Source organism: Anser anser (assembly GCF_964211835.1).
Source record: "Anser anser genome assembly, chromosome: 1".
NCBI classification, from domain to species: domain Eukaryota; kingdom Metazoa; phylum Chordata; class Aves; order Anseriformes; family Anatidae; genus Anser; species Anser anser.
The window spans coordinates 209,073,375-209,354,887 of NC_139720.1; the positions used below are offsets into that span (position 1 = coordinate 209,073,375).

Genomic DNA, 281,513 nt, shown 5'->3' on the forward strand with positions numbered 1-281,513 from the left:
GGCTGAGAAACGTCTCCTGGAGTTTGGTGAGAAGCACAAAGCCCTGCACCAGGACGTGCTGGGGGCCCCCAGCTGGGCAGGAACGGCCCTGGGGGTCCTGGTGGGCACCGGGTGGAACGGGAGGCAGCCACGTGCCCTCGGCGCTCAAAGGCCTTGTGGTCTCCTGGGCTGCCTGGGGCAGAGCAGGGCCAGCAGGCCGAGGGAGGTGATCCTTCCCCTCTGCTCAGCGCTGCTGAGGCCGCCCCTGCAGTGCTGGGCCCAGCGCTGGGCCCCCCAGCGCCACGGGGACCCGCAGCTGCCCGACCCCAGCAGCCACCCGGGTGCTGCAGGGGGACGTCCCTGCGGGCATTTCCCCGGCAGGAGCAGGAGGACGGGAGCTGTAGGAGGGGGAGGAGCTGGCAGGCAGAGCGAGGAAGGCTGCGCTCACCTCAGGCGTTGCTTCTGGCTCAGGATCTTTGCTTGGCAACTGGAGAGGCTCACGGTGCCCTGGGAAGTGTCCTGTCAGGACATCCGGGGAAGTGCTCAGCACCGCTGTTGAACGTGGCTGATAAGAGCCCCAGGATGTTCCAGAAAGGGTCTGTGACCTGCCACGAGCTCCAAAGGTCCCTGGCAGCACCCCGTGGCGGATCAGGCCCTCTCCATCACGGCATGGGACGCCGGGCTCTGCTGCGCTCCAAAACCCACCCTGGGCACGGCCTCCTCCACACACACCCCAGGCTGTCGCCGCCTGGGAATGGAGAACCCAAACCAGTCACGGTTACGGATGGTCCTTGTCCTCACAGAGCCAGCACAGGCTGGAGGAGAAGGGTCTGGTCTCAGGCCTCTGTGCACACAGAGAGGCAATGCAGAGCTCGGTGCGGCACAGTCGCTGTTGCCAGCTGCCACGAGGAAAACCTCTGCCACCACTCACAGAGTTTTACCTTGGCTCTCTGCTTGGGGTTCTCTGCTTCACAACAGGAACTGATCCCAAAATCAGTGAGCCGAGCATACAGCCAGTAGCAGGAACACAGGGATAAACCACGGTGCTGCACCGAAGGTGTCCGGCACCCCCAAACTGCCCAGTGCCCTCCCACCACCAGTGCCACCAAGTCCCAACCAAACCCACCCCACCATGAAGCTGCCCGTGAGCCTCCTCGCCTTCTGGCTCCCCGGGCACCCAGGGACACGGCGGCACCGGGGGCCAGCTGGGACCAAGGCCACACGTGGGCAGAGCCAGGGACACGGCGTGGCTGAGCCCCAGCAGGGTTGGAGCTGGAGCCAAGCCCGGCCCCGTGGTGCCCAGCCCGGCCAGGGTAGGAGGAAGCAGAGGGGAGGAGAGGAGAGCAGAGCGGGGCCGTGCCCGGCCCCATAAAAAGCCTCTGCGGGGCCGGGCAGCGGCAGGACACCCGGGGAGCAGTGGCAGAGGCGCTCAGGGCCATGGAGCAGTACTTCTCGGCCACCCAGAAGATGGAGCAGGAGGTGATGTTCCCCAGCCTGCTGCGAGGGGTCTTCCCGCAGCAGGACCAGGACGGGGCGGCCCCGCACGAGGGCGGCCCCGCGGACCTGTACGAGCGCTACCAGCTCCTCAAGGCCATCAAGCCCGTGGTGGAGCGAGGCCTGGCCTCCGTCACCGACCCGAGCCCCGGCGGGGACGCCGACGGCAACGCCGACGCGGCCCCAGATGACGGAGCGGACGCCAGTCTGGAGGAGCGCCTGTCCCACCACGTGAACGGCTTGCAGCAGGTTCTGACCGACCTCACCAAAAACACCAAAGCCCTGACCCGGAGGTACAGCCAGATCCTGGAGCAGATCAACCTCAGTGACGATCAGTCCAGCTCATGAGCCTGCACCCCCAGCCTCCGAGGTAAGAGTTTGGGGAGATGCAGAGCCGAGGAGGAGCTGGTCAAGGGGTAAGGCGTGTTGTCTTCTTGCCCCACCAGCTGGGCGTCTTTCCAGTGTTTGCATCACTCCCCAAAACCCCAGGAGTTTTGAGCCCTGGTCCTCTGCACTTCATTGCTCAACAGATCCTACAGTGTTTGTTCTTCTCAGTTGCCAGCTGGCACTGGCTGTGCCGCTGAACAAAGGTCACTCAGTGAGCTCCAGGTTGTCCCCAAGGGTCCCCAGCTTGCAGCACAGGCAATGTCTGGCTCCTGCTGGGCGGACTCAAAATATCCCAAAGCATCTTCAGGGAGGAAAGGGATGGGTGCTCGGGAGACCCTGAGTTTTGGGAGACCCTGAGTTTTGAACTGCAGAAGCTGCCAGACACCCGTGCTCCAGCTGCTTCTCTTTCCTCTCTGAGGAAAACCACAGAATTAATTTTTCAGGGTGTAAATGGGCCCTTTTTGGTCTCCAAATGTCTAAATGAGATGTGCCATCTGCCAACAGCTCAGCTACCTCAATCCTCCCCTAGCCTGGAAAACAAACCCAGGCTCTGGGCTGGTGGGACTTCAATCCCTCAGTCCCCTTGGGCCCTGTACCCAACGCCAGCCATGGGCTCAGGATCAAACAGAGCTCTGACAGTGAAACAGAGTATAGTAAGGACGCCCTACACAGCGATGTCAACCCTAATTTTGGACGAAACACAACCAAGGACGAGGACTTTCCAGCCAAACCGTGTCCCTTCTCCCCGCAGGGTGATCTGTCGTCCACAGCCCGGTGGCAGCTTTTCTCCTGCGCCAAGTCCCACCGAGGAACGTCCTTCGTGACCAGCACAGAGCTTGGCCGCCTGCCCGCCGGGTGCTGCCTGTACCGTCCAAGTTGCCCCGCGGCCGATCCCGCCGGCTTCGTCTCACCTCCGTCCCCTGGAAGTGAAATTTCCCTGCAGCAGGGCCGAAGCAAGTGTTCCGTGTTATTGCTTTGTAGAAGGTATCCATAACTTCGAAGCAATGCTTTTTTTTTTTTTTTTTTTCTGCGTGTGTCTAAACCACCTCCCACCAGTCTCTGATGATGTAACTGCTTCCCAAGGGTGGTCTGAAATAAAACGCAAAGCCTCGAGCAAATGTGCATGTGTGTTTTCTACAAGCTGGCGTGTCTATATAGCTGCTGTCCCCAAGCCCACGGTGACAAGGATGTCGTGGTCACCGAGGTCAAGCTCCAGTGCAGGGAGGTTTCTCCCTTGGGGAGTGGGAGTTGGGTTTGTGTGCCAGGTGCTGGGAGCCTGATCTGTCCCCCCGCATCCTTCCCTTCCCTTCCCTTCCCTTCCCTTCCCTTCCCTTCCCTTCCCTTCCCTTCCCTTCCCTTCCCTTCCCTTCCCTTCCCTTCCCTTCCCTTCCCTTCCCTTCCCTTCCCTTCCCTTCCCTTCCCTTCCCTTCCCTTCCCTTCCCTTCCCTTCCCTTCCCTTCCCTTCCCTTCCCTTCCCTTCCCTTCCCTTCCCTTCCCTTCCCTTCCCTTCCCTTCCCTTCCCTTCCCTTCCCTTCCCTTCCCTTCCCTTCCCTTCCCTTCCCACTGAACTGGGCACTAGAGGGAGGTGTCCCCTTGCCTCTTCAGGCCTCTAAAACAAACACAACTGCTGAAACACCAATACTTTGGATGAACAAACCCCGGCGCTCCACCAGGCTTCAGTTTTGATTAAAGAAACCAGAGATCTCAGAGCATCTGCGCCTCTTCCCAATATGGTAAAGGCTATCCTGAAATCAGCCCCACTGAAATCTCTGCACAGCCTCAAAAAACACCGTGGAAAGACCGATGTCCTCCCGTCCTTGCTCAGGAGGAACCCAGCAGCCGATAGCTGATGTCCCACATCGCTCCTCAGGGGAATAAATTATTTTTGCTCACCCCGTATCCAGGCAGAGCTTTGCCAGCTATTAAAACGAGACGTGACCTCTTTTATTCTGCTCTCGTAGATTAAAACAGGTGAGGAACCGGGCTGCATTAATTGAAACCAGGCAATTAATCGTGTGCTGCCACATGCGCCACAAGACCGTGCCGTGTATGTGTGCCACAAGACCGTGCCATGTACGCCGATGCCATTCATCCACCGTGGGTCAACGGAGGTGCTTCCCTGCCTTGGCTTTTGAGGGAGCCCTGGGGACTTTGCAAAGCCAGCTCAGACACCTCCTGAGCCGCCAGCCACACATTCCCCAGGCACGCAAAGGTGGGTGGAGGAGCTAAAGGGCTGGAAGTGCTGTCGGTGTTTGCGCAGCGCATGGCTGTTTGACTTAGGAGTGGCTCCTGGAGCGCGGAGCCACCTGCCCAGCGGCACCAGTGCAATTTCTCAGCAGACCCGGAGCCAACTGCTGCTTTTTGGCCATGCCATGCCTCGTCCCTCTAGGCTGGAGGTGTCCCCAGTCCTGCGTCCCCAGTGCGGGACTAGGAGCAAATCCCCGGGATGCGGCCGCGCGGCAATGTCCCCGAGAGCTGGTGTGGATCAGCTCATGGATCCCAAGGGAGATGTGGTGGGATAATAGCAAGTAAAGTCCAAATAAGAGTCCAGAATAGCTGTGCGAGGTGTGTTGCCTCTCCTCGTGGCCAGCCCGTCCACTGCTGTTTGCAATTACCTGGCTCTTTCCCAGCTTTCCGTGGGAATCTCCTTCCCCGAGATGCCCTGGAGCAGGTGGGTCCTGGGTGCCCTTTGCACCGGTTGATCCTCCCTGCCAGCAGTGCTAACACCTGTTATAGGCAATACGGCTGCAATATGGCTCTAAAATGACATGAAGGGTGGAGATCAGCTACGGAGCACCTCCTACACGCTCCAGGCAAACGGAGCAAAGTGGCTTTAGCTCCTCAAGTAACTTCTACACTAGGCAAAAGGGGATAAAAGGCAAACAGGAGCCGCTCAGTGCTGCTTCCAAGCTGCCTCCCCGCATCCAAGCTTCTCACTTCCCTTTCTGCTTTCACAGCTGCTTTCTGTAATCGTCCAATTATTTTTTCCCCTCGGATTTAGTGTATTTACTTGTAGAGGGGTATAAAACCCAGATATGAATGTCGTTGACCTAATTCTCTTTAACAGAAGTTGCCAACTGAATGCGTTAAGGAAATAAATCTGTTATAAATACTTGTATGGGCAACACTGTTTTCCAGTCTGATGTACATACGAGCATAGAGTCGTTCCAGTCCATTGTTACGTACATATTTATACAATTTTCAGAAACACATATTTATTCCCCACAAAGCCATTGTCAAGTTATCCATTCCTCAGCAGACACCGAGTTATTTATTGTGATTGTTTTTGTGACTCACATTGTGGTTGCTTGCATACTGCCCAGGCACAGGGTAATCCTTTCAGGCAATGAAAGGACGGTCCCTTAGAGTCTTGGAGAGGTTCTTCCCCCATTCGAAAGCTGGGGACAGTGGGAGATCTACTTCTGAAGTGTCTACAGAAGGGAGAAATGTCAGGGCAATCAGCCACCCCAAGAATGGCCAAGAGGCTCAAAGCATCGCTGTGCATGAAGAGCCAGAAGAGGAGTGGAGAACATCTAACTGGCTCTTGTCGGGTGTCCTCCTCGTGGCTCCATGACCCTTTTTGGCATCTGGTCTCTCTGATAGGTGTTGGCAACCTTCCCTTCGAGAACAGGAGGGGATCTATGACACTCCGAGCTTCTCACTAACCTCTCCTCAGTGGCAGGGTGCCCCCAAATCCATCAAACCCCCAGGTTTGCTCTTTCCAGCTCAGTGCAACCATTGGAAAAGCAGCAGAAGCAAAGCCACCTGTGCCCTACAAGAAAGGGTGGCCATGCCCGAATGGCTCGTAAACCCCGGAGGAAGCTCAGCAGCACGGGGTGTTCAGCACGAGCTGGAACCAACATGGTCAACAGGGCAAACGGTGTCACAAAGGGAACCAGCAAGGACGCTGATGAAGGCACAGAGAAGGTTGTGTTTTTCCAGAAGAAAGGCAACGGCAACTCTAGCAAACAAGCACTGGGACCTTTCCCCAGCACCCCATCTCGTTTCCACCCAGGCCATTCCCCAAGCACCCTCAGAGCTCTCCTTTTCCGCCCAGCAGCAAGCAGGTGGGTCCCCAAAAGACCATCAGATGCAGCTTTAAGAGGCTAAAAGGGTGCAGGATTTCGGGGATGCAGGCCAAGCGGTAACAAACATAGAGCCCAGCAGAGATCTTGGGTAGAAATTCCAGCTTAATCCAAAGCGAATTCCATCCCTCAAAGGAAGAAACCCAGCTAACCCCACTAAAACAGCACGGTGGTGGCCAAAGCCTCCCAGGGGGCGTGGAGCAGCAGCTACAATGGGGCTGCTGGTTGTGGGAATCCCAAGACCCTGGTCGCCCAAGGCTACGGAGACATTCACGCTCTTGGCTTTTTATTTCTTTCCCAAGGGAAGAATGAAATTCAAACCAGCCTGGGCTGGCTGTTACCAGCAGCGTGGAGTGCTGAGAGCTCCGAAACCCTGATCCCATTTCTGCCTTTCAGTGGTTGCTCCCCACCCACCGCTTTCCCCGGCATTGCTGTGACCGTGGGGTAAAAGCAGGGACACGAGTGCCTGTTTCCACTTAGTGCAGGCTCAGAGGGCTTTGATGCAGTCAGATGCTGCCCTGCAAAACCTTCCTCGACTGGGACAGCAAACAGATCTTATGTGCGGTCCCAGTAATCCACAATGGATTTGGTGTGACCGCCAGAAAAAGGCACCAAATCCCCGTGGGTAAGTAGCGATATGCCAAGGGTTTGGGCTGCGAGAAAGTTTTTCCTTAAGGAGCCTTTTTAGATCGGATGACTTTGGCAGTTTAAAGTGAATCCTCACCAAAAAGGAGAAAAAAAAAAAATCCAACTGGGAGTAATTTGCATAGCAGGACTGAAAAATGCCATCTTCAAGCAAGTCATGCGGCTGGTGGGATTAAAAAGTCCCAGAAGAAGCACGAATAAAAACAATCAGATTTTCCGCATACATGGTGACCTCCAGCCAAATATCTCAAAATGCTGATTCTTTGTCCCATAACGTGCCAACGAAAGTGTCCAGGATGTTAAAAAAGGAGTGAGAGAGTGGAGAAACCAGACCAGGACATTCTTCAGGCCGAAGGACCAGCTGTGGTGGCCCTCGTAGCAGAAAAGCACTGTGTATGTCAACTAATTCCTGTTGCCGAATTGGCAACGATCAGCGTTGTGGCACTGAAAGTTTGTTCTCTCTTGTTGCCTCTCATCAGCCACCCTCGATTCTGGCACGAGGAAGTCTTCTAGGCAAGGTGTTGCACGAAGCAGCCTCTTCTACTGCTCTTCACCCCTCCATTGAGTGAGCAGAGAGGCGACGTCCCACCCACCTATCCCGTTCTGCAGCCGCAGAAGGCAAGGTTATCACCTCGAGCATCGAAGACGTGCTGTGTCGAGGGAGTACGGACTCCACCTCTGTCAGGGTATTTTCTGACGAGCCAGTCCATAGAACGAAAAAAAAATAGAAATTAGAAATTTGCAGGAATCAAAGACTCAGAACGTCCAGATCTCCAGCTCTCCCTCCTTTCCAATAAGCACTGATTTTTAAAAATCAATTACAGGTCACAATTAGACTTCGTTTTTAACCGTATCCAGCACTATTAATTCTCCAGGTCTGGCAAGGGGGAAATGCCAGCCCTTCTATTCAAGTCAGGAGGGATAACTCAGACATTATTATTTCTGAGGATCCCTCAGTATGCTTTAGAGCAGCAGAAGCAAAATATATGTTGGGTTCGGTGAGAGGTTCACCCACACGCACAAAGCATTCAAAAGAATCTGGGTCCAGCTTTGATGGAGCCGAGAGTGAGGATTGGATTTGTTTTAAAGGTGAGTGGATCAGTGCAAATTTTAACGCTTTTTTTGCCCCTTGCCTCGAGCTTCTGTTCAGACCTGTGCTATGTTCTGGGTGGATATAAATCCAGCAAAATCCTGGGAGGACGCAAAACCAGCAAAGCTGGTTGCGACAAGCACAATGCCGACTTTGTGCATATGGTTTCCTTACATACCACGCTGTCATTTTTCATCATTAAAATCTCACCCAGGGAGATTTTTAGGAAGCGCTGTATTTGTCTGAGATTCTCCTTTTGGTTGCTGGAATCAGAAAGGAGCTTGAAATGAAAGCCAGCGAGGCAAGGTGGGTAGAGAAGATAAAGCCTTTTATTAGACTTACGGACAAAGCCGGAAAAAAAAGAGGCAAGCTGAAACAGAAGCTGACAGACCTGAGGAAGCCTCGTGTGCCCCAAAGCCTGCTTGCTTTTATCCACCTCCAGCAGCTGATCTAATAAAAGACGTTGCCTCTCTTTACAAAGTTTGCTTTGGACAACCACGTCCAGTTTGGCCAGTACAATGAAATGAAGTCACAGAAGCGATGAGTGGCCTTAAGACAAATCTGTAAGCAACAGGGCACTCAGGAACACTCTGCATTAAAAAAAAAAAAAAAAGAAGAAAAGGAATGAACACAGATTTCCTTGTGGGTGTTTCAGTGCTGCGAGAAACAGCCCTGCTGCCACGCAGTCTGTGGTGTTTCCCACTTCTGATCTTTGCTGAACACGGGATATCTGAAACCAACGTGTCATGCAAAAAGATACTAACCAAATATTTCCGGCCGATTGAAAAGAATGGTTCGGGCTCCAGCAGAGATTCAGGTTTGGTTCTGTTTACCCTGCACAAATTACTCAGCACTCAGGGATTGTATTGGCAACGAGGAAAATAACACCGCCTTGGCCAGATGGTAGGCACCCTGAGCCGACGGCGTCAGACACGAGAGCGGGATCGGTGAGATGGTTTGGGGCAATCGTATCGTTAAAAAAGCAGCACGCAGGGGCCAAAAAGTGGTGAAAATATTTATTTGGTTTCAATCCAGCCCAGGCACGGGTTGTGGGGCTCCCCAGAGGTGCCCTGGGTGCGGGGCCTTCCTTGGAAAGGATCGTTTTGCTCTTAGTCACCGCGCAGGTAGTGTTACAGGAGGTGTGCGCTGGCAGCCGGCCCGAGTCCACCCCGCTCCTCGCTGATTGCCAGAAAACTAACGAGCAAATACTTCCGCTTTCACGCTGTTCCCTCCCCTCCGGCTGGACCTGCAACCTGTCCCAAGGCTGTGTTAGGGCCAAATTGGAGTTTCCGGGGAAGCAGCTCGGGTAAAAAGAGTGACCCGGCGAAGTAAAACCGAGCGAAGGAGGGCTGGAGAGGCCATCCTGCGTGCGGGGCAGGAGCTGGGCAGAAAGTATCGGGTTTTGTCGTGTGGACGAGCCACTGCCTGCCTTCTTCCCACCGTGGGTCTCGGGGAGATGAGCATTTCGTCGGAGCACAAGCCCCTCGGGAAGCAGGTCACTGGCAGCCTGCACATGGTGAGTAAGGTACGGGCTCGGGGGCACAGCTCCCTTCTTTGGGATCACAGCATCCCCCCCTGGGCTTCATTATAGGCTTTCTTCTCCCCCACCTGCTACTTTGAAGACACCAGGGCTTGCCAGATGTGTGGTCACAAAGAGGATTCTGCTTTGGTTACAGAAGGGCCACGTCCCTCGCAGGCATACAAGGCAGCAGCAAACAACCTAGGTGGTTATTTTTCTCTTTTGGCAAGCGGTGGAATTAATTTGAAATTTGATGTTAACTTCTATTTGCTGGATCCCTAACGTAAAAGCGTGCTGTGGGGGTTCTTAGGCTACTATATTAACAAATAATACGTTTTCCATTAGTATTAGTGATAAACATTATGAAACTCTCAACCTGCCATCTGAAAAAGGAGCAACGGCTCGAAAGCATGAGCCCCTCCTGATAAATGATCCCTGCTGGGGAAAGCTGTTGTTATCGCTTGGAGCAATGGCAAATTTCCTACCTAAGAGGCTTTACTGTAGAAGCAGCTTTGGGGCATGCTCTTTAGTGGGTAGAAATCACTAGACACTCTCAGAGAATCATTTTCTCTTCTCTTGGCCCTGTCGCAGATGCTTGCCCCTGAGATGAAGCCACCTACGCTGGGGCAAAGAAATATTCCAGCTGGGTCTTTGGCCGGCATCTCTTGTCGTCTCCCTGGCTTGCCTAAGCTGTGAGCTCATTTCTGCTGGACCTCGTGGCTTGCTGCTGTTTAAAAGATGAGGTCTCCCTCTGCTAAGAGTTGTCTGTTCCTATCCCCTCTTTTTGCCAGCTCTGGTGCTTGTTAAATCCTCTGTGAGCCGCTTCAGCTCGCTAAAAGGAAGGAGAAGCAGAGCTGGCAGCAGAGCTGGCACAAGGTGAGAGGCGTGTAGATAGGTACAGGGATGGAGAGGGGAAAAGGGCCCCCCTCTTTTCTTGGTGTGAGCACTGAGATCGGCTCACGTCACTTATCTCGTGGGTATGCACCCGTCCAGGCTGGATCCAGCTAAGCACTAACGTACACACTTCACTTCCAGCATGTGACTAGAAGCACTGGAGCAGATCCTTGCATGATCGGATCCAAGAAAGAGCAGGTGAGCTCCTGAAAAAGAGGGCTGGTGGTTATTGACTCACTCCTTCCCAACGGCAGGCGTGGTCCTGGGCATGTGATTTGTCACAGGAGTGACGGTGTGAGGGGAAGTAAGTGCCTCATATCTTCCTCTTCGTGCTCTCCTGAGCACTAAAAAACCCAAAGGGAGGCTGCTAAAATTCTTCAGCAAGGTCAGAAGTGACGCCAGGTCCAGCTCTCTGGGTAGGCCTCACCCGACGTTTCAGATAGTAGTGGCATTAACGCACAGTGAACTAAACTAAATACAAATAAAAATCCAAACTTTGCGTTCTTCCTTCTTCAACCCACATCAGCTGCACAAATTATTTTCTTTACTTCCTATCTAATGCTACCTTACGTAGATACTGAGGTAAAAAGATTCTGTGCTCCACCTCAGACATGCTGGATTTTAGTGTCTTAGTTCAGGGTTTATAACGTATCCCCTATGACAGCTGAAAGCCAATCCCACCACATCTAATGTTTCAAAGAGCTTTAATTTTGCTTTTGAAGAGAAATCATTAACTCAGGTGAGAGGAATGGAGCTGCACAGCTTTGAGCTCTGTCCTTGTCCCTCTGCACTGCAGCGACAGGAGGGTGAAGGCCCTGATTGCTCTGTCTGAAAGCAGGGATAACGCTTGTGTGGGACTTAGGAAATCGACATGAAACCTCAAAACCACTGACAGCTTCCCCAGGATTCTTCTTGTCTGTCTTTCCTCCTGGTAAAATGACTCTGCTATGTCCCAGAGATGTGGTGAGGACTAATCCATTTAGCAACGTCCAAGTCTCTGCTGCTCTGGTTGTGAGGACCAAGTGTAAATACCCTACATCTGCTTTTAGAAATAAATGATGAGGACATTCCCGTCTTGGGACAAGGGTTCATCCTGCTCTTTACACTGCCGTTCCAATTTCCAGCCGCAATTGTATTTTTTTCCCCTTTTCCCTGACAATTCTGTGCTGAGAGCCACCGACGGGTAATGCGTGTGGGTTTTTGTTCCCTTGTGCTACTTGCAGCTGTCGCCAATCGTGGAGCTGAACGTCGGTGGGGAGATGTACACGACGACACTGAGCACCTTAAAGAAACACCCTGGCTCCAAGCTGGCAGAGATGTTCACCGGCCAGCCCAAACTCAGGAGAGACTCAGAAGGCAGGTTCTTCATCGACAGGCCGGGGACCTATTTCAAATACATCTTGGAGTACCTGCGCAGCAACCAAGTGCCCACCCAGTGCATCCAGGACGTCTACAAGGAGGCCTTGTTCTACGACATCGAGCCTCTAATCAAGCAGCTGGAGGACTCCCCGCAGATCTTCGGGGAACTCGTGGCGAGGAAGCAGTTCCTGGCCCGCGTGCCCAACTACAGCGAGAACATCGAACTGATGATCCGCATCGCGAGGGCAGAGGCGGTCGCGTCCCGCTGCTCCGGCGTCATCGTGTGCGTTGTCAGAACGGAGGAGGACGCAGCCAGGTGTCAGGATGCCTTGAACAGTTTGGACACGGACAAAAAATCCGTGGTGAAATTCGGCCCCTGGAAAGCAGCACCCAGCATTTCTGATTTGCTGGACTGCATTCAAATGGATGTTGAAGCCAAAGGGTACAAAATATCCTTTCAGCCCCACGTTGCTGAGAAAGGTTTTCGTTTCAAATCGCACGACTTCTTCTACAAGTTCCTGTTCACCTGGTGGTAGCAAAGTGCCACCACTGATGGAGAGCAGAAGAAAGCTACTATTTAAACAAATTAACTTAGGCTGTGGAGACTGTGGGCCCACGAAAGACTCTCTGGTTGTTTGCCAAATTAAAGAGCATGTAAGAGCCACTGTTTTGTTGGGCTTTAGGGGATAACTGTACAATTTAAAAGGTGTGTTTGTCTTGAAATGCAGTATGATATTTTCCAAAATGTTTATTCCTTTTGTGTCCACTAGTACTGACTATATAGAGAAGTAAAGGCACTGCACAGCCAGCCGAGGTACCAGGAAAAGGAAGAAATTTAATCTTTGTTGCCAACAATTAGATTAATTGAGGGAGCCAGATTTTAGGGTTGAGCCAATCTCACTCAACCTAATAATCCCAAATATCTCTCGTGGACATGCATCATTAGTCTCAGTACAAACAGGAACACATTGCTGCCTTAGGGTCCAAACTTGTTACTAGGGTTAAGAGCAGCACGTGGACTTGTCCCCTGTACTCAGCTTTATTTTGATTCATAAATACCAAGATCTAGAGTCTCTTCACATGAACCTGCTGACCTCAGAGCCTTCTCCTTGCTTTGAACACCCATATGTTAGGATCTGCTGTACCAGAAGCTGCACAGAGTGTAGCAGCCACAATTTTATTACTAATAAACACAGACAGTATTGACTATAAAGGACACAGACCAACCTCTAAATACTAGCTCACATTTGCAGTGTTGAAAGAAAATCAATTTTGTAAAGCAAGAGATCAAATTTGGAAGCACTTTTGAGAGAGAAGACAGGAGTACATAAAATCTTTCCTCTAATTAATACTTCACTGTTTCTCATGAATAATAATCATAATTATAATCAGACATAATCTGAACTATGAAAAAAAAAACACATACACGTGCAATTCCAAGTGGAATCACTGAAAGCTGCGTAAATACTTACTCAACTTGAATTTGGATCTTTAATGAGAAAGCTAAAGTTCTGTCTCTCACTGTTTTCCATACCAGAACCTATGTTAAAAAGAATTTCAGTGTCCCATTCTCTCCTCTTGTTCCTTTCTAGCCTGCTCTCCAGACAATGTATTTATTACTGCTATTTATTATTTATTTGGAAGGAAAGATAGCTTTCCTTTCAGCTATGGTCCAGGATCAACAAAAAATAAAAACACCATCACTGGTCTGAGGACACGCACTCCTCTCTCCTGTCACACTACTTCAATCTTTTTATTGTGGCATTCATTATTATTAGAGCACTATTTCTAATTTTATAAGCTTCTGGAAGAATAGGAAACCCCCCTGTGATTTGACTGGAAGGAAGTGCCACTGAAGCTAAAGCCCGGGGCCTTAGTGGTTATTCTGCTTTACAGCACATGTGTTGGGTCCTAAATCAGGTTTAAAAAACATCTCAATATTCCAAATGTTTTCTGTTGTTTTGTTTTTGTTGGTGTTGGTGTTGGTTTTTTTTTAATTATTATCATATATATTTTTTTGGTTTTGTTTTTACTGGAGATGGCTTTTAGGTTGGTTTTAATAATTGGGGATATCTGAAAATCATGATAGCTATTTTGCTTATGGCTATATTTCTTTTACTTCTAAGAACTCTAAGAACTCCTCCCTGTTAAGGGCAATAATCTCTGGGGTGATAAACAAATATATTTTTGACAGTTCTTTGAATGATACAGAAGTGCTATATTTACCGACATCCTCCAAGAAAAATCCCTGAATTCAAAAGTTTTATCTTCATGCTAATGGATTTGAACCATTTCTAATTGCTTGATTTCAGATGTGCTCATCCTGACACAAATATTCCAGCAGTAAAAGTTGGGAGCCACACCACTGACCTCCATGCAGTTCAGCCATAGGTGTGAGGGGACGCGTTGAGACTTCTCACATTTGTAACCCTGTTAAGAACTGGCAGAATCAAGGTCTGAAAAGGCAAAAAGATTTAGAAAATAGGATCTGCGATCATAACCAAGTGGTTGGTGGCACTTAGCCTGGAAGATAGATGGACAAGGCCTTCACATAGAAAAAAGCTTGCTATAAGGAGAGGGAGATCAGTTATTTTTGATATACACTAAGGGTGGAAGAAGGGGTAACTGGCCTAAGACACAACAAAGATTAGCTAGGAAACTTCAAGCATTTGATTTCAGTTTTTACAAGATCTAGCATCACATACATCAAATATCTCCTCAAATACTTAAAACAGTCAGAGATAACCAGATTAAAACAGAATGAGGTGACACCTAGCCTTGAAAGAGACTCAAGGTGTGCACTTTTTGAATAAACCAGTTTTAGTATTTTAGTATTTTCCAACATTTTTCAACCAACTGGCTGCAGTGAGAGCAACGTGGGCCATTTACATCAGTTCCGTGGGCCAAAACTCACTGAAGAGCCTGAGAGTTTCTCCAGTTGGCACAAAACTAGGCAGCCCTTTCTTGTGTTTCAGTATTTTCAGAATAAACCTGTCGAGAGAGGTTGATGAGGACATGATGCAGTTTTATCACGACTGAGAGGAAGAATGGCTCTTCTTTCTGCATCTACACGTGAGAAACACTCTGTAGCCAATAACATAGGCTCAGGCGAGGACCTCAGTGAAGTAGCATTTTTATTCACGATTGCAATAGCAGGCATCCCACAAGCAGGAGCGCACCTAGTAGGCACATAGTACAGTTTATATACTTAATTTCTCCACGACTGGGACCCTCCCCTGTTTCCCCATTGACTGGGTAGTCCAGGTTCACAACCTACCCGATGCTTCACAGATAATACATGGCTTTCAGTTGCCAGCCTGTTATTATTCAGATTTCTTTTGACTTTCTTACTCTTTGAGGTGGTAATGTTTCTTCACTTATCTGACTTAACTTGATACCGTGAATTTCACCTCATTTGCACTAAGGGGTCTGATTGTCTGCATTTTACAAGGTTGTCTGTCAAGCTTTCTTATCACTGTAAGCATATCTCAGTACCACATTCCTTCTCTCTAAACAATGTAACTGTGTGCAAAAACAACATTTTTGTTCCCACGTACATGGGTTCGCAGCATCTTTCACCACACTCAGGGAAACACCTGAGGGAAGCTGAGGGAACCACCACCACCGCTTCTCACAATAATAATAATAAATAATAAAACCACAGTGGAGCAAACCCACTGCGGCAAGGGTGGTGGGCATCAGTCTTTGGAAATGCTGCCACTTGGCTCCATGTGGAGGGTATTTCTGAGGAAAAACGAGCCCCTGTGTGGTGCACAGTTGCTCCTGGGGAGGGTCAGGTTGGAAATTTGGAGACATTTCTTCTCAGCAAGAGCGGTCAGGCATTGGGACGGGATGCCCAGGGAGGTGGTGGAGTCACCGTCCCTGGGGGTGTTCAAGGAAAGGTTGGACGTGGTGCTTAGGGACATGGTTTAGTGGGTGACATTGGTGGTAGGAACTCTTTTCCAACATTCACCCCGTGATTCTATGCGCCCCCCCACCCATAGGCGGCGCAGGCCGCGCGGCCGCCATCTTGTGGCGGCTCTCCCCGCCCCGCCGTTCCCATGGCAACAGGAGGCCGCCCCTCCCTCCCCGGACCGCCCGACCATAGAGGCGGACCTCCAGCTGGGATAGAGAGGCCGGGACTCTATGGTGCGGCGGCGGAGGGAGGGGCCAGTACGGTGGCGGCGACGACAAGATGGCGGCGCACCTGAAGAAGCGGGTGTACGAGGAGTTCACCAAGGTGGTCCAGGTAAAGAGGGCCGGTGGCGTCTGGGGGGGGCTTGGGGGGAGTCCAGGAGTCTCCCGTGAGGGGTTGGGGGGGGAGAGGGTTCGGGGGGAGGCGGCTGCCGCCTCTGGGGAAGGGGGTGGGGGGGGCTGCTTGGGGTTTTCGGGGGGGGGGGGGGGGTCTGTGAGGGGTTGTTTAGCGGTGTGGAGGGGTCTGGGGGTGTTTATTTTGGGGTTGGAAGGCTGGAGGGTCACTGCTGCTGGGGGAGGGGGGATTGTGGTGATCCCAGCCCGGGGAGGCGGAGGGCAAGGGTTTTTCTGAGGGCTGGAGGAGCTGCTCTGGAGGGGGAGGCGAGGGAGGAGCGGCTGTTTGGGGTTGGAAGGGGCAGGGTTTGTCACAGATAATGTTTATCTGCGGGTGGAAGCTGCCCCAGAGTGCTGGGGGGTGTTCCAGGGTAAAGAGAACCGCCAGTGACTGCTGTAGGAGCTTCCTCAGGGAAATATTCACCCAGTGCTTCTGCCCCGTGCCCCGCAGCAGCAGCATGAGGACCTGTCAGCTAAGAAGCTGCGCCTGACCAAGCCCAGCAAGTCCGCAGCGCTCCATGTCGACCTGTGCAAAGCCACCTCGCCTGCGGATGCCTTGCAGTACCTGCTGCAGTTTGCCAGGAAGCCCGTGGAAGTGGAGAGCGTGGAAGGCGTTGTCAGGATCCTGCTGGAGCATTATTATAAGGTAGTGAAGCGGGGAGCCAAGCACACTTTCAGAATCCTCCTTCTGACCTTGTTATCTTGGGATGGGGTTGGATGTGGAATAGAAATTCTCTGGCTCCTGTGTTGCTGTCTCAGATGCTTTGCATGAGGAGAGTGAGCCTTTACATCCATGGTTGCAGCTCATGCCACCTGGTCCCTTTGCTGAGGGTTTCAGGAGTCAGTGGCAGGGATGTGAGCTATGTTATCTCTGCAGATGATCTGTGTGATTAGTTTTAAATTAACTTCACAAGCATCAGAAGACATGGCGAGAAGTTTTCCAAGGAACCAGGTTGTCCAAAGCTGGCTCAACTTTTTTTAAATATTTCCTAGTTTTTCTAGGAGTGGAGAAACATTTTAACTGATCCTTACGTTACGGACGGACCACCTTTAAGATGTCATTTATGAAAAACTCTTAAAGGAAAAACTTTTCAACAAAAAATTCCTAGCAGCAAGACAACAAATAAATAACGCTTCACGCTATCTGGTTATTGATCCTTAATTTGATAAATCAAACGTTATTGTAGCTAACAAAGCTGCGCTGGAAGCTGAAACATTTCTCATAAATGTCCTTGTTCTGTTTGTTCTTCGCTTTGTAATTGAGTCTGCTCTGCTTTGAATTCACACTAAAGCTCTAACCTGTGTTTTATCAGGTTCTGTACTTAATTTGCTTTTGGCTTGTGTGTTGAAACTGTTTTACCTTTATGTTAAAGGAATTTACTTTCATTTTTGGACTATTCCACGCTCAAAAGAGCTAACAACTTAAGGAACCTAACTTAGTAGTTTTCCATGAAGAAAATCATGGTTCTTGATTTAAAAATGCGATTTCAATTTGTGTTGCAGTCTGTATTAGGAAAGAGACTCTTACAGCTAGAGATGAGGTCAGATTTTCAAGTGCCCAGCCAGTTACAGAAAGCAGCCTTTGAAAAGCATTGCAGTCCTGCAGCCGACCTTATGGTACTTAAGGCCAACGTTTTCTGAAGAACCGGTTTCTGAATATCTCCAGGAAGCCTGCGACTGAACTGGCCTTTCAGAAACTTAACCCTGAAAGTGGGAACTGCGGTGGAGGCGGTTGTGTGATGATGTATTTTGTTTGTAGTGTCATTGTTTTATTTAAGGTCGTGCTGCAGCCTCTTGCTCCTTTATAATGCAGTAGGCCAACAGGACTTCTGTGGATTGTTCCCTGAAATGGGTCAGAAAAACAACCTGCCTTTTTTTTCCCCTCCATTTCCACCTCACGGTTCCTGTGGCCGTGCTGACGGTTGAATCAACGTAGCTGAGCAGGTGGCGTGCTGCGATGGTGGGGCACAGAATGAGCTGGCCTTGCTGTCAGTGGTGGCGTGCCGTTAAATAGTGCCCGAGGAGATCCCAGAAGTCTCTTCCTGACTCTTGAGCGTGGCTGGGATGAGGGGTTAGAGGCACAGTAACTTACTGGTGTTCTGCTCGTTAAGATGGTGATCGGACCTTTAATATAAAGGAAAAGTTTCTCGTTCCCTGCTCGCAAACCATTAGAAAGAAGGAGAAAAGACCTGCTTATAGCCTGGTGGTGATAACATTGCAGAGATGCACGAGGCATTTAAGAGTGCCTTTGTAAGGTCCTTTTGAAATTGTTGATTTCAGCTGTATTTGCAGAGGGGATTGTCCTTTTATTAGAGGTGGGTGTAAATGGCAGATGTTACCCTGCAGAAATCTGTGCATCCTAACACTAACGAACTTAGTCCAGCGAGAGGAACTGCTGTCCAAGCCCAAGTTTCCAGTTCTAAAGAGAGAAAATGCTTCTGGGCTCAGTTTAGAAAGAGGTTGCTCCCACAGGTGTAGCATTTGTCAAGGGAGTATGGCACGTAAGTAAGGAGTAAGTCTCTCCTAAACGCTGCTGAAAGATGTAATAGTAATTGTAATATTACTCCACCTGTCGGAAGATATAATAGTCCTACCTGTAATGTTGCTGCACCTCTGTGTTCAGCGTTGTACGCTAGCTTGGTTTAAAATCCAAACTTGTTTTTGTCTTTGTATTCTACGTTGGTTCACATTGACAGTGTGAATTTCCTTCCTCTTAGGACTAGAAGTGTTGGGTGCACAAGTCTGTAGAACGTTCAGATTAATAACTCTTGGAAATACACGAGCTTTTAAAAAGAATTTTAATACTTGGTGAAGCTTATGTAATCATCACCTGTGACAGCTTTTGTTGTTGCTTAAACGAACAAATGTATGCAGCTAACGTGATGCTTTTATATTATTATTTTACCTTGCTGTGTTTTCTTTTTCTTAATTGTCAGATTGGCATGATTCCTCCCCACCGTTAAGAGAAACGCTACTTTCCACAAGCCCACAGACTGTGATGCTTAGCAGAGGTCAAGAGAGCACCAGGATCAGTTCATCTTCTAAAATTCTCATCTTTATTTATTAAAAACTTAAAAGATATGAACATTATCGACAATGAATTTTCCAGGATCTTGAAAACCTAATTATTTAAACTTTAAATTTTCAAACAGTCGTTAAGGCAATTTTGAGGAATTATAAATAAAAGGATTATTTCGAAATGTCCTGGAAGCTGCCACAGAAACATTCCCGTGTGGTTAATTTCCTGTGAGGGGTGCTGTAAAAGCAGACAGGAGGAAGTAGCCTGACAGTAAAATTCAGCCCCTTGTGCTGAATTGTAGATGGGTCCTGCCTCTGTGTAATGTTTTTTGCTCTCCAAACTGAAAAAAATGATGTCTGTTGTTCCTTCCAGGAGAACGATGCCTCCGTGAGACTGAAGATTGCTTCCTTGCTGGGTTTGCTATCGAAGACTGCAGGATTCTCCCCGGACTGCATCGTGGATGATGCCATTAACACACTTCAAAATGAGAGTAAGTCACACTTTGCAGATGGCGCTTGAGGTCAGGGCAGAATCGTGTGGCATTTAAGCGTTTAGGCCAGTGCCAAGTCCTTTGCATACACACGTGCATCTGAAATCTGTGACTAGTAATTATTGCTCAGAGTGTTTATTTTCTGAAGTGGCAGACAGCTCACTAGTCTGAGGGGAAGAAAACGTTTCCTCACAAGTGTCTGCCCTATATTTTTATTTTTATTTTTATTTTTATTTTTATTTTTATTTTTATTTTTATTTTTATTTTTATTTTTATTTTTATTTTTATTTTTATTTTTATTTTTATTTTTATTTTTATTTTTATTTTTATTTTTATTTTTATTTTTATTTTTATTTTTATTTTTATTTTTATTTTTATTTATTTTTATATTCGCTGTTTATATGCACGTTACTCGATGCAGTTTAATTTAATTGTAATGTCATTTAGTGGCAGTCCGGGTGCACAGTAGGCTCAGCTGTTGAGTGAGCAGTGAAGGTTCACAGGATGTAGCCAGGAGGTCGAGGGAAGAGATTATTACCCTTTACTCAGCACTAGTTGGATTTTACCTGAAATACTCCAACTTTTGGGCTCCTGGTGCCAGATAAATGCTGGTAAGTTTGGTTGAGTTCAGCAGAGGGTGACCAGGGTGACTGGAGGCTGTTTTACACGGTGTGCGAGGAGAAGCCAAGGCAACGGGGCTTATTTTTGGCCCTAAAAGGAGAAGGCTTTGGGAGGACCTTCAGACCTGAGTGATTCTGTGGTTCTGGGGCTGGCGAGGAGCTCAGCAGAGAGGCAGGTAACTTTTCACTCTTTTCTTTTGCAGAGTCTCATCAGGTCCTTGCTCAGCTGCTGGACACCCTGCTGGTGATCGGCACAAAGCTCACAGAGAACCCATCTGTCAGGATGAGGCTGGTAGAGGTAGCCTGTAAGGTAAGGCAGCTGCCCTGAGGACGCAGCTCCGTAGCAAAGCTCTGCTCTTGCGTATTCATTTTGGGATTCAATCTGTTTTGGGAGAGAGCTTGAAAGTATTTCAATTTAAATCAGTGACTTGAAGCTGAACGTGGTGTGAGCACACCACTGACTCCAGGTAGCAAGACTGTAAATGGCACTGGTGTTTGTGAGGCATCTTTGCAGCTTTTTAAGATATTTTTCTCTTATGTTTTATAAGCAAGTCGGTGTTTCGTAGATGATATTTAGAAACTCAGCTAAGAATATTGCCTGATAAATAGCTTAATTTATTAATAGAAAGGATTAAAAAGCATAAAATATTTAAGCAAATGCGTTTATAATCTTTTTAAATTTTCATCACTGCCAGGGGAAAAAATATGTCCTCACTGCTTAACTTATTTTCATTTTTTCATCAAACTGCTAAAATACTAAAATTTCTTCACTGCTAGAAATCCTACTGTGAGTAGTTCTTTTTGAAGGGATAAAAGAAGGATACAAATCCAATTATATCTATTCTCTTGTATTTCGTAGCATCTGACAGATTCTTCCCATGGTGTAAGAAATAAGTGTCTTCAGTTAATTGGCTGTCTTGGACCGGTGGAGAAAGGTGTTGCAAAAGAAGCTGAAAGCCAGGCTGCCAAAGATGTCCAGAAGATAATAGGAGATCATTTTAACGACCAGGACCCTCGTGTTAGGACGGCAGCTATAAAAGCCATGGTATGTATTGCTAATACAGTGGAAGAAATCGTTTGGGGTTTCATACGGGAGATCTTTCAGAAATTTTTAGCAGCAGAAATACAAGCAATGACCGTGCAACGGAGAATTTTGGTTGATGTGAGTTGCTTGCGAGTACATGGGTATAGAGAACTTTCTCTGTTACCCTTAAAGTTTATAACAATATCCCATCTAACCTGATGGTGAACAAGGGCATTTGAATTATTGTTATTAAACTCTGAAGAAAGAAGCAAGGTGCATTATTTGAGGGGTCACACTTCACTTGCATCTGTCCAGGATCTCCCTCTGCTGGAGGTTGCACTCGTCCTTCATTTTCATTCAATTTTGACTTTTTTCATATGACTTCTTAAACCTGTTTAGTGACTTCTCTAATGACATTTGAACCAAATCCATAGTAAAATGTATAACCTTAAATTTAATAATTACAGCACAAAGTCAGCTGCTTTGCTTTAGTTTGAAGATCCTGAATGGATTCAGGGTCACCCTACCTCTTGTAGGGTTTTTGATCACGGTTTTCGTTGCTACTGTGTTTTTTATCATTTTATTTCTGTATTTTACACTGTGTCACCAACATGTTGTATTTTGAAGTGAATACAGAAAAGCAACTGTTTCCTTTGTTGTTGACTGTTTTCAATACTGCTGTTCTTGTTTGTCAGATTTATTGTATTACTTTGTTCCAAATGGAGACAAACAAGGTTTAGTATGATAGTTTTTTGTTGTTCGTCTGGTTGGGTAGTTGAAGATTTATAGGGCATGAAAATTCACTGGCAATGCTACTTTTGGGTCCATGTTTCAGGTAGTGGATGAAACTGAATAACACTAAGCAATTGTTTGAAGTTTGGGAGACTGAACAGACAGTATATTTATATAAACGGTATTTTCCTAAGCAATCAAAGTATAAGTGGTTGTGACATTTAGAAGTTTATACTGAAGTCAAGATTTGTATTTAAAATACTTGTCGGGACCAAGATCATGAAATATCTTAATTATAGCAGCAACCAACAAATACAAGCAACTAATTTTACTCAAAGTAGGAAGAGTGATGACAAATGACACTTAAAACTATAGTTATTTCTCTTTCTTTTTCTTCCCCTGCAGCTTCAGCTTCACGAAAGAGGATTAAAATTACAGCAGGCTATTTACGGTCAGGTAAAACCTCGTATTCATTTGTATTTATTTTATAGTTGTTTGTCCATCTTGCTTTTTTAGATTCTATGACAGTGTGCTTTGAGAGGTGAAAGTCAATGAACAGAGGTGGGGTATTTCACATGCAGATTGCCTGTATTCTTTGTTGCCCTATGGCAGTGGAAATAAACTGTTTTGCATCTTTTTGATCTCAAATGCACTAAATTATGTGCGTTGATTGGAATATACTGTTTACTGGGGGGAGATAACCATAGGAAGAGCAAGGTATTGCATAATTACTGCTGTCATCTTGCCATCTCGAAGTGTTAAACCCTTGCATATTGGAGAATACATGTAATGCCTGGGCTTGTTACAGAATCACAGAGTGGTTTGGGGTGGAAGGGACCTTAAAGCCCACCCAGTTCCACTCCCCCTGCCATGGGCAGGGACACCTCCCACCAGACCAGGTTGCTCAAAGCCTCATCCAGCCTGACCTGGAACGCCTCCAGGGATGGGGCACCCGCAGCTTCTCTGGGCAGCCTGTGCCAGTGCCTCACCACCCTCTGAGGGAATAATTTCTCCCTTACATCTAATCTAAACTGATGCTCTTTTAGTTTAAAGCCCTTACTCTTTGTCCTGTCCGACACACCCTTGTAAAATGTCTCTCCCCATTTTTTTTATAAGCCCCTTTAAACGTTGGAAGGCTGCAATAAGCTCCCCCCAGAGCCTTCTCTTCTCCAGGCTAAACAACCCCGGCTCTTTCAGCCTTTCTTTGCTCCAGCTCTCTGATCATCTTCGTGGCCTCCTGTGGGCCTGCTCGTGTTATTTCAGTAGGGTTGCAGAGCTCAGTCCTAGGAAAGATTCATACTGTGTGCTTCCCACACAGTGCAGGCATATCTGGAGCACACTGCGTGTGCCTAACAGACTTTATTAGGACTTCCCTACCTGATCAAACTTGGAAATATGGGGGATGAGAAGAGAAGACTGATTTTATCCTCATTTATAATCTGTCTGGACTGATTTATGGTGAGGGTCATAAATCTGTGGGAAACGGTATATTGGGTTGCAAATCTTCTTTCAGGCCTGCAAGCTGTTGGCAGACGATTATGAGCAAGTGCGCAGTGCTGCAGTTCAGCTAATTTGGGTCCTCAGTCAACTTTATCCTGAAAGGTACGTGCTGTGTACAAAGTGACTCAAAATGGAGGCACGGTAATATCCTAATCTTGGCAGTTTTGTGCCAGGAAGTGTCAGGAGCAGCTGTTAAAAATTGATGCGTTCAAAATGCTGACACCTGATGAGAAGGCACTGATCCAGATGACGTTTTGCTTCCTGATATTTATTGTACGTCCACGGGAATTCAGTTCAGTTGTTTTTTGTTTTATGTCACGCTGCGTGACATCGGATCAGCAAGCTGAGTTAAGTTTCTCTATTCTAGCATTGTCCCAATTCCTTCGTCTAACGAAGAAATTCGCTTGGTTGATGATGCATTTGGAAAAATCTGTCATATGGTTAGCGATGGCTCCTGGGTTGTTAGAGTGCAAGCTGCGAAATTACTGGTAAGGTGCATTCTTTTCTTCTCTATGCGAAAGTAGTTCTTGTTATCTTACTTTTCTTTTTCCATCTACTTGAAAAGAAATGGGAGGAAATTCAATAACAGCTTAGATAAATTCATACCAAAATTATGAGAAGGAAAAAAGAGAGGCTGAGTGCTTGGTGTTGAGTTTGTTTCTTCTCAGCTGAGCTCTGCAATGATTCTTTCCTTGAGGTTAGACAGCTGGGTATCCAATAAAAAAGCAAGTACTTGGAATAATTTCCCCTTCTACTTCCCCAGCACATGCAAACAACTGAACTCAAGAAAGACCAGATTAAATTCAGTGGGAAAATAAGCTGTTCTGCTCGTGTTAAGCAAACTCTTCTGGACTCTGACATGCAGCAGTGTCAAGCACTGGATAAAACTGTTAGAAAGAAAAGAAACAATTCGACCCTGTGTTGGGATGTATCAGGAAATTGTATGGTGAAATTGAGAAGAATTACTTTCTTTTGATATACTTTTTTTACTTACTCCCTTTCTTACTCCCTTTTGATATTTTTTTTTTCCTGTCCTTTAGGGTTCCATGCAACAAGTCAGCTCCCATTTCTTGGAGCAGACCCTTGACAAGAAGCTCATGTCGGATTTGAGGGTATGTAAATGCTTGCGTGTGTTTTTTTTTTCCACTGTGCACTAAAATCGCACAACACCTGTTAACGTTGAGCGTGTTTGTTTTGTGTGTCCTTGCCTCGGGGCCGCTGAGAGTTAATTGATGACGGCAGGTTTTCTTTTAGATTGAAGTCAGCGAAGCAATTGCCAGTTTTAGATTTCATTAGCTGAGCCGCGTCATACACAGCTCTAGGCTATTCAGGTTTCGCAGATGAGAGGTAAACACTTGTGTTCTTCTGACAGCCGTTTGGCTAAAAGCTCCGTTTTGTACAGAAAGATTGCATCCTGAGTTTGCATCCTGAGTTTGCAGGCTTACGGCAGCATCCTGCAAGATCTGACTGGTAGTCAGAGACATTTCAAGAGCGATGAGCATCTGGAGACTGGAACCTTTGAGCCCTATGAGCAAAAAAAAACACTTTTCAGTAAAATTTCTTCCTTAAGTAACTTGCTCAAGGTATTGTGTTCCGTTTCTCTTGCCTACAAGACAATAATGAAGCCAGAGCTGTGGTATCATCTGTTTTTGTAGGCTGGATATTGGATACTTGACTAGACGGGCCTTTGCTCTAACACAGTTTGGTGAAGATAAGTATTTAAGAATGTGTTAATTAGAATATATTAATTATTATCCTTTCCCAGCATCAGAAGTACAAAGAATTACTGGCAATTAGAAATATTTGTAGAGGAGAAGGTATTAATAGCTTTTCTCAGCATTTGCATGACTATGTCAGTGTCTAAACCCCAAGATACATCTGTTTTTGAATTAAAAAACAATATTTTGTTGAGTCATCTTTAAAGTTTACCGTGGTTGTAACTGAAAAACTTGTTTGGACAGAGGAAGCGCACTGCGCATGAACGAGCCAAAGAACTTTACAGCTCTGGGGAGTTTTCAAGTGGCAGAAAATGGGGAGATGATGCTCCCAAAGAGGAAATCGATACAGGTGCTGTAAACTTGATCGAATCAGGAGCCTGTGGAGCCTTTGTTCATGGCCTGGAAGATGAGATGTATGGTAAGTGTCAACTTACGCAGGGACCGAGTTGCATAGGACATACAGGCTAATAATTCTAATGTATTAATTTATGAACGAAAAGATCACCTGGCTGGCATGTGTCTCCGTGCGTGAGGTTTTTTGTTTATTTTTTTTAACTAATTGCAGACTTCAAGGTATTGGATTTTTATTCCATTGGGATCCAGCAGTTGTTTCAAAGATATTAGTGGTGCACAGTATTTGGGGTAGAAATATTGAACTGAGTAGCCAAAAACAAACAGTTCCCTATAAACAGTAAAGTTTTAGTAAAATATCTGGGAAGAAGTGATTACTTATGCTATTCAGAAACCCACTTTTTTTTTGGTGACTTAAATTTAACAGTTGAATGTGTTCTAAACTGGCAACGTAAGTTTACGTTGTTTGAAAATGGTGTTTTTCTCTGGAAGAAGGAAAATCAGATTTGCTGGGAGGCTTATAGAACTTGGTATTTAAATCAAGGCACTGCAAGAAACCTCGTCCAGGGAGTCCAGTAAGAACTCCTTGTCAACATTGCAGCTTCCGTCCTCGCAAAGGTCAGAACTAGCGGAGAAAAGCCTTCATATTCCTCGAAATATTTCAGAATCCTGCAGTTCCGATGAACAGAAGTTCTCTTCTAATTTCTAACTGAAGTTTGTCCATGGCCAACTTATACTTTGTTCTTAGGCAGTGGTAGGTTTTGGATTAAATTGTTGCTGCTTCTCTCAGGGACTGGCTTTCTTAATGAATTAATCGACAAATTTAATTTTGCAAGGGGCTAAGCCAGTCTAAGTTCCTTTTGGTCAACACTGGTGTAAAAAAAAAAAAAAAAAAAAAAAAAAGCTTTCGCCTTGGCCAGTTAGAATGAATACTCTTGAAAGTCGATGACTGGTTCTGGATGTTTTTGGGTGCTAGGATTTCAGGTGAGGTCTTGCTTATATCTTTAGCAATGTTATTTATAATTCTTTAATGGAAATACCTACGTTTTAAGATCATATTGATGTGTTCTGACATACCAGGGTCTCCCAGCCTTGCTGTGATGAACTGGAGGCCTTCATCTGGTCTGTCCTTTTAAAAAAGGATAAATTATGAGTATCAAATTGAAACATGGGCATTCTTGAGCTTTTAAACTTGGCTGTAGCATTGACTGTGCTGATGGCCTCAGGAAAGTCTGTGTGTTTTAGCCTTTCTAGCCCAGCTTTCCTGGGGATAAAGTGGAGATTTATATGATTTATATTTCAAAAGGCTGTTGAGAACGGCTGGTATTTGTACAAAACCATGAAAATGCTCAGCTCTGAACGTTATTCTGATTTTGATTTCTAACACCGCTGCAAGGATGAAACTAAATTAGAAAGCAGAAAAGCTCTAACAAAAATATCTCTAGTTTATTAATCCACGACTCCTGCAAATAAAAGCGTGCTTCCCTAATAGCTAAACTCTCCCTGAAGCTCAAAAATGCAACTTTTTTTCCGACTAACGATGAAAATTTTCCACTGTCTCAATCCATTGGTCTGTGAAACTCGTTCTCCAGTTTGCTGAGTATTGGGATTGCTGGTAAAATGGAGAGATGTGGACTATGCACAGGGCTCTGAGTAGTGTATGTGTCTTCTTCCACTGCAGCATTTTTAAATCCTGCTGAGCTATCTTCTTCCTGGCCCCCAGCACTGCTTAATTTCTTGAGTTCCATCTTTAACTTGAATCTAAATCAATGTGTCAGTTTATGAATGCAGTGTTGGCAAATGCGTGGTGGTGGTGGTTTTCCTTCCAACACCGTGGCCTTAATGACCACGGAGACTCGTAGCCGTGACAAAGGCTTTGTCACAGAAGAAGCAGAGGTCTTGCTGCGTTTGCGTTTTTCTGCTCAATCAGAATAATCGGGAATCAAGAATGTGCTTTAAGAACAATAGGCCTGAAAGCTACACGCAAGTTTAAGTAAATGCTTTCAAGACGAGCTAATTTGAATGAAAAATAGAAGTGTGCTTAAAACAATAATGTTTGCAAGACATCAGATTAATCTTCATTTTTATGATGCCAGCACATAAATGTTATGGAAGTTAGCAAGAATGGCTGTAGGGAAGAGAAGCTCGTCTCCGCATAAGCTTGTTATATTTGGTTACCCTTAAAATTTTCTGTTCTACAGCATAAATATATTCTGAATACTTGTGGTTTTTTTTTCTTCTGCTTAAATTGAGTCATTTTAATAATTAGGTGGCTTTTTCTTTTTTTCCTTTCTTTTGAGGAAGTCGTGAAGCAGAGGAATTTCATTCTGTTTACTGTTGAAACACTGATCCTCTTGAGCTTTTCAGCAATTCGCAGAGTGCTACATGGCAAGCTAAAAACACAGTGAATGCTCTGAGCAATTAAAACGTCTGGAAGAATAAAGCAGGCGGAGTTTAATTATTGAAATTAGCTTGCTTAAGATACCAGGGTTATAGCTACACTTGCAAAACGTGCCATGAAATATTAATAGCTGGGCAGGAGACCTTCTTTCACCTGCAAGTCCCTGTGCAGGCACTTAAAGCAGCAGCACGAGCCGTAGTGGAGGTGAGGCTTTTGATTTGAAGGCTTTCCTGTGAAAAGGTCCCCAGTGTCATGGGTCCCTGCTCAGTCTCTGTCATCCTCAGTGTTTCCTTAGCAACTCCTGTCCTTAGCCCAGTCCTTGAACAATCCGAGGCCTGGTTGTTGCTCGCTGTATCCTTTTAAACAGCGCTAACGATTGAATCCTTCCCTTTCTCTTAACAGAGGTTCGCATTGCTGCGGTCGAGGCCCTCTGTATGCTGGCTCAGTCCTCGCCTTCGTTTGCGGAGAAATGTCTCGATTTTTTAGTTGACATGTTTAACGACGAGATCGAGGAGGTGAGGTTGCAGTCGATACACACGATGAGAAAAATCTCCAACAACATCACGCTCCGGGAAGACCAGCTGGATACTGTGTTAGCTGTTTTGGAGGTAAGAAGAACTTCTTAAGGAGGGGAAAAAACTGCTTTCCAGCTTTCTTTCAGGAGTTACAATAATTACATAATGCTGATCAACCCCTTCTGAGCTGAAACTGTATACCTTTTTTGTTTCCCTGCATCGTCTTTAAACACTCCAAAGACTCCTACTGTCCAGTAAAGACTCCTAGTAGCCTGTGATCTCCAGTACAACAGAATATATATTTTTTAATAGGCGATACTCAGATAAAAGCTCTCTGCCATTGATAACCGTGCTGCTGCATCATGTGGGTTCCCTTCTGCCTCGTTTTCTGGACCAGCACTTCACAGCACTTTGTAGAATACAGCTTAATCTTTGCATTTCTTTTGTTCAGCCACTTTCCCTACACCTTTGCTCACCAAACAGAGCCAGGGCACCCACCTGAGATCTTTCTCTACTCTGGCAGCTGACTGTTAGCATGCTTTGTGGATTAGTTTTGGCCTTTCCCAACCAGTGCTGTCCCAGTCAGTGCCCAGCTGCACGTGGTAGGGAGGTTTCTGCTTCTTTGGGGCAGTCTCCCAGCCTTGGGTGAGGATGAAAAGCCTTCATCTCTGTCTCTTTACCTGCTCTTCACTTGACCCTGTGCAGCAGTGGCTGCCTTCAGTACTTTATCTTCAGTATCCTCCTGGATAAAGTACCAAAATAAAGGTTTTGGAAAAAACAGCATTAACTTTGTTGCCTGAATTGTAGGGGCAGGGATAACTTCCATTTTCCTTCAGCTGCTTTTACTTGATCTGAGTAACTCTCAGCTGCCCCTTGCTTTTCTCATCAGACTTCGCATTCTGACTTTCATGGTGTTCTTGGTCTGATTTTCAGAGCTGTGTTCCTCTCTGTCCCTCTGTAGTCTTCTGCCTTGCTCGTCTCCATCCTGCTCTCCAAGTGGTCCGTGGAGCTCACCTGGTGTGTTTTATTTCCATGGTTATTTCATTACAGCCTTTAGAGTACATCATCTCTTCTAGTCATATCCTGCACCAAAATAAGGACCAGCTGAGCGCCCCCCTGAGCTTTCCTCCTTTGGTCATTTGTGTGTGTTAGCTGTCATTTAAGAGCCTTTACAACAGGACTGCTCTTCCTTCTTTTGTGTAAGACAGTGATGAATGTGCTGTTGATATTTAGCAAATTATAATTTAAGAAAAAAGAAAAGGGAAAAAAAAAGAATCCACCACTGAAATGCAGCCAGTTCTTGTATCCTGTCAAATTTGCGCGTTCTGTCCACCAATGCCACACAAATGCTGACAGCAAGGAAGTAGAATGTATTATGGAGCTGCAAGGTGTTTTTTGGCAGAAGGCGTGCAATTAATTATGCTGGAGTCCAGCCATGCTATTTCTAAAAATACTGCTTGAGGATTGCATGAGCTCCTCTCTACGATATCGCCTGAAACCCTCTGAAGGCTGGTGACTGGGGTAAAGGCTTGTGGAATCGGCCTTCAGCTGTTGCTAGGCTTCTCTGAAGAAGGTAAAACAATTTCCTGAGATAGGTGCCCAACAAAAATCTTTGAGTTCCCCAGCACGGTGAGTTTCTGTTAGTGACGTAGCGCCCTTAAGCACAGACACTTAAACCAAATGGTGGTTTCTGTTCTGTTTTGAGGTCAGTGGTGAAAAAGATTAAATTCGTTCCATTAAATGAAACACGAGCGTAGATGAGACCAGCAGCAGACTGCAGCAGTCGCCTGGTCTGTCAGTTCGTCTCTGTTTTAGCTATAATAATTAAACACATGCTGTTTTGCAGATGCCCCTAGTGCTAAGGAATAGTTCCAAGGAACACGAACTGCTAAATTTAAACTAAGTATATGCACAGGTATGCCCCTCCCTGAGCACTCAAAGGTGGTGATGTTTGTTGTTGTTGTGTTTTAGGATTTTTGTTTAGGATTTGTTTAGGAGGTTGTTTTAGGATTCTTGTTTCTTGTCTTAGGATTCGTCAAGGGACATCCGGGAAGCTCTGCATGAGCTGTTGTGTTGCACCAATGTCTCGACTAAAGAAGGCATCCATCTTGCGCTGGTGGAACTTCTGAAAAACCTGACGAAGTATCCCACAGACAGAGAATCCATATGGAAGTGAGTGTGTTCAGCGTCCTCGCGTGTCTCCTTAGTTTCCTACTTTCTTAAAAATTGAGGCGTTAGGCAAACGTTGAACTAGCCAAGAAGGTAACAGGTCTAAAATCCTGTTACTGGGTGAATCCTTGGAATGGCGGCTGTGCATACGTTGTATGTATTCACGACTGACATAGAGACTCCACGTTTTTCTTGCTTTTCAATACTTCTGGTGGGAATCCAGAAGTGACGACCATGCTGGGGAAAAAAAAACCTTTATTACAAGCAGTCCCAGCATTCCCAGGGTTTCCAGAAAAGGTGTTTTCACCCTCCAGATTAAAAGTTACCTCCTCTGTGCAATTAATGCTTTGTGCTACGTTGAATAGCAATATTCTCCAGCAGCTGACTAGATCAGTCGTGGCAAGTGGATTGGCTGCATGGCATTGTGCTGGTGGAGGGATTTCTTTCTGTCGGAGGAAAAATAATGAACGCTTGTGGGTTTTTTTGGTTGCTTAATGGAAGTGACAAAGGAAGGGATGCTTCAGCACACATGGCTCGAGATGGGATTCTTGGTTATTATTGGAAAAACTGTTTTTTGTCTGCTTTTTCTTCTAGTGTACTCCTATATTGCTTTTGGAGTTTAGTAGGGTTTGGTTTTGTTGTTTTTTTTTGGTTGGTTGTATTGTTTTGTTTGCTTAGTCTTTTACTTCCTCACTCTCCTAGCTTTTTCTGAAGAAAAAACACTTAATATTCATTATTTTGTTATCATTTAATATGAAAGTTTCTCTTAGGTTTTGTAGTTCCAGCTGTTAACTATCTCTTGGACAGTTTACTTATACTATTTTTATTTCTGCTTGTTTTTCCAAGCTGTCTTCTCAGTTTTCTTGGATTCTCTCAAGCTCTAATGCAAATCCTTAGCCTTGAAGAGACAAGGGTGCCGTGAGTTTGCACGTAGCCTTGAACAGGAGGATTTTTCTGGCTGCCTGACACCTCGAAGTGCCCCTACAATATAATAATAATAATGTTTTAAAATGCTGCGCTTTGCAATGTACATGTTTCCTAAGAAATATTTTAATCTGTTCACAGATGCTTGAAGTTCTTGGGCAGCCGGCATCCCACTTTGGTGCTTCCATTAGTCCCCGAGCTGCTGAGCACACATCCATTCTTTGACACTCCAGAACCGGACATGGATGACCCAGCCTGTATCTTTTTAACGAAACCAGATGATTTGTCTCACTGTAAAAGACTTCTTTGTGTTTTCCTGATGCTTGCATTTATTAAACCATTTCAGACTAGCAGACAATCCCGTGGCTATTTCTGAATCCCTTTGTCACTTTTATTACTCAGTTTTAATACTCAGCAAGTGATGGAATAACTTATCTGTAACCATCTTCATAAACACCAGTGTGGTATAGTTAGCCTATTTTAATGCTGTGATGAATGATCTGGTTATCAAACAATTTGTCAAGGTTTAGACTTTGTAGATGAGTCCTTTGATGTGAAAATACATGTTTAGCTTGCATTAATTTGGAAAATGCTTTAGCCGAGTGGTTTTCCATGCGACAAGTTGCTCCAGCCTGTGAAGCTAGTCCTTATTTTTCTCACAATTCAGAGGCCGTTAGCTAGCAGATTAAATATCTTGTGAGGATTGAAAAAGGGCAGGGATCGGGTAGAGAAAAAGTTAAATCCTTAATCAGACAGTTAAGTAATAATTTGAGTCAATTTGTCGTAGGAGTTGAGGTTCCAAGGAACTCTGAGGGGTGAAAAGCCCTTACTTACCTCCGTGTACCTTCCTGCTCTGAACCAAGGACTGTTATTTGAGAGAATGTTCCGGATGTAAACTGCCACCGAATTTTATGGAGAAATGTTCTGTGAAGAAAGACTTGGGAGCCAGAAACAACAAGGTAGACCTGGATGGTACTCGTCCAGTGAGTAAACTGTTAGTTAAAAACAAAGGGTGTTTTCATTCGAAGTGCTTAGCAGATTTGAACGAAGGTGGCTGAATAGCTTCAGCTGAAAACTTGGAAAGGATTTGGGGCAAAGAGGAGGAACTGGTTCGTCAGGTTGAAGCCTTTATGCTTGGCAGCTCACGGATACAGAAGGTTTTCAGGAGTTGAGAAACGGGTTCAGGTCCCTTTTGTGAACTCCCCCTTACTGAGCCTGTTCTGCATTTCTGATCCCTGGCTGCTATCCTTCGAGCTGCCTCGGAGCCATCCCTCGCTGGCAGTAACATCCTTTCTCCGATGTGCCCCGTCCCGTAGTGTTTGCTCTTTGTACTTCATTTCTCTCTGCTCTGACAGCTGCCTCTCTGGGTTTTGCTCGGCATTCTTTGCCTGTAAAGAACTTCCTAAACAGTCTTCAGCAAAGAAAGGGCTGTTGAGTTGTTTTTTAACTTGCCGTCCCCAAAGAGCTCTTCTGGTGGTTGTTGTTTATTTTTCTTCAACAATCCATTTCAATAGACATTGCTGTTCTGGTTCTGATTTTCAACGCCGCTAAGAGTTGCCCAACAATGCCAGCGCTGTTTTCGGATCACACATTCAGACACTATGCCTATCTTCGGGACAGTCTCTCTCATCTGGTCCCTCCGTTAAGAGTAAGTTGTATCACCAAGGTTTGTACTTCATTTTGGTTTGAATATTGTTGCTCTCTTCCATGTCTGCCAGCCTGTAATACTTTGATTCTGAAATATTTTTTTTCCCCACAACACCAAGCAAGTGAATATTGAAATATATGTTAAGAGAGCCAAATATTAAATTGCTGCAATATGGATTTTGTAATATTTTGGGGGAGAATAAAGTTATTGCTCTCAAGTGAGGACAGCACATGCTCTGCTGGTTAGAAAAGAATGCTAGGAGGCAGAATCCCAGGAGCTTTCTGTAAAGCTTCCCCTATGGGGAAGGGAAGCTCAGCCTTTGTAGGTCTTGCAACATTTGGCTTATATCCTACCTAAACAGTTTGTTCAGGGATGTGTTCCTTGCTACTTTGAAGCAAGCTTTTCCTGCATGGAAGTACAGGTGGGATTGAAGCTGGTCCTAAATCTTGTTACAGTTCATAAACTGGATTGCAGGTTGTGTGGTCTTGGACTTCCCCTGACTTCACTGCCTCATAGTTAACAGCGGAGGAAGACGTTTCCCTCAAAGGCATGTTGATGTTTAATCTGAAGATCTCGAGCTACAAACGGATTATGAAACAGAGAGCGTTAACTAGCAATTTACAGACTCGAAAGCCTTGGTATAAATTTTGAATCAGAGAAATAAATTGGAGCTCACAGTTGGTAGCTGTTAAATAATGCAGCAGCATTTCGCAGTGCCGTTACTTGTGTTGGACTTCTCTTTACACGCACGTGTTTTTCTTTGTGCTTAGCTGCCGGGTAGAAAGCTGGTGTCCTCCCCTGTCTCTCCCAGCATTACACCACACGAAGATCCTTCCCAGCAGTTCTTGCACCAGAGCCTGGAGAGGGTTTACAACCTCCAGCACCTCGACCCGCAGGGCATACAGGAGCTGCTGGAATTTACCATTCGGTAAGGCTGCAAGCTGTCCTGCTTATCAGAAGATGAGTTAGAATCAGCAGCTTCTCTGAAGTAGCTGCTTTGTTTCTGAATGTCAACGTTTTACTTTGCCCTGTGGCATTTAGCCTGAGCCTCCTTCTCGAGAGCACTTTGGCCAAACAGAATTCGTGGGATGTTTAAAATAAAACCGATGATCTTGGCTCTGCTGCACTGAAAAATCAGTGAGAGTTTTAGGTGGACATCTTTTCAGGGTATGGTAAGAGTTGGATAAGGGTACTACATCTTGGACCGTTCATTTATGATAATTTTATTTTTTTATTTTTATTTTATACTTTGTTTTTATGGATGACAGCATAGTGTGTCATTCTTAGCTCTCTGTCCCTGTATGTGCCTCACTTTAATGAGATTATTTGTGATGTATGTGCACAGCGTGTTTTTTTAGTTTGCTTGTGGGGTTTTTCCCTTCGGTCTTCCAATTTCCAGTTCTATGGGAGAGGACCTGCTTCTGTTGCTCTGTTGGGATCTTATCACCAGTCCCCCTTATAAAGGACTTTGTCATTCATCAGTTTGAAATTCAGAGCGATTTTTTTTCTGGAAGAGACAGCGTTGTTGCATGCTGCTCTCTGTCTGTATAGATAAGGTTACAGTGTGGCTTCTGAACGTGGGTTTTATGCTGCCTTTCCCATTTCATCTCGGGACTGATTTGCACAAACAAAGCACTCGAAAAGGATCCTTTCAGTGTGATTTGGCTGCTTGGAAAGAGGACAAAAGTCTTATTTTTGAGAGTTAGAAAAACAGTCTAACGTGCTCTGTTTGGATTACGGAATTCCAAAAAGCTTTTTTTCCCCAAAAAAAAATCTGCCTTTTCTGTATGTGTAGCTGTAAATTGCTTTCACACCCACCTGCAGTGGAGAATAAACAGCGTGCTCCTCGCTGAAAACCTGTCTGTGAAAGCTTCTCCTCAGCTGTTTTGAAGCTGCAACGCGCAGCCTAAAACGCGGTCTCGGAGCATTTAGTGCAGTAAATGCTTTGAGCAGGTTATCTCTTGGCAAGGCATCCGAAATCTCAGCGGCACAATGAAACGCTGGGAGCCTCAGAGGCTGTGAATGGTTTCCATTTTGAGTCTAACAGTCGGGTCTGAGATGGCTGCACGCGTAGCTGATGTGCAGCAAAGGACGGTAATGTTTGGGAGCTGGTGGAAATCATTTGCTTGGCTTTTTTTCTACAGGGATATCACCACCTAGGAGCTGTGCTAAACCGACTATTGTTTTTTTTCCCCACCCTTAAGAGAAGGGAGGATTTAGGACGAAAACAAAAAGGTGCTGAAGGTTATTTTGCAGAGGGGAAGATTTTTTTGCTGCACTGACGATTTTGTTGCTGGGAAGAGGGGGATAGGAGAAACAGACAGCAGTGATCCTGTGGTGGAACGCGGCTCCCTCCTTATTGTCATCGGGGGAAGTAATGCAGACCTCATGGAGCTGGTGGCTGCTGGTGACTTGCATTTCTAACCACGCTCAAGCCTGACGCTCTACCCCCAGGCTTTGCAGCTGAGACTGCGCAGGCTTGTTAGTAATTTGGTCTTTGTGGTTTAGTTTCTCCATCTGTACAACAGGATTTTTTTTTTTTGTCTCATAGGGACGTTGAAATCTGTTTAAGATTTCTAAGAAAATAGAATTAGTGGTGGTGGGAACCACACAGGACCGGAAAACGGAGTCTCTGAGTAGCTTGTAGCTGAAGGATGCCGTCCTGCTCCATGTTAGTTCTCTCTTACCCCCTGGAAAAGGTGGAATCGAGTCACTGTGTGGGGCTGTCCCTGCGTTTAGGGAAGGCACAACCCCTCTGCTTGGGAAAGGTTTTCTTTTGGTGGCAGATCCAGAGAATCTCATGGATGTGGGGATGTGGTGCCAGCTGACACGCTTCAGGGTGTAGCAGAGCTGAAATTTCAGAATTGCATCGCATGTACAAAGATAAATATTCACCGAAAGAAAAGGGTTACATGAAGGGGGAAAAAACAACACATTTTTTGGTAATATAGTAAAAAATACGAAAGCAGAGTGACAATTTTAGCACACCTTTGGATCAAAGCAAAATGCAGAGAACAAAGATGTTAAATCCACGTTATCCAACTTATTTTTGGTTCTGTAACAAAAAATTAGTTTTGTTTTCTTAATGCATGTTTCAAAACATCCCTAAGAGCGGAGAACAGAAGCCTTTTCATGTTCCATTAACCATCGATTTTTTTTTCCGTCAGGATAAAAGTTACTTACAGAGCTGTTTGGTTTACAACAAATAATTGTACCAGACCGCACACAACAGTCAGTTGGGCAAATATCAGTACATCAGATTTGAGTTTGTTTTAAAAAGGCAGCTATATTTCAGAGCTGCCTGGTTACACGAGCCCAACATGTTCCAAACAACCTTTCCCAGCCAACAGGAGTAGTTAGATTTCCCAGCGGCGTAACGCAAATGGGTCATTAGCTGCTGTAGAAAGCTGGAGCGTTTGAAGTTAAATCTGGAACTGCGCTGCCGGATGGTTCCCATCGGGCCGCGGAGTAATGCGGGCTGACAGACTTACTGCTGCCACTGTCAGCCTCCAGGAAAAACGGAGATGCCAAGTCCCAAGGTGCAAACTGGTTTGTGGTGCGTGTTTTCCTACTGCTTCTGCTGCCCGTTCTCAGGGTAAGAGAAAACAAGATGCAGGAATAGCTGGCTGCTGCATTCCGTGTGCATTTACATTAGCCTCCTGCTGTCTCAACGCTTTTATTTTCTTCTTTTTCTCTTGCTTCAGTGATCTTCAGAGGCTTGGGGAGCTGCAGTCCGAACTGGCAGGGATGGCAGACTTCACCGCGACTTACCTTCAGTGTCAGCTGCTCCTCATCAAGGTTTGACTTCAGCTGGCTTTCCTGGGCTGCTCTTCAAAATGCCCCCAATTTACGGCAGTGGTGAACTTCATGAATTTCGATTTTAGTGCTGAAAACTGATCTATGATGAAAACTCGTACTCGGTGGATTTCTGATATCCCTGCTTCCCTTCTGTGGCAAATAATTTAGGTGGTAACTTTGCAAATGACACGCCATTGCAGCTCTCTGCTGTTGCACGTACAACTTTTGTTGGTTCGTATGCATTTTGCCAGCGAAGAGCTTGTTTTCTAACAGAAATCACAGTGGGCACAACCACTCTGCAGCCTTTTACGTTAAGAGAGTTAGCTTTTCTCCGCTAGCGACCACTGGAATGCTTTTTGCTAAACTGCTGCTGAAAGTGGAGTTTTTCTAGACTCTTTTGTAGACAGCTTTTTTGGCACCAATGCCAAAGGAATTCTTGAGGCTTGAATGAGCAAAATATCAGTCGTGCTTGACCGTGCTGAAATGATCTATCCATTTGGTATTAGCAGATGAAGTGGTTGTTTTGACACCACGGCAGCAACCCTTTTTGAAGTCAGCTTGCTATAAACAGGAACTCCGTTTCTGGCTTTGCTTCTCAAGCTTTAAGCTGACAGCAGTGTGTGTGAGTTCCTTTAAGCCTTCAAACATAACCTGTACATGTGGAAAGACCGCAAACAAGTTTCCAGAAGGGATGCAGTAAGAGCTTTTGTTACGTAAAACCAAGAAGGAATTTCAGTGTCTTCTCTAAATACGTAGCTGCTGCTTGGAATACAGCAGCCCTCAGCTCCTTGGAATACGTTTATAACCCAAAGAAGACGTTGCAGATGAGTGGTGTTACAATTCCCTTCATAGCTAATCAAGGCCAGGCCGGTTGGGGCTCTGGGCAGGCTGATCTCGTGGAACATGTCCCTGCCCGTGGCAGGGGGTTGGAACTAGGTGATCTTTAAGGTCGCTTCCAACCCAAACCATTCTGTGTAATTCCGAGCTCTTCCCAAAGCAGAATGTGCAGAGGACCAGCAATTGGAAATGGCCTTAGTGCCTTTCTCCAGGGGCTGACTGGAGTGAGCCGACCTGCGTAGCTAAGGGAAGGTGATGGTCTGTATTTCTGGCACAGACCAGCGCTCTGTCTGGAAGAAGCGGGTAAACACTGCCCAAGCCATTCGCTCCTTGAGCTGCAGAAGAAACAGTCAGTGTCTCAGTGATGGAGAGGAGTAAGCAATGTGGCTGAAATTAAAACTAACTTGTAATATCATGCAATTAGGCATTTTGATATGTCAGAGAGAACCCTAATGTCAGAGCAGCCCTTTTCAGTAGATTTCTTTCCAATTGTGTCTTTCCCCACCAGAACAGAAACTGCTGGAGGGGGGAAAAAAGCATTTTCATTTCCCAGCCCCTCAAATGCCCAAAACTCCCAGACTCTGAAAGGCTCTACGTGCCCTGCCCTTTAAGGGAATCCCATTTTTTTAAATGGGTTTCTGGGGCCAGCCTAGGTGAAAGATACAGTGTGTAGGTTCTTGAGCTTTGGCTACAGCCACTTTTATGTGTACTTGTATCTGAGGTCAGGCAGCTTTAAAAAAAAAAAAAAGCAGAGAGATAAATCATCCACTAAAACCTTCTTAATTGTTTTTTAACATAAACCAAAAAGCAAATAGGGTTTCTATAGTGCCAATACCAGTAGCTGTGTTACGCTCAGTAACTCCGGGATCTTTTTGGGCAAATGGGAGGTGGAAACTGTCAACAGTAAGGCTCAGAAATATGACTGCGTGGGTGTGTTTCTGGGGACAGTTATTGTTTCCACTTTTTGCCTGCAATCTGAGAATGCCCAGCTCTTAGTCTCAAGGAGGTGATAATGCAGTGGGTTATTGTTTCTCTAATAAGCGGCTGCATTCTGCATAAAGTTCTCCTTAAAAAGTACTGAGGAGTTTGCAGCTTAGCCAGCCTCTCATTCACAGCGTTGTTAATATTATTCTCAACTCCAGTTTCTTATTTTATAGCTCTGTAGGTGTCTGGGTGCGCTTACATGGAAGTACGTATTTTGGAGGCTTCAGTTCCCTGTATCGTGCTTAGAAGCAAAAAGAAACCTTTGCCCTGCTCTTTCAAACAACCTGTTGGTGTATAGCCAAGAAACAGGGCACGTTCCCTGTTCCCTGGCCTGTTTCATCTAGCACAGGGTTGTAATGCTTAGACTAAACTGGATATTTATTTATGATCTATTTTCGTGGTTTCCTTCTGTAGGCCTTGCAGGAGAAGCTGTGGAACGTGGCAGCCCCTCTGTACCTGAAACAGAACGCGTTAGCGTCTGCTGCAGCCAAACAGGTGAGGTTGAAGCAGCTAGGGCTGTCCTCAGATCCAGGGATCCAGGTCTGGAGGCAGGTCCTCAGATCCAGGCTTCCTTGGCCATGCAACGATAACGCGTTTCTGACCTTCTGCCGTAGTCTGTGCAAGTAAATCTTAGCTCCCCAAAGCGGAGCAGTTTCTGTCATCTTCAAAAGATCAAACCAGGTGGCGATTGAGGGAGATTTATGACCACTGGAAAAAGGCAAACATCACACACGTCTTCCTGAATAGTAAGAAAGACTGGAGAACCGTGGGCTGCTCGGTCTCCGGGGAAGGCTATGGTGCAGATCCTCTTAGAAGCCATTTCTGAACAAATGAATGTAATTGGGAACAGCCAGAATGCATTTCCCAAGGGTGGACTATGCCTGACCAACTTTATTGCCCTCTCTATGATGAGGGCACTGGTGCTGTGGACGTGGGGAGAACAGTGGATGCTGTACAGCCTGACTTTGCCAAACCCTTTGACAGAGCCTCCCTCGTTTCCTTTTCCTCAAAACGGCAAAATTCTGGCTGATAAATGGGTGATGCTGTGGGTGGAAAATTGGCTGGACCGCCTGGCTCAAAGTGGAGAGGTGGGATGAGAGGGACTTCATCGTGTTCAGCACGGGAATCCTGGCGTGTAACAAGCTGAATTAAGGAAGGGCAATTGCGTCCTGAGCATGAGTGTAGCCAGCAGGTCTGGGAAGCGATCCTCCTCCGCTTGGTGTGGAGGGGTGTCGTGCTTCGGGCTCCCCACTGCAAGGAAGGTGCTGACGAGGTGGCGTGAGGGGAGCAGAGGGGCCGGAGCACGTTCCTTGCGAGGAGAGGCTGAGGGAATTGGGCTCGGTCAGCGGGAAGAACAAAAGGCTTCAGGATTGACTGACTGCTGACCACTGCCTCATCCAAGGGTATGGATCAGGCAGAGACAGGCTCTTCTGAGCTGTGCTGCTCCAGGACAAGAAATATTGGGCTGGAGTTGGCATATGAGAAGTTACAAGGTGGAAAACATTGCCATGAGTGTGGTTTAATATTACAACAGGTTTCCCAGAGAGATGAGGGGGAATCTCCGTCTCTGGAAGTGTTCGCAGAACACATGGCCCTGAGTAATTGGATCTAATTAGATGCGCTCTGAGCAGGCGACTGGGCTCTGTGACCTCCAGGAGTCCCACCCAACCTAAATTATTAGTATTTTGTGACGTTTGACGATCTGATCCTGGAAAAAAACAAAACAAAACAAAAAATAAAGCTAAGTTCTTCTATCTTAAGGGACAAAATAAGCTATTAAATAATCCGGAAACAAATCTAAGGTAAAAGCAAGTTCATGGATCTGCTGGGAAGTTAGGCTGACATTCTGAGTCTCCAGTTAATTAAAATGTATTAAGAGGCAGCTACTGCTGTGCATCAAAACCTCCTGCGCTGTTGACAGTTGTCCCCAGGGACAAGTAGAAACAAAAGCCGATCAGCTTCTTAAATCTTCTCTAATTGAACTGTCGTTCTTGGGTGCCCTTCTTAGTAGCGTGTGGACCCCCAGGGAAGCTTTTCCTATTGTGATTGTGAATGTAGATCACTTCCCGTCAGTGCAAGGTGAGGGAATCTTATTAAATAACTTGTAAGTTGTTGCTTCTGTACAGTTTTACTGAGCTCAGTGGTATTAATTCCAGCACTTCTCTTGTCTACTTAAGCCCATCTATTCAGCAGATACAGTACTGTAATAAGTAAAACTCTGCGATGCGCTAAGCTTTTAACTGTCTAAAATAACCCAGAAGGACACTTATTTTGGATTCATATGTTGCTGAGCATGAGGGAGAAGTACCAGAATCTTGGGATCACGCCTGGGCAACAAAAATTTAACAGTCTGCTGCCTTGTTACCCCCCTGGTGTCCGTCTGACAGATCTTGGAAGAAACTTACAAGATGGAGTTCATGTACAGCGGTGTGGAAAGCAAGCAAGTGGTCATTATTCACCACATGAGACTGCAGGCGAAGGCGTTACAGCTCATAGTGACTGCGCGCACCGCTAGAGGGTAAGGACGGTGAAAAGACCTTCTCAGGGTTACCTGGAAGCTTTGTATCCTCAAACTTTGTTTCGCAGAGTGCCGAGGCTAAGTTATACGCACAAAACGTCGTGGCTTACCAATAACCAGTTGCAGAATGAAGAACCTTTTGTCTTTGGTGTAGCCATGTAACGACACGGTGCTAAATCAGATGACAAAATTATTAGGAAGACGTGTTTTGGAAGATGAACTCTCTCAGTTACAAACATAAAGGAACATAAATAGGTTAAAAATCATTACGTAGGTTAAAAACATTGTCGAGAGTGTCTTAGAATTGAAACTTGGGGCATATTTAAATAAGGAAAAATCACATATTGAAGAATGCAAATAGCCACACTGCTTTGAGCTTAAATCATCATAAAAGAATTGTCTTTTTGACTGATTTACAGCCAACACTTGTGGGACAGACCAAATTCATAGCTTAGATAACAGAAGAGGCTCTACGCGGTTCATTTTGGCTGCCCACGTGAAAAAAGTTACGTTTGGGTTTAAGTGGCTCTAGAATTAGAACTTCATCTGGTAGAATTAGAGGAAGATGGTTTAAATCCTTTTTTTCCTTATTTTGTTTTGAATCTGTTGCTATCAATTTACTGTGTTGCCATAGAGGTCCGTGATATATTTGCCTCTTAACCTCTTTTATAGGTGGAAAGTTAATATTTTCTAGCCATGGGCTTGGGAACTTAGTGTCTTACACAAACACAAAGGATTTTTTGTGGAGGGGGCTGTGGATGTGGGCAGGAAAATGGCAGCTGATGTTTTTTTCTTTCTCCTGTGGATAATATGTTTCTGGCCTCAGAATTGTCTTTAAAATCTTACAGTTTTAAGGGGCTTGAACTGGATTTCAAAACACCTAAATGCTAATGACCATAGAGCCAGTTTTCTTTATTCAAAAATAAAGTGAGGAATGTTATCTTCGTTACAGAGTAGAACCCCTTTTTGGGATGTGTGAGAAGTTCCTGCAGGAAGTAGATTCCTTTCAGAGGTGAGAAACTCCATTGCTTCTTCACTTTGTATTTTAAAACTGAAGTCGATGCAAAATGTTCTTAACGCTGGTGACAATTCTTCCGTATGTAACTTGGTCTAGAATGTGCCAAACTTGTCTTTCGTAAGTATGTAAAACTAAAATAAGATGAAATAGATTCATAGCCATATAATGGGGAAATTCTCCCCTGAATATAGGATACTTGTTTACCCTTTTGCTCACTGAAACTGCCTGTCAGGCTCTGAAAGAGGCTGTGTTACAAAATCTCCACCTCTTCAGCAGGATGCTAGGACTAGCAGTTCTGTACTGAAGGCCCTTTCAGATCTCATTGTTCGGAGTTCGTGTGGGATTTTTCTGTAGCTGGAGCAGTTTTCGCATCTTTGCAAAGCATTTGGGGGTGCTTTGTGATCCCCTCATTCACTTCACAGCTTGTGCATTTGCTTGATGATTGCCATCAAATTACCTGGAACCACGGAAGCTCATTATCATCGGGGAATATTCCGTCCATTTTTGATCTCTTCGCATCTCCCTTCCCCTGTTGCCCTCCTACATTAGGGCCTGCTGTCATGAGGTAATGATAAAGCAAGAAGTAAACTCCATTCTAAACACCGAATCAGGAGTATGACAAAAGGGGAATTTCTCTTTTCCTCATGCCAAATTTCCAACTGCTAAGTTAGGAAGTGAACAATCTACGTGCTCAACATGGGGATCATCTTGCCCAGGTGCAGACATTTGCATTGTGGACCACTGCTTATTTGTTTTTTGCTCTTTTTTTGCACTGTAAAGATTGGTGTTTACTCATCTTACCCTCCTTTGGAGGTCTAAAATGGGTCAGATTAGTGATGCACGGGTTTTTCCTTGGAGTCAGAAGGGAATTAGCTAGACCAGAGACAGGTATCCAGAGTTGACCAAGCAGGATTCCATCTCTAGTTCTTAATTAAATTCCTGCTTACTCATTGTTTATGTTTGACAATTGTCTGACAGAAGGGAGTTGGACCTATTCCATCACGATTAGCTTATTTGGTAGCCAGTGTACACAACTCTTCGCTTCCTTCCTATCGTTTCCTCACGCTAGATCTTGGGATCAGCAAAACTGAATCACTTTTTCTTAGGAATGCAACTCCTACAGGCAGTGACGAATTCCACAAAAGGCAGTCTGAATAGTAACAGATCTTGTCAGTTAGCTGTAAGGTCACCTAGAAAATGCCTGTACTTGTAAAAAACCCCGTGTCTAGGTTGTGCAGCCTCAGCCTGCCAGATTTGAGCTGCATCACATGACAGAGTAGCTGAAATTTGCTGTCTGCGTAGTGGTAGTCATAGGAGAGAGCACATATTCCTGCTTAGCTCTCTTTGCATGTACAAAGGAGAGTGTGATTATTTTTTTTTCTCCATCCTTGCCAAGCCATGAGCTGGTGATAGAGGCTTCCGTTTAGGGATTTTGAACTCCTGTCGAGCATCACCGGGATCTTGAAGAAAATCTCACTTCCAGGGCATTAGGGCCTGATGCTGATTTTTGTACAAGTCCAGAATTCCTGCCCAGGCTTAGCTGTAGGTGAAAATACAGCACAGCGCAGGACTTCTCAAGCAGAGAGGAGAGCCCCTTGATCAAGAGGCTGTTCACCTACAGAAACAGTGCCTTTTATTTTATATTTTCACCAAATCGCACAAAGCGTTTACTAGGCTTACAAAATAATCCTGCTAAATGTGGCAGGAATGTTGCTGACAGTAACAAATAAGCCCCCAGGGAGTCAGTTTAACAAAGCCTTTTCTGCATGTGGGGATGTATGGTGGCAGACCAATTTTGCTTCTATACGAAGAACAAGAAATACCAAATTCTCTTCTTGTGAGCGGCTCTTGTCCCAAGTTATGGAATGAATTCTCTTCTTTGTTCTTGACCTCTAAACTAGCGTATTTTTTTCCTACTGATCCTAGCTTACTATTAAAATTTTACTACACAAATATAACAATTAATACTCTTACTGGTAGACCAAAGCCATTTTGGAAACTTTGCTGCAGCAGAAGGTCAGACAATTCATGTGTTGGGCGCGTGGTTATGTTAGATCCTCTAATGAGTCAGCTACTTAGTGAGCCACATGAAAGTGCACAACGTAATGAGGCACATGCATGTCTTCCCCGAGATGTACCAACCTCCAGAGTTTACAAAGCAACTGTAAGAGGAGTGGCACTTCCGTCCAACTGGGTTTCTTTCTCGAGACACTGAGATTGAACGCAGAGTGCTGGAATTGCCTGTAATTTCTTTTAATTAGCACTCTTACTGTCAAAATAGCATTAGAGCGGCACGTGCAGTCTTGCGTGGACACATCCTTACAGCAGCTGGTTCTCATGACTGTGCTGTTGACGGGCGCTTCAACATTTCTAGCTCCTTCTGTGCAAATCTAGATTCAAATCGAGATTCCTTTGCCTGCTAGGCTCTGTACTGATGGAGGACTTAAGAAATGAGTCCTGTGTAAACACTGATGTCATCAACTTGAACACAAGGTATGGTCCCAACAGAAGTAGCCAAAATTATTTTATGTATGAGATGTGCATCAGAAGTAGAATCTCAGTTTCTCATTCTGTCATTGTAACTAAATATAAAGATTAACCAGCTTGTCTGAAGATAACAAGACCGTTAAATGTTGTTGTTTTTTTTATCAATCTTAATACAGGTGTTTCATCTCTGAGCTCCCGCGTATGCAAGGCAGTTTTGTAGATAAATTGCTGGACTTGATGCCCAGACTTGTGACATCCAAGCCGTCAGAAGTGGTCAAGATTCTTCAAACAACGCTGCGACAAAGTACCTTCCTCCACCTTCCTCTTCCAGAGCGGGTCAGTTTAATGCAGGGAATTAAAATGCCAATAGCCTTGCAGGCTGTCTTTAGCTTCCAAATAGTTCCTAATAGCCCATGAAGCTTTTATCACAGAATCACAGTATATTCCAAGCTGGAAGGGAGCCACAAGAGCATTTAGTCCAACTCCTTTATTATTGGAGTGTTATTTCATATTATAGGTGTTATTTCATCACTTTCTTCTCCTTACCTGGCATCTCTGAGACTATTGCTAAAAGTCGAGAAGATTTAATAATTCCTGGCAGTATCGAAAATGATCCCAAGTTCACGCACAATTTCTCTGTTAAGAACAGTAATGATGATCGCTTTCCTTTTTTTTCCCCCCTCCCTTATTTTTGGCAACCATTTGGCCTCTTACAGCTCTACAGAGCTAGCGCGAATATCATTGAGCCGACCGGTGAATCCGATAACCCTCTGCGGTTTACGTCAGGGTTGGTAGTGGCGCTGGACGTCGACGCAACTCTGGAGCACGTGCAGGATCCCCAAGGAACCGTTAAAGTTCAGGTAAGCAGTCGCTTCACACAACTGCAAACAAGATTGTGTCTTAGGGGTAGTTTGCATAAGGATGCCAATACATCTAAATTGCAAATAATTGTGTGTTTTATTAGTAAGTGTTAGTAACTTCTGAATTTGAAAGCACCAAACTAATGCGTCTTGTACAAATCTAGTTGTCATTCAGTTTGGTTTTTTTACCTCTTTTTTGTTTTCCTATAGGTATTGTATCCGGATGGACAAGCGCAGTTAATCCATCCTAAACCCGCTGACTTTCGAAATCCTGGTCCTGGAAGGCACAGACTGATAACTCAGGTTTACCTCTCGCATACAGCATGGACAGGTAACGTTGCCAGCACAAGTTCACGTGGTTGCGTTGCTGCATGTTTCTGAGATGGGAGCGTCTCTTTCTTGCTCCTAGTCTCCTGCACATCCACAGTCTTGGCGCTTTGAGGATCGTGGAGCCTACAGGTGTCACTGATGCTACCCTTAGCATCGCTCAGGTTTCTGTTCTTACAGCCTCTGAGCAGCTGCATCTCCCTGGTTGACAGGGCGTTGATCTCTGGAGATAACTGGAGTCTGCGCATGCCGTCTGCCAGAACTGGGAGCTTTTAACTGGAGCTCGTGTTCAATGCAAGGTCACCCGTTTCTGTGCAGAGCAAGATTTAGTTGTAGGAGTCAGTCCTGCATCCTCATTTAAAGGTGGTAAACTGATCGAGTGGGAGTCGTCGTTTTAGATCTGACAGGTATTTGAGCACGGCAGAGAACCTTTGGATCTGTGTGTACTTAACAATATAATTTCACTGCTAATTAAACTTTTACCCTTTTAATGCCCTAAAAAAAAAACCAACCTCACACGCTCTACTCTGAAATATGCAACCCTGACGTTCATATTCAGTCATAGTTGGCATTCATACTTCCCTGTGAAAGTGCTTCAGTAATTGGCTTGTGGGATTCAAGCAACAAAAGCAAAGAATATTTTTTGGCAGCTCCCGTTCTCCTGTTTCCTTTTAAACCCTTCACATTTATTCAAATGTGGGATTTTTTTTCTGAGCAGTTTATTTTCTGTTAACAGGATTTGGTGATCTGTATTTTTTAATGAAGGGTTTTTTTTTCTTTTTAGTGTCCTCTTCCGCTTACTCCATTTTATATAGCACCTCCACGGTGTATTTGTTCATTCTGCTTATCTTCGTTTTGATTTGGAGAAGAAAAAATGGTATTGTTCCTGCAGCTGGAAGTATCTGGGTTTAAAGGTTGATCCTGTACCAGAAGGAGCTGAATTGGGTCCTTATTTCTGCTTTTGCAGTGTTCTCTGGAAGAGCATTTTATCCCCAAGGGATTCTGCTCTGGTGTCTCCCCTAGCCAGTATTTTAGTTAATATCATTGACATTGGCACTTAGGCATATAAAATGTGGAGTGGACATCCAGCCAGGACGGATTGAGAGAACAGGATCAGAATTCAAAGCAATTGACAAAATTACCTGAATTTATGAAAAATAAATTCATTAAGACCAGTAAAAAGTGTGTGCTCAGGAAGGAGGATGTCCAAATACAAAACAGGGTTTAAGTCTTGTATATTAGAAGCAGTAGCAGTGGCTGCGAGCTACGAATTGAAGAGGAGCTGACAGTGTGGCAAAATGATGGATCTTAGGGTGGTGTTAGCTGAATTGTGGTATAACTGTGGAAAAAAGGTTATTTTTTGTGCTCCATCTGGTGCCGATGAGGTCTCAGCTAGAGTGCCACTGCAGCGCTGGGCCTCTCATCTCTAAATTACATAGTTGTCCGTAGGTTTCGGTAATGTGCTCGGTAAGAAAAACCTACGAGAATAATGTTTTTCAGCCTAGAAGGGAAAATTTTTGACGTTTAGCCCAGCATGCTATGCTGCTCGGTTGTACCGTGTAGGCTAAAAGCCTGCTTTCATTATGACCACTGGGAGAAGAACAAAGTGAGATCACCTTATGGGCAGCATCGGGAATATTTGTCTAACTGCTGAGCTGGAAAAACAGGGAAAAAGGCTGTCTTCCAGGGTCAGGACCTCCGGCTGAAGAGAACCTTCGAGTAATCTGTGCTGTGGGGCTTGTCAGACATCATCCGGATTTTACTCGATCCTGCCATGAATATAGAGAGGAAGGCCTGCAAGTTCTCTGCTTTTTAATGAATTTATCATTATTTGGTTGGAATAACTTTTAACAGTTATATTTGAAGTTTATTTTGAATTTAGTCATAGGATTGATTCTCTTTTTAAGCTCTGGCAAAGAGGCAGAAGGGAATAAAGCGGTGCTTAGTTCTGCTGTGCTGCCTGCAGTGACGAGGCTGTATTTTCAAACGCCAGGCTGGATTCTGATCGGTCATCTTAGAATTAGAATACATACGATAAAATTTCACTCAGCATTGCTTGTTCACTGTGAGGGACTCACGTTTGGCTTGTTCTGTTTTTTTTTTTCTCCTCAGAGCCGTGTCAGATTGAAGTGCGGCTGCTGCTGGCCTACAATTCCAACAGGAGCAAGGCGACTGCTAAGGTTCCCAAATCCACCTGGAACGAGAGCGTTGAGGCTCTCCCGCAGCCTGAAAATGGCATAGAGGGGACCATACCTTTCAGCAAACCCGTCAAAGTTTATATAATGCCCAAACCTGCCAGACGGTGAAGAATGTCGCTAAGAGAAATGTCTTTAGGGGATTGTTGGGTTAAAAATGAAACCCATGTGCTGCGTTCCAAGACACCAAACCAGAACAGTGTTACGCTTCTGCTTCGACAAAACGTGACAGCCAGAAAAGTAAAGCTGCTGAAGAACATCGGTCACTGTTAAGAAGCAGATGGACCGATACAGGAGTTATTCGGACAGTTAAGGAGTTTCGAGGAAATGTTATTTCTGTATTGAATCAACAAAATCAAGGCAATTCTCAATCAGCGTTCCAGAAATAATTGCGTCGGCCCAAAACTCCTCAAGGCCTCTAGGTTTTCTGCTGAAGCTATTTACTATGTAAATGCTCAGGCACATAAATCTGCTTTTTTATTTTAACAATACTCTGAAACGAAATCAAGGAGGGTTTTTTTGGTTTGGTTTTGTCTAAAATTTATATCTTCGCATCGGTATCTAAATTCTTAGCCAAAAAAAATTAATTCTGAAGCGCTATTGTCCTTGCGTAGGAGGGGCATCTTGAAGTGGGATTGCTGGAGGCTAAACCCTATTCTCCCTCCTGGCCAGCTGTGCTGAAGTTGGTGCGGTTCCGGGGAGGGCACAGGTTGGTGGGGGGGGTGAGGAGGAACCTGTTGGTGCAAGCAGCAGGACTTGGGTTAGGACATGGATTTTACGTGACAGCAACACAGCAGGGCGTTACCTCTCTCGTTTACGTGAAACGGAGTTGTATATTCATCTGTAGCTCTGAACTGTAATCCCACTCTCCTGTCGCACACTTGTATGCCTTCAGAAACAATGCGATTGAATAGCAGGGGTTGAAAAACGATGTAATCCCATGCCACTAAGTCGTACAGAATCTGTTTCTGCGTCCTGGTCTTGGCCTGAACTGGTACTGCGATGGGAAAGCCTGTTTAGTTTTTCCATTCAGCGGCGCTTTTGGCAGTTAAAGCCCGTCTGAGGTGCTGCAGGAGCTGAACACGCTCCCAGTTAGGCAAGAGTTGGGCAGCTTGTCAGCGTTCCCTTAAGCAGCTGCGCTGAGTGCCAGGGAGCCCCTTACCAACGGGACTGGAATCAGAGCTTGTGGTCAGGGAGCCAAACGCTCGGTCCTGTAATCTGCAGCCCCTTTTTTTTGTGACCCTCGGTTCGCGGAGGGCCTCGAACCTAAATTTGATATTCCAATTTTAGCAATTTGTAGCAACCTTTGGTGGGATTTTCTAGGAGCACTTAATGTGTGAAACTTTGTAGTGCAGCTGCCAAATGTTACCTGTGTTCATAAATCGTTGTTTTTTAAAAAAAGGGGGTGGTAGTGGTGGGGAAGGCTTAGTGCCTAAACGAAGCAGTGAAGAAATTTTTCACTTGTACAGAGATCAAAACCCCTCATGTGCTTTCTTACAATAAAATTGGAAAACCGATTCTAATTTGTTTCTCTTTATTATAAGAGTGAACCTGCGTGGTGTAGCCTAATAAGAGATTACTGGGAGGCTTTCACAATTTTTTTTTAATTATTATTTTGTTTAGGACTGATATGTTGCGGTCTGAAGACTCCTAACCGTAAAACTACTCAGCTGCTGTAGGAATTCTTAAGTTAAACGGGCTTTCTTCATGTTACTGATCTTACAACCTGTTTTTTGTATCTCACCTTCAGGGCACTGGTTTGAAAACCTCCTGCACGTGTAAAACAGCTGAGTTGTTACCACCTGACTTCTCTTTGGCATCCCCAGCTCCGTTCCGGTGGGCTGGGGTTGATGTCGCTCTTATTACGAAGCTGTGTCCCGGGCAGATATTTGATGAGTCGAGCTAGCTCGTTACAGATGATTTTCTTCCTCACTTTTACACTTCACCAGTATTTGTGCCATTTGTCATCCCAATAATTACGATCTAATTACGATCGCATCCATACGCTCCGAGCCACGGCTGGTGCTTTGGGAGGCCGAGCAGGGAGCAGGAGCCGAGGGAACACCTGCTCAGCCCCGCACGCTGCTTCACGTCGGGGCAGTGTGACATTGATGGGCAACACTGCGAAACTTTCGTGCTCCACCTGGGGCTGCAGATAAACCCTGGGGGTGCCGGTGTTCACCAGCTGTCCGGTAGGAACTCGGCCTCTCCTCCTGCTCCGTGGTTATCGGGGAGTTACGTTTATCATGTGCTCCCAGGCCGCAGGTGATCAGTCGGTTACTCCGTTCTGGACATTTTTTCATTGGCAATATCAAAATCTTGGCATCTTTCTCGTGAGCACTGGGACTGTTTCTGCTATCTTCCTCCCAGATGCTGTGCTTGAGCTCCTTTCATTTAACATAGGAGGCAAAGTTCACGGTCATTCTGCATTGCCACCGAGAATCAAGCACTGAAAGGCTTTGTAAAAGCTCCACATCTGTAATTTCAGGTGACTGAAATCACTTGAAAATTTAAGACCACTCGAATGTTTCCAACCTCCTACTAAGAGCTTCCTGTAGCTGGCTTCTCTTCTCGATGCCATCCCAGAGTTCTCTTTCTCTGGCTTCTGCTTTGAATTGGGAGAAATCAGAGGTCCTCCTTTCCTCTGTAGGTTTCATCTCTTCAAGCAGATGACTGATTCATCATCATTTTAGCTGAACTGAAAATTGTTCTGATCATTATGATCTTAAAATTCAACACCAAGTGCTGTCTTCTTAATGTTGTGATCCTTCCAGGATTCAAGTGTACCTTTGATTTCCCTGTAAGCAGCCTCATAAACGTCCCCTACATATACATGATATATGCAGCTCTGTCTTGTTCACTACAGACTAAGGTTTTACAGTGTATTATCACTCTTGCTGCTGCTTTCTACCTTTTCCCTTTCTATTGAAAATGTCCTTTGTCTTGATCTTCCTTTTATTTTTTTTAAGTTTACTAATGGCATTTTTCACGCCTTATCCTAACATATAGGGAATGCGAAAGGAAATTTGGCTAAAAGGTAAGCATACCAAGGTTTCGTTGTAGATTAAATCTAGATGTTGCCTTTTTCCTCCTACCCCAAGGCTTGAGACGTTCAGGCTTTTCTGCTCTCAGAAATGTCGGACCTGTGCTTGCTGCGGAGCTCTAGGACTGTCATCTCAGAAGCACCTCTAGCACCGACGTTCACCGGCTGTCCTTTCATTTCGGACAGTGTTGGAGTTCTGCACTGCACTAGCCTCAAAGATAATTGGCCTTAGAATGAAAAGAAAACCGAAGGGCTGCGAAGGTAACGCGCATCGTTTGTCTCTGTTGAAGAGGGAGCTCAGGGCTTCAGATCACGCGCCCGAGTAAGGAGATTCTGTTCTCTGAGGTGTTAGCAAGTGTCGGAGTGTGGTGTTGTTAGACAGCTGTAGCAACAGAGAGACTGAGAAATGGTGAAGAGGGGGCAAATAATTTACTGAAATCTAACGGTGTTCAAACCCCTCGCCTCCGCCCCGTGCGTTTTGCCTCGCAGTTAAACAAGGGAAGAGGGTCAAGAAGCTGGCAAAGGCTGACCAACCATGTAAGGGTGGTTTGAAAACGCGTCGTCATGTTCACCTTTTCAGATTTAATTGCACACTGTATTCAAGCCTAGTTTTGCGGGCTTTTAATGGGCAATTCATAACCGGGTCACTTAAGAGCCTTGAAATTAATCGGGCTAATTCTTAGGCCTTTGAAACTGAACACTGCAGTTACCAAGTCAGGAACGCTTAAAACAATGCACAGATTTATTCAGAACAAAGTTGATGATTATGAGATGCTAACTCCAACCTGGCGTGGCTTTCATATCTTCGTTTGTATGTGCTTTTAAAAGTAAGCAGGCAGGTACAGTCGCTGCCAGAAGTGCAAAGAAAGACCTCTGAAAGAAGAAAGAACAGGGACTACGTTTAGATTGGGACCATACAATATCACCGTGAGTTCCAGCTCGCGGACAGGGATTTCCTCTGCATTCCTGTGCTGCTTGCCCAAGTTCTCAGATCTTTTGACAAAGTCAGAGGTAGAAGCGCTGGTTTTATCTTACTTCACTCGCCTGTGCCAGTTTATTCTGAGGAAGGGGAGCTGTAAACGCTGCCTGCTGTCCCTTAAAAATGCTGCTCGTGGCGCGTTTGGTGCGTATCGGAGCTTTTTTTACGGCCTGCTCCTCCTCGCTGCCAGCTCGTGCGTGCTGCTCCCCGCAGATAAGGGCCGGGGAGCGAAGGGCTCCGCGGCCGGACAGCTGGGCTGGGAGCTGCTGGCCGCCCGCCCAGCCGCGGCTCCGCTTTAAGCAGGGCAGGAGCCGGCTGCCTCCTGCGGGCTCCTTGTCCTGATGGGAGGCAGAGACGCCGGGCACGAGACATCCATTTTGAGCTCCGCTTGGATTTCGATGAATCAGTCCCGGCTGTTTACACCACAGCAGCTTCAGGCACCCAGAAGGAAATCGGGCTTTCGGTGGCTGGAGCAGCCCGAGCGGGGCAGAGTTTTGTGGGAACAGCCGCAGCCGACTCGGGCAGCTGAGACGGGAGCGGTGACAGGAGGCAGAGCTGCAAGAGACTCGCAGCAGATTATCTCCTTGTCGACACCGAATTTTTGTGCTGCTGGGAGCAAGCCTTAGCAGTTCACCTTTAAAGACAGAAACCCGTTGCCCTGCCCGCCGCAGCACCCTGCTCGAGAAGTGGAATCTCCTGTATCCTGCCGGCTGCACAACGAAAGGAACAATTAGGAGGCCAAATGAAAGGAACAATTAAGAGGCCGTGGCACAAAGGCGGCAGGGCACACCTCTGTGTCACCTGGCACCGTGACGCTGCTCCTGCCTGCGGGAAGGACAAAACCAAACCGGGGTGCCCACCGTATTTATCTCAAATACAGGCTCCAGGTCAAGGAATTCTGTTGACTGTGGCTTCATCCAAAAAATTACTTCAGTGCCATATGAAAATAAAAAAAAAGGCAACAAACAGGAGCAGTAGATGAGAGAGAAGGCGTTTGCCTAACTTCTAGCAGCGTAACAGTATTTAATCAACTGGAATCGTCCCCTTTGTAAAAGCCTCTTCCTAATCAAGGCCTTTTTAAGGCCCACAGGATCATGAAATAACACAAATATATCGCTGCTCAAGAGGCAGCCCCTGCTATTAGTTAATATAACGCAAATTGCATCTTTTACTCTGTGCAGACTGGTAGGAAGTGGCTCCGCTGGCGTTCCCCTGGGATGACTGCAGCCTTCTGGGTCAGTCGTTCGTCTTCTGCTTCGCACAGCAAAAGTTATTCTGAAAAATGTCACGGCGCTGCAGCAGCTGAAAAGGAGTTCTTGCTGGTTTAGGTAAGATTTTTACCTCAAATGTAGCTACACGAAAAGATCACTGTAATTAGGAGATCGCAAGATAAAACGTACAAGTACTCACTTTTCCTTCACTTTTACGCCACGTTGTATTTTATCAGATGAAAGGTTTTAAACGGTTAGGAGAGCAAATAAACAGAAAGAGACCACGGTATTTTGTGAAGGGCTATTCTTGGGTCTTGGGAAAGTCACCCAGTTCTCGTTACCAGACTGAGCTTCTCCGCTGCGCCTTGGAGAGCTCCAAGTCCCTCAGAGTTTTATTGTACTTCTGGCAATTTGGCAGACTTAATCTGCCCAGATGAAGACTAAGTGAGCCTAGTGGAAAAACGTAACCTACAGTGGGTAACGTGTAACTGGTAACGTTAATAGAAGCCCACCAAAGAAAAGAAACAGTGGAACAGCAACTAAAAGAGCTTTTAATCCTTTCACTGAAATAGTGCTTGTTGTCGTGATGTGCAAGTAGGAGACACGATGCTCAGTAAGAACCCTAACTTCCACCCCATGCTTGCTGGCAACACCTGCTGACAGCAATTTAGATGATTGAATTCCTACAGACCCACTTTTTCTGCTGCAAGCTAGCTCTGAGACAGAGATTTTGGATCATTTTAAGCAAGTAGGGACTTCTTTAATGCTTGCAAGATAAATATTTCACAACTCAGTACGCACAATGCTGGTAATGGGAAAATTCTTCAAGGCACAGACTTTACGCTTATCCCCTGTAGACTACTTCTTTTACTAGGTTCTAAGTAAAATTTAAAAATACAGTTATACGGTCCTCATTCATCACAGCTCTGCACGACCAATACCCTGACTGAAGTCACCAGCAGGAGGCAGAATTGTACTGGGGTCACCTCTTTTATTTTTGTTTATTTTATCTTATTTATAAGTGATCCTTTATCACCACTTGATTGTACTCATCAGATGTTTTATGACTACGTTGCAGTAGCTAATCATGTAATCCCGGGCCATTTCCTAATAAGAGTACTCACAACTTAATATCTTAATTTAACCCAAAGGTGAAAAGTGACCAGAATACGGTCAGTCTTCAAAAGATCAGGTCAATCTTCAGAACGTATTCAAACGGTTCTGTAATTAAATGAATTCATTAACAACCCCCCTTTGTGAGCACTCGGTTTGTTTAAATCCTGAACTCACAAACTCTCCTTGCACTCCAGATTCCCAGCGTACATTAACGCTTTGGCATGTAAATCCCCGCTGCTGGCTGTAACCTGACGCAGCCGGGAGGCCTGCCCGCGACTTGGCTGAGGTCAGGGCAGGCTCTGAGCCCGCGGTGCTTCAGCACGTCGAATGGAAGACGCCCCCCACCTTGACACCCTGAGCAGCCAGGGCGTTGTATTCTTCCACAGCCTTCTCCGTTTGCAAGACCACCACCTCAATCCCGTTTTTCTTGAGATAGTCCACGGTAGACGATGGAACCTCAGGAGGTGAAAGGAAAAAGCAAGGATTAGATACTTCCCTCTTCAAGGCTTGAAGAAAAACTGATGACATTTGCTAGCAGACGCGGTAAAGCATTACGGATAGTAGCCAAACTGATAACGTGCTCAGATATTTCTAAGCTTGAAACCATTTTTTCTCTTTGATAAAGTTACGTGTACGTACACACCTCCCCTCTCTCCTTACCACAGTTTAAAGTGCAGCCTCTTCTTACAAAAGGGAGTAGAAGCTGAGCTAAAGGTAATTAATGTAAGCAAGGTGTTATTCAGCTCTCCAAAAAGAATTCCTTCTCATGAAGCTCAGCACTTCTGAGCTTTGTGTAGCTAGTTTACCTGCTGCAGTGACACCGCCAGCGCTGGTAACAAGAAGGCCTCATTATCCGAGTCTGTACAGCAGGCTCGTAGCCTAGTCTAAGAGCGGGGGACTAATGGCATCGTAAAAAATCCTCCTTGTTTAAATTGCTTCTGTAGCAGAACGTAAGCCCTTTTACTGTTTGACATTGACACTAACACAGGAGCTCAGATGATGCTTCTTTCGGGAAGAGGGCGACTCCCGGCAGGAGTTCAGTCGTGCTAAGTCAGCAGCCTGATTTTTTTCTCCCCTCTTGGTAAATCATTGTGGATTTTTTTCCCCTAATCAGAAGGGGAGAGAAAAACTCGTCTCGTTTCTGTTTAGCACGGAACAAAAACCTACCTGCAGAGCCTCGCTCATGCCACGGCCGATCACGACGGTTTGCACACCCTTCTTGACAACTTCTTCAAGGTCAGCCGGCTGCACTCCCGGAGAATGCTGAGTGTCAGAGGAAAAAAATAACAGCCTGAGTACTGACAGCATCAACCAGGAGGGCTTCAGCTACGGGTTCTGAACCTGCTCCTCGATTAGCGGCGTAAAGTACCCCACCCAAATGTAACACAACCCCTGCACGCACGCAGCAGATAACAGTGGTAATTTTAGAAGGTATTTTATATGCAGGTGAAGGATGATGGTTAATCAATCGATGGCAGTATTGGCAGTCTTTACTAACCAGTTAGAAATGAATGATGCTTTATACATCCCTAAAACATTTATGACTAACAGCATTTTGTAAATATTAAAAGTGAAATCAATAAATTGCAACACGTTGCTTCTTGTTTTCAAGCAATCAAAACCTTTTCCTAATAAAGATTGCAGCGAGCTCAAGTTTACTCGCTTTAATTATAAGAAAGCTCCTCGAATAATTAGAATGATTAAATCCTTTGCCAAAGAGGACTGAAACATATTGGTTAGTGCCATTTCAGTTGGTGGTTTCCATTTCTGCTCTGCTCTTAATTTTGAGAAAGGAATATTTGAAACCCAACTCCTTTTAAAGAGAAAAGAAGAGCAATAAGAGCACGTTGATTGTGTTTTTAAAGACGTACACTCGCTTACTGCTAGAACCCTGTAAACACACGGATTTGTGCCGTGTAATAGACGAAGATAAACCATTATTAATTACACTAATTCTCCCCCAGTTCCATGGCTCTCTCTGTGGCTAAAAGTAAGACGTACGACTTGTGGCTGTACAACCTGTTGGCCACTCCTTGGCGTGCATTATTTTTTTTTAACCCATTAATACTTTTCTCCTCTCCCTGCTCCTTTTTTTGCAGAGGGTAGGATTCGTAAAGAGGACTGGGACCAGCTTCTCGCATGAAGTAGGTAACGCCCTGGTGGGCTTCTGGAGAATGTTATTTTTCTGGAGATGCCCATAAATCTTTATCCCCTCTACTTCTTGCTCTTCCCCAAAAGCTTACATTCTTTCAATGAATTAAGGTCAAAGAGCCAGCTTCTGTCATTTCGTTTGCGAGCTTTGTTCCATTAGGTTGCGGGCTTTTCTCTTTGACATCCTTGTGTCCTCTCCTGTTTTTTGTTTTTTTTTTTTTCTCCTGCCCAGGTTGCCAGCGCTGGTCCTGTAGCCTCCCACAAGGTGTCAGAATTGTTGCCAGCCCTGCCCTGTTCATCATCAACTTGCTGAACGCGGCGAGAGCTTTCCAGTGGAAACCAACACTCCCGAAATTCCAGGTGAGGGAAACCTTCCGTATTAGGGTGCCAGTTCTAGGAGGTGGGTTAAATTATCCCACCACGGAGTGTTAGGGTTGGATGGGATCTCGGATTTCAGCAGCAGAGAGAGTTCACCTTTACGGTTGCATTCCCTTTAGGTACATTTACAGTTAAAATCCCAACCTCAAACACAAAGGTCGCTTCGTTACGCGGAGCTTTCTCAGGCCAAACCGTTGCGAGTATGTGTTTATGATAAAATAGGTGATGCTTTTCCTTTGGGGGTTTTTAAGGTAGGCTCAAGGCTTGGACAAAAAGAACAGGTACGGTTTACTGCAATTACGTTAATTAGCTTGCTGGGGGAAGGTTTGCTGTCATATGATAAGTACTGCTGAGACATTAATGCCGCGGAACAAAAGGATTTGCTGTGGTTACACAAGACAACCGGATCAGGGGGCTTCCACCTGCTTTGTAGGAAAACAGTATCATCAGAGGAAATATGTAACGTGGAGGAATAACTGTATCATCGCGGTTAATAACGCGACAGCGGGAGGGAAGGAGGACGGGCAGCAGCAGTTCTTGCCCGTGTTGTTGCCTGGTCTTCTCCGCGGGACTCCTTTTTTCCCTACTAGCAGGTGGCAGGGACGTGCTGCCAGCCAGGGAGGCCGCCTTTTATCCCCCAGGGATAAGGTCAGGAGAAACAGTAGTGCTTAGTTCCAGGACCTTGCAGAGCCAGTTGTGCAATTTTTCCCCGACGAAAGAACGGCGTGCCAGGCATCGGTTTAAAAGCAGAAGACGAAAGGAAGGGATTCGTTTCCAACTGGAGCGCGGGGCACGAGGGGCACTGCTTTATTCCTCAGCCTTAGGGAGCAGCTCCCCCTAGCCCCAGGTAAAACACGCTCAAAGCAAGCACGCTGCAGTCTACGATGAGGAAACGTGCAGAAAATGAGTGAATCCTATGGTTTCCAGTGCTAATTGAATAAACTCCTTTATAATTCTTCTAGAGTAGGAGATGCAGTCTATAAAAGGCTCATTTTAGTCCTGTATTTGTTACTTGCCATTCAGTTTTAAAGACCACCCAACTCCCCCGTGGCTGCCGTAGCAGTAGGAGGGATGGGACTGACCTCCAGGAAGAACTTTAAAAGGATCCTATATAGGAAAACCTAAATAGGTTATTTTTTTCTGCTTACTGATGACGTAGAAAGGATGCCAGAAAACCTGCCTCTCTGAATAACCCAACTCTTTTTTTCTCCCCTGATTTTCATTTAACAGACTCGCCTTTCTTGTTTCAACTGCGGGATTCCTCTGAGGACTTTTACGGACTTAAAGCTTTCGTCTGCCACCTGAAGACATCCCCTGGCTGAAGCTTTAAAAGGAAGGCACGTCCTCCTAAATGCTGTAACCCGAAACAAAGCTTTGAAATGGAAGAATGAAATCAAAATGCGATCTGGAAACTATTGGGGAACGTTTCATACTGCATGCGTTCTGCTCCTCCACTCGTGTGTGCACATAAACTGAGAAAGCGTTACCGTGAAAGCTTGGATTTCTCTTGACAAGCGAAAAAGCGACATCCCCTCCCACCCCGTGCCCTCCAAACGACAAAAAATTCACTTCTCTTAATCAGGCCACAAATAAAATACTGTTAAAAGGGCTACACGCACAGGTATGCTTTCCTCTGCAAACCACAAAGGTCTTTGTACAGCAGCACCACCTCTTGCTTTGCGCTGTACGCTCTTTGCAGACTGAAATCTGACGGCTTAAGAAATTCTGCTCCCCAGAAGATGGTACAGGAAGCTCCAAACCCAAAGTTCTGCCTCTCGGCTGTGTCAAAACGAACACAGCAGCAACCCGGGAGGGCCCACACAGATACAGTGGGGTCTACGACCCAGTGTGTAGGTCTTTTTAGCTTTGTTTCTTGCTTAGAATATGTGGATTATTATTTTTTTTTTTAGTCAATACAGCTGTCTTAGTGCAAGCCCTATTATAGGACAAATTATCAAATTAGGTTCCCAATGTAATAGGTATAATGCTGCTTCTGAATTTGAAACACCAATACTGTTCCATGTACTTCTATAGCATTCTGAGAGCAATTACAGGTAAAGTGTAAGGGATACAAAATCGTGCAGGGAATCATTTAGTACATGGCTACAAAGCCAGGTCACTGTGGTTGGCAGCCTGTGAGCTCTTTGTGGAGAAATTGCTGCAACTGATGCTGTATCCGCATACTTCTCCTCAGAAATAAGTTGGAGGAACCCCAGGGAAAGGGACATAAACTAACTGCCTGCATTGTCCTCTGCCAAACGTGTACGGTCAGTTGCTGAGGATTTCTTTTGACTCCCATAGATTCTTTTCTACCCTACTCAAGACAACTTTTGTTTGCGTGGTCTGAAAAAAGGTTGCTACCAGCCTCTTAGGAAAACTGTATTCTTAATCAAGTCCTGTTCAAAACGCAGGATGGAAAGTCAGAGGCAAACTCACGTTCGTCCCCGTTTCTCGCCAGTCCCAGGTCCGACTTCCTCCTGGCCATACTTTGCAGTCCTTGTAGGTCGTGGAGCAGCCCTTCACCTTCATCTGACCCCAAGAAAGGGAAGCGATTTCAGGGGAAGACATCGCTACGCTGAACCAAAGTCTGGAAAAAAGGATATTTAATGCTTACCATCAGGCTAACATATGTGGCACATTAATAAAAAAACAAAACTGTGTCCTTGCCCCAAGGAGCTGGGAAGAAAACTCTGTTACAGGCAGATTCCGTGTGATTTTGTGACAACAGAATTGAACAAAGGACCAGCAGATTTGTTGAATTACCCGTCCTCTTGGGGCTCTTGTAGGATTCGGAGCAAATCATTTTATATGCTGCATCTGTTAAAGTGTCAGGTACTCAACTTTTAAAACAATCACCAGGGGTCAGTTCCCTGAGTATCTTTCCAAATCTGTTTTTTTAATGTTTTCGCTAAATATATAATGAAGAAGATCAAATTTTCCTAAAATATTTGTGGGATGCACTGTTTCCTGGGCCCTCTAAACCACGCTGGGATGTTCACGTTTATTAGTTTGAGATAGTAAATGAGATAAAAACAAAAACAAACAAGCATTAACTTAGCTTTAAGGAAAGGAGAAGACAAATGTTGAACGCGGACTTTAAACTAATGGACTTTCAGAGACCTAAAGGGCTCGAGCCTTCTTCCCCGAGTCACTCCTCAGGGACACCAGATCTCCCAGTGTAATTTCTCAGGACTGTTAAGAACCCAAACAACATCGTTTTTAATGTCTAACCCCAATCTTTACTGCTTCAGTTTAATGATAAATAAATTTTAGTTCCCTTTGGCCTTCCCCTCGGTCATGCTCTCTAAATCTCCGCTTATTTTCTCATTTTTCCCCAACAGCCGGGCGTCAGCAGGCAGGGACGATGCCTTGGGAAGCACCGCTTTGAAAGTTTCCGCCATCGTCGCAGTCCTTCAAGTAACTGCAACCTGATCGCCGCCGTGATTCTGGCACTCGACGGCAAGAGACCAGTCCCGGGGCTGCCTTGGAAATGCTTTGGACTTGCTCGACAGCCAAGATACGCGACTCAGGAGTGACCTTTCTGCTTTCTGCCCTTCCAGTTCAGAGCGAAGAGGATGGTCTGAAGCCTGCACTGCAAAGACAGATGCGGGTTTCTGCAGCAAAAAGAACTCTGCTCCTGGCTGACCCAGAAAACCTCTGGCAAATCCTTCCAGATATCCAAATTATCATCCGTTTCCTTTTTTTAATAATCCAAATTCACCAGGAAAATCGATTGTAGGAACCCTGGTGGTGCTGATTAAGAAAGAAGCCCTCGCAAAACAGAAATCTTTGGATTACCAAGCTTCCAGCCCTCCTGGCAGCCTCCCTTCCCATCTTGCACATGACCAGACAGGACATGAATCTCAGTGCCCTGCTTCAAACGTCGTGTGAAGTAGAAACAGCCTTACTTTGGATTCAGCACAGGACTGAGGCTGCCAGAACTGCTGCTTCCACAGAAGAACAGGGCAATTATTTCTTTCCTGCTCCTTTGTGAAGCTGGTGGCACATGCACCCTGCCAAAGAGGATGCCAGGCAAGCAGCTACGGGGGAGTGAAATTTGCCTGGATTCACATGCTCTGGATTCTCTCCTCACATACCTACAAAGCAATGGATTGACACGCAAAGGGTCATCAGACTGTTATTCCAAAAGTCTGGTGAAGCAAGATTACGGCAGAAGAAATACCTATCGCTAGTCCCAGCAGAGTAAAATCAACCAAAGAGTAAAGGCAGAATCCACTACCCAGAATCTGGCTCTGAAGAATTCAAATAAATTTTCCCTGGGCTAGTTTTGAGTAGAGACTGCAGTGAAGTGAATGGCAGTGAGGTAAATGAACAACAATAAAATTAGGAATATCAGATCTCCCAATCAAAATGGTATTTGCAAGGCTGGGTTAATGCAATCAAACAAGCACAAACTGCACACAGGATGGCGAATGCATGGCTTAGCTCCATAGCGTCCAGGTTCCGTCATATCTTCTTCCAACAGCACAAAAATAAGTGGCAGGAACTAAGGGACATGAACTCAAAAGCCATACATGATGATTAGTAGTCTGAAAGCGTTTCCCATAATACTGCCAGAGAATACCAGAAACGTGAGGTTATTTGAATTAGTGAAGGTATCTTAAATTGAAGTGAATAAGAACGATTTTTTTTTTTTACCAGGGACTTTGGACATTCTTCACACAGGGCACGGTCCAATCACTAATCAGCACGGATTGGGAAAATATTTCCCCGACAAACGGGTTGCTTTTTAATTATTCACTATGATATCTGCTGAAACAGAGTGCAAAGTAAGATCAAATGAACTGTATACCACAAACTGTAAACTGGAGTCCAAACGTGCCAGGGAGGTCCAAGAGACAAGGAGCAGAGATGGCTGAGAAATCTGTAAGCAAAGTTACAAAAAACAGGAAATAAAGGAAGCAGAAAAGCTTAAGAGGCAAAATACCAACTTATGCAAGGAGATTGGGCTGAAACAAAAAAAAAAAAATGAAGTAATGGCTAGGATGGTGGAGGAAAAAATAAGTGATTAACCTAAAGAAACTTGACATAGAAGTATAGCTGGGCAAGCAGGTGGATTTAGAAACTGGCAATGTTGCTGTCTTCTGTGAAGTCAAACGTTTCTGCAAAGTAGCACCTGTCAGAAACAGCTGGAATAAAAAAGGGGACCGAGATAAACACTGTATTGAGAGCTTGCTAAAGGAAATGTTTCATAAAAGCGAAGACACGCCCTGAGGTCAAAGAGGGCAAAAGAGTAAATCAAGGTATCAAAATAAGTATCAAAGCATCAAAATAAGTAAGTAAGGTATCAAAAGGAGGATGTAGTCCTCCAAAACTAACAGTGAGCAAGATAAGTAGGTAAAAAGTAAGAAACTCCCTTGCATCAAAGCAACTTCGAGGGCTACAGCAGGTACAAAAGCAGGCGAAGACTTAAAAACCGACAGCAGAAGCGCAAGGGGGAAGGATATGCGAGGTTTAAGTGGGTCAGTCAGGGACTGAGGTAAAGTTGAAAAAAAAAAAAACCAGAAAAAAAAAAACAAATATATTTTGCTGAGGAGCCGCAGGACGGCGCGCAAGGGGAGGTGAGGGCGGGCGGCCAGCTTGTGACAGGAGGGAAGGCAGGGTGCAAGGACACGAGAGAAGCAAGGCTCAAAGCTGCCGGGAGCCAGGCTGGCACCTGGAAATTTATTTCTATTTCTATTTCTCCACAGCCCCCGACCCCCAACCCCACCTCAGCGCCTCCCTCCCGCCCGTTCCCGCCCCTTCCCCTCACGGCCGGGGCGGCCGTTAACGGCCGGCACGCGCCCGCAACTCACTCACCGCGCGCGACCCCCGCCCGGCCGGAGCAACGAACCCCTCCCTCCCATTGGCCAGCGCCCCCTGCCTGCGCCTCACCTCCACCCTTCCATTGGCCGACCCGCCCGTCCGTCCCCACCCCTGTCCCCGCCCCCTCTATAAATACCCCCGCCCCGCCTTGTTTTCATTCCCGTGCCGCACGCGGCGGCGAGGAGCCGCCCGGCGACGCTCTCTCCCCCTCCCGAACCCCCCCCCCGCCGCGGTGCACTGTGGGATCGTGGCGGCGCGCGGCTCGGCAGCGCCCCCTCCCTCCCCGCCCCCTCCCCTGCTCCTTCTCCATCCCCGGCCCCAAGATGGCGGCGGCGGCTCCTCCGCCTCCATCGCCGCCTCCCCCTCCCGCCGCCGGCCCGGGCTGCCCGGGTTCCTGGCCTAACTTCGCCGTCGTCTGCTCTTTCCTCGAACGCTACGGGGCTCTGCTGGACCTCCCCGAGCTGCCTTTCCCCGAGCTGGAGCGCGTCCTGCAGGAGCCCGGCGAGCAGGGTGAGCGCCCCCCCCCCCCCCCCCCCGGCTCCCCTCAGCCTTCTCCCCCCTCTCCGTTTTCCTTTCCCTCCCTCCGCCGGCTCTGAGGAGGGACGGGGGGGCCGATGGGGGGGGGGGGGAGGTTTGTGAGGGGTTTTGAAGTGGGGGGGAACCGGGGCTGGTCCCCCCCCGCCTCCTCCCAGCCCCGGGGGTGGAGCGCGCTGAGGGAGAGGAGGGGCCTGGGATTCCCGGCGTGAAGCCCCGGGGGGGCAGCCAGCCTCCTGCTGTGGCCTTTCCCCATTCCCCCCTCTCCTCAACGTGGCCTTTTCGGGGTGAGCACTTGGTTGGGGAGGGGGGAAGATTCCTCCCTTCCCCCCCCCCCAATAGAAGGTGGGGGCTCCCCCTCCTCTCCTCCCCCCCAATATCGGCTGTGACCCCCCCCCACCCCCTCCTTCAGCACCCCTGGGTTTGACTCGTGCAGGGAGATCAGCTTAAATAACTTATTTTTTTGGTCAGCTTAACGCTGGCAGCGAGTCTTCTCCTCCTGTCCCCAGCTGGGGGGTTGCTTCAGTGCTCCCCCCCCCTCAGTGTGTGTGTCCCTTTCTACTTCTCCCCTAAAAGAAGAATAGTGGGGGGGACACCCAAGGCGATGCCCTCAGCCTCTTTATCTTCCCCCCTCCTTTCTCCCCTGCCTCTGTGGGGCGAGGAATGGGGAAGAAGGAGGGGGGGGGGCACCAGAAGAGCCCCGAGCCCTCCCCAGTGCTGCTATTGTAGGAAATCTCCTCCCCACACACACAGCCAGCCATTGTGCTTGCTCTCCATCCCTCTCCCCTCCTCCCTTCTCTCCCAGCTGGGCAGGGGGCTAAAAGCTTGGCCCTTCTCCTCCCCCCCCCCCCCTCCAGCCCCCCACCACCTGAGCTGGGCGAGGCTGAGGGTGGCTCGGCCACTCCGCCGTTCCCTTGCCAGCTGCTCCTCCTCTCCTCTCCTTTTCCTCTCCTCTCCCTTCAGCAGCAGCAGCAGCAGCGAAGGTTTGCTTGCCAGACTCTCCAATTCCTGTGCGATGGCTGTGGGAGGGCCCCGGGCAGCGGAGCAGCCAGGGGGAGGGCTGCGAGGAGGCGGCAGCAGCAGCAGCAGCCGGGGATCCAGAGGGGAAGGTGCTTGTTGCTCTCGGTCTCTGTCTCGATTATTGCTTTGGTCGTTGCCTCTGCACTCTTGCCACATAGGGAGACCGCCGGGCTCACGGCGCATGCTCGCCAGGCCCCATAGAAACTTCCTGCTGCTGGAGGAATCCCAGCCCAGGGCTGCTTTTGCTCCCCAAAACCCCTCCTTCCTCCCCTTTTTTCCCCCTCAAATCGACCCCCTCCTCATCGAACCCACCCCGCGGCGTAGGGATTTGGGGGTGAAATCGGCGTGGGGGTGCTTCCTCGCCTCAAGGAAGCCGTCCTTCGCGGGGCGCACGCATCCTGCCTGACTTCTCGCCAGCTGAAATGTAACGAGAAAAGCCTCGCGTGCCGCCTCCTCCAGCTCCTAATTCACGTGCAAAGGAAAAGCGAGCCCCGCTAACTCCTAAAAGCTGGGCTACCTGCCTGGAATATCTATCGGTTCCCCCCCCCACGTTCCTGTACCTGGGATGTTACGTAAAAGGATTCGTTTGCCAAAGTCCTGTTGTGTCCAAGTTGTGCAAAACTTCTGAATAAAAGCCGCCGCTGCGCTTAAGTTTGAATTTGTGATGAAAACGCTCCTTTTAAAGTAATGTCTGTAAAGAAAACTAACACTTTTACCGTGTGACAAAATGTAAACGAGCGTGTAAGAGTGATTTTTTTTTTTTTGTGTGGACTGCAGAATAAATTAAAATTCAAGGCTGAGCTAGCGACCTGTGTTTTAAGTACACGCGTTTGATGAAAATCTGAATTTTCTGCTAACTTTAATTGTGGGGGGTGGGGGGTGGATATCAATAGGGCGACAACTACGGCACAACTCGTCCCTAAAAAGCTTTTGCGTGACTTGTGCGTTGTGATGTTTGTGTTATGGGCTATTTAGTCACACTCTTCACGTTTCTCTTCCCGTTTGGGGGGCAGGCCAGGTTGTTCTCACCGCTGTGCAGCGGCCCCCACAAACGGGGACGCTTTTACCTTCGGACAATGCTCGCTCTGACCTGCTTGATTTTTGCTTGTGTCTGGTGTAGAGAATATTTCCCTGCATTTGCTTATCTTTAAGAAAAGAACGAGAGCGGAAGCGTGGAAAACCAAATTTAGGTGGCTCGTGAAGCTTGGTGTGATGATTTGCGTGACGGGGATTTGTGTTTTATTGATCGAGCCAACTCGCCAAGCTCGCTTCGTGGTGCCAGTAGCTGTTAGTGTATTTATGCTTTCGGAAAAACAAATGCAGAGACTGGATTTCTTTTTTTTACATATAGTGGTTCCTGACATGGTGTCTGTAAGCGTATAAACCAGAAAGTTGCTAAGCAGTGTTTGAAAACTGCAGAGCAAGTCCTTTTATCTCCTCGCATCCCTTATTTACCAACTGTTGGTACCTTTTCCTTGGAGAGCAAGAAAGGTTTGGATTTAAGTTGTACGCAGTTTCACTTCTGATACCAGTGGACTTAGGCAGAAATGTACAAAACCACCCGAGTTGAAGGTGTTTTTTCTGAACCTCTTAGAATCTAGACCAAGTTTTAAACCTAAACTGCCGGGTAACAGCTCTGCAGAACTTCTCTCCGTGCTCGTTTTGCAATCGAGGAAGGAAATCGATAGCTTGGGGGTCGTGTCGATCAGCTTTAACCTGTTTTGATGGTCAGCTGCTTCACAAGCCAGTTTGTTTTTTAAGCACGGGCTCTCTTCTCTTGTCTGAAGAGTTAGTCGTGGAAGATGCCAGTAAAACTTAGTTTTCTTTGTACTAGGTGTCTCGGGGAGCAGTGGGAGCTTGAGTTTGAATGTTGCTCACTTGTTGTATAACAGTCTTATTTTCTCCTGGTAATTATTCGAACAAAGAGCTCGTTCATTATTAAGTAATCAAAGTATAACCTGCTTGTGGAGGAAGGGGTGCTGCTACCTGGGAATTTCAAGAGATGGCAGGGACAGCAGCGCTCGAGTGCACAGATTTCTTTCTCGTCCAACGCATTTAGGTATGGAATTAACCTGTTTCGGCGGCACGTTAGGTATTTGAAATGCCTGTGCGGAGGTATGGTCTTGCCAAAATGCACAAACCAAGTTAAAAGATGTGCTTTGGGATCCGGCAGATAATTTAAACTGCGTGTGAGCAGTCAAATGGCAAAGCGGTGATCCTGCCGGTCGTTATTTGGTGGTCTGAGAGAGAGGAGTGGGGTAAGCGTGGAGCCGTGGGGGCACAGCTCATCCTGCTGGTGGCTCGCTCAAAGGCTGTAACTGGTCGAAGTCGTGAGACCTGGGGTCGTTTGGTGAACGCTTTGCTTTATGAAGAATGATTATTTTGAGTAATGAATAATTGAATAATCTTGAGCCTTGTTCCGTATCGTGACTTGGGTAGGATTGACGACAGTCTTAAGCTTGTTCCTCTAAGAAGAGATCTGGGTGCTGATTTGGGTGGTGAGAGCCCTACCTTACAACCATGGCTAGTTGCCGTGCCTCAAAGGAAATTGCGTCTCTTAGGATTTATTAAAAAGTGGTGGAATAGATGGTTTTACCTGGGGCTTTTAATGAGGACTGCGAGACGTGGTTACCCTCCGTGTTACTGTACTCGGAGGTGGCAAACTAATACCCGTCGTGCTGCTGCACCTCCTTCCTTACGAAGGCAGAATGGTGCAAACCGAGCGAGTAATCCCAGGAAAACAATGCGTGTTCTCCTTGTTCTAACGCACCTACCTTGCCCGTTTTCCCAAGTTTCTCTTGTAACAGCGCAGCAGCGGAAAATTTAATATTTCGACACGTGATGGAGGGGAGCGAGAACTCTGCCTGCGCTGAGGGCTGTGTTTAAGGAACCATGGTATCACATCGCCTCCTTTGTGTTGGTAAATAGCTCGAGAATTGGTATAAATGTTAATTAAGCACTTGGTCTCTTGTGAATGGAAATATTAGTAGAACGTTCGCTTGCACAACAGAGATCTAATTTTACACATGACTACGCAAAACACTCGCTAGTTTGCCGGGTTCCCTGGTGTGTGAATGGGAGAACCTCTCGCCGAGGTGAATCGTGTTCTCGGAAGCGTTTGGCTCCGCTAGCTCATCCCTTCTTGAAGTCTTTTCGGAGCAGTATGGGGCTTGATTTGTTCCCAATTGAAATTTTAACAAGTAGGCGTGCTTTGCGTATTGCAGCCAAACAGCGATCTTGCATCGAAGCCCTCCTGGTGATGCTAAAGTTGGGTTTGAAAGCAGCAAGTATGTTTTGGTGGGTACATCTCCGGGCTGAGGGAGTCTGCCGCCTTCTCCCCAGGAGCTTCGGGATCTCCTTTGCCTCTTGCTGACGGATTGAGCCAGCCTAGAAGTCCATCTCTTAATTACCACGTGGATGCGTTGGGTTTGGAGTTTGGCAGTAAAACTCTCTTTCCATGCTGGCTCGGGTTTAAGTGGTGTAAAGAAAGGTGATGTGAGGTGCAGGTGCCTGGGTATAGGTCCATTTTTGTTAGTCTTTTCTCCCCTTCCCCCTTTTTCTCTTTACAACAGGTTAGGGGCAGGTAGACTGTGGGGAAAACCCGTGGAAGTTACTTATGGTTCCTTTAGTATCAAGTACTCGTAAAAGTTACATTGTACAACTGAAAAAAAGTATATATTCTTTGGATCTCCCAGGCTTCAGACCTTTTATAAGCTACTTTCTTTTTCTAAATCTTCTGGACACCTCACTTCTTTTTCCTTTCCAAAGGAGAGCCGTTTGTTTCAGTGGGTTATGTCAGTTCCCTTACTGTCATTCCGATACCTTTGGAAAGCTTTACAGCATTAAGCTTAAGGGTTCTTACCATTCTCTGAAGAAATTAACAATTAACGCTGATTTAAAGTGCTGTTCAATACTTGGCTGCCGTCAGCGTACCTGGAGCTCTCTGGCTGTTTAATGCAGCAAACAAAAGCCGACGAGATCTGATGACAAGGGGCGAGACTTTCAAGCTCAAGATTAGGAACGCTCCTAATGAAGAGGGGAATAAAGTAGTTTGCTCCGTTGATGTGATTGATTTTCTGGTGTTTAACAAGATCCAGCCTGTTTGCGTACCGCTGGTCCGAAGTTACGGGGTTCGATGCGACTTTTAGGCGAAAGTCCGGATACGTTGCAGTAATTTGCGGTTCGGTCAGTGTTAGAATAGAAAATAAATGGGATATGGAAGCGGTCAAACTCTGTTAATTACTAAATTTTAACTGGAATGGTGTGCTTGTGATTTATCGTCTGATTTTGGTGTGGAAAGGGCAGTTTAATGTGCTGTCCTCACGTAAATGAACACTGCTGACATCCAGTATTAGGGGTGTGTTTTTTTGGCTGGGTGGGGATTATTCACACAAAGTGCTGCTGGATCTTCTTCATCAAACATTAAATGTGGATATCTCAATGTTATAAGCTTCCTGCAGCTGTAAAGATCTATCAACTAGGCTAAAGTAACTCTTTTATAGTTTTGGGAGCCTCTGCTTGTATCTCATCACGCCCTTTCCTGTACGAGTAAGAAATGTAAATGCTGCTTTGAGTGAGGTAGTCATCCCCTCCATGCGATTCAGGCTCACCTGCATTTATAAACAGTACAGGTGGATCACTGCTCTACCTAGGGACTGAACCAAAATCATAAATACTTGTCAAAGCCATTAATCCACCTGGTAAGAAACCTGTTAGGGTAATGCAGTGTGCTTAGCTTAATAAAATATTAAGAAATAAAAGTGTTTATATTAAAGTTTCTCTGTGGACTTGCAAATAAGGGCGTACCTAGTAAACTTTTGAATATATTACTTCTGTTCTTGTTGCTTCACTTTTGAGTATATCGGGGTGCTGCGCCTCTGGTTTGTTTAAAGTTCTGCAGCTCCCTGTTTCCAGTCGTCGGGTGAACTGGTTTTGTGAAGGTGCATTCTGCTGCGTGTAGCTGGAACTGTCAGAGTTTAACGGGCTTAAACCTGGAGCAAGCAAGCAGCACGAGTAATTGCTCTTGTACTGACTTTGTGGCAAACGAGGTTAATGCAGACTACACTCCTCCGGTCTACATTGCAGTCCTTTTAGATTAAGACTAGGCCGACGTGCCTGTCCACGTGCACTTTTCTTCATTTAAGAAGTGAATTAAGTTTGTCTGGGAATTAATTACTTGGTAATAGAGTATGGATGCATCTCTCTGATCTAACTAACCCTGTCCTGTTAGTTTTTCCGTGGCAAGACTTGAGGTATTTATTGAAGACTGAGCTGGCACGTCATCCCGAGTGTGCCCTGGGATTTAGGCTGGGAACGCCATTCTGAGCCCTAGCGGGACTCCCCATCATCCAAACCTACGTGGGAGATGGGCAAACAATGCTGCTGGGTAAACGAGCAGTTCCAGTTTCGTGTCAGTAGCACCGCTCTTCTCAAAAAGATCACAAAATGCCGCACTGCATGAAGGAAAGGAACTCGGGGTGCAGATTTCTGGGTGCAAATGAGCTGTGGGGAACACTGGAGGCCCCCTGCTAAAACTCAACCCCGCTAGGGTTTATGTAGGTTCTGTTGGACCCTGCAGCCCATTGAGGAAGGGCATTATGTGCCTGGTCGGTGGCTTTGTTGAATTCACTTCGCGTAGCACAGAACTGGAGAAAAACTTTTCTGGAAAGCTGATATTACTCCCAAGTAATTGTGGCTTATTTCTTGACAAGTGTAAGATTCGGGAATGCACGTGGAAGTTCTTCTGGCCAGCCCGAGATGTTTACCGAAAGAAGCCCCGTAACCCTATTGCGGTATATCTGCAGGAGGGACCTTCACAACCGTCAAAGGGAGCGGTGTGTGACACCATCGCGTGTAAGCTAGGAGCTATGTTTTGTCTAGCCCTTGTCAGGTTTTTTTTTGGTGTGTTCAAAATAGCATCCCCACTGGAAAACTTAAGCTTCAACGAGGTTCTTCCCTGCCCGAAGGACTAAACCCTCCAAGTTGTTAAAGCAGTCTAAGCTGCACTTCATCCTAATCTTCAGGATTCCAGAATTTGGGATGGCTAAAACATGTGCCAGTACCCGATATAGTGCTGGAGAGATGGGGGCTGCTTCTCCCAGCTGGCTGTGTCGGTGGGAATCCCGGAAAGGAGCTGCAGGACGTGCTTTGCTGGCCCCAGGAAGGCTGCTCCAGATCAAGGCAGCAATCCTCCGGCGTCTTGTCCTTGGCACTGGTCAGCTGCAGGGGTCTACAGGAGCTGTGAGTTTCTTAGGATATTCTCCCTGCTTCCGATAGTTCGTAGCCCAGGGGCTTCCTGGTCTGTTTTTTCTTTTTACATCTTTGAAGGGAGCTTTTTTCTCTCGTTTGAGATGACTTCAAGGTAATGCTGTCTAGTGTAAGAACAGCTAGCAAACGTGTGCAATTATTAGTGCCCCCACCTGGTACCCGCACTTCTGAGCCCGTCCTGAAGCCGACGTTTAAGTTGGCTTCTTTGTGGCCTTTGCTGAACTGAGAAGCCCATGGGAGCTTCTGGAAAACTCAGAGCGTTGGCGATAGGAAGGTTAAAGCAGAATAACGATTTGTGGGGTTTCTGAGCTCTGCGGTAGCTGATGGATGGCATCCCTCAGGCAGAAATAACGTCTGCATACCTGGCAGGGTTTGGCATTAGTGACTTGGCAATAAGATCCTGCTGGCGGCAGAGGACAGGGACGGCAGAAATTCCTTTGTGTGGCGCGAAGGAGGGGACAGGAGCTACTGAAGGAGCTGGCGAGGAGGGACGGACGGCAGGACAAACATCCAGCTGAAGATTATCGTGGCTGCGCGCTCACCGGTGCCCTGCAGATCTCTGGAAGCCTCCATTTCCACTTCGAAACCTCCTTCTGGGCCACGCGACGCCTGTGAGCAGTACAGCTGCCTTCCTCCAGGTTTACAGCGGTGGGTTACCAGAGATATTCAACGCTCCACGTGTGACTGCCGTGGCTGGGCCAAGCTGCCGGTGCTGTTCGTGGTTCTCCTGGTGGGACAGAGCAACGCATCCGTGGCTTTGGAGTTTAATAAATGATCCGTTTGGCTCCGCGTGTTAAAATCGCACTGAGAAATAAATAATCAAGCTTGCACAAAGGTGTGTGTTTTTTCCTTCCTCCAAGCCTTGCAATAACAGCGTTGGTTTTTTTTCCAGCTGTAGAATACAGCGAGGTCTGCGGCTGTTCATAACGCCAAGATGTTCTTTCCACCCTGCTTCATTCCTCTCCCTGCCTCTTCCCAAATCAATGAACTCTCCCTTGCTTCAGTTGTTCTACAAAGCCTGACAACCATTTTGGCCTTAACAAGTGTTTCGGTAGCCTCTAGCACTTGTCAGTCTCGCACGCGCTTTGCCGTCAGCCTGATGCAGCTATTTCTCTTCCCCAGGAGTGAAACAAAGCTCTTAAAGCTGGAGATTTCTCGGAACTCCAGGAGAAATCGTGGCCCTCGAACGGTCTGGGGAAAAACAAACAATTCCTCAAAGCGAGGCGAGGCGTGCTTCTGAAGGCGCCGGTGCTTCGGCAGCTGCGCTTTAGCGTCAGGTTTCTCTTCCTCTGCGATCAGGTAGCTCTTGTAGTCCCCCAGAGAAAAGTTCTGCTCACCCTTGGACTCGCGGGCTGGATTGATGGTTGGAGAAGGAACACCAAGCGAGTCGTGCCTCAGCCTCTTTGTTGTTTCTTTCCAAGAAAACGGCGCTCATCGGATTGCGGCTTTCGGGTATCCACCACAAAGCTTCACCTTCATCGAGAAGGAGCAGCGGTGCTCAAAAGGGAGATGATTTAAGCTGTCCTGAAGTGGCAAGGGTGGATGCATTAAAACATAACCCTTAGAAGAGGTTTCCCTTAGAAGACGGCAGAGCAGAAGAACCAGCCCTAAGCCAAGGGGTAAAAATGCCGCGGCACGCTCGCCAGGCTAGTAGAGGGCTCTCGATGCGTTCGCCTGACAAATGATTGTAGGGTGGTGAAGATAAGCGTGAGGGCTGAGCGTCCAAGTTGTTCTGCCAAGCAGAAGTCGTGTGAAAGGTGGAAATCCAACCCTGGCGGAGCCCGGGAGAACGTGCTGGGAGCTGGCGGTGGAAGGAAGGGAGCTGCGGAGTCTGGGGTGGCTTTGGAGAGAGGAGAGTCCCATGTAAAAAGAAAAGAAAGCCTGGGAAATGGGTGTCTAAAATCATTAGCTACAATAATTAGCATAAGGACACTGCTGAGAACTTAAGTAACTCATTTGCATGAGTCATTATTAGGCTAATTTGTGATATGCTCCTTGTTCTTGCCGCCTTTCTGGCGACGAAGGTGAAATATGATAAAAGTGACGTGTTAGGAAATGATGTCCTGGAACAGCCGAATAATACGAAAGCGCGCTGCGTTGCCAGGCTCGCACACTGCCCGGGCTTTCTGGAGGAGCTCGGGAATACAGCTGGTAAAAATATACAAACTGGGAGGACAGGAGTGGAAAACAGGGGGACTGGCACATTTTAAAGAGTCTAGCAAAGATGCAGGGAGTCGAACGCAAGTAGCTCTTACATCTGGTTTTGATAAACGGTAGGAAATTGTCGTTTCATACTTTTGATAGTTACGTTGTCCTCCAAAGTAAAAAATACTCTGCTCTTTTCTCTGGCTTCTTTTGAAGCACGGGTGCACGGCTGGTGCTGGGCAGAATACTTCGGTACGCGTGCAGAAAGTCTTTTAAGGAGGTCGCGGGCTGAAACGGTTGACTTGTCTTCCGCAGCACCTTTCCTGATAGGACCGAAATAGAAGCTATCGCGCCCAGCCCTTTTCTTTGACGTGATCCTTTGTGGCAGGAGGAATCAGGTGAGGCGGGGAGCTCACAGCCCAACGTGTTAACGCAAGCTGCTGGTGCCAGAGGTCTGTGTTTGTACTGCGGAGCGTGGATTCGGACGTGCTGAGGAGGGGATTTGCCTTCTCCACTCCACTGATTCGCGTCCTCTGTGGCGGAGGGCTGGAGGGACGTGGAGGAATGCATCCCTCAACCTCTTGGGAGTCGACAGCCCAAGTGGTAATCGCTTCCGAGGGAAAGCTTCGTCCTAAACCTTAAACTGATTAACCGACGGGAAGCGGGTCGGAAGAAAGTGAATTCTCGTCATCGTGGAATGAGTAAAGTGGAATTCCTTTGGTTTTTATTTTTTTTTAGCGCCATGGGCAGTTAATCTTACTTGCTAAGGAAACAGGAAGGAGATGAGTCCTTAAGAAAACAGATCGAATTGTAAAATGGCTGGTCCAGACCAAGGGGAAACAGCGCTGTGGATAAAACAGTGGCGTGAGCGGACAGTGAAACTGCAAGCGAAACAGTTGTAAGTTTAAAGGGGAAAATGCTTATGATGAATACATCACAGAGTATTTAAAATGAGGTGCTGAGAAAAGATTCTAGGCACTGGTGCGATGGGTCAGAGGAAAGCACCTGTGTCAGTGTGGAGCTGGAGTTAAAAAACAAAAAAAACCTAACAGAATACCAGACAGCACGAAGAGGAGGCTGCGAATCATACATTAGATTTGGGGACATTTTATTCTGGATATGTGTATCTCCGTCCCATCGTGTCTGTTCTTGCTTGCCTTCAGCTTGATTTTAGTGCTCGGCGGTGGCTGCTTCACCTGGCAGGGTAGTGGGGACAGGTCGGTAGGGTAAGCAGAACAGTACAGAAGTTTCTACAAAAAAAAAATGAAGTTTAAAAAAATGGATGCTGTTAACTTCAGAGATTTTTGAGCGTGTGCAAGACAAGGCTTCTGGAGGTTTGCGTTCCTTTCGTATGGTAGAAGCAGCAAAATGGCCTATTAAAATAATTTTAAAAATTAAAATTTAAATGCCTTTCACGTGTTGCGTAATTACAGCCGATCGCTGCAGGTTGTTGCTGAGGCCAGAGCTCAACAAGACGTAGATAGCAAATGCTGAGTTGCAGTAAAATACTTAAAAATAAAACTCAGAACGTGAAGTTTCTTGCTTCTAAGTTAAGCCAGGCTATGACGACAAAGAGGATTTAAGCTAACGTGGGGGTGGGCAATTGCAGACGCGTGCTGTGGGGTTTCCGTGCCCGCGTTCTGACGCAGCAGATGGTGGTCACCGTCAAACCCGAGTCCTGGATTATCGGTGCCGTGGCTCTGATGTGTTTCGTCGTCTTCTGCTCCGAGTGCTTGGCGTGAACACGTTTTCTGCGTAGACGCAAACTGCTCCGTGGCTTCGGGGTGGTAGGCAGTGCCGACCCCACAACTGGCAGTCCCGGCTACCCGCGTGAAGCTGCAACAGCCCCAGAGTTATAACCGTTCCTTGCAATTAAAAGGATTACGTTAACGGGGGTAGACATTTTAATGTTGTTAGCAGGTCAAAACATGAGTTTGCTTGGAGGATTTTTACTTCGGAGCTACGTGTTTCAAGGAACGAAGCTTCTGTGAATCCCTGCACTGTCTGCGATTCAATTACCAGCTCACGTAAGGACATAAGCAGTTTGCTCGTCTCACGTCTGCATCATGTCTTTATTTGAGACCTAAGGTTAAGGAAATTGGTCAGAAACCACACCTGGTTTTTATTTGCTACTAACGCTTCATCAGACAATTGTCTCGGGCAGTTTTACTTCTCAAATTTCTATTCTCGCTCGCTCCCTGGTTTTCCTAAAAATAACGCTGGGGAACTGTTTTTGAACAGCCTCCAATCCCGCGTTAATTGGATCAGACTTGTAAACTTTGTGCTTGTGAGTTCGTCTTAGAATTACTTCATCCAGCTGTGTGACAGTCGGAGGCATCCTCATCAGCCTCTGAAATGCGGCGCGTCTCTTTCTGAGTCTCAGGTATTTCTTTAAAATATTTTAAATCTTCACTCGAACCGCTGTTAAGGTATGGTGATGAAGTGATATTACCTTGGAGCAGACCAAACGTACAGGTCCTTGCTGAGAGGGAAGTGTGCTCCGTGCCGCAGAATGACTTGTGTTGGCTTCATCTTCAAAGTTTGCTCGTGCTGATCCTTAAATCTTGGGCTCACACAATGCTCCGATTTGTAAAGAACCAAATGCTTACTGAATAACACTCAAGTTTCCTACGCAAATTCATCAAAATCTTTTGCAAAACATCGAATGTACGTCTTTATGGCACGGTTATATTCCTGTATTTCTTTAGGGTCCAGTAAACTAAAAACATTTCTTGTATTACAGGACCTAAGTTCGCAAGACTGAGTTTTCTAGAAGTGGTTATCTGCAATATTTGACAGTTACAGAGAAACCGCCAAGAAACAATTCACCTGTTAGCGTCGCTCCGTAAAGTTACTGTTAAATGAAATGGTGCAAGGTTTCTGGCTAACTGCTAGGCTTGACAGCAAATGCGATGCAAGAAAATGAAGCCTAAAGGTGTTTAAATGGGACTTGGGTGAAGTCTCCGCACAATGACTGGAGAAAAAACCATGCTCTCTGAAAAGTCGAACCCCAAAAAGGGCAGAAATATCTTCCCGGTAGAGTTCATCTGATATATGAAAAAAAAAATCAAAAAAAAAAAAAGATTAAAAACCCACAATACTTTGTTGTATATTTTTTCCATTGAAGGCTGAGGAATGATAACCCAACCTGGGTAATGAAACTTGTTGTAGAGAAGTGATTTTATTTATCCTGCTCTGCCCATCTTAATATTGCCTTTTTATTCAAGTGAGAGATTTAGGAGAAAGTGGTTTTAGAGGGTCATCAACATCCTTCTTCTGTCAATGCTGAAGAAAACTCTCAGCTCGGCACCTGAGAAATTCAGCAAAACCAACACCAGAGCGATGTTTTGAGTAACTAAACAAAGTGGGGAATTAAAAAGCATTTAAATTTGTCCTTGTTTTCATATAATGGACTGAAAAATGACCTTGCATTCAGCTTATCCTCCAACAGAGCACTGTTAAAGAAGCTCATTTCATTTGTTACGTGAATAAAGAGGACTCTAAATGAAGCTGAAGCCTTCTTAACTCCTAAATGTGCAGTTCTGTGTTGTGTTTAATCTTGATCTTCACTTGTTTCGCTGCACTGGGGCTACTGATTTAGTTTTAGTATAAGAGGGTATGTGCTCTTTCTCTCTAAGTTAAACGCTGCCATGCTTGAAGAACTGATTTTGTCTGCCAGAAATGTCTGTGCACGGACAAACTTGTGAACCAAGGCTGGGTTTGCAATGCTAATTCTGTGTCTGAAGGGCAGTGTAAGAGTTCGGGGGCTGTTTAAGGATGAGCTGTAACCCGCAGGAGCTGCTGACACCCCTGTGTCCATCCCCAAGACCTTACGTACCTTGGTTTTCACCGAAAAGCTTGCCAGAAACTCCACAGCAGAATTAATCCTACTGTATTTATTGACCGCGGTCACGCCGACCTCTTTCAGACGCGTGCTTTAGGATGAGCTGCCTCTAGAAGCGTGTTTCTGGCCGGGGGCTCTCGATGGATTGTCTGCAACTCGCTCAGGTGTAAATATCTGCCTTTGCTTGGATGAGTCCTGCTGCTGTGCTGCTCCCCTTTCCTAGTTTTTAACGGCAAATACCTAAGAAATTCTGGGAGCTAGGAGTAAGATCTAAAACTCAGGCTCCTTTTTCACTCAAACGAGAGTCATGTTTCCTTTTCTTGTCCTTGCTTTGGCCCCTGGATCTTGCGTTTCTTTTCTTGCTCTTTGCTTTGTGGCTGGGACACCCTCTGAGGAGCGAGTGGTAATTTTTAACCTTCTGAAAGGAGGCATTGAATTCAGCTTCACCATTTCTTGAATGCTTATGGAACTACTTAGTGCTGGTGCAAGAGGCAAGTGTTGCCATCCTCACTTGTTTCGCTTGCTTCCTTTTTGGTGTTTGATTCCTTTTTGGCGAGTGCTTCTTCCATTACTGTAACAGCCAGCAGACGCCTCATCCCACCTGAGATCTCCGTTTTGCTGCTCACCTCTCCAGAGCCGGGTCCTGTTTCCAGCTGCCTGCCTCTTCAGCATCTCCTGTTGTAGAGCTCAAGAATCCCGGCTCACCAACCCGCTGTGAAGTTCTCTGCTGCTTCCTAACTCCATAAGCCACACAGACGCCTAACAGAGGCACGACAGCGGGTGTCTGTGGCTGGTTCCGTGTGGGTCATGGGCACAGCACGCGCACTGTGCCCGTTTGCCTTTCACCTTCATCACAGATGCTCTGTATTTGGGAGGTATTGAGTGCTAAAGAGGGAAATGAGGAGGCTTTCCTGCTCGCAGTCTGAAAGTCTTGGATAGTTATCACTCATGTCTTAGAGACTCGGCAGGGAAGAGGCTCCCAGAGGCATCCTTGAGGATCTCGGTTGCTGATTTTTCCCCGCCAGAATGAAAGCTGCTGGGTCTTCGCGGTTACAGGCTGTGGGCCCAGCAGCTTCGGAGAGTCAAGTGCTTGCCTCTGACTTGCTGATAGTTAATCAGCAAGTCAAGTGGTCTTGATTTGAAATAGTTGAAGTGCGTGATGTGGTCATGGGAAGTGATTTACCGTGGAACAACAGCAATCTGTGACGATTTCACATGGCTTTCCGTCCCTGTTTTTGAGTGCCCTCTGCTTGTTTGCACGTTGCTGCTCTGCTCTGATTTTTCTCGTTCTCTCTTCGTGTATCTGGAGTTTGTGGATTTGGGCCCACTTCTTATTCAGTACATTTTTGAGGCAGTAAACGGGGCTTTTATTTGCTGTCTTTTTTTTTCCCTGGGCTATTTCCAGTTTCTAAAATAGACCGTGTGCTATTTTTTTCCTGCATTGTTTTCAAAGTCATTTCTCTTTTTTTTCTACCTCCATTTCATTTTCCTCGCCTAGTGCAATATGCTTTTCTTTCTAAATCTTACATTTTAGTCTGTCTGTCTTGATTTTCTTACATTTTTTTTTCTTTCCTGCTGTTGCTTAATGCATTAGATTTAAAAAACAAAATCACCGCCGGGGACTTGGTAGCCAGAGAAAGAAACAGAGGGGGCTGGTTCAGGTGAAAAACTAAACTAGCTAGCTAGCTAAAAGCTAAAGGGCTGCTGCTAAAGGGCTGCTGAAAAAGCTGAAGTTTCTTGCAGGGATTTAGTTTGGATTGGTACAATCTCTGGTGGTTCCAGCTGTTTGGTGAACGCCGAGTCCTCTTCTGCACCTCCAGCTTCCAGAGCCACGCTGATGATGAAGCAAACGGGGATTCTTGGTGTACGGAGAGGAGGTGACGGGTGGCAGCACGGGCATTGGGAGCACAGGCACGATCACAGGATGGATTTGCAGGCAGTAAGGGAGGGGAGCCTAGTAACAAATCGGAGAAATGGGTCGTAAATTCCAAGTGTTTGAAAATCTCACAGCTAAAAGTCAAGGTGAATTTGAAGGTCACGTCCTGGTTGCAGCTAGGACAGCGAGGTCCTTTAGGCTGGTGGCACAACTCAGTAAAAGAAGCAGGGGGAAAGGCTTTTGTGGTCCAAAGCAGGGCCCCCTTGGTCACGATTCACCTGCGAGCAGCACTGGAAGAGGCTGGGATCCGTGTTTGGGATGGACGGGGGCTCTGAACGGCCCAGGAAAGCAGGCTTCTTGGGGGGTGTTTGTACAGATGAGAGGTGGTGCTTGATATTTATATCAAAAGCGATCGAGCTGCTGAGCATCCAGATCTCGGAGCCCTTCGCTAGGCTAACGAAGTCATTTAAACGGGAGCGCGGTTTGTTTGTTTTTCGTGCCTGCCAAAATCTTTCTAGGAACAGGATATAAAAAAGCTACTTGGTGACTCGCTCTGTCTGGTTGCGTTTTCAGTTTAATTACAGCTTCTTTGATTGCTCTTTTGCTTCTGCTCAGGAGGCAGAGTGGTTGCGTTTCCCCCCCCCTTTCCTCTGTGTCGTTTTTATGGGCAGGCAGCTTGGAGGTAGGCTGGATATACTCATCAAGTGAATCAGCTGGAAGATATTTAGGTTGCCCTTCGGAACAGAAACTGCTGCTTTTTGCGTTAGGAAACTGTATAGACATCAAATACACATCTTTATGCCAAGCCTGAATGTGAAGGGAGCCCAACATTCTGCTTGAATCTCCTTATCGTGGTTATTTTTCAGGGGTCTGCTGTAACTTCTTGCCTGGTTCATAGCAGAGGCTGTGTCCTTCCAGTTCTTTAGCGTGCCACGTTCGTACCAACACCACCGTTTTCCCCTCTGGTCCGTGAACTTGGTGCTAACACATCCCCACTATAGGGATGTCCCGTTTTTCTTCGAAGGGTTGAGGTGAGAGACAAGTTAAGCAGTTCCCAGAGAGGAACGTTTACCTTGGCGTGAGCTGCTGCAGAAGATCCTCACCTCTTTCTCTTCCTAAATATTTGGCTAGCCATTTAATGAAGTTATCTGTGGGTTAAACCAGTCTGGAAGACAAGGTGTTTGCTGCCTCGGACTGCCCACAGCCCTTCAGTTTGGTACACAACAAAAAGAGAAGAACGAAGAAGATAAAAACGTGGTCGCTTGTCCTGTGGGCGCTCCGGTGCTGATCCCTCCAGCCAGAGGAAGGGGAGGCTGAAGGTGATGGAAACTGTCTGGCATTTCCTTGCCGTGAAACTCCTACCACGGGGTGCTGGTAGCCAGGTTTGTAGGGCGGTAGGCGGTGAGTGGATGAGAAGGGGAGGTGGGATGTCCCTAAAGATCCCCTTGATCTCCACCATCCACCCGCTTAGCGTGGCTCGCTTTGATGGTGAAGCCACCGAGCGGAGGTCACTACGGTCAAGGGAGAAAGACAAAACGAGCCGGCGGTTAATGGAAATACTTGCCCTGTATTATCTTCAGAGGCACTTTTTTTTTTTTTTCCTTCCGCTTGCCAAAGCAAGTTAGCACGGAAAAAAGGTTTTACTGGTATAACTGGGAGGACCTGTTTGTGTTCGCAGGGCATGCAAGCTGCCGGCACTCTTTGCATCCCAAAATGTTACTCCCCGCAGTGCACGGGCTTCAGCGTGCTTCTCCCTTCCTCCTCATCTCCCTCTTCATGCCCTGGATCTGACACTTTTATTTGTAATCGTTTTCACGATAACAAATTCCATCGTCCCTCCACACCCAGCGCTTTTTTTCCATTTTCCTCCTGTCTTTCCTCTGCTGTTGTTTGGGAGCGTGTCGAGCTGGGAGCGTGTTCGTTTTGGCAGGGAAGAGAAGTTGAGGTCAACCAAGTTTACGGTTACACGGGAAGGTGTTAATGGGTAGCCACAACCAGGGCTTTGCTCCGTGGCTGTGCAGGTGCTGGAAATTGAGGCTTTTCTAACCGCGGGATGGGATTTGCACGTGTTCCTACTTCTTCTCTTCCATTTCCATTTTTTGTCTTTTCCGAATTTACTGGGAATGTGGGACTGATGTATGGGACATTCCCTGAAACGCTGGAGTAGATAGAAAAGTATTGAAAGGATATTACTGCCCGATGCCCAGACAAGGGCTTGCCCTCCAGGAAAACTCAGGACTTAACGAAATCCCCTAAAGTGCACCCAAAGCCCTATAATTCCGTGTGCCGTGACTCATTCGTCCTGACTCACGGCTCCTTCCCATCAAAAGTCTGTGTTTCTGAGTATCTAGCAGATGGCCACGGCTTGATTTTTACTAGTTTCCTAAAAATAAGCTGTTTTTGTTTTAAAATAGCACCGTTTCCATTTTTTTATTGGCCCGAAGTCTTCTCCGCCATCTAAGTGTATTCTGTGAAAGTGGGCCTCGTGGTTCGAGCGTGGTACAATAGATCGCTTGCCAGAGAAACCAAAGCTTCATAAAAGTTTGGCAGTGTTCATTATTTTAAATATCAGCGGGTTCATTGCGTTTCTGAGATGACCGAAATATTCATCTCGTTTTCTGATGCCCTTCTTCCCCTTGTCAGCGAGGTGTTCCAGCAAGGGACGGATTTTCCACCACTCTTCAGCCTTCCTTCCACCTCCTCGCTGAGCTGCTATCCGTCTGCGAGCCAGGGGTATGCTGCAGCGTGGGATCTGTACGGTATTTACAGTTTCTGCCTACAAACTGGACCTTGGTTTTCTTCTCCCAAGCTCCCACCTCGTTCCTGGGCTCCTGTGTAACACAGTTCCTTGTAGGGCTCACCAGGGAGCGGGCAAAAAGCTAGCCGAGACACCTGGTCGTGTGAAGAACGTTTTGAAAGGGTAATAAATAAGTGAAAAAGGATCAGGAATGTTTGCGAAGTTTTTGTGAAAATAACCGTGTCAATACGTCACCAAGATCCCAGAAATGCAAGACCCGAAATGCTCAAGCCTCAGAAAACAAGTGGGGTTTCAGTGGCTGCCAACACGTCCCTGTAAGTGCTGACCAAGGGTGGGTGTGCAAAATTGCTTCCCAGTGTTTGGATTTTTAACATTCTCCGTTTCTTCAAAGAGCAGCGCTCCAGCAAAGATAGTTTGGTGCCTGGGAATTCGGCGGTTTGGAACAAATCGTCCGTGCGTCTTCAAACCGTGATTCCAATCAGTATGTACCTATAAAAAAAAGATTTAAAAAAGGAAAATGCAGAACAAAAGCTTTGATCCAGCGAGGTTTTGAATACTCTGGCTCAGCTCCACATTACACAAACACAAGCTGAGGTTAAATTGTGTGAGCTGGCTTTGATAGAACTGCTCGTGTGTATAAAGTGCTCTGGGCTTCGTTTTGGCGGTGCCAAGTGCTCGGCACCTAGCAGGGCTGAGACCTTTGCTCTCGTTCCTTGTGGCGGGTTGGAGTTGTGAAACGCATCCATTTTCAGGAGAGCCGAGGAGGAGACGTGTGAGGTTTCTTCAGCACGCAACAGTAATGGAAACAACACGAATCAAAGAAAAAGTGAGGGCTGGGTCGGAGTCAATTGAGAATTATCTGCATTTAAAGGTCTCTCTTTAGCTACCAGGCTGGTGCATTCTGGGTTTAAGGAGGGACTGTGGCTGTGCATTAACTTGCTGGCTGCAAACCAGGAGCTGTGGTCATCTTCAGAAACAATGCAAGCATCTTCATCAGACTGGCTTTTACCAACTCGTGTGCACCTGGAAATAGAGGCATCGGATCGAAGGACAAGCATCAGGAGAGCGAAATCAAGTTAAATATTGAAAAGATTCACAAAGAGACTCAACCACTTTATAGACCTGTAAAAGAAATCCTATCTAGTAATGCCTCGTCCAGAACAAATGCGTTTAGTGTCCCAGCTGTTTATCATGTGCCAAGTAATGTTACCAGAGCAGCAGAAAAACCATAATAATAAATTATGATTGTAAGACTTCTTGTTTTTAACTTTGTGTGTGTGTAGAGGAATGAAAATGCTTTCAAAAAATAAAGTTGTATGCAAGCAGCGTGTAAGCAAAAATACTAAAAAAAGTTCTTTAATATTTTTCAATAAAATATAAATGAGACAGCTCGTTTCATTAGTTGTGTGTAGTTGCATTAATAATTACCATTTAATTAGTTTCAAAAGGCGATGATACTCTCGCTTCTAAAACTGACGTTCTGCAAATTTGCCACTTGGTGGTGCCAGCTTGATTTATAAATCCCAGCTGGGAGCTGAGAGGAGATGCTGAAGTCGCACCCGAGGTGTGTGCAGGGAGCTCCGAGCGTGCCAAGTTGGGACCGTCGATGCCACGAGAGTGCGAGAGAATGAGTAGGCAGCGAGGCTACATCCGCGAGGACCACGCTTCTAGAACATCTCCCAGGCCGTGCAGCCAGCCAAAAATAGTTTGGATTCGGTGGTATTCCAGGCACGGTGCAGAAGGCACCTTTTGGAGTCGTGGAGGCAGCTGCAGGTGTGCTGCTCGCAGTAACGAAGTGTTATTTCTGCAGGGCTGTGACTGGCGTAGTTCCTGTGCGGTTTCTATTTTAATGCTGCCGAGTTTTTAAGTATTTATCATCGAGGTGTGCTTCCTCGAGTTCAAGCGAGGGCACAGGAAGGGCAATGGTCATCGTAAATGTAAATTAAGCAAAAGACCCATGCAATTAATTTAACCTTGCTCTGTTTTTTTTTTAGTTGCTGGGCTGCTCTTACTCAGACTTCAGGTTACTATGTTCTGTTAAAATTTCTCAATTTATCACAGTTTTTCAGCGTTTAGCATTGAAGTTTTATTTGCACGAGTCTTTATAACGTCTTTTTTTTTCTCTCTCTCTCTCTCAATACTGCAGTTCCAAAAGAATTGGTGGAGCTTCACTTGAAACTGATGAGAAAGATTGGGAAGTCTGTCACAGCAGACAGATGGGAAAAATATTTGATCAAGGTACAATATGCATGTTGTCTTCTTCTGTGCTGCTGCAACATGGTTACGATGAGCTGTTGTGTCAGCAAGCCCTGGTATGAATTACACCGAGCCTTGGGCTGCCTTGCGGCCAGCATCGACGTGCGTGCCCAGACTTCGGTTGCGTAAGATCCCAGCTTAACTTTCAGTCTGCCTGGGCTTGTAGAAAAAGCTCTGAAAATAGACATTATCTTCTGGGTGTAAAAGAGATTCAGTAGCCTGCAACCAGGCTCACTTGAGCGGAAGGTTAATGTAGTAACTCTTCGTTTTAACATCAGTTGTTTGGTGACGATTGAATTAGCATGGTTTGGTTGGTAGTCATACAGGGCCAGCTATATGGAGCTCATGTACCGTGTGCTAATAAATGAAAATATTGCAGTGGTTTACGTCAGCATGCTCGGAGGGGTAGAGCTAAGATGAAAACGTAGTTATGCCGTAGTAAAAATGGAGCATCCTGTTGTTTTACTTAATTTTATACAGGAATATTGATTGTGGCTGTGCCTCTGTTGGCACCTTTCATGCAAATGGTTCTTAGTTTAAAGAATTTATACTGCTTCAGAAAATAAAAATATACAAATACTCAAATAGATTGGCATTTCTCCTCTAGAGACCTTGCTCCGTGAGCCTTTTAGTTCACAGAAACGTAGGCTTGGTATTGTCTGCACAGCCAGGACTGCATCTTACTTAGAAATACAGTATTAGGGTAATAGCAGCAAAACAAATAAAGGCACTTAGCAGCTCCAGTTACGGTTTGCCCCGCTAAGTGCTATCTGCCAACTTTAGAGAGGCAGGAATTTGCCCCCAGGTTTGTGTAGTCTTCAGATGATGATGTATATCGGACTGGGAGCGTGTCAGGGAACAGCCTGCCGAAGGGCCCGAGGCGAAATCTTACCTCTTCACCAGCTGTCAAGTGTTTATGCTGATGTTTTTGCAATAATAACATAACTTATGCAACTGTCGTGTATTCGTGTATTACCAAGCACCATGGTTACTGAATTGTATGAAATTCGTTAATATACCCAAAGGCCGTGGCAGCGAGCTGAGAAAACCTCACTCTGACTAGAGAGCGGGCAAATCCCACTGAAGCAGTTGTGTGGCAAGCAGAAAGAGGGAAAAAAACGAGTTTATTAGGGAATAGTCTGGAAAATCTTCCCTCAGCAAGGATGGGAGAGTGATAAGGAAACCGTCCCACCTACCCCTGTTAAAGCCAATAATCAGTAATAACTTCTATTTCATTTAGCAGTCTCCACAGCTAACTTGATATTTATTCTAGCCAGCGGTTCAAAGAAGTCTCGAGAACAAAGGAATTTGAATATAACTAATTAGAAAGGTGTGCTAATACTGTCCCCATTCTAAAAGGTATAATTAGGTTAGAGAAACAACCAACAACACCGGGAAATGCCACAAAAAGCAGGAAAAATGGAAAAAGTGTAGAACCACTGAGAGCATTCTTCATATTCTTCATCTGCAGCGTTGTTTGACGTCTTTGACTTGCTTTAAAAGGCACTGTTGACCTGTTTTTTTCCTCTTTAGACACTACTAATAGCGTTGCTTTGCTAAAGCAAAGTTCGGATGACACATTCTGGTCGTGGCCATTTTCTTTTCCTGTTCAGGAGGAAATTTTTAAGTGGAGGAAGTTCAAATTCGGGTGAACCACCCGAGCTGGCTCCCCAGCGTACACACCAGTCTTTTGGGGAGAAAATGGCCGTAGGGCTCCAGGAATCCAAATTTCTCCTGCACAAAGAACGTACGTGGTCGTGTACGGCTCAGGTGAAGGAATGGCCTGTCCTACACATTTTAGCAACTAAGAGGAACTGTCCAGCTTTTGAGAAACATGTAGTTGACTCAATTCAGACTGCGCTGCCTCCTGCCCAGATGCTCGACTTGACTATTGTCAGACGTATTTTACATTTTTATACAGATAAGATTTCTCTGGACTGGTCCGTCCGCAACCTTCAGCCCCGAAATGGGCACGTATCTGAGCGCCCTGTCCTTTCTGCCCCGCTTGTTAGAATTCAGGTGTCTGTAGTCCCACCCAAGCAGACCCCCCTGCTGTGTCTTTCACCTTCCTGTTTTCGTTGTTTAAAGGGAACGTGTGGAGCGTGGTAATAGTAAGTGTAGGGTGCCATCGTAGCTGCTTGGGAAATACTTGAGAGAGATGTGTTTCAACGCCTCTTTTACAGGGTGGGAAGGTACCGGCCTGTCTGTAGCCTGCCGAAAGCAGCCGTTCCCCCAAGCAGCAGGAGTTTGATCGGTGCGAAATGTCTCCTCTGTGAAGGCAGAGACCAACGTTGCAGCGGAGTCTGAATCCATGAGATCAATAGTTCAGGGCTGTGACAGCACTTGTCAGGAGAAAGCATGATCATCTGCTTTTTAATTGTCAAGATGTAGTCGCTTCAGTCTGAGCAGATGCCTCATCGGCCCTTATGTCTCTTGAGTTGTTGCTTTCACAGTCATTCGCTTCCGAAGCACACGGAACTTCTCATTATTGCTTTCATACTTAATGAGCGAGCAATGAACAGTGACTGGCACGTGCCCTCAGCGAGGGGGTTGACATACAGTTTCCCAGCGTTCTTCACGTTACAGTATAGAAAATGAGAGAGAAAGCAGAGGAACCTCATTTTGTGACTGTCAGCTCTGTGCCAGAGAGGTACCTGCGTAACGTCCCTCAGCCTCAGAGCAGGGAAAACTGCTCCTCAGCAGAATTACTGTCATCAGAGCACCGCCTTCACCATTCCCTGGAGGTTGCAGAGTCAGAGGACGCTTTATGGTGTGGCTGAGCCAATCTAATTGCAAGCTGTTGCCCCAGATCTTCCTTTCCTGGGCAGCCCTGAACCTTACCTCCGCTGACCCCGGAGTGAGCCGGTTTAGGCACCGCAGCCAGCAGAAAAGCAACTCTCCAAATTAAAAAGGAGAAAGAGTTTTCTGCTGTTTTGTCTGCCTTAACTAGCTTACGCTTGGGTCACTTAACAACTGGTGTCAGTGGTAGGGACGGGAGGCACACCACCACCTTGCTTGGCTGCATCCCACATTTACAGCACTTGCGGTGGGTGAAATTTAGGGTTATTTTTGCTGCTGTTTTTCTTTGAGGATGTCCATCAGGGTTGTGGTTCCTCGCAGACCGGAGCGCAGAAGTACCTCGTGTACTAATGTGGACAGTCGGCATTCAGCAGGGGCCCTGCGAAATCTTCTCACCTGGAGACGTAGCCGTGGTTAGCTCTCGCCTCCTTCCGATGGATATTCGCACCAGAGCAGCCTCGCCGGCTGGAGATCCCCCTGCTGTGTCTTCGACTGATAGCAGCTGCTGGATTTTTGCTTGTGACGCCTCTCTTTCCACGAGAGTTGTCTTAAGCATGCCTGACATGTTCAGGGAGGAGAGGGAAGTCCTTCTGCACTGTTATTACTGGAACATCCCCCTGATTCAGTCTGTTCGTCCTCTCCTGCTGCTTTTTTCACATTCTGGGCTTTGTCCACGTTGGTGGCACTGAATTTATTTGCTTTTTAGTAAATTGAGGTTGGCTATACTTACAATATTTTAAAATATTTATTAAATGGCTTGGAGCTCAAGATACTTACACCCAATAATTGCACAATGTGGAGTGAATATCAGTTCCATTTATAATCTGCAGTGCAGTTGTAGGACACGTAGGTCCCAAGAGAGCCTGGCAGCTTATGTGGTAAGTGCTGTAAAGACGTACTAAGAAACCATATCCACTCAGGAGAATTTATATTCTAAATAGACAGGTCAGAGAAAAATGGAAGATTTTGCACTGCAAAGATGAGAATAACTTCCCAGTTCAGGGCTGTGCTGCCTAATTTAAGAGGTTTAGAGAAATTAGTAGTGGTCAGGGCCATAATGATATGTTTTTCCACGGAGATTTGTCAGTGCCTGCTGACCTATCCCAGTTTTATTTTTGTGCCGGGTTTTTTGACTTGCAGTCCTGAAGAGATCATGCGTAATTTTTTTTTGTATTATTAATATTAAACTTTAAAGGTTACTTTTATCTGCTAACCCTCCCAATCTTAATATTTTGTTTGTGACAGATATGCCAAGAATTCAACAGCACTTGGGCTTGGGAGATGGAAAAAAAAGGATACATAGAAATGAGTGTGGAGTGCAAGCTGGGGATTCTGAAGGTACGCGTTCAACTAAGTTTCTAAATGTCTTTTTTCCTCACTTGCTTGAATATCCTGGAGATTTGGCTTTCTCAACTCACTGAAGCACCTTGCAAATTTAGCTTGATGGAACCTTAACTGGATATATTGAATGTGGAGCTGATCTTGTGCCAGGCGAGCTGTTCGTTGTAGTGGGACAGGCCCAAACAGAAATGCTTTGATTGCATACCTCTCGTACTCAGACTTTCATACATTATTTCTCTTCATTTTTTGATGTTTTAACAGTCTTTCTACTTTCTCATGTTTCCAGTATCTCTGTGAATGTCAGTTTGATGACAATCTAAAGTTTAAAAATATAATTAACGAGGAGGATGCTGATGCCATGCGTCTTCAGCCCATTGGTCGAGACAAGGATGGACTGATGTATTGGTATCAGCTAGATCAAGAGCATAATGTCAGGATGTACATAGAAGAACAGGATGACCAGGATGGATCCACATGGAAGTGCATTGTTAGGTATTCCTTTTTTTCTCCCCCTTTTTTTTCCCCCATATTTTGTCGTTGTTGACTGGGTTCGGAAATTTATTTCAATAACTCTCCATTTCTCACGGAGAAGACTCATAACAGCCAGATTTTCTGCCTTCATGTACTAAATCATGTATGATTGAGTACAAAAATCTGTACAGAAATGGCTCACTGATCTGTGGGTAATAGCTTATGAGTTTTATGCTCAATCAAGCTATAGAGGATGTATGGAAGAGGAACCAAGAGAAGGCTGCCTTGAGGACAGTAGCTCCATATTGCTTCCTGGCATGCTGAGGGCCTTAGGAGATGGAGGGGGCACTGTTGCTTCTTTAACTTCTGCCCTATTAAGTCAATTGCAGGTGGACAGTTTTGTTCTAATGAGAATTACGCTGCAATTTTAACTTCATGAAGCTAAAAGCATTGTTGGCAATCCGGATAGGTACTAAACCCTTCCTGGAGTAGAATTCAGCTCATAGATCACTGAAGATGAGGTATGTGATGAAGATGCAGGCTGACATGTAAATGACTCGGTGCCCCTGGGTCTCAGCTGCTGCAAATTGATCTGATAACATTTTAGTCATCTTCCTTTGTGATTCGTGTTACATACTTTTTTCTTTCACTTTCCTACTTGATGCAAAGTATATAGGGGGTCTTTCTTAATGAAAAAATAATTAATTTTATTTGTGTGTGTTTTTTCATATCTACCAGTTAGCCATTTTTAATTTATCTTCGTGCAAACTTACTTTTTTTTCAGCTGATTAGTTCCAAGTGGATTTAAAACTGGGCTCAACAGAATCAACTCTGACTAAAAAGTGCATAGAGATGCAGAAATAGATCTTAAAAATAATATACGTTATTTAACTTTTTATTTTTCTGTTTGTAAATTTTAACTTCTATATCCATAGCTTGTTCACATATCCATAACCTTAGTAACCTTAGTAACCAGGGCAGTCACACAGAATGGTTTAAATCACTGTCAGTGGGCCATAAAGTGATAAGCCTCACCACCAATGAAATTTAGACAGCTGTTGTGGGTGCACACAGTGAAGTATCTAAACAAGCCAGCCAAGAGCTGAGCAGAGTTTATCTTCTTCCCACATTAAGGACTCCAGAGGTCAATGCCAAAAGCAGAGGAAATCAGGCTTCTGCTGGGAAAATTCTGACACACTTAGAGCAGAAAAACACAGAAATGCATTATGAAACCTGAAATGCTTCTAAACCTGTGAGATTCTACGTGTCAGGATTGTTGCACTTCCAGTCTTCCTTTTATTAGTGTAATTAACTCGTTGAATGTTGATTTTGAAAAAGAAAATGAGTCTTATTATTCTAGTCTGTTATGAAAACAATGAGTGTGTTTAATGATCGCTCAAATTCATTATCTATTAAGGCTTTGTTTTTTCTAGTTAGATGGTCGGTTTAAATAAGGAGTTAAAGTTCACTGAGATTCACACACACACAGACAGATACACAAGTATTTTCTCACTGTCATAGTAGCTGGAGTTTTGTAGACATCTTCGCATTGTTTCCTGAGTGTATTTAGGATGGGCTGTTTTAAAAAGTATCTAAATTATTTAATGGCTTTGAAAATTTCACTTGAATGATGTGGTTGCCCTTCTGCTGCACAGGCAGAAAGCTTACAGCTTCCTCTCTGCTGAGTTAAAGAAGAAATGGCAAAGAAAAACCAGTGAGGATCGTAAGAGGAGGATGAATGAAAGAATAACAAATAGTAGCGGCTTGGATCCGGGCCAAAAGGACTTGAGTTGGGACAGATAAAGTCCTTCCAAAAAAAAACAAAGTAGTTTTATTTTGGTATGGATAAATTGGAAAGTTTCCGAATGCAAAATTGCAGTCGCTGGTAGGACAGGCATTTCGCTGTGCTTGTGTGGAAGGTTTTCAGGGCAGCGTTCATTTAAGCAGATGGTGTTTGTTTATTTTTAATGAATCCCTTTGGGGTGAGTGAGTAAGTGGCTTATCAGACAATATGTTTTTTTCTTCCGTCATCTAGAAACCGAAATGAGCTTGCAGAGACCCTTGAGCTCTTGAAAGCACAAATTGATCCTGCCCTCTTGAAAAACAACAATTCTCAGCAGGAGAATTCATCACGTGAAAGCCCAAGCATAGAAGATGAAGACACCAAAAAGGGTGAAGAAGCAGCTACACAAGGTTTTCTGCCTTTTCTCAAATTTTAAATGCTGTGCTGTGGCAGTGTCAGAATTTTCAACTTGCTCAAAAGTTACTGTTTTAGATTAGGACCTTTTTTAAAAAAAATGTTTCTGTTCATAGTAAATCAAGTAAATATTGAATACTTTGATAAATATTACTGAACTTTTTTAGTGCGTATTTAGGCTCAAGAGTTATTTATAAAGCGAGAGATGTGTATAAATTGTTTTCCAAGTAATTTTATTTATGCTGTACATTTTGTATAGTGTTGTAAATACTTGTCATTGTATGCTTTTGTGGAGCATCAAACTGTTGCCCAGCTTTTCCTGTTCTAATTACATTAAAATTTCAAAAAGAAAAAAATCTGTTTGTGCAATGCCATGATTGAAGTCAATACAGTATTGTGTATGTTGTTTATTTTTACTTTTAAGTTTGAATCAAAAAAAAAGGCTTTTTCCTCAATTATTTCACAATCTACACGATTTTTCAAGAAGACATGAGCTTAAGTTGAATCAATTTGAAATACTAAAATATTTCTACATGAAGTGGTCTTTAGCTGCCTCCACCACATCGTTTTTACCAGCAAATAACCTTTTTTCCTTCCTTATTATCATGTCATTGCACATATTTAATATCTTGCTTGACTTGGTGGTTTGTGCATTGGTTTTACTAACGATCGGTTAGCCTGAAATATTTTGTTACAAAAATCTGATCTTTTAAAGGTTATGAAAAACTAAAAGCTTGTTATCCCAAGTAATTTTACACCAGTTACTACTTGGTGTTAACGTTTTGTTAAACTACAGGAAAAGACTTGCTCAATCAGAAACAAGGTTTAAGGATTCCAGCGCGTTAGTATGTTTCTTCACATCTGTTTAATTAGATATACAGAATTGGCACAGACCTGTCTTTGTTCTGAGTACCAAAGATGAACACTTGCTATCTCATTCCCATTCTTTGCAAACGCTGTAGAACAGAAGAAATAAATGCAACATTTAGATAAATATTTGGTTTTGTTTTGAAAATATTTAAAGGCTAGGGTAGAAATTGCAGTAAACTGGGACAAACTCCAGAATTGTGTCTCTAAAACGTTTCCAGTATCTACCTTTGCATATAAGTGACAGCACAATCTGTATAGTTACTGTTACTGCAGAATTAATTCTGCAAAGTACTGAGCTTGTCTTTGCCTCACTAAAAATCAGTCAAGCCAACTTAAATCGTTTAATTGAGATCTCTACTTCAAATATGATTTTACTTTAAATTGAATTCCAGAGAAGCCATTTGAAAACATTTTAATAAATGACCCCACTTTGGGATAAGTCCCAAAGTCCTACTGCACACTCAGCCATCCAGCATCACCTGGGTCACTACTTACACTAATTAGCCTGCAAAATCACTCCTAGGCACTAGACCCATATATGTAATCAATAATGAAATTATTTACATGTGCTGCGATGTAAGTGCAGTGTGTATTCACAGAGCTTTGATCATTTCAGTTGAGAAGCTTTAGTAATTTTTCCTATTAGTCTGTACTCAAATTCTAGGAAAATATTAAAGCCCTTCACAGGTACTATGAAAATTTATCCAAAGGACTCATACCCATTTTGATTTGGCAGCTTTCCAAATAGCATTAAATTAGATTATTCCAAAATAAAGTGAACTGAACCAGTGCTTAACTTTATTTATTTTTTTTTTACTAGCTTGTTTGACTTCAATATTTTTAAGAAAACTTGTGCATCTACTGAGTCATTTTGTGCATACAAAATGCCTTTCAAGCAGTCTGGGGAGTTAAAAAAAAAAAAAAAAAAAAAAACCAACAAGATCTTAAAACAACCATTGCTTTTGCTTTTCAGTATAGGGAGGTTTGGGGGTTCTGGAGATTCTTGATGTTGGGAGTTTGGGAGAAAGTAGTAGGTGACGGGAAGAAATGGTTGAACAAAGTTTATCCAAAGAGAAGTGAAGAGAGGACAGAAGAATACAGACAGAAAACGTGCTGCTCACACCGTTGCAGACAAACGTCTTCAGAGAGGCAGCTTTTATTTTTATGTTACAAGAGCTCAGAGTGGTGATCACCTCTAGGAGGGGGGAAAAAACAGTCTTGAGCCTTCAGACTATTTCTGTTTCTGGTGTGCTGAGATGCATCTCTCACTCCTTTGCTAACTGCTGAGACTTATTTGGATACAATGCTTTGCATTTGAAAACACGATAAAATGTACAAATTCCTCCTCACCACTCTTTTCTTTTGTAAAATGCTTGTTTTCTTTAAATGTAATTAATTCGACTGTCGCGTACTTCTAACCGCTTTGGGAAGCTCTCATCTTGGAGAAGAATTACACTAGCGCGGAGGGAGAGGGGTGAGGTAGAAGAAAGGAAAAACATCCTTTTGTTTGGAGTTACGACATGTTTGCAATAACATCTTCCAGGTGGTAGAAGATAATGTTACAGTGTATGCAGTGCTATCATGTTTGCTTTTTCTAATTAGTTCTATCCCTAGCTGACTCAAAAAGCATGGCAAAATAAAACCCCAAGATATTAAGTGGCTTTAGTGGTAATAAGTAATAGGCTGAAATACAGAGCAACACAATAAACGTATGCTCAAAAAGCATGGCAAAATAAAAACCCCAAGATATTAAGTGGCTTTAGTAGTGATAGGTAATAGGCTGAAATACAGAGCAACACAATAAATGTATGGTTTCTTCTGGATGCTGGAAGTGTACTTTAAGCCCTAATGATCCAAAATTGCCTAAGCAAAGCAGGCATGTTCTAATTCTTTAAGCTCTGCAGGATTTTCTGGTATATGCTGCTACTTGCTGTGCACGTCTGAGAAATGGCAAATGAAGTGAATGCAGAATATTACCTGGCACGTGCATTTTGACAGTACGTAGGAGATGTATTTATTGCCTAGGAATGGAGAATCCAGGTGGATTTTGCCATCAGCCCCAGTGTTCAATGTTTTCCGTTTTCTTTGAAATGTTAAAAACAGTTGTTTCTTGTTAAAAATAGTTAGATGTTTCTTGAAATAAAAATCTGTACAGACAGGGAACTGAATTGAACGTGGAATTTCACGTGAAGAACATGGAAGCTCACACCATGTTCTGGTTTGTGAAAAAAATCAGAAACTCAAACGAGACTTCTCTAAGTTGATGCTTCACATGCTCTCTGCTGAGGATTCATGTGTCTGTTCTCTAAAGGTCTTGTGATACTACTGAAGGAGTTGAGATGTTCGTATAAATGAGGATAAGAGTAGAATTCTGCTGATAGCTTCTGAAATTTAGGTTTATCTTAGTATATAATTAAACCGAACTGTGATTCTGTAGCTAAAATTTGGCAGCCTCCTTGTTTAATGACAACATTAGACAAGCCAGCCTCCTAATCATTCCAGGAGAGAAGATTCGTTTGTGGGGCACTTGGATTGTTGTTTTTTTTAGATACACCTTCATTTTGATGGATGCTATTTGTAATCCTGTAGGTCCCCTGGTTTTGTTTCATAGTTGTTTTTCTCTGTCAACAGAAAATCAATTAAAAATCAAAGAAGAAAAGGAGGAAATGGAGGAACAGCCCAAGGAACTGGAAAGTCTTCCTCTTCCTGTGGTCAAAGAAGATGAAAACACAATGAAAAATGAGAAGGTGGAAGAAAAAGAAATTATAAAACTGCCAGTAATAGTAAAATTAGAGAAACCTACAGAATACAATGAAGAAAAGCAAACTGTCAAAGAAGAAAGCGATTCCTTTAAAGAAAATGTCAAGCCTGTTAAAGTAGAAGTGAAGGAAAACAAAATAGAACCAAAAGACTTAAAAGACGTAAAAAGTTGTACTGACAAAATAGCTGTTCACGAGCCGGAGAGGTTAGAATTTTGTGTTAATGTCAAAACTCCCCAGGAAATTGTGGAGAAGTCTGTGGAAGAAAGCGAGAAACTTAAAAACGACCAGCAGGCAAAAATACCCCTTAAAAAGCGAGAGATCAAGCTGACGGATGACTATGACAGTCCGATAAAGGGCGCCCTATGTAAATGCGTTACTCCAACGAAGGACGTCTTGAAGGAAGAAGGGAAACCAGAAGAAGAAACTTTTAAGAGAGTCCCTACAATTACTGCTTTGTGTCCTGATGGGAAAATACTGGTAAACGGAGAGGTTAGCAGTGAAAAAATAACCCCAAGTGTCATACAAAACAATAAGTCAGAGCACTCGGTTATTACAAAGGAAGACAGCAACTCGTTAAAAGAGAAAAATGGTAATAAGAGTGGTGAAAAGATCTCGGACTCCCTAAATTCTGTTAGCAGAATTATAAAAGCATGTGAAGTTGAGAAAAACGCAGTAACTGTGGTGAAGGAGGTAGGGGCTGTGGTCTCTGAGCTTTCTAATCAGAAAGTGCCTTTCAAGGAGGAATCTAGTCCTGTGGAAAAAGAGTCCCTCGACAATGCAGCTGCTGAAACGGTAGTGGAAGAATCTTCAAACTCTGAAGACTGTGCCAAAAATACTGAAGAGAAGCTAGCCGTGATAATCAAAAAGGACAGACTGCCGCCGCCCAAAGAGTGTTTAGAGAAGCTAGAAAGGGCCACAAACGCGTCTGCTCCTGCAGAACTGCCCAAGCCTGCGCTGCCTGATGAGGAGGCTCTGAAAAGCAGAAGCGAGCCTGAGGAGAAGCCTGATTCTCTGAAAGCTGCTGAGACGCCTCCTGCATCTACTTCGCCTGTTACTTTAGAGAAGTCTGGTTTAGAAACAGAGGGCTCCGATACTAAACCTGCTCCCCCTGAGGAGAGCAAGGGAGAAGAAAAAGCCAGCCCTGAAAAGCAAGAGGGAGAGCCTGAAGCTGCCAAGGCAGAGCCAGATGGATTAGATGATGCCCACGCTTCTAATCTGGAGGACTCCTCGGAGAGTAAAAAGGAATCTCCTGTACCTAAAAGCAAATTTAAATATAAACTAGTTTCTGAAGAGGAAAGCTGTGCAACAGATAATAAGGAAATAACTTCTGAAAGACAGAAAGAAGGAATTAAATTAACAATTAGGATCTCAAGTAGGAAGAGAAAGGCAGAAACGCCACCAGAAGAGGTCAGCATTGGCCGCACGTTACGGCGATCTCCGAGAATATCCAAGCCTACCCCAAAAGTTGTGGAGACTCGGGATCAGAAATCTGAGAAGAAACGGCCTGAAGAGGATGAGGAGAAACCTGCGGCAGCACAAAAGCAGGAACGAAAAGAAGATGCAAAAAAACAGGAGAAGGAGTCAAATTCTAAAGTTAACAAGGTAATACAGTTTTACTTCTTGGGAATAGAGATTATCATGGTCTTATCTGTAAGGAGAATATGAGTTTACATAAAATATGAAGGATTACATTCCTTTGGTCAACTTCTGCGAGGAAATAGCTTTGCAATCCAGTTAGTGGACTCAACCAATCTGAAAACATCCCCTAAGAGAGCACTAATAAAATCTCTTGATTTAGCAGCTTATAAAATCTTTCATTTAAGCTAAGCAAAGTAGACCAAGCCAGTGGAAGTGAATTCTCCTAACAAACAACACGATCAGACCCAAGTCAGTCTGACTGAGTGGCTGCATGGGGACTTGTAGCTCCCGTGGATTTTCTAGATGGATACTTGGTCAGGATGAGGATGATCATAAGCAAAAAATAAAGCAAAAATGGTGAAGAATAACGTGTTAGGACTTATGTTTCTAGGTGAAGCTAAAGTTATTGTTGTGGTGGCTTCATGATATAACTAGCTCTTCTTATACATGGGATAAACAATTTATACTATGGATGGAGGTGTCTTTTTTCATTATAAACTTGTTATTGTGGGGCATAGATCTTAAAAGTATGTCAGGTAAATATAAGGAGTTAAATGTATGTATGTATAGTACTTCTAAATCTATGTAATTCTAATCAACTTTTATTCATTTATTTTCCTTACGTTTCTGGCTATGGAGTGCAAAAGAGTAAAAGGGAATAAAGAGGCTGTAATTTTAAGTATACTCTTTCATATCAACTTGAAATCGTATTAATTTTTCAGTACTACACGTTTCCTTACTGATTTTGTAGTTCTGCTACAATTCAGATATTTACAATATTATATATTACATTCAGATATTTAGAAAATTCTTTTACATACTGCAGTGCCGAATAACCTTCCTAAAAAGAACAGCTCATTTTACTGTGAATAATAACATTTATACTGAAAAATTCTGTCATATATCCAAAATAATTAAATGAAATAATGGAATTAAAATAAAATGATAGTAGTGATTCTAAGTTTTACAAGTAGTTTAAATTTTGAAATAGTGTTGCTATAATTTGATCTTTTTTTTTCCAAGATACAGAGATCTAAACATGCTTAATTTTCTAGACAGTTTTAAAAAATTATGACAGAGGAAGAAGTTTGATAATATTACGCCTCTGTCATTTTATCAAAATACCCTAATCTTTAATTGGATATTTTGTGTTCCTTTTCTTTCTAAAAAGGATCTTTAAAAAGAGATTTGAAATGATGGTGACATATGAGGAAGCCTAATATTAAATTAATACTCTCATGGATTGAGAGCAAAATTTGCCACTAAGCTTTAATGAACAGTAAAATAGCTTAAGAGCAGGAAATTAATGTTAAGAACCCAAAATGAAACTTTACCAATGTGACAAGTACTGCTGTGTAATGAGTGCATCCTGCAGGAGAATTAGAATATTTTGTACGTTTCAGTTTAGCTGGTTCAGATCAATGAGTAGTTTAGTCAAAGCTGAAACATGGTTTGAGCTGAAAAACTTAGAAAAGTTATTTTCCTTTTTCAGTGTCCTTTTCAATGTCAGGTAAAATGTATTTGTGAGAGCACGACGTTTATGAGAAGCAAGACAGTTAATTGCAGGAAAAGTTTCTTTTTTTTCTTACGTTGTTTTAAAGTTAAAATATCCAGGTTGTAGAATGTAGTTTTAACTAATACGAAATATGTACTTGTATGGTGCGCTGATTTTATTTCAGAAAATTGTGCTTTTCTTAGAAAAATGCATGAAAAGCAGTTAAATTGATATACTTTTTAGAGTGCAAACATGTTTCCTAAAGCAAAATGAAAGATATAAACTGTACATCAAGAAAAAATAAATGACCAAGTGTTCTGTTTGGGTTGAGGAAAACTAAGAAACTTTAAATGTGGAATTTACCTCGTGCACAAACAACGTTGCTTTTTCAAAGTGGGAGAAAAGAGGCCGAGTCACCGGTCTGTCTTCCTATTTTTAAACCTCATTTGCAAATTTCTTTCTGCAGGTAGATAGTGTTTTTCTCCCTTTGCTATCCTGTTGAACTTTAAGGCTCTTTGAATGGTGATCTATTCGTTGAAATGCTCTGTTGTGAATTTAAAACTCTTGTGATTGAGATGAATCACTTCACTATTGAGCCTAATATTTTTTTAGGATCTGGGAAGAAAACTGTAAGTTTCCTTTGTGTTTTCTCTTTGAAATGGTGTCGCTCCTAGAGAAGCAAAGTTCGGTGGACGGGTACACGGACACGTGGCAGGTGGAAATACTCAAGTAATGAGGAAAGTGAGGGCTCAGAGAGTGAAAAAAACTCTGATGAGGAGGAGGAAGAGGAAGAAGAGGAGGAAGAAGAAGCCGCACCTGCTGACGACGATGAGCCGTGCAAGAAGTGTGGCCTTCCCAACCACCCGGAGCTGGTAGGCTTTGGGGGAAAGCTTCTCTTGAGTGTTTTTGGTAGATTAGAAGAGTATCTGAAGGCACATCGTTCCTTGGGGTGGCTGTATGTGGAGCACCCTCTAGGTTTTAGGTAAAGAAGCCACGATGAAAGATGAGTTAACCTTTAACAAGGAGAGGACATTACTTCTTTTATTTACCTCCTTTGAAATGTCTTTTACGAGGTATAACGCAACTTAAGACACTGAGAATTAAGGTGGGTGAGGCTTCGAGGTTGCTCCTGCAACTTCAGTGAATACAGAAGAGACAATATAAAAAAAAAGCTGTGCGATGTGTGCACTCCAGTGTCTTGTGACAGGGTTGGAGCTACGTAGTTGCTCCAGCTGGATAAAGCTGCGCATCGTCCTGAGGACTGAATCCAGCAAAATCACATGAAGAAAGAGCACAACCAGCTTTCAGTGTTTCTAATGTTTGTGGTTCTGGTTCATTGGTAGTAGATACCATCATGAATTCCTCTGTTCATCTGGGAAATCATAATGTGCGGTTTTGCTATGACTCCACAAAATAAGCATATTCTCAGGTGTGTGACAGATTCCTCGTATAGCTGAGACAAAGTTAGAATATTAGGATGTTAGAGGTAAATATTGCAATAGATACTCACATAGTTTATGTCAGTTTTAATGGAATGGGATCTCCAGAGATTTTTTTACCCAGCTAAACAGCAATCCTAATAGCTGCCTAGTTCTGTATATCCCTGCGAGCCTGCGAGGCTTTATCTCTAGCTTTATGTCTACCATCCCTGGACATAAAATCATCCTGTCTGAGGAAACTGCCTCAGATTGCTCAGGCTCCCTCCACATGGCCAGGTTTCCCTCGTGGAGACGTGAGCGCACAGGGAAAGCAGCTCACACCACATCTTGTCCAGATGTAGTTTTCCACTTAGGCCGGGGTCTGGAAAGCATTACCAGATTCCACAGCACGGGCACACGCTCTGCGTAGCCCAGTAGTGCTAAGAGCCTGAGAACACAACACGAGACAAAATCTGGTGTTAAAGTGGAAAACTGTGATACATAAACTTACCCATAAAAACCACCCCTGGCCCTGGAAACGGCTAGTAATAAGCGATACAGGATTTTTGGGGGTTTTGGCACAGCCCAAAGCATTTATGAAGCGCTTCTGTGTTGGCAGGGAAAACAGTTCTGGAGCTCGTTACATGTTGTGAATGCCAAAAGATACTCACGATTTGTTTTGTTTCAACAGATCTTGTTATGTGACTCCTGTGACAGCGGATACCACACAGCCTGCCTTCGCCCTCCTTTGATGATAATTCCCGACGGAGAATGGTTCTGCCCACCTTGCCAGCACGTATGGACCCTCTTCGACTTCCCTTTCAGCTTTGCACTTGTGGAGGGTTGTTGGGAGTTTAACAAGTTCTTCCCTTCTTTCATCTTCTTTCTGTTTTAAAGTAGACCAGGATGGAGTGATGATCTTCCCCCTCAGCCATTAGTAAAACTGAGTTTTGTGAGGTCTTTTCCCTTTCCCTTTCTTCTATTAGTGATGAATGACTACATGTTGCTGCTGTGTAGATGCTGGTGTGTACTCCAGCCACACTTTTTTCCTATATTTTGTTAAATAACAAAAATAATATTAAAAATATAATATCTTTTTTTTTTTCCCAAATGAAACATGATGTTGGCATCTGGGAGGGGGAGCAGCAAGCAGCAAGGAATATCTATATAAAATACAGTGACCAAAGCAAGCAGCTGTTTTTGGTGTGCTGTTCCTTTTCCAGAGACGTTTGCTCAAAAGCTGGTAGAGAAAGCTGCTTTTTCTGATGGGTTTCACAATCTAGTTAGCTTCTGCTGAGAAAGGCCGGGTTGTCCCTGTCAAGTAATGGCCACTTTTTTGAAGGTTAGAAGCTGCTTCTGAAAAAAAAAAAAAAAGAAAAAGAAAGAAAAGGTAGTGCACATGCCCAGTTTCTAAAATAAAAGGGCATCTGAAATAAAAGCAAGATTTGCAGTGATGATGCTTGGAAGGATAAGCCAAAGAATGTATGATGCTGTTCTTGTTAAATCAATGGGAACCATCCTGTGTGCATTTTCAGCATAATCTGCCCATCTGCAGAGGAAAAATCCTTTGCCAGACATGCTGTTGCTCTGCAAAAAGCTAGCCACACCAACCATGGCATGTTACGGCCGTATCACGCGTCGATTTTTCAGTTCTCTTCTGAGAAGTGTTTTTGTTTGAGTAGTCATGATCTTGAATAGTAAGAAAGTTTTCCTTACACAATTTCATATTGCAGCATGCAATTAAAACATCTCCTTGCTTTGTTGCTGTTTGGTAATTTTTAATATGAAAAATAACAAATTTGTGGAAGAGTGAAGATCCTTGGACATAGCTCAGTAAGGCCATGATCATGAAACAAGGCACAATTTGTCCATAAAAAGTCATTTTTACATACGGCTCCTTGCACATTAAATGGCAATATGGAATATTTGGTGAGAAAGTGATGCTGAAATGTGCCCCTACTTTTTTTTTCCTGTAGACTTTTTTTTCCTGTAGCCCCTACTTTTTTTTTTCCATAGACTTGTGTGCTGTCCAGAGATTAAGTGGCAAACAGAATCACTGTTTGCACACTCAGCTTCACGTGTGTATATTATGTATGTCTGTGAAATCTTTAGGTTCCTCTGAGGCTGTTACAAATACCAACAAAAATGTGATACTAATATGGAAGTATGTTTATGGTAAACAACTTTAGTACTTGCTTTAGGTGCATTGCTTCCTGCAGTAAATTCCAGTTACTGGGAGGATGCTTCTCTAAAGACATTCATGCCCAAGCACACATGTGCTTTAGGAAGACAGTCTTTGCTTTAAGCCTTGCTCATCAAAGAGCCTCCAGTGTAGAAGCATTCACCCTTCCTCCAGATATCAGTTTGACAAATACAGAAATAGTGAATGAAGTGTCCGAACAGTAGACCAAAATGGTTTAGGAAAGAAACTAACGCTGTGTTTCATTCCCTTAGAAACTACTCTGTGAGAAATTAGAAGAACAATTGCAAGATCTGGATGTCGTCTTAAAAAAGAAGGAGCGTGCAGAACGCAGGTACTACTCTTTGAACGTGCATTAATGAACCTGGGACTGGGGAGGACGGGATAAAAGAAACTGGAAACTGGTGAGACCAGTTTTGTCTTCCCACTGGTTACAGAGGTTTTGGTGGTGCAGCGCTGGGAGAGCTTGCAAGAAGGGAGAAGTCCGGTAATTAGCCAAGGTGTCTGAGGACAATTATGGCTTGCCATAGCTGTAGTTAAATGGTTTTCAGCACGGGTTCAGCTGCGTGCGTTAGTAATGCTGTCAGCCCCGTGTAAATTTCCTGTTGTAAACAAGGTGAAGCCCTGATTTTGTTACAAAGGTAATCCAGGTGAATGTGTTTTTTGAGTCTTGTAACTTTGGATTCTGTTGGACTTCGCTTGTTCTACAGGGTTATGCAGTTACCGTAGCGCAGCTGAATCACAATTCGGAGTGAAATTTTGGGTTCACCTCAGCTGTTACCAAAGGCTAAATGCAAACCAGTTTGCTGTGCTTAGGGACAACATCCTTACTCTTTGGAACATCCAATCTGCAGTTCTCAGACCCGAAAATGAGGGACATGGAATACAATCTGCATAACAGACTGCTTTGGGGCATACACTGAGTGCTCTGCAACGTTTAATACCATCTGCATGCATTATTAAACACAACTTTTGCATGAACTGTACATTGAAAGGCAAAATTCATCTGAAAGTGAGACCCCTGTAAAGGCAGTAGTGGAGCAGGCTCGTATTTCTAGCACGCGCAGTAACACCACACGGGGTGTAGTGATTTGGTGCTCAGGAGTGGAGCACAATCCCTGTCTGCCTTCAGCTTCCTTCAGATCCGTTTGTTAGTGCTGCTGCGGCAACAACGAGAGTGACAGATCAGGTACCGACTGTTCCTCGCTTCTGCTCAGAGTGGATTTAGATCCCACTGTGGTAAAATTCCCCTCGGCTTGCCAATTCTAGTGAATTTGTAGCTTTGGGAATGAAGCAATTAGCTATTTTTACGAGTGAGCTCAGCTTACTCCATCTGTGCAGGAGTATGGGACACAGGAGCTGTGTCTGCTGCTCTGGTTTGTGGTGGGAAGCCTCGTTGCTGGTGAACAGTATTTTTGGACCTACTTTGGTAAATATTCTGCTGGCAACCATTACGTGGAATGCCAGGTTTTTTTCCAGTCTGTCTTGCTTCCTTGTAATCACTGGTGTTGCATGAGAGTACGGCCTTCTAACTGTTACAGGAGAGCGTACAGTCGATACCATAGCAAGTTTTCAGGGGCTGAAACAGATGTTTAACAGCCCTTTTGCAATCTGATCCTCATACCTCATCAAATTAACCTAATGTTTTCTGTTGTACACCGTAAGAGGCTTTTTTTTTTCTTAAGTCTCTTAAAGAGAGAAATGAATTTGGGCTATAAAGGATTTCATGATGCAGTAGTTGAATATTGAAGTCCTTCAACTTAGTGGTGGTATATTTTAGGAAATTCTAAGATAAAAAGGCCGAAAAGAACAAGAATTATAATGCTAGAAGAAATGCTGGCCTTTTTTATTACAGCTTGTTATATAAATTGAACTGGGTTGTTTTGGGCACAGAAATATTTTAACATAATATTTCTGTAAAATCACAGTATTTCTTCTGCCTTTTTGGGAAAGAGAAGACAATTATCTCATCATGGGCACACACACTTCAAAGACTCTGTGAACCAGTGTTGCTACCGTGCTGTTTGAACAAGTGACACCCGTTGTGCTTCGGTTATTCTCTGCTTCTCAAGAACCTGCTTGGAACAGATTCAGCTGTTCAGCTGTATCCTCACACATCCCCCAAGTGCCACATCATGGATTTTTTATGAAAACTTTCAGTCTCACGATGACTCTGACAAATGTGTAGATCAAAGTCATACCTTTGTTTTCCTTCTGTTCATGAATTCAAGATGTTACCACAACAGCCTGGCTGAATTTCAGGTGTCTCATGCACGCTTTGATAATCGTGTCCTATCACGAGCTGGAAGGAGCGGATGTTCAAGCTGTTATGGATGCCCCTTTTAGTTCATGTTAGAGACTCCCAGACTTGATAGAAAATCCCTCTGGGGACTACTTCTCTGCTTTTTCCACTCAAATCAGGTGGAGCACTTCCTTTCCTGCCCTTTTTTTTACTTCCCTTTAGCAACTTTTGCCGCTGTTTACATGAGAGAAGATGTTTTCTGGGTTCTTCTGAGAAGTGTTTGTAACCGGTCAGTGCTTACCTGCACCCACAGCGCCAAACCCGTTGGTTAAAATGTTTAAGCCACTGGTTAAAATGTTGAGCTTCTGGGTGCTGCATCCTAATAATGAAAGCTTTGATACTTCATGGTGTGATTTGTTTTAAGACCTTTCCCTTGGCAGGACTGGCTGGTTTTATTTGCTGATTTCTTAAACAGCGGGTACCTAAGCCAGGGGGAGGTAAAGCAGATCCCCAAAACTTTTAAAACCAGTTGAATTTTTCTCATCTCTTCCATCTCTTGATGTTTTGCACTGCAAAAAAATGAGAAACGGAGACTGTAAAAGACATTTTCTGATTTTAGGAGTTGCATTCCTTGCCTTAAGATGCTATTTAAACTCATTTGCAAGAGCACAGTGACTTTGCACAGTGTATGAGAAAATTCCTCTCGTCCAACCGATCTCATGGTGCTTGGGTGGACGAAGACAATTTCTTTTGAGCTCTCACTTTGGGAACCTGATAGTAGGAGACGCAAACAATTACTTTAATACGAAGCCAGACTTTTCAATTTAGGTCTAATGATACAGAGTTGTCAAAGCTCATGGTTTTTTTGCCTGTAAAACATTCTAAAATCCATTTCTACGTTCTGTCAGTATTACTTTAGGAACTATACCAGTTTGTGTCATTTAAAAAATATTCTGCTAAATTCTTTCAGCAGACAGTTCTTCGGAAGGTTATTTGGATAAAAATGCAGGAGGCTGGTCAGAAGGCTGTTGTAAAATTTACTTAGATTCTTTATAAACTAATCGAAGTTTTAGAAACCAAATTTTTACCCATAGAAGCCTCTAAGTATGTGCATAAAATAATGAAGTGAAGATGCACCTTAGACCTTTGTGTCCTTGTGCACCTGATGCATCCTGTTGCGACTCCAGGACGTGGGCTCAGTACAGCTGCTCCGTGCAACTGCACGGGTCTGATTCTGGCTGACTGACTGGGAATCTTTATCTCAGAAATTTAGAAGTTAGCATTGGTTCCTGCACGATTTCCTTTCAACTGGAATGGAGCTTCACTGGGCCTTGAAAGCTGGAGGTCTGCTGGCAGATGTCTAGCTCGTCCTTGTCCCTGTGCAGGATTGTTCTGTAATGTGTATGTTCAAAACTGCTGTTAGTCAAATTAATTTTAAATTCTGTAGGGATGTGGCTTGCTTTTAGAGTCCTTGCAGGATCCAGTAAATGCCACCAGCTTTCTTTGCTGTCTTCCTTTATCCAAACTATCCCTTGTTTTCCTAGAAGAAGGCCAGACGCTGCTCTTTGATAGCTGGGTTCGGTAGCCGAGAGGTCAGCACCTTGTGCTCTCGGCGAGGTGCTGGGATGTCAGAGGCATCTCCTGGTGGGGCTGGAGCAGCAAGCAGAGGCCAGGCACCAGGCTTGTGCCCACAGCAATTGAGATGATACTGAATGCTCAGAGACAAGCTAAGCTTGCTGCTGCTGCTGCTCCCTAAACTCCATTTTACTCACTTTGATTTAATCCTGTTACCTACTGGTGTCCAGAAGGACAGCCTACTTCTCCTTCCAGTCGTTTTTCCTATGTTTGAGCACTGCTCTCTCTCCTGCCTTTGAGCTTGCGTTCCTTAGACCAATTGTTCCTGCTCCTTCAGCCTTTCTCTGCAGGGCACATCTGCTGTACCCCAGTAATTCCTACTGGCTGGCTCACGTCTTTCTTGAAGTATTCGTGGTGCCCAGATGGCACCGAGTACATTTTTCCAGTTCAGTGTGATTTTAAATTCCCATTTTATCTTCCAGTACCTCCAAGGTCGGTGGTGGTTATAGATTTGTTAGTGTCACAACATTAGGGTTTTTCAGCTGTTTTTTTAATTGCTTTTTGTATCTGAATTCAGTCATTTCTGGGGTGCTTGCAATCTTCAAATATTGTTGTTTGTGAGAACTCTTTGGAAATCACATTATGCATACAGGAAAATGTAATCACGTGAGATTTAGTATTTAGATATTTAGATTTAGTATTTAGATTTTAGTATTTAGATTAAATATTTAGATATTTAGATATTTTAGTATTTAGATTCCAACTATAATAACGGTTTTCAGTTGGAACACCTTCTTTGGATGCTTCCGTAAGTGGTAGTAAGAGCTTCAAATGGTGCTAATTGCAGCATTATTTTAGATATCTGTAGTCTTTCTGTAAACTTACGTTCTTTTTTTCTCTCCTGAAGGAAAGAGCGGTTGGTGTACGTGGGCATCAGTATTGAGAACATCATTCCACCACAGGTAAGCCACTGCATCTATGGTGTCGTATTCTTTATTCTTTCTCAGTGGTGTGTTCAGAGAGCTAGTAGCATCTTGGAAAGAAAAATCAACGTATATTCAGGCCAGAAATAATTCTGTGGCCTCCATTTTAGACTGAACTTGAATTTGAAGCCAAGGGAGCTTTCTCTTGGTTATTAGAGCCACCTGGTGCTCCACACAGTCCTCTGTCAGTGACGATCGCAGGATTGCCTTCCCCCAGTTACACTTGGGCGTTGAGTAGAGCGCTCTGCCGTTCTGTCAGTTGTAAGGGTGCGATTCTGTGCAATTAACTCTGCTGGCTGCTGTACAGTCATCTCTGAGCTAATTGTTACAGCCTTTAGAGCTGATGGAGAGAAACCAGTGTGTCTGGCCTATGGGGGGTGAGGTTATGCAGTTCCTTTGCCTACAACAAGTTCATATTGAAGTTTGGTGAAAAACTATAAGCATTTAGTGTTCTATTAACAGAGTTTGTGCACGGTTTCCCTTTGCAGAATAGGAAAAATATTGTTACTTATGTGGTGATTGCCCTTTTTTCACTTCTTGAATACATTTGAAAGTGAATTTCTTCATGTCATAGCCAAATGCCTTTATCCAGAGTTATATAATCTGTTCCTTACTTGAAAGTTGAAAATGAAACTTTAGTTTGTTTTAAATACAAACTTTCCATGCTGGCTGTAGTAAAGCTAATTTTCTCCCTCTGTCTGTGGATATCAGACGCTTGATAACAGATTTTACAAACCTGCAAAGGACTCTCTGGCTGAGAGCAAATATTTTGAAAATATTTTTAAAAATAACTGCCCAGGGACAGATTTTATTTGTTTGTTTAACTTAATAACTTGGAAACAATGTCTTAAATTTAAACTGCATGGAATTTCATTGGAATTTCATTGAAACTGCACCAAGTAAAGGCGTTTGCGATGGCTTAGACCAAGGAGAGCCCCTGAGCAAACCACCTGTGCCGTTAGCTGTCTGGAGGCAGAGACCAGTGCGGGGGCACAGATGCAGAGTCCCTGTGCTTAGCAGGTAGAGATTTATGTGAGCAACAACGTGTTCAGCTGCTGCTTACAAGTTCTGGGAGGATCACCTGAGTGTTGCAGTGTAAACAGCGATACAATAACCTGAACGCTCAAACTATGTGTTTGTGGAATTAGGCTGTCAGTAAGGGCCCTGTCAGCAAGCGTTCCCGTGAAATCTGCGCTGTAACGAGTCGTTGCACTGGAAATCAAAATGCGTTGTGTTGGACACACAAACTTTCTGTCTTACATAAAAATCTGCACGGTAGGAGTTCAGTCATAATAAGTCTGGAGCGAGGGAGGGAAGAGAAAACGTTTTGACACTCTGTCTTATGTGAACAGGAGCCAGAAATACCTGAAGGTCAGGAAGAAAAAAAGAAAGATTCCAAAAAGCCCAAATCAAAGCTACTTGAAAGGAGGTCTACCAGAACCCGGAAATGCATAAGCTACAGGTAGGCAGCTTGTTTAAATAGCTTGTAAAACAACAAAAAAGTCATTGTCATTTTCTTTCTCAAGCAACCCACAGCTTCTCAAGCAGGCATTTATATTTAAAAGAGCAGCCAAATTAAAGTGTCTTTGTTCTTTCCTCTGAATACTGCTTATGCTTGATGTTTCTAAAATGGAGGTGCACATTAGATAGCATAGCGAAGGGCAGATGCATAAAAAATATAAAATGCACACGGTGCTTTCTTTGTTCAGGAATATTGGAGGAGATTTTGGTGTTACTGCAGTTTCTGCAGCAAGTTAAAGCAGGCCAATTATGCCCCTCCTTTCTCTTGAAAGAGAAACTCATGTTTCTGTGTGAAGGCCTGAAATTCCTCTCCCTCATTTTTCCCCTTTACTGCTACTTTACACAAAAGGGGCATGAAACTTAATATGCAGTTAGAAGAGAGCAACTCTGCAGAGTAATTGTGATGATAAAAATGCAATTAGTAAATTAAAAATCCAAGGCATTTAGACTCTGCATTCTGAAAGTAAAAGTAGAACGAGCCACTATGGTTTCCAAAATTCAGCACAATCTTAGTGTTATCTTTTGTTCCCCATGTATTATCAGAGCGTTCTATAAACTATTTTCTAAACAATGCCCTGAGATATGCCCAGTATCCTCCCCAGGCCAGCAGGGGATTAGAGAAGGACGTGGTTGGTTGCCTGAGAGCTCGTGCTTTTTGTCCCAGCTGCATTAAGAATATAAAAAAAAAAAAAATCTTGCCTTTCCCACAGTACTTGTTCTGTGTAGACCTTTACCATAAAAAAAATAGAACATTACAACTTCCAAAACCTTCCAGCAATAACCCTGATTAAACTCAGTCTGGTTGATGACAGGCATAGCCTTTGTGTTTGGTGAGTTTTCCAGCCTGTTCGGAAAACTCAGCCTGACCTCACTTAGCTGTTGATTTCCGGTAACTTTTAAAATCAACAGCAGAAGCCACACTAAGGAAAATGTCATTGCTGGTTTGCAAAATCAGGTATTTCTGTAAGGAACATTATGCCACGGGCACGATTACGTAGATTTGCTGCTGTGTGTGTGACAGGTCAGGCAGCAGCTGACCAGGAGAAAAAAACCTTGCCTGTAGGATATCTGGCATGACTTCAGCAGGGCACACATGGTACAAAGACAGGAATTTTTATCTGAAATAACGTTTAATATAACGTTGGTCTTGAAAATCAATCTTCTGATACAAAATGACAGTCTTTCCTACGGACTCCATCGTACACATAGCTTTGAGCTGGTGGAAATATTACACATGTCAGGGTGTCGCTTCAGATTGATGCGTCTGCAGTGAAGTCCGACTGGTGTCAGTGAGAATTGTGTATGCTTTCCTTCAGAGTGGGAAAATAAATGCTAAACGTCCCATTCTGCTCACAGACAAATCTGTATCGTGTAGCATTCTGCTTCTCCAAAGACAGGTTAATTCCTTTGTGCCATGAGTCATCTGTGTCTTCCTCTCCTGAGCAGGTTAGCGAACATCTGCCTTACAAATAAAGCAGCAGCAGAAGGAATAATGTTCCATTACACCTAACGGACAAGCAGTTATCAGCTCGTGTTTGATATCAGGTTATTTGTTAGCAGTGTTTTGAAAGCATTAAGTGATTTCTCACATTTTAAAGAGGGTGTTTTTAGCGCTGCAGAGGGAAATAGCGTTTGAGTAATGTGGAATAAATCTCATTGATGGAATAATTTCAGAGGTAGTTTCTTACTGTGTAAAGCTGCCTTAAACATGACATACGGTTGTTCTTAGATGTACAGAGAGACCAGAAATCAATCATGTTATTTTTAAAGAAGAGTTTTATGGTTACTGTTGGAACACAGAGTAATTGCCAGATTTATTTTCATCTTGTTCTGATGGAGTTCTCAATGGAGGACTGAGATAAACATAGCTGTAATCTTCAGTGTCTGGCAAGCCGAATATTTAATAAAAGTATTGTCCGATCACCAGTCATTTGTATTAAAAAATGGGCAAATGATTAGAAGAAAAAAATAATCTAAACAAGACGTTTTTCCTATGTAATTAATAAAATTTCTACTTTTTGCATGTAATATCTCAAGGCATCGTTTTGGTAATGCAGGTAACAGTCTTTTGTTGCAAGATTTGAGTTCAAAACTGAAGAAAAAGAGCAACGAAGTCATCTTCCACGTAAAAGGGCTGGATCCTTTCTCCTCCGTTTGCTGTTCCCTTTAAATGAGTTATGCAGTGTGCAGGGATTTGTGCAGTTTTACAAAAGCATACTCCAGTATTTTGCTTTTGTTTTCCCTATTTTTTTATCTAGCATTACATTATGTCTATTTGTATATAATTATGAAGTCTGTATGGTGTATTTTATCTGTTCGGCTTACAGTGTTGCAGATCCATAAGATGTAATTACTGTGAGCTTTAAAGAGGAGAAATGAAGCTATGTGAAATAAGTTTTCAAGGAAAAATTAGGGTGAATAATTAGACTTTTCAGGTGCTTTTCAGAAAATCTGTTTTGCCAATTTTCAGTGGATATGTCATCCAGATAAAAGGTGTGAAAAACTAGTCTTCTGTTTGAAAAATGCCACTGATACCATTTAAAATAATTTTGGAATTATATATTGCTGAATCCTGTCATGTAAAAACGAAGGTGGTTTTCTATTCATATAAATCAATAGTAATACAGCCTGGCAATGATAAATACTCTGCTAGCACATCAAAATAATAAACACACCTGTTAAAAATTTGCTATTTTATCACATATCTGGCCCATTGTCTGTTGTTTTGTCATATAGCCAGCCCGTTTCCTATGCAGTGTATTTTCTTAAGGCAATTTTAGATTTTCAGGTATGTTTTCATGATATCAAATAAAGTCATAAATGAAAGATGTTACTTTTAGGTTTGATGAATTTGATGAGGCAATTGATGAGGCAATTGAAGATGATATCAAGGAAGCTGATGGAGGAGGTATGTTTCTGACTTTGTTTTTCGTTGCAGCGGGGTAAGATGAGTAAGACCAAATTTCTTTTGATATGACAGGCAACAAATATAATCCTGTCCCTTAAAACAACGTAGTTTACAGTTTTTACTACTGTACTTTTTGAGTCAGTTAACTTCCCTTGGAAACAGCCATTCCAGGCTGCCAAAAGATGGCAAAAAGTATTTGGTCTTGATAGTTAAATTCAGTGTGTACATGTTTTGATATATGAATATAGTGAAAAGCTTTTAAAATTCATTTTAAAAAATAATTCATTTAAAATTCATTAATTAAAAATTTTAAAGAAAGCTTTTAAAATTCATTTGCTAAGTTTTGAATTTCCGAATGGAGTGGCAGCTGGTGGAATTGGCATTTGACACCTGTAAAAATTGGGTTCACAAAGTGGTCCACAGTTGGACACTCTGAAGACTGGGTCTACAAATACATTTGTTGTCTTGAAATCACTCATCCAGATCTGCAAGCATTTCTCAGTTATAATGGATAAAGTGAAGTTACGTTCTTTGTTGCTTGTTAAGACACCACAGGGGACAAAACGAGAGATCTTCTAAAGTGTCTGAGGTAGATAGATGGATTTGTGCTTCTACGTCACCTTAACTTGTGTGGAGAGAACTGCTGTGAAACTTGTACAGCTTCTGGCATCTCCATAAAGACAGCAGTTCCCAGAAAGCCAGTGGCTGTATAGAGATGATCTGAAAATCAGGTGTCTGTGGTGTGTTACACAAGATTTAATAAATGTAACTAAGTCTCTCGACAGTAAAATCAGCTTGTCTGAAACTCTACTCACTGGCCAAACAGCAACTTAAACACCACATCTCCCAGGAAGGGTATTAAGCATTATGAAGATGTATTTTTTTTTTTTTTATATCTGCCCTACTCAAAAAGCACTCATATTGGGAATAATGTGGATTGTGGTTAAGTATCAGAATGCTGACATTTAGCTGCTGCCTTCTACATTGACTTCAGTATTTCCAAGTGACCGCAGCTGGGGCTGTGTGTGTCAGGAACAAGACCCCAGCCAGTGTCTTGCATGAAAAAATTGTTCTGTGTTACAGAAAATAAACCGAAGCTAGAGACGTGGAAGAAAGATGTGTGTGAAGTTAAATAAAAATAAACTTGTTCTTATTTTCCCCTTTCTCTCACTGAATTCAGGCATTGGCAGAGGCAAAGACATGTCTAATATCACAGGTCACCGTGGGAAAGACATTTCCACAATCCTAGAGGAAGAAAGGAAAGAAAACAAGCGACCACAACGGGCCGCTGCAGCACGGCGCAAGAAACGACGGCGACTAAACGACCTGGATAGTGACAGTAACCTGGATGAAGAAGAGAGCGAGGATGAATTTAAGATCAGCGATGGGTAGGTCTGCAGTTTAGCTTCCACTCCCTGGCTGCTACAGGTTTCTGCGACTCTGCAGTGCCCCTAAAACGGTGGTTAGGGGTGTGTGTCCTGTTCTGGAACACCACCGCACAGTGCCAGCAAAAGTACTCCTGGCCTAGTGGAACGTAATTGTGCTGGAAAAACTGCACCGCAAATCATGCAACCTGCTTTTCAAGCAGAACGTATCCTTAACAAAGACATAACTGAAATGAGGCAGGCTCTTTCCTTTTGAAAATGTCATGTTTTGTGGGATTTTTATTTGGCGTGATTGCCATTTAGAAATCGGAAGAGTGAAATTCTCCACCCTGACACGTGGGTTCCGAAATCAATTCTTGATTTTTGCTTTCTAAAAGGTAGAGTTTGAACACAGTCAGGAGGTTTATACTATAGAAAACAGTTATGTGAAGGTTTAGGCACTAAATGAATATTGCTTTAGCTTACTGTAGTTCTTTTTCCCTGGCATTTCTCATCTTTCAGACTGGGAAATTCCTGAAGTTAAAAGTTTAATAATAATTTTAGATTTTCTTTATGCCTCAATGAAGAAACATAATGGAGGTTTAGTCTCTTTACCATTAACTTTTTAAGTTTTACACCAGTCATATGGTCAGTTTACTAAGTTTATGGATAACTTACACAACACAAATGCAAATATCTCTTGAGCTTTTTCTTCACATGTGACTTTGCCAAGGAATTTTCAGTGGCACCCTGAATAGTTAAGCAAAATGTGCTGGAAATTTCCAGTCAATCAATGTAGCGTTTGGAAATCTCACGGAATTAATAGCGCATCGGTCTGTTAAAGTGTGCTCATGCATTTTCAAATCAGTTCTCTGCTGAACGCCTTCTGAATGTTGTACTGGAATTTACATTCAGCTGGCGGCCAAATGCAGTCTCAGTTTGATGTAGCATTCGTAGTCACCTGCTATTCTGATCTGCTGCGTAATGTCACGCCCTGTAAAGCTATCTCCCCAGTACGCGACTGAAACTTAATGCCAGTGACAGCAGTTTGCTCTCTGGATCTTTAGTACACATTATTTCTATAAAATCCGTGCACGTTTGTTAAAGGCAGTGCTTTGCGTTTATTACTTGCTCAGAAAATGGAGGCCACGTTTTGATCCTTTGTTTCAGATATCTCTGTTGTCTGTGGTCTCTCTCTGAACAGATCTCAGGACGAATTTGTTATATCGGAGGAAAATCTGGATGAAAGTGAAGACGACCCGCCATCAAACGAGGACAGCGATTCCGAGTTCTGTGCCCGCATATCCCGGCGACACCTCTCCAGGCCCATGAGGCAAAGCCGGCGGTTACGAAGGAAAACAGTCAAGAAAAAATACTCTGAGGATGATGAAGATGAAGATTCTGAAGACAATTCTAGCAGAGAATCTGGTGAGTATAAATAGTCCTCTAAAAGCATTTAATACTTTGTGCTGGAGAGAGGAGGAGTGGAAGTCTCAGTCTCCTGTCAGGACTTTGACATTAATGGTTTTGGTTGCTGTGGCCGAGTCATATGTCATCTTTGCTTCCTGTCTGTAAAGCAGCTTCCTGCTTGTTCTGCTGTGAGTATTCTGAAGGAAACTACTCCAGAGTACTGGCTTCTTGGCATTTTAAATAAATATATATTTAAATGTATGCTTCTGTTATGGTTTGTCCTTTGTGGACAGCTTCAGCTATCCCGTACCTTCCTGTTTGGAACATGATTGCAGGGAAAACAAAGGACGGAGACAAAAATATACTTCTTTACATCTGTTTGAAGACCTTCTGTATAAACTGAAAAAGCTTCTTCTGAAAGAAACATTTTCCCTCGCTTTGTATGGACAAATAATTCCTTCAGCTGCAGTGAGCCGTTGCATGGCATGGTGTGTTCTCCGGCAGGCATCAAAGCAGACCGTAACACCTTGAATCTGTCCCTTCTGCATTTATCCTTTCTCATCTGTAGTAACTAAAGACTTTGTCGCACCTAGTAATTCACTTCATTCTGCTTGTCCTTCAGGCAGTTCAGTTTCTGTTTGCACAATTTAAAGCGCGTGAATAATATCTATAAAACATGCACAGCTTTTGGCGATTTGCATCGTTCTCTGAAGACCGTCCTCTGTGTTTCTGCGTCATTGGAGATTCAGTACTAAAAAGTGCCAGATATATACTCACCCTTACTTATTTTATTGTGAATTTAAGCTAGTAAGTACTCGGGGGTGTTAACTTGTCATACGGAGAGTGTTACCTTTCCAGCGGTTTCTCTGTCTCTCTCAAATATAGACAAGTGTGTTGGAGTAGGTGGCTTTGAGGTGCTGGTATCCAAAAGGAGGGTTAATGCATGGGCAGATTAAGACAGCTGCATCCCCTTGCTGTCTCCCTGTCCCAAATGCGTCAGTGCCCTAAACGTAAGCTGTTACTAATGAAGATATTTGCAGAAGCTAGAGGGGAACTAAAGAGGTAGATCATCTACTCTGTAATGCCTGTGAGCAAATCTATTTGTTCGCTGGTGGACATGTATCTGTGAGAAAATCAGCATCCCGTACTGTACCATCCAAAGCACCCTGTTTAAAAAAGAGCAGAAAGAGGAGACACTGAATACAAATATAATTTTCTTCCGTTTCTGGCAAAATGCCAGAATGGTAGAGCCTTGCCTTGCTGATTCCAATGTCGTTCCTTATACGTCTAACTGTGTTTTTCTTTACCCTGTTATAGTCCCTCAGGATCCTGCCTTAACCCTGTCTTGATCTAAAGAAATAACGTGCCCTGTGAGTGGCTGTTTTCAGTCTCCAGAGATGGAGTTTTTTTCTGAAGGTGGTTGTTTGTGCCGACTTGCTCTGATCCTTTCTCTAACATTGTAGGAGGTAAAGAGGGTTGCTACTTTGACCTGTGACTGATGTCAGTCAGCAACTTAAGAACATTTGGTGACCCACACAGAAATGTACTGTGACCTCAGGATAATTATTCTGGCACAGCTCTGTGAAAAAGCAGCAAAAGTTGCTGTAAAATCTATTGTCAAGTACTGAAAATTTAAGTAAATTTAATTCGTAGAGACAGTAGGTGCAGTAGTCTGGGGCAGGAAGAACTGGGAATTGCTGTAAAATTCTTCTCTACGGTTTCTGTTGTAAGCAAACTTTTAAGCCAGATTTTTATTGTTAACGATTTAATAGTTCTAAGTCAAATTTTACCTGGATTCTCACTGTGTCATTGTTTTTTCTTTTTTTTCATCTACTTATTTTGAAAATTATTTGAGTACACTGAATGTAAACGTACAAGCCAGGAAGGACTTCCCAGTGGAAGCAGTAATGTGTGTGTCGTCACTCGGAATCAGTCAGGTTGTTTCAGCCATCAGGAATTGTAGAGGAGGCAGCTCTGGCACCAGTAGAGGGAACAAAAGCACAGGAAGCAGACCTGTTCTGGAGGAGTTTGATGGAGAAAGGTTTGCAAGGAGATTTTAAAATTAAGCAATTCTGCACTGACAGTGAGAGGGGGAACTGATGCGTGAGCCTGGAACAGGTCAGGGCAATGAGGCGTGCTGGCTGAGACTCTCCCATGCTGGAAGAGTGAGTGATTTTATTAATGTTGCTCTAAAGCTTATCTAAATAGTTGAGTTTTGCTTTAATGGAGTAACGGACCTGGCTGTTCCCTTCTGCACAGAGAGCGGCGATTACACAGATTACAGCGATGACGATTACCTGGAAACCAGGAGGAGAAGATCAAGGCGGAATCAGAAGAGACAAGTTAACTACAAGGAAGATTCAGAAAGCGAAGGCTCCCAGAAAAGTGTCCGATACGGAAAGGAGTTGAGAAGAGTTCATAAACGCAGGCTCTCCACCTCGGACAGCGAAGGTAAAATGAGCAGTCCGTGATTGCAGGAGCTGGTGTATGTCAGGAGAAAACTCGGTGTAATTCAGAGGTGCCCAGTGAATTTTTTTGCTAGAGTTCCTTGATGTTTCTCAGAAACTGTTTCCTTCTGAAACAGCCCACTATGACATGCCGTTACAGTTACTTCTCAAAGCCATTGCTGCCCCCCTCCTGCCTTCCAGGTGGGATTTTCTGTGTCTGGCAAGGACTGCTGGGATTCCCACACTATCATTAATGTAACTATTTGGCCACTTTTCCCTTAAGAGGTCACAAAACGTGTTCCTCTGAGTCTTCAAAGATTCTCTTTTGCAAGAGAAAGGCTGTTACTGCTTGTATCTGTGCCACCCTACATTTCTCCCTGGCAGCTCAGCCTTTTTCAGTCCCTACTCAAATGTCCTGTTCGAAGGTGCTGTGCTAAGTGCAGGTGTATCGCCAGGTGCTGTTACAGAGGAAGCCTGCTCCCACTAATGTCCATCGCCCCGTGAGCACCTGGTGTGTGTTTAGCTGCCCTATTATCTCTTACTAAAACAACCACTGGCTTTGGGTCCTTTGCATTCTGGACACCCCGCTCATGGGACGCCTCCTGTCCGGCGCTCAGAGACGCCGAGCCCTGCGGGTTGCGGTGGATGCCAGGGCTCCTCAGAAAACCCGCCGCACTCGGCAGGCTGAGCGCCTCTGACTTCTCGTAGGTAAGTTTGGGAAGTGCTGGCCCGAGTTTACAGCGTGGTACAGGATCCTCTTCCCTGAAGGGAAACAAGGACGTAATGCCTTGAAAACTCCATCCTCGATACGCAGTCTGTCCTCAGAAATAAGGTGTGCAGGCTGCCTGCTAAAAATCTGTCAGCTCCGTGGCGGCTGAGTGTTTTGCTGCCTGCATCGTGACTTCAAACAGTGCCTGACTGATGGGGTCTGTCCTACACGAAAGCCCCTTTCCTTGGATATTTTTGGTACTGGCTTTCGGCATATTAAACCCCATGCTGCTTAACACTACTCCAGTAGTTTCCCACAGTTCTAATGTGTCATGAGGTACGTAACAGCTGCTGGAAATGTAACGACGTTGAACGTACTGGAACTCAGATGGAGTCTCCAGCAACTTGAACCTACTCTGAATAACACCTTTAAAAACAGCAATCCACACACATTTCTCGTGACAATAGGAAGGAGAAAGCCAATGGTATTTTTCAGTCTGTCTTTTCTCACCTAAGCCACCAAGGGGCAGCGTAAAGGCTGTCAGCGTGCAGGCAATATTCCACTTTGTAGAAAAAAAAAAAAGGCCTTCTATTAAAGGGCAGCAACCTTCTGGGGGCGTTTAAGCGGTGTTCGTATACTTGGAAAGAAGTTGTGTATGGGGATAGTATAGCTGTATGCACGTGTATATATATTTATAGATATTTTGAAGATAGCGCAGCCATTATTTGGGCCCTCAGTTTCTGGAAGGGTGTAAAATAGGTGTCGTGAGATAGGGATGCAGCTGTGCGTCATTGTTGACATGCAGTTACCACTTGGGGGTGTTTGCACCGGCCTCCGGAGCCTGTGGTACTTCTCAGACCCAAAACAGAACAGCAGCAGCTTGTTGGGCTTTGCTATTTGGGCAGTTTCTTTGAAATTTAAAAGCAAGCAAGCATTTTGCTGTGTTTGGGGCCTGAGGAAGGAGACTGAATGTGTATGGTGAGAGAGGGACGGCTTTTCGTTGAGGGTGAAAGATGAAAGAATAAGAACGCGTGGCTGTTGTGCGTGCACCCGTTTGCTAACGGCTTTAAGTCTGCTGCTCGTTGCAGAAAGCTACACATCCAAGAACTCGGAAGATGACGATTCCACAAAGGAGTCAAAGCGCTTGATTCGAAAGCGTCGGCGAAGCACGGACGACTACTCCGAGGAGGAAGGAGAGGACGAGGAAGACGAAGAGAGGCCTGTCCGCAAACGGCTGAACCGGATCGAAACAGACGACGAAGACAACTGCGAGAACGTGAACGACGACGCAGAGAACCCCGCTCCTGCAAACAAGCTGCCGGCACCCCAGGCTCCTCAAGACAACGCCAAGAAGCACTGCTACCGGATAGAAAGCGACGAAGAGGATGACTTTGATAACGTAGGGAAAGTAGAGAGCCCTTTGGACTACAGCCTGGTGGACTTGCCTTCCACCAACGGACAGAGCCCAGGTAAAACCATTGAGAACTTGATTGGCAAACCCAGTGAGAAGACCCAGGCCCCCAAGGACAGCACAGCCAGCGCCAGCCTGGCGCCCAACGGGACGGGGAGCGGGCAGGAAGCGGTAGGGCCGGAGGAAGACGAAGACGAACTTTTGAGAGTGACTGACCTTGTTGATTACGTCTGTAACAGTGAACAGTTATAAGACTTCCATTTTTGTGCTAATTTATTCCACGGTAGCTCATACCAGCGGGCCAGTTATTAAAAGCTGTTTTATTTTTCCTAGAAAATTCTCCACTACAGTATCACTTTTTAGAAGCAAGAATTTCACCAGTCCTGCAGTCTTTCTGTGAAGTGACCAGTTTTGAACTTTGAAGAAGAATTGCTGTAAATTCCCTCTTCCCCCCCTTCTCCTTCCAAGTCCATGGTCCTGGGTAATTTCACTCACAAAAACCTTATAACAACAAGAGATTTGTATATTTTTGACTTTATATTTCCTGAGTGCATACAAATTTGTGGAAATGGGTGGCCTAAGAAAGCATTCCAAATCGGTCAGGGCCCAAACCGGAACTGGGGTGGGTTTGGCTCACGGGGTGGGGGGATGCAGAAGCACTTGTGCTTTAGCTTTTTCATATGAGATATATATTATATTTAAATGTTCACAACTTAGATTACAACTTAACAGACAGTCTCAAAATTAATGTCTGTACTGTCGCATTTTGTGAGTTGTAGGTTAACATACCATAGCTCATTTTAGTAATCACCTTCATGGAAGCAGTTTGATTTTAATACTGGAGGCAAACAGAATTACTAGAGGCCAAGAAGGTACCATAAACAAGAACTCTGCTATCCATTATGACTTGCAGACTTTCCTAATAAACATCCTTTAAAGTGTTTGTACAGTAAAGTGTACTGTAATGAAGTTTTTGACAGTCGAAACATGCTAGCGATGAATTTACGAGGCGATCTCACGCATAGCCCGTCAGACGATCTTCGATGCACGGTGTCTAGAGGGAGGACGCGTTGATACGAAGTTAGTCTGTAAGTTGGAAGGCATCTTGACGTGCTGCAAACGTTGACAGACAAAAGAACCCTGCAGTAGCTGCCTGGCCACTTGAGTTTCACCTTCTGTCGGAGTATTCTGAACGAAATGTGTTTGTACAAACTGCGTTGACCACAGAATTACAGCGCATCAAAGGATTGAGGGATTTTCAAATAAACCGTGACTGGTCCATTCATGTCCTTAATATCTACTTCAAATTGAAGTAAACAAATGGAACAGTTTTCCTTTTGGAGGTTTTCTGTTTGGGGTTTGTGTGTGTTTTTGTTTTGATTTTACTTATCTGCCTGGATGTATTAGCAGGTTTTGAATGTAGTGTTGGCCTTTGGCCATTAGAATTTTCTTAAAATACATTTTAATAATTGCCATGTGACCAACTGATTTCAAGAAGGCAGTGTTTCTGAGAGAAAACGCTTGACTCCAAGACATCTCATCACCTTTTGAGTGGGCATAAAGTGATATGTGCTTTTATTCACAAAAAGTAAGAAAAAAAATGGATACTACAAAAGAAAAAAAATATCATGGGGCACATAAGAAAGAGCAGAGCTGAAATTTGTTTTGGGTAGCATTGAGTTTTCTCTTCGTTCTGAATTAAGATGCAGGCTGTAGCATTTGTACGTGTTGTAGCACACAGACAGCTCAGACAGATCTGCCAAGCGTTGAAATCCAAAAAGGTCACATCTATTAATCCTTTCGCTCTGAGATTTGGATTTTTGACTGGTGTTTATGTCCGTTGCCGGCAATGGATGCACCAAAACTGCTGCTGCCACTGAGGAGTGAGTTCTCCTTTCCTGCCCCACCTGATTCCCTTCCATTGTATTGTATTTACTAGTCAGTCATTGAGCACTTCTGTTTTCTTGTGATGAAACCGGCATTAGGCCTTTACTAAATACCTCTCTAGAAAACCTAGGTCCCAAACACCTGCCTTCTGGCCTTGGGAGTCTTCTTTCTGTTACCCACCTCCCTCTCCACGAGTTCGGCCAGAGAAATCACTCTCTAAATGAATTCAGTGCCATTAAGATGAAATATTTTTCCACCTTACCAGCTCTTCACAGTTTTCATGAGCAGACATTAAAACAGGGTCGTGAAAAGCCACAGAAGTTCAGGACGTTCTTAAAAGCGTTTGTAGCATTTGGGCTCCCAGAGTGTTTGTCTTTGCCTAGGCGATGCCTAAATGTAGTGCTTCTGCATGTCTAATATACTCGTGTTTTAAAACAAGCAAGAACAGATGGCTTCCACTTTTTAATGTTAATAATTGCTAAGCGGTTTTAATAGTTGCAGTGCAAACTGTCTGATTCCCGTGCAGCAACCAGCAATTTCTCATTTCTTTTGGCAGTGCCATAATCTGTTCTGCTGCCAGATGGAGCCTTTCAGTTGTCCAATCGGTGCTGTAGCGAACATTCTTGCTTGTAGAGGCAGCCCAAACGTTAAATGATTAGTGAGCAAGTAATTGTGCATGTGGGAAAACACCAAGGAGTTAAAACACCAAATTTAGAAATCGGGAAAAAATGGAGCGCTGCGTTAGGGAGCGGTGTAAAAGCAGGAGAGGCCAGGAAGCAGAAGTGGAGCATTGAAGCTTATATCGGGAGCGCCGAGTTTTATGAATGTGGGAAGACACCTTGTCACGAGGTTTTACTGTCTGTAGGTCGCTAGGAAAGCCAAATCTTTGGTCTTCTCAGAAGCCACCTTTGAAATCTGAGAGAGCTTCGTCCCCCGGGATCCAGAGTTCTCCCTTAGGCTAGTTTGTGCGAGTGAGATCTGCCAAAACGTCCTAGAAAGGCTAACGTTTTAAAACTTACCTTTTCTCTCCTTTCTGAGGCTTGCTGCTTGCTGGGAAATGTGCGATCTGTTTGGGAAGTTGTCGTTTTCAGGCCTGAGGCCAGCTGGCTGCCGCGCGGGGTTCGTGCCGTTGCGTTACGTGTGTGGGGTCGTCCTCCGGGTGTTTCGGTGTCTGCACCTTGTGCTCTTCTGTCCTCGTCCTGCGATCAGAAGTTAAATGTCTGAAGTTTGAGCTTCAAGTAGCACTGGAGAGGGGAAGGAACTGTAAATGCGTGGGGAGCGGGCGTCGTCGTGTGCCACAAAGCGGCGCGACGCCGGGTTGTCATCCCGCACACAGCTCGTGGGGTTGAGACAGAAAGCGCGTGGCGCGGCCGCCCTGCAGTAAGGAACGCGGGGCGGTAACCGAGCCAGAAGGGTGCCAGAATTAAGAGCTCAAAAATTCACCGCCGTTGCTGTCTTTAGTTATCAAATCTCCTAAGCCTGAGCATATTTTTGATTTAAAAATGGAAAACAACATCACCAAGCTACCAAAACCCCTTGGTGTTGAAATCCTGTAGGAAGATCGGTGCTGAACAACCAGCTCTGAACCCTGATAGTTTGCCTTTGTACATATTAATTCTGTTATAGAATTAACAGCATCTTCCTGATTTTTTAATGACAGGATTGCTCTGTTCTACCAGCACTTGAGAGAAACAGATGCTTTTTTTTTTTTCTAAATTGGTCACCTTCAAGATTTCTTTGGATTAAAATGTCTCAGTCGCTCTTCGTACAGTGGGAGCTAAAGGCCTGGGGGGGACTCGTTGTCTGCTCGCTCCTGATTTCTAATCGCTGTCTGAACGCTTTGTGAGATATCTTACTCAAAGAACCTCAAGGCAAAAATGTATGTTCCCAAAAGAAAAGCGTATGGTAGCGGTGCACTTGTTCCGATTTATCTGAATATTCATCATTTGAACTCTATGGGTCTCTGGATGCTGCAATCATTTAGTGATTTTAATAGTTCTCTGCCAGGGTGTCCCTTACCTCTCTTTTCAGGCGCTTACAGCTTGGTGTTCGATGCTCTTCAGTAGGAAGGCCTGGTCTCAACTTCCAAGTAATTGTTTCAGGTTACATATTTTCACAAACTTCTTTTATGAAAAGTAAATTAGGATTTTTATTATTTTTTTTGTGGCACCCGCTTTTTTAATTCACTTTGTACACAGTAATCTAAATAAATGATGGCAGTAATCCCAGTCCCCAGACCCGATCTGAGCAAGAGATTTGTGTCATCTAGGTCAAAACGGCGCTAGGTAGGCGCTGAGGGTTGGTTTGGTAGATGTGCAGTGACTACTACTCACAGGCTCGTGTTGTGGATGTAATGTGCAGTGCGCACCCGTGGTACCTATTTGCATTTGAAGTATGCTTCCAATTCATGGGGTATATAAAAATCCTTTAACGTATAAATATAGAGAGAAAATAGCAAATACCTTAATACAGTAACTTTCTGGAAAACGAAATGTGTTGAATATGGTGGGGGAAACTCCAGCAATTCATGTGAGAAGAGCACAATTCTGCAATTCCTAGAGCATTTAAAACCTCTGTAGGAGCATTTAGGACTGTGGTCTGAAATAAGGACGTGCAGGACCAAGCCCACGTCTCCCGGTTGTCTTATTTTTCTTCCTCCCCTTCTGTAACAGGTGGGGCAGGGACTAGATCGCTTCGAATGCTGTAAGACAGGAAATAAAAAATACATCAGAACCAATACTTATTTTTTTTTCCAGCATATACCGATGTAAGAAAAAATTCTAAATGACTAATTTTTGATGCTTTATAGAGTTGGGTACCCAATCTGAGCCCTCACGGAAAGCTCTGGCTTCAGAAACGTTTCTGAGTTGAAAACGATCTCTGAAGCTGGACACCCGGCAATTGGGGTGTTGAAGATTGCTTGTCATTTCTGAAAACGTGCATCACTTATTGAGCTCTTATTTTAGATTAGGTGTAACTAAATGAGGTAGTTCCAAACGGCAAAAAACGTGTGCTTGGGAATTGATTGTCCCAACGCTTCAGAGTAATTTAACTTATTTTGTATATTGCAAAAGATGTATATTGCTTAGTATGACACTTAAAAAAAAAAAAAAAAGATTGTGTACAGCTTCTGGAGGAAAGAATAGAACACTCTAAAGTAGATAAGAAGTTTTTATAATTGAGTTATGCGGTGTAAAGGCTCCAGATGTAACTGCAATTAAAAGTAAGTCCTACCACTTGGGTTTTTGACTATCATTTTGTAAATGCTGGCACCCCGCCCCTGAGCTTAGGAGCAGGAGAGGGGGCAATATAGCAGTTAGAGAGGACACATGCTTAAGGAAGGCAGGTGTGTCTGCAAATATATCTCCTATTGCTACATATAACCCCAAAGGTTACTAACGAAAACTGAAGGGCGGAGCCGCTCTAGTCCTTCGGTTGGTTTACTCGTGCACTTTGCAGCACTTTGTGTATAGTCAGTCTCACTGGTTCCCCAGGTGCAGACCGAGTCGGTTTCTCCTGCTGTCGGAGCGCTCTTCCAGCGGCAGCAGGAGGCGGGGAATGGGTGGAGGGAAGCGGAGCGGAAAAACGTGGATGCAAACCCCCGCAATTTGCAAGACGGGTCTTGGACAGGCCCCAGATCTGCTTCTGACTTGCCCTTTAAAGACTGTATTTCAAAAGGAAGGTCTCTGTTTGAGAGACTCATCCCGACGCCCTCCTCTTCTCACCCTGACCTTCAAAGCAACAGGAAAAAATCTACTCACGGCCTCTTCCCTTGAGGGAACCGTTCCGCCAGCGCAGCGTGGATGCGGAGGAAATTAGGATCGGTCCGCAGAGAATCGTGGTGGCGGCTGCCTTTGGGGACACTGGTCGGAGGCCGCGCAGTTTGCTTTGTTGTTCGCTCCTCTTCTCGTGTCCCGCACAGCTAAACTGATCAGTGATGCTTAGGTTAGTCTGTCAGAACCTGACTTCAATGATTCCAAGGGGATAAAGTCCTACTAAAACACGATAGGCCTAGTTACCAGTGCACCATTTGTTAGTTAGAGCAATTAAAAGTCCTTAATAGATACTAATCTGCTACTCGAGTTAGTGGTAGAGAAGGAGATCAAGTCATAACTCTACGCCTCGTTTAGTTTTCCATGTCATGCTCATTATGTGGACTCTAAAATCTTGTACAGAACCTTATGCTATACTCATTAAAATGGTACTCCCCCCCTTAATTGCATTGAAGTGATTCGGTTTTAATGCCAGTCGGGTTGCTGGTTTCTCCCTGTGTTGCACAGCCCTCCCTAAAAGACCCGCAGCAGCCCCGAGGTGGTGTTCGACAAGCAGAACGTCGCTGTTCTCAGCGTGCACGACAGGTCTCAAATAGCGCAGAGGTTTAGGCAGCTGCTGGACAAACGCTGGGTGCGTTCACTGCCCCTGATAGTACAGATGGGGTTACTTGCTTGTAGGATGATCCTCCAGCCTCCTGTGAGAATTAGATCCAAACTGCCAGGTAGGTCTCTTAGAAAATAAGGTTATTAAGAAATTTAAGAGATACTTACACGAGATACAGTTTTGTCTTACTCCTGCGTGCTGTTTGCATGGTCTCAAAGAAAACCTTGGGTTCCTTAAAAACGGTCTCGTTCACAGTTGGCCTCCTTTTTGTTTCCTTTCTCTAGAGAGTTGCCACAGTAAAGTCCCACAAGCTGAGCTCTTCGCAGAGTTTAACCCGTGCGTTTCGCGAGTCCCGAACCTCGCTGTTAAATCCCTTCGGTCGTGGCTTGCCGCAGCAGCAAAGGGAAAGGACCGAGGGGACGCACGCTGCGTGTGTGGGAGGGGGGGGAGATGAGCTGAAAAAAACAAAACAAAACTGGAAGCGTTCTTCTCGTTGCACATAAATCGGGTGGTGCTTTCACTGTCTTCCCCCCCCTCCCACCGCTAGCACCGCACGCACGCGAAACACAGAATTAAAACTTTTCAAAATGGAAGTCACGGTGGCCTCAGTGCTCAAAGGGTTAACTGCAGTTTAATAACAGCTAATGTTTTTAGATTTGCAGTACACAACTGTTTAAATACTGTATTCCTTGTAAATGAAGTAAAAAGAAAAAAAAAATGTTAAGGCTGGTGCCAATATTTTTGTTAATGAATTGTTCAGCGTTGTCTCACTACAGTCTTCTGGTCAGAACTCTTTGTGTATAAGCTGGGCCTGAAGCCATTTTATAGCTTGTAGGCCTAATTGTGTAACTTTTCTTTCATAATGTTTTTTGTTATAATATCTACTGTCATTTCTTTCATATAAATATGACATGTAAATTGTCATAATAAAAACAAAAATTGAAATAACTCGACGTACAAAGTATAATGTGTGTTGAAGCTGCTGCCTATCCTTGCCACGGGAATGGAGAATTCGTGTTTTATCCCGATTTTGTTAAAATTGAGTTCTCCTTTCTCTGACCTGACGACGGGGAAGATCTGATGGACTTGTTTGTGCAGTGGTGAAGATTTTCCGTGTGTGTGCTCTCTGCTCCGTGGTTTTTACATCCAGCTTCAATGATGTTGCAGGCAGCTGACAACGAACGGCAGCACGGACGGAGTTTGGCGTTTGCCTCACGCTACAACACTCGTGTTTGTGGTGGAGCGACATAAACGCTGCAGTGGGGAATTCTTACGAGCTGGGCTCGTTTATTTAGGCCGAGACGTGTAGAACCACTACGTGCCTGCCTGCAGAGTAGCACTAAAAACGTAAGTGTTCTGACACATGGCTATGGCAGCGAACACTGATAACACGAAAAAATCAGGGAGATAGGCATGAATTGGGAAAAGGATGACTCCTCTCCGTGCTAATCACTGAAGCCCGTCAATCTTATATTTTTTTTCCAGTGTCTGGTTATAGTTAACCTCCTGTATGTACCTGTAGCGATGAGAAATTGCTGTGAACCGAATCCTCTTGCTGGAAATGAAATGCCAAAATTTTACATTTGCATTTTTAACAGCCTCTGAGCGTGATTCCGATCATCTTGCAGTAAATGCTGAAGTCTGAACCGGCCACCCCGCAGCAGGCAGTGCCGTGTAGTCAGTTAGGGAAGAGAAACGGGCTCCATCAGGTGGCGAGTCCCACGGGGTGTCCTAAGACGTCCTGCACCACCCCAGGCCCGTACCTGCCCCTCTCCGCTGGCCCTAAACACAGCCCCGGGCTGCCTGAACCACTCCTGGACATCCAGTGCTCAGGCATCAGCGTGGAAGTGGATCCCGAGGTGCTTTTTTAAGCTCTTACAGCTGAGGAAAAGAACTTTTGAGTGGCGCCATTCTGGTTCGTTTGTGAACGTAAGGAATGTCTGCCTACTCACCCCAAACTTCAAGACTTGGCACTGGGGTATAAAGTATCTGGATCTTGTGAATTAGGAGAATGTGGCTTTCTGCTCCTCCTGAAGCCCTAGCCTCAAAAGCAGCTTCCCGATCTGGGCTTAAACCATGCTTTGTCCTGTCTTCCTCTGGAGGAGTGGTCTGCAACACGAGAGAAACTCATGTTGGTGTGCTGGAGGAGAAACGAACTCTGTATTGCTCCACCGCGGTGCCTTAATTCAACCTGAACTATTCAGAAAAATTAACCTACAGCCATCTGAAGGAGGTGTCACATGATTTTCAGCTGGCTGGAGGAGAGCTGAGGACTCTCTGTGACTGACATAGGCAGGAATCAGCAGCTGCACGAGCAGAAACATTCATTTGTAACTGCCAAGGGCGGTGAATGGGTGTTTTCACACATTCCATCTCACCCTACCACCTGCTGCAGTCTGGTCTGTGTTTGTGGACAAGTTGTAGGATTTCGTTTCCAGATGAGCACTTTGGTAATTTCTTGGCATGACGAACTTGAAGATGGTTTCCTCATCTACTGCCACTGGCATTTTATTCAATCTATTCTAGCGATGTTTAAATTTCACCTCATTGCGGAATTTTCTTTGATTTCTGTCAAGGTGATTGTATGAATAACAACTATCTGCATAATCAGAGTCCAAAATGGGTAGGAGTGGTTGAGGAGCTTTCCAAAGCACTCAAAAGGCTCAGCGTAGAAGAGCCGCGTATGTTCTCATTCCCGCTGGCTTCTTCACACATTTTCTTTTTCCAGAATGTGCCACTTCGCCTCTTTGCTGTCCAAGATTAGGACTAGAAAAGTCCAGAGAAGCAAAAATGTTCAATGATTTGAAGGAAAACTTTTTCAGTGTTCAAGAGGATTTGGATAACTTTTGGTTAGCCCTGAAGTGGTCAGGCAGTTGGACTTGATCTTTGAAGGTCCCTACCAACTGAACTATCCTATCCTATCCTATCCTATCCTATCCTATCCTATCCTATCCTATCCTATCCTATCCTATCCTATCCTATCCTATCCTATCCTATCCTATCCTATCCTATCCTATCCTATCCTATCCTATCCTATCCTATCCTATCCTATCCTATCCTATCCTAATCCTATCCTATCCTACCCTATCCTAAAGTTGAAGACCTAATTCTGTTAATAATCTCTGTGTTTGTGAGATGCTGGGTTTGCACACGTGAGTAATTAACTCCTTAAAGTAATGAAAGTGAAGGCTACAAACCATGGTAGCAGGCTGACAGTTGCAGGGGGGTCTTCCTGAACATGTTGCCCTGCTGCAGCTGATGGATTTGCCAACCTGAAGAGCTTTGTCTGTTGAGGATGAAGAGAGCTTCACAGCGGTTCTGTCTCAGTGACAGTTTTCAAGAGATGGAGACAGCTCCATTGCTGCGGATTGATAGGCGGTGATCATAGAACCACAGAATCATTAAGGTTGGAAAAGCCCTCCAAGGTCATCTGGTCCAACCAGCCCCCTACCACCAATGTCACCCACCAAACCATGTCCCCAGGCACCACGTCCAACCTTCCCTTGAACACCCCCAGGGACGGGGACTCCACCACCTCCCTGGGCAACCCATCCCAATGCCTGACCGCTCTTGCTGAGAAGAAATGTCTCCTCATTTCCAACCTGACCCTCCCCTGGCACAACTTGAGGCCGTTCCCTCTGGTCCTACCACTGGTTACCTGTGAGCAGAGGCCGACCCCCAGCTCCCCACCCCTTCCTTTCAGGCAGTTGCAGAGAGCAATAAGGCCTGCCCTGAGCCTCCTCTTCTCCAGCCCAAACCCCCCCAGGTCCCTCAGCCGCTCCTCACAGGACTTGTGTCCCAGGCCCTTCCCCAGCTTCGGAGCCCTTCTCTGGACACGCTCCAGGGCCTCGATGTCCTTCTGGTAGTGAGGGGCCCAAAGCTGAACCCAGCACTCGAGGTGCGGCCTCACCAGAGCAGAGCCCAGGGGGACGATCACCTCCCTGGCCCTGCTGGCTGCACTACTCCTGATACAAGCCAGGATGCCGTTGGCCTTCTTGGCCACCTGGGCACACTGCTGGCTCATGTTCAGGTGAGCATCCAGCAGCACCCCCAGATCCTTTTCCTCTGCACAGCTTTCCAGCCACTCTGCCTATTTACTCACCCTGCCCTGGTGTGAGCCCTGCTTTTTGCTGCAATAGCAAAAGCCATAAAGGCAGCTTTTTGCAGAAGCAGCGTGAATCCAGGGGAAGAAGCATGGGGAACGGCCCTGAACACCCCAGGCACCCCAGAAAACACACTGCCACTGGCTGTGGCCCTGTGGTGGCTCCTGAGCACAGCCCTGCACCCACACCACCACCCAGCTGAGGGAAGGCTGGTGTGACACCATTCCTGCAGCTCAGGCCCTTTCATTTTCTTCTTCATGCGCCTCTCTCAGACACTGCGGTGCCAGCCACCCTCCGAAATTCCCCTTAGAGCATGCGGGGATGGCTGCTGAGAAGCACCTCTGTTGATTTATTTTTGCCTTTGTTAGCAGCCCAACAGAGAGACCCATGGCCCAAATCATTCCTGATGTGAATTGGAGACCACCTCAGCGCCATGTTGGGGTGCTACGATGACACAGTTCTGCAGTGACATGGTGACATTGTGACCGACACAGTGACACGGTGCCATGGTGGCTGACACGGTGACATGGTGATTGACACGTTGACATGGTGACTGAGATGGTGCCATGGTGACTGACATGGTGACATGGTGGCTGACACGGTGACACAGTGACACGGTGATTGACATGCTGACACGGTGCCATGGTGGCTGACATGGTGACATGGTGACACAGTGATTGACACGGTGACATGGTGACTGAGATGGTACCATGGTGGCATGGTGACTGACATGGTGCCATGGTGCCATGGTGACACTGTGCCATGGTGCCATGGTGGCTGACACGGTGACACGGTGACATGGTGATTGACATGGTGCCATGGTGGCTGACATGGTGACACGGTGACATGGTGCCATGGTGGCTGACATGGTGACACGGTGACATGGTGCCTTACATGGTGACATGGTGCCACAGTGACTGACGTGGTGCCATGATGACTGACATGGCGCCATGGTGACTGACATGGTGACACGGTGACTGACATGGTACCACGGTGCCATGGTGACTGCCGTGGTTCCACGCTGACTGAAATGTTGGCTTGCCATGGTGCCATGGTGACTGCCACGGCGCCCGGCACGGCGCCACGCCGCTCCGTCCCCACGCGGGCGCTGAGGGGCGGCCCCGCTCCCCTCAGGGAAGGCGGGACCGGCCCCAAGATGGCGGCGGCGCCGCTCCCTCCCGCACCATCGAGTCTCGCGCAGAGGGGCCCGGCGGCGCCCGGTAGCTCCGCGCCTTCCGCTTCCGCAGGCGGCTGAGGGAGGAGGCGGCGGCGGCGCCATGGCGCTCCTCAAGCGGCTCCCGCCGCCCGCTCAGGGCGTCCGGCACCGGCAGCCCGACACCGAGGCGCTGCTGGCGGGGCGCTCCCTGGGAGCCGGCACCCTGTACATCGCCGAGAGGTGCGCGGGGACCTTGAGGGGGGGGGGGGGATTTGTGCGTTGGTACGGGGCAGGCGTTATTTAACCTGCTGCAAAACGTGATGCCTGGGACACGAGTCCTGGGAGGGGCGGCTGAGGGACCTGGGGGGGTTTGGGCTGGAGAAGAGGAGGCTCAGGGCAGGCCTTATTGCTCTCTGCAACTGCCTGAAAGGAAGGGGTGGGGAGCTGGGGGTCGGCCTCTGCTCACAGGTAACCAGTGATAGGACCAGAGGGAACGGCCTCAAGTTGTGCCAGGGGAGGTTCGGGTTGGAAATGAGGAGACATTTCTGCTCAGCAAGAGCGGTCAGGCATTGGGACGGGTTGCCCAGGGAGGTGGTGGGGTCACCGTCCCTGGGGGTGTTCAAGGCAAGGCTGGACGTGGTGCTTAGGGACGTGGTTTGGTGGGTGACATTGGTGGTAGGACCAGATGATCCTGGAGGGCTTTTCCAACCTTGATGATCCCATGTTCTCTAACCTCTTTATAATTATTTTTAAACTCCCCCTGATTCATACATTTCAAGCCAGCTGTTGTTAATGAATTTTCGGGTTTCCTGTGCTTGTTGAAAAGCACTCTCAATACGCGATATTCCTGCAGCAGGAAAGTGGCGTTAGAACAACGCCGTGACCTAGAACTCGTGCCGAGCAGTGAGCTGCCTGCTGACTTTGACTCCGAACCACCCGTGCTGGAAGGGCTCTGGAGCCACCAGCACTTGGTGCTGTTGCATTCCTCCAGGAGAGGAATCTCCCCGGAATTCCAGTTACTGCTGTGCCGCAGACAGAAGGCCTTCTGTTCGCGCAGCAGTTGCCCTCAGTACTTACAACACCGAGTTTCCTCCGAACCGGATCTCAAAATGTTGTGTGAGGCGCCTGCGAGTCCCCCAGCCAGCTCCCACATGTCTGGGGCACGGCGCGAAGCTTTCACCAGCGTCCCAAAATGCCAGCGCTTGCGGGAGCGCCACGCAGGGGCAGAACCAGAGCCTGGAGCACAAAGAGCCTTTGGGTGCGCCTGCTGCCTTGTCAGAGCGTGGAAAGCTGCCCCATCGAGGTGTGGGGGGGGAATTCCTTGCCCCCACTTTACCAGCTCTTGCTTTCCACCTGGTTTCCTGACACCGGGAGCCTTCTGTGGCCTTCTCATCGGTTTTATTGCCTCACTTTCTGCTGCTCCGTACTTGTCTTTGCTCTCGCGCTATCCTAAAATACCCTGAGGCGGAAGAGGCGCACGGGGACCGCTGAGTCAGCTCCTGGCTCCACAAAAGGAGTGTTCTCTACCCCAAAAAAACCCAAAGCGTTTCATAGCTTGAGCAGCACGTTACGCTGTGGGATCCCTCAATTACTTTGGTGTCACTTTGCTTCTCTGCAGGCGTGACTCAGGTACCTTTGATTCCTCTATCACTTTCTAACTTCCTTTTTTTTTTCTTTTTTTTTTTTCCCCTTTTTCAGCCGTCTGTCTTGGGTGGAAAACTCCGGCATCGGGTTCTCCTTGGACTACCCCAACATAAGCTTGCACGCCATCTCCAGGGACCTGAGCGCCTTCCCGTGGGAGCACTTGTATGTCATGGTCAACGCCAGCTTTGAAGGTGCGCCCAACGCAGGGTTCCTGCCCGCTCGGAACGGTGCCGTCCCATCCTCCAGAAGGGAGACATCTGGGTTTTAAAACAAATTTAATTTATTTTTGCTTCTTTCAAGTGGTATTTTCTACTTTCCTCTTCGTTTCCCTAAAGGATAATTGTTTTAAAGGAAAGTTTTCTCCTTGAACAATCAGTTTATATTCTTCTGTATCTCGGCACGGGGCTAGGAGCAGGTAGAGCCACTGCAGCCTGGTTCTCTGCTCTCTCACACTTATTTCAAACAATTTTGTTTGGCTGCTGTCTCCCCGTGATTCCAGTGCTTACGCATTGTTTTTGCCTTAGTGAATTTCTGCCACCGTTGCTTCCCTCTCTGGGTTTCATGAATTCCTGCTGCTTCCCATCAGCCTGGAAGCTTCCATCCTGATTTGCCCTTAAAAAACAAAAAGACCATAGCTCGTGTTACTGAGCCTGATGGATTTTTGTACATTTCCAAAAAATGAACCTTTTGGCCAATCGTGCTCTTTACCTGCAGAAAACAAGCTTTCGATTTCTTTGTGTGCTTGAGGGTATTCTCTATTTTTGATACGTCAAATCTTTTATTCTGGTGGACCCTTTAATATCTTTACTAAGTGCATCATAAACTCCACCACATCAGTTGGAGAGCAACAAGCGTTCAGTCTTCAGCAGGCCTCCTTTCCCCTTCCTCCCACTGGCTGTTGTAGTTAAAGGTTAGAAGCAGGCCTTTAATTTTTCTTTAACTAATCCATATGCTGGAAGTACTGTCAGGAATCTCAGGAGCCAGAACTGTTTTTACGCTATTAATATTTCTTGTTATTTCCTTCTGTCGTGCTGCTAATATTCTCTGACAGTCTATTATTACAAAGATTACAACTAATATTCTTCTTCCTCACTTCTAATTGTATGCGTACTCTGAACTGTGCCTAGTGTGAAGAAAGATGTCGCTTCCAACTTTTAATTCACTTTGATAAGCATTTGAAAATTTGAAACTTCTCCTGTGATAGTTCTTGTCTATAAATCCTTACCAGATTGATTGTTTTCATTATTAATATGTATTTTTTTTCTTATTTTTTTAACTGTGTGAATTCTGGCTACAGTAAGTCTCCAGCTAGGAGAAACCCAAACATTTGGTTTTCAAATCTCTCCCTGCCCTGTAATTTTTAGCTGCTGAGTTAAATCCAAACCTCTCCACTTCGTTAGCTGCAGGAGTCTCGATTTCGTAGCTGGGCAGGGTACATTTTGTTCTTCCTCTGGAAGTTTTTGCTGTGCCCTGTGTGTTTATACGTTTCGTCCTCATGCTGTTCGTAGCAAAAGGCAGTCGGGGGTTGGCTTCCCTGAAAACAAAGCGCTGGACGGAGCAGCAGCGAGCTGAGCCTGTGGATGTCAGTTGGACGAGGACCGGGGAGCTTCCCTGGGTGCTTTATTTTTGGGGTACAGGCTGGCAGCTTCTTGGCCTCTCAATGTGCTCGGCATTGCCAATTTTGTGTGTGAGAAAAGCTGCTCTTTGTGGAACAGCCTCACTGTATTCTCCTTCTTCTGGAGAAAGCAGTTTTGAAGCTGTCATTCAGTGACCCCAGCCACGAAGCGATGAACTGTGGCCATCCTCTGCGTGGATTTTATATGTACAGAAATCAGAACACCACCTTGTTGCTTAATTATTCAAGTACGTGGGGCACAGAGGTCAGGAAGCGAGGTTTTACTCACAGTTGTCTGTATGCTCTGAGCATACTTTTTACTCACCACCTTGCTGGCTTGCTAAGAACGCGAGAAATTGGGTGCTTCTGGAAATGTCAGACCCTGGGAGGGGCCAAACTGGAAGCTTTAGGGATTATTATCCATAAAAGGATTATTATCCATAAGGATTATTATCCATAAAATTCATCTGTGATTTAAAATATACATATATATAATCTATATCTTAAAGATCTCTAGATACAGATGCATAAAGATTTGTTTAGATATAGCTAGATAGCTTTGCACAGATAAGTGATAATGATTGTGAATTGTGGTTTTGAGTAGGGCTGCTTTAGCAGTGATCGGGTATGCGTTTGGGTACTTCAGGAGAACTCAAGAGAGGGAAATCTAGAATCCTGGAATCATAAATCAAGTCTGTGTGTCCACTGCGAATGCTGTTGAGGTGCTGTGAGAGGACCTTGGGTGTCCGCAGTGCGGGTGGGAGTGTGTTTTTTGTGCCTTTCGTGGGTTGTGTCCAGGTTTCTGGTTTTATTCTCTAGAAAGAATAAACCCGACTCTTCTGGACAACATAAACATGCTTCTCTAACATCTGACTTTCTCTAAAGACGAGGAGACGAAAGAGGCTCCCATGGCCGAAGGGGAGGAGGAAGACAGCGACGATGATGTTGAACCGATTGCGGAGTTCAGATTTGTACCGAGCGACAAATCGGCCTGTAAGTGAAGAGGGAAATCATGTGTTAACTTTGAGGCCCGATTGCTGGGCTGAAGCTGTAGTGCTGGCTGTAAGTGAAAGATGTCAAGGTACAGAGAGATAAATGTTGTGGTTCTGCAGTGTCCTGGTCTAATTGCTCCATTTCTGTCTGCTGAGAGGAGCAAAGTGTTTTAACTTGCTCGAAGCTGGAGTGTTTTGAGCAGCAAGGAGAATTCCAGTGCTTCATAACTGAGACTTTTGAGTATAAACACGACACAAAGAATCTTACAAGTTCTCTGCAACTGTGTACGTATTTGTTTTGTGCAGAGCTTGCCGTTGTATCCAAGCTTTACGAACCTTAGGGATCCTTGCAGGATCTAGTACATGAGGTGGTAACCACAGACGGGGTTGTCCAGAGATGAGCCTCTCTCTAACCTTTATCATCAGTGAAATAAAGGAGGAGAGCTGTTCAGAGGATAAAGCACTTGGCTAGATACAGGAAATCTGATTTCTTCCTAGCCTGGCTGCTTGTTGGATGATATTAAGTACGAACTCAGTGGGTTTTGGTAAAGGAATACTCTCAGTCCCTCTGATCCCTCAGTCCAGGACTTCCTGCTTCTTGTGGGGTCTGGCTGGAGAAACAAAGGAGTTTTTTCACGGCAGCCAGCTGGAGGGGAACTGTCAGCACCCTTCGTTCAGCCGCGTGCCCACAAGGCAGTTCTTTTCTCTTTCCCCAGTGGAAGCCATGTTCTCAGCGATGTGCGAATGCCAGGCTCTGCACCCCGACCCAGAAGATGAGGATTCGGACAACGATTACGAAGGGGAGGAGTACGACGTTGAGGCACATGGTTCGTAAGAGTTGTTTCTCTCGGAACACCTGGGACACGTGGAACTTCTCGTGGTATTTGTTGTGAGAACGTTTTGATCTCGTAATGTTTTCCTTCTTTATTGCTCAACTCGCCTAAACAATCTTTCTGCCGCAGGCACAATGTAAAAATTCGGAAATCTACAGAAAATCTCTTAATTTAGCTGTGGCAAATCACTGGAATTCAGCAAAAATGATGTTCTCATTTTCGTAAGCCCATGTATAGGTACCAGCCTTTCGTGTTCCCAGGGAAGGTACCAGCAGCAGTTCAGTGCCCGTGCTGCGGCCAGGTCGTGTCACTGAATATCTTCTGCTACCGGTGTGAGCAGCTTTTCATCTGTGAATCTGAGCACTCCTGGCCTAGCTGTTGTCCTGCTTGCTCCAGGCTTGGTTCTGATAAAGATAACGGTGTCTTGCAGAGCTGGAGCAAGGTGACATCCCGACCTTCTACACGTACGAAGAAGGGCTGTCGCATTTAACCGCAGAGGGCCAGGCCACCCTGGAGAGGCTGGAGGGCATGCTGGCCCAGTCTGTCAGCAGCCAGTACAACATGGCTGGGGTGAGGACGGAGGACTCGATACGGGAGTTTGAGGGTAAGACGCTCTTTGCTCTTCCTGAAGAACATCTGAATGCAGTGGCTCTGCAGCCTGCCTTGTCCCTAAACACCAGGGCTGAGCAGTACCGCACGCTGCAGGCTGAGAATTCGGTTTGCAGGGTTCAGTATGGATTTGGGATCTTGGGAATACAGTGCAACAGATTTCAAACAAACAACAAAAAAAACAACACCCTACCTGCTTTTCTAAGTCAGCTTTTTGAAGGATGCTATTTCTGAATGCTGCTAATGAAGTGTGTATTTAAGGAGTAATATTTCTTTTCGGTGGAAAGGTTTCTAAATTTTCCCTTTTTTCATGCTGCTTTCACCTGAGTAATGTATTTTTAAATTATTTTATATAAATCTCTGTTTTAGAATGGCCTGAAATCTTTTAAAGGATTATTTTTTGAAAATGATGCAGCTGTTGGGGATTTCTAGCTATCCCCTTGCCTAGAATAGCTAAAAGAATTATTTTTTTCTGATTCGTGTGGATGATTTTTTTTAAATCTTACTTCCTTTGTCAGTCGTTTGTAGGTTCTTTTTGTTCCACAGCTTTGTGACTAAATTTTATATAAAGATAACTTTAGGTGGTACGCTTGTGTTTGTGCAGTGCCCTTCATTAGAAACTTATCTGGTTTCTGAACCCCAACATCTTGAAAATTGGAAAAAAAAATTGAACAGCAAGTATGTCACATGTCTCAGAGCCACCTTCATCAGCTTTATTAGCCATCCTGATCTTACTTGCTCTGGTACGGCTCCTTGGTTTCCTGCCCTTATTGAAGTCCCCAGGGCTGCTCAGTTTCAGAGTCGCTGCTCTCTGACGTTGCAGCGCGGGGCAGCTGCTCCCTTCCTCAACTTGATTGCTGAGAGCTGTTTGAGAAGGGGATCTGGCTGCTTTCCATTTGAGCCTAACTAAAGCTATTAAAAGGAATCACCATTTGTTACACCGAAACTTCATAAAAAAAGAAAGAGTATTTAAAATCTGGTATTTAAGTCCTTTAATAAGACAGAGTGAGATGTGGGGATGTCTTTCAGGGACCAGCTGATGCAGCTGGAAAAAAAACACAGAATTGTGAGCATATCAGTGTTTCTTAGAAGTTCAGCCAAGGCGTTTTCTGCTCTGGTGATCTCTTGTCAGCAGAGGGCACTCGCTCTCTTTCGTACGGTAACATCCCCTTGCAAGCCTGCAGCATTGAGTGGCGCTGACTTGTTTTTTGCAGATGGGATGGAGGTGGACATAGCACCAGTAGTCGCGGGGCAGTTTGAAGATGCAGAAGTTGATCACTGAGGAGGACGCGTGCTGCTGTAAGTTCTCGTGTCTTCTGAGACCTTCCACCTCTAACGTGCGTAACGCAGAGCGGTCGCAGAGCTCCTAGGGGAAATGTTTTGTGGTATCAGAATGACGGCAGTTGAGAGAAGGAAAAGGTAGCTGTGGTTACTGAAAGCGTGGGAAGTTTTCAGTTATCTGTCTTGGAGGTGTCCAGAAGTGCCCCACATCACCCCACGTGGGTACGGCTGCCTGCAGGATGGGTCGGCCCGTGCCAGCGTGCCCACTCGCCGACCACCGCCTGCACTGCTTCGCTGCCGTCATTGTCGCCCCAAGATATCAGCATTTCCTTGCCGGCTGGGTGGGAGAGGACAAGGTTTGTCCTGGGCCTGTGTCCGTGGAGATGCACAGCGCCGCCACGGCGGCGCTTCTTCCGCTTTTCAGCAGTGCCTGCCTCGCTCAGAAGTCAGACTGCCAGCTCCTGGGTTGAAGCGAGCACAGAACCGGCCCGCTTGAATGCCAGAGAACGAAGTTGTGGGGCAGGCAGCCAAAAGCTGGGGTGGGGAGGAAGGAAAGGGCACAAATAAGAAGAAAGATAAAAAAAAAAAAGAGTGAAAATGGGTCAGAAGTAGTCAGAGGGAGATTATAGCGTCGCTGAGGAAGGGGCTGTGGTCCCTGAGAAAGGCTGTGGCGGAAAGATGGCGTGTATCTGCTCTCCTCCCCCACTGTTTCTTTTCATTTGTTCCCGAACTCTTGCAGTTCTGAAATTCTCCGAGTACATGCTTACTGATCCCAGTCACTGCCAGTGGTCCTGTTTGTTCTGTGGTGTCAGAGCTCTTGCAAATAAAGTCGAGGTACTGGTGGCCCTGTACACATTTTAAAACGAAGGAAACTCTTCAGCTCTAGATGCGGTGACTCTCGGATACTGCATGGAAAGCTTAGCTCTGATGGCTTTGTCTCCAAGATTTCTGCCCATGGTTTTATGAAGATAAAAATAAAGCAGCCATTTTTAACAGCCATCTGTTAAAAATTCAAATTCGAGGGCTTGTTGTCCTGGTTTGAACTTAGCAGGATTCAGGAGAGTTGCTGGCTGGTAGCAGCTCTGTAAGGAACCTGAAATGCTGGTGGAAGTGGCGTTGGTTGATCTCCTGGCAAAGCAAATAACATGTTCTGTCCCAAAAAGCTTTGGTCGGTGGGATTCTTCCTGCACCTTACTCTGTGCAAAGCAGGTGATTGCGCAGGGCACTCTTTTGCTTGCTGCTAAGCTGGTGCTGGTCACAGCTAACGAGCTGATCCTCATTAGGGCGGATCAGGTGATCTGCAGCTGCCACGGCAAGCGTTGCACTGAGACTGCCGCAGGTCAGGAGCCGATGGGTTTGGTAAAAGTAACCACCGGCCTGGCGCTGTTGGTGTCATTTAAGGAATCTCAAAAAAAACCCGCAGCAAGAACTAAAAGTGTGATGTTGTAAGAACAGCTCGTGGAGGTCGGTGTTCATCGCCCCGCTAACAAGTGTGAGCACAAAGACAGCTTGGTTCTGCACCATCAAAATACGGGGCAAGGAGGGAGCTGGCTGTTATCCTCTCGGAGCAGCTCAGTCCTTTTGGCTTTCTGAACAGCGAAAACAATCGATGCTTAGAGAGCACTGCGCTCCCTGCCTCTGAAGCAGTGCCCTTGCGGGCTGCTCGTGTGGCACGTCACCGCTCGTTACCCAAATGCGATGTGGCAGCTTCCCACTGAAGCTCCTGGAAGACTCGCTGGTGGTTGGGGTGGGACGTTTCCACTGGTCTCGTGACGCGTGGCGTTTTGTCCCCCGCGTCACGAGGCTGCAATGTTCTGACCCAGGCGGTGTGTGGCGGCGTGACGTGGTGCCCTGGCACAGGGATGCAGCTGACTGTCCGTGCGTGCTGTCCTTAGCTGGCCCGAGTTTGGGTCTGTCAGGGGCAAAGGTGCTCGATCCTCCTGAAAATTAGTGCGTCCGAAATAAAGTGCTGTCCTCTGGGTAGCTACTATAACGATTAATAATCGTTTCTTGTAATGCTGCTGATGTAAACGTGGTGTCTTGTATCTTTCAGATTCTTCTGGTGGCACTTCCAGAATAAGCTGTAAAACTGAAGGCATTGCAGTGACTGTCGGGAGTTAACCTTTCTTTTAATGACCTATGCTTAGACATCTCGGTCTATACATGCTTTTATAGATGTTTAAAAAAAAAAAAGGGGTTGACATTTGTGACCACTATGGGGTTATTTAAAAAAACACACAAGTAATAAAACCTCTCCCGTCTAACATAAATGGGGCTTGTCGGGGGTGATTTCAAAGAAGCCTTTGTAGGAGTTCTAGGACTGCAGAAATACAACTGTAAGTAGAACAGAGTTTTAGATTGTCCTAGAACTTCCCATATTTTTGTACCTGTTCATTGAGTAGTGGAGCGGAATGGAAATGTTACAGAGCTCAGCTGAAAGAAAATAAGGTCAGACGTGGATGAAAAGCAGAGCTCAACTTAATGCCCCTCAAGTAACTGGTATCAGTTCACTGTTGTCCCTTCCATTTGTCTGGGAGCAAAGTTTGGGTGGTAGAGACGGAATAAAATCTGTAAAGTCCTGAAAATGAGAGCTGGTTTGTGTCTTTGTATTAAATGTTAACAGCACTGTTAAATAAACTAAGATTTTTGTATCTCACAGCCAACTGTGTGTTGCAGTTCTCGGTCCTTTACCTCGACAAACTGCTGGGAGCTCTGAACTGACATCCCTTGAGTTTTGAGCACTATTATAATAATAAAAGTGAAGCTATTTTCATCATTTACCCACAGGTGAGAATGAAAGGCCAGAATATTTGCAAAGTGCCTCTGTAGGACAGGAGCCTTCTGTGACACAGCCCAGATTTAGGAACCTAAATTTAGATCACTAAGAATTGGTCCTGCTGGCCCTCCTACTGCTGCACTTCTCTGCTTTGTGATGCTTTTGCCACGGGGCAACGCTAGCAAACTTGGATTATTTTTATTCCCAATACTCAATCAGAAGTCTGTTACTAAACTTTCTCCACTTTGATTTGAAGCTGACATTTGAAAATTTTCAATATGATTAACTTGGTGTATAAACACTTTTCTTTACCAGTCCTGCACTCCTGGAGTAGCACCGAGTGGTCCCGTCCTGCCTAGCCTGTTGGGATGTGGTTTGGTTTCAAGGCATGTGAAAATTATAACCGCTCTTTGCGGAATGTTTGTTAGAAATGTCAGTCAAATTAGCCATGATTTAGCAGTATAGCGAGCTGTCGACATTGCTGAATTATTTACCATGTTATGCAGGAATTCTTTAAGAAACTCTGTAGTCAGCTTTGAAATTCAGAGCACATCTTTACCCACAGTAACAATATGCAAAAGAATAGAAGCTAATTCTTTGAATTATGAATATTCTTACATTCCTGTGTTGCACAGCCTGCATGCAGACCAGCAGAACATGGCTGTTGGCAGATTTCTGTGTAACAATATAAATTTGGGCAGGCTTTTGGCAGTTACTCCTAGTTTTTTATATAAAAAAAAAAGTTGTGTAGATTTTAATAACCTAGTAGCGTGTTACAACAGTGAACTAATAAAATACCTTGAACTGCTGGCAGTGAGCAGTTCAGCGCTAGAGACTACAAGGTCCAAGAAAGAAATGTTGGCTGAGGAAAAAGCCAACAGTGGTGCTCTGGCAGCAGTGCCCTAAAGCCATCGGCATTTCCCGACTGTTCCACACAACGTGCTGTACTCTGTCCTTTCGGCGACAGAGGCACACGGGGGCAGCAGCAGCAGGAATGCCAGCTACCAATTGCTATTTTGCTTTGACCTGAAAGGAGAATTCAAGTTCTGTGATGTTAACACTTTTAGGTTTGTGTTTGTTGCTGAGCCTCCCAAAGCTGAGCTAAGAGGATTAAAGCAATGAAGCCAAACAGCTGATTGAGCTGCAGAGAAGAAAAAGTGTTGACTATGACCTACCAACATTAATTTAGCTCTTGAATTAAGTCTTTCTGTGGTGGAGGTAAAAAGGTAGCAGCAGGTAGGCCTTGCATTTGCCTAATCATCCTGCTTTACTAGTTCCTTCATAGACACCAAAGAAGGAGAGCTCATAAAATTTCAAATTACCATTTGTGGCTAAAAGAGACTGATTTTTGTTGTTATTATTTGTTTTGGCGTAACTCTTAATTGCCGAAGTGTGCTCTTTCTATTGTTTTTCACACCAAACTGCAGACTACCTGTTAGCTATCGCAGCAGACAAGCGGCGTTAACTTGCAGGGTGGCCGCAGCGTTGTGCTCAGCACTGCCTCATGGCCGAGCACTAGGAAGCTCTAGAAGTGAAAATTTGTGTTGATGCAGGGCTCCAAGATCAGCTACTTTACGCTGCTTCTACTCAAGCGATGGAGCAAGATTAACTTCGGTCAGGTGGAAGCAAATCTGGATGAGCCCTAAGTAACATTAAGCGCTGTCCAGTGTGGAGTTACTTACAAGTTTTATCTTTAATGAAAGTTTACATTGAAGCTATTTGTGTTTTGGGAAACCTTTCATAAACATTAATTACTTTGAACGTAAAAATATTTTGTCTGTATTACTAAAAAAAAAAAAAAGTTAAAGTTTTCAATTCCTATTCTTTATCCTTTTTTCTTTGCTTTTGTTTTCCCTTAAGGGAATTTAAGGCTTGTTTGTTTTTTAGCAGTGACTTAAAAAAATCCAGTGACTAGAAATTGAGTGACAGCTTATTAGTTACCCAGTTACATAGCAAATGTAACTTTTAAGGTGTATGCTATGCCAAAATAAATAACATAGATACAGAAATCAGAGCTGCTCTCTGTGCTTTATGGACTTTGATTGCAGTCCTTCAAAAATGATGTGGAAGTAGGGTCTCTAACCTAACAACACTGGGCTTCCTGTAGTTGTTTCTCTGCTTTCTCTTTTCCCTTTTATCTTTATTCTTTCTGAGGTTTGAGACCTTTACCTTCGGGGCCTTACAGGCTCAGAGGAGATGTGCAGATTAATTCATTACGTAAGGCTCATTTCCGTAAGAAATGAGGCTAAAAACTGGGCTTGTGTATACCAGGAAACGCAAGCCCCAGGGGAAAATAAAACAAAACACCACACACAATGTATGGATCACCTTAAAATGGATAAAAAGCAGTAAAGCGAGGCAGTGACAGGTAGCAGCCTCCTGACACGGCTCCTTTAGATGCAGTACACGTACAAATATGTGGTGTTCACATGCATGCATCAGCTTTGTTCCTTGTTACAGCTGCCCTCCGCGGCCGAGATATAAATAAATGGCTGAAGGATCACACTTTATCTGGCACACAGCGTGGTGGGGCGTAGCCCTTGCCTTGAAGCATCTTACCACGATACGTTTCCTTCAGCAAGCCTACTCGCACCAGGATCAGAGTGCTGCTGCATGACGATAACCCAGCAGTTCTGGTTCTCTTTGGTGTATTAGCAGGTTTTTTTGTTTTGTTTTAATGACTGAACACACTTACGCATTAAGACCTTTATATGGAAAGCATGTGCAAACAGTGATTTCATTTCGCAATAAAATCTAAACATACCTTAGAAAATTAAAATGAGAAAAAAAAGTTATTGCAAGAAGTAGGAAATGAAACTATTTCCCAAAGTCTTGCAAAAAGGACAGTGGCAACAGCAACTATCACAATTTTAGTGTGCAAAAAGCTTGTTTGATTCTTCCTATTCCTCTTCGATGGTCAGCAATGGGAATACAGTTTAAACAAACAAAAAAACCAATGAGTAGAGGGGCCTAGTACTGGAATATTTATGTAACTTGTTAATCATCTTGCCTTTCAAATCTAGTAACTATAAAGTGAAAAACTGAATTTAATCGTAAATTTGAAAAATATATTCTGGTATACTGTCACATAAAAATTAAGCATCCAGAAGAAGAAACCTCATGCCAGAGGGGAACTTGAGAGGACTGGTACCTCCGGGTGCTTTTCACCTCACCTAAGGCTATAATGGGTATATTTTTGCCCATTTGGATAGGTTGCTTTCCTATGTTTTTCTCTCTTTTATCTTATTACATTGCAAATCCGTTTATTTCAAGAAAAATATCTGATAGGATAAAAAAATAAAATCACAAAATCAACTATGCATCACGTTCCCATGTGACTCATCCCTATATAGTGTGTCTGTTCTACTGTGTGCAAAAGACAGCAAGCTGGGATAAAGTTGTCATTTTTTTTTCCCCCTCTATAATCACTTTTACCTGCGTGTCTACAGAATTGTAACAGTACTTTGTTAACACTCTTCTCAACCAAGATCAACATTCAATAAACTACAGGGAGAGGACGGGGCAAAGCCTTCCTGAAAGAAAGAGAGGGGTTACTTACCTGCGCTTGGGTATTACTAAAACACTGCTGGTCCTACAGATTTTTACTTTTGGTGTAGGTTACCTCTAGAATAAAGCTGTGGCGATTCTTCTAGGGAGTAGAAAAGAAAGCAGCCAGCCTCTCTTCCTCTCAGAGGCACTCGTATGGCAAGTAGGAGTATTTTGATATCAATATAAGAATGAAATCTTCAGCTTCATTTTCATCAGGAGCCGTCTACGGGAAGAATCCAGTAAAATCAAACCCTGAAAGGACTGGGTGTTTACCTAAACTTAGTTTTATATGCCATGGTAATTAAGGTCAGCAAACGGCACTTACGGCTAAAGTGACAAAGTTTCAGTGTTCTAACAGTCCTTCACATTCATATGGCTTAACAGAAACTGTTGGCAGGTTATTCTCAGCATCCTGATACGCTATTACAAAGTAAGTTTTTGAATACAAAGCTTTAAGTGAAATATTCCAAAACATGAAATCTGAAAATACAATTGAAAGGTGGTGCGTAAGCTGATGTCAGCATCTTTCTGGAAGCTTCAGTTCTGCAGGTGGCTGTAATTTAACTTTCTTGAAAATGTTTTTTAACGTAGTACTGCTAAAATTCAGAAGTTGGCGTCTCAGGGTATCCGAGGAAGGATTTCCATACAAAAGCCACAAGTATTGTACCTGAAAAGACAAAAAAAAACCCAAACATTTATTTAAATGTATCTTGAGAAGGACACAATTCTCCATCATCAGTTGAAAATAAATGTTACGTTGAAGTATTTGTAAAGTAACATCAGCGGGGGTTGCTGCAGCACGGAATTTCCTGATGAAAGGGCAGAGACAGCTGGTATTTTCTGGAAACACAAACTTTTGCACAAAGAAATCTTCAGGGGACCATACAAGTAATCCTTACGAGCTGATAACGTAGTGTTTCTTTGGATACTGAAGGTTTTATTTCTGACGCGTATAAGCCAAAGACAGAGCAGTTTGGCCAGCTGAAGCCGATGTGTGCACCTTCCTGTTTCCCTAGCAGGAAGGACAAACAGGTGACGGTGACCAAACCTTAATTCCTCAGTGGGTGGGATAAGGCTGAGTTGGTTAGCAGTGTCTGTTTCAGTTGGTATTAGGCATTACAAATGGCTTTAGGATAGTGGGTTTTTGTTTTGTTTTTTAAGGTCATTATAATATTAGAGGTTATTTTAAAGCAAAAAAATGGTAGTTAGAGATTGTAGGTTCTTCACAAGAAGGGCACCTAAATACAGAAAAAGTAGATTAAGACATTTTTTTCTCCTCTTGAAAAAAAACATGGTATATTCTGTTTCACATGCAGGTATGGGAGCAAGCTTTGCTTAGGAAGAATGAGGAAAAAAAAGACATTGAGCCTTTTTCGTGCCATCCATCACTACATTTTCTCAGGGAGAGGCTTTCTGTCAAAATTCCCAGTCTTAACTGCATGACGGATTGTTCCTGCACGTCAGAATGTTGCTGAGCTCTCAGCAGTCTTTTGGGAAAAATCATCTTTTCACAGGATATTTCTCCCTTTGGGGCAGCTTCCCAGGGAATTCTAACTACTCATTCCCTAACTAAGCAGAACTTCGGTCTGAAGTCCAAAGTCCAAACAGCTCTACTGTTTACCCTTCTAAGTCTTCCACTGAACTACTGTAAGGACTACAGCCCAGGAGGCCACACTCACCACCGGTTCTTCCCTGTTTGGGAGCAGGACCACTCATTGGCCTGTTAGTATTTGCATTAGAGAGTTTTCCACGAACTTCCTGGATTGCATTTGCTCAAAGCATGAGAGTTTTGCTCTCTGAGGTGATGTCTGAATAGGTGAAAAGCCCTCGGAGGACAAGAGTCTGGGAGCAGGACGTTTGCTCAATGTTTGTTGAAACCCTCCTTTGCTACCTCCTCTCGGCTAGGAGGTCTGCAACATCCCTCCATTAAAACACCCCAATATTATTTCCCCTCCCAAGATCTAGCGACTCTTCAACAGACGTATCACTGTTTTTTTTACTGAGTTCTCCAAGGCCAAGGAACTCCTTAGCACGAAGCACAGCTCCCCCTCTTTCCCTGTCCAGGAATGTGCTCCGCTCGTGCACGCTATCCCACCAGGTCTTCGTAGTCCCTGAGGTGCTGATCACTTCACTCCAAACAGACTTGCAATTCTTGTTTCTTTATTAAGCTCCATGCTTAAGTGTACTGAACCTGAATATCCTGTCCTCTGAGCAGAAAGGTGACAGTTTCACCTGTAGCCTTGTTCCTTGCTCACCTCCTCCATTTACATCTGCTGCTTTCGTGGCATTTATTTTCTAACCTGATGGTGAAAAAAACATTTTCTTTTAAGGAACAGTAGTAATCTTTCTGGCAACACCGATCCAAACAAACGGTCATTGAGTCTCCTTTCGTAGCGTAAGTAACTTGGCAGGATAAGCTGGCACCTGTCCAGCTAAGAGAGACTCGTTTTACTGCTCTCACATCCAGTATATTGCCACCAACTCTTCCACTCGTAGCTGCCATCTCCCTGGTATTGAAAGAGAAGCATTAGCTCCGTCACAGTCATTACTAATGGCGTGATCGTGCCTGGACAAGTGACATGAATTCCTCTGGCAATGAAACAGAAACTGTCTTTGTTCCACCTGTACTCACTGCCTCTGTGTTCACAAGAATTTAGGCCTGCCTAAGCTAAGCCATAAACACTCGCTGACACTTCTATTCACTTCAGGAATCAGCTGTTTTAATGTTACTAATGTTAGTGCACTGAAACTTCAGAGAAAACATTTTGAAAAATGAGTTCTTTACTACAGTTCCAAGATTACATTACAAGAGGCTGTAAGACACTAGCAGACTTGCTTATCCTAATAGAAAACTTCCACGTCCTCCTCCTCTCGTGAAGATGATAATCAATCTTCCTCTTGTTCCCAGAGTACTTTCTAAAACTGTTAAAGTGATGGTTAAGAACTGGCTTACAGCTAGATCAGGGAATCCATTAAAACTGAACGGCCTCAGTCTCCCAGTCCTCACGGTATTTGCTGTGGCCATAAATGAGATCATATTATACGTGGCACAGGCAATTTGAAGCTTCATGGTATGCTAGTCCATGCTTCTGCACATGGTAGTTATTACACCACATCACAAAAAACCCTAAGTAATAGTCCTAAAAGAATTTCCCCAAACAAGAACAAAGTAATTTAACCATCTAAGATGTTGATGCTGGGAAAATGAGACGTAAATTAGCGTATCACTATGATTCTGTGGGTTTCTAGGAAGTCTGGAAGTATTTCTACTGCCACATGGATTCTGAAAGTAGTCTTTACAACTACATTTAAAATATCCCTTCCCTCATCATCTGCTTATATATTAGAGGTTCTTTTCACAAGAATTTTCTTATCATCACAGCAGGTCATTTTCTTAGACGTTTCATAATTTAGTCCACTTTTGGAAGAATTTATGTTATTATTTGCAAAACGTGCCAGAAAAAACATCATTTCATGTTAGATTAAATTTCTCATGTCTAACATTACATGTTAGACTTATAGATCTGCACTCACGTATTCATCAATTCAGTTTTCAAATAGACTCAGCTCCTCTCTACTTCCACCTCAGGCACCTTAAAATTCTTGGTTTATAATAAAACAAGGTCTACGTATTCATGAAGTTCCCTTGTTTTATGAGATATTCATGTTACCAATAGACTACTCTGCCCTTCAGGTGATCCACAGACCTGACATCTGTAATGAAATGCTTGGCTACAGTAATGCCACTGCACAAAAAATGATCTGTCTCCAGTACTCACATCTTCACAACTACTTGGTCTGAAGTTCCTTCCTGTGGTAAAATATAAACAGTGTTTGATATATTCTGTATGTATTGTCTATATGTTGACTAGTGATAAACTGGTGTTTATGAATCTTCATAGAAATTTAAAATTATTCCCCGACCACATCCTAAATTCTTCAACGCACGGTTCCATTTGAATTAGCATCTGTAGATTTTCTTACTCAGGCCGAAATCACCTGAATGCTTTCTGCAGAGCAGTTCTGGAGGATGCATCTTGCTAATTAAGTAGAACACGGTGTTTCAGAATTCAGAATGCCAAGTACTGAGAACCCAGACAATCTCAAGATGGATATCAAACTGAAATAAGGTAAAGTAACAGATAGCTAAACTTGAATTATGAGGAATACTGTACATTTGATTAGGAACCAGGTGATGCCCATCAGCTTCACCTAAGACATTTCATTAGCTGTTAATTGAAACAGCGCACATGCTTTTGTCAAGCTTACTCTATTTAGTCATCCTGTTTGGATGTGTAATTTAACAAAACTTACAAACTTTAACAAAAAAAAAAATAACAAAATAAGAATTTTTAGTTTTAACTGAAATTCATTTTCCATTTTTGACTGACCTAAAGTCACTTCAAATAGAAAATGCACAAAGAAGGAAAAAAAAAAAGTTATTTGCTATAACCAAAGAGCTGTTTCCTGCATCTGTTTCACATACTCACCTTGTTTCCAATACCACTGTTGTGGATTAAGTCATGAAAGAATTTGGGATTAGCTGACTGCCTCTTTATATGTAACAGAAGGCTAAAGATTTGGTGGGAGTAACTGTAAACAATCAACGGCATGAAGTGTTTTCATTTGCACTAGATGAACCAGAATTTAAATTAGAAAAATTCCAGCTACTCACATGTGTGTTCCTTATTCTTAACCTAAGGATAGATTGTTTCCAACAGTGACTGGGGGAAAAACACAGAATGGAAACTGCAAAGTTTGACACTATGGAGATGAAAAAGATGTGATATTATAATAGTAATAATTGAGCATATTTTTCTAATACCTGATTATTATTATTTATGTGTATATATATATATGTATTTAATTTAATCAGCCCCATATTCCTGTATACTGTCACAAAGCAAGACAGAAACTGCATGCTAAACAACTTGTTTCTCTTTGAAGCTTATCAGGCGAATGTTTACTTTCAGGTAGCCTCTTCTCCTTTTTAACACTCTGCTGTAATTTGCAAGTGGGCCCTTGGTCAGTGTAAGGACATGCAGCACATCTCAAGGTGGATTTTAATACTGAGGCATAAAATCTGAAACAGCAGGCAGCCCCAAAAGGATCATGTTCCAGAGTAAACAACTGTTGGTTCATAACTAACTAGTTAACCCTCCCTATTTTCCATTTAGAATTGTGCTGTCCTGTCTCTTGCTGCATTATAGCACTCAAAGCATCCCAGAAGTACTTAGACTTTGACCATGACACATAAACTAAACAGTTATGTCCTAACATGGTTGTTTCTTTAAACCGATCAAAACAGTGTATGTTATTTTGAGAATAAAACTGGTGTTTAAAACTCAGTATTAAATGCTTGATTCACAAAACAGACTGTTACAGGTGCTCGACATAAAGCATTAACTAAGTTTAAAATACACAGCTTGCACTTGCAGAAGGAAACCCTGACTCTGAATGATTTCTACATATAATTAAGTATCTTCTGGATTTTATTTGAACCAGAAGACAAGTAGACTATCAAATAAAGAATATCTGCTTCTTGATTTTTGAACCATGTACTAAGTAACATTTTCTTAAATATATAAAGTATTAAGAACTTACCTAAGGATGGTGCTATCCAATAGACTAGTGAATAAATCAAAAAATTGTCATAGAAACATTTTGGATGTAATGAAAAAGCCAACGCTGGGTTAAATATTGCTCCCGTGAGATTTCCACCTGAAACAAAATGTAAACAGTATGAAATTACACCATCTTGCTTAATACCTACTTGAAATGCAATACTGAAACACACCTACACACCACTGCAGGAAACGCATGCCCTGCAATAAAATGCATTAGCAGAAGCCATTTGGACAGATGAACAGTTCTGCACAGCTTTTTTCTTTTTTAAACAGATGACACATGTTTAGCTTATTAACAGTTTTCTAAAATATATTTTAAAATACCCAAAGTATAGGCTACAGCTTCCTTTATCTCTTTATCACAGATATTGTGTAAAGATACGGGTTTGGCTCGTGTTAAATGTTTCTGCTGACAAAACTATAATCTGTCTTGCATCATGGTTTTAGGGCAGAAATTACACAAATGTTAGCAAACAAATACCGAGCTTTTATTATATCCCCTTGTCTCACGTAACACATATGCAAGATAATCAAGAAAACTGCCAAGTGCTGTTCTTGCTAAGCTGACTTGTGTGTTTTTGAACAGAACACTAACGTTATCACATGGATTTATTGAACGCTAGGGTTATCTCAGGACAACACCTGGAGAAAAGCCTTCACATTCATTCTATGTTATTTGAAGAAAATAAAAGCAAACCCCTCTCATTCTCTTAAAAGAAGTTTAAAGAAGCTGAACATCTTCCCTCCAGCTTTAGGTGTAAATGAACTTGCCTCAACAATCCCTAAATGAGATCCAAACATATTACATTTTGGGGACTAAGTTATAATTATCCTGAGATGAGCTGGGAGGTTAAGTATTTTTAATTCTGACACGATTTGGTCCGAGATGCAATCCTGCTGAAAAAGCACTGCTCTTTAAAAAGTTCTCTATTTGGTACTATTACTTGCTAACTGCCCTGTATTTGTTCTATCTGTTAATTTATTCCTGTATCACAGCATGTAACTGTATCTATTTAGTTTCTTAAAACTTATTCGTGATTTTCCTAGGCCAAATAAGCCAGCATGAGCTTTGACCTTGCCCTTTGTACAAACACCATGCTGCTGTTAATCCTCGTTTGTCATGAAAGCAATCATTTACCAGAAGTTTTAGTAAGGTCTTTCTCCTTCTCCTCTGTATTTCTCTCTCTCTATACTCCTCATCATTTTTACCGCTCCTTTTACCGCTATTACAGCTTGGAAAGGTTTTAATCTTTGCTGACCTATTCAGTTTACTCTGATTTGACAACAGCAACTCCTACTTACTGTGAAGTCTTACTTTGCACATTAACACACGAACGAGTTCCACCGTGGCCAGGAAGGCCATCTAACATAATTTACTTTGCTTTAATCTGTTTACAGATTCACAGCTCCTGCTTTTGTATCCACAAACACACATTGAAGAGCAGAATTTCACTCTCAGGAGGCAGATGCTGTTTCTGAACAGATACTAAACATAAGATATAGTTTTAACTGCTACTTCTTCAGTACTAGGAACTGCTGGAATATAAACCACAGGGGACAAGGGCACTCGTACTATCTTATTTAAAAATATTTGTTAGATTAAAACGCCCTTTGGTAGCATACTACATTTAAAACGTGAAAGAATGGTAGAGCGTGACAGGAAACACAAAGCTGCACCTCAGAGAGTCTGTGTACTAGAAAGAATAAAACATTTGACGGCAAAAAGAAGTGTAGTATCTTTGATGCTGCACGCATAAAAACCTGAAAATGTGAAGTAGTGAGTGCTCTGCATAATGACTGAGAAAGTAACTTTAACTTCTAAGATTACTAAAAGAAAAAAAATAGGGAGGAATGTAGAATTAAAAATATGCATGTCATTTTTACCTCAATATGTTAAGCTCAGAAATAGCTTGCCAATTTTACACAATTCACTGTAATATTGCCTGTAAATAAAAAGCTCTCAGAAAGTGGATTTTTTTCTTCCCCTTATAAATATTTTCTCAAAGGAAGTATCTGAATGTTCTTTACCAACATATGTATGGTCTGCATCCTTAGCTTCTGAATCATTCCTTTAATATTTATAGGCATAACCTTCTCTTTCTCATTTTTAGTGGAAGAAACAAAATGAATGCAGTACTGGAGGTTTTGTTTCTTTCTCTTTTGTACAGTATCTGCTATTATAAAAATTTGGCCAGTGTAAGACAGAATTAAAAAAAAAAAAGTGAATATTTTAACCTAAAAAAGTAAAAGAAATGCTAAAGGAACAGCCTGTAATTTTGAAAAGACTTACTACATAACCTGATGTTATTTGTTGGAGTAAGTTGCACGCTTTACCTAAATAACTTTCATGGGCACACACAGTGACCTACCAACACCTACTTTTTTTCCCATCACGCTAACTCAGTGAAAAGGAAAAAAAAGAACATTTTAATGTTTTCTAGCCCTGCATGTGTATCAATACATTTAGATGGGTATAAGACACAGAGATATGGCTAAACTTTAACATTCTATCCAAACCAAATTTAATACGAGTATGAGATACTCCTTAGAGTCCCTTTTCAGGGATCATTTCGGATCATTCCTCTTGTGGGATATAGCTTTTAAACATACAGCAGAAGCTAACTGATGGGCTGAAATGTGAGATACTGTGTTTGAGATGTATTTTCTAACATTTCTGATTCATTCACGACTGTAACAAACTCAGGTTCTGGAGGCACAATCAGTGTGCAAAGAAACCGTTAGCAGGGACTTCATTTTCTAACCGAATGCACCTTTCGGAGTGTCTAGCCAAAACACAATCTTTCAAACTAAAGATTGAAACAGCGACATTCACACAATATTCTAAACTTTGATATTTTTGTAGGATAAAGTAGGGGTGTTACCAGTTCCCCTACATCTGGTGCTGGCTTCCTAGCCCTTCGGTGCTGGGTGAGCAAGAAAGATCCATCCCTTTTAAAGAAGCGCTCAAGTTCTTCATAAAGAGTTAACGAAGAGGCGCAGAGGATTTCCTGAGAATGACTGGCCCAGCTACGTTAAGCATCTGCCTGTCTTCAAACCCTGTACACCAGCTACCCTAATGACCGGTTTGGAAGGTGTTCACTTTTCCTTCTGCGCGCTCAAAGTGGGAAAAGGCAATGCTTCTCCCAACACAGGCAGGAAATGCATCTGGGGTGAATGCATCATTCCGCGATGGATCTGTTCCACGATCTGTAAGGATCTGTTCCACGCCTCTCACCTCACCACAGAAAGGTGCTCACAGCAGCAGCCTGCTCCCACGTGTGGTGGGACCCCTCAGGGGCAGGCATATTGGCTCTTACGCCCTCTGCTACTTAAAGAGGCTTCGACCTCCGCAGTAACTATCAGGCTTGTGCCTGCTGCAGGGGCAGGATGGCATTCTCACCTTCCCTTTGCGACCCAAGCGTACGCCAAGGAGTGCAGACCCTAGGAAGCGTGGAGCAAGGCGAACAAGAAAGAATTAGTACATTTTCCACTGAGGAGAGGATAAAACTACATTCCAGATCTGCTCCCTGGAATGCTTTTTTTTTTTTTTAAAACAGCCTTGATTTTAGACTCAGATACAGTGGAAAGAAAAACATCCAGGTTGCACAGGGCGTTCTGCACACGATACAGCACAAACTGCCTGGGAAACAGGCCCGGGCACTGCAGGTTTGGTATTTCCTAGAAATATACGCAGACTGACTGCTCTGGATTGTCACAACAAGGCCAAGTTTACGACAAGAAGCCGACTCGGTAGGCAGCCTTCCCCTGCTAGAAAGAGATGGCCTGGCCAGGAGCACCGGGCACGAATTCCCTGCATGAACTAGCTAAGGGAAAGGCAGCGTGACACGTTATTATTTTACAGGAATATTTGCTAAGCAGCAAGGGAATGCTAGGAATCAGCAATCCAGGTTTCCTGGCTTGTAGAAGAGGTACCGTGATCTTTGGCTACACTTTCCCCAACCCGCTCACAAATACACCTAGTGTGCTAAAATGCGGTGACACCTCGCTTCTGCCTTCAAAGATTAATTTTAGAAAGTGGTTCCAATTTCTAATTACTGAAATCATCGGTGGAGTAAAATCTTTCAGCTATTATGATTTCAGCTAAATGTAATGAGCGAGGCTTTTTTCATTAACGCATCTGAAAATTTGGCAGTATTTTCATCCTGCTGTGTCAGGGAGCATAATACGGCTCGGCCTTTTGGACAAGAGCTCAGTACCACTGCGGATACCTGCAGGTACAACAGCGATCTCCGCTCAGAAATCGTTCCCTGGATGACTTCGTCCGTGGTGGAAGCTGCAGCACGAGCTGGGGCAAGGAGCTCCGTGACCACCTCTCCCTCAACTCCCTGCACCCCAAAGTCCAGAGGCTCCTTCCCAGGACAAGCCGCTCCCTGTCAAGCGGCCCTCAAGTGACACAACTCTGGCACCTCGCTGGGGAGCACAAGGAGCACCAGGAGCCAGCACAAACGTTCACGCTGCCTCTCTGCAGCTCTTCCTTCCCAGCCACCCAGGGAGGCTGTGCAGGTGACTGTCCCAGCTCTGGGAGGCCAGAGGTGACCCAGAGACAAAAGCAAGGACAGGTCAACAGGGAGGGATTAAAGAGACAGGAGACCTGGAGATGCCCTGATATAAAAAGCACCTTTTTTTTTTTTTTTTTTAAACATGTGGTTTCACGAGTACTTCGAATCATGCGACACTATTTGATCATCCTGCATGCATTCCACAAATATCCCTTCCTGCTTCTGACGCACAGATTTAACAGTTAACCAGACCAAACTGCACTGATATGCATTATGCATTTAAATGCAGAACATCCATCCCGCAGGTCTGCACAATCAGGGTTTCTTCCTGATGCAGGCAGCCGTGCTGTCTCGCAACGCCTCTCGGAAATCAGAGCACTTTGTGGCACACACTGCATGAAATCTCTCACTCCGTAGCAACTGCATTATAAAACAATCCTTCACTGAGATATTTTCAAAGTGTTCCGGTGTCTCTTAACCATATTCACTTGTAGATTTAACATTGTTTCGAATGCACAGCTCATTTCATTCTTAACCCCACACCTGCAATAGAATCTAACCAGGCAAACTTTATACAGACTCCAAATGAACTCTGCGTTTGTAGGACCAAATACTTTTCTACGAGACTTTTTAAAGAAAAATATTTTTGCTTCTCACAATTCTTAAGTTACAACTCGATTGCAGTAACGGAGAAAAAAGGACTAACCTGCATAAACGAGCATGGTGATGAGAAGAGCAATCAAATGGACTCGGTAGCCGGGCTTAACAGTTTCCACTTGTAGGATGGTCAGCTGGAAAACGACCGAGAAGAGCAGTTCTATGCAGAAAGCCTGCACCTCCGTAGTCTGCATGGGGTTGCCGCAGCCCTGCGAGAGCGCTCCAGGATGTGCCTCTGCAATCCCCAGCCTCCAGACGAAGTGCATAAAAACTCTGGCAAGCACGGCGGCCACAAACTGAGCCCCGATCTTCAGCCCACCCGCCTTGAGCGAGGTCCCACCGCCCCACAGGGGCTGCAAGACGCCGCAGGGATTGCACGTGCTGCCGGTCAGCGTCGAGCCGTGCAGGACGGTGAAACCGTAGGTGAGCGTGAGCGCCGTGTGAGGCTTGGGCTCCACGTTGCCGAGCAGGCAGAGCTCGTTAGTGCACGCACACACCTGGAAGGTGCTGAAAGCCTCCAGGAGGAAGGAGCAGAGGTGTGGGTGGGCGTGCAGGCGGCGGCGAACCAGGCTCCTGCACAATCCCACCGCCGCCACGATGCCTGCCATCAGCAGCAGCGACGGCCAGATGCCACCGATGGCCATGGCGAGACGGAGAGGAGAGTTTCACAGGGCGGCAGGACTCGGAAGGGAAGCGCTGGCTCCGCTCCAGCCCCACCACCACCACCACCTACGAGGAGAAAAGAAAGAGGGAAAGGGAGGGAAGATGGAAGCGCTCAGCCCCTGAGGGGGGAGGAGGCTGCTTCTTTTCCAACCTGCCCACAGCCTGCCAGGTGGCAGGTTCCCCCTCAGCCTGACAGGAGGCTGGGTGAAGGGGTGCAGGCTGAGGGAGGGGGTTCTGGCCCTGGACACCCCTCAGCCGCTGAGGAAGGCACGAGCCCCCCTCGGGCCTGCGGGGCCCCCTCAGGCGAGGCGGGACAGGAGGGGGACAACGAGGACGAGCAGGGGCAAACCCCTCTCTACCGGCCCCCGAGGAAAAAATTATCGAGCCCATTACCCCCTCGCAGCCCTCACACGGTTTAGGGAGAGCGCGGAGAGGCGAAAAGCGGTTAAAAAAAATAAAAATAAATAAATAAAAAAGATCCCTTCCCACACGGCGCGGCGAGGAGCGGCGGCTCCCGCTTCCCTCGCCTCACGGCCGGGCGCTGCGCGGCCGGCGGCGGCACCGCGCATGCGCGGCAAGCCCGGCTGCGCGGGGGGGGGGGGGGGGGCAGAACGGGGTGGGGGGGGCGCGTGCGGGGCGCGTTCCCGCGCGCGGGCTGCGGCTGTGGACGCTGAGGGGGGGCACCGGGCTCGGTCGAGCTCCTGGTCGCTTCTACCTCTTGTACAAGTTTTCCTGACCAGGCTTGGCCCCCTCGGTGTTTGTAATAAAGGAAAATAAAAAATGCAAATGTGTCCGGTGGTCGTTGGGGAGGGGGGGGGGGGGTGGAGGGACGGGTGTTGAGGGCTGGTGGTGGTCTCTGGCAGGGTTGGGGGGGTGGTTAATGTGGTTCCATATATCCTTGGGAGCTGTGTGTGAGCCGCAGGTGTGCGTGTGGCAGGTGTGTTAGAATAAGAGTCATTAAGGTTGGCAAAGCCCTCCAGGATCATCTGGTCCAACCATCCCACTACCACCAATGTCACCCACTAAACCATGTCCCCAAGCACCACGTACAACCTGTCCTTGAACACCCCCAGGGATGGGGACTCCACCACCTCCCTGGGCAACCCGTCCCAACGCCTGACCACTCTTTCTGAGAAGAAATGTCTCCTCATTTCCTACCTGAACCTCCCCTGGCACAACTTGAGGCCGTTCCCTCTGGTCCTATCACTGGTTACCTGTGAGCAGAGGCCGACCCCCAGCTCCCCACCCCTTCCTTTCAGGCAGTTGCAGAGAGCAATAAGGTCTGCCCTGAGCCTCCTCTTCTCCAGCCCAGACCCCCGCAGTTCCCTCAGCCGCTCCTCATTAAGGTTGGAAAAGCCCTCCAAGATCATCTGGTCCAACCGCCCCCCTACCACCACTATCACCCACTAAACCATGTCCCTAAGCACCAAGTCCAGCAAAGAATCAGGAAGGTTGGAAAAGACCAGCCTTAATGGTTGGGTTAATGCAGTTTCCTCCTTCTCTGCTGCTTTCTGGGAGAAGAACCTTTGACAGGGTGCCAGAAGGAGACTGGAGGCAATACGTGGGCGTCTCCAGTAGAAGTAAAGCTAAAAATAGGCGTCGTCCTCATGCTGCAGGAGGTGGCAAGGTTGACTTTCAGGGCAGGCCTCGAATGGCCTCAGATGGCCCGGAGAAACTGAGATTTCCTCCATTACAATATGTTTTTGTTTCTAGTGACTGAGAAGGAAGAGCCCACTGTGAGGTAATTGGCATAAGTGCGTCCTGTTGCTCTGAGGCTGAGCTTTCCTTCAATCTCTACCCGTGGTGATAATTCACAGTTGTGTGGCTGGGAGTGGTTGTTCCCCTTTCTGTGAATGTTTTGCAGTGGAGAGAGAGAAATATCTGGGGGGGCTCCAAGCGCACAAACGGTTGTAGCATGTGTCCTTTAACATACAACTTCAATTTCCGCCACGTGGAAAGAACAAAAGTGCATTTTTCTCCTTTTCCACCTCTCTGTCACTGGTGTTGCAGTTCTAGGAGTGGCGAAATCTTGCTTTTGTGAACTGTAAAACTGAAGCAGTGCTGACAGCAATTGCCTCTGCGTACTGCAGTTAAGCACACCTGCCAAAAGAGGCAACTGTAAAGTATTTCTAGGATCCTGTATTCGTACCACGAGGTGGCACCAGAGATGATAACTTATCAGACCTTGTAGCAATGACTTTTGACCGATCAAGATCTGCACGATTGCATTTCTTGCAAGAAAATAATACACAAATATATTGCTTCCAAGCAACAAAAGCGAACCCTTACTTTTAGTTGAAGGTCAGTCTACCGTAGAAATCGAAGTTGCAAAATACAGAATCATTTCTCTTAGAGGGCGTGACATGATGAACTAACTCTTCCTTGTTTTCAGAAATGTAGGACCATTGAGACATCTGGTCTTACGACGTTTGGGGATAGAGGAGCATTTAGGAGGCTCAGCTTCCAAGGGGATCATTTGGCTGTGAGAAATAGGGATGTTTTTAACAGTAGGGAAACAAAACAAAACCCAACAGTCGAACAGTGATAACGTAAAGAAAGGAAATGAATAAATGGCGGAGTAGTTAATATTTGGCCTTTATTGTTTTTACAAGATTAGATGTCAAGAAATGTGAGGCAAGACAGGAGATGTAATGACTGCAATAACCTTACATAAGTCCTGAAGCAACTTCATGGAAAAGCAGTTGATTTTCTCAGTAGCAGCCTTCAGTATCCTAAAACTGTAATATAGAAGAAAACAAAACAAAACAAAACAAAAAACAGTTATATCCTTCATGGGTAGATTTTGGAAGAAATTAAGGCATGTCCTGATAGAAGTAAGGATCAAAATAATGAAGTTGTCATTTTGTAGGTGGGAGCTCCTGCTTTAGGCAACAGGGCTCACTGCTAAGAGGTGATGGTTGAAGGAACATTTGTTAATTCTCAAGGCCTGAAAAGTGATTGTGCTAAAAATACTGAGTAATATCAACATCTGAAAATCACGTACTGCCCCAGCCTGTGTCGAAACTTCCCCCTGCAGGTTTGAAGTGCCACTTTCCTTATGGTCCTGATACGCAATTGTGGAGAACATGTTCAGTGCAGAGCTGGATTAGTGAAGCTTGGTTTTCTATAACTTTATGTCCTACACCTGTAACCGCTGTATTAATTCCAGCTTCTGTTTGTTAGGGATGCCACCATCACGATAACCTCTGACCTCTGTTGTCACTATCCTATAACCTCCTACTTCAGTAATCTGGGGTCTAATAGCTTTACATTTTATTTGAGAATAATCTGAGGATTTAGTATTGTGCTACTTCCTCTACTTGCATAGTGAAGCCTGTGCATTGTGCCTACTCTTGCAGGTTGCCAGAGAACATCCAAATTATTGCCAGACTGCTTCGGAGCCTCAGACAGTTGCTTGAATAAGGGGTCAAACAAGCCACAGTTACCTGCTGGACCAACCCCAAGCAGTTGCACCCTCCTGGTGTACTAAAAGGGTGTTTTTCTGTGACCACCAGATGGCAGTGTCATTCCAAGCAACAGCTTTGGTGTGCACCTACCGCAGTTTTATTTCGTGTCCTTGTCACCGGTAGGTGAGAATAAGGATCTTCTAGATCCAGGTGCAAGCCCTTAAGTTTGTCATTTGTAAAAGTGCATGCTCATATCTGGAATATCTTTTAAAAATTCGTTTTAAAATTTATCACTCGGTTTCTGTAAACTGAAGGAGTTTGGCTCATCTGTTTCTTCTTCCCTGTGGCATGGCTGGCTCTGCATCTGATTCCAGGTCCTCTTTGTGTCTTCTCTGTCCTCTCCTCCACGTACCAGATTTCCCTTCTGCTCCTCCCTGCTCTGTACCAGGATGTTTGTAGCTTCCCTTTTCTCTTATACTCTGTTTACTCTCCATTTCAGAGTCACTCCACATCCTTTTCTCCCCTTTTCCTTTCCACGCGTACCACTACTTGTATTTTCTTGTTTGTGTGTCTTCTTATGTTCCTTCTCAAGCCCCGTATTTTCTGCTATTTCTGTAGATGTTATGCAGTTAACTGTTCTTAGCTCTGTATATGGTCTGTTCCCTTCCTTCCTAAAATTCCCCGATCTGCTTCCTTTTCCTATGGGAGACTGAGTCACTCGGGGTATGAACAAGTCACGAATTCTTGGATGGATTTTGCAGGGGTGAAATCAGGCATTATTATTCAGGAAGATGTTGGCAGGCGCTTCCAGCCACTTTAATGTCAATAAACAAGTTCAGCTAACTATATAGCAGGGAATTCACGTGCCCCTGTGTTCTCTGTTGTGGTTCGGTTGGTTTCTCCCCAAATCAGTAGCTTTCCCTTGACATTTAAAACCTCCCTGGAAACTGTTAGAGCAGCTAGAAGTAGTCAGAGTGCCTCCAAACAACAACAACAAAAAAACCTTGAGCAGAGGCCCTGGCAAACCTGAGCACAGCTTTGTCACAGCTTTTCTTATAAAACAGTTGTAGGTTTGGGACGTGACCCCTTTCCAGTTGCTTTTCACAAGCAGCTGAAAACCCAGGCTGCTACAGGGATGGTAGGCGGCGGGAAAGAGCCAGGGATGATGACGTCGGGGGAGCTGTTTGGTGACTGTGAGCTTTGAGCAATCTCCAAGAGTTATTGGGGCAAGAAATGCCATGGCATATGCCTGTGCTGGCTGACTGTAAGGACCCAGCGAGGCTATTGGCACAATTCAAAGCGTGAAAAACGTATGGGTACTTTAAAGCGCTGCCAAAACCAGCTTCGCGGATGTTCCTGAGCACCACAGTTTGAGCCTGGGCCAAAGAGCAGTTCCAAAAATGCTCTGGGGCATGGTTTGGGAGATCAGGAGGGCCATCCCCACTAGGCAGGTTGTGTGCTTTCTGTGTCTTTGGGAGGCTTCAATAAAATGGACACTGGAGGTCCTGGCCTCAGGGGCAGACAGGTCCCAGGCTCATTTAATTCACTGATGTGGGTGTATCACAGTGAGTAGGCCCAGCCACTGGACTGAATGTTTGGATGAGTACTACTACTTTTTGTTTTCTCATCGTGCTATCCCTTCTCTGGAGATATTCAAGGCCCGTCTGGACGCCTACCTGGGCAGCCTGCTCTAAGGAACCTGCTTTGGCAGGGGGGTTGGACCCGATGATCTCTCGAGGTCCCTTCCAACCCCTCCAATTCTGTGATTCTGTGATTTGTTGGGAAGCCCTTTTTCCCTGAAAATACAACAAGCAATGTTATTTCACTGATTAGGTGAGAAAAGAAGTCTTCAAACCCACCCCCACTTTGTTTTCGTTATCTCTTGATGCAACAAGATATATACAAACTCATATACCTAAAATCACTATTCTGTAATAGACATAATTTTTGACATTATATAAAAATAGATATTTTGCTGTAGAAATACACCTGTATTAGTGCAGTACTGCATATGGATTTGCGATTTTAAAAGAAAATTGTGAATAGGGCTGGAGCAAAAATGGATTATTTGTAATTAAATGAGGACATGAAGGCAGGCGCTGATGGCAAAAGACCCTTAAATTCACTGATGCTGCCAGGGCTCATGACTTTCTTACAGGTTCTACAATATTTCTCCTTTTCGCCTAAGACCCAGACCCTGAGTTCAAGTGATTATGTCTTTCAGGTTTCATTTTGAAATAGAAGGATCTAACTTTCCTGGTTTTGAAGTCAAGGTAGTGAGCATAATCCAAAAGGCTAAAAACTAAAATTAACAAGAAGATAAATGCAGAGAAAAAAAGCTCCACATTTTTTAAAGACTCTTTTTTTTTAAGCCCATTGCTGTTTCTTTATTTTTTTTCCCTAGATCCTACGCTTAAGTGTGGATATTCGGATGAAATACCTACTGACTAGAGCTAGTGAGGATGTCACGACTTCTTGCAAGATTGGATTTTTCTGGAATGCAATGAGACCAAATCCTCTTCTAGTTGAATGCTGCATTCTTAAGCGGTGCATAAAATTTCCTTTTTAGTTATATTTAGGATGTCTGTCACATCAGTGCCTGTGCTTATATGGAAACTTCTGTTAAACTAATCTGCATTTCAGGGAGTTGCTGCTGACCATTTCTCAAGAGGGGTGTGTGTTATTTTGCGTGATAATCTGCATTTAAAGTGAGAGGGAACAAATACTTACCATGGAAACTGAAAATTATTACATCTGTCTGCATCTCACTCATCCATCACTTTAAGGGATTTCACCTAAAATTGTCACAAATGGTTTAGGGGTGGGAAAAAGCAATCAGCATTTTCATAGATGTTCTGAAATATGCCTTCGCACAGCAGCTGAATTTAGCTTTGCTGAAGTGTATGCAGAGCCAGGATGCCCCATCATAAATGTGTATTTGTGGTGGAAGGTTAATACGCAGATCTGAAATCAGTAACACAACATTTTTTTCCAAGAGGAATGCAATCTTCTCTTGAAGTAACGTTGATTACTTATTAATTATATTAATCTCAGCATGACTGTAAAAGGTTCAGAGATCCTTTTACTTTCACAGCAATGTGTTTTTATTTCGCTTAGGTTTTGTTTCAGGTGTGAGCCAAATGAAAGGCACGCGTTCTTAGCGACAGTTCCTAGCCGTCTGTGGATAACACGGGAACATACAGGTTGGGACCCATCGATCCTGTTTCAGACAACATCACTTTATTGGCATCCAGCTATATGGCATGTCCACACAACTGACATACTTGCAAACGGTTCCGTCCTGTGGATTTTCATTTCTAAATAGCTGTGGAAATTCCATTTAAAGTTGAATTCTGTTTAAAGCAGAGGTTTCCTTGGGAACTCTCTTATTTGAAGCCTCACCTGTCTGAAGTTTGAGAAGCGTGGCAGCTATATGTCAGTGACTTCTAAGTTATGTGGTACAAAACCACCCTAAGCCTTGCTTTCTTCAGCATTGGTGTTAGCCCTGTCCGTGACAGTGAAGTGATAAACAAAATCAAAACCCAAAATTTGCCTACAAAAATCGCACACCGTGCACTCCTTCATCTTTTGTTTGCCTTGTCTTGCTTTCCACTGGTTTGAAGCTTTTGCCAGAGTCCAACTAGTTGCATTAAAGTATAGTCCTATATTGAACAGGGATGAAATGACATGGTACAGCTGAATGCTTATTATCTCACGATGTGTGTTGCACCCGATTGAAAACTTTCAAACTGTTTTTCCAAACTGCAGGTCTGCAGAAACAAGCCAAGCCTTAGGGTTACATTTCTCCTCACTGGCAATTACCTAATTACCTACTAAATCCCAAGCACTTTCTCCAGAATCACTTGCTCTCACAGTCACTAGTTTGCACCTGGCTTAGGCCATAGATGCATATAAATGTAGGTAGCATGCCTACTCACATAGCATCAGAAGTCTGTTTGCTAATGATATTTTTTTTCAGTTGTGTTTGTGGTAATCCTACAGTGCTCTTTGTATCCCTTTTTCTGCGTCTTCTCAAGTAGCTTGCTACTCCTGCAAGGATGGCATCAGTTTGAAATAATAGTTTAATATTAAAAAAAATAAAGTTCTGCCTGAGAGAAATGTATAGATGTCCTGAAGGACATCACCGTGTGTTTTTTTTCAGTTGCTCATATTCAATCATACTTTACTTAATAGTGTAAGATAACATAGAAACATATTTCTAAGAATTGTAAATGCTGAGAAAATGGTAAAAGACCCTGAGGTAAGACGATTAGATTTCAAGTGTATTTGAAACAACAGTCTCCGAAATAACATTTGAACTGAATTTGCTGCTTCTGTTTATTATGCACAGCGCCACAGATCAACAAAAACAATCATTTTTGTGTTGTCATTTTTACCTGTGGGTGCTTCTGGGAAAAACAATCATCTAAAAATAAAATGCAGCATTCTGCTGAACTTGGAAAGATACAATGCTGAATTCCAGTTGCTATCACTGCTGCTTCTCTTTCTCTGACTGTAAAGTGCCATGGAACAAAACCAGCAAATAAATTGCCACTGGGATTTAGAGAGGCTCGAGTTAGTATTTTTGTACAAATCTGGTTTCGAGGCTGGAAAGAAAGTGAAAAGGGTCTGTATTGCCTCACGTAGCACGGAAATATATTTAAATACGCATTTGTATTTTGCTGGGCTTAGTTAGAACTTGGAGCCCAGCAGTGTTTTAGCACTGTCTTGCTTTTAGCCGAACACTTAAACCCTGTGAAAACTTTTTCAGCCTGGCTCATGCCCAGTTTTGATTTTGTTCTTCATGGAGCTGGGTTATGGGCAGGAGGGCTCACACTACTCATTGCTTTTTTACTCGGTGCCAAAGCAGTGCTTTGGCCTAGCCAAAGCAGTTCATGCATTAGGGTTTAATTGTAGGTAAGCTGTTTATCTGAGTATAAATCACCTCACCGATATACACATACACCTGCCAAGCGGCCTTCTCAACCTGCTGTCAGACGTGTTCACTTGACAAATACAAAAAAATTTACCTAAAAAGTAAACCAAGTCTGCCAGAAACTTCTGTGTGGGAAACAAGTGAGCTCTTTTGTTCTTCCTCTCTCAATTTTTAGTGATGGTGACTCATTTGTTGCTTGTAGCCTCAAAAATACAATAGCAGTGGTTCAGAAAGCTGACGGGAGCTCTGCTTTTCTTTATGAACAGCTGATGAAAGATTTTAAGAGAAAAAACAGGCAACACATCTCAGAAGGATTTGAATCAGACAGCTATAACAGCAAGCTTGACCAAAGGTGAGTGAAGAAACACATACAAAGGGAATGATCACAACTTCTAGCTGGTTCTCACGTTGTCTTCTGATGTGAAAGGCAAGATTTGGGAAAAGGAACCTGACTGATTTATGCCTGGTTTATGTTTGCAAAGTTAGATCTGTGTGGCTATTGAGCATAGGACCAGGGAGGTGCTCGTCCCCCTGGGCTCTGCTCTGGTGAGGCCGCACCTCGAGTGCTGGGTTCAGCTTTGGGCCCCTCACTACCAGAAGGACATCGAGGCCCTGGAGCGTGTCCAGAGAAGGGCTCCGAAGCTGGGGAAGGGCCTGGGACACAAGTCCTGTGAGGAGCGGCTGAGGGACCTGGGGGGGTTTGGGCTGGAGAAGAGGAGGCTCAGGGCAGGCCTTATTGCTCTCTGCAACTGCCTGAAAGGAAGGGGTGGGGAGCTGGGGGTCGGCCTCTGCTCACAGGTAACCAGTGATAGGACCAGAGGGAACGGCCTCAAGTTGTGCCAGGGGAGGTTCGGGTTGGAAATGAGGAGACATTTCTTCTCAGCAAGAGCGGTCAGGCGTTGGGACGGGTTGCCCAGGGAGGTGGTGAGGTCCCTGTCCCTGGGGGTGTTCAAGGCAAGGCTGGACGTGGTGCTTAGGGACATGGTTCAGTGGGTGACATTGGTGGTAGGGGGCTGGTTGGACCAGATGATCCTGGAGGGCTTTTCCAGCCTTAATGATTCTGTGATTCTATGATCATTTCCGTTTGAGCTGCACCATGCCAGCATTCTCTGCAATTTCCTTCAGAGAGAGTCCCTCTGGATAAGGCACATTTGTTTGGCTATTTCTGATGCCATGAAGCTGAAGCAAAAGGAAAACTTTGTCATTAGACAGGAGGATCAATTTGAGTAAGTAGCTCCCTGTGGTAGAAGTTAACGTTAGTGTAGTTGCTGTTCCTAGCACTGAGACGTCCCATGCCTGTTCATCATTCCATTCACACGATTGCTTTGGAAGTTTAATAAGATTAAAGCTTTATTAATACAACTGTTTTTCTTTATTTTCACTCAGATATGATATTTTTTCTATGGGGGATTGCTACATCTTTTGTTTGCTTATGTTTTATACTTTAATATCTATTTTTTTCAGCATTAGAAGAGGTGTTGAGTGGAGTGCCTTCTATATAGAAGTCATAATTTAGTTGTGACATGTGAGGTAAATGGGTAGCAAAAGCACTGGTGTGTAAGTCAAGAGAGATGCAGTCCAGTCCTTTTTGCATGATTTTTTGTGTTGTGGTCTTCCCTGAGCCCTTCTCTGCTTGCCTGCATTCTTCTGCCTGCATATTCACCCTGTAAACTTTTAGCTGTATGGGTCATAATGGCAATGTGATTATGACATGCAACTCAGATATCAAATGTGGTTGCTAACCCTACTGTAATAAAAAGAATTATTAACAACAGCTATCTTGGAACATTACACTAACAGTAGAAGTATGTTTCACAGCACCGTTATGAGCTGCAGTAGAAAATTACTCATTTTAATAGTTATTAAATCAACAGATAGTTTAATGCCTTGTGCAAGATGACAGAAAGGCAGATATCAGAAAGCATAACCCAGCTTGTGTATGGAGAGCACAATCTGTACTCAGACTGGGTATGATTTTATTTATTTTTTTATTTTTATTTTTTTTACCTTCAGCTGCTGCTGCATGGGTATTCTTGGCCTTAAAAGTGAGCAATAGCTTTGCTATTTGCTCTGGACATGCTGGACCCAAGCTCCAGCTGAATCAACTGGAGCTTTAAAAGTTTTCATAAGGGTAAGATGGAGGCACCGACTATCAAGAGACTTTCTTTCCTCATGATGCTAGGCATCGTCCTTCAAGACAGATAATAAGAGGTAACTTGAAGGACAATATCAAGACACCAGATCTTTGAGAAGTGGCAGGCTTGACACAGAAAGCTGTTTCAATTATTCTCTTTCTACTTTCTGATGAGTTTTAGCGTGTTGAGAGGTGCCATGTTAAAGTCTCTGAAGCCTAAACTTCCATGTCACTTTTAAATGAAGGTTGGTTTGGGGTGAGATTCAGCCAGCGCATAACTACAGACAATAGCTAATTTTCTGTAACGACACAGTTTCCCCAGAACCGAAGCTTTTGCTATAAACTCCCATTTCTCCCACCTTCTCTGATTTCTAGCCTTCAGGATTTCAAAAAACAATTCAGTATGGGACTGAATTAAGTTTTCATAAATCTTGGTAAAATAGTTCTGAGAAACATTAACGGATGCCTTTCTTCTCAGTGGGTAATATTTTTCAGCTTAACAAATAAGGTCACTTCATTTTAGTTGGAGTATCATTGACAAGTTAGACTACAATGCCATCACAATTTCCCCGTCTGCCTAGTGTCAAAGGAACTCTGAACAACGACAGTTTTAACGTTGGTAGAAAATCTTTGATGGAAAAATTGACAGGAGCAGTTCCAACTGCGCCACTTAGATAAACATATTTTTTTTATTGATTACAGGTTTATGTGGTTGTAGGCTTGTTAAGCATTTGCAGCAAAGCCAGAGAGTAGTAATACAATAGGAAATATAGAATAATAAATAATAATTACTATTACATAATAATGATTATATATAATAATTATGTATAATAATATATAATAACACTGGATAATATTTTCAGGGCTAATAGATCTAAAACTAGAGCAAGACAGTATTTGCTAATAATTAAATTGGAAAGCAATATTGAAACAAAGGAAGACTGGAAAATTGTTTAGGAAGCACAGCATAACCTTGAGTAATAGAAAATGAGTGATGTTCGATAGTAAGCATTGCAAAGTCATATACTGGGGACTAAGAAAAAGGTTTTACAGAAGGAGAGGAGGTAAAGCGTCTGGATATGGTTGCCAACTGATACTGTACTGCAGACCAGCAGTAAAACATGTCCCATATGAAGGCAAATGAAATCTTGTATCTCCGGTTGCTGTTTCAAAGGACGTGGAGCAAGCTAATGGTCAGCAGAAGGATGTAAACATGTACGTCAAACGATGTAAAAGAAAACGATGATGCAAGAACAAATGGAAAGACATGAGTGTAAAACGTAAGTAGAAGATCACCAAGCAAAAACCAAGCACGTTTATTTTAAGCTTATATTCCCTTGCTTCTAGTAGCAGAGAACACGAACGCATGATTCAAGGCTTCCTTTCCAGTCATATTATCAGTTATGTTCCCAGAATCACAGTTAAAATATTTCCACGCTCATTTACTGACGGTTATGCTTTTCCCTGCTAAAAAGTAACAACGTGGGAAGCAATGTTAAAGAAAAACTGAAGTTACCAATTATATCAGGGTTCTCAAGGTTGTGCCAGTACAAAGCTGACCCTGCATGATTTCTCTAAGCAATAACTATAAATGGGAAGACTGAGTTTTAATTAAGCTGGTATGGATGATTTCAGGCAGAGGATCTCCAAAATGCAATGTCTCTGCTCGTCTGTTTTGGGCAGAGTTTTCAGCCCAAGTGCCCAAAAGTAAAATGAGACTGAGCTAGGATACGGGAAAACTGGCTTGCATGTTGGAGCAAAACTGAAATTGAAGCTCAGCAAAGGGAGAAATTTTTATGTTTTCTTTCATAAGTTTAGAATACCTTAATGAGACAGAATCTGAGCCTTTTTATGAGTGAGGGCTTCAAAAAAAGGTCTTGGTGGCGTAGGATTCTGCGTCAGTGTTTGCGAAAGTGCTCACTCCAGTCCAATTCCACAATCTCAAACCGGTAAACCACCAGTAACAGGGATAATACATACTTAAAATTCCAAGACCCAGACTTAAAACGAATGAGGAAAATAGACTTGGTAACGCTACGTGGAAAATGACTGCTGCAGGTTCTATTAAAAAGAGAGTGTGGAAAAAAAATGGTTAGCCTTTGGATGTTAAAGGATGCAATGCATGCAAAACATATTTATTAGGTGCATGAATCCCCTTGGGCGAGGTATTCAGCAAGTGCACGTAAAAAGGTAGTCCCATCTCTTTGTGTTTACAATCTAAGATGACTCCAGGGAACTTATGTAAAGAGTCAGTGGACCATAATTTGCAAATATTTACATAAATGTCTGAAATCTTATCGAGGTTATCATCACAGCTCATACAAAGACCATAAAAAGGCATCATTTGCAATAAAAATAATTATTTTCCCTTAACCCATTGTAATCTGGACTCTGTTTGAGGCTATTTATTTAGTTTCACTTAATTCTAGTGTTTTTCAGCCAAAGGTCTGTCTTTGGCTGCCCCTTTCCTCTCCACTTTCCCCTGAAATTTCAAACAGAGCTGTTCAGTTGTTTTCTAGTATGGAAAGAGGAGAATAGGTTGTTTTTCAGTTTTAAAATATTGGCAGTAACTTATCTGAGAAGCTCAGATGCTTTTGTGCTTTTTCAGTTTGGCAAAAGGATGCGTCAGGAATGTGCCTCTTGTGCCTGTGAAAATTGACCTACATTTGGCCAAGTCACAAGCCTTTGAAAAAGAATCAGAGGATCATAGAATATCCTGAGTTGGAAGGGACCCACAAGGATCATCGAGTCCAGCTCCTGGCTTCACATAGGACCACCCAAAAAATCAGACTGCAAGGATCTTCTCGTGTTCTGGGGAGACATTCTCAGCTTCTACGGTAAAATAATTCCCATCGGTGGGTGGGAGAATGACAGGGACTGAAGGAGAAGATGGTGGAGAGAGGGGACATGAACAGGAAACTAGGACTGGCCCTATAAAGGTGTTGGGACTGGCTGTGAGGGAGAAGAGACAGATTTACCTAAACAGCCTGGTGTGTGTGGAGATAAATGTATCGGACACACAAAACTGGGATGACAGGGTGAGAAACTGAGACTGAGCAAGGGCTGTTCCCTGCAGGACTGGATATTTTACTTCTCCTGCCTCTAGGCTGTTACAGTAAATTAAGAAAGAAATGCTGAAGTTCTGTTATGACGAAAATAATAGAAAATCGTAGAATAATATTTTCTTTCTTCAGGTTTGGCCACCTTACAGTGAGTAATGAATTGGAACGTGCATGAAAAAAAGGAGAAAAAAAGAATGTAAGCTGCTGTTTTAAAAGGTGGATTGCTGCTGCATCCCGGAGATACCTGAATTATGGTTTTGTGCATTCACCACGGTAAGATACGTATTTCAAAAGGAGTTTCATCTTACTGAAGATTCACATTACCTAAATTCGGGGTGTAAAGACAAATGACACCAATCTCCCCTTGAATGAGTGCTGTTGTTCTGTGAACCGAATGAGGAAGCAATCAGCACCAACTCAGATAATTAAAATCTGTTATAAGGTGTGTATGCAAAGAGCGTTAATTAAGGTGGTGCAGCTGACATTCACTCAAGTATTTCCTGGATTTTGAATACTCAGATTTGCGAATTCATTAGCGTTCTCTTAGCATCCTTTTTGTGCATTAAATTAATGTTGCATGTTGTGTGTACAGTGGTAAAATCTGGAACCTCTGGGCACGTATTGTAAGGCTTTGTAGCCACAGCACTGAATAGTGGTCAGAAGCCCAAGTTTTTCAGTTACTACTGACTTGGGCCAAATTTGAGCAATTAAAAAAACGCTGAGATGTATGAACATTGTTTTAGGAACACACACAGCAGCGCGTAGCCCCTGACTTGTCTGTTTAGCCTGTGTGCTTTTCAGAACAGGAGACGTGCTATCTCTGTACGACTTCCACTCTGCTGCATTACCACCTTAGGACTCTCAATTCGGGAGTGATAATTAGTAAAAATTAGTAATAGAAAACCTTTTAAAAGCCGTAAGTGCCACTGGTGCATGTCAGAACTCCCCAGTTGGATGGTGCAGGCTGTGTTGTTAATGGACAATGGAGATTGTCCTTTAAATGCTTGTGGTTTTGGAGACCTCCGTTCTTCTTCTTCCCACCGAGTGATTTGGGCGTGCAGTAGTGACCGTGAAAAATTCTGGCTTCTCTGCTTTTCTTACAGTATTAGATAAGCTGCTTGGTTTTGTAACATTAAACAGCTAGAATCGTCTCTGGAAACGCTTGAGTGACCATCGCTCATCTCCCCAGGCAGCTGGGCAGTCAAGGACAGTCTGGCTGTCTTGTTCTTCATCCTGCAGTCCCATCTGATCGAGCCGGGAGAAGAGGGCGTTCTCAGGTCAGGAAGCTTGTCTGAGGAGCTCACTCCCTGTGGATGCCTGCCATCGATCTTCTGTAGCTGTCTTCAGGTCTCCGGGTGCAGCTCGTCAAAGTCAGTAAGTTTTTGGCAGCTCTGGCTCCCCCTTTTCCTTTAAACTTATTTGGGATTTTTAGCACAGGGAGGTCATCGTGTCCTCTTTTGTACTATATCCTAAAAGCGTTAGGAGAGAGTTAGGTAAAAGAAAAATAATGATAGATTTGTTGTGGTCTCCTTGCATGGAAGCCTGTAGAATTACACCTGGTCAAATAAGTATGGCAAACCTGTGACTGACAGGAGAATTTGGCTCAGTTTGCAGGCGTGTGCACGAACTGCGGGATCAAAACTTTCCATCCCAATTGAAACAGCAAGACAAGTTGTCTCACGCGCCCAGACAAACTTCGGTTTCAACAGCAGCTTGCTTTCGATCTCCAGTAAGTACCAGTGATCATGCTTTAAATGATCACTTTGTTATATAAGGGGAAAGTGCTAGTTTTTAGATCTGCAGTGACTTCTCCCTGTCCCAGAAGGTGACACCACAGCAAACAAAAATAGTGGGCATAGCTAGCAAAAATGTTATCTTGCCATCAAAGTGTAAATAACACTTTGGCATCGTGATTTCACTGCTATATAATGCTGGTTTTGGGGCCACACTGCGAGCAAAAAGGGAAGTTACTTTAAAGAAAACCTGGATCTCTGTGGCTTGGAGGTCTCAGCCGTGCTAGTTCTTTGCCGGATGTTCTGCAGAGCAAACTGCAGTGTAGCCACTGAGCCTTTCAGGCCCCCTCACCTGACCTGGATGGACGTGGAGGCTTTATGACAAATCTGGGGGATTTAGAGTCAAGTGGAGATCAGGTAAAAGTAAAGGGAGTTGACCTAAATAGGTAGCATCAGAACAAGGGAACATGCTTATTTTTTTAAATAACTGATTTTTGACGAGAAGAATGGGATCTCTCAGGACTTCGGTGAAGTAGTTGGTATGCTGCCACAGAGAAAACTGAGTCAGACAGCTGAAAGTGAGGATTATAGCAAGAACGATAACATAAGCAGACAAGTTCTGAACTCCCTGCTTACTTGGGATTTTTGCATAAACAGACGAGTTCTAAACTCCCTGCTTATTTGGGATTTTTACATAAAAAGGCAAGTTCTAAACTCCCTACTTATTTGGGATTTTTCACGATGGTGTCCCATGAGCCCACTGAACTGCTCGTTTCGTTCCACGTGCTATCTAGGTCAAACTAACAGCTAGCGAAGGGAAGACTCACTGGGTGAAGGATAGGATGGGTAGGCTGGGACAAGCAAAATACGGAAAGAGAACATTCTGGCAGCAGTCCAGCAAAGTTTGTCAGACAAAACCGCAGCCTTCCCTTTGACAGTGACGGGAGGCTTGTTCTGGGGCTGGAATCTGCTAGAAGCATTCCTCGCCCTGTGCAGAGCAGCAATTTCGGCTGCACGTCTGCTCACCCTGAACACCTGCAAAATTCCAGTTAAAAAGCACTGGAAGGCTGAAGGAGGGGGGGAGCACTTTGAAACGGAGAGCTTCCTGTGCACTTTCTGAGGACTGGGGTTGCTTTCTGACCTGATTTATTTTTAAAGTTACTTCGGTTTATGCTTTTAAATTTATTTTCTTTAGTAAGTGGGCCTTGCAGCCCACTTAGTAGTCACACTGTGATGGTGATCTTATTAGTCAGCAGATTATCTTACAGGGTTTGGGGAAGAAAAAAAGGAAAGTGTATAGCCACTGGCGATCTCTGATCCAAGTTTGTTTAATAATAGCATCCTGTTTACCTCTTTTTCATGTTTCCCCCCAAATATTCTGCTCTGCATCTCTTAATTACATATGAGAACTGTCTGCTGAAGGAAATTTACCTCCTGTAGTAGGAATGAACCTCACCCAGTTTTTATAAAGGCTAGCAAAATCTTAAGTGGTCTTACTGGTGGTGTGAATGGAGTGGCATATACTCTGATGATGATGACATTTTTTGTTTGTTTGTTTGTTTTTAATAGCTCTAAAATGTACATGTACAGATGGTGCAGAACAAACCAGAGGTTAAAAAAAAAGAGGTGATGAACTCTCGGTATCCTACTTCTTATCGTAAGTGACTATGGAAGGCCTGTATAGACCGTATTGCCTAGCTTAGGTGCGTGTTTTGTCTGCTTTGTTTTTAGGACTTAAACACATCAGCCAGAGATTGTGGCATCGTCGTGACAACGCGGAGTGCACCCAGTGTAACAGCAGAAAGGCTGATTACCATCTCCTTCTGTTCACGAAGAGAGACAACACAGTGAAAAATGATTATAAAAAATAAAATAAGCGTATTTCCAGTGTACCAACTGCTTCCTCATGGCTCGTGGTACAAAGGCATCGTCCTCAGCCTAAATTTTATTGTGGTGAGAAGGAGGCTGCAGGGGTATTCCTATAGATGTTGTTAAGTTCTTCCTGTTGAAGAACAGCAGGGGAGAAAAATGTTGTTTGAGGGAGTTCCAGCCTGGTGAGCAGGAAACCGTGATACCTGGCAGACTGCTTTCCCCTGTAGCTGTGCCATTATGCCCTGCCCAAGGGCATTCAGCGAAGGTGGAGACGCTGCAACTCCTGGAGAGCGATTTCTTTGATGCTCTTGAGCAAGAAAATGCGATCACCAGTTCCCAGAGATCCTAGCTGTGACTACAGCTTAGGCTATTTGTTTCAGTGTTCTCTGGCAGGAACATCTACGGATCAAGTTATTAACTTTGGAGCATTATCCTGTTGGAATTTCGGTCTGTAAGTTCGCAAACATGGTTCTCCACAATCACCAGCCAAAGTGATTTCTTTCCGGCTGCCAGTGTTTCTTGCACTTTGGATTTTCCTTCTGCACATCAGGCTGGATGCTGGTGTAGCAAGCGCAAGCAGCTCAGCTCCCGTATCACCCTTAACCCTACCCAGGATACTCGGAGCAGGCGTTCCTTTGTCTGCATCCCCGCAGGGCTGCGGGCTGGCAGCTGTGCTCCAAGCACACCTGCCTTACAGGGGATGGCGCTGGCTTGAACACACCTCACAGCCAGCAGTCTCACATCAGGAAACAAGTAAATAACCAAGGGTGGAGCAACCTTGCAGTTCAGCACACCAGAAAGCCGAGACCAAAACTACACAGCTGCCTTTCCCCTGGGGTGTGCTCGAACCCTTAGGCTACATCGTCTCAGGCTCCTTTTTGGCCTAATAGTTCCTAAATTCTTTGTTACACCGCGGCAGTAATTCAGTCGACGTTTTGTTAGCCTAATTTTCTTGGGCACTTTCATGCTTATTCACAATTCTCCTTTTGTCTCAACTTAAGGCATTGATCGCTGCGGTGAGCTTAAGACTTCTCTGCTTGTGCTGCCTCTCTGATGTGGGTTACTGCCTCACAGAAGAACTGTCAGAATAAATGTACGGTGGGGCTCCTACCTGACAACAAAGCCGAGCTCCCAGATGGCTGGTAAAGATGCATCTGAGTCAAGACACTGGATTTTGAAGAGGAGCAGCCAAAATGTAGGGACACATTTCCTTCTGCTGACTTTGCTCGAGGGATGGGAGCTCCAGCCCTAGGTGACAGCTAACAGCTGCAGAATGATAACATCTCAAGCTGATGCAGCTGTTGCTAAGTGACTGAGCTAAATTTAGCATTTTAATTTGGCAAATTTAACAAATTAATTTGGTATGCAGGTGTTAATTTATTACCTTAACTATAAATACATTTATTTATTTTTTTTTTCCTTTTTGCGTTTGAGACTGCCTGGCAATTGTGGGAGAAAATTAATTTGAATCCCTAGCCCTGTCTGGTTTCACCATTCTTTCCTAGCTGATCCTGGGATATGATTGATGTCTTGCCATCTGATTCCTTAATTGCACTTTGCAGTGATGAAGAAAACTGTATAATACTTGAATTGCAAGCCAGTCTCTGTCGAAGCAGATGAAATAATTATTTGGAAAGCCAATCAGGAAGCATTCAAGTCTTCCTCGGTGACGTGACTCCTTTAGCTCTGTGGCTTGCTTCCTTCCAGATCGCAAGCATCAGTGTTAAGATTAGCCCGGCATTGTGAAAGTGCTTACTCGGCGTTTCATCACCGGGACGAGCGCTGCTGGGTTTCGTGCTGCTGCTCCTCTGCCAATGTCAAACAGATTTAGGCAGAGCGAGCCTCGCGTGCTGAAACCTGGTCAGTCCTGAAACAGCATGTTAAAACAAGAGCTTGCAGTTGGATGCGCTTTGCTGTGGGGATCGGCTGAGAATTCAGACTGATACAGATACCTTGCAACTGGATACCCATGAGAATGAAAGAGCTGAGCTGAAAGAGATTAAGCAGCTCTTTGTACGTTCTTCCCTGTGAAGTGTAAAGAACTGAGGGCTTCATTGTTTTGTAACCACTTAAAAATTAAAGGGGAAAAACAATTGCTTTAGCACGGTCCTCTTGAGTAGGGTTTTATTAAATGTGCGCTTTCCAGAAGTCTAGGCATACGTGCAAAAAACAAAAAGCCCTCCACACAGAGATTGCACAACAAAACACTGTCTACCATGTAACTTAAATGTACCCAGCCCCGGTTCCCCGTGAGCAAGCAACTTTCCCACACTTTCAAACACAGTCCACATACATCAGCAGTTGGCTCACTTTCTGCATTGTGCTTTGAAAGTTATTTACCTTTCGCCTCTGGGCCTTTTCTCTCTGTACAGCCATTTACGTCGTCCCTCCTGGCTGGAATAAAAGCCCCTGTCAACAGGGTAAGTTTCAGTATCGTGTCTTCCTGCGAGACTACAAACACAAAACCTTCGCGCAAAGGCTGCCAATCTGGTGCAAACAGCAATATGAAACGTTTCTGGTTTTAGCCTCCCCTATAGCTCACCTGCCTGCTGAAGATCAGATCTCTGTGTGCCTGTACCGAGTCAGGTTTTTTCTGCCAGGCTTATTTTTTCTAGGATTGTAAGCATTCAGATGCTGTTTAAAGGACTGGTCTCGTCTGAGAACAGGGCTGCGAGACAGGAACTCCTGAATTCATGAAGCATAATTGCAGTAGTTTTGCTGCATGGCCTCAGGCTGCTGGTTGAGCTCTTATCTCGTTTTCCCCATCTGTAATACTGCTCAAAGGGTGCTTTGGTGATTAATTTATGCTGATGAGGTTAATTATTTGGTAAGAGTTGAATAATTCGATAAGAATCTCGATATATCCCAGCAAATGTGGCAAAAGGAAAAAGAAAATAGCCAGCCCTAAAACTGTTAATTAACAAAACCAGACGAGATGGTGAGACTCAGGACAAAAACCTCATCGTAGAAATTACTGCATTTACAATGGTGGTTTTTATATAAACCGGAGATCCTAGATGAAGTTATTCGTCTACAGCTAGCACAGCTTGATGTTCCTCTGATTCCAGAGGCAGCTTGGAAGGAATGTAAAGTTAGAGGGCGGCACGTTCCTGACATCTCAGCTGTATCTTGGCGGTTTTGGGAGATCTACGTTGTACACCATGGTGCCCAGTGAAAGGGTTCATGTGCTAGTATGATGTTATTTTGTAGTTCCTGTAGGTAGGAATTGGAAATGATACGTGAAGACAGAGAAAACTTGTACTTCCCTCGCTTAACACAATGTATCTAGCTCCGTATATGTTCTATTTTACAACATTTTGCAAAAAAAAATAATCAATTTATTAAGTTTTCCTGAGTCCTGCAGAGTGATCTGCAACTCATCAGTGATTCGGAGAGCGCTGAGATGTGCATCATATCAAAAGAATTCTGCAGGGCCAGCTCTCTTGGCAGGCTGAAAGTGATCCGCATCTCCAGCACCAGTTGGTCACACTAAAACCAATCAAACCAATTTAACCAGTGTCACTCCGCCCAGCAAAATGCCCCTGAGCTTTTCCAGCTCCCTCTACTGGATTGACTGTGGAGGCTGCTCTTTACTTGGCAAAATGGGACCTCCAGCTCAACATTTTTGGTGAGATAATGTTGCACACATTTGAGTTATCTTGTTGTTTATGATACTACACATGCCTCATGTCAGGGAGTTGTTGAAGACCTTTACACTTGAACAGAACTGCGCTGATGCTCAAAGCTGGTAGGAAATAAATCGAAATTCAGCGTAGTTTTTCCTTTGTGTTACGATTCGCTTAATTCACCTTGGACACAAAGCAAATAGGTAGGAACGAAGGATGTTGGCTTCATATTTTCACGCTTTGCTTGTGAAGCATCAGTGCAAACCACCCAGAGACTCCACGTCTGTCAGTGCCTTGCAGTTTTTGGGTTGCTATTCATGCAGTCCAGTGAGGCAGGATCTCAGAGATAAGGAAAAGAACGGGGGAAGATTTCTCCCTGCAGTTCTTTCTCCAGGGTTTTGTTCAGCCCACTTTTAAATGGCTCAAGCAACCGAAGTGGTTCAGGCTATGACATTTTGGCAGGGTGTGAAACAAACACCGACAGAGGTGTTATGAGTGAAGGGCTGGTTTTGTTCTCTCTGAAATGGGTGGCAAATGCCTCCCTAGCTCCAGCCAGAACAGGATCCTCAGGGTCCTCAGAGTCGCGCAGTTCGAATAAGCTCAGCAAAACCAGCAAAAGAACCTAAATCTGTCGCACCATTACATCATTCCAAACTCTTTTGGGCTCGCTGTTCTCTGCTTACAGTGTCCTCCAAAGCAGCCAAGAGTTTCTGGGTAGAAAAATGGGCTGTTTTCGTTAGGTTTTGAGTAATAAAGTAGCCCTAGATTAGTACTCCCTGTCTGGTGTCTTCTTCGGACTGCCTCTTGCATTAGGTAGCAGTTTTGTGTTTTTTTTTTTTTAAACCTTGTACTGGAAGTGGAACCTCTCCAGAGGCATACTTAAAAAAAATCAATACAGAAGAAAAGCTAATTGATTTTTTTATTATTATTATTTTTATTATTATTTTCCTTATAAGATAGCCCATTAAACTTGGGCAGTCCCTACTGAAAGGCAAGTTTACTGCATTCTTTTACCATGTTATTTCAGCGTTGTCTCCCTTATTGCCTTGATATTATAGCTTTCTTGTTTTATTTCTCCCAACTTATAGGTAAAAAGACATTTTTAAAAATAATATATCTGGATAACTTGTACTAATTTCACTTTTAGCAGTGTCATTCTGGATTTCTTACTGGTTCAACAGGAGTTGTTGATTTCAAATTACCTGTAAATCTGTGTTTTTTCCGGATTGTCACAGGCAAGTATTTATTGAATCATTGGGCTATAAGAAAATAGAATAAAAGGAATAGAAAATTATAGGAAAGTGATTCCAAGTGTGCGTTACAAAAACATCAGAGCTCCATAAGCTGACTCCTGGAAAGAAATAGCACGCTCTGTGATTTCTGCGGGTATTTCACCCGTCTGGAGACACGCTCTCATGTGCTAGGGATGTTTGTCTGCTTCTACCGTGCTACTTTCCACGCTTCCTGCGCTGTCAGCAAGTTCCTTCATGCTCCAAAGACCCAAGTGAATGAGCAGGACGTACGAGCTTCCCCTGTTGCCCTCACCTCACTTCTGCCAGCCTCCCAGCGGAGCCCCTCTGGCTCTCCGTGAGTACCTCGTTCCTCGTCTGAAGTGCTGCTGGGATGAATGTATTTCACAAATCAGAGTTGCTCTCGTGATTTCTTGTCCAGATGGAGTCCACTGATCACTAAGGGAGAGTTTAGACTTAGCATACGCTCGCCTTAGGTTGGCTGGGTGGGATCAGGAAAGAAAAGGACTTTTGAACATGAGGTGGATGACAGGCTGATGCTGGTTTTAATATCTGAAAGCAGATTTTCTTATTCTAGCGTTCATTTGTCTCTACAGCTCCTCGCCTGCTGTGGGATCAAAATGTAAACGGTCAGCTCCTGGTGTGAATTAGCATAGCTCCAGTGGCTGACCCAATGTGTTCAAAACTTACGGGGGGGTAGGGGGAAAAAGCTTAGGCATTTGAATATCGTTTCTGTGTAAGGTTACCAATAGCTAGAGATAACTTTTCGAGAAACAAAACTCTTCAAATCACCAAGAAAACACACAAAGTCTAAGTCAGGAACATGTACAGCTCCACAGAAACTTACAGTGCAGGGCGAAACTCCACCCGATCTCTTTAAGCTTGAATTAGCAGCATGCCTCAAAACCGGGATATATGTGCTTAGATTCCGCTGTTAGCTAATGAATCAAAGCCTGACCTCATTGTTAAGCCATTACCCATCTGTATTTTATGACTTCCAGAGATACATAAGGCTTCCAGAATCAACTAGTCACTTGTGGCTGCCCTAGTATTCATCCTGACTTGCTGACTGCTCACCAAAGCACTGAGTGCTCTTAGCTGTCACTGTGCAATTTCCTGGCTAAAGGAGATCTGGAATGTAAAAGTATTCATCACCAGAGGTTTTGCTGGATTCCAGGCCTTCAATGAAGCAGTAAGAGATGATTTAAAGTTGGAATGGCGTAAAGATGCCTCTGAGTTTTCAACCAGCTATAGGGGAACTCAACCAAGAAAGGAAAACCTGAATGGTTTGGGATTTAAGTGTTAAAGACTGTTCTGAGTTGTAATTTATGTTGTATCTGTACCACACAGATCCTGAGTCTTTACTGTAAGCCACCTGATACAGGAATGAAGGACCAAGTGCCATTTGGGAACCTCTCTGGTATGACACTCTAACCATGTATGCAGAATGAAACAACTGGATGTAGCCAAATAGAAATGGTATTGCAGAAACAGTAAGTGCACGAGATGGATTTTTGATTTCAGTTGGTAAAACCGCAGACCGTGATAAGGTCCAACAAATGTAACTCAGAGCCAGGTTTGCTAAAATGGCTGCCCTGGTTTTTATCCCTGTGTTTGATCTCATTCTAGGCTGGGAAATGTAAGCAAATCAGAGTTTGGGGTGGATCCCTTGACATAAGCTGGCCAAGGTTTAAGCTGTTTCTCCAGGATGGTAAGAAATGTGTTTCCATGTTAAATAAGCACGAGATGTAACGTGCTACTTCCATCCATTTCAGAGCTGCCGCTGGCTTTCGTGATGGCTCTTGCACACCATCAGGATAGGTAAGGTAGGAACCAGGTGTTGCTGCTCTCTACCACTCAAGTGGTCCAGCCCTTTTGTTACTCTGCTACTTGGCTTTTCTGGCATTGGCACACCCTAAAATTCATGGAGGAAAGGAAAGATTGCTGTTGCTGTGCATGCTGACACGCTTTTGGGCATTCATTTAGAAAAAACACTTGGTCTTGTGCATCATAGGTTTGCATCCAGAAACACATTTTCCACTGCTTTAGTTCACTGTGTTATCTGGACAAAGCAGAATGAATAGGAAATGGTTCTGATTTTGAAGTGTTTTGCAGAGCCGGACAAACTTACACAATATGTAAGGCAGTGATGAATCACAGTCTGTCTTCTTCATCACTTCACACCGCTATAACAACATTATTTTGCTGGATTTCCTTCTAATTTACTGGGTGAGAAACCTCCAGGCGACAGGTAGTATGCTGACCCACTGTCACCTCCAGTTTTGCTTGCCATTACTTGCTGCTTCTCCATCTTGGTGGTGGGCAGTTTGGCTAAGGAACTTTGTTTGTGTGTGGTTATAGGACCCCTTTTTTCTTTTTTTTTTTTTTCTTCTTTTTCTGATCCTTGTCCGACTACAAAGCCTTAGAAATTTTCTTTAGATAATTTTGATAATTCTTCAAGGCTTTCATGAACTCTGGCTCCTTCCTTGTAGGCTGAGGCCAACTTGTCCGTAATTGCTCGAGTAGGTTAAAGAAGTGGACAGATGATGGCAAGTGACTAAATTGGCACATCCTAACGAGTTGCTGCTCATCAGCTATGCTTCAGCCTCTGTGATTTCGCATGCCCCTATGTTCCCTGTGCATCATTTCAGCCAAGACTTGGGGATTTGATCTGGATGAAAAACATCCAGTAAAAACCGGAGGTGGCCAAGTGCCCCGAGCCCTCCCAGGTGCACAATTAGCTGTGCCGGCACAAGGCAGGGAGTCGCTTAGGAGCAGAGATGCACAGCAGACTAAGAACTATCAGTGCTGGTATTGCTGACAAGGAATAAATCGTCAGGCTATGAGCTCCAGAAGCCAGGCTGCTCGCTCTGCTGTACATCGAGAGGGGAGGGAAATGCAGTCCTGATATGAACTGTAAAATCGATTGTTTAACAGAGCTGGTCTTTGTGGCTGGGGCCTGGTGCCAAGGTTCTTCCCGCAGAACACCGGAGACCCTTTTGAGGTGTAAGAAAACCCCTTTCCCCCTCATATCGAAAATGGGCCGCCTGAATTTATCCTGAGTACAAGGCAAGAAGAATCATTTCCCCAACCCCCCCCCCCGAGCATTTTCTCTGCCCTGAGTACTCAGAACACAAATAAAAGAATCTGCATTTCACTCATTCCTGTCTCAAGTACCAAATTATGGTTTGCAGCAGTAGCTCTAAACCCCATTCTGATATTGTGCACGGAAATCCCAAGCACCTCTCCTTCCATATGTTTGGGAATCCTCTCTGAAATATCCAGCAATAGTTTCAGACAAAGGAGTTTTGAAATTTGGGTAAATTCAGAAAGGTATATCCCAGGATACACCTTCAAGATAACTCTTTAGGATTCTACGTTACTATAGTGTAGGATAATAAAATGTAAGAATACAGTCCTGAGTGTTTTGGTGAAACCCCTTGGCAGTGAATATGGAAAGGTTTAATTGAAATGATTTCTGAATAGAGTTAACCTGTGTATAGATAAAGCCTTTTCTCAGCTCTAAGTGGCTTTAAAACACCTGTAATTAAAGTCCAACATCCTCCTGGTTATTTCATGCTGCTGTAAGTACCTTTATACAGATATTGAAACAGCCATAGCAGGGTTTATACAGATATAAACCAGCTGTACGTGGGCCAGCCCTGAAGTCAACCACTGCAATTAACCTTACGCCACCATTCTCCATTTTATTGTTAAGCAGTTGGCTAAATGTATTTGGTAAAATGTCTTGCGAAGAAATCATGTTTACGAGTACTTTGGGCCAATCTCTTGCCTGGTTTCAAAAATTATTTATTTTTAATTATCAGGGCGCATCCCTGTTCCTTAGGAGGCTTCGTGATTTAGAGTACGGTACAGGAGGAAGTTGCTCGTCAGGTCTCGACACTGGACAGAAAGGTAATTGCGTTCAGTTTTAACTCCAGCTCTGACGAGGGTTTCTTGATAAGGCTGGTGGTGGCTGCCCGTGAGGCGAGGGCACCGATCCGCTGCCCTGTGCTGATTAAACACCTTTGCCTCGCGTCCAGCTGACAGCCTACACGTACAGTCCCTGCTTCAGGTGAGTTCATGCAGGCAGTCTGAGTGGTGTTGAATCAAGTTTTCAATTTACCCAGCAGAGGAAGTAATTCCGAGCGTGCCGTCCCGCGACAGGTTAAGCTCATTGAAATCAGCTCTGCTGCAGCCCAACCTTTCCTGCCAGCCCGGCCTCGTTCTCACTTCCTCTATTTGTTTATTTTATTTTATTTTTTTTCTGGGATTTGTTTTCTGCTGCTTTAGTTCCTGGACAAACTTACCACGGGAACTGATAACTGTTGGTATGAGGGGGAAGGGCAAGACCGTGGCAGCGCTGTCGCTTAGGTGCAAAGGCAGGGCAGACGTGGTGACCTGTGTTATTTGCCTCCCTTTTGCCCGTATCTACCTGCTTCACTTAACATTTTATGTCTGTACGTCTAGACAGCGTGTTCTGAGCAGGCAGCCTTACCGTGCCCGTGAACGTCCGTGCCATCAAATCCCTCCTCTTTTTCTGCTCAGAGCAGAAAACTCCTCTGTTAAGTAGGGTGACAAGTTTCCAGCGAGCCTGGGATCGCGGGGAGGGCGAACGCCGATATCCCCGCGGTGTAAGGTACGCACGTCTCGCCTCGTGCAGCCCAGGAGCAGGGCAGAGCCCATTTTTCCTTCTCTCCTTTTTTTTGGATCTGCGGGCACACACGCTCCCTCGCACGACGGAGCCGGCACGGCGATAGTACGGTGCGATACGAATCGCAGGAATTGAGTCAGCGCAGCGCTGCGGGGTGATCTGTTCCCCTGCCGGGCTGCCACGCTGCTGGGGTGACCGGGAACGATTTATTATGGCCTGGGCCAACCCCGCTCTCCCTCCTTGCACCCCATAAAGCCGCCGGGCTAGGGGCTGGGGACCCAGCTTCGCACCAAGGCTGGATTACAGCCCCAAAGATTTTTTTCAGGGGTGAAGCTATGCTGGGAGCGTGTCCCCCTTCCCCCAATAAATAAGAAATAAATCAGGAAAATAAATAATAATAAAAAAACCCACAACTTTTCACTGCTCGGGGTGGGGGAGGAATGAAAGGGGGGGATGAATAGGGGGACCCTGCCTCTCCCCCAGCCCCAGCAGCCCACCTTGGAGGTAGGGGGGTGGTAAAAATATAAAAATAATTTAAAAAACCACAACTTTTTAGCCCGGATTGCTTTGGGGGGGGGGGGGAGGGAGGAATGAATGGGGAGGAGGAATGAATGGGGAGGAGGAATGAATGGGGGGGGTGTGAATAGGGGGACCTTGCCTCTCCCCCACCCCCGGCAGCCCACCTCGGCTTTGGGGGAACGTGTTAGGGGGATTTTAGGGGGGGCGTTAGCGGGGCGGGGACCAACCCCCCGGAGCCAGAGGCAGGGACAAAGGCGGGGAGGGCGAAGGGAGGCGGCGCCGGGGCGGCCGGAGGGCGGCGTGGGGAGCGGAGCGCAGCGGGGCCGGGCGGCGGCACCTTGCAGCGGGCAGGAGGTGAGTCCTCTCCTCCCTTTCCCACCCGGGAAGGGTCGAGAGAAGGGCTTTTTATTTGTCTTTTTTTTTCCTCTTCTTCCCTTGTTTTTTTTTTTTAGGAAAGGGGAGCCCCCTCCTCCCCCCCCCCCCCCGCCCCAGCCCGGCTCCCTCCTGCCTCCCCGGCTCGGTTGTTTAACAAAAGGGGTTTGGCTCCAGCCCCGGGTTGTGCAGGGTTTTTTTTTTTTTTTGGGGGGGGGGGGGGTGTGTTTGGGGCAGAGGATGGGGAGAGGGAGCTCGGGGTTCAGCCCTGGGGTTTGTTCAGCACCCCGTCCTGAATGGGTGACCCCAAAGAGGCGAGGAGCCGAACCCATGGGGGGACGCAGCACCTTTGGGGTCCTTTGGGGGTGGCTGGTGAACGGGGATGAGGAGGTGGGAGTGTGTCTGGCTTCATCCCCCCCACCCCGCTCCACGTGCGTGTCCGAGATCGTGGCTTTTTGCCATTAAAGTCCTTAAAAGCAAAGCTGGGCTTGGGATCGGGGCGTAATTCACGCTGGAAGGGACCTTCCGAGGTCTCCAGCATCCCGCTCGGGTCTTCTGCCCGTGAGCGGGACAGGAGGGACCCTGCGGGATGGCTGCCACCTCTGGGTGCTTCTTCGGAGAGCCCCAAGGCTGAGCTCCTGGGGCTGCAACTCTCCTCCTTTCCCTGTGTCCCGATCCCCAGCTCTCCCACGCCTGCAAAATCCCCGTTCTTGCTGCTTTTGTTGCTGGGCTCGAGCGATCCCGATAAACGGGGAGAGCTGCCTCCATCCGCCTGCGTGCCGTGGTGCATCGGCTCCTGCTGAGCGTCGCTGCCTCTTGATTCACACCTCACCTCCAGGAGGTCTTCTTCAGGAGCAAGGTTTATTAATAAATAGATGTCAAGACCTCACTCCTTACTGGGGACCTGGGACCGGGCGGAAAGCGCGCACTTGATGGGGTGATGAAGTACACCGCGTGTCTCTACATATTATATATCGTATAAAGAACAGGCGTAAAAAGATGTTCAGCCGAGCTTTTTAAAGTGAAAGCCAGGCGTTGCAGCTGGGTGAAACGGCTGTGTCGGGCACGGGCGGAAGGGGGTTTGTTGTCTTTGCTCGCAGTTCACTCTTTGTACAGTGACTCACGGCTGCCTCTCGCCGAATTGCCTCCCCTTTTCCCATACCTGGCGTTTCCTGGTGCTGCACCGCTCCGACAGCCTTCAGCGGGGGGTCTCGCTCGCGGCTTTTTGGGATGAGGCTGGCAAAAACTCCTCCTGGTGGAACAATCCGTGCGGGTGTCCGCTTAGAAATGACTTTTCCCTCTGCGTTTTCTGGGGATTAGTCAGAGAAGGCAAGCTCGTCTCTGCAGGGAGAACGGGCAGCACAGAGGAAACGTAAATGGGGCCGAACGCTGAATTTGTTAAGCTGAGGGTTGCCCCTGTCTCTTACTCTCCAGCTGTGATACGCAGGGCAGATAAGTTGAGGGTGCGAAACTCCGAAGCCGGGCGGGTGTTCAGCCTTCCTGAGCCCTGCGGGGAGAGGCTGTTCCAAAGGAGGTGATATAACTACCGCTCCTGGACTGGGAAGTGAAAGCCAAGGGTAAAATTGAAGAGAAAAATGCTCTTTTGTAGCATGACAGCGAGAAATCTTTGAATACTGTGTGCGCTGCTTATTGCTCAGAGAAGAAGGGGAGGAAATGTGAAGCTTTCGGCTCACGCTCTTCATCACGGGGGTATTGGAAGAAACGTGTGACAACCCACGTGTAACTTCCACGAGTGAAAATATATTTCGTGTTTATTATGGTTTTGACTGACTTGTTTGCCGTAGGCTGAAAATGCTAACTTTTTTTTGGCCTAAAAGGTCAAAGAACTCTGATTTCTACTGATTCTTGTGGATCCTTTTCCAGGTCTGTGCAGAGCTTTCCTCAGCTTTGACTACAAAAGCATGAATTTCACCCGGTTTGCTAACTCGATTTTTTTTTTTACTCGAAATATGAGTGATCTTTGGTGTGGCTTCTTTCTCTCTTTTCTGCACCTGTCTCACTTCCTAGGTGTGGGACGTCTCGTAATTTCAAAACCGTAGCTGTTACGGCCCAGTTTCTTTATGTTTTAAGGGTGTGCAGAACCACCTAGGGCTGAAGCAGGCTTTTCTCAGCAGCAAAATGCAGAAATGATCGAGAGCTCCACCCTTCAAGCGATCGGGGTTTACAGTTCATCCTGTCAACCACAGCTGATAAGAGAAGCAAGTGCACTTTGTAAGGAGCCTGCAAAACAACCCCTCTTTGTGAGGAGGCGCAAGAAACAGGCTGGGGCCGAGCATCTATAAAGAAAACACGTATTTCTTTAAATCTTAGTCATTAGGCCTTTGACACATACAAGGATATCTCTTGTTGGCTTGTTAACCTCTGTGGGAAGGCAAAAGAATATTGTGTGCCAGATTTGGACTGTCTGAGAGCCCTTTTTTCTGTGCTGGGCAAGGAGCTGGGCTCGCATGTTCGGCCTGTGCAAGGAATTGGGGAGAACGTAGATACGTTCTGCTTGAGGTTGGCACTTGCTCGTACGGAGGAAATCATTTGGGCCGCTTTGTGTATGCCCTTGCACAGTTCTCACCTGGGGGAAACTGCTTTGAACCCCCGTTCCCGGAGATGATGGGGTCCCTTCAATCCAGTGGGAGCAGAACCGGGGCCGTCAGCAGATGCTCACTTCTGCGGCATGTAAAGCCAGCGTGATCGATCCCTCCCTTCTGAGCACGTGATGCTCTTAGGAATGGCTAGCTTCAAAACCCCTGACGCTACTTATGCTAACCAAGCTTTTACTCAAACTTAAGGCCAAGCTTGAAATTCCTGAGCTTGGGTGCGGCTGCGCGTGGCAGCGCTGGCGACAAGGGCTCCTGGCCTTGTGCAGGGGAGGATGCTTATTTTTGTCCTCTCCTTCCCTGGGCACATCCTCAGAGCCGTCGATGCAGCCTGGGTCCTGCCATGCTGTGATTTTCTATTCTGTGCTGTGCTCTGGCTCCTTTTCAGCACACGGCAGTGGCTGAATGTCGCGGTTTGGGGACCCTTCGTGGGAGTCCCTTGATGACAGTATCGCTGCTCAGAGCTCTCTGTATCATCCGTAGAAAGGAAAAAGGCCCTTTTAGGACAGGCTGTGTCTCATCCTCCAGTAGGCGTTTTAAAATAGGTCAGGGAGTTGCACTCTAAAAATGCTGATGGCTCGTTGTACTCGTCGCCTGCTGTACCGCCGAGCGCTGCGGTGTATGAGGCAGGTAGCTCAGGGGAGCTTCTCTTACCCATCTCAATTTGGGGATGCACCAAATCCTCTGCTGAAAGCACCGGATTCTCACAGCTTTCCTGAGTCCCCTTCTTTTTAGCAATTGTTTGCTTGGGCTGGGCGAGGGGGAACAAAAAAAAAGCCACCTGATTAAGTGCGTTTCCAGGGGAATCTGATGAAACAGTGGAAGTATTGAGGTCTGGTTTACGTACCGATATACTTCTGGTAAATTGTTTGGGCTGTGGAAGAGCTGTTTAAACTGGCAGTCCATGTGCTCTGGCTTCCTGTCATATAACCAGCGATGGCCATTCTCTATCTCTTTCATCTTGTCTGAGACACAGGTTAAACAATAACTGTACTTCCATGGTTTCTTTCCATCTTGCCATCCGTGCTCTTTGGACCTGCTATAAAGCCAGTTTATTTCACCCTTACCACCAGTATTACTGCCTTAAAGTCACTTTTCTTCCTACATCTAGTCTAGCATCAGTGAAGTCGCGAAGTTGCAAATGACGTGTCCATTTATCATCTCAGGTTTAAAAAAAAAAAAAAAGAGAAAAAATTGCTGATGGGATAGAAGTAAAGTCCTATTTGGGGAAAAAAAGACCAATTCAGAAGATTGCCGAAGCAGTACACAGGTGTAGTTTCTGAAAAGGAAATAATTCCTCCTACAATAGTCCTTTGTGATCCCGATTAAAGTATAAGAGGCATGGCACGTGATAAGTTGTGCCTACCTTGAAGTATATGACACAGAGCTGCAAACATCTCCTTGATCTTGGCCTTTAGCTATGGGACTGCGAGGAAACCGAGTGGCAAATACACGTTGTGTACCAGTAGGGCATAAAGCCCTGCTCTGTGTTTTGTTCTCTTCTTTTTCCATAAAATTAGCTCATACATGTAATCTAAATGGATAATGGGGGAGGAAAATAATTACTATTTGTATTGGATGTGTTCTGGGGGCAGGAAGAGTCACCTGGGTTTACCCTAAAGCGTTGTCTCCTGCTCGTATGAGCTTGATGTATGTACTGTCCACAGTTTCCAGGTGATGTAAAGTCGTGGCATTGCATGACTTTATAGATGGCAGCTGTTGGAAGGAAAATCGAATACAAAAGGTTAAGACACAGTCTGGCCAACTGGCTTCTTAAGGAGTAACAGCACCGCTTTGGAGCTACTTTCTGCGAGTAGGGCTTTGAGCTGTCAGTTCTTGCAATGACTGTAAGTTTCACAAAAGTATTTTATGTGATGGCTCTTTTGATGGAGCACGTTCCTTAGGGCTTACATCCTATTCATGAAACAGGAGCTGGAGTGAGAAATATCTTTCACTTGAGCTGGTGTCTTACTGCAAATGTTCTTTCTCCTCCTTTACCTACAGAAAGCTTTGTATAACATGAAATACATTATTGTTTCTTTAGCATAAAGGGTTTCCAATATATTTTCTGCACTAGCACATTACATTCTCTGCTGATCTTAAGGTATGAGTCTCTTGGCCACTTAACTCAAACTCCTCGGAAAAGTGATTCCTTTTGTAAAAAATGGATTTATTTTCCCAGCTATCTGTAAGTGAACGTTCCTCGGTTTCACTCACAAGTTTAATTTAAAGGCTTTGTGCCAGGATGAATCTATCATTTGTCTTTAGTAGGTATTTCAAGAACGTCTTACTTCAGTCTTGCTTTGGAGAAGCTACGTCAGAGCTGAGTGTCAACTTGTGCCCATCTGTAAATCAGACTTGCTTGGGACGAAGGATAAACTGTTTTCCTCCACCAGCAAGCAGGGAAGAGTAGATAGATCCTTTGTCCCAGTAAATCCAGTCTGTGCTACTGAAGCTACTGGGTTTCTTTCAGCTCAAGGCCCTCTTCCTTTGCCGCATGTGTTTGGGGCCATTGCTGAGCTCTGTAACTCTCTCTGTTGAGGTAGAAAGAAAAAAAAAAATGAAGCCAGGCTTATAATGTATCCTTTGCTTATTCTAGTTCATTAAACTGCTCACCTGAGTCTGAACTCAGACATTTCTTCACAATAAAAGATAAATTTAACAGCTGCAAAGACCAGGGAGTACATAGCACAAAAAGGAATTAGCAGCAAATGGGCACATAAGAATTTGAAATGCAATATTTATTAGTTCATTAAAATTAATAAGACACTCAATTATAAAATATCCATTACATTTTGCAGTTCTGGAAATAGAACAATTTCCATGTCCTTATCCTTTCAGGAACACCTCACTCAAGGCGAATTTTAGCATCGTTTCCTTTGCTAACCACAGAATGTGTTAACTCTTGCTGTAGCCCAAGTTTGTCTGCGTTTTATTTAGTAAAACGTTGTTTTTAGTAGACCACTGTTTCCAATAAACTGGCAGACTTAGTCATAGTATGTACTGGCTAAAAGTTGTTTTAATTGAGAGTGGGTAATTCAGTATATCACTGAAATAATGACTCCGTAGTTAAGGTCAAAAGGCAGCTATTCAAACACTGATCAAGTTTTAGAAAATCAGACAAATCTATTTGAAAACAAAGCACATCGAGGGAAACTTAAGCTCAGGAACTCAAGAAACAAGTTTGGGAAAGGGAATGTTAGTTCATAAAAAGGAAGCGTGTCACATTTTTGTTTGTTATTCAGAGATATGTTATATATCCGTTATAACACAGAAATGTAGTTTTCACGCTACAGATTTGTTGCTCTTGTGGAAGTTTAAATGACTTTAGGCTTAATTCCCAACGTGAATCTCTGTTTTTGTTTTTACTACATGTCGTACTTTGTTCAAATAATCTCTCTAATAAAGGATTTCCTGGAGATGGTTTGAAGCACTTGACTCTTGGCACTTTTTGCTGAAATGAGAAATTGCGGTAGGAATACTGGGTTTCTGTGCAGGAGTGGGGTGGAGGAAGATGAAGACACGAAACGAAGACCCTGGAGTGATTGTTTAGTACAGATTCTCTGAGGGCTGTACTGAACGGCGCTTTTAATGGATGTGGTCACCGCTAATTTTTTTTTCCCCACAAATGTTTGATTCGATTGTATTGCTGGACTGCCCAGGAGAGCTAACTTTCCTGCTGAAACCACAGAATGCTAACCACAACTTAGAGCTCACATCCCCGTTCGGCCTTGCTGTTGTGCTTGTCTTCGGTCCCGCTTGGGAATAAGACGCGGGTTCAATTTCAGCCTTGCTTCTGTGGCATTGCAACAGATGATAATGGGAAAGCTCTGGGAGCTGAGCTAAGAGGGGCAGCCTGGAAATGGATGGTGATCGTGCTCCATAACCCTTCATTTAAAGCATCCGCTTTCCGATAATCAAACTGCTGAGGTTCTTTGGTAAAATGCATGCATGTTGTGGGGGTGTGTTAAGGTGTTTGGTCTTTCTGGTAAGCTCCAAGCTTCTGGGGATGAGAAAGCTATGCAAAAATCTGTGTCACACAAAGGAGACTTCTCCCACTCCTATCCGTAGATAAAAATGTCAGAAATTGAGCCAAATGTTCCTTGAAGACTTAAATAATGAGATTGAAGCATGGCTGAGCCTCCAGTTCCTAATTTTGGGTGGGAAAGTGAGGGTGTCTAATGCATCTTAACTTTAGTTTAGTATAGATTAGTCCTGCACAATCACCAAAATCTTCCCTGGGTAGCCTTACAGAAAGCCAGAGAGGTTGTGAAGGGATGAAGGAAGGGAGGAACTGCAGCACCAAGTGACAGCAATTGTGTCACAGTTATACTGATCTATTAAAAAAAAATCTTTTATAATTTCTGGCTCATCGAATTTCTCATCGTTGCATCAGCCTACATGTCTTGGTAATAAGGTGACAGGTAAAAATTGCAGTCTCTTACCTTACAAATTCTTCTCCTATGCGATTTTTGACTCTCTCGATAGCAGAGATAATAATTAAAAAGGCTGTACGAAACTCACAAGAAGCAGCAGAAGTCTCCTCCACTATTAAACCAGTGCCAAAAAGAATGAAAGAATGGGAACAGAACTACTTTTCCTGTCTGGCTTTAATCCCTAGCTCCCTTGCTCATGTTCATGCTGTCTGAACAAGATTTTGAAGACATTCGTATGAGCAAAATTAAGCTGATGCTGTATCTTGGTGAAGCTGTAGCCTGGCAGTGTTGGACTGCTGTCTCTCCTTTCATATCTGGGAGCACTGGCAATCCTATTAAATGTAACTCGGTGTGTATGTGGGAACTAACTTTCCCATTCCTTCTGTATGTTTTTTTTTTTCCACCCTCTGTTTCCATTCCTTAATGATATCTCTTAAAGCCTGTCTTTTTTTTTTCCTTCTCCCTTCCTACAGTAACCTTGTTCGTCTCCTGTCGATCTTTGCTTTCCCTGGCCGCCGTCGAGACTGATGAGGAATGGAGTCCTAAAACATCTGCGATCGTGAAGATGCCGGGCACACGCAGATGAGCAGTAGGGAGGTAGTGTGTTTTGTCTTCCACCCCAGTAAGAAGCAGCTGCTTCAGGGCTTGGGAGGGGGATAAAGGTTGGATAGGGGGAAGAAACCTTAGGCTCGTTGAGTTCCTCTATCAGGAAGGCAATTTTGCTGATGGGGTACCTGGAAATCTCTAAATGTGGGGATTTCATTTGGAAGGGCTGAGGAGGTGAGGGTAGGGCTGGGAATGGCTTTCTTTTTCAAGAAAAAAAAAAGGCAGAAAAGCTCGGATTCCTCCAAGGCTTTTCTGGAAGCCAGCAAGAAGAACACAGCCGTTATATTCTTCTGTGTAGGCTGCCTTTAAAGGGAGGCAGACGGTCATAGGCAGCATTTGAATTCTAGGTTCAATAAAGGCACTTCCTCCAGTTAGACAAAGCAAAACAGTGTCAGTTTTTAGCATTAAACAGTATCTAAATGCTTCAGTGACTTGTCATCAAGTGACTCACTGCACTGTCATAGTAGGACTTCTGGCTTTCACATGGAAGTGGTACTTGCTGAAACAGCATCCTGCCAGCTCGCGGTAACAGTCTCCCCTCCCAAAACTTGTTTCTGATTTACTCATCATGAAGAGGGGTTTTGGAGGGCCAGGGCAGGAGAAAAAAAGGCAAGTATAGGTTTAAAGATCAGATATCTCATTACCTCTTTTCGTTGACTTTCAAGTGCCAGCTTTTTCATTTGGTCTGTGTTTGTGTCTCTGAAATGTGTCCACGAGTTGCAAAAGAAAAACATTCAGAAATGATGAGCTGGCCTTATTTGTAAGAGTTCAGTCATTTTCTTGGTCCAACCAAAAATATCTTTTCTTGTGTGCTATGACCACTTTTAAAGTTATTGTCTGTTTAAAAAAATGCTAATGTTGAAATGATCTCAGCTTGAGTTTTCTTCATCTCCTGCAGCTGATTATGGGATTGCAAGGATCATGATTTCTTTTTTCTTTAAATAAAAACATCAGATTTATTTTAGATGCCCCTTGCTTTTTTAGGAACCAGTCCTTTTGTAACACTAGGTACATCCTGCAAGAGCCCTTCCTGCCATCTGATCCAATACTTATTCATCCTGGGACTTGGTCCAAATGCCACCAACAGTGCTCGTGAGAGCTGTTTTTTGTTGTTGTTATTTTTTTTGTCACTTCAGAAAAATGTGGTCACATGCCGACATATGGCATAAATGCATCAGTATGCGGTTCGGGAGATAGTAGTGATAGAGATTAAAACAATCTTATCCAAGCGGCAAGTGGCTTTATGCTCTTAACGTCATACTTCTGTCATCAAGCTTCATGTTTAATATTACAGTGAATGTCTTGAGTATCTGCTGATGTTCAGTTGCTCTCTGAATCCCACGCTGTTATTTTGGCTCAGTATCCAGGAGCAGTGACTTCAGCAAGGTGATCTCATCCTGCTTGCGGTGTAGCTGTGTTTGGTTTTGAAGACTTGAGATCATAAAATCTGTTCCACCTGTACCTCATGTACAGGCATAGGTAAATCCCCTGACATGTGTGATTTCTGGTCTGTCTTCTTCTTTTCCTGAGAATTCATGCACTTTGCTGGTGGGGCTCTTATTAATGTTTTTCTTTTCACTGGGATATCAATGGGGTGAGCAGTAGAAGGCTTCTACAGCTTAACTTGTGTCAGCTTCTGCATAAAAACTGTGTGGCCTCTCTGTAAGAGCTGTGATCCTAAATTTTCTAATGAACTAACCCTACAAATTCAGAAGGAAATAATCTGTGGTTGACTTTGCATTCTTCATGATTAACAGATTAGAAACTTGTGTCTGCTTTTTTTTCTTTTTTCCAGAAACCAACCCTCCCCTCCTCCCCATCTCATCACAAAGCTATAAAGGGAGGATGTGGCTGTTGGCAGCCGTTTTCCTTTTGATGTGGTCAACTAAAAATGAATATTAGAAGCATAACTCTGAATCTGCATTTTCTTGGAGACTGAGGGCACGATGAAAGGACAGGACAGTTCCCTCTCCACCTGCTGGGAGCGTGCTCTTTGCTTGAGTTTTTGTGGGGGGCTGTGATCTGGGGGTGAAGCTTGACACGGCTGAGCTCATTTAGGCCATCCAAAGGCAAGGGTGCTTTTCCCTTTCAGCACTTGGATGTGAGCTGACCTGGCAGAAACTTAACAGCAACATGAGTGAATCAGAGAATGGTTTGGGTTGGAAGGGACCTTGAAGCTCATCTCATTCCACCCCTGCCATGGTCAGGGACATGTCCCCCCAGCCCAGGCTGCCCCCAGCCCCACCCAGCCCGGCCTTGGGCACTGCCAGGGCTGGGGCACCCCCAGCTCCTCTGGGCAGCCTGGGCCAGGGCCTCAGCGCCCTCAGAGGGAAGAACTTCTTCCCAACGCCTCCCCGAAGCCTCCCCCCTGCCAGGCTCCAGCCGGTGCCCCTCGTCCTGTCCCCCCAGCCCTGACAAAGAGTCCCTCCCCAGCTTCCCTGCCCCCCCTGCAGGCCCTGGCAGGCCGCTGGCAGCTCTCCCCGGGGCCTTCTCTTCCCCAGGCCCAACACCCTGCATGTGGCTGTAGTGTAGTACTGAAGATCCTGGAGCTGTCTGTGGGTTTGAAACCTTGATATAAGGGCTGTAAGACATGAAGCTAGATCTGGTGGCTTCTCAGGACTAGTTCACAAGTAACTGCCTTTTTAATCTTGAAAGAGCTCTCTTCTTTGAGGCACCTGCTGTGTGTAGCTTTTTATTTTTGTTATTTTGTTCTTAACTTCCTCTACCGCGGAGGTCTCTGAACCTGTACCACCTGCCCATCCAACTCCTGCTGGTCTTGCTTATGCTCAGTAGCTGAAAGTCCTTGGTACAAAATGGATTTTGACTTTCTGACTGCTTTTCTGTCTTTAATAAATACATTTGGGCGAAGGAGCTTGACAGAAAATCACAACTGGAACATAATATTTCTGCCCGCTCCCCTTCCGCTGTTCTCTTCTGTTTTGATCCTTCTTAGATTCGTGGAAGCACAATGCTTGTAATCCCTGAATCCCTGCCATTTGGGTTGGAAGGGACCTTCAGGATCATCTACTTCCACCCCCCTGCCATGGGCAGGGACACCTTCCACTAGATCAGGTTGCTGAAAGCCAGCGAAGCAAGGACTTCCAGGCTTTGACTAGGGAATGCTTTCAAAATGCACGTGTTGGTGTAGCAGAGAATTTTTGGGGTTTCCTATCGTTTGCCTGCATAGTATCTCGTGAGCATTATATGCTTTCTAGTAATCAGGTGATTCAAAAATGAAAGGATGCTTTCCACAACAAGTTATAAGCTTTCATCTGGGACCAAACATCTTGTTGGTGTCCTGCTGAAACATTGATTTTAATCCAAGACAGAATTAAGTTGCTAATACTGCTGCCAGTCTAACTGACATTATTAAATAATCCTGATGGTGTCCTGTGCGCCTTCCACCTTGCAGTCCTTTGGTTCATAACTGAAGTGGCGTAGTGCAGGAGTCATCTCTTCTACAAATGATTTTGGCTTGTTCACTGAGGTGCTGGCATTCTCTGTCACCTTCCACCTCAAAGCTGTCCATAAAGCCTCCCAGGGAGAATAAAACAACTATGATGGAGGGGTAAAGTGCTTTCTTCTGTAGTGCAGGTGTGAAGGGCAACACAGAAGCAGCAGGCACAAGGGTGAACAGGAAAACACAAATCTGAATAGCCTGAAATACGTACAGAGACTGGCAATATTTGCGCCGTAGCCAGGATGAAACCAAGGTGAAAAATTTTCAGGAACTTTGCAGCAGGCGTTTGGTAAGATCTGCTGAACGTGAAGGAACAACAACGAAAAAAATCTGGTCATTTTTTTCGGTAACCTGGGGACATAACTCTGTTAGTAGCACGTGGGTTTCAGTGGGAACATTCAGGGACTGTCTTAGCAGCACTTTGAGTGCCTAACCTTGAGAACAAAAGTGGAGTGTTTCATGTGGTTACATACTAAAAGATGTGGGTAGGCATCTAGTGGGAATCCAGAAAGCGCGTGGGTGCTTGATTCCCTCGGAAGCTGCTGGGATTTGGCACATAAGCTGGTAAAGTATTTTTAAAAACTCTTAAATATCTTTCTGAAAATTGGGTCTGATGTTGTTACTCGGTGTGAGGGGTGAGGAGATTTTTTTTTTCCTGAAGTAATTGCCATCTTTGATCCTTTTTAATTTTTAGTAGGATGAAATTAAGGAAAAGCAACAGGAATGACTGTGTGGCTAGCGAGATTGACTCAAAAGGAAGGTAAAAAACTATATACGTGTAGTTTTATAAATTGAGGAGGGCAGGACTGTTTATGGGCTTCTGAAAGGTACATGAGGCAAGGAATGGAGGGTGTGGAAGAAGGAAACTCTTCTGGTCTCTGCTCTGTGCAGGCAGGTAGCTCTGCGTGGCCTCATCTGAAAGGACTTCACTGACCTTGTGTTGGTGCTTGGGGTGTCTCAGGGACGTGCTAGTGACAAACAGAACTGCTTTAGTACTTCAGGCAGGGTAAAACATGTAAAGCTGCAGTTGTTGGCACCCCTGACTGCATGACATCTGTCAGTGTCCTCACTGCAGCTTGCACAAAAGTTGTTTTCCATGACAGCCAGCCTCTCTGACGAGGAGGAGCTCAGACAGGAGCCACCCGTGCCTTAGTCCTCACTTGCTCCTGTCCCAGACTTGCATTGTCAGTGCTTGGATCTGCACCCTGTGTCGAAGGAGAGCTGGCTGCCATGGTGACCCACGTTAATCTCGACGATCTCTTTGTGGTATCTGAAACCTCCTGCAAGGGCCCGCCAGGAAGGAATGGGCAGGGTGGCAGCCGTGCCAGGGCACAGGGTGGTGTGAGGGGTGCGCAGGCCCGGCGGGTAGTCCTAACAGCCTGCCTTGGGACTGCTCCCCAGAGACGTTAAGGGCTTGCTTTTTATATCCGTTAGGATATAGAAATTGTATTATCCATTGCGGTGTAATCCGTTAGGGGGTGCACTTGGGGGGTGCATGGTGAGAAAGGTGTAAAAAGGTCTCTTGGGGTTGATATGGCCCTGGCAGAGGATTGCTTGTATCAGTGTTAAATGCTGAAGCTAGGGATGTTCCTACACCAAACATGCCATTTATAGCTGGTAGGTCAGAAATATGAAAGAAAATTAAACCAAGTAGCTAAGTTAGATGTTAATAAGTCACCAGGGCTGAGTGGCATTCAACCAGAGTCCTGAGGAACTTGAATGTGAAACTGCAGGGCTGCTGCCCAAGCTGTATCGTTTATCACTGCAGACCGCCACTGTGCCAGAGGACTGGGTTTTTGCCAGTGTAATTCCCATCTATAAAAAGGACTCTGGAGGGGATCCTGGGAACTGCACACTGAAGAGTCATACTACCACTTTTTAGGAATGGGAAAGTCAGAAATAAGGAACAGGGGGATAAATGTTTGCTGCTGGGAAAGAGTCAGTGTGGCTTCCGAAAACGAAAATCCTGCTGCGCTACCCCCATGAAGTTCCGTGGAAAGAAAGGGGTTAAAGTGGATGCAGTATATTTGGATTTTCAGAAGACTTTTGTCACGATGTGAAGCTGCTACAAGGTTTGAGGAAAGGTTGCCTTAGTGTTTGAAAGCCACATGAGTAATAGGAAGTAAAATACTGGGTATAATTTTGCTTTTCAGGATGGAAAGGGAAACGTCACCATGCAGCAGCAACCAAAAAAGCTACTGTATTCATCAGGGACGGGATGAATGGTGTAATTTTGCTATGGTATAAGCGCTTGGTGCACCCACATCTCATGTCTGGTGTGCAGTTCTGGTCTGTACATCTGAAGAAGGGTACAACGGAGTAACAGAAAAGCAGCTGAAAGGGTCGAAGAGATGGGCCGCGTTCCAAGGAGAGGCGAAAAAAGCTGGAATTCATCTGTCAGTGAGGAGGAGGAGGAACCTGGGTGAGGTTTAAAGGATAAAGTCAGCACACAGACCTGAGTGTGAAACTTGTCCATCAGATCCCATGCAGTTACAACCAGGGGAAATTTTGATAAAACAAGAAGGGGGTAGATTTGAAAACAGACGGAAGAGTGTACCAGTGCTGTGGAGAAGAATTAGTGCAACACGGCCTCGAAATAGGTGGAATTTGGTCACAGGCCTTGCAGCTCTTACCTGTGCAAGGCAAATCCCACCTGCATTGCCTTTGCAAGAGTCTGTGTGACCTTCCTTTCCCCAGAGCTCTCTTCTGCAGCTTTTTGGAGGAAGCGATTATCCAGGTGGCTGGCAAGCGTTCGACACTCCGTTGTGTGCGCGCTGAGTTTTTTTTTAATTATAAGCGACTTATCCCTCATAGAAGTGTTTTTTTTTTTTTTTTTTTAATGCTGCCTTCAGCAGGGTGTGCGTATGAACTCTATTTTAATTAAGGGCGAGGAATCTGCTTTACATAACTCTATCCCAGATTCTCATGAGAGAGTGAAAACAGCCCCGAGGGACTGATGAAGAGGCCAGCAGAATCGGTTGCCTCACAGATGGGAGGCCTGATTCTCATTTCTCAGGTCCTCTCTAGCTGTGGGACTCACCCCGGGCTGGCTGACAGCCAGGGAGGTTGAACTGCAGCTTGATTTATTTATTTATTTTTATTTTTTTGGGTGCTGATTTGTGGTTCTGGGTAGCTTCAGGTGTGGTGGGGGCGTAGCTCTGCCGGAGGTTGTCGTCCCCGTAGTGGGGATGGCCAAATGGGACATGAATTGACCTTTTAAGTCCTTTCAGCCATGGTGTGATGCCAGCTCAAAGAACTTCTGCCACCGTGCCCAGTGTATTATATTGCAACGCTCAGTCTGTCTATCTCCTGCAGCTCCTGGGGTGCGAGCAGCCACTGCAGCTAAACCCACCTGTGGTCACAGGTCACAGTCCTGCCTTTGGGACAGATGCTTCCATCCGTGCTGGTCACTGTGACTCGGGGCAGAGGTGCCCGTTGTGATAAAACATCGTCTGCAGCAGCCAGTTGGGTCGCTTTGGATTTAACAACAATGTTGGTGTTAGTGGGATTGGGTCAAGGTAGTTCTCTGAATCCCTGAAAATGGAAAATAAATCGTACTGAAAGTCACAAATGAACCTTTTAGAAGTGGTTGTGTATTTCATACTTATTTTAAAATGCTGTAACTAAATCTTGATTTCAGGTGTAAAGCCATAAAAGGACAGGGAGCAGATGAGTAAAATATTTCTCTGCCATTAAGAAGGGAAAATCCAGGGTGTTTGCATGGTCTTTTATTTGTTTTCTCTCTTAAGAAGAAGTGATAAGAGTAGCGAAACTCGATTGTTGCAGTACTGGAAGCAAGGCATGTAAATTAAAGAGGATCTCTTTCACTCTGCACAAAGGGAAATATGAAAAAACAAACCACAAGCTCTGTAAAGATGCTAATGAGTCTTATGAGTCAAACTTGGCATGTCATGAACATCTACTTTTCTTTGTGGAGGCTGAAGCGAGCATCTCTTTTGGAAAGGTAAACCGGGAGGTCGCTTTGCTACATTGCTATCAAAATTTCAGTGTGATGTTGAAGAAGTTAAGCCATTGATGGACAGCAAGGTTGTGACCTTGTGGTGTCCTGCTGAACCTGGTGGCGGCTGGCAATTATTTTTTGGAAGCAAAAATCCTGGGGAGCTTTGCCGTGTCTCTTCATTGCATCCAGTGATACAAAGGGCAGATACCTTTCATTTTTGCTGTGATAATCCAAAGTAAAATACTGATGGCATTGAGATCTCCAAAGGATTTATGTTGCTTTTGTTATACCTCTATTTTCTGCCAAGGGAGGCATCTCTAGACAGTGTATAGAAAGTTGGGGTCCTCTTGTCCCAGATAAGTTGAGTTCCTCTTGTCCTCATCTTATACGGACCAAAGGAGGGTTTTAGTGTTCAACTCTGTTGAACAGTGTTTAGGGCTTAAAAACAGTGGAAAGTAACTGGAGATGCTGGGGCACTGCAGTTGCACTCAAGTGATGGGAGTCTTCCATCAGCCTCCCGTGAAAGGAGGACACAATTTGGAGGAGCAAATTGAAATGAAGAGACATTTCTTCTCAGCAAGAGCGGTCAGGCATTGGGACGGGTTGCCCGGGGAGGTGGTGGGGTCACCGTCCCTGGGGGTGTTCAAGGCAAGGTTGGACGTGGTGCTTAGGGACATGGTTTGGTGGGTGACACTGGTGGTAGGGGGATGGTGGGACCAGATGATCTTGGAGGGCTTTTCAACCTTAACGGTTCTATGATTCTGTGATTTTATGAGCAGATCAGCAAGCAGGTGGGGCAAAGACAAGCCAGTTGGAATAGATGTTCGTCAGCTGTCCAGCAGCGCAGAGAAATGTGAGCGAGCGGACAGAAAGGAATCCGGCAGTTGTGTCACAGCTCGGAGGCGCTTTGTGGTGCAGGGTAGGCCTCACCAAGTGCTTCACGTGGAGGGTAACAGAGATGCAGCCTGGTGTCAGGTCCAAATCTCTGCTTAATGCCACTTGTACGCGATAGGGAACAGGAGCAAGCGTGGTAAGGGTTTAATAGTTTGAAGGAGAACATTCCTGTGAGCTTCATTCAAGAGGAGAGGAGAAAGCTAGTGCGGTGTGATGCAGCGTGCCGTGACTCAGATGTGCTGGGGGGAGAGCACAGGTGGCAGGCACTGCCTTTCTCCCTGATCAGGGGGATTGCACAGGAGATGGGTGCTGACAGCAGAGCGCTGCTGGCTCCTTCTCCGCTCTCCGAGCTGTTTCCATTCTGGGTGCAGGACCAGACCGAGCAGCTTCTGCCTGGCAGCCTGCCCCACCGCGCAGCTCCTCGCCTCGCTCTGCCGGCGCTTTCAAAATTAGCAGAGGCGCAGAGGGTGGAAATGCAAACCCCAGAACCAGAGCAGGGCAGGAATCGGGAAACTTGGACTGTGTTCCTCCTCTGCTGTGAACTTGTGGGGCCTTTCTCGACTCACTTTCTCGGTTTATATGTGGGTAGCGGAGCTGTTGTTTCCTTTCAGGTATTCTGCGTTGCCCTACAGGTGTATTTTTCCCTTGGAGGAACACAGCAGAAGTTGTTGCTTCACCCACGGTGGTAACGTTTTGTCATTGAGTCGTGTTTTACGGAGGCATCATTTTCTGTCTGTTGCTTGAAATTTAGAAAAGGATCGTGAAATTGCATTGTGCTTTTCTCTAGGCAGCAAGACTAGGCTTAAAATCAAAAAAAAAGAGAAATATCATCCTTTTTTACAGCCCCCCCCCCCACCTCATTTAGTCTTCCAAAACTATTTCAGGGTATTTCTTTATTCAGAAAGTCTGTTCATTCCTTGTGCAGTAAACAGCAGAGTTCTTTTTGAAAGCAGCACAGGATAGAAGATGCTTTTATATGCAAGCCACAAGCGAAGGAAGAAGGACATCCTGATGAATAATATGAAGTCTGATCCTTTCTGGACTGCTGCGTGGCTGAGAAGCGATGGGTATAGTGGGATTTTGCTTGCACAGATCTCCTAATCCTCAGCACTTCGAGTTTTGCTTTGTTTTCTTTGGCTTCAGAGACAGCTGGTGTCTGGAGCTGAGGCACGCTGGTGCTCTGCTTAATGTCCCCGAAAGACCTGCAAACTTAGCCAAGCTTTCGGGCTCCGAAGAGATGAGCTGTGCAGCGTGAATTGCAACTGGATGCCTCTCGTTCGGGGAGCCCGCAGCGGCTGCGACCTTTTGAAATCTTGTTCAAACTGTTTTTGTTGCACTCAGACAGGAATGTTGCGTTCTTTGTTCCTGCTCCTAAAAGGCAAGCCTCTCTGCGCAGGCTGCTTGCAGCTTTTATGGGTTGATATATATGGGTCAGGGGAGGAAGCCGGCTTAGGCTGTTAGATGTTTCCGAGCTGCTTGAAAAATCCTTCTGAACGCACGAAGGAAGTTTTAAGATCCCAGCTGAATTTGGAAAAATAACTTCGGTCTTGATGAGGAACAGAAAAAAAATCCCCTAGATTTGAACTGCTTCCAACTTCTGGGCAGCCAAGCGAGCAGGAGGCTGACTCCTCTATGGGACGGGCCCGTTCGGTGCTGGGCTCCCTGTTTAATTCTCAGCTTTCCTGAGCTCTGGGAAGAAACATCCAACCTCTCAGTTACTATTACTGAAATGCCGTTGCTTATCCAATGGGATAAAACTGCATTCAGGAGCTACAAATAAGGTAAAGGTTTGCACTGCCTCGTGAAATCATTTTAAGTCCTCTTACGTGTTTTGAGACCCCACCTGGTTGTCCTGGTTGATCCTAGCTGATTTTCTGGGGCAGGCAGAATGGGACTGGTCATTCTTATTGCTGGCGAAGTCACACTAGGAAGAACCTTACACCTAAAAAACCCCTCCTGCTTGAAACTGGATTTGTCAGAGGAGCCACATTTTTGGCTCCCTTCTCCATCAGCGTTTCCTGGAGCGGTAGGACACGGTATGTAGGTGTAACCAGAAATTTTAGGGGAAGGCCTTGAAAACAGTCTGTCTGGCAGTAATCCCTTCTCTTCCTCCCCCCTTCGCCTGCTGGTATCGGCACTCAAGCACTGCAAGAGGCACCAAACTTGCATGACAAGGCTCCTGTGGATTCGGTTTTGGATGTAAAGCCTACGGGGAAACTGGCTTTAAAGCCAGCAGGTTGCTGTTCGGCTGGCTGCGTCCATAGTTATGCAAAGGTTCTCCAGCTGCAAAGGGCATCTCCTGGGGTGATGTTGTCATGCACATACGGGATTTGGAGCCTGCGCCCTGCGTGTGATGCATTTGGTGCTGTGCCTGGCTGAGGATGGCAGCCCGTAGCGAGGGCTGACTTCAGACCGCCTTGACTCACGCTATTTGCTTTGGAAATTGAAGTTTCAATTGCGTCTGATAACCGAGCTGACTGTTACGTTATACATTTAGCAGTCTTTTTTTTTTTTTTTTTTTTATAGCTCTTTCCTTAATTACTTATGTAAATAATTTCAGAAGCCTTTGCGTTGATTCTGGAGAAGCTGGCATAGCAAATACCGGGAGGCTGGCAGCAGGTGCTGTAAGTAATCACTCTGCTAAATTAAGCAACACATTCCAAGGCAGTAGGTTAATTCCTGGGTAAATAGCTTGCACGCAGATTCTTAGAATCAGCTGGATCGTGACCCAGCAAGTTACTTAAGGCTGCCTGTAGCTGTAGTCACTTTGGATCGTCTCAATGAAGTTAAAAGCCCAGGGTATTTGGTGTTTCTCCTGAAGCCTTTGCGGCTGTGGGTTTTCTAAAACAAGCCCAAGAGCTAGCAAAGTATTGTTCATGAAGTTTGTGCCACTTCCTTCTCCACCTTTGCGTGTGCAAGTGACTTTCTGCAAAAAATATGTCTTCTTATTTTCTGCAACAGAGTTCTCTTGGGATCCGTAAGCAGTGAATTTCATCCTGCAGGACGGATTCTGCCCATCACCTTGTTGTCTTTGCATTTGCACAGCTCCAACCATCAGTGTTCTTGCTCAAGGTCACCCCCAAAAGCATGGCCCGTTCTTCAGGAGTTGCTCTGAGATCATGAAGCTGATGGGGTCTGTGGTGTAATCTGATTATTTAATGACCCTCATAGACCCTGCAGGACTCTTTGGAAATTGGTAAGATCTTCCGCTGCTGCATAAAGCCTGACTTTGGAGCACTTTATCTCTGTTGTGGGGTAAGAAGGTGTAAAACCTTCTTACAAACCCAAGCTGTCTTTAAAATATATCTTCCTGCTAAAAAGTAAGGGGAAAAGTGGAATTTGTGCTTAAAGGAAATCCCGTATGTTGTGGAATAGAGCAGAAACGATACCTTTCCTTCAGGTAGGAAGGTGGTAACTCAAGTCAGAGCAAAAAGATGTATTTTTGATGCATCCATGGGACTGTAGACCATGACTCATCCCTCCTCTGACTTAGGCTGGTGCCTTCTATGTCTGTGGATGTGCAGTCTAGTTATCTAACTGGTACTTGAAATCGTACAAACAGATCTGAAGCCACTTTTCACAGTCAGCTTGTTGTTTTTTTTTGCTATGCTTAGTCATCTCCAGAAAGAAGTGGTCTCAGGATTGAAGCATGATGTTGGGGCACAGCCCTTTCCTGTTTTTAAAAAATAACAATAATAATCCAGGCGACAAGCTTCTGAAAGTTGAGCTCAATTTTTAACGACAGTGTTACAGAATGGTTGGTTTAAGGGTCCAAAAAAAAAGGGTCCTTTAAAAAGGCCTCTTCAAGTGATATTTCAGTTCTGTGCAGGCTGGGACCAAAATACCTTTAAAAAATGGTGAAAAGGAAATCGTACCCACTGCTCAATACCGACTCCCCACTCTTTACAGATCTTCTGACAGTGCCTTGTAGGTTTAACAGATGGTCTGAATGCATATTGATGCATTCTGCTGGTCGAAGTTTGTTCTCTGTGATGCTGCGAGATGCCTGCAAGGCTTGGAAAGGGAGAGCAAGAGCTGGGCAGGCAGTGATTTGGTGACAGGAGCACAGGAATAAGGTAATCTTGCACACGTTTTTCTGGGCAATCTTTACAAAAAAAGGTCAGGATTTGGCCTCATTTCAATACCGTGGAGCTGGGGTCAGCAAAATTCTGTTTCCCAGATGATTCATTGCTGAGTGGGTTGCAAAAATTGAAAGCACCAGGTAATGCAGTGACCAGATATTCAGCAAATGTCTTGGAGGCCGGCTTTCTGAATGGACTCCTGGGAAAGAAAGCAAAGAAGTGAGCATCCTCTGCTCCTAATTATGGATTTTGGGAAGGAATATGTCATTTAAGAGTACTGCTTTGCATCTTTCCAACTAATGAGTGACTTAAACTCAGTCTATCCAAATATATATATATATATATTTTTTTCTCTCCAGGCTATGCTAAGAATTTGTAATACTTTGTTATCAGAAGCAGAACTTGAAGGAAAAGCAAGCCAGCCCCTTACCAGAGATATGAACACTGTGTCAGGGCCCTTGGACGCGTTAGTAACAACAAAATGTTTCTCCACCAGCCCGTCCTCTGAAATAAAACACGTCAAGCAAATTGTTGTACCGTTAGATTGAAACCTGGCAATTAATGTTTGTGTGGCAATTTGATTCTGTTCTCTTAAAATACCCCTGGAGAACATCCCACTGTAGCCCTGGTGTGCTTCCAGGACTAGCCTGCGGATGCCCTGAACGCGTTCGTGTTGAGCAGCAAGTTCTGGTGGTGTGGGCTGCGTAGTTGTTAGAAAGCTTTGAAACCTGGTTTGCTCTCTGAGGGCTTTCCATTTAGGAAAGAGGAACCGATACCATCCCAATTTTAACTCTCGAAGAGGAAGGGAAAATAAAAAGCTTCAGAGAACCTGAATTCGTCTAGACTGCAGAGCTAGCTGGTTTTTTTTTGTCCTGGCTGGCCAACCTGCCTTCTCATTTGGACTCTGACTGCTCTGCTCCTGCATTCCCTCATTGCATCGATTCCCTCTGTGAAAGCAAAACCACTTTTGGTTTTATGACCTCTGCTCTCCCGTGGCTATGTGGACGATGAGCGCCGTACTGACCAATGCACATTCCCCTCTCTTTGTCCCTTCACATAGTTTGCAAAGCTTTCTGCTGCTTTTGTCTTAAAAACTACTTTTGAAGTCGAGGGTCCCTCTGTTTTATTGCCTATAAAGTGGGCATGATAATTAGGGGACAACAGCTGTGTTAGCTGAGGTACTGAAGTCTTTCTGGACGCCAAGCAGTAACAGTCCAGCTCCTCTGGCTCGATTTCCAGGGGCCAGCGGATGAATTTCTTCGGTTTTCTGCTCGGCGGTGGCAGTGGTATCTGCGTGGCTGCTGTTTGTGATGCTGTAAGTAATAGTGTAATGGGCTTGTATGCAATGAATTGTAATTTTGTGTTGCTGTGTGGTTTTCAATAGCATGTCAGAATTACTTATGCCTTCGAATTTCAAAGAGGCAGTGTTTTAAAAATGGGATCATGATATCGGGGCTTGTGAAGCAGAGGGCAGACAGGCTTTTGCCTGCTCCAAAGGTTTCACAGCTAGAGAATATAAGTCATGAATACAAAAAATGTGTTTGTTTTTTTTTTTCTTTGAGTCAGGCTTCTTTCCTTCTCTTGCATTTGGATGGTTAGGTTGTCTTAAGGAAACGACTGGTTTCAGGGTAAAATGCGAGCGTGACAACTGATCTGTGGAAGTCTTTGCCATTTGGTAACTCGGTGCTGCTTTTACATTGGAACCGGCCTTGCCTCTTCAGCAGGGCCTGCGCTTCCTGTGCTTCAGGGCCTTGTTCCAAAGTGAGTCGTATTTCAGTCTCTGAAGGATCCGCTGTCAAACTTTCCCTTGGCTATCTTTTAAAGTGGTGGCGTTGGTCGTCGTGTCAGGGAGCTGCTGTGACAACTGGAGTCTGTACTGAGTCCTTACATGGGGTGTCCCAGTTGCTGCATTGATTATTTACAGAGAAATGAGCTGACTTAGGCTGTAGGTGTTGATCCTGTCACGTGCAAGCCCCCGTGGTGTCCCTCCAGGGATCTGAATAAAGGATCCGTCACCTCCAGGGATCTGAATAAAGGATCCATCGCCTCCAGGGATCTAAATAAAGGATCTGTTTAAGAATTGTGAAATCAGTGACTTCGATTTGGGCGGGATCCAGGCCCCTCCAGAGCAGCGATACCGCGCGAAGCCCTTGGCTCACAGCTTGCACAAACCGCCTGTTGCTTGGCTCGCTGCAAGATAAAGGTCAGGTTGGGTCGAACAGGGCCGATAACCTCATTTCCCTTAAGGGAAACGTTCAACTCGGGCATACGGTTAGCAAATATTGACCAGATAAGAGCGTGGAACGGGGATAAGGAAAGACCAGCACGCTGGTTTCCTGAGCATCCCTGCTGTGTGGGCACAAAGGGACCATCCGACCTCGCTGCTGCCTGGCACCAAACCCCATCCACCTTCTCCCAGGGCTTGCTGTGGGGGAGCAGTAATTATTTTAGAGCTGTTTGAAGGTACCTGTGGGAGAAGACGACGATTTGGGGAGGTGGTGGTGCATATGCTGGAAAAGGGCTCAAAAAAAGCACTGAAGTTGTTGGTGTTACTTAGCTGATAACAGCAGGGAAGCGAACGTGGGGGATTACTGCACAATTTCGGTGATGTTAGGGATGCAAGTGCTTTTTATTTTTATTTTTATTGCATTTAAAAGCCTGGTTTGCGTGGCACCGAGTCGCCTTCAGAGCTATGTTTTAGGCTGTGTGCTTTTAAAATCATCGTGCTAAAAACCCTGCTAATGTGGAGTTGCCAGGATATACTCAAGTGTACGTGTACACCTTTGGAAACCTCACCTCGGATGATGCCGGCGTCTCCTTCACATTTTGCCAATTTTCAGAAGCTGTCAGGTAGCACTGTGTGGGAGGTGTTAGAGGGCATGACGGGATAAATCCTGAAATCCCAATTTGGGCCAAACACCCACGGTTTTCAGTGGGCGGCTCGCTGGCATTAAGGCCAAGTTCCCCTTAGCTATGCCAGATGACCTTTCTGTCTTTTTAAAGTTAACGAGACTGACAATATCTTGTATTACAGATCAAACTGCAGGGTTACAGCCCTTAAAGTTTATAAATGTGGTTGGATTTGTGATAAAGAAGTCGGCTAAATAAATAAAATCATTTCCAGTAAGTATTCTTTAGATTCTCAATAATGTTGGTGAACTGCCAGCGATCTGGAAATAGAAATTAGCTGGTGCTTTAGAGCAGTGCATGAAGAAGACTTCCATTCTGTAGGGAAATTCTGCTTTTCTCAAAACTCTACTTTTCATAAAGAGAGAAAATAGAACCACTTTTATTTTAAAATGGAAATTTAAAATTCTCTCAAAATACCAGCACAACTTCATTGAAATAACTTTTGCCAGACAGTTGATTTTTATTTCTGTATTTATTTTCAGGAGAATGTTTCTGTGAAATGCCTGCAGATTTTGTCAGAATATTGCTTCCCAGCATAAGATTCTGAATTACATATGTTTGAGAAGTTAATAGCTTAGACCTAGATACCTGTTGTTCCTGACTGGCACCACGCATTTGAGATCGTACTCTCTTCTGGCTGCTTCTGTCCATGAAAGAAAGCGGAAAATGCTGTGTATGTGTTGGCAACATTCCCCCAAAAAAACAAAACCATGTCCCAAGAGTTTTAAAGATTTTGGAGGCTCCCAAGCTCACGCTGTCTGTATTTTCTTCCCTCTCTGCTTCCCCTTAGGACGTGGTCTGTGCTTATTCATACTTCGAGGTAGGGAGTCACATCATCTGGGCTCCAAGAGGGGAAAAAGGGGTTTTCCGTCCCTCCGTTCCCCTCTCGCCCTTTACCCTCTGCCACTGACTTTCCCATTACAACTGCATACAGTTTGCTCTGGGCTTTTGTTTGCTTTAAACCAAGAATGTGTTCCTTCTTGTAACTGCAGTTGCAGAAGCATCTGCAAGGAATTTTTTCATGCTATACGTTATTTAACGACCTGAATTGTCTTTCTTGTAAAGAGTTGGTTGACTCGTTGGAGGAAGGCAGAGCAAGTGACTGGTGCTGTTCCTTCCCCCTCCGTGCCTCCAGAATCACAAACTAGGCCAGTGCAAGAACTGGGACAAGAGCTTACATCTCCCAACTACCAGGACCGCAGTCTAGATGCTAAAACTCAAAATGAGGGTGTTGTAGCGCTGATCCCAAGTCCTTCGCTGATTTTTCTGCTCAAGGCTGTTATATATCATCAGTTTTCATTTATCTTCATCGCTAGACCGGGGCCTTGAGGAAAATCCATTTGCTTCAGATAAGTCGAAGTGAGTGCTTCTCTCCGTTAGAAGCTCCCTGCCACTTTTTGTGGCTTGCAACTGCAGAATTGGTGAGGTTGGGACCTCTGGGGATCATCTTGTCCACCCTCCCTGCTCAAAGCTGTGGCAAGCTGGAGCAGTTTGTTCTGGACCATGTCCCGTTGTGTTTTGAGCAGGTCCAAGGATAGCAACCCTACAGCCTCTTGGGGCAACCTGTTCCAGGTTCTGACTCCCTATAGTAAAAAAGGTGTTTTTTTTTTTTTTTCCTTTTTTTCTTTTATTTTTTGTTCTTCTTTGTACATTTAAACAGAATTTCCTGTATTGCAGTTTGTGCCCGTTGCCTCTTGTCCTGTTGCTACGTACCACCAAGAAGAGTCTGGCTCCATCTTCTTTACGCCCCGTATCAGGTATTTACATGTAGTGATAAGATCCTGAGCCTCGCCTTCTGCAGGCTGAGCAGCCCCAGCTCTCCCAGCTTCCCCTTATATGAAAGATGCTCCAGTACCTTCATCATCTTTGTCTGTTATTATTTGACATTTTAATTTCTTGAAGCTCTGATACTTGCTCCGACACCGGCTTGCTCCCCGTGCTGACCCTACAGCCCGCTCTGTGTCGCTGTATGAAGTTGCGCGTTGGCCAAAATCTGGGCAAGAAATGCTTTCCAGGCAAGGAAATCCATGGGGTCAGTAGTTAGAGTGCAGTAGAAGAATGAGAGAAAAATCCTATTGTAATTCAATAGTATTGCAAAGTGATTTTTTTTTTCCCCCCCTAAACTGCGCCCCAGAGGAAATCGGGGCATCAACTGCAATTTTCTCAATGCTTTATTTATACGCCCTCCCCCAAACCCACACCCTAGGCATAGTCTCAACCTCTGGGCTAACAGATGGTGTTGAGAGGGGGGGAGGGAGGGAGAACAATTTGCATCTAAATAGCTGAAATAAAAAAGGGTCACGTCCCACAGACCAGCCCCACTCACCTGCTGTTTAAATCCCCCTGAGAACTAAGCAAACACTCCGTTTTTTAACGTCTGTGTCAGCTGTACTTACTCTCCGAAGTCCTAGAAGAGCTGCAAGCGCGTGGATCTTGCTGCATTGACTGCGTTCCGGCCCCAAAACTACGAAATTGCGAAGGTTTGGTTCTTTGAAGGTGACTGACAGATGTGTCCCTTTTTTTGGTCAACTCTTCCATCAGAGCAATTTCTGCTGTTGGCAGAAGTAATTAGTAATTATTAGTAAGCATAATTAGTATTGTGCAAACACTAGTGTTACAGAGAGGGTTCAAACCAGGTATTCCCTCTTCCTCAGCTTCGTACTCGCATCACGAGCCAGACTTCAGAGGTGCCCTTGCCAGAGGTCCTGTTGCCTTACGCAATGCAATTTGGCGCTGGGTTTGTGCGTGTGAGATGGGATTTGGCCCTGCTGGCCAAGCTTCAGCATGGTGGTGGTCCTGCAGGGCCGTGTCATGGTCATGTTGGGTGCTCATGCTTAATCCTACTTAAACGAAAGCCTTGCTGCCTCTGCTTGCAAGAGCTACTTTCTCATGGTGTTGTCCTGGAGTACAAATGTCTGATAATGGTTCTTCTGGGCACGGGGAGGGAAGAGAAGCACTTGCCTCCCCTCTTCTCTGGGTCTACCCCCTGTCCAGGCACGAGGAACTGAGCTTTTGTTTCTTCAGGCAGGTTTTTTCAGGGTCTAAGGCTGTGTACCAAGGAAAACGTTCACAATTCATGATAATCACGTGCACTGGGGACACACTGAAACCATCCTACCCGATTTCCCCGCCGTGTTTGAGGGAGGCAGGCTGTGGAGGAAGCATTAGGGCCTTAGCACATTCGTGCTGCTAAATACCAAGATGAGCAAAACCTGTATCTACCCACCACTTGGTTGGACTTCTACACTCAAACACTAAAAATAAATACTGCGAAGATATTCCAGGTGGTTCAGAAGCTTTATTAGTCCTGTCTCTTGGCATTTTCTCCATAGGCCAGAGGCGTTTGGAGATCAGTTTGGCAGCCTTCGTGGCTCAGCGCGATAAGGAGATGACTGGGGACCCACCGCTGTGTGGTCTGTGTGGTGGCCTGATGGAAAAAAAGCTTCTGTAGAGGAGTATTTCTATTTATCGAATTGCAAGACCTCGAATCTCTTGTTTCTGCAGCACAAGGCTATAGGGAAACGTGAAGGGAAATTGTGAGGTTAACCTTTGCTGAATGGCCTGGCCCTCCCTCCCAGACGCCTCCTGAAAGAGGAAATATGCTCAGGGAGTGTGGCTTGGTTTTCTTGTCTCTTTTAATCCTTAAGTGCATTTCCATCCAGCGAAAGGTAGCGGCTGAATGACCCGTATGCGTGAGGTAAACGTGGATTTGGGCAACAGCCTTATTTATGTGCCTCTGGGGCTTGGTTTATTTTTATTTTTTTTTAATTAATATGGATTCCAGTTAGTAGGAACGAGATCAGATGTAAGTATACTCACAGAAGTAACTGGGCAATGCTTAATACCATATTATATGAATACCATGTGATACGAACCTAGTGCACTCTCTAATGCTTTATAGTTTTTTACGGCTTTTTTTAGTACTTTATATGACTTGAGGATAATTACTTTACAAATTGTCATGTGATGCATAGTCACACTCTGCGAGTACACACAATAGGGCGAGTTACTTGGGTGGTGCAACTTACACGTATGCAGATTTATTATTTATATGCATATATGTGTATATATGTATATACGTGTATCTATCCACTCTCGGTGCTATATAACCTACTCCTTGGAGCCCTGCTCCTTCTGCCGTCTTCTCCTGGACCCCAGTTCAGTGCCACGTGCAGGTAAGTGGCTCTGTGCTGGCTGAAATGTTTGTTATGCAGCAGGGCCCCGCAGAGCATGTGAGAGCAAATCCGGAAATGAAGGATGGGTTTTGAAAAATCTCTTCCCTCTCTCTCGAATAAATTCACGTAAACCGCGCAGCTGTAGAAGAGGCGTATTTTCTTTTACTCCTCCTTTGTCAAAAAATTGGAAATGTGACAAAAGAAAGCCCTCGGAGAAGATTTCTTTTTCAGGGGTAAAGTGTAAAAAAAAAAAAAGGTAAAAATTTATAAAAATAGAAATTTTTAGTGGTGTAAAAAATAGAAAAATTGTATTTGCTGGCCTGAGTGGTATTTTCTTACAACTCACATTGTTTTATTATATTTTTAAAGTAGCTTAACAAGTGACTGCTTGACATTGGAACATTTATTTCTCTAATTTTCTGAGCTCTCCAGTTGGGAGAGGAGTACAGAAAGGACTGTTCTGGTGGTTTGTGGTGGTTTTATTTTATTTTTTTTTTGTGTGCGGAACTAAAAGATTCAAAAAAAGAAGTGCTGGATTGGAACCACACCTAAAGCAATCTTCAGAATAATAGGATTATATGACTGGTTTTTAATTAAAGTAGAATTCTAACTAGATTATCCTTAGCATACATTCAGCTCTGGTATGTCGTTATTGGTCTAATTACCTCCTAAATTAGAGACTCCAATATTCTAATTCACCCTCTCCCTCTGAGGACACTGGCATTAAACAAGAGAGTGAAATAGTATATAAATGATATACGGGCTGTGTGCGAAATAGAAAATGGTCTTTAAAAAACAGTAGCCAGAATTCAAGTCTTATCTTTACGTAGGATATCTTGGCAGAGAATGATAAATTGATTTTTTTTTTTCTGTATTTATTTATTTCTCTGCCCTGACAGGTCTTTTAAACGCCTAGAAATGTAGACTGAGAAAAATACCAATAATCTCAGCCCTTGAGGAAGGAGCAGTTAATGAATCTCCGAGGAAATATCCAGAGTACAGATGTTCCGGGGGGGAGAAATGGTTAGGAGCCAGCTGAGCAGGGGCTGGAGACCGTACATTATCTTGGATCTAAGGTATAACCTGTCTGCTGATAACATAGGATATTAAAAAGACAGACTTGGGAGCTGATTTGCTCACCTTTTTCAAAGAAGCACGATTTGGGATTTGACCACTTCTGTTCGAGATACCTCGGTTCAGCTTTATCAGAACCAAAGCATTATAGTTTTGCAGACTTTAATTGCGCTGAGGATCAAAACCCTCAGGCAAAGTTTCACGTATTGGGATGTAAATTCAAACCCTGTCAAAAAATTTAAAGCGTTTACATCAGGCTCAACTCCAACTTTTATTTGTTAAAGCTAAAAGGGACGTCGTAGAACAGTAGGCCACAAATTTAGATGTCTCTCTTATAATGTTTTGATAGAACAACAGAGACTGATAAGACTTTGAGACGGTGGTTAAAGGAGAATATTTAAGCTCCTCAGATAGAACTGGACGTACATTGAAGAGTGTTCAGAGAGAAACAACAGCCTGAAGTGGCTTTTGTTATAAAAAAGCAGCCAAACGTGCATGTCTTGAGAGGCTATGATCAGCACCTACAAATACCAGCAGTACAAAAATAACCTGGAATGGGGAAAACTCTGCGGGAAGGAAATGACTGGAGAGAAAGAGTGGAAGCAGCAGCCTCGTACATGTAAAGAAGAGGATTTATTTACGCTGTTGAGTCATGTTCTGGTCTGGATCGATCCGTAGGATTTCCTTTCCCATAGCCAACATATTTTGCTTTGCAGCATCCCTCTGTAAGCAGAGGGGAGCTCGTGTGGGTTGTGCTGTGTGTACGAATGTGAACCTCAATAAAGAGGGAGGCGGGGGGTACACAAGGCAGGAATTAAATGCTGTAAGGTGGACGGGACAAAATCCATTTGGGAAGCGCAGCCCTATTCATTCCTCTTGGGTCTGCTCAGGGACGACCTCTGAGATTTCTTCAGGTAGCCTGGGGTTGAGGCTGAAATGAGAATTGTTTTGAATGCCTGGATGCCGAGGAAGCTTTAGGATTATAGGTAGGTAGGAGGAACCTCCATGAGCATGTGCTGATAGAGTGTCCTTGACGCTTCATTACTGGAATTAAGGAAGGATGATCATAAAACTCTGCATTTTCATCTGCTGCATGCTGTGCTCTCGTAGGGATGCTAATTCACGTGCTGATTACCTTAGCAGGCAGCAGCAATGGGACTTAAGCAAGGTGATTTACAGTGATGGGGGAGAATACTATACCAAACAAAACGCCTCGGCTCATACAGCTTCCTAAAACATCAGTCGTTGGTTGTCTTGGTTTTGGAGATCTGATGAATTTAGGCTAACACTAAAATACAATGCTTTGTACAGAGCTGTCTTGGCAGCATGTTAGTGACCATGCCTCTGAAATAATTTTGAGCATTTTAAGGATGGAGGGGAGACGGAAGCAACCTGACAAAGCAGTCTTGAGATAAATAAAGCATAAATATTGGTAGTCCATCCATCAGTGAAGCCTGAATTCTGCTGAATTTGCAGGTCGTATTAGTTTTGTTGCTAATTCTGTGATGTAGGTATCCATCCCCTGGGAGCTGGGTTCAAAGAAGGCATTTGCTTGCTGCGCATGCTTACAGGGCTGTGTATAGGAGCTTCATAGGTCTTGGTAGCATTTGGTTTTGTGACTGCAGCTGATGTTGCCTTTTCATGAGAGAGAATGAAGTTTAAATATGTAGTAGAGAAGATCCATGCATCCTACCTACAGCTGCTTAGGTAATTTTAGGTAATTGCAGTACGAAGACAGGATAGGAAGATCCATGCCCCAGGAAGACTTGCATGAAGATATTGAGGAAAACCTTGCTTACTATTTCTGGTCTTCTTAACTCCTACTCCTTATAGTTAGAGGGTGCCTTAAAATGTGTCAGCTGCTTTAATAAGTGATGTTCTTATGTTTTCTTTTGTTCAATGCAGTAAAAATCATTCTGTTCACTCATGGGCTTTATTTAACTGAGGGCCAATGCTGAGTTGTGTCACAATATACTGTAGAAAGAGCAAATCCTTCGTACCAGACATACAGAGCTTTCTGTTCGCTACCTAGGTACAGTGAGGACCACTGGGATCCGAGTAAAAGATGTGATAAAAGGTCTGAAGTTACCTCCTAAAAGCAAACTGCTGCTCACGAAATTATATGCTGATGATTCTTAATGGACTTGGAAATGTCCTGCAGTCCTTTTGGTAAATGCAAGGAAGTCTAGTCTACTACTTGTGTACGTAGTGGGATTATAAACTACATGCAATAGGGTGGGATTATAAACTGCATGCAATAGGGTGTTCTGGTAGAAGGCACGTCACTATAAACACAGCTGATGCTTTACCAGCGAAGAAGGGCCCTACTGTAAAAGCTAAATTAAGTAGAAGTCCTAACCTACCTCAGGCTTCCTCATCCTGCCTTTTAAATGAGCTGCTCTTACAGCATTACATGTGTCATAATTGAAGGAGTAATTGTTGCGAGCTTGGAGCATATTTATATGTAGTTCTCGAATTGTCCACTGATGCCTAAATTAAGCCTTTCGGTTACGGGTCTTCGAACTTGCTTTTCTCAACTCTGGATTCAGTTCGTCAACTGAACCCTCGTGCTTGATACAGAGTTCATTTTATCTTGGGAAAGTATTCGTTCTTCCACTTTCCCCAGCCTTGAAGATGAACCAGAACTTGAAGGGAGCAATGTGCAACTGAAGCAATTAAGGGAATGTGACAGCTTTGCCAGTCTGTTACATAAATACTACTGAGCACAGGGCTTCCTCCTGTCATTAGCTGCAGCGAAGACAATGGGGCTACACAGAGTGGAGCACTACTCCAATGATAAATGTTTGCATTTCCAATTAGCGCTGAACTGTTGTGGCATTTCCCCCTCGGTCTAATTGAGGCTTTTGGGCAGCTTCATCCGCTAACGATGCTGGTGTTTTTTGGCTCTGCAGTTTCCCGTCGGGAAAGGAGTTGGATGAGTTTCACCCTTAAAACACAGGATTCCTCATTGCAGGGGTCTGGGTGTCTCAGAAAAAAATCACCTTTTACAGTTTATTGCAAGTTTTCTGCAATTTACGTATTGTGGATGTTTTCTAACCACTGCGCTACAGTGTCCTCTGTGGATGTGGGATGTTTCTGCCTTGACCTGGCCGTGTTCTAGTTTTCTGATGTTTTTCTCACCCCCGCCCCTGTTGCTAAATAGCAAATGTCAAATCTCTGCGTTTAACGAGGGGTAGGCATACACGCTGTGATCTTGCAAATATGGATGGTTATTTAAAGCCCGAGTAAGACGTTCAGGATCAATAGAGCTATTTACCTTTGAAAGCTGCTCTCAACTCCTTCAGGCAGGTGCTTATTAGAAATTTTTATAGTTGAATGGAGCTGTATATTTTTGCGATTTACGCACAATATCTGTCTAATGCCAGACAAATCCCATTTAGCAAACCTTGCTCAGCTCAAGGTATCAGTATTGTCCATTACAGCAAGGGGTGTTAATCCTGTAGAAGAGTCTGTCATCCAGCATGGCTTACAAGCAGCCTTTCCATTTTGACCAGAGGTGTAGAAAAAGAGATTTCCATTTGAGCTATGCCGTGGAAGTGGGAGGTTACTCATTGTACTAGTAATTATTCCACATTAGGGGATAATGGGGCTTAATTCTGAGCTCTAGGTTCATCTTCTGGATTGGAAATGTTGCAATGGAGAAATGATTCGTAATTCGGTAGCTTTCAGTGCTTTTGCTGCTAGTATGCAGTTGGACTCGGAGCCAAATAGCTTACGTGGAGAGCAGCGGTGGTGTGTTTAACTTGTGTTTTAATATATTTTCTTTATGATGCACCTAGTCATTTCCTCCGGAACACAGATTTCCTCCAGGAAACCTGCTTATGTGGGCTTTGGGTATGCTTTAATATAAAAGGCCTTTATTTTCCCCACCCTGTTTAGCATGCTCTGACTCTGCTCGCTCCTTTGACTTCTGCACTTGAAGCTGGGCCGTGCTGTGTGAGCTCGAGTGGAATGGGAGCCAAGGCTGCTCCATACCACGCCGGGAAAAGGAGCCTGCACCGGCATCTGCAGCAGCAGGCTTGCTCGTTCAGGCATGTAGCAGGGGGCTGGGAGATGGCATTTCTGGAGAGGAGGAAAGAAAGGGGATGATTTGTGGGCTGAGAACTTCTAAAATACGCTCCTCTTGGTTCCTTCTGTCTCAGCTTGGATTTTTTTTATTTTTTTATTTTTTATATGGATGCAGTTTATTTCTCGTGGGGTGTTAACGCCGTTAGAGGCTGCTACAGAGGGATGGGAAGAGCCATAGCTGGGCTCTGCAGCCTCCTGGAGCTGGAGCTACTTGGGCGCAGGTAAGGTGAGCTCATCGTGGACTGCAGGTATTTGGGCATGGATTGTGCAACACTTACTGTTTGCCGCTGCCAGTTATTCACGAAACAACCAAAGCGGAGTTGAACCAGGGCAATTTAGGCTGGCATTGCCTCTCTGCAGTGCTGGATTTGAGCCTAATCCAGCGGAAAGGGCTTGACCTGCCTGGATGCTACTGAAACCTTCCCTGTGTCTGGGTTACTGTAACAGCGGTCACGCGTGGGTCCATCCCGTGCAGGCTGGCGAGGGCTGCACCTTGATTATTAAAAGCAGAACAAAAATCAGCTTCCTCCCCTTGAGTGAAAGGAGAACTCTGCTCTGTTGCTAGGAATCGAGCGGTTATAATTAGTCTGCTCTTCCTTCGAAGCCTGTCTGTGTGGTGCGATGGGTTGGCACGTATAGCTGCCCAGGAGGAGGTTTTTGCAGATCTCCTGCCCCAAAGCGGTTGCCCACTGTGGTCCCGATGCTGTTCTTCTGCGAAACACGGCGTGGGGGATCTCACCGGCAGCTCTTGCATGTAGCCCAAACAAATGGGGTTGCATTAAAGAGCGGTATTTAAAAGGACCCTCCTGCCTTTTGGCTTTTAACATTCCAAGCTGGGGACTCCTCCGGCATTCCTGTTGAGTTGTAACTGGTCCATTATCCTTTATGTCTAGTGCTATGGAAATGGGGCTGGCAGGGGAGCAAGTCTGCAACCAGTAGCTGGCCCTGGGCCATGAGAGTGTCTCCTCCTGCCCCCTTCTCATCCCCACCCACTGGGGTTGCAGGAGTGGATACATTCCCTTCTAAATGTGTAATTTTTTAGAAGTGATTTAATTATTGCTTCATTTGATTTAGTGTTTTCATCAGCGTCTTTGGGTGCTGGCAGCAGCTGCAGGGCTCTAACAGGTGAATTCTAGAGACAGAGGAGCAAGCAGTGTTGTTTTCTAATTCTTTATTGATTACAACTTTGCTAAAACCTGGTTTTCTCCTTATTTAGGAATTACTCACATGTAAATGTTGGGTCTGGGCTGATGCACTGATGGCCCTTGACTTTTTGTTTAATTGGTGCACTTGCACAGCACTCGGATGTGCAGTAACTGGTGGGGGGTCAGCTAGATGCTCCAGTTACTGGTTTTTTTTTTTTTCCATTTCTCTAAATGTGACCATCAGTCTGCCCTCCCCTGGGATGTGTGTCTGGCTGCTGCCCATTTCTGTGGCAGCGTGTGTCCCAGATCCCATCCGCTGTCTGCTGGAGGATGTGGACACGTGTCCTGCCTCCTTTCCAGGTGGAACATGCTCGGGGTGCCTTTCTTTCAATGCGAGACTATGCCTGAGACTGCAGCTTAATCCCACGTGAAGTAAAAAAGAAAAAAAAAAAATGAATGAATGTCTTTTCATCCTGTGTTGAAACCCAGCTGGTAAACGGTGCCGTTAATTTTCTGCTGGGATTTGTGTGAAAGCGTGACACACGGGGAGGGAATCTCTGCTGCTTGCAATGTGTTTGAACAAAGCAGGGGCCGGCCCCTGCTCCTTTCGACTGTGACAGTGCAAGGAGGAAGGAGATTTTAACTGTCTGTGTGCACAAGAAGTCTCCAGCCAGGGAGTGAAAGGATACAGGGACGTTGGTGCAGAGGTAAAATGCCTGCTCTGGTTAGGATCAACTCAATTAAAGGTAGTCTTTTACCTTTTTTTTATGGTCAAGACTTTTTTTCCTCACTCACAACGACAAAAAAACAGCATTTCAGAAAAATGTGAGATTTCTTTTTGGTAGTAGGCAGAGTTGGGGGGAAAAAAAGTTGCTGATCATCTCCCTTCCCCCTCTCTTGTTTAATATAGTTTATTCATCTGGAAGTTGCAGTGAGTAACTTACAGCTACTGTCTTGCCAGACTGCATGAATTATAGATGGCTCTTTTATGAGTTTTTGTGTTGACTCCAGCAATTAGTATGCGTTGGACATAGTTATCTTTATGGCATCTACTGTAGCGTAGGTTTCAGCTCCTGTGACTTTTTAATTACTTTCTGTTTTAGCAATCAGTCACTTGCCTGTCTTGCTAAAGGAATGCAAAGAAAACACAACTGACTAGATAGAAACTTGCAGTTCACCGTGGAGCACCAGGTTTGAAGTGAGCTGGTTTACCAGAGGGAAAAATGGCATAAATAAAGGATCTTTGTTCTCATTTTTTTGTTTCTTTTGTGTGTACTACATGCGGTAGTGCCATAAGGCTCCACATATATCGGGGTCCCACTCTGCTTCATGAACAGCTGAGGAGCCTGGGCCTATGGTTACAGGCAAGCTAGAGGCAGAAAGTACATGATTTGGAGGCTTATCTACTTCGTGCTGATGAGCAAACTCGATCAGATCTGCACACATGCGCGTACTCTGAACTTCTGAACGCCGCTGCTGGCACCTTGGGTGTTGCCTTCTGTTCCAGGAACGCCGCTTGCCCCGTCTTGAAGTGCTGAGCGGTTTCCTGAGTCTCTTGTCTCCTTGTGTGTGGTTGTCTGTCACTTCAGCCCGTCTGCAGAAGTGTTTCATAGACGTGAAAAGGGAGTTTGTCAGCTCTGCTGTTCGGCTCTGTCGAGGCTGGGGTAAGCAAATGGGCTTCAGAAGCTGATAGAGAGATTGTAAGGCCATGATAACTTGGCTCATGGTAGTCCTAGTTTGCAGTATGTAGTAACTTTTATTTCCTTGAGTACTGTGTGCTGAAACAATTGGGGCTTCTGACTTTGAGTACTTCTGAATAGCTGCAGAAATCCTAGTGCTGTCTGTGTGGTTTGGTTTGACTACAGGTATTTTAATATGTAGTAGACTATAATCATGTCTGCATTACGGGGCACTCCCGCATCTGCCTGTAGTTGAAAAGTTCACATGCTGTTTAATTGTTCCCATTGTTCCTTTATAGCCATATAACATGAATTTCTCAAGGATTATAGCAGGGTCACGCTGGTGTGAAGAAGGAAGGAAGCTCGATCCGGTGACGCTTTGCATTCCTGCTATGATGGATCGTGAGGCGCGGGGTGACTCACGTCAGCACCGCTGCTCTAAAACTAGGCCGCCTGCTGAATTTTAGCAGGGCCTTTACACGAGGGGAGTTGTTTGACTGCCACTTATGTGTGAGTTGGTAGGAGGTTATTTTAGGGAGAAAAGAATTTGCACAGTCAACTAGGCTATGGTGAGGGAAATGGCTGCCATCTTAGTAGGCTCCGTCAGTGCTGCAAGGCCCTGCAGAGCTGAGTGGGATCCTGTGAGGGCAGGGCTTTATCCAAAAACTTTGAAGTTCACAAAATTTTAAAGTATAACAAAGCTGACTAGCTGTCTTTGGGGGTAAACTGTATCTCCATATCACAGTGGGAGGACTCATGTAAGCAGATTCTCGCCCCCCCCCCCCTTCATTTAAATACATTGTGGAAAAAAGTTTTTGGGAACCCTCTAGGATGGTACTGCTCATTGCAAGGAATGACTGCTGTAGAGCCAGGCTCTTAATTTTGTGGCTTGAAGGATTTCTCCCACCCACTATCTCCAAACAGCTGAAATACCTCTTATAACACATAACGTAAGGCTTTGATGACGAGACTTCTGGGGACTCGAGCCATGGAGAAGGAAGGAGAGGCTGTACTGTAGACTTTGCCCACGTGAAAGCTGCAGTTATCAAATAGGTATAAACAAGTATTGTCCGTTAAAATATGTAACTTCTCGGTAGTTAGTTTCTCATTCCGGGAATAACGCAATGTAAACAAGAGCTTGTACTGCCAGTGTTTCCAGCCCTGCGGTGAAACAGTAAATCACTTGTGCTCCGTCCTTTCTGACAGAGGGGTTTTGAAAAACTTATACTAAAGAAACTGAAAGCAGATGTCCCTGGGGTTTTGCAGTGGTGGAGCTGGGAAGAAGGATGCTTGACATCCTGAGGTTTTGCTTAGGTTTTCGTGGTCTTTTTTTTTTTTTTTTTTCATATGTTCTCTTTTTCCTTCCCCCAGTGCTGCACCAACTTCTGCCTGTTATCTGGGGATTTTCCCTCCTCCTCTCACTTCTTTTTCTCCAGCCTAGAGCCACTTGCTCTTCTGTTCTGTTCTGTCTACCATCCTTCTGTGGCTGCCAAATTTGCCAGTTGGGTTTTAGTTTAGACTTTTTTTCCCCTGCTTAGATGGGGAGAACAGTCCCTTGCCCGCTGCATGCTGTCAGTCCACCTGTCACTTATTTCTGCTTAGTTTTATGCTGGAGAATGGCATGAGGCTGAAGCATGAGCGATGGGAGATGCACAGGGCACGTGTCAGAGCACGCCCAGACAAATGCACAGCAAATTTCCCCGACCCCAGCCCTCCCAAATGCCAAAACTGCCCCACTGTGAAAATGAATACCCCAAATGCCAGTCTGTAATTTAAAATTCCATTGCCCAATTTGGTTGAGATAGGAATTTGGCGGGGATAGGATCGAACTTAAAAAGCCCTCTGTGTCTGAAGGCTTCTCCAAAGTGGTCTGTGCGCCACTGCCCAGCCCTTCTGTTTAAGATCGCGTGCAAAGAAACCATGAACCAAATATGCGAAGAAGAAGGATCTTGCAGACCAACCTTGCTTTCTGGAGGGTCTAACTTGTTGCTCGTGAGTGCCTTCTGTGGTCAGTATTTGCTTTTCTTGACTCCATGCAGCAGGGGGAATTGGAGAAAAGCATGCCCTGGGGCCAAATCTCGCCAGTTAGGCTGAACGTCAGTGGCTTAACCAAAGAAGACTGAAGACTCACTGGGCTTAGGACCCCGGTGTGGGTTTGGGATCTGTTTGAAGTGGGACCCAGGGTATTAAAATCCACTTCAGTGCGGTTCCTCCGAGTCCATCCTGTGGGAAAGCAGCTCCCTGGAAGCCGGCAGCGGTTTCAGCTTTGTAACCCAACTTCTCTCTTGCAGAGAACAAACCACTTCTGACTTTCTGCCACCACATAATTCTCCCTGAGCGAACGTCTTCCCTTATTGCATGTGAGATTCAGAAAGCTGGTGAGCTGCTTTTCCACCCAAACAAAATTGTTTCTGCTTTGGGTTTTGTCCTTTGGTTAACTCCCAACTTTCTTTTGAGAGCACAATGCAAGCGAATTTCAGCTTCCAGAAGGATCCCACTGCAGCCAGGCTGCGTCTGAAGTAATGCTGATCTCATTTGGGTGGAACAAGCTAGTTGTTGCCGAATAATCTATTACCCAGTTCGAAAGCTTCCGTCTTTAAATCCGCACAGCGGGGATTATTTACTTAAGGATTAACGTGTATGTCGAGGATCTAGTTTTGTTTGACCCTTCCAACAGAACAAAATGCAGTCAGCTTTCTGGCTGCTTGAATTGTGCTTGAAGTGGCAGAAAAGCCAGGGCCAGCTTGGGACCAGTGCTGTGTTGGAGAAGGCGAGGATGCTTCTCCTCCTGCTCCTTCCTGGCCATCTCCCTCTGGAGCGGTTGAGCTGATTTTTAGCGATGGAGCCTGAGCGGCGGCATCAAAGCGCTTCGACTGCAGACGTCAATCTCTCCGCATCGTGTTACTGCCTGTGCTGGGGGCTGATGCAAACCCGTTGACGTAGATTTTGGTGGAATTAGTATGGATCAGAGAGGTCTTAGCTCGGCAACTGGTTGGCTTCTCTCAAGTATCGCTGCTCTTTGCTACCTTTATTTAATGCTCTTCTTCCCCACCCTCACCCCATACTTCTGCTCCGTGGGGTTGGCTGTGTCCTGAAAGAAGCTTTTTATGGTAATAACTGGAACACTTGAATATAGTCTTGTTAACAGAAATAATTTGGAGCTTGAGTAGAATTCGTTGTGCTGACATTAGGTTTGTGTTGTTGTAAGGTTTCAGCTTTGGTTGAAAATACCTTTTTTTTTTCTTTTTTGATAAAATGTGATCCTAGTTTGCAAACAAAAAGCCCACTTCTTCTTTCTTGTCTTTCTCCTTTTCCTAGTGACAGCCTCTACGCCTGAAGATGTCCAACAATGGAGTTGAAACAGAAGACAAACCGCCTGCTCCTCCGATGAGAAACACCAGCACCATGATTGGATCGGGAAGCAAAGACGCTGGGACTTTAAACCATGGCTCAAAACCTTTGCCTCCCAACCCAGAGGAAAAGAAAAAGAGGGACCGATTTTACCGATCTATTTTACCGGGAGATAAAAGTACAGTATTTTGTCTTTTTTTATAAACCTGTTTTTTTTTTGCAGACCTTAGTTAAAAGCCTAGTGCTTAACAATGGTTTAGAAGATAGTTTATGCTTGTTTCTTGCACTGCCACCTTGGTCATTTTGGGGTACATAAAATGCTGGCTGTAGATCTGATTTCTTAATGATTAATCCTGCCACAATTAATCCATTCTTAATCTTTTTTTTTTTTTTTCTCTTAAATTATGAGACTAGCATCCTGAAAGGTGGCACTAACTCTGCCTCCTCCCACCCTGACTTGTCCTTAACGATCTTGAAAATCATAGAAACATTGGTACCAGTTACAAGTTGGTCAGTCAAAGCTGGAACTGGCAGTTCCTTTGGTGGCGAAGCGGAAGTTTTTTTGCTTGTTTGTTATTTTAAACAGCAAATAATTTGAGTCAAGCATGACTAACGATCGTCTCCTGCCAGGCCTGTCGTATGTTACTGCACGGTCTGCTGTGAAAAGCTTACAGTCGAAGGTGTAACTTCTCATTTATTCTAGAGTTTGGGCCAAGCATTGTCTATTTGCTGTTACGAATAATTTGTCACTGCAAATTCTTGCACGTTTCTTGTGAACGGAAGGAATTTTCTGCCATTATAGAGACTGTAACAGATGGAAATAGAAATAGGAGCAGTGAACTGTACATGAAATTCTAATTTTCAATGATCAGGATAATTTAAAAACTCTCATGAATCTTGAAGTAATGTAAGGAAAAGATCTCTCTTCTAATATCTGCTGGTTTCTTTTTATATCTGACCTATTTTTTGGAGTTCCTCTTTCTAAATCAGCTTCTTGTACTGTCTGTGTTGCAGCAGTATCCAGACACTGGATAACTAAAGTTTAAATATCTGCAGATTCCTGGCCTTCAGGAGGGAAGCTACCTTTTTAACTTCTGTTTTAGCAAAAAGGCTGATTGGAGTGATGCTTCCGTTAAGTCAAATAACAGAGATGTAGGTTCTGGGAGAGCTTGGATCGTTTTGCAGACATGGAGGTTTAGATTCTGCAGCCCATGAATTCAATATTAGAAGTTTGCAGGCTATCAGTTAGAACTTGCCGTTATGTGTAGTAGTCCTAAAGAGCTGCAGGATTTTTGCGTTGGCTTGCTTAAAAGAGTGTTTTAAAAAATACTTCTAGGCTTGACAGTTGCAGAAAGCAAAGAAATAGATTGAAATGTGCAAGATTAAAAGAAATACTGCGTAAAATGCTAGTTTGAACGGGATTTTAAAGGAGAGCTGCAAAAGTGAACAGCTCAGGTAAAGCAACAGACACCGATATTAAGATTTAAGCCTGTTTTTACTGAAGATTGGCCAACGTGGCAGATGCTTCAAGACACGAGAGATTTTTGTTTAGCCAAGCCCAGCAGAGCCTTCTGTTGCAATACACCTGCCCAGACTGGAGTGGCTGCTTCTGTCCTCTAATTCCTGTCGAGCAAAAACTAACCTTAACATCATCACCTTCAGTTTGGATTGGTTGATTTTCATCTTAGGAATGTTTTTCTAATCTCGTGACGACAAGTAAATTCCCAAGGCCTCCTGCTGCTTGACTGTTAGTAAAATTCCCAGGTGTTCAGACACTGCCTTTGGCTTGCGTCTGAATCGAGTGCTCTTTGTTGGCTTGGCTGGACCAAAAGGAGAGTTGGTTTCTATACAGAGTACTGTGATTCTGGGGGGGTCCGTGACCTCTGGTGGGGTTGCAAAGAACCTGCAAAGGTCTGAAACGCTCAGCAGTTAATTTCACCAGCGAATGTGGCCTTGGGCTTTTACACTCTATCCAGAAAGCTGCTGAAGTGATGCTGCCAGACCTTTTGGAGAAGTGGTAGGTCTTGCAACAGGGGACAGCACTGAAGGTCTGGCTTGATGATAGGAGTTTTTTTAGTCCTGTGTAGGACCTCGACAGCGTTGAAGCGGTGCTGCCAGCAGGGCTTTGGTGTCTGTGCCTGCAGGACCCTCTTCAGTGGCTGGGGAGAGATGGCACCTACCTGGCAAAGCAAGGCAAGAACATCTCTGCCAGCAGGCTTGTGCAGGGGGCTTTAAACTACGATAATTTGTGGGCAGGGAAGGTGGGGAAGGGGTGGTGCTTAATGAGAAGGCTCAGCTCAAGTATGTGGAGTGGAGCAGACAGACCCGCTGAGGGCTTGTGGGCCTGGATCAAAGGGGAGGCCAACGAGGGGAGAGATCTTGAGGGCATCTGCTACAGGTTGCTGAGTGAAGAAGAGCAGCTGTAACTGGAGGAGGTTTGGAAAGCACCTTTTACATCGCACTACACCTGAGCATGAACAAGACTGTGGTGTAAAGTACCCATGGGGCTTAAATGCTGGCCCTTATGAACTTCTCTTGAGCTGTGTCGCCTTGCTAGGCCGCTTCGAAGCATCATGTTCTGCCTGCAGAAGGTAGGGTGCTGTTTGTAGTTCTGATTTCCTCTGTCCCAGCCTAACCCCCAAATCTGGCATTTATAAAGCAAGTTGGCTGTAATACCAGGGGGTCCTCTCCGCCTGGATGCAGAGCTCCCATGATTTCTTGCTTTCAGCTGGAGTCGTGAGCGTGCGAGCCTTCTTGGGTTCGGGACTCATCCGTGACCTACTTGGGGGGAGAAACCGGGCTTTGGCTCGCATGTGGCACATTTTGCTCCCCTGAGGTTTGCTGAGCTCAGCTGCTGATTCACACGGAGGCAGGATGTTAACCACGAGGTAACACGGCGCAGCGCCTGGGAGCCCCTTCCGTGGTGATTGCGCTGCTGCGGATGTGTGGCATCCTGCCTCTGAGACGGGGCAGCACTTCCCTCCCGCTGAAGGATACTTTTCTCATCCTGGCGTGCTCCAGGATGGGCTTGTGGGCTTTACCGTGGCGTATCGCGCTTTCTGGGTGCAGCTCAAGTTGCCAGAGCATCGTGATGAAACGCCATGGGCAGCTCTTGTAACAGCATCAGATGTTTGAGGTTTTGACTGAGAAGATGGTAAGATGTGGCGGGGGATAAAGCACTCGGTGGTAGGTAGGCCTTCCTAAGCAGATACAAGTTCTCTTTTATTTTAGTTAAGAATCTTCAGGGCTTTTTGACTCACTGCAGGGATAATATAATCACTGTCGAGGGGATTAAGTGTTTAGTAAGATGGGGAGTGCCCGTCTCTTTAGTTCTTTTTAGCTCATACCTCCATGGCATAAATATCTGCTCCAAAAAGCAATTATGTTGTTAATGTCTGAATACATTTAGGCTTCTAGATCTGTTAGATTTTGGATCAAAAGCTTCTGAAGTTTATTGTCTCCTGAGAATCCTGGGGGATTCACACGAGTTCATGTTCACATGATGCTCTAGTTCAGTCTGGGCACCGTAAAACCTTGAATGTGGCACCCAGGCATATCCCAAAAAGTACACAGAGGAATTATGGTTTCACCCACTGTAATGGTATAGCTGAGGCAAGGTGATTTTAGCAAGAGTTTGGGCTGTAGTCTCCTGCTCTGAGTAAGTCTGGGGTCAGCACTCATCTCAGTTTGCTGGCTGAATGGGTTTCGTTGGGATTTGGAGGTACGTTGGGGAGCTCAGGAGGTCCAAATGCCGAAACCGAGACACTAAGTGTGTTGACTTCTGGATTGCAAGTACATGCCCTTTAGTCATTTTATATTTTTTAAGGGATTATGCTGCAATCTATGGGGAGATGTGGCAGTTGTCCCGGGCAGTGTGGTGCTAATACAGCTGCCCTCTTCCCCCTCACCTGCGTTGCACGCTGCTGGGCTGGAGCTGTCACCTTGCTCTTTGGCTTGGGGCAAGGGACTAATCCTGTAGACAGGACTATACAATACTGTGCTTCTGCTGGTTCTCTCTGCATCCCTTTTCCTCTCGCGTGCAGCGTTTTCCATATACCTGCTGGATGCAGCTGCTCGGTCCTTCCTTGGCAGGCCTCTGTGCTGCAGGTACGTGCCATCTGCTAGCCAGCAGCTGCTTCTGGCTCCTAGCTCCCGTCTCCGATGGCTCCTCCAGCAATTCAGCTTTCTCTCCTCCTTCCCCTTGGCAAGTCTGTTGCTCTTTTGTGATTCAGCTTCCCCTATCCCCTTTGTTCGAAAGGGGGATCGAAACCAATCTGTTCCTTCTGCGTGTCCCCAGCTGAGCGTTTGATCCTTTTCTTTCTCCAGAATTGCTCTGTGCTGCACTAACTCTGTAATGACGCTCTGTAATGGTGCCAGAGCACTGGAGAAAACAGGATTTGGTCCTTTGAGGGAAGTGCTGACCATCTCCGCACAGCTCTTCTCCAGCAGCGTCTTAAATAATTGCAGCATTGAGCATCAGCTTCCCAGGCTCCTGAAATGCCTGAGGTTTGGTGTTCATACTGCCAAAAGCGCACTGGGGAACGTCAGCCACGAAACAAATTCTGTCTGGCTTCAGATCCAACAGATAACAGCTGGGAAACACAAGTGCTTCAGTCACCTTCTCCTGGCTTTACTTACTTTATACTGCAAACAGCGGCAAATGTGGGGTTCTTCCTTAAACTGATTTCCATTTCTTGAGCCCAGTAAATATTAAAAAGGAAGGTGGCGTCTTTAATATGTCATGAATATGGATAAACTTAATTCGAGATATAATAATCTTGTTTGAAGATCTGACTTTAATATTCGTGGGGTGCATCTGCTTTATTTCCTTTCCTGCTTCTTTATGAGTTCTGCTCCTCACCTGCCAGATTCTGCCCTCTCCCTGCTGTGTGTTCAAACCTCGTTATTGAAACCACATTTAGTTCGGTTTGTGAGCAGGAAAACAGAAATGGTTTTGCTTGTATAAGGCTGTGTAGTGGAAGCATGTTATATTTGGTTTTCTTCACGGACTCTGTTTTGAGGCCGTAGGAAGAGAGAAGCAATATTTTGTCCGTAATATGAAAGGTGAGTAAGTTTAGCCAGCACTTTTTTTTAATAATCTTTTCATATTTTGCTTAAAAACAAAGAATAATAAAAAAAAAAGATGTCTGGAACTGCGTGGCTCCCAGTTACTGCCTTTGTGCTTTTGACTCTTACATACCAAAGTTTGCCTGGATATTTTCGGTAAATAGCTCTTGCGCTATTGAGTCTAGAACTGCTGGCTGGTACTTAACAAAAACTGATATTTTGGATACATTATACGCTTGTCCTGTGTTATAGGACTCTGATTGTTATTGTCCCTGAATATAACTGTTCTGTATTGAGTTAACAAAGTTTTGTAACTTGCTGTTCTGCCTCAGATCGAAATCCCGTGACTAGCAAAAGCCGGGGTGGTTGTGTAGGTAAATGAGAAGCTGTCGGGGAGATCATAATTCTTGATGGATTGATGGATTGTTTTTGTTGCTGTCTCTTCCAGCCAATAAAAAGAAAGAGAAAGAACGGCCAGAGATCTCCCTCCCTTCCGACTTTGAACACACAATTCACGTGGGGTTTGATGCAGTCACGGGAGAATTCACGGTAAGTGATTTGGAGGAAAAGAGAGCTGTGCGGTTTGGCTTATTGCTGGGAGGAGCCAGGACCTATTAATCTTTTATACGGTAATGCTGGAAAGGCTATTACCATCATCGAGTTTGATCTACATCTGTAGAGGCAGCCCACTAATCCCTGCTGAGAGACTGCTTGTCAAGCTTGGCACATCCCAGGAGTCCAGCCTGCCAGCAGACTTTGCCTTTCCTGTTTTTTGGCGGATGCGGACAGCGAAATATGGTATATCTCTCCTCCCTTCCCCTCCCTTCCTCTTCTGGAGCTGGATTAGGTCTACAGCATAGTCTGTGTCCTCCAAATGGAGCTCTGAGAGCTCCCCTTTAGGACACACACAACTGTGCATACCTGTTTGTGCCAGAGCGTGCATGTGTTGTCCTAAGGCTAAATGGCAGAAACTTTTATGCCTTTTTTTTATTGACATGCAAAATAGAAGGAAGACAGAGCTGTATTTCATCATGCTCTTCTTAATTTGATTGCAAGATAGGACTTATTAGCAGAGGCAGTTGTTCACAGGCAAGCTATTTTGGCTGTGTGTAATATAGATATATTTTGAAGGCATTTTGCTCTCCTAGACTGAATTGTGTCTACAGTAGTGTTTTGCACGTCAGCTTCCAGACTTGCCCGAGTTAACCTGGATGTGCCAGTGAGGCATCACCTCGGGGTGGTGTATCCAGCAACCCTTTAGAACAGCGAGGGTAACTTTATCGGTAGAGGACCCCGTCACTTACCCCTGTGTTGACACAAACACTTGTTCTTGCTGCTGCTGAAAGTCCCAAGCCAGGCTGTACTCCAAATGTATTTATTTTCTGGTTGAAATGATGTCCCTGTAATGAAATTATGAGCTCTGTATGCCAGGTTAACACCTGTGCTGTCCCAGTTCTGGTTACAACATACACCAAACCTCTATTACCAAAGAATGCTAGCGCAAAACGAAGGCCCAAATGAATTTTGCTTGCCCACTGTACGAGATGCTTTACGCTGTACATTACTTCTGTAGTCTTTCTTGGATGCGTGTAAATGTGTATATATTTGTGCATAAAGATTTTCTTGCTTGAGGCTCCACCTGAGCTGCACCATTGGGTCTGCTCCTTTCTGTCTTTTTGAAACCTGCTGTTTCTCTTCCTCTTCTCTCTTCTTTCCTCCCCATTTCCTTTTCAGTATCGAGTAACCCCAGGAAGAGGGTGACAGAAGTGCTGCAGCAGGTACGTGTGCTGTGAAGCACGGTAGGCTGCCGGTGGGCTAACGAGGTGCCTGTCCCCACAGGGAATGCCGGAGCAGTGGGCGCGCTTACTGCAGACTTCCAACATCACCAAGCTGGAGCAGAAGAAGAATCCCCAGGCGGTGCTGGACGTGCTGGAGTTTTACAACTCCAAGAAGACCTCTAGCAGCCAGAAGTACATGAGTTTCACAGGTACGTGGCGATCATCTTACATGGCTGCTTTGTCCAGCTTTCCGTTAGTCACTGTATAGGGGGATTTCTTTTTGTTTAATCAACAAATAGGTCTGTCTTTTCATGGAAAATGTGAGTGAAATTCTCCGGCTGCCCAAGAACTCGTCTCCCTTTAAAATGCTGTTCTGTTAATGCTGATGCCCAGCTGAGCTGTAAAAGAGGAGGTCAGTGAACAGGGTGAATCCCAAACCACGTAGGTTTTCTAAAGTTTACAGCCCGCATCTGGAAGGCAGAACCTGGAGTGTTGACGCTGGATTCCCTGGATGAAAATCCCTGCAGAAAACAGGCAGCTAAACTCTGTAGGAACTTCAGTTTTTGGCTGGCTGTGGATGTTGCTTCATGGGTGCTTGGGGTGCGAGTTTCTCCTCTCCTGTGTGCTGTGATTGAGGAATACCGCTCAGCTGCTAGGTGCTTGATAACTGCTGGCTGGATCCCTCTATACATCCCAGCTGCCGAGGTTTTGTGCCTTCTTTGTATGGATTACCTGCCCTACTGGAGAATTCCTGCGGCCGTCACTCCTTTTCCCTTTCAATTAATTCTAACTCCTTCCCTTTCTAAACCTTAAGCCCTGCTTTGGTTCTTTAAAGGGGATAGTGCCATGTCACCAGAACAGGTAGTACTTAGGAAGACTCCAGGCAGGGATAAAAGCACAATTCTGCCACATATGTGCTTGGATAGCCAAACAAGAAGCCCACCAGTGGATTCGTGGGGTCCTTGCTTGCTATTGCGGGACGTTTTGGTGGCTGGCTCTGAACCTCTCGCAGGTCTCAGGCTAGTGCCTCAGCTGGTGATTTAGCACAGCAGATTCTCCAAGTCCACTGAAAATGGTTTTTGCACATGGATGGATGACGTTCTTCATTCCCAGGTGTTGCTCAGGGAAATTCCAGCTTCCTGCAGCAGGGATTTGAGGCCCCTGCACTTGTCTAGAGAAGTTTGTAACCCCTACTCCCTTTTCTGCTTTTTTCACACTTTTTTCAAGTGTGAGCTTGGTCTGGGGAGTTCCTTTGCACTTTACTTCCTCCACAAAAGTGCCTGTGGGTGTAGGGACACTGAATGAGATCCAGCTTAAAGGTCTCTCTAGGAGAACAACCCCAAAATGGTGGAAACCTTGGAAAATAGCTGCCTGTTCTCTTAAATGGATTTTAAATAGTTAATCTGGTTTCTGGGCTAGTCCTCCTGAGAGATGCTGCAAGCCAGGATTCTCATTGCCATATCCCAAGATAAGGAATGAGGGATAGGGTGGTCATAAGAGACTTGAGACATCCTTTTTCAAATGTGCTGTGAGTGCAGGAGGAATCTGGAGGCATTTAATGACAAGTCCTAACAGAAGGAGCTTCCTAAGAGGCCCTTGTTTCTTGTCAGCTTGAACACAAGCTTTCCTCCACTGCTGTTGTAACCTTGCAGGAAAACCCTGTGTCCGCCTGGGTTACAGCACTGATCCTTCAGTCCCAAAGGGTCACCATGCCTCACGCCCTTTTCTTTTGATAGAAAATGATGCCTCTCTTGGGGCCTGATTTTTTTTCTCAGGATGTTTGGAGAGCACCTTGCAGCTTGGGCATCATGTGGAAGGATTGCCTGTGGGTTTGATCCCAGCGTCTTCTTAACACTGGGCAGAGGCACAATGGATGCTTGTGGAATTTTAGGTTTAAAAAAAAAAAAATTAATAAAAAACTGGCCATGGAGTTTAGTCTCTGCCTGGAAAGGAGAAGATCAGATTTCTGCCCAAATGAAAAATTCCTTCCCTTGTCTGTTGTCTGCATCTTACCTGAGTGTCGGGCTTGTTAAGTTTGTTCTGTCAAATTCTGTTGTGTTTTTTTTTTTTTTTTTTTCACCTGGGGTTAGGAGTCTAGTTACATCCACTGCCTGTGTAGATCATGGAGAAAGAGATATTCCCCAAGAGGAATATCTACTTCTTTTTCTGTTCTCTGTTAAAAAAAAATAAAAAAAAAAAATCTATGGCAGTTGCCCTTTCCAAAGTGCTTCAAATTATGCAAGATGATGCCTGGACTTGGGAGGAGCCATTTTTCCTGCCCCTTCCAAAAGGAGCTTTTCCCTTTTTCCTCTCCCCAGTGCTGCTGCATTTACAGTTTGTTTATAACTGCATTAGTATGTCTCTCTTTCAGATAAATTGGCGGAGGATTACAATTCGTCAAATACGCTGGTAAGCCTTCGTATCATCCCTTGCATGAGATTTGAAAACTTGCATAGAATATTCTTAGCTACACATGAACTTTTATTTTGCTTAGTGTTTTAAAATCATCTTAAAATCTGAACTATATGTATCTATATGGAGAGAACATTCATAAAAACAGGTAAATTATCCTCAAAGGGCATGCTACTTGCACATTTTTTCATCAACAGCGGGAGAGTCAAGTAGAAATTAAGAGGCTTTATTAGTGAAATAGTAAATAGAAATTAGTGAATTAAAGACTGGAAATAATGTTATTTTTACAGAAAATGATCTGTTTCTTGATCTGTTTCTTTGGGGTGTGGTAATCTAGAAAATCATAACCACTTTGCTTTCAGGTTTTATATGGCTCTATAAACATCTGTGATCTGGCACAGTTTAATTACTAACCTGCGAGGTTTGATTGAAGCACTGTTGATTAACAAACCTAATCTCAGCAGAAAAGGAAATCAAACGTTCTCTCTGCTTGACCTTTACTCTGTCCCCACCAGGACAGGCACCGCTCCTGTTGACTTTGCTAGGAGACAGAGCTGAAAAGCTCTGTAATGTTTGTGTATGTCTGAGAGAGAGAGAGAATAAACAAAACTTTCTATTTTAGGTGATTCATAAAACCCCCCAATTCCCTCATCTCTTACTTTCTCACTGCTATGACGTTGTCGGGAGCTGGCACGTATTGCTCGCTTCTGGAGGCGGCGTTTTCCTATCTGACCGTTTTGGATTCTGCTAAAAGAAAAGGAAAACGTTTTTTTGTCGTTCATTGTCACATCTCGTTGTGCATCAGTCTTCAGGAGCCTAGAATATCTGAGACAGTTAGATATTAAAATAAATCCTGGAAAAAGCAGTAGTCATCGAGCTACCTCAGTAGACTGGTGTTTTTTGAAAGATGCTGGGTAACCTTTAATTTTAGAGAGATTTGTGAAATTACCAGTAAGTAGACTTTTTTTTTTCTTTGTAGTTCTTTTTAATAGACTAAGCTTTAACAAATAGATGTCAGGATGCTGATGACTTCAAAATTATGCAGTGAAACTTTACCTTTTCCCCCGCCTTATTTCAGAGAGCTTTATTGCAGTACTTTAAGAAGTCTTTTTCTGCTGCCACTTTTAGGGAACTGATGGTAAACAAACTGGAAGCAGGAGTACAAGCAGAACTGGTCTAGTGGGTTGAGGGGCTTGCCAAGTTTATTTTGAAATGTTTATAGTGTGAAGGATGCCATGAACTTCGAATCCAGAGTCAAATTTTAAATGCTATGAGTAGCTTTGAGTTCCAATAACGGTGTTGCAAAAAAAAAATCCAGATAATTCTTTTCTTAATCACTTACAAAACTTTTTATAAAAATTCATCATTCCTATTTTACATAATATTTTCCTTTAGAGTGTAGTTTTCAAAGGGATTTTGAAAGATTTTATCAGATTCTGCTTCCAAAATATCTCATTACTTGGTTCTGAGTCTTAATACCAAAGCTGATGTCAACTTGACCTCCCAACTTTTAGTGAAAACATTTAAATTTTGATGTAAATTAAATCACTCGAATCTGAAATCTCTGATCTGCATGATAAGGGTTTGGAGCAAGCAGCAAGGGAAAAAATAAAGAAGAGGCAATATAAATTGGGACAGCTACATCCAAACTCAGATGTTGTCCTCACAGCAGCCCAGAGTTGCTGGGTTTGTCGTGTGGGTGTCAGGAAGGCAATGTGAGAGCCCGGGGGGGGTCTTAAGTCCCAGGGGGGAGGATGGGGATCAGACAAGCAGATGACAGCTCTGTCTGAACAGTTGTTGAACTGGACATCTAAATATTTCCAACGCAGGCTCAGGACCTTTGGGGTTTGGATTTTTAAGATACTGTAACTTTCTAACCCGTTCTGATTATTATTTTTCTGTGCTTGCTTCAAGGCACTCTCCGTTAGGAGCTTAACTCAACATTTGTGATTTGTTTATGCCAAGCAACCGGGTTTTTATTTTTGCTATTTGTGTAACCACATGCAGAATGTGAAAGCCGTGTCTGAGACCCCTGCAGTGCCCTCAGTGTCTGAAGACGAGGATGATGAAGATGATGCAGCTCCACCCCCTGTGATAGCTCCACGACCTGAACACACAAAATCCGTGAGTAGTAATATCTCCTTCAGCACCCCTGCTGCAGTCACGGTCAGGTCTTGGAGTTAGCTGCTAGCACTGTAGGTTTAGAAATGCAAGAGAAAGAAAAAAAAGATGGATGGAATTGCTTTTAAGTGATGATGATCTGCTTTGTTTTAATATGCATATTTTTATTCAACAAAATTAGATATACACCCGCTCTGTGATAGACCCTCTTCCTCCTCCTACCAGAGATGCGGCCACCTCTCCTATTCCTTCTCCCTCGGAAAACAGCACAACGGCACCTGACTTGCTGGTCAGGAACACAGAGAAGCAAAAGAAAAAGCCAAAAATGTCAGATGAGGAGATCCTGGAAAAATTAAGTATGTCCTTTTAATTTTTTTTTTCCTGAAATCCGAGGTCTTGCTGTAATATCTTAAAACTTTAATAAGTTGAGGTGTTTTGATGTTGCCATTTTGAGATCCCTTAGTGAAGACTTTGCCCTGTGACTGTGTCCCAAAATTGGGGGCAGATATATGGGGGTGGGGAGAATAAATGTAAGCTGAGCACCTGTGCTGTCAGCTGAAGTGCCCTGGGAGTTACAGATCCTCAGACTCTAAAACGAGCCCTGACTATGGAACATCTCCTTAACCACGAAGTCTGGGACTGTTCCACCTCTTGATATTCCATAGCTCTGGTGCTTGGATGATTTTATTGAAATGTGAGATTAGACCTAAGGTGAGCAGAGCTTCTTACTGTGGCTAAAAGATGGAGAGAAAATTAATGCAACCCCAAGTTCACCGTCCATGATATCGTGACATTAAATGACTTGGTTATTTTTAAGTGCCCTGACATTGTGTGGGTACCTAGTAAATAACTCAAAGTAGTGGGTGTTTCTGAGAAAAATTCAAGGCTTACCTTGTCTTTCTGTTGTGTCCTAGTTTCTTCAACAGTCCTGACCTTCAGTTCATGGATTTTATTTAAAGTGTTCCTCAACTGCCTGGCATTACTGGGATATGTTGTGATAGTATTTGACAGCTGAACAAGTTCTGGGCAATTGATTGCTCTCCTCAGCATGGGCCAGCTTTCATCAGAGTAGAGCATTTCTCATTCTTTGATCTGTTAATCCCGTGTTAATTAAATATATGCCTTGCTCGTCAGTTTATGTAAATGGTGATAGCACCCCTAAGGTCAGATTACTCTCCTTTGTTGAGAGTTTACCTCCTAAAGGTCATTATTTTATGAAGCAAAGGCGAATACCTGGGTCAAGGGAAATTCAATCTGAGGGTATAACTTAAAAAAATAAAATGGCACGTGGGTGCCTCGTTCCTACGAAGAAAATCCTAAATTGAACAGATGGCATGCAAACTAAAAATGGTTGCTATCTGAAAGCCTGCACTTTCAAGACTCACTGTTTCAAACCAGCAACTTCCCTCACTAGCTGATTTATCAGTACCTTTATACCGTTAATGGTTTGAGCCATTTTGTGACCAGGTAGGGCAAGCAGGGACTGTGGCAGGGAAAAGGAACTATTTTAATGCAAATACGTTCACTTCTGTAATCCCTACCTTTTAGCAACAATACAGCATTAGTGCAAACATTAATGAATCTTCGCCTGGCTTTTTGGGAGGTAGGGAACATTACCCCCTTTTTACAAACTGAGAGGATTAAACAGGGCACGACCGACAGCTGCCTCTTGTGACTGCCTTGTGCAAACATTTACCTCTTGCAGTCACAACCTGCAGCCTGCGTTAGGCTTCCAGGGAAAGTTTACGAATATTTGTCCAGAAATGTTTGTCCTTAGGGCAGATAGCATTGCTTCAGCAATTGTGCAGTGGGGTGCACGGAGTCGGATTTTTCTTCGCACCCTCCTCCCCAAACACGAACCATATTCCCCTCTCTTACCTCTGTCTGCCCTGAACCTTGTGGGCTTGGCTGCTGGCCACCGGTGGCTGAAAATAGCCTGCTCTTACTCTGCTTGCTACTGGATTTCTTGGCGAAATGACCACGAGCAGTTTCCTTGCCAATGTGCATCTGTTTAGGCTCAGGCCTAGACCCCGGTGAAAGCAGCACCGCGTGTTGGCTGCTGGAGCAACTTGCAAACACCGCCTCGGAGGCAGGTCTGCATCCCTTGATCCTATTAGCCACCCCGGTGCCGTTACAGGGGAGACTTGCACCCAGCTGAGCTCTGTGCTGATTTCCTCAGCCTAAAGGGTGTGATTCTCCAGCTGTGGGGGCATTGCGGAGGTCAGTCAGTGTCTCCAGGGAGCTGTGAGGTCCACATGATTTTCATGATTCATGATTTTTCATGATTCGTGATTTTTTTTCATGATTTTCCTGCTCGGAGCTCCCTCCTCTTGTCCAGAAAACTTTGGGTTGTGTTCTTCATGGCTACCAAACCCACCTTGAGCCCGAGCAGCCCCTCACCACCTCGCAGAGCCCTGAGCAAAGTGCTTTTCCTCAGAGGGATGCAGTAATAGACTTTGTTTCAGCTGAACAGACATGTCGGGGAAAATGAGCTGAGATTGCCTCAGGGTGCTCTCTAAAACCAGGGCTGCAGCCGCGTGGCAACTGCTGCTGAAAGCTGCTGCCCCTTCCCTAGTTTTTGGGCTCCTAATAGAGGAGCTGGGCACTGCCCAGGCCAGCCCAGTCATCAGGTAAATAATGGCAAGATTTGTGCTGGTATGAAAAGACAGTAAATATTTTTTTTCCTGCCAGAAATTGTAATGGTGTAGTTGTGTGAAAAAGTACTTCTAAAATCTTTTTCTTTTCTTTTTTTTTTTTGTTGTAGGAAGTATCGTGAGCGTCGGTGATCCAAAAAAGAAGTACACACGCTTTGAGAAGATTGGGCAAGGGTTGGTACAAGCTTCGTTTCTGTCCTGTACCTTTTCTTATGGAAGGAATCATTGAAACTGGGCTAAGTTAGTTCACTGGAAAAGCTGATGAGGACTTTTTTTATTCCACCACCCCCACCCCAGCTCTTCTCCCCTTCCCAGCAAAGTTTTGAGTCACGGCGACTGGGTTATTTTGTGCAATTGTGTTTTAAAATAAGAAAATATGTCATTAGATGATCGGGTTGCTAAATATAGCTGTAGGCAGGGAAGGAGCTGCTTATTTTCAGCATGCGAGACAATCTTCAAATCACAGATTTGCCTCCTGAGTTAACTCTCCTCGATGCTGGTTTGGGGTATTCTCAGCAGGGCGGAGGGTAAGTAGGAGTTGGGGGAGAGGCAAATCATTGAGAGACACTTGTGCTGAGGCTCAAACTCCCGTTTCCTTCACTACAAATGCCACATTTGTTTACTTCAGCTGATCCTGTCTGCTCTGTAATCCCGCTGGGCAGTCTGCAAGCCTGGGCAGTGCAGTCATGCCAGTTTAGCTGGGATCAGCTCCCAGTCCTGCAGCCTGTGCTACATTGCAGCAATTGCTGTGGATGACCATACCGTCCTGTACCAGGAGCTTTGTTCCCCATAAATTCTCTGGCTTCTGCTCCAACAGTGAAGTTGGCTAAGAAGTATTTCAGAGTACATTTACCACTGGAATTATTGCATGGCAAGAAATGGGAATGAGAGCAGAGAAGAGGGGGAAGAGGAGTGTATTAAGCTCTGTCTTGCTATGAGATGCTAATAAGCTTTTTTTTTTTTTCATTTTTTTCTCCCTTTTGTTTAGAGCCTCAGGTACAGTTTACACAGCAATGGATGTAGCTACGGGACAGGAGGTAAGTGCTGCCAGAATACCTCTTCAGTGGATTTTGGATCGTCTCCTAAAAGTTAGATTTGATGCTGCAGAATAAAGACATTCTTCCAGGGCTTTGTGACGTTTTGTTCTTAAAGAGACATTTATTTCCTTACTAATAAGACATAGTCGAGTGGTCTGAGCAGAAAGCTGGAAAAATGATTTCCCAGGTTTTAATTTCCATTTCATATTTGTAGGGAATCTTCCTGTGTCCACAAAGGCTGGAAGCAAATGTTGACACCGGATAGTTCCTCATCAGGACTTTCTCTCTTCATCCCTGATATTTCTTCTTGTCCCCATTTAAATTCTTTTACATCTTCTACTCCTTTGTTTCCTATGCTTACACGAGTTGATTTGCATAGAAATAGTTCCTTTGCCCACCTGCTTTTTGCCCTAGAATTGAGAGATGAGGAGTGTGTCTTTTTTGTCCTAAATATTGAAAAGTGCTGTGCATGTTGCATGCCTAGGTAATAAGCTAGTAGGAATGGATATGCAGCTTCAGTGAAAGTGATTATTGCTAGATGGAGGATTGTTAAAGAGTGAAGTGCGTACATGATTCCAGATATGTTTATGGAAGTCTGCAGCACTGCATTTCTGCTTTGCTTTTGTACAACATCAGGGTTTCCCACCGGTAAATTTCGTGACTAAATTTCGTGACTGTGCTTTTGGATGACACTGCCTCACCCCCCTTCACAATTCCTGAAGAAATAAGGCATAATTGCAGCCTCTGAGGAGGAAGGGGCATCGCGTTTATTTTGAAGCAAGGAGAAATTTTATAGGAGGAGGAAATCCTTTGGTGGTTTTCTGCTTTCCTTCTGGACCCCTTCAGAGACTCCCCTGTGAATATTTGAACCCTTAGAGTACCAATGACTTTTAAAATGATTCCCCTTATACTAGTCTGATTTTTAAAGTTGCATTTGGGATCGCTCTATGGCATCCTGTTAACCTGTTCCTTCCCGTGAAGTGCTGCTGGTACCAACCCTGCGAGCTCAGGAGCTCAGTGAAAGGCGGCACGTTTTAGAAGCACTAGAAGGAAATTTCTTTATTGTGCAACACACAGGAGCCTTGGGCAGCTCCCAGGGTTAAGAATACTTGTGATTTTCACTGATGATAGCTATTTAGTATAAGCACAGCTGTTTAGTTTGTATTCTAATGCACATGACAGTATTAGGAGAATACCCCAAGGATCAAGTATGCTCTTGGGCCTACTTGAGAACAGGAGTGCAGAAGTACTGGGGCTCTCTCGGTATCCTTGGTCTGGAATTTCTTTATGTGCAGCAAATGCCTTCCCTCTCTTCTTCACCTTTCATTCTCCTCTCTGGTCTTGCGCAAAGAGCAGCATGGGGCTTTTGTTTCTCCCTTATTTAAGTCCTGTTTGGCAGCCTCGTGAATACCGTGGAAGAACAGCGCGGTGTCTGTCTGTTCTTGCCTTCTCATGTGTGGGGCTTTTCCTATAGAGTCTCCTGCCATACTATCAAAATGCTAGTTGTATCCATCCGTGTTGGCACTCTGTGGTTTGTTTCTTTCAGTCCTTGCTTTTGGGAGCCACATCAGTCTATACTGCTTTCTCTGCAAGTAGCAGTTCTGTAAAGACATAATTACATTTTGTTCCCTTTGCCCAAATATTGTGCTAAGGCCAGTTGGGCTGTTACATCTATCAAAATGTTGCTGCCCCCCGCAGGGCTGAGTAGTCCTACTGGTTTGAAGTCTTGTCTTTGAAGGCCAGGTATTCTCACAAAATACCGTGGATAGTTGGAAGAGTTAAATGTAAGTTTAATGTAGGAGTTAAGAGCATGTTGTACCCAAGTGCTTTCTGTGCCTATACCCGTGGAATAGGTATAATGAGGCAGGTAGAAAGCTATTAAATCACAGGGCCACAACTAATGAACCTGCCCCTATTTCTCTTTGGTATGACTGCGATCCAATTCATGTATTTTCATCCTTTTATATAAATATCAGTGCTTCTTTCCCCCTAGGTCTTGCTGTGATGAGAAGAAATAGAATTGTCACTTTGAAGAACCAGACGTAGGCTATGCTATTTACCTCCTCCTCCCTGCACACCTGCCCTGCTGTAGATTTCTAGAAGCACAAGAGTAAAAAAAAACAAAACAAAGAAAAAAACCATCCAAACCTAAAGAAGGATCTGATTCAAACTAAAATTAATAAGAATCATTTAGGGAATAAGAAGTCTTTGATGTACCAGTCCATACTAGGGTAAAGATATGACTGCTCTCTTGCCAAAAAAAATGTAGAGTTGGCTGTCCAGCAGTGATGTAAAGATCCAGTATGAAAACAGTAATTCCCCTTGTCCTTTTCTGGCATCAAATATCCAGCCAGAGTAGAAATGGACTGGCTGCAGGAATTGCTAAATTGCTGAGTAACCGATGATGAATAAGTGGCTTTCCCCTTTATTTGAATGGGGGATTAAAATGATTGACACTGGTACTGGCAGGTTTCTAGGACACTCTTGTACTAATGCCCTACTTCTTGCATTTCCTTCCCTGCAGGTTGCAATCAAACAGATGAATTTGCAGCAGCAGCCCAAGAAAGAACTGATTATCAATGAAATCCTGGTAATGAGGGAAAACAAAAACCCCAACATTGTCAACTACTTGGACAGGTACGTCGTGATTTGAAGGGTTCACAGAGGGGCTCTGGAAAACACTTCGTTGCCACTGTCTTAAGTGATCCATCTCAGCTTAATGTAGATCTAGGATGCTCTTGCATTGCTTAATGGATGTGGCAAGGTTGGGGTGTGGGTTGCTTAGTGGTCTCCATCTATATCCTAGGAGAAACAAGTGTCTGAATCGGTATTAATGGAGTATTTAGGCTCTCTTTAGAGATGCTGACAGCAATGGCATTAGCAGCATGCTGTCAGGACTCCATTTTCCAAGGTGCTCTACCAAATTGGACCCGACAAGCCATTTCCTTCCGGATGCTACAGGAGAAATGGGAATACCTTGAACTGTGTTATTTGTTTTCCTCTTCCTCTTCTTTCCTTCTCCCTGAGCAGTACTAATGTTCTGCTTGCAGAGGAGTAACCCTTCAATGTTCAGATGGTAATTGTGTCCCTGTGGCTGTCCACTGAGGTTTTCTGTGTTGTAGCATAGCAGTGGTAAGGCTGAAGGACGTGTGACACATAACTGAGCGAGGCTGCTTTCTTGTGGGTCTGTGTAAGGGAGGAAAGGAGAGGTGGCACAGAGTGGAATAGTCCTTTGGGAGACCGAGAGAACAGGCTTATTCCATGCTTGGAGCTGCTCTTTGTGGACCTGGACACAGGCTTAGATGTGTTACATCCATGTGGGATGACTCCTTGAATCCCTGCTTCTCCTTTCTGCAGCCACGAATGCTGTATTCGCTGTATAGCTCAAGGCGGTAAAAAGCAAGTCTGCAAACAAATGTGACTGCGAGTTCTTCCCTGCAGGATACTGAGGCTCTGCATAAGGGTGATGGCAGCAGTGCTGCAGCTGTCAGCTCTTCGGAGGTTGTCTGCTTCAGAAGGAACAAGTGGTGAATGTGCTTCTGTGGGGGCAGGGAGCTGCCTTTGAAAGCAGAAGAAATGCTTGCACCTCCCCTGTTTGACTTCCAGGAAACAGTCCCAGACTGTCAGCATGGAGATCTGGGATGTGCTGGAAGCTAAACAGGACAAAAGTGTTGCACGGGGAATTGAATTCAGCATCACTTTAACACTGATGCATTGTGTCAAGCCTGAATCATTCACCTTATGCTCAAGCTAGTTCCAGTGGAGCTGCAGCAGGGTTTCCAGCCTGCTGCACTCGTCAGAAACAAGCAGTCTTGATTAACTACTAGTTTGGCTTTTTGTAGGGAAAACTGTGCCTAGATGGGTGAGCTTCAGACTTTAATCTTGGCAGCTCATCTTCTGAAGATGGAATGGAGGGATGTGACCCAGAATCTCTTCTGGGAATAGGAGAGAGAGAATTTGGACACTCGCTTGCTCTGCATGGATATCAAAAGCCTATCAACTGTTTCCTTAACATCTTCCCTTGATGTCTTAGCCAAAAAAAAGTACTTCTCATGCTGCAGCATCCACTGTGGTGCTGAATTTATATGGTGCTGTGTTCCGTGTTATAAGCACGGTTGTAAAGAGCTGCCTTATCGAAAGGACAAAGTCTGCTGGTGAAATTTTGAGGAAGGGGTGTGTTTGTGCAGAGAAAGTGGTGCTGGGCACTCTTAGAAACAGCAGAAATTACCTGTGCAAAATGAGCAAAGCAGAAAAGAACGTTTAAGGATTGCATGCGGGCTGAAAGTGTGTATTTCTCCAGGCTGATCAGAGGCTTTGTTTTGGGAAAACTGTTTGAGATGCGTGTTCTTCCTTTAGAGAGAACATCCCCGTGTACATGCACATGCCTTGTCTAGCCAATACATCCCAGCTGTAGGGTAGCTGCACGTCCTGCTTTCTTGTTTAAACTTCCAGCAAGAAGAGCCACTTCTTTTGTCCTCGACTTTCTCTCACTAAGCTTTTTGAGGGGATTAGCTTTTGTTTGAGTGCAGCAAGTGGACAGAACAGCAACGACGGTGGACGCTGGGGGTTCTTGTGCCTATTGTGGGGCTTTGCAAGCGCAGGATCTTGCTGCTGGGCAGCTGCATCCCTCCTGCCTGCCCTAACGTGCCTGCTGGTTTCCTGAGTGCTGAGTGAAGCTGGTGTTTGAGCGCTGCTTGCTGGCTTCCACCTACTGCTGTCACAGAAGGAAGGATGTGCTGGCCGCTGTGGGACCTGTTTCCTTTTTTGTGGTTCTTTTTTGACAGTACAAACAGGTACTCCCCCCCTTCTGAGTACCTAATGGAAGCTGCAAGATGCTCACCAGTATAAACCAGCCCTCCCATCCCTCTGCCCCAGCTCCTGCCCTTATGCAAGGGTTTCCAGTCTCTCTTACCTGCATTTACCTCTCTTACCTACTTCCTAGTAGTTACGAGGTCTTACTAGATGTTAAGAGGTCTGGCTGGCTCACAGGCCCCCAGACACCACCGTGCAAATGGGGCATTTAGGATTCAGGCAGGTTTTCTGCTGTCCTGTGTGGCACAAAGGTGTGCTGGGAAGCTTAAGCCCTAACTCAGCTGTACTTTTAGTTGCTGAGTGTAGAAGCATGCGTATCTGAAGACAGTGACCCTGTACAGACAAGCAGCCACTTGTGCTGAATTACCTTCTGGTCCTGCCTGTGTTTTTCTCCCGTGTGAAAGAGGCCCTCAGAGACCTGTTTCTAAATGTAGGCACCTAAACTTAGAAGATGCCCAGCGTGAGGCAGAGCACACTTCTGCCTCAGGGTTTCTTTTGGAAGAGGAACCCTCGTTAACCTAATAAACCCCACAAATCCTCATTTTAGGTGATAGCCACTGTTACAGAACTGCACTTCCCAGTAACCCCAACTCCCAGCTTGTATGTGTCGACTTCTTGATGAATTCTCCTGCCAGCAGGCAGAAGCTTGCAATTTGATTCTCTGCCGTCTCTCTCGACTCATCCGTCTGTTCCTTACAAAACGGGGCAGATAAGCTGTGAAGGTGGGGTTTATGATTTTCAAGCTGATGGTTCCTTCCTTCAGGAATGTGTCATCCTGATGCATCTGTTGTGAAAGGTTGTGTTGATTTTTTTCTGGATGGGCCCAAAAAGGCAGAAGTGGTTGGTGATGATTATTTTTTACATGAGTTAATGCTGGTGCCTTCAACCCAGGTCTTCTGCTTCTAGACATGAGCACACGTGCTCCCAGCAGAGAACAATATCCCAAATGGATGTGAAAAGTCACCCTCATCTCAGCTTTTTCCTATTTATTTTCGTACAGGCTTCCTCCAGATGAGATTTTTCAAATGCACGATGCTTAAAAAATGGTGTTCTTGAAAAAGAACTGAAAAGTTGTACATGGGCAACCACCCAGGACTGTCCGTGTGCCTGGGCAAGGGCAGGCCAGGCCGTTGCTTAGGGTAGGAGGATGCCAGTGGTGTCAGAACAGCCCACAGCCACCTTTTTCAGTGCACGAGCCCGTGAAAACCATGCTGTGCACCAGCTGTTTAGGGATGCATGCTTGGACCCCGTCCTTTCCTGGTATCTCTTTCCTCTTTCTCCCAGTGTTGGAAGGAATTGTGAGCTTGTCTCTTTCTTAGCCTGGGCCCTTCCCATGGCAGAAGAAACCAGCCTTGCTTTTGTGGGCAGGAAACTTTGAACCTGCTCTTCCATCACCTCAGCCCTGTTTTCTCCTCAGCTTTCTGCACTCACCCTTTCTCTGCTCTTTCAGGTTGTGGTCAGATCCTCCAACACACAGAAGTTGCCATGAGTACCTGGTGCCCCAGTGCAGTTAAATATTCTGTTCAAGCCTCATGGTTTCCCTGCACTTCTAAGATAGCTTTAAAACCCAGTGCGTTCTGACTCAGTAAACGGTGACGTGCTCATATTTGCTTGTTCTAAAAACTGTTTTTGGCACTTCAGCTACCTTGTAGGAGAAGAGCTCTGGGTCGTCATGGAGTACTTGGCAGGAGGCTCCCTAACAGATGTTGTGACAGAGACCTGCATGGACGAAGGACAAATCGCAGCTGTGTGCCGAGAGGTAAAGCTGCACCCACAGCCTGGGCGAGCTGTGAGGAGGAAGGGGACAGGGCTTTCTCTGATGTATTCTGCTGGAGGAGCTGTCTACAGCTTCTCTACTGCTGCAGTCATCTTCTCAGAGGATGGATTTCACTGGGGAGGTGGTGGCATGCTCCTGTTAGCTTTCACCCTAGAGTGAGGACTGCAAAAAGGGGCTGGAATCCTTGCGGTTACGCCTGTTTTCTTCAGGGCTAACCTGTCCTCCTGCTGGTCCCAGTGGGGATGTCTCTGTAGCCCTGCACATACTGGATATAGAAAAGGCTCTGAAAAGCTAAGCCCGTGCTACTCAAAATGCACATTGTTAGAGTCCTTGGCTGGCTAATTGTACTTAATGCACATAAGAACCTCTTCCTTTCTTTTTTCAGTGTCTCCAGGCTCTGGAATTCCTCCACTCGAACCAAGTTATTCACAGAGACATCAAGAGTGACAACATCCTGCTGGGCATGGACGGCTCCGTCAAACTAAGTATGAGGGGAAGAGCGCTGGTGGTGACCTTAGTTATCAACCCAGGCTTCTTCCCTGCTACGGGACAGGCCTGGTGGGGAGATGGGTGCTTGAGATGCTTGGTGCTGTGGTGGTGGAGGGTGTGTAGAAATGCTCCTGTAGGTATTTTTGTGGCATCTGTTTCAATGGAGATTGGCAAGCATAAATCCCTGTGAGCTGATAACAGACGTGCAATGAGATTTGGTGTTCATTTAGCCTTGGGCCATCTGTTTGTGTTGTGTAAACTAACAGGATTTTAATGCACCTCCAGTCTAGAAAGCTGGGTTTTTAGGTGGAGGGTCACAAGCCTTTCTCCGTTTGTGATCTGTCCAGTCTTGAAAATACTGCAGGTACTTGGGTGATGGAGGTGGGTGGAGGGGAAGTTGCAATCTGTTCAGCTAGAAAGCATTTAATCTTACAAACCCAGCCCAATCCGAACTCTTAATGTTGTTTCCTCTGTGCGTTATCACCAGTAATGAAGACCTTGAGACTGTTGGTGCTAAGGTAGCTGTTGTGCTTGCCGTTGCCCGTGCAGAGATAAGTCTGGAGACCAGTGAATGATTATCTTCCACCTAGGGCTTTAACAGAACCGTGCTTCCTCCCTCTCCCTCCCAGTTCTGATGGCTAGCGCCCAACAGGCATAAATACATCTATTTTTGCCAGCAGTGACAACAGATATGACTCAAAATTCACACAGTGCAGATATGCTGAGTAAGAAGGTGTTTTATTTTTTTTGATTTTTTATTTTTTTTTTCACATAATTACTTTTTAGACTGAAGCTGCACTTTAGTGCAGTCAGATCTCGGGGGTGTTAGCAGTGAATAGCTTATCAGGGCCGAGGTGCTCTGTTCTTACGGAAGCACGTCTTTCAGCACAGTATGCACGTACTTGGCTGGAGCTTCAAGTTAGGAAAGTCCCTGTGGGTATGATGCAGTAAGCTTCTGGACCTGAGCTTCTTACTGGCTCTGCTGGAAATGTGCTCTGTTTGTGGCCCATATGTACCTTTCCTGCTTGTTACCCTTGATAAAAACTCAGCTGGGGATCAGTTTAATTTTCCTCATTCTGCCTAAAATTCAACCTGTAATGCCATCCTGGGGTCAGGATGGGTAGGACATCTTGCTGCGTTGATTCTGCTGGACACACAAGAACACATCCAGTTTGGTGAAGCCTGTTATGAAGGAGGTGGGCCAACACCTTTGCCCAGAAGCCCTAGTCGATGGATGCCTTCATTTCTCTGCACCCGCTGGTGACAGCACTGGTATCGGCTTGGGAAAGTGTTTGGCGCTGCCTGGGAGCTGTGGCAGGACAGGTGGACGAGCTCTGTATAGAAAACCCCTGTGAAAAAGTCTGGCTCCTGGTCCCCAAGGCTGGGGAGAGCCCCACAAAGGTGCTGGTGCCTTGTTTCTTGGCTGATGGAGGTGGGGGCGCTCTGCAGGATGAGCTCAGTCCCACTCTGATGTCCAGTTGGAGGGAGAGAAGTTTTTAGTTCCTCATTATCCTGCCCCTTTTGCTCCCATTTAAACTAAAATCCAGGCGGGTGTTTCACTGTGGCTCTTGTAGCCCTGGCAGGCTAGGACACAAGACCAACCTTGCTTGCTTGATCTCTCCTGCTGAGGGCACAAGGCTGCTGACCAGACCCCCTGACTGCTGTTCCTGGCTTTGCCAAAGCCTTTTTAAACAAAAGTATCCCCCTTTTAGAGCTTCAGTCTCCTTCCTCTTACTCATTTCAATGCTGTTGTGTTACTGAGAGGTTGAGGAACATCTAACAACTGCCACCAGAGGACCCTGCTCTCAGCTGAAGCTCCTAACCCCCCCTCGATTAATCAAGCATCTGGTTTATAAAAGGCTGTAGTGCAGGGCACAGAGATAAGACACCAGTAATCCAACTGGGAGTGCAGAGAGGGAAATCACTAGACGCGCACTCACGTTGTACTCTACAATACACAGTGCATGTGTGTGTGTAAAGGAAATGTTTAATTCTAAGTCCATGTCATGTTTCTTCTCCCTCTTGAGGAATGCTGATGTCCTCTCTTTATTCCTCACTTGTTCTTTGTAAGGAGTTATCAAGTTTAAGTGCTGTCTTTTTTATAAGAAGAGAGTGCTGGAGCCTGTTGATTAAACACATCCCTTGCTTTTCCCTGTTCAGGCACAGTTTTCCAGACTCAGACTCTGGATGTAATTTCTATTCCCTCCACACCTTGTGCGTGTTGCAGAATTTTACCAAACACGTAGTAAAAACTTTTGCAAGGTATGAACAGTCACGATGGGTACTTCAGCTGTGACCACTTTAGCCTTTTGAATGGGTCTGGTTTGGTTTTGTTGGTGGTGTTTTCTTTTGTTAACGAGAGATTCTAAGCCTTGGAGATGGGGAGAAAAAAATGGGTTGAGGCAGGATTGCATGGGGCAGCCTTTCTCTCTGTCAAGCCAAATGGCCTGGGGGGGAGCCAGCCCCAGAAAAGGGGCCCCTCAGCCCCCCCAGCCCTCCTCCTTGTCCACATGAAGGCATCTTCCAGGCCTCTCCCAACGCAGCCGCCTTTGGCCTCGCACGGGCCACTCCATCACAGAGCCTTGCTGAGGTCACAGTGGCCACCGCTGTCACGCCTTTGCCCCGGGCCCTATAAAAGAGGCCCCCTGCCGCTGGCCCGCCACTTGCTCAGCGACTCGGTCCTCTGAGAGCCAGCGTAAGCGGCAGGAGGAAGGCCAGAGAAAGGAGCAAGGCGAGCGGCAGCCCTCCTCGGTGTGAGGACCGCGAAGCGGTCTGAGGAAGCACCGAGAAGATGGCAGCTAATGGGAGAAAGATGTCTCATGGGCAGAGGGACAGCACCTCCGGCACAAAAGACATCAGTGCCTGGGGGAAGTCTGCTGCCCGGCCCAGAGACGATTATCGGAGATATCACTGGCACCGCAGCGATGCGGGGAACAGGCCGGCCCCTCAGACATCCAGCAGCAGGGGGCCTGGGCCTAACCAGAGGTGCAGTGGTGGTGTGAAGCGAAGACGGGAGCGTGATGCGGAGAGCCGTGGGGAGCAGAGGCGTGCCCGTCGGCCAGAGTGCAGCGAAGGACCCAGCCGTGGCCGTAAAAGAGATGGCGGCGTGAAACCCACGAATGAAAATCAAGTGGAGAGTGGCATGGGACCAGGCAATGGAACTGGGCGACCCCCTCGTTCGGCACCCTGGCCGGAGAACACAGCTGATGGGAGGCATCCCGTGTGGGCAGTCCCAGGCAAGGACTGGCTTGTCCTCCTGCCTGACACCGTGGAGCCCATGGAGGTGGATCCACAAGAAGAGGCGGAGGAACCCATGGAAGTGGATCCACCTCGGCCACATCAGACCTGGGACTACCCCGGCAGCTCTCTGCTGCGTGCCATGAGAGAACACCGGTAGCTACGCAGCAGGGCCCGGCGAGCTCCCTACTCCTCGTCGCGCAGGCTCCATCCCAGACATTAGCTTGGAGCCACCAAACACCTGGCAATAAAGAACTCTTGCCGATATTCAGGGCTTGTGTGCGTGTTTCTTTCCCACCCGCCAGCCCTTGTGCGAGAGGTGTCAGCCCTTCTGCACAGAGCCTCGAGGAAGAGCACAAGAGAGGACCCAGCTCCCTTCGGGCTGCTGCGCTGGGCTGACAGGAGGAGTCCCCAGGGGCCACCATGCGCCTTTAACATTTGTGAAAATAAACTGAGGGGTGAAAATAGTAGTGTGGAAGCGATTAGAGGTGGCTAATTTCTTATATTAGGAGTGAGTTTCTATACCTGAGTAATTGGTAACGACAGACACGGAGAAGGCTGAGGTACTCAGCAACTTCTTTGCCTCCGTCTGCGCTGGTAGATGGGCTTCCCAAGTCTTTCATTTCCCTGAACCCGTAGGTGGAGGCTGGGGGAGCAAAGTCCCACCGACTGTAAGTGAAGAGCAGGTTCGAGACCACCTGCTGAATGTAAACAGGTCCAGGTCTATGGGACCTGATGACATGAATCCCAGGGTCCTGAGGGAACTGGCTGATGGGGTTGCCAAGCCGCTCTCCATCACAGTTGAAAAGTCCTGGCAGTCAGGCGATGTCACCGGTGAGTGGAAAAATGGAAACGTCATGCCCCTACTCTTCAACAATTAAAACAAAGAATTGAACAAAGAGTGCTACTCTTCACCAATTAAAACAATTAGGAGACATTGCTTCTCAGAAAGAGCGGTCAGGCATTGGGACGGGTTGCCCAGGGAGGTGGTGGAGTCCCCGTCCCTGGGGGTGTTCAAGGCAAGGTTGGACGTGGTGCTTGGGGACGTGGTTTCGTGGGTGACATTGTTCGTAGGGGGATGGTTGGACCACGTGATCTTGGAGGGCTTTTCCAACCTTAATTTTCCTATGATTCTATTATTCTGTGATCTTTTGGAAAGTCAAATGCAAATAAGACAGGGCCAAGCAATTTCCACAGGAAGGCTCTCCAGCTTTCTGTCTTCTCAAAGAAAATAATAAGTACCAAATTAGGTCCTTAAATTTATTCTGAACACAGTATTTGCTCTAGAAAGCAAATCGTGTTTGTGAGATGGTACATCTTCTGGGGAAATACTATCTCTGGGACTGAAAATACGACCAGATAATACTGGTGGGTGTGGGTGGAGGGCAGACAGACTGGGCATTGGTTTCTGTTTTCACAGACCCAGGAACAGGCTTGAGAGCATGTGTTACACAGTGTATTACAGCTGCCAAATGCTGCAGTGCCACGTTTCACAGCATCCATGTACAGCTCTTTACTGATCACCAGCCTTCACATCGACAAGTGAGCAGCTCTGTGATGTTGATGGCCTCAGCGAGTCAGATTTAGAAGCTTACTCCTGAACACCTTGTTAACCACAAAACCAGCCCTCCTTTGCAGCAGCAATGTAGCAGGCAGTGCAACAGGCTAGCTTGTACCACAGCTGTGGCATCAGTACGTGTTGTTTTTGGAGAAACCTGCTGGTTTCTAACTTTTTCTTCCCTCCTTCTTTGCTTTTCCAGCTGACTTTGGCTTCTGTGCCCAGATCACTCCCGAACAGAGCAAGCGCAGCACCATGGTGGGGACCCCGTACTGGATGGCGCCTGAAGTGGTGACACGAAAAGCCTACGGGCCCAAAGTGGACATCTGGTCACTGGGGATAATGGCCATCGAGATGATCGAAGGAGAACCCCCCTACCTCAATGAAAACCCCCTGAGAGTAAGCGAGTGCCTTTTTCTGCCCTCAGGCCTTCGCTGAGCCTGCTGGTTAACCTGGGCTCTGGAGGAGGCAGGTGAACCTCCGCTGTGGTTTCATCACATGCAGCTACACGTCTCCTTAGATGCTGTAGTGAGAAGATTGTGGTCATTTAAGTTAGAAGCCATGGCTGGTTCTGGGTGGCAGAGGGCACAGGCTGTTCCTGTTGCAGACCTTCAGGTAGGGTCTGAGTTAATGATGTGGTGCATCCATAATTCCCCCCCTTCTGGAGAGGCCGATAGGGGCACCTTCTGGCCCCAGAGTGCCTGGCTTCTTAAATCCTTGTGAGTGGGGAAGAGAGCTGTCCTTGAATTCAAAGAATATCACATTGCTCTTTTATAAACAGGGCTTTTTCTTGCTGGTGCATTGTTCCTCTTTGCATTAAAGAATTTTATTTATTTGCAAATAATAAATTTTATTTATTTACAATATTTATTTGCAAATAAAGCTCCAAGTTTAACTAGCCTTTAATCAGGCTTTGCCCCTGCTGGTGTCTTTCCCTTCGTATTCTTTAATGAAAGGGGAAATTCTATCAGTTTGTAGGAATGCAGCTGTTCTTGGTGTGAGCCAGTTTTATGGCTTTTTTTCTAAGCTAAACAGGACGAAGGGATCTAGAACAATTCTGTTTAACTTGTTTCCACCTCTTTGACTGGAGGTGATTTTGGGAGAGAAGCGCAGCAGTGAAGAAATGCGAAAGGAAAAAGTTGGTGTGGAGTTAAATGAGGATGGCTAAGCAACGGGGTGCTTTGCTCTCATTTAACTTAACTTGTTGCAGTTCCCAGGCTATCAGACCTCTACCTTGAGATGTGATGAGCGATGAGCTCCAAAGGCTTCTGCCAGATGTCTGTTTCCTTTTAAAAGGCATCTAGCGATTTTCTTTTAATAATAAAATTTTGCAGTGGATGAATTCTGAGTTTCCTGATTCTTCGAGACTTCTTCATTCGCAAGCAGCAGCAAAACGACTCCACTTGTTTCTGTAGGGTGTTAAGTGCTGCTTGAGAACCTACTGGCCATCTTTTGTAAGGGACCAACTGCATCTTTAGAGTATTGACTTTTTAGGCCTTGTGCATTTGGGCAAAGTATCGAGAGAAGAAAGCCTCCTGATTATTCAGGGGTACCTTCCCATGAGGATATAGTTATTGCAGGAGTCGAGCACTGGCAGAGCTGTGCCAGCCAACTTCCCTATGTAAACACAGTCTGGACTGCTGGTTTTGTCCTCTTAATCCCTTGAGAGGGCTGCAGGATCCAAACCCAGATTATGACGGTAAAGCAAGAAAGGATTGGATCCCATCCACATAAAAATAGGGCCGGCAGCTCTTCTCTTTGCTGAAACTTAAGCATTTATTAGTCACCGTGATAAGGGTTTGTTTTGGTTTTGTTTTTCCCCATTGAACTGTGGGGAGGGAGAGGAAAATGGGTGCCTCTGTGAACCACAGCTGGAGTCTGACCTTCGTAACCTCCTGTTTCTTTGGTGCTTGCTTTGCTTTAGGCCCTGTATCTCATTGCTACTAACGGGACTCCGGAACTGCAGAATCCAGAAAAGCTTTCACCCATATTCCGAGACTTCCTAAATCGCTGTCTTGAAATGGACGTGGAAAAAAGAGGTTCTGCAAAAGAGCTGCTACAGGTAAGTGCCGGGGAACGGGACGGAATTAAGCATTCTAGAGTGAGAATAGGCATGTGGAGCAATGTCATTTGGGGTCTTAAATACTGCGTCATCTGAAGTCACAGGCACAGCAGAGATAATTTACCATGAAGAAACGAACAAAAAAACCAAAACCAACCAACCAAAAAACCCCAAATCCATAACGAAGCGTTAACAGAGTACTTTCCTTTTTGTGCTGTACTTGCTACTGGCAGCAGCTGTGCAGCGTGTTCTGTAACCAACCTCAAATAATTGCCGTGCCCCGATCCTGCCAACTGCTGAGCCCCTTAATTCCCGTGGCTTCTTCACGCAGCTCACCCTAACATCTGGCTGTGGTGTTGCGGTCTGGCCGTGCTTGTTCCCATTTGGATAACAGGAGGGCTTCCAGCTATCGAATGCTCTGGTTGTCTCCCTTCTGGGGGAGAGTTCCCAAAGCTTTCTGGAAGGGGCACGTCTTGCATTACCTGCAGCAGTTTGGCGTTAACACATTTTGCCAGATACAGCTCTTCCTGCAGAGGTGATGGAACCAAGCTTGTGAGAAATCCTCAGTTATTTCACTGAAAACCTGGTGTCTTTGTCTGGACTCCTGGTGAAAGTGAAGGACGAAGCTTCCAGGCTTTTTACCAACACAGATGAGGAGTGTTCATGTGTTTCCTTTTGTCAGACTTCCCATGGGGGTGGAAAACGTGCTTCATCTCTTTGTAAAATAAATCGGTGATGATGGGGCCCTCAGACCTCGCCTGTGAGACAGTTGTCTCTTTTTTGGTGTTCCTTTCTTTCCATTAGCTTGTCTACTGGGTTCAGCTTTGGGAGTGCTGCTGCCTTTCTGAGGCTCTAATGAAGCATTAATCACCGGCAGAAAGAATGGCAGTAGATGAAAGCTGACTTTTTCTCCTGGACTTGCCAGCTCCAGAGTATCAGACAGCAGCAGGGTTGTGTTCCTTGGGGCAGGAGAACATTGGGACTGCAGCATTTCTGCCTGCCTTTACCTTTTGATTTTTCCACCTCTGAAGTGTGTTCAGATTGGGTGGTTGATCCCTTCTGGTGCTCAGAAGTCCTGGGGGACTTAATTATTTTGGGTTTTCAGAACAGCTTGTGGGCTTCGTGCCTTCACTCGTCTGATTAGCTGTTTTGTGTCAGTCTCTGTCCCCAACCTAGACTTTCTCTGCGAGGCTGGAGTATTGCAAGCTTTCCACTTAACCCTGAACACAGGGAAAACTTCTTCCTCTGTTGCAGATGCTATGTTTTAAACCTTGCCCCCGAAACAAACACCACATGTGCTGCAAGAAGCACTTTGTGACACCACCTACTGCTTGTTGCATGCTCTGTAATCAATATTGTTTAACAGAACAGAGCACCTGGTATAGGAGAGGGCCTGACTGGTCCTGTTGTGAATTCCCTGCTGTGCTCCTCAGTCCCAGCTGTTCTGAAAATTTCTAATAGCTTTAGAAGGCCAAGGCAATGTTTTCAGCAGATCTGTGGTGACAGGAAAGAAAGAATGGAGAGATGATTGCTGCAGGAAGCCCTGTGCAATGTTTTGGAACTGCGCAGGTTGCTTTTACTTACACCTCCCTTCCACAAAGAATTTCACTGCAGATTTTACATGAATTTATTTCCTGGGAGAACTTGCTTGGTCTTGAGAGTGTATAAACATTGGAGAAATTAGGATGTGTTGGGTGCAAAGCTCTTTATCAGTTCAGGTGAGGCCCAAAAGTCACGGTGAACTTTCTTGCTCATCGTGTCTTTTTTGTTTCGCCTGCTTGGAGGTTGTTGGACTTCATACAGGTCTAGGTCCTGATATTTTGTGTGGACCAGGCTTTTGGGACATGTTCTGAGAAATGTAACCTTTTTTTTTCCTTTTTCCTCTTCCTAGCACCAGTTCCTGAAAATTGCAAAGCCTCTTTCTAGTCTCACTCCTCTGATTCTTGCTGCTAAAGAAGCAGCAAAGAACAACCATTAAAGCGGGGGAGCCAGCACAGCCGTCCTGTCAAGCCTTTTAGATGTTCCCTACAGAAACCGAATTACCTGTCCCTGTCCCCTCCTGCTCCTCCTTCACAGGGGTGTTCTTAAAACTTTGATCTGCCTTGAAGGGTAGCAGATGTATCGTTTGCTGAATGTGGGAGGGCACGCAACAGGTACGCTGCTGATCTTGCGTAGTGAACTGTCTTTCCATCCTCCTTGATGGGCACGGTAGGGGAAGGGTATATTTTATGGCTGGGAAGATCTTCTGAGAACATCTGAACCTGACCTACCCGTAGCAAAGCCAGTTTGTTTTCGTATTTCTTACTGTGTTTATTTTTAAAGATAATGTGGAGCCTTTAGACCATGTTTATCTTAATAAAGTAAATCTTCTGCTGGCTGGACTCCTCCTGCTTTTGCCAAGCTGCTCTTCCAGCACTGAGGCTGCTCTCTGCTGTGGATGACTTGAGGAGGGAAGGAAGCAGGCAGCAGCAATCGGAACAGCTAAAACAACTGGAAGGGGAACGAGGGCAGGACCATGCAGCCCTCCTGCAGCACCGCTGGATGCTTCGGGGGAGCAAGGAGAAAGCCTGTGTGTGCTTCTTGCAGCTGTTGGACAAGTCGTGATCTTTTTGCCAAATTGTGTGAATCAAGGTCCTTCCCCGCACACTTTCGTTTCAACTCAAGTAATTAAACAGCTTTCAAATAGTTCTGATATTCTAGAAAAATCACAGGAAAAATCAACTGGGATTTCTTTTAGGGTTATTTTATTAGTGCTGTCAGGCTTCGTGGAGACCTGCCCTGTAAGAGAAAGCAAACAGAACAATTGCTCTTATGAAGGTAAGATCTGCCTGCAAGATGATGTTGAAAACTCTTGCTTCTTAGACCAAGGCCAACAGAAAACAAACTGATCATGGACAGTGTTTCCTTGGAAGCATAGGGGCATTCATTTTATTTTATTTTTTTTGAAATGAGCGAGTGAACTGATATCTTTATGCTACTGACTCCTTTGGTTGCTAATGATATGTAAAACAACAGCGATCCTGGAACTACTAGAGAGATCGGGTGTAAACACTGGCGTTATGTTGAACTGTATCCTGATTTTTAATAAAAGGACTGCTGCATTTCTTAACTCGGGGCTGAGGGAGGGTTGGAGAATTCACTGTCACCAGACAATTCTGTCGGATGGGATGGGTTTTCATGTTATCGTCACTGGGTGCTTACAAGCGATGCATTAAGTGATACAAGCTTCTGTAGTCCTGTGGGATAGCGAGTGGCTCTGAAGAGGAGTAACTGCACACAGAGGGAACGGATAAAAGATCTTGTTTTCTCTGTACGTATCGCTTTGGTCATTTCCAGGGTGAGTTTAATCCAGTTCTCCTCTCCCCAGAGCACTTGTGTTGCACAGAAACTCATTCCTGCTTCTTGCTGAGACCTGCTGCTGGATCAGTCCTTTCCTCCCTGCCCTGGGCTTGTGATTGAAACATATACATATATTTGTCTTTTTTGGTGTCTTCTCCCATCCTTCAGGCTACAGGGTGGCCACTGTCTGACGTGAGGCTGTAACGTCTGAAGTCCAATGCCAAATCTGCTGCCTTCATCCCCTTGTATACATTCTTCATCTTCATGTAATATGGAGAGTTTTCCCTCGCAAGATGAATTCCTTGGGCAGAGCAGCAAAGCTGCCAGCCCTGGGGGGAACCTGATCTCTTGATGAGCTCCTCTGCTTGGGGCTGGGGTGGAGATCGGGAAAGGGAAGGCCACTACCCTCGGATAATTCTCTTTGGTGAGGAGTTTGGTTTTATTTTCTATGCAAGTCTCAAATGCCATGCGTGGGGTAGATGGGAAGGAACGATGGGCTAGATCTCACTAGGTCTAAAATCTAATGTGGCTCTGGTCTTATTGACCCACCAACTGACTGTTTTTGACAGCACAGGATTAAACCTGATCCGTGAATGTACTGAGTGTTGCTGACTTCCCTTCGCCTTCCCTTCCCGCTCCATCCTTGGCACCCCTTTGAGATGAGAGTGGTAATGCAGATGTGCCCTACCTGCGAGCAAATCCGTGAGCTTATTCTTCTGCAGGAGGAAAAATGGTAAAAAGGGTGACTTGTATTTAAGTTACTCTCCTGGATTCTCTGTTGCCTATTGGAAAGGAATCTGCAGGAGTGACTGTTTCTCCCCATTCTTAAGCCCGTGATGTGCTTCTGTCTCATTGACTTCGACTGTGGATTGGTCCTTACTGGTTTGGTAAGGACTGAGAGCTATGCACTGGGAAGCTGTAAGACAGCGGCTGTAGACATGTCATCTTCTCCTGTTTTTATTTTACCATCCTGTGATGCGAAAGAGTTTGACTTGCTACTTTGTACCTAGCCCCAATTCCAAGTTAACAGACGCATCGTGTTTTCATGGTCTCAGAAATCTTAAATAAAAAGATAAATAAAAGAATGTAGTTAGTTTAGGAGAATGAGATATATTTTTTTTTGTCCAGAGATGGATCCTTTTCTCTACTCTTAGGTTCATCTGGGCATCGCTCAGCTCCAGCACTGGTGGCAGCTGCTGCATAGCCTCTTACAGCACTTTCTGGTCACTACAGAGAGCTGTTAGCACAAGTGTCTGACTTAATAATTATTTTTTTTTCTGAGAACATCCTTACTGCTGGGATTTGAACGCAACTTCCAAGAGAAGAGAACTGATTTGGTAGCATTTTAAAATATATTTTAATATACCTACAGTATGAACTAATTTTACTGAGTCTGAACCATTTTTAATCACAGCCCTTAATTATTTATTTGATTATTAGATTCTCTCTTCTATATTAGAACATGAAATATTCAGTTGTTTGCCTATCTATCCTGAAAACCTGCTTCCTTTTTAAGGGATCCTCAGCAACCCTATCAGGTTAGGTGCCGAAATGGCACAATGTGCTACAGCTCCCAGAGCTCCTGGTGGTGGCGGAAGGTAAAACTCATCTCTTTTTTTTCCAAAGCACTGAAGATTGTCGTATTTAAGAAGCAGCTGGTGCATTTCAAGCTTCTTATATTTAAAGAGCTGATATGGAGTAGTGTTACTGTAGCCCTAGGTTTTCTTTAAACAAATGATTGATTTAAGTTCAGTGGGGCCAAGAGTTTGGGTGAGAGGGGCTGGCTGAGCTGAGATCGCTTCTGAGCTGAGATCTCCGTTAGTATCCGAACGTGTCTGTCTCAAGGTATCACGGGTTGGTATCACCAGATGATATTTACCATGCAAGGATGGGCTGAAGTGGCCTGTAGGCTGCTGGTACTTCAAGTTTGCTGAGCTCAGCTGGCAGTGAAAGGTCCAGCCCAAAGTCCAAGAAGAATGGTACGTATCTGAACGCCTTTCTTAATTATGAGCTTACAGATTCCCCAGCATCTTTCATATGGAAGCTGTCAAAGGTGAAGGCTGAGTCTGTTTGTCTCCCTAGCATAAAATACGGAGACTTTTCAGTGGCTTATTTTGATAGTAATAGAGAACATGTGGATGTATTTTGGGGTTGTAAACACACTGGATTGAGCATATAGATAATGTCCTAGGGCGGATCTCATGGTTTGCTGCTAATGACAGCTCTCAGCATCAAGGCTGGGGTCTTGGAGAAGCAGGGAGCTGCCGGTGGTGGCAGAACAGCGATGCCGGCAGGGGCTGGACGGAAACTTGCAGCCGAAATGGATGCCCCCAGGGAAGGGGTGGGAGGGCAACAGAAGATGGTGTTGGTCTGAGGAAGAGGATGGTTGCAGGTGTAGGTGGAAGCAAAAGGTAAAAGCTCAGTTTCCCAACTGCTGAGGGAATTTGGAGGATGCTGGAGCAGCCTACGGTGGATTGAGGCATCCTGTTTGGGAGCAGGAAGGAGCGGGGGGCTCCTGTGCAATGAAGGGGTGCTCAGAGTGAGGACTGAGCCTTATGTCTTTGAGCAACAACTCGTGCTAAGTGAGCTGGAGCTAATCTGACCTGCTGCCAGGTGTCTGTGTGTCTTGTCCTGCTGGGAAATAAGGGCCTTTGCCATTTTAAAATCAGCTGGAAAATGTGTTTTTCTTTGTACTGCCTTGGTACTCTCTGGTACTCTCCGGTAGTGCCCGGTTTGTTAGGGTCAGCTCAGCCATTTAGAAAGCAAAGCTGAAACCTTAAATAAAACCTGAATGAATGACCTGCTTCTCCTCCCCTTTGTTTCAATGACGCTTGCAGAAATGAATGGGGGGTGCTTTAAGGAGTTGTGTTTCTCTGATCTGTTTTAATTAGATCTTACTTGATAGAGCAAAGTGACTTTACACTGAAAGCTGTTGCAGAAAGTGTGATTTCTACTGCTTATTTTAACCTGTTTGGAAGTCATTAATGCTCTGAGAAACACCAGCCTGGAAGCAGGATGTAGAGCCCAGCTTGAGGAGGAAGAGGAGGAGGCAGATGATGAAATGGACCCTCCTGGCTGCTTGCTGTCTCCCCAGGTAGAGCTTGGTGTCTGCGGCTCCAGGTGCAGAGGAGGAAACGGGGGAGGATTTGGGATCGGTCCCTAAAGCTGCCCTCCCCAGCATCACTTTTACATGTGGGGTCAGTAGGGTGAGGCTGATGACAAGAGCAGGAGTTAATCACCTACATAATTGTGCAAGTGCCTCGTCCCAGCTTGGGTTAAGGAATATTAAGGGGAGGACACATGTGCCCCCACAAGCCCCCTGCTGTAGGATTTTATCCGCTTGTGGCTGTAGGGCAGAGCTGGGTGCTGGAAGTCCAAGAAACCAAGCCTAACGTGAAGAGGACTTTCCCAGGTCAGCCTCCTGGCGCTGGGAGCCCTGCCGAGCTCACACAAGCCATTTGGGTGCTGAGCCCCATGTCAGAGGGGGAGCTGGAAGAAAAGGGAATGTCTGGAAGGGGGAGTGAGCCAACTAGATGGTGGTGGCACTGCTGCGATGTGCATCCCATGTCCATGTCCTTGTCCCACGAGAGCCCGGCAGCCAAACTGTGTCATCCTGCATCCTGCTGCTCCCCTCGTGAAACTTCACAAAGCCGGGCACCAGGCAGACCGGAGGGCCTGGTAACGTACCCCAAAAGTGCCTGAAAAAGTGGTAACGGGGCTGGTGGCTCTGCCAGTATTTCCCTCAACACCATTACTTGAGTGTTTATTTTATTTTATTTATTTTATTTTATTTTATTTTATTTTATTTTATTTTATTTTAGTTTAGTTTAGTTTAGTTTAGGTTAGTTTAGGTTAGTTTATTTTAGTTTAATTTAATTTTAAGTTGTTATTATTATTATTATTATTATTATTATTATTATTATTATTATTATTAAATTTTATTTTTTTTAGTCCCATGGCAAAGTAGAGGAGCTTGTGCAGAGTTCCTGGTTGAAACCTTGTGGCTACAAAATGCTTCCCAACCCCAGTCCTCTCATCCCACTGCTGCCTTTTTTTTCCACCTGCACGGGAGGGAAATGTACCTGTGGTTATCTCAGAGGGGTGTCCCAAGGCTAAATATGCACTGGGACACACAAAACCTGCCCTGGATCTTTAAACTTTTACTTTTTCATACGTAAATTTAGCGTTTTCACTGGTGGGAACAGTTCTGCAGGGTCTTATTATTTGGGAGCGAAGTGGGGGGAATGAGCAGGAGCAGAGGCAATACGCTGGTAGGTACAAGAGAGGAAGAGAGGGTTATTAGCGCATGCTTCAGGGAAAACTGCTGCACTTTATATAAGTGATGTTTTTCCTGCATCCCTGATTTTTATTGCCCAGAAGGGTCCCAAGTTTTGGTCCCGAGGCTCATCTTTTGGGAGAATTTAGAGCTTGAACTCCGTGAGCTTGCCGGGCTTAACCTGGCTGCTCCCCTCCAATTCCTGGGGCTGTGCTGCCCTCTCCGGGCAGCTGCACTGGGGATAATTCCTCTTTGTGTTTCCCTGCTGCCACTGCAAGGCTCCAAGTTTGGAGGCTGAAGGCAGGCAGCACACCCCAGCAGGCATCAGGAGATGGTTGTGGTGCTCCAGCACGGTCCTTGGCCACCATCCCACGTCCTCCACCTCCATCTGCTCGAGGTTTGTGCCAAGGTCTGGAGGAGGCGTCCTGCACCTCACCTTGAGAGCTGGGCGTTGAGGAGTGGCGACGCCTCTGGAGGAGGGCAACAAAGGTGGGGAAAGGGCTGGAAGGCAGGTGCTGAGAGGAGAGGCTGAGGGCACCTGGGTGGAGAAGAGGAGGCTGTGGGGTGGCCTCACTGCTCCCTGCAGCTCCCTGAGGAGGGAAGGCAGAGAGAGAGGCACTGGCTTTTGCTCCTTGGGCACCGACGTTGGGTTACGCAGGAATGGCACGGAGTTGTGCCAGGGGAGGCTCAGCCTGGACATCAGGAAAAGTTTCTTTACCGTGAGGGTGCTCAGACACTGACACAGGCTTCCTCGGCAGGTGGTTGATGCCCCAAGCCTGCCAGCATTCAAGGGGCGTTTGGAAAATGCTCTCAGGAATGTGCTTTAATGTTTGGTTAGCCCTGAGGAGAGGAGAGGAGAGGAGAGGAGAGGAGAGGAGAGGAGAGGAGAGGAGAGGAGAGGAGAGGAGAGGAGAGGAGAGGAGAGGAGAGGAGAGGAGAGGAGAGGAGAGGAGAGGAGAGGAGAGGAGAGGAGAGGAGAGGAGAGGAGAGGAGAGGAGAGGAGAGGAGAGGAGAGGAGAGGAGAGGAGAGGAGAGGAGAGGAGAGGAGAGGAGAGGAGAGAGCAGAGCAGAGCAGAGCAGAGAAAAGAGAGCAGAGCGAAGAGAGAAGAGAAGAGAAGAGAAGAGAAGAGAAGAGAAGAGAAGAGAAGAGAAGAGAAGAGAAGAGAAGAGAAGAGAAGAGAAGAGAAGAGAAGAGAAGAGAAGAGAAGAGAAGAGAAGAGAAGAGAAGAGAAGAGAAGAGAAGAGAAGAGAAGAGTCCCCACGGTGCATGTCTGAGCATCAGCAGGGTGGGTGCCTGCAGGTGCCCTCATGCTTCCCCCAGGTCTGCTGGGGCCTTCTGGTGGCCCCATACTCACTAAGCCTGATTAGAGGGAAGGGACGTGTCACCACTGTGCTGTGACAGCTGGTGGGTTTGATAGGTATTGGCACCACCATCAGGGCCGGCTTAGAGCTATGGGATGAGTGCAAGGTGGCTTCCCCTGTCCTGCTCAAGCTAAAGTCCTCTAGTGGTGTCCAGGACTCGAGCACACTGGGATTGTGCCATAAAGGGCCATGGGCAGAAGGGTGAGAAGCCTCTGGAGAGGTCAAGTGCCACCAAGCACAGCCTGGGCCGTTGGAAACATCGAAACTGGAGCACCAAATCTGAGCCCCTCCAAACTCAGTGGGGCTCAGGAGCAGCTGGTGCCGGTCCCTAAAGGGCGCCCAGCCATGGGGTTTGTAACCCAGGGGTGGGGGAACCTCGCTGTGACGTCCCTGCTGGGTGTAGCAGGGTGTCCCTATAACCAGGGGGCCACCAGAGAAGGGACAAACGCCTTGGTCCAGATTGACCCACTGAATCTGGAGGAGCGTGAGGCAGGAGGAGGCAGTGCAGAGCAGCAGAGCAGGCAGAAAACAAAGCAAAACCTCTCTGTGTTCTTTTCCTGACATCCAGCGGTGTCTCCCCCACTTCACTCTGCTCAGGCACAGAAACGTTTGGCATTTTCCTGAGCTTTTCCCAGGGGTTTTCATTCCTCGCTGCTCCTTGAATCTGCTTCACTGAGACTTCCTTGGACCTTTGGGTTATCACAAGTTGCATCCTCCTGTTTGACCTGCATTGCAAACTCCTAGTTTCTGCTGGGAAAGAGCAAAATGATGACTAAAAGACAGCCATGAAACAGAGAAGAAGAAAGGAGAGGACAGGCTTTCACCCTTTTTTTGTAATGCCATGCAAGGCGGACCACAATGCAGCAGCACCAGCCCCATGAAGGAGAGTAGGCAATGGAGTTACAAGAGGCAGAGCGCTTGTTGCTGTGGGAGGGAGAGCTTTGGGGTGCAGCGTGAAAGCTTCCCTGGCCATACCACAGCCTGTATTTGTGCTCCCTGTAGCTGGGTGTTGCGTTGGGCTGTAGGATAAATCTGTGTGGTCCCAGCTGGCTGCCTGCCCGAGGGATGTAGCTCATTAGGAGAAGATGCTCAAAGCCCAGCTGTAAGTCCCAGGGCTCAGGAGAAACTGCCTGGCTGCCTAAAGCTGATTTTTGAGTTTAAATTCTGTCGCTTTGGGTAAGGTGTGCAGCCAGCAGGTCACGGGCTCTAGAAGAAACCTCTGGCACGTCTACATGGGCTTTGCTCCTCCTTTGCTCAGCGTGAAGCTGCCCTCAGAGTCTTTACATTCAGACATGCCCCGTGTCGAGGGTCTGGAGGTATCTCTGCCCGGGGCCTCTGGGCCTGGCCCCGGGCACCCCTGAGCAGAGCCTGGCTCCGGCCTCTCAGCACCTCCCGGCAGTGCTGGTGGCCATGGCTGGCAGCCCCCGGAGCCTCCTCTGCTCCAGGCCCAGCAGCCCCAGCTCTCGCAGCCTCTCCTCACGGCAGAGGTGCTCCAGGCCCTTCGGCACCTCGGGGGCCCTGCGCTGGGCTCTCCCCAGGGTGCCCAGCTCGGGCTGGGGCTGGGGGGCCCAGCGCTGGGCCCAGCACTGCAGGGGTGGCCTCAGCAGCGCTGAGCAGAGGGGAAGGATCACCTCCCTCTGCCTGCCGGCCCTGCTCTGCCCCAGGCAGCCCAGGAGACCACGAGGCCTCTGAGTGCCAAGGGCACGTGGCTGCCTTCCATTCCACCCGGTGCCCACCAGGACCCCCAGGTCCATTTTTGCAGAGCTGCTGCCCAGCTGGGGGCCCCCAGCACATCCTGCTGCAGGACTTTGTGCTTCTCCTTACTGAACCCCTGCTCCTTTCCACCCCCAGCCCATCGCTAACTGGACCTTCTGCCTTTCGGTGGGACACAGCTCCCTGCAAAAGGCAGACTTGCCTGCTGCCACAGGAGAACAACCGCAGGGGAGAGCAGGGGCTGAAGTCCCCTCCTGCCCTCCTCCTGTATCGTTCCTGCCCACAAACACTGCAGTTTCTGTGGTTAAACTTACGGGGACCTCGCTCCCTGCACGAGTCACCTGCTGTCAAGGCTCCGCAGCAGCTCCTTGTGCAACCCTACGGAGCGGGGACACAAGCTCAGCCCAGGGGTGACCGACCCCATCGATACAAATGTCCCAAGCCACTGGGGGACAGTGGTAGGATGAAAATGTGATTATTTCTCACCAAAATGCAGCCCGGGACTCTGCATCTAGTCAGGCACCTGGGCACCGAGATGTCCCTGCTCCCGGCGCTCCCTGTTTGTGCCGTTCCCCCCGCGGTTTTATCTTCTCCTGACACGAATAGAGGCAAAATTCAGCGGAGTTCAAGGCTGATATCCCCGAGCCGGGCTGTTACGGCTCCGGCCCCTGCAGATGCCCTCTTTATGGGCTCATAAACCTCAGGGCAGGGCTCCAGCAGGTCCTGGTGCAAAGCAGGTCTGGATGAGGTCCATCACGTGGAGCGTGATAACAACCCCGCTCGCTTGCTCTCCCTTCAATGTCAGCTGCTGGAAGGGCTGGGACACCGGCCGGGACACCGGGCAAGGATTTTCTGGTTGAGATAAGCTGCTGAACTCTGAGCCAAAGATACCGCAGGCAGAGCAGCCCCCGCCCTGCCCCTACGTCATCTGCCAGGTGATCGCAGAGCAAACCGAGGGCTTTGCGTCTCTGCACCCAGAGGAAAGGGCAGGATGCAAAAGCACGCTGGTATTTTGGAGGGGGGGGGGGGAAGCAGGGATATTTGCTGGTTTGGGGTAGGGCTTTGGTTGTGTTTTCAGTGATGGTCCTTTCCTTTTTCATGGTCTGCCCTTTGCTGCAGGGAGGAGTTTTGTGCTGATGATGTTGCTCAGCCCTGTCCCCTTTTTCCCCACATACCCCATGGAGCCTGTCCACACCTTGAGGATGCAGCAGCTGGAGGAAAGGCAGCCCGGGCAAGGACCGCAGTGAAACTGGGCTCAGCACAGCCACAAGCACACCGCTCAGGAGGATAATCCAGCACATCAACCCCAGAGACTAAAACTGCTGGACACCCACCTGTCAGGTACCTGGGGAAGCTGCTCTTGCTGCTCCCTACATCGTATCAGTGCCATCAGGCTTCTCAGTCTCACCCTTCCCTGCCCTCACTATCAGTTTTCCAGAAATCAGACCATAAACCAAGTAATTTATCTACAGGCTTGCACACAGCCCCACGCCGTGCCTCTACCCCAGCCAGCTGAGTGTTAGCTTGAAGGTGGTCAGGAATAGAAACAAGCAGCAACAGAAACAGCTGCTTCTGCCTTCAGCAACCTTTTGTGGCTCCCTCATTATTTAATATTCTAACTCCAAAGGAAAATGATGGTACTGTAGGATCTAGTGCTACCCAAGGATTACCAGTACTGCTTTTACAGTGGAACTGTTATATGCCCTTTGCTCGTCATTAGGTTTCAGAGTGAATCAGGCTGTCATCTCTGTGGCCCATCTTCTAATCAAAAGTTTATATTTGTAATGTGATCTGCCTAAAAAACACTGGGCCATCATTTCTGCCCCCTTCTTCTCCTCTCCATTTAGACAGCAGTTTGCTGAATTTTCTTTTCAGGGACCTTCTCTTCATCCAACAGGAAAAATCCCAGTGTAAAAAGTGATGCCTGCAGTGGTGGCATTTCAGGCAGCCCTTTGGGGCAAGGGGGGGATTTTTTTTTTTTGGTCTCTTGTGCAGTGGAGAACTAAATAGAAGTTGGAGCTGTGTAAGGTAAGCCTTATAGCCTGAGAAACTTCACGGATATCCCTCTGAAAGGCCACCATGCATTGGAAGTTACAAAATTCAACCGCACAAACTGCTTTTGTTGCACTGATCTGCCCCTCACCCCCTCCAAAGGGAGTTATGTCTCTAATAGGATTAAGATCTTAAAGCCAAAAACCATTGCAAAATAAAAAATAAATAAAATAAAATAAAATAAAATAAGCACTGTTTGGATCTGGGGCTGCTCAGAAATTGTGTGCTGCGGATTCCTGCCCAAGGCTCATAGATGCAGGAGATGCTTTCCAGGAGGAAGCTTGTTAGTTTTAATTCTGAAGATCAGCAATGTCTTGCCCAAATCGCCTTTGGGATATCTCCTCGAATCCCACCCTGCGGACACATAATTCTGCCAGGGCAGCGTTTCAACACCAGCCTCTCACATTCTGGGTGGGCAGGGCGTGGGACGGATAAAACCCGGCTTCACCCACGAGTCCCCAGCTCCTCCAGGAGCCATGCCCCCATCCCACGATGGGATTTTAATTTTCCCAGCCTCGGGGGGCTGAATTTATGAAGCCTCACGTGGCCCCTCCTACGGTGGGAGGGACGGCTCCGGCAGCCTCCCTAACACTGGGTGTCACACAGCGGTGCCACCATTCGGGTCCTGAGTGTCACGAGCAGAGGACACAGCGATCCAAGAGCAGCAGAAAGCAAAAAATAACCCCTCCATGTGCGTCCCGGCGAGGTGAGTTACCTCCAACGTCCTCGTGCTAAAGATTCCCCCCACCTATGTGAAATGCATACCTCCTTGCCCGTTCCTGCCTGCCCTAAAAGTTAGCTTTGCGAGGGGGAAGGTGGATTTTTAGGACTTTTCTTGTATTCTTCGGAGTTTTGAGAGTGTTGGTTGGCGTCCGACAGCGGGGTGATTGTCGCAGCTGCTGCCTGGGTGGCAGAGAAACAAAGCCCGAAAAGCAGGAGGATGGGGAGAAGCGGGAACAAAAGGGGATTATTTGCAAATGGGGGTGTTCCCGGTGACTTCTTGGAGAGAAAAAGGAGTTTAGGAGTCCGGCTTCACTCTGGCACCCCTGCCAGAGAAGTTTGCCGTCACCTGTTGAGGGGAGGAAGGGGAGCTGGGGAGAGACGTGAGCGGTGGGTGGCCGGTGGGGCTGCTGGAGCCGGGGGCTGGTGGGAGGGAGCTGGCGGCTGAGCATTTGTAATGCCTCGGATAAAGGGCTGTTTCCATAGCAAACGGGAGAAAGGAGCCTCTCTTTCTTTCCGCGAGCTTGCCCGGCGTGTGAACAGGGAGGTCGTCCCGGGAGCAAATAACCCGTGAAAGGGCAAACATCTGGGAAGAGCTGCAAATCATCGAGACCTGGTAGGGATGGCTGGAAGGGGGCAAAGGCTCTCGGGTCTGCCACCCGCTGCGAGCCAGCTCGGATGGGCGACCTCTTCCCTTCCCCAGGCTGGGTGCCCTGGCGCAGGGCTGCGTGCTGGTGTAAATCAGGAGCAGCTCGGTTAGCTGGTGTCAACGCGGGGACCAATTGGGGTTGGATAACGCAGATTTCATCTGGCTGGAGGTCCAGAGGGTGTACATCACCCTCTCTTCCCTCCTACTTTTTCTTTGGGAATCCAGGTCTCCCAAGGGAGTCTCTCTCTGGACTTATTCTCTGGCACATGACACCAGGTGGAAGGGTAAAGGAGAAGGGAAATAATTTCCTACAGCTGCTCAAAGAGTTTAGCTGCATTTAACAAAAGAAAATGCAGAATGTGCTGTGGGACCAGATGGATTTTAATTGAAAAAATGCTCCGCATGCGAAGGGAGCCAAAGCTGCCTCTTTGCAACTTTGCAATTGAAATGTTTAAAAGGTGTGCAGGGTTTCCAGGGCGACCTGGAAACTTTGCGGAGAAATAGAAAGCTGGGTTTCACAGCCGGTCCCGTGGCTTTCTTACCACAGAATCACAGAATATGGCATGGCATTGGACCGAGGAGGTGACTGGATGGTGTCTTTTGGGCTTGAGGTGTCATTAGGGGTGATGAAAAAGCAGCTCTTTAATCTTGGTGATCACTTGCTGCGGGACTGCGTGTGTCTTAGGAAGTTCCTCTGTGCAAATAGTTGATGTATGGTGGTGTTTAGTGTGATAAAATAACAGCCAAGACACACAAGAAGCATTATTTCTCTACATTTGTAGCTTTGGGGCAATGAGGCTTTGTTTGCTTGCTGTGCAAGAACCCAGAAGCTTCAGAAAAATATTTGTAATAATTGTGTGCAAGCGGCTTCTGAAGGCATCACCCATCAGCTGAGGTGCCCTAACCCGGCACATGGGCTCCTGCATCCTCCCCACGTGGAGCAAATCCTGCCCAAGTGACCTCTTGGTGGCTTGGGACAGGAGGGTCTTGGACTATTTCAGAGAAGAGTGGATAGGATAAGAAGTTGGGAAGATCCTTTGGGCTCCAGATCCCACAGGAAGGGAGGCAACGGATGGAGCAGCTCGGAGAGGATGCCTGCGGTGGGCTTCACACCAGGCTGAGCATGGGCTCGGCTCAGACACCCTGTGCAGGGGAGCAGAGGAGGCTGCCCGAAGGAGGAACACCTCTGCAGGCAGGACACGGCACGGGAACAGCTCGAAGCACTGCCGTGTGCCTGCATGCTCGAGCTGGAGCCTCGCTGCTTGCGTAGACCTGTTGTGGAGCCAGTCCCTTCCTTACCCTCCCGCCTCATTTCCTCCCTTCTCAAAACTAACTGCAAAAAGCAATCCCTCATCCCTCCCGCCTCCATCTGCTCTAATTAAGCTGGAGGCCCCTGGAAGGTGTTCAGCCCCCCGTGGTACCGAGCTGCTGCGACTACCTCGGGTCCATCCCCTGCCGCTGCACGATTTTGCAGCCGCTCTTAATCACAGGACTTATTTTGGAAGGTCTCCAGAGTCTGAGAACTAAAAGCCACTTTAGAAAAGAAGGGGAGGGGGGAGGAATTGGCAGGAGCAATGGCTTTTTAAAAGGCTACTTATTTCTTAAGATGTACTTGCTACTGATTAACCTTTGCTCCGTGATTGCTTTAATTGATTCATGCCTTAAAGCGGTCTGAGAGGTTCTGTGGGGTCAGTGCTCTCCGAAGTGCTCCATTTCCCTGAAAACTTCTTAAAGCTTCTTGCTTAGGCAAATCCCAATTTGGGCGTGAAATGCAGGTGAACGGCTCTGATCCATTTTCCTTCCCCCAAACTACACAACCAGTGCTTTACCTCTCCCTTCCCTCGCCTTCTGCCAGGCTGTGCCTGTGTTACTGTGTTATGGTGACTGTTGGTTTGGGGATGTTTTGGGGCCATTCCACAAGAATGAGGCACTACAGCATTGGGAACTACCGCCTTCAATCAGCCTGTTGAGCTTCTGTGGTCCCCGTGCAGCCTGTTGACCTTCTGTGGTCCCCGTGACTGCTTCCTTTAACCATGCATGGAGAAATCCTGCATTTCTTCCTACTGCAGCGGGGACAGACCCAGAGCAAAGGCAGGGTTTCCAGGCAGCAATGGGCTTTGGTGCCCAAGGGCCATACTTAAATCGAGGCAACCTGGGAGGCCCAAGAAATGGTGCTTGGGTTTTTGGGTTGGAGTGATGAATGTCCTTACGTCTTGGGCTGGATTCATGCCCTGGCACTCTGGCTGTGTTCATCCAACCTGTTCAAGATGCCTGCTCTTGGATGGGTTGAGTTGTACCCATTCCTCTTCACTCCTTGTAACCACTCAAACACGGAGGAGATGGGTCCTAGAGGAATTAAAACAGAGGAATTGAAACACCCACCACAGACTCTACGGCTAAATAAATTACCCTCTTCTGATCTGTTGGGATGTGAGCGCTGCTGGGTGTTGACCCAGCAGAGCCAACCATACCCTAGGTCCTGAGGTTGTCCATCGGGGTCCTGCACGCTGGTTTTCTGCACGAGGTGGTGCCCATGCGATGAAAACCACCATGCACCTGCCTTGCTGAGCAGGCCCTGGAGATTTTCACGATGGGTGAAAAAGAAATGAGCTGTGAAGTCGTCATCTGCTGCTTTCACCGTGCTTTCAGCACGCCCTTGCCCCATGGAAAATGGCACAGGGAATGACTGCTGATGGAGATGTTCATGAGGGGGAAAAGGAGGCTCTGGGTGATGGCTCCACCACACTGGGAGGCTGGAGTCAGGATGGGGATCTTGGGCGTGGATCTTGAGTGTCAGGCCATCCTTTCCCTAAATCCATGCAAAACTTTCCTGCGATGACTTATGCAGAAACGCGTAGCACTGGGGGTGCGCTGGGAACAGCGGGGCGGCATTGTTACGGGGTAAAAACGGGCCAGCCCTGATGCATATGGATGCTGCGGATAGCTGAATAGAGAAACCTCCGGCCGACGGCGTGGAAAGCGTCCCTTCCTCCCCTCCTTGCAGGGCTGTTTTGCTCCAAACCCTGAACTTTAACACAGGCAGCCCGCGGGAGGGCCGGCGCTGGGGGCTTCGGGCGGTGACCGTCCAGGGCCCCCGTCCTTTGTCCTGGCTGAATAGGGCTCTGCAGAGCCGCCGGCGGAGGTATGTGATCTGCAGACCTCTTTTCTTCTCCCCCTTTTGGCCGACTGACAAAGTCTTCCCTTGGAGATGGCGCTGGCGGCATTGCGCTGCCCTCAGCAGGGCTGGGGGGGCCGGCGGGGGTCCCCCACGCTGTGTCCCCATCTCATCATCTCCCCTGAGCAGTAGGGCACAAAGAGCCGCTTAGGAATTCCCAGGAGCAGAGTGGGAGCCGAGCCAGGATGTGCTGAACTGCACAAAGTGGGATTTATCTTCAAAGGAATGTTTCCCCCCTTTTCTGAGCACCATTTTTAATTTTTTATTTTTTTTTTGGCTTCCAAGGGATTTATTCCTCCTCCTTCCCCAGCCCTTTTTTCTTCGCTGTGGCCACTTTTCAAGGGTGGCAGAGTCTTCTTGGAGAGCTGGGGGCCACCCAGGGGCACAGCCCCAGGCTGAGCTCCACGTGTGACCTGAGACCATGCTGAGCACAGCCCCATGCCCTGCACCACCTGCAAAGTTGCCATGAGCCAGGTGAGGACAAAACCCTCCTGGTGACCACGCCGAAATGTGGGGAGCAGCTTCCTCTCAAACCAGTCGCTTTGAGTTTCAGGCTTGTTTTCAGGCTTGACTTGTAGGTAGGATCTCCCCAGTGCTCCCCATTCACTCTTGGCATGACCAAAATGACATGTGGACACGGACATCTCATAGAATCACAGCATCATTAGGGCTGGAAAAGCCCTCCAAGATCATCTGGTCCAACCATCCCCCTACCACCAATGTCACCCACCAAACCGTGTCCCTGATCTCGGGGCTGTCGGCTGCCTTGTGACTGGGGCCGACATCTGGCTTCAACCACCTCCTTGTGCTCACAGCTGGAAGCTCACAGTTCCCGACCCTTTTGGGGGCTAATTTCTGCCTTTGCCCACCTGTAGTGCCCAGAGGAGGGAATCCAGCTCCCCCAGAAGACTGGACATCCATATAACGGACATGCTGAGCAATGTGGGGCTGTAGCCCAAGCTCATGGGTTACAAATCAGCTGTATGAAGGCTCTCAGGGTAAAAAACAGAAGAAAGGAACTGCTGATGGCCCAGCAATGGGGCCAGAGCTACCTGTGTGCCACCCCACATGTGGTGGGGCAATGCCATGGCTGTTCCAGGGTGTTTTGGGGGGCTGGCCACCATGGTGGCTAGTGGCCTGAAGAGGCAGGGCAGGTGAAGACACCGTGAACGGCTGCCCAGGGAGTGCCCTCTGGTTCTAGGAGGGATGAGTCTCATGTAGGGAGGCTCGAAGCCCACCCCAAGCTCTGGTCTAGCAGGTAATAACCTTCATAATATCCTTTTACCCCAAATTTAGTGCTGTGCAGTGCATCACATCTCTAGGGATATGCAGCATGGCACCACAGGAAAAAAAACAAGCCTTGCTTCTGCATTAATGGAGCTTTAATGCCACACGGCATTTCCCTCTTCACTTTAAGCAAGCAAATATCTCCTGTCCCAGCCGGGACATCCCGCCTCATCTGCTGCTGCTCCAGCATCGCGTGCGAGACGCTGGCTGCTCAGCGGGGGATTTCTCAACCCTTCAGCTTTCTCGTGGGCGTTAATGAAACGAGCCTGAAAGGGAAGTTTGGGAAGCGATGCGATCCTGGGGCTCGTTGCAAGTGGAGCCCTTTAACACCCCGATATCTGGCAGCCCTGGTGTGCAGATCTGGGCTCTCCGGGGGCATTACCCCTGGTTCTGCACCTACATAGTCCCACCTTGTTTCCAGACCTTATAATTCATCTTCTAGGAGAAAGAAAGAGCCATGTCCTATGAGTGAATGTCGACCTTTTATTTTATTTTACTTGAGTTTTCTGATGTTTTTCAGGCCCTTCCATGGCTGAACTGGACCCTCTCCACATTTTAGCTCATGACAAATTACAGGAAAGAGACACCACAGCATAAAAACCTGCTACGTTTGGGTCAACACTTGATGTCAGAGTTTAGGACTTTATTATTCTCAGCCAGAATTTTCTCTCCCCCATTTCTCCCCTTGGCCCTGGAGCATCCCCTCCCTGGAGGAACGAGCCCCAGGGCAGGGGTCGGTGCAGCTTCTGCCCACTCCTCCTCTTGTCCCCCCATGATGGAGGGGCTGAAGCTTCAGTCCTTGGGGTCCTGGAGACCTGAGACTGGCATGGGCTGAAGGCTGGGGGTGGCCTTCACTCGAGTGGTGCGGTGGAAGTTTCTGGAAGGACAGTTGGGGCTGGTGGAACCTTCCGTGAGGAGGGTTGGGGCGGGCAGGACTTCCCAGAAGGACAGCGGGGTGAGCTGGGTGGACCTTGCTGAAAGGTAGGTGGGCTGGAACCTCTCTACAAGCAACTGGCAGGCAAAAATAATTCAAACCCCGACCCGACGGGACAGCTATGCTGGGATTTACCTCCTGTTCCCCCTCAAAGGAAAATTTCTGTAGATGAAAGCATCCCCATACGTGCCAGTCCTACACCTTTGCTCCTCGAAGATGGAGGGACTGGGGCAGCAGGCGAACCTCTGCAGACCCAAAACCATGCGGCCCTTTTGGGAAGTCTCCGTGTAACGAGGGACGGCTCCAGCCAAAAGTCCAGCCAATGCTGTGGCACTTGGCAAGTCTTTCTCCACCCCTTCTTTTTCTTCTTCCTTTTATTTTTATTTTTATGTCAAGCCACTAAGCTACTATTCATTGCCTTTATTCTAAACACTCATTTTGCTCCTAGCAGGAAAGAGGGAAAAATCTATTGTAGTGCTGTGAGGCCCTTTGACAAACACGACAATTTCCCCTTGCCTGTTTCAACACAAAACTGAAAGCATTTGCACAAAATCCATCGCACATGCTCTGAGGCTTGGCCAATAATTTCCTAGGCACGCATTCGCTGAGGCAGCCCGCAAAGTGCTTTGAAGATGAAGAAAACCAGCTGTGATTTGTGATGATGATGATTAGGATTAGACGAGGGTTCTGCAAGAGGTTGTGGATAATGAGTCAACCCCGGGGGCTGGGGACAAACTTGGTCAAAACATGAGAGCGTACTGTGAGAGTTTCTTGAAGTGAAGGGAGACCAAACAATTTTTGGGGAAAGGAGAGGATTAAAAAAAAGTAATTTGGGCTAAAACGTGGTTCAACTTTTAAGTGTTCATTCCTATGATGAGCCCTCTGAAATAAAGGCAGGGATTAAGGTACCTTTTCTGCTCCAGACTCTCATGGACGATGCCTGGCTTTGCTCTGAGGTGAGCCCATCACCATCGGAGTGATGTCTGCTTCTCCACGCAGGGATATGTGCAGAAGCCTGGGGCTGGCAGCGGTGTTTCCAAAACCGTACCGATCATCCTCATCAATTGGGGTTCCTGTAGGGCTTGTCAAGTTGACCCCCACCTCCACCCCAAAATATATGGTTGGTTGCCTTGGAAAATCCATTTGCCTGCATCCTCAGATGAATCCTGGTCTAACCAGCCAGTGTGGCTCGTGTTGAGCACAGCTCACGCTGGATGGCCGACCTTTGAGCCTCAGCACCGACTCCTCTGTAAGTCCCTCTGCAACCCGAAGAGATGCAAAGCTTCATCTGTATTTTCAGGTTCATTTGTCTGAAGCAGGCGTGATTATTTATGACCGTTCAAACTGCGGAGGCATATTGCAAAACACGGGACATTAACCTTGCTGGAAACCTCCCCAGAGCTCTGAGAGCCACAGCCACTGCATGCTGGAGGTGTACAACAGCACACAAAATGAAACGAGTATTGTTCCTGCAGCCACGGGAGCACTTATTCCTCATTAACCCCTTCTCTTTCCATGTTCATTCATTATTTTCTGGGGTAAGCCCCAGCATTTCTGTGTGCTGAGGGCTGTCATCTGCCTCAAACCAACAGCTAATCAGTCCTCAGGGCTACTTTGCACATACTCGAGTCGAGCTGCACATCCTCCCTGGGATCCCACGCAGAAGCAAGGCATAATTAGGGCTAATAAAGAAGCTGTTGAATGTCTTGCTGATAAATTATAATTATCACCTGCCAGGGAAAGGAAAGGATGTATATCCCGTATCACAGGGAGGTGTTGACTAGTCTTGTTTCATATCAACCTTCTTCCTTCCCTGTGTCAAACCTCTTGTGTGCTCTGAAAAGAAAGTGAAGGCTGATGGCAGTGGAACAAGAGGAAACCAAGGCTGTGATCCAGATCCTCGGGCACACTGTGGGCTGGAAATGCAGGTTTAAGGGAGGCTCTTTGCTGAGTTTTCTGGCTGGTGGCAAGGTCTGTGTGCAGCTCGTGGGGACGGTGACCAACCAGCACCATGTCTGGATGTTGATTTTTCTCCTTCCGATTCTCCTTCTGAAGATTCCCAGGTGGAGGGGCAGGGTGTGATGTCCCCAGAGAGCAGAGGGATGGCACTGGGGGTCCCTGTGCCAGGCGACTTCAGTGGCATCTCCACCATCAAGCGAAGGAGCTGCAGGCGCTGGGAAGGCTCAGCCTTGGCACAGGGTTTACTTTCTCTCCAAATTCTGTCCAAATCCCTTAGAAATGGCATGGGCAAAGCAGGGATCACCCCTACCTGCTGCCTGCATCAGGCTTCACAAGGCATCATGATGCTGAGGAGAAAGCATGGACTTCAAAGCCTCAAGGAGAAAGCTATAGGTGATGCCAGGTTTGGCTTCTGTACCTGTTTACCACTCAGAAGATGAGTTCCCCAGCTCTAAGCATCAAATGATAATAATAATAACAATAATAAGGCAAGGATCCTCTCCTTGCTCGTGCACTTGCCTCTCCAGCCAGCTCTGCTTGCACTACCTTCTGCATCCAGGCTTTGCAGCTGAATGTATTTCCCAATTTTTTCTCCAGCTCATTTCTCCACCACCCCCCGGGCTAGTTCTCATGCTTTTCCTCCCTCTCTGTCGAGCAGTGGGAAATGAGCAGCCCCGCTCAAATGCCTGCAATTATGGGGACTCTTATCTGTGAGCAAACAGTCTCTGTTTGCAAAGGAAAGACCTGAGGTCTCTTGGGATTATGGAGCTGGAAAACATGTGTTACTGCTGTCATGGCTCACTTGCTGAAGCCCTAAACTTTGCTCTCCTGCTGATGCATGTTTTCCTGCTTGCTCTTTGCTCCCATGGCTTTCCCAGTGAATGGATTTGGGGTATGCTGTCCCCTTTTTCCAGCCATTTACTTTTGTCTGGTGGAGCTGGGGAGGGGTTGCAGGCAGCCTCCAAGTTTTAGGAGCACTCTGCTTCAAATCTAGACCAAGCACTGTGAGGTCTCTTGCTGTGTCCTAACAATGGCTGAACTGCTCCAGATCCTCGTGTGGCCCTCCTGTCTTTTGGACTCTGCACCCACCATATGCTGCAATGTTCTTTGCCCCTTTATCCCAGTTGCTGGGCCCAGAAGCCGGGATATTATCTTTGTTGGGATCAGGTGCTAGTGAATTCAAAGGCTTCAGTGCTTGATGTGGTCTGAGGCATTGCAGTTTCGGCCATACCTTGGGAGAGATGTTTCTGTGGCTTCTGAACGCCCCAGTGCAGCTGTAACAGCAGGCTGGAAATTTGGGAGCAAGGATGAGGTTGTGGGATGGAGGGTCATGGAGAAAGCGAAGGGCGGAAGAGGTGTAAGGAAGCTTGCATTAAATTAAACATTATCTGAGGACACAGAGAAAGAGAAGGACGGGGAGGCTGAGGATTTGAACCCATTTGGAGCTGAGAGGGACATTTCTGCCTGCCCTTGTGTGAAAGGCCTGGTTTTCCTTATCCCTATCAACCCTTTCCTTTGAATTTACACATGAATGCCTTCTTTATTCAATATCTCAAGCATCTCCTGTGCTTTGCTCCCCAGTGGACCCAGCAGTCCCTTGCAGCCGTGGGGCTCCAAGTCTCCCATTTGCTTTTCCAGTGTGAGCCCCGCATGCCCAGTGGGAGCAGGAGCAGCTGTGGGGCAAGTCATGATCTGGGGCTTGGCAGGGCACGTTCAGCTTTGGCTGAAAGCTTTCTGCTCCCACCAGCTGTGATATAATGGCTTTATTGGCATCCCTGGTCTCTAACCTCCGGCAGCCTCTTGTACTTCTGGATGGGGCTGGCAGGTCACTGCAAGGTCTTCTGTGCATTGCTGTTTCTCTTTTGGGCAGGATAGGATTTCAGCCGCAGGAGCTCTCATCCCCTAGTCAGCCCATGCTGGAGAGGAAGAATGGTAGAGGATGATTGAGGATGATGGGCTCCTTCTTATAAACAGCTCTGAAGATGTTTCCTGGGTTGCAGATGTTCCTCGGTGCAGAATTTGCAAACTGAGATTCCGAAACTTCAGCTTTCTAAGTGTCATTTCCCAAAAGGATGACAAGCAGTGGGTGCCAGGGTCCCCTGAGGACATTATCCGGGGTCCCAGGGCTCAGCCGTGAGACAAGATGAACCCTCTGAGCACCAAGGGCTCTGAGGTCTGCATGTGGACATCCCAAACCCACCTCATGCTGCCAGGAAGTGGATGCTCAAGAGGATTTCTTGGTTTGTTTGGCTGTGGTTAAGACTGAAGCTCTCTTAAAGGCAGCTACGTGAATGTTTCCCATTATGTGAGATGTTGTGCTTACCCGTTCCAAAAGCTCCAGCGAGACGGCAGTCATCCAAACAGTTGTGAAATACGTAACAGAGGAAACATTTACTCTCCTCTCTAGATCCATCAAGATCAGGTCGTGAAGTGGTGGGCTTAAACTGTTAGACATGAGGCCAGGCACTGAAAAAAAACTGTTAATGGTAGAGCAAATTCAGACAGGATTAGCCTGTCTTGGGAGCTGGTGGTATCTCCATCACCTGCCCTTTTTATGAGAGAGCTAGTCTAACATCTCGACTAACATCCAGATTTAACATCCCGCCAGCCAGATGGAGAGGACAATGTGCTGAGGTCTCTGCCATCTGTTTTCCTGTCAAATCCCGTACGCTGATAGATAAATACTGATGTGTGAGCCTCGTGTCTCCATTAAGAATGCAATAGCAAATTTCATGGTGCTCTGACAGCAAAGCTGCTGGTTTTGAACCAGTGTCTTCATTGCTATTGCTGGAGGGAAAGGATGAAGCATTAAATCAAGGGCTGGGGAAAAAAACGATGCTGTGCTTCACTGATGGGGAAAATCATGGTCTAGGGATCCTACTAGAAGGTAACAAATACTGCACCCGCATGGCACATGTAAACCTTCTGGTAAGAGCTCTGAAGGTTCAAACGTATTCCGAAGACACAGCTGGGGCAATTTGGCAATCGCTGGGCTTATGCCAGGTATATTTTAGTCCAGGTGACTAGGACAGCAGGATCAAATGTCATCTACACCACTCACCGGTGGCACAGAGCCCACAAACCCTCTGTGCTGGGTTACTCAAGAGCAGGCTCACCATGTCGCCATGTGAGAGCAGCATCAATTTTTTACCAGGGGGTGACCTCCTGCTGCCTCCGGATCTGATGCTGGTGAACTGAGTGTCGTGGATGGGCAAACACCTCTGTCTCAGGAAGGCATTCAGGGCATGGCACACGCGGGCACTTCTTGGTTAGGAGCAGCCTGATCTGACAACTCTTGTGCTTCATTTCCATCCCCTCTCCTTTGCAACCCAGCTGCTGTTAGGCTGGGAACATATAGCAGGAAATACATGAGGAGAGCATCATTTCCGTTTTAACTTGCATCTTGTTTTATTTGTGCCTTCTGCAAACTGATCGTAGGGCTGGATTTTTGGGGTTGTTTTTATGTAGTGTCAATTTGCAAGCTGTTATCCATTCATTTCTGCAAAGAAACGCAGGACTTGGAGTTGTTTGCAAACTATTTACATGTACATTTTACCCACGTGTGTAGTGCAGCAATCTGTTCATTTTTGCTCTTAAATTACTGTTATTACATCAGATAAATTAAGGGGATTGGACTCCTGAGCTGGGACTTTGCAGCAGATATGCCTGCATCTGAACATGACCGGTATGGACTCAGGGGCACTATGGCACTCGGAGAGCATCTCAGGCTATCTCTGTTCTCCAAAGAAGCGATGGATAGCGGTGCCTGTTCGTCTGCCAACACAGGACTATTTTTCCTTAATGTTTCCTTGTGGTCTCGATAGTGCCCTGCTGGGCAAATTGCTCTTTGCTGGCACAACCCCTGTGCTGTTTGCTTCACTGCTAACACCGGCTGCAATTTACCACCGGAGTCTTTGTTTAAAGTCCCGATTATGAACAGATCTCCCATGTGTGCATCTTTACAGCTGTTCTTTCTGGCCTTCCAACACGCTGCCAGTAGAGCTCTTTGAGTCAGGAAATAGTTTTTCCATCAGGGATCGGTCTCTGCAGCGCTGCAGTTTTTCTGGGATAAGAGGGCTGTGTCCTGGGAGAGTTTTGGTCCCTTTCCTACCTGAACTACTTAAACTGGTAAGGGGTTGCAGAGAGGTCACAGCGATATTGAGCTAATTCCCATGGCTAAGTTCATCTCAGGTTCATCTGACATTATTTGGGAATCTGCATGGAGGGCTAAAGTTAATGATTTCCTTTCCCAGAGCTCCCTGTAGAGTCAAAGGGAGGCAGAGGTTCCCTCAGAGGTGATGCAGAGCACCAAAGTTATAACCACTGACCACTCAGGGGACTTGCAATGACCGTACTTTTCTTCTAGACATCTCTCTCAGGGGTGTAAAGTTAGGTGGGGTGTCCTCAGCCACCTTACCTGCTGGTCTCTGCATCCTCTTGGGAACAATTCCTCTCCTTCTGACACAAAAAGCTTACCCCGAAGGCAAGGAGACTCACATCAATCTTGTGACCTCATTTCAGGAGGAAGATGAGATAAAGCTCTTCAGATGGAGGCCAGTTCCACCAGCCTCAAGAGGATCAAGTTTGGGAAGCTGAAGGTAGTACGTCGGCACTTGCTGCAGAGGTACGAGCACCAGCCCTTCATCTCCTGCCTGGCGGGTTTCTACAGCTGCCGGTGGAAGCGGTACCAACGCAGAAGGACCGAGCCTGGGAAATGCTGCTGCAAGACGGTAAATTAGCTCAGAATCAGCAAAGACATTCATTTCTGCACTGGGAAAAGTCAGTCCAAGCTGAGAAGCAGTTGATGCTGTGGGTCAAAGGCCTGACCTCCCTTAGAGCCCAGCGCGGTCTCTTGGTGTCCTAGATGGCAGCTCCTGGGGCTGGAGGGCTTGCTGTGCTTCTCTGGCAGGCTCAGTTTGTCTGTGCCACCATGGAGAGAGTGTCCCCGTGTGGCTGGTGGTGTGGGGCAGCTGCGGGTCCCTGTGGTGCCAGCCCTGGTCCAGCAGGGCCACCCCGAGCAGGGGGCCCAGCCCCACGTCCAGGCGGCTGCTGGAGATCCCCAAGGAGGAGCCCCCAGCCCCTCTCTGGGCAGCCTGTGCCAGGGCTCCGGCACCCGCCCAGCCCAGCAGTGCTTCCTGAGGGGCAGAGGGCACCTCCTGGGCTCCAGGCTGGGCCCGGGGCCTCTGGGCCTGGCCCCGGGCACCCCTGAGCAGAGCCTGGCTCCGGCCTCTCGGCACCTCCCGGCAGTGCTGGTGGCCATGGCTGGCAGCCCCCGGAGCCTCCTCTGCTCCAGGCCCAGCAGCCCCAGCTCTCGCAGCCTCTCCTCGTAGGAGAAGGTCGGCTTCAGAAGGTCCAGCATCAAGCCACGTGTTTCACGGACAGCCTAGAAGCAAGCAGTGTCTGCTGTTTGCTCTGCTTGTTTTGGAGTGAACGAGGCTCTGACCGATTGTCCTTCTTCTCCCTCTCTAGCGGGAATGCGTGTTTTTCCCATTGCTCGTTGGAGCTTTCTGCTTTTCTCTCGTCTTCCTGTACATGTGGGGTGAAGCGAAAAATGACTACAACAACTTTGACTGGTAAGTGCCACGTTTTCCTCCTTTCCCACTCGGGTTTTAATGAGACACCCCAGGTAGGCCGGGCACTTCAGTCACGAGCCAAAGCTTTGGTCCCTTCACATCTTGGTTCTGGCACCCAAAATGAACTCCCAGGGTCTGCAGAGGTGCTGAGGCTCTGCCCTTTGCTTGGCTACGGTGTACAGGTTTAAGTGTGGATTTGTGAGAAAGATAACAACCGCTGTTGCAAAAATGGTGAATGAAAGGGACTAAATGGCTCTTTCCTTCCCTTAGTCTTCTTTTCTTTTTTCCTGTTCCCTCTGAAGAAGCGTAGTGGCTGGCATCAGAGATATTGCAGCAGCTATCTCGGAGCAAAGAGAATTTCATGTTCCCAGTCTGGAGACAGAGAAATAACCAGTGTGGTTTTATGCAAATCCTTTCCTTCTGCACTGTGTAGGTAGCAGTTATGTAAATCTGGCCCCTAGAATTAGATGCCATCCAGATAGCTCAAATACCATGAGAAGGGGAGGTGTAATAATGTTATTCATTGTTATAATATATATATATATAATGCTATATATTGTATATATAAATATATAATATAATATAATATAATACAAATATATAATAATAATTATATTATATATGTAATATATAAAATATATATGTAATATATAATAATATATAATAATGTGTAATAATGTTATTCAGGTGTAATAATGTTATTGAGCCTTTGGATAAAAAGGAAAGCTTCCCTCTCTCTCCTTGGGATACGCCTCTGTAGCTCCTCCAGCTTTCTGGCATTTTCTCCTTCAAATATATTTTCCCTGCAGCCCCTGTGCTAATGTGCCACAAATGCTATTATAAGGTTTTATTGCTTTTTAGGTATAACTATGGGAACCTGGGCTTCTGGTTCCTCTGGTCTCTTGTTCTCCTGGTAGTGGCTGCAATCCTGTTCATGTACATCGCGCTGCTGTTGGTAAGTAAGGCTCCTGTTAAGGAGTGAGTTACGGGCCTAGAAAATAAATACAGGGATGGTTTAATGTATCAGACCAAAGTTCAGCCTAGCCCTGACACTTGACAGTAGCTACCTGGGGAGGACTGGGAACACAATGAGCATTTGTGGTACTTTCTCCCACCTGCGGATGAGCATTTTCAACACAGGTGTCTCTGAGCTAGATGTAGGTTCTGTGATTTCCCTCAGTGATTTCCCTTTGGTGAATTTGACCCATTTCTCCACCAACACAAGGAAAGCTGTGCCGGTATTGGTTATGTGGAAGCTGAGTTTTGTTATTTGACAGCAGGGAAGTATGGAGATCTGAGTCTTGTAGTGGTGATGGGTTGTCAAAGTAGAGTTATTCCTCTAACCCTGAAGTGTAAAGCTCATGAGAAGAAGGGAAACATTATCACTAAAGCTGCCTTGATTCTCTCTGCCTTGCTGGAGGGCTTGTCTCCAGTTGGAGACCGCAGATGTGGTCACAAAACACTCCTTAAATTTATGCCCAAAGAGGTTTATGTTCCTGAGGTCTTCACTTTTCCAAACTGCATTAAATTTTCCCCACTTTCAGTCTCATTCCTGCTCCAGCTTGCGTTTTGAGATGCCAGGTGCTGGGGCTGACGCTGTGGCTTTGACTCACCTCTGTGACCAAGGCAACTGGCTTTTATCATCAGTTCCTGCTGCTCCTACCCGTTCATTGACGTCTCATCATATAGCCAGCCTGTAAATTGCCCGTGGCAGGGAACCTCTCTTAGCCTTGCTCACGCAGTGCCCAACACAACAGATTTCCAAGGTCCTTTGTCCCTGCTGAAGTACAAATAAATAGTGATTTTATTTCAGTGCTAGCAATAAAATAACAAAGTGAGAAATAGGACAGCTGCTTGGCCATGCTACAAGCAATCAATAGCATTATAAAAGCTGTGGAATAACTTATCTCTAAGTAGGTCAAATAACAATATTTAATTACAAGGATTTTGAGGCGTGCTGGTGGCTGTAGAGCTTAATCTCTGTTATTTAGCTAGGTCTACCTAGCTTTCCTGGTGTTAATGGATCAGTGTGGGTAGTTTGGAGGTTGCAATGTTACTTTGGGCAACTCTGAGCTTTGCCAAAGATGCATGTGCGGTCAGGATCCATTTGCTCCTCACCTTCATGAAGCTGTTAAGTAACCCACCTAAAGTCACTGGGTATTTCTAAGGGCACTTGCCCTTCTTGCTTGCATCATTATGTCCATCGTGCCTAATTTGGCAAGACTCCTGCATGCACTGATGTTAAGTTCTGGGAGGCACAAGGCTGTTCGTGCTCCTGCTATCTCAAAATGTGCAGTGGCTTTCCACAGAGGCAAAAGAAGCAGGGCATGGCTACAGCAAGTCAGGGACCTCCCACCTTGGGGTGCATCAGGCTACTGCTATCCCACCAAAAACATTCATCTCCAGAGGTTCAGCACTCTTGAGCAACCACAGCCAGCTGGCACTTCCCTGAGCACTTCTCCCTCCTACCCAAGTGATGTTCAGGGGGCGTAACACAGCAGAAATACCTTCTGCATTGAGCCACTGGTGGTTCCTGTGATGTGTGACTTCCCTACAAGACTGTTGGTATCACACATCGTAGCTAGACTTAGGTTAAACCATGGTCTGTTCTTCACCAGGTCTTAGGCACACGTAGAAACCCTTTTTGAACCATGGTGGGCTGTGACCATGTTGGCTCCGTGTGAAAACTTGCTTTTGCCTTGTTTCCTAAGAGGCTGGCTGTGCTGCCTGCCTGTTATTTCTCAACAGTTTTTGGCTGAATCAGCCAATTTCAATCACCTGGGACAGACATCCTGACCTGCAGGGACATGGGATGGGGATGTGGAGGAGGGAGGATTCCACGTGTTGCAGGAAGGACCAGAGATCTTCACCCAGGCAATGCTTCCTTGTGATGTTTTGCATCAGCAGCCCAACATGTCAGAAAGCTGAGCACACTGATGCCCTTGCTGGAGCAGAGTTTTTACAGCAAGCAGTGTGGCGTGGTTTTGTTTGTGAGCATCGTAGTCTCTTCCTCCACCTAACTGGGGCCTGGAGGCCTCCTTCCACGTCCTTATTGTGAACCACTGAAGCAAACACTCTTCTGCCCAGCAGCCACCAGTGGCTGAACAAAGTGCTGCACAACAAAGCACTTGCTGTCTGTGCAAAGGCTCTCTCCGCCTGCATGCATCAGTGTAATTTTCTTCAGACAATCAGTTTCAATTAATTTAATTGTTATCACTCCCAAGGCAATCTTCTCATCCCCATTAGAGCTAAAAGGTTAAGCTGCGGGGTCTTGTTGTAGGACAGTTCAGGCTCAGGGGAGAAGAAAAATACTTTCTTGTTCAGTCTTTCAAACACAGAAGATGATATTTGCCTCTCTGCAGTTACACACATTCATTCCAAGGGGTTTTGGGGAGGTAACTCGTGACTGTATAATGTAAAGGGGTTCAGATGTGCTGGGGCCTCTGCATTCATACACTAAGAAGACGACTCAAAATTGTACGTTGGTAGTGAAGTCCAAAGAGTGACCTCAAGCCTTCATCCCTGAGAGACTGGGGTGTCATGGAAGCTCTGAAAGCCTGCATTTTTTTTTTGCCAGAAAGTGAATGTAGAAACCTGGCTTGTGCTGTCAAGCCCCCATTGCAGTGAATCCCAGGGTATGTGTAGGAGCAGTTTGGAGGAGCCAGACCTGCTGGTGGTGGTTGTCCTTTGGCCTGAAGAAGTCTTGCTGTAGGTGGAACCGTGTGAGACACTGCTAAACACAGCTGCTCTCCATGGAAGAGCAGATCAGACAGGTCCTGAGGCAGCTTTTGAGGAGCCAGAGCACACAGAGGACAGATCTTGTCCACATCACATCATCTCACCGGTCCATCAAGACGTGTTCTCCTCCAGTGACCAGTGGAGCAACTGCAAGAGTTCCTGCTTCACCATCCGAGGATGAAAATTGGTGATTATTCTTCTTGTAAGCTGGTAATGAGCTGTTACCTCTATCCATAAAAACGAGCTTTTCCTCCAATGGCATCCCCAAATATGCTGCATCTTTTGTAGGAAAGTTACACAGGAGTAGCAGGGGAGAGTCTAGTTGAGCACGGCCTCTGAAGTAGGCGTTTGGATGCACCTTAGGCAAGGACCAAGTCTTCGTAACATTGCTTGCCGAAAAGGGGAGATTTTTAAAGTGTCTTTTCCCTTCATTTTTCTAAAATGGCTTATTTAAATGTGCCTGGTTTAAGATCTTCAGCAGTAATTCAGTTCTCCGTGAACTGCTCCCGCGGTTACTCATCATGTCCTAGGTGCAGGATTCAATTGAAGGAGGCTGACATGTCAAGTAGCACTTAAAGGCTGATCTGTATTCTCTGCTGAGCTTCTCTTGCCTCAAATCAGCATCATCCTGGAAAGAGAGGGTATTTGTAGCTGGGTCAGAATCACCTTACATTCCTTTATAGTTGGGTTTCAGGAGAACAGCTCCCCTTCCCAACACATTATTACCCTAAATCTCTTTGTACTGCTTTCACACAATCCCACTGTGTTACAGTCTGCAAGGACCTGGATCATAAATTATCATCTCAGTGGAGCACTGATGACTGCTAACAGATGTTTCTTCTCTAAACCTTGATATCTGGTGATACGGGTTCCCAGACCGTCCCTTACACTTGTTGGGAAGCTTGCTCCATGCACCGGAGCATAGACCCACGTGTTTGCACAGCAGCAAGGCGTCTGGGCTGGTGAAACTCATCACAAGGCACCTGGGCTGGTGAAACTTGTCACCAGGTTCATCAGTTGTCTGTGACAACCTGAAGCTAGTCTCCAGAAGAGCCACGGACTGGTTTTCCTCATCCTTTACTTGGTGTTCAGGGCATCTCAGGTTGTCCCCTGCCCTGGCTGGGGTTTTTGCTGTCCTTAAGGGACCCTGATCCCCAAGGGCTCCAACCTGCCAGCAGGGAAAGGAGCACACCAGCCATAGGGCCACAGCTGGGGATTAAAAATTAACCTAATACAAACCAGAGGTTTTGAATCTCCAAGGCAGTTTTCCACGTTCTGAGATGTGCATTTCTTGCATTTCTTGCAATTACTGTCACCGTGTGCTTTCCTTTGCTCTCTGCTCTGTTTTTCTGTTTGTTTGTTTGTTTGTTTTGTGTTTTTGGGTTTTTTTTGAGACTTTTATTCCCTGAGCTGTCCCCCATGGATGATGTGCCTTTAGTGACAACAAATACATGGAAAAAAAGTAAGGTTGCTGCTCTATTTTTCATGTCATGGCTGCTGGCCCAGGCCATATTCTATCTATCAGAGTGCAGTCACAAAGCGTGTACCCCAAAATGCTCAACTATCTGTCACCCATGAGAAGGTTTTGACCCTACAAGGCAGTTTTGGTGAGTGCTTGGCCATTTCAGGAACATATTTACTGTAGCAGTAACCGCTTCTCTCCATCCACCTGTCCTGCCTTGTCATTGTGCACAAAGGTCTAGAGTAAAGTGACTTCCCTATACAAAAATAATTCCAGAAATGCCTCATTTTGTCATTTTGTACCAGGATGCAAACAATCTCTTCTTGCTTTCCCAGGTCCTAGCGATGTGTTTGCTTGCAGAAGGTCAGCAGCTGTACCTGCACTGGAGTCACAAGGTGGGGAGAAAGTTTTCTGGTAACCCTAACCATGCTTTAAACCATCAGCCTGTGGTGTTTCCCTGCATGCAAAACAGCTTAGATCATAGGAGAGAGGGAGGAGGTTAATCTTAGGAGGCTTTAAATATCCATACTAATGATATCTCCAAGTGAGCTAATCACCCCAAGCTCCCTGTGCAGTCAGATGAGGGAAATGAACCCTCCGAGGATGCAAATCATCCAGCTGGTCATAGACACTTAAATTGAGATGAGATGAATCACACCTAAAGTACCTTTTTTCCCCACTGGCTCTAAAAGGAGCCCGTGGTGACTCACTGAGGTGAGGATGTCTGCATTTAACATGTCTACATGTGGTTGCATGTAGACAAAGGCAAAGTTTCCATGAGGAGCACAGCGTAAGTCCCTGTAGCAGGACCCAACAGCTTTAAAAACAGTGGCTGCTTCCTCTGCAGAACAGAAACCTGGCTTTTCCAAGGCATCCTGGTGC

At 45.6% G+C, this 281,513-nt stretch overlaps 9 protein-coding genes and 1 long non-coding RNA gene across 51 annotated transcripts in view; 7 read left to right on the forward strand and 3 right to left on the reverse strand.

Moving 5' to 3' along the window:
• Window positions 1-1,358: 1,358 nt before the first annotated feature.
• On the forward strand, window positions 1,359-2,978 carry LOC310904382 (mid1-interacting protein 1A-like). The gene is made up of 2 exons (XM_083849029.1): window positions 1,359-1,843; window positions 2,612-2,978. The coding sequence occupies exon 1, from the start codon at window positions 1,417-1,419 to the stop codon at window positions 1,819-1,821; it is 405 nt and encodes a 134-aa protein (XP_083705155.1). The 5' UTR covers window positions 1,359-1,416; the 3' UTR covers window positions 1,822-1,843; window positions 2,612-2,978.
• Window positions 2,979-8,284: 5,306 nt separating this feature from the next.
• KCTD14 (potassium channel tetramerization domain containing 14) lies at window positions 8,285-13,660 on the forward strand. Of its 8 annotated transcripts, XM_083848943.1 has the most exons (5): window positions 8,286-9,196; window positions 9,303-9,404; window positions 9,991-10,075; window positions 10,235-10,291; window positions 11,317-13,660. In XM_083848943.1, exons 4-5 carry the CDS (start codon window positions 10,268-10,270, stop codon window positions 11,986-11,988), a joined length of 696 nt encoding a protein of 231 aa, XP_083705069.1. In that variant the 5' UTR covers window positions 8,286-9,196; window positions 9,303-9,404; window positions 9,991-10,075; window positions 10,235-10,267; the 3' UTR covers window positions 11,989-13,660. The 8 variants fall into 8 exon arrangements, with proteins under 8 accessions (XP_083705065.1, XP_083705067.1, XP_083705069.1 ...); XM_083848946.1 differs by lacking the exon at window positions 9,991-10,075; XM_083848944.1 differs by lacking the exon at window positions 9,303-9,404.
• Window positions 13,661-15,552: 1,892 nt separating this feature from the next.
• On the forward strand, window positions 15,553-49,412 carry INTS4 (integrator complex subunit 4). The gene is made up of 23 exons (XM_083816477.1): window positions 15,553-15,701; window positions 16,212-16,406; window positions 19,152-19,269; window positions 20,093-20,199; window positions 20,749-20,934; window positions 22,051-22,101; window positions 23,159-23,247; window positions 23,513-23,633; window positions 24,186-24,257; window positions 25,107-25,281; window positions 28,018-28,223; window positions 30,160-30,302; window positions 31,365-31,480; window positions 32,738-32,871; window positions 33,642-33,799; window positions 36,576-36,669; window positions 38,905-38,985; window positions 40,878-41,008; window positions 41,961-42,020; window positions 44,690-44,849; window positions 45,230-45,373; window positions 45,584-45,704; window positions 47,813-49,412. The coding sequence occupies exons 1-23, from the start codon at window positions 15,648-15,650 to the stop codon at window positions 48,004-48,006; spliced, it is 2,910 nt and encodes a 969-aa protein (XP_083672603.1). The 5' UTR covers window positions 15,553-15,647; the 3' UTR covers window positions 48,007-49,412.
• Window positions 49,413-54,102: 4,690 nt separating this feature from the next.
• On the reverse strand, window positions 54,103-71,279 carry AAMDC (adipogenesis associated Mth938 domain containing). 5 transcript variants are annotated; one of them, XM_083816478.1, is made up of 5 exons: window positions 64,002-71,279; window positions 60,682-60,870; window positions 59,210-59,360; window positions 55,412-55,507; window positions 54,103-54,700 (listed from the first exon to the last, which is right to left on the reverse strand). In XM_083816478.1, exons 1-5 carry the CDS (start codon window positions 64,334-64,336, stop codon window positions 54,560-54,562), a joined length of 912 nt encoding a protein of 303 aa, XP_083672604.1. In that variant the 5' UTR covers window positions 64,337-71,279; the 3' UTR covers window positions 54,103-54,559. The 5 variants fall into 5 exon arrangements, with proteins under 5 accessions (XP_083672604.1, XP_083672608.1, XP_083672607.1 ...); XM_083816482.1 differs by lacking the exons at window positions 60,682-60,870; window positions 64,002-71,279 and adding exons at window positions 61,587-61,658; window positions 62,594-62,617; XM_083816481.1 differs by lacking the exon at window positions 64,002-71,279 and adding an exon at window positions 61,433-61,546.
• On the forward strand, window positions 62,841-124,275 carry RSF1 (remodeling and spacing factor 1). Its single transcript, XM_083816430.1, has 16 exons — window positions 62,841-63,109; window positions 83,190-83,281; window positions 87,344-87,436; window positions 87,726-87,931; window positions 89,946-90,103; window positions 93,609-95,341; window positions 97,547-97,744; window positions 98,982-99,086; window positions 100,745-100,824; window positions 105,215-105,269; window positions 106,643-106,752; window positions 109,652-109,719; window positions 110,900-111,107; window positions 112,288-112,511; window positions 114,753-114,944; window positions 116,738-124,275. Exons 1-16 carry the CDS (start codon window positions 62,923-62,925, stop codon window positions 117,310-117,312), a joined length of 4,284 nt encoding a protein of 1,427 aa, XP_083672556.1. The 5' UTR covers window positions 62,841-62,922; the 3' UTR covers window positions 117,313-124,275.
• Window positions 124,276-128,555: 4,280 nt separating this feature from the next.
• Window positions 128,556-138,215, forward strand: CLNS1A (chloride nucleotide-sensitive channel 1A). Its single transcript, XM_083816526.1, has 7 exons — window positions 128,556-128,823; window positions 130,282-130,418; window positions 132,728-132,835; window positions 133,551-133,661; window positions 134,098-134,271; window positions 135,491-135,575; window positions 137,611-138,215. The coding sequence occupies exons 1-6, from the start codon at window positions 128,705-128,707 to the stop codon at window positions 135,556-135,558; spliced, it is 717 nt and encodes a 238-aa protein (XP_083672652.1). The 5' UTR covers window positions 128,556-128,704; the 3' UTR covers window positions 135,559-135,575; window positions 137,611-138,215.
• A 2,810-nt stretch (window positions 138,216-141,025) lies between these two features.
• Window positions 141,026-154,082, reverse strand: AQP11 (aquaporin 11). Of its 4 annotated transcripts, XR_014576487.1 has the most exons (5): window positions 153,743-153,929; window positions 152,736-153,415; window positions 147,487-147,603; window positions 142,208-142,549; window positions 141,026-142,105 (listed from the first exon to the last, which is right to left on the reverse strand). XR_014576487.1 is itself a non-coding variant. In XM_083816504.1 (4 exons), the coding sequence occupies exons 2-4, from the start codon at window positions 153,328-153,330 to the stop codon at window positions 142,479-142,481; spliced, it is 783 nt and encodes a 260-aa protein (XP_083672630.1). In that variant the 5' UTR covers window positions 153,331-153,415; window positions 154,065-154,082; the 3' UTR covers window positions 141,026-142,478. The 4 variants fall into 4 exon arrangements, 3 of the variants coding, with proteins under 3 accessions (XP_083672630.1, XP_083672629.1, XP_083672631.1); XM_083816504.1 differs by lacking the exon at window positions 153,743-153,929 and adding an exon at window positions 154,065-154,082 and having other exon boundaries at window positions 141,026-142,549; XM_083816503.1 differs by having other exon boundaries at window positions 141,026-142,549.
• A 15,376-nt stretch (window positions 154,083-169,458) lies between these two features.
• LOC310893151 lies at window positions 169,459-177,155 on the reverse strand. 3 transcript variants are annotated; one of them, XR_014578759.1, is made up of 3 exons: window positions 173,036-177,155; window positions 172,834-172,902; window positions 169,459-172,360 (listed from the first exon to the last, which is right to left on the reverse strand). It is a non-coding gene; the product is annotated as an uncharacterized lncRNA (long non-coding RNA). The 3 variants fall into 3 exon arrangements; XR_014578760.1 differs by having other exon boundaries at window positions 169,459-172,959; XR_014578761.1 differs by having other exon boundaries at window positions 172,834-177,155.
• A 3,611-nt stretch (window positions 177,156-180,766) lies between these two features.
• PAK1 (p21 (RAC1) activated kinase 1) overlaps window positions 180,767-281,513 on the forward strand; it is an 805,686-nt gene continuing 704,939 nt past the window's right edge. For 14 of the 25 annotated variants that reach the window (XM_083821751.1, XM_083821757.1, XM_083821750.1 and 11 more), the window contains exons 1-13: window positions 180,767-180,896; window positions 188,436-188,559; window positions 219,356-219,566; window positions 224,904-225,004; window positions 226,295-226,442; window positions 228,605-228,642; window positions 230,653-230,769; window positions 230,948-231,122; window positions 233,531-233,594; window positions 234,409-234,457; window positions 236,982-237,094; window positions 240,911-241,028; window positions 241,432-241,531. In XM_083821751.1, the coding sequence (XP_083677877.1) occupies window positions 219,377-219,566; window positions 224,904-225,004; window positions 226,295-226,442; window positions 228,605-228,642; window positions 230,653-230,769; window positions 230,948-231,122; window positions 233,531-233,594; window positions 234,409-234,457; window positions 236,982-237,094; window positions 240,911-241,028; window positions 241,432-241,531 (1,213 nt within the window). In that variant the 5' untranslated portion in view covers window positions 180,767-180,896; window positions 188,436-188,559; window positions 219,356-219,376. Of the gene's footprint in view, window positions 180,897-188,435; window positions 188,560-205,552; window positions 205,633-219,355; window positions 219,567-224,903; window positions 225,005-226,294; window positions 226,443-228,604; window positions 228,643-230,652; window positions 230,770-230,947; window positions 231,123-233,530; window positions 233,595-234,408; window positions 234,458-236,981; window positions 237,095-240,910; window positions 241,029-241,431; window positions 241,532-246,532; window positions 246,730-248,254; window positions 248,393-250,283; window positions 251,502-281,513 lie in introns of those variants that run through there. The other 11 variants (XM_083821760.1, XM_083821763.1, XM_083821759.1 and 8 more) reach the window with 4 other exon arrangements.
• The window catches only part of LOC310904399 (glycerophosphodiester phosphodiesterase domain-containing protein 5-like), a 33,079-nt gene continuing 13,132 nt past the window's right edge, over window positions 261,567-281,513 (forward strand). Inside the window, exons 1-5 of one of the 2 annotated variants that reach the window (XM_083849076.1) lie at window positions 261,567-261,840; window positions 274,380-274,588; window positions 275,328-275,431; window positions 276,293-276,386; window positions 280,967-281,026. In XM_083849076.1, the coding sequence (XP_083705202.1) occupies window positions 274,406-274,588; window positions 275,328-275,431; window positions 276,293-276,386; window positions 280,967-281,026 (441 nt within the window). In that variant the 5' untranslated portion in view covers window positions 261,567-261,840; window positions 274,380-274,405. Of the gene's footprint in view, window positions 261,841-272,036; window positions 274,589-275,327; window positions 275,432-276,292; window positions 276,387-280,966; window positions 281,027-281,513 lie in introns of those variants that run through there. The other variant, XM_083849075.1, reaches the window with a different exon arrangement.

Excerpts from the sequence above, each read along its gene's own strand:
- LOC310904382 (XM_083849029.1), top strand. The coding sequence starts at position 1,417 with ATGGAGCAGTACTTCTCGGCCACCCAGAAGATGGAGCAGGAGGTGATG.
- KCTD14 (XM_083848939.1), top strand. The coding sequence starts at position 9,137 with ATGAGCATTTCGTCGGAGCACAAGCCCCTCGGGAAGCAGGTCACTGGC. Across the intron at positions 9,206-10,234 it reads GCCTGCACATGGTGAGTAAG|CATGTGACTAGAAGCACTGG; the intron begins GTACGGGCTCGG and ends CTTCACTTCCAG. Across the intron at positions 10,292-11,316 it reads TCGGATCCAAGAAAGAGCAG|CTGTCGCCAATCGTGGAGCT; the intron begins GTGAGCTCCTGA and ends TGCTACTTGCAG.
- INTS4 (XM_083816477.1), top strand. The coding sequence starts at position 15,648 with ATGGCGGCGCACCTGAAGAAGCGGGTGTACGAGGAGTTCACCAAGGTG. Across the intron at positions 24,258-25,106 it reads AGCTCATGTCGGATTTGAGG|AGGAAGCGCACTGCGCATGA; the intron begins GTATGTAAATGC and ends TTGTTTGGACAG. Across the intron at positions 28,224-30,159 it reads CTGTGTTAGCTGTTTTGGAG|GATTCGTCAAGGGACATCCG; the intron begins GTAAGAAGAACT and ends TTCTTGTCTTAG.
- RSF1 (XM_083816430.1), top strand. The coding sequence starts at position 62,923 with ATGGCGGCGGCGGCTCCTCCGCCTCCATCGCCGCCTCCCCCTCCCGCC. Across the intron at positions 99,087-100,744 it reads TCTGCCCACCTTGCCAGCAC|AAACTACTCTGTGAGAAATT; the intron begins GTATGGACCCTC and ends TCATTCCCTTAG. Across the intron at positions 105,270-106,642 it reads AGAACATCATTCCACCACAG|GAGCCAGAAATACCTGAAGG; the intron begins GTAAGCCACTGC and ends TTATGTGAACAG.
- AAMDC (XM_083816478.1), bottom strand. The coding sequence starts at position 64,336 with ATGCGCCGTGAGCCCGGCGGTCTCCCTATGTGGCAAGAGTGCAGAGGC. Across the intron at positions 59,361-60,681 it reads AGTCCTGTGCTGAATCCAAA|ACTTTGGTTCAGCGTAGCGA; the intron begins GTAAGGCTGTTT and ends CCTTTTTTCCAG. Across the intron at positions 54,701-55,411 it reads GCATGAGCGAGGCTCTGCAG|GTTCCATCGTCTACCGTGGA; the intron begins GTAGGTTTTTGT and ends TCACCTCCTGAG.
- CLNS1A (XM_083816526.1), top strand. The coding sequence starts at position 128,705 with ATGGCGCTCCTCAAGCGGCTCCCGCCGCCCGCTCAGGGCGTCCGGCAC. Across the intron at positions 128,824-130,281 it reads ACCCTGTACATCGCCGAGAG|CCGTCTGTCTTGGGTGGAAA; the intron begins GTGCGCGGGGAC and ends CCCCTTTTTCAG. Across the intron at positions 133,662-134,097 it reads GTACGACGTTGAGGCACATG|AGCTGGAGCAAGGTGACATC; the intron begins GTTCGTAAGAGT and ends GGTGTCTTGCAG.
- AQP11 (XM_083816504.1), bottom strand. The coding sequence starts at position 153,330 with ATGGCCATCGGTGGCATCTGGCCGTCGCTGCTGCTGATGGCAGGCATC. Across the intron at positions 147,604-152,735 it reads CACCATGCTCGTTTATGCAG|GTGGAAATCTCACGGGAGCA; the intron begins GTTAGTCCTTTT and ends ATTTTGTTTCAG. Across the intron at positions 142,550-147,486 it reads TTGGATAGCACCATCCTTAG|GTACAATACTTGTGGCTTTT; the intron begins GTAAGTTCTTAA and ends TTGTCTTTTCAG.